The sequence below is a fragment of the Anabrus simplex genome, chromosome 1 (assembly GCF_040414725.1).
Source record: "Anabrus simplex isolate iqAnaSimp1 chromosome 1, ASM4041472v1, whole genome shotgun sequence".
Taxonomy (NCBI): domain Eukaryota; kingdom Metazoa; phylum Arthropoda; class Insecta; order Orthoptera; family Tettigoniidae; genus Anabrus; species Anabrus simplex.
The window spans coordinates 622,413,901-622,702,258 of NC_090265.1; the positions used below are offsets into that span (position 1 = coordinate 622,413,901).

The 288,358-nt window shown below is 40.2% G+C and overlaps 1 protein-coding gene across 1 annotated transcript; it reads left to right on the forward strand.

Moving 5' to 3' along the window:
* Positions 1–22,390: 22,390 nt before the first annotated feature.
* Positions 22,391–177,310, forward strand: LOC136882316 (popeye domain-containing 2). Its single transcript, XM_068229162.1, has 12 exons — positions 22,391–22,529; positions 39,998–40,149; positions 41,584–41,724; positions 47,689–47,786; positions 66,879–66,991; positions 90,410–90,547; positions 102,585–102,766; positions 119,872–120,003; positions 123,691–123,798; positions 145,155–145,307; positions 164,674–164,821; positions 176,700–177,310. The coding sequence occupies exons 1-12, from the start codon at positions 22,391–22,393 to the stop codon at positions 176,882–176,884; spliced, it is 1,689 nt and encodes a 562-aa protein (XP_068085263.1). The 3' UTR covers positions 176,885–177,310.
* Positions 177,311–288,358: the final 111,048 nt, after the last annotated feature.

Consider the following 288,358-nt stretch of genomic DNA (forward strand, 5'->3'; position numbering starts at 1 on the left):
TTATTTAGTTAAAATTGGTACTGGTTTCAACCAGTATTCATGGTCATCATCAGCCAATTACAAATAAGTGTAAAACAATGCATAGAAAAAATGCAAAGTTTCAATAATTCTGTTTGGTTTCTGCTAGTGAAGCACTAAAATCTTTAAGAAGTACTGTGCCTTAAAATATAGCCAAAAAACACAAAAAAGATGCACAAGTAAAAATGAAGTTTAGATGATTCTGCCAGATGCAGTTTATGGAGCACTATAACACATAAGGGAGCACGGTGCATTGAGATTTCAAAGGTATGTAGAAGTCCGAAGTGAAATACTTTTCTTTAGTTGTAGTTTATGAGGCACTGTATAATTTAAATATCAGTAATGCGTGTATATGAAGAAGTCGTAGATCAAATACATTATTAAGACATATATGTTAGAGAACACTGTGTGCGAAGAAGAATCAAATACTCACTTAAATGTCGTATGGAGTAAGTACTTGAAGAGTTCATTTACAGTTTATGAGGCACTGTATAATTTTAGAGATTAGCACTGCGTATCAATAGATCCAAATATAATGAAGAAGTCATAGATCAAATACGTCAAATACGTATTTAAAAGTACAGAGTAAGTTCTTGAAGAGTTCAGTTGAAGTTTATGAGGCACGGTATAATTTTAGAAATTGGCACTGCGTGTTAATAGATCCCAAAATTACGTAAAAGTCATACATCAAATATGTATATGAAGTACGCAGCAAGTTCTTGAAGAGTAGATCGGTACTGTGCTACCAAAAGTTACATAAGTTATATTAATGAAGTTACTGAAACATATGACATAGAAAAATGTACTAACTCCGTACTACATTTAAGTGCGTATTTAATTCTTCTTCACACACAGTGCTCTCTAACATATATGTCTTAATAACATATTTGATCTACGACTTATTCATAGACATGCATTACTGATACTTAAAATTATACAGTGCCTCATAAACAACAACTAAAAATACGTATTTGACTTTAGACTTCTACATAACTTTGAAATCTCAACACCCAGTGCTCCCTTATGTATTATAGTTCTCCATAAACTGCATCTGACAGCATCATCTAAACTTCATTTTTACCTGTGCATCTTATTTGTGTTTTTTGGCTATATTTCAATGCACAGTGCTCTTAAAATATTTTAGTGCTTCACTAGCAGAAACCAAACAGAATTATTGAAACTTCACATTTTATTTTTCTATGCATTGTTTTACACTTATTTGTAATTGGCCAATGATGACCATGAATACTGGTCGAAACCGGTACAAATTTTAATTGAATAAGAATGTAGACTTACATTTCCTTTTTTTAATAGTATTGAAAGGTTGAACCATTACATGCCTTCTTTTAACTTAATATTGAACTCACTTCAATACGGAACAATATGAAATTCTTCTCTCTTAATTAATCAATAAGAACAGCATGCACGGTTTTGCATGCTGCATTAGACAGTGTGCAGTCAGGCAAGAACATATTGATAAAGGTCTTGATTCCCATAGGGAACTTGAAATATTTGTTCTGAATGAGTACATTTATAATACCAATATAATTGGTCTGTTATTGTACATTATAAATTTTCCAGCTAACTCATTCCTGGTTGCCAGCGTTTCACCCCAGTCTGCTATATGGGCTCATATTGACGCGCAAGCAGTTTCCTGGGTGCGCTTGCAGCCAGAGGCATGTAAGCATATTGTACACATGTGATGGGCTTGCAAAGTGTGTATGACAGGCAAACTCATGACAGGACAGGGAGGGTTGATGCTTTTAAAAGGAATAAAATAATTACTTTGACTTCAAAGGAGCATTATGAAAGCTGTAATTGTCACGGGTTCAAGTGTACAGTACATACTACTGTATGAATTGAGAAATCCGTTCTGTGGCTGGAATCAATGCCAGGAAACAGCTTGAATGCCAATATGTCCTTGGCCAACCTCACGCTGTCTGATGCGGCACGCAAAAGCCCAAATGTGATTATTATTGATATCTCAAAAAGTTACTGTCCTACTTTGAAAATACTTACATGTTTGAAATTGTATGCAGTTGAACTTTTAGACCAGCTGTATGTATTCATCCCATTCCATTTAAAAATATGGAGTTAGTATCAATATCTTGGTTATTAATCACCCCATGAGAATAAGTAGTACTATTTTACAAGCCTCTGGGTATCATTTACGAATATGAAAACAGAATACCGATATCTCTAATGGTTTAGACGTTATTTCCTTGTAACATCTTAGGTGAATAACCCTGTGTGTGTGTGTGTGTGTGTGTGCGCGCGTGCATGTGTGTGTGTGTGTATAAATAAATGTGCATGCTGTAAATATAACAAAGATTTCATACTGCTTTAACTTCCATTATAAAGGTGACAGAAGTATTAACCATAAAACTCTAACATTTTAATATATTTGTGTTAGTAAAATATGTTGATAGTGTGAAATTCTGTTCATGTTTTCAAAATCTCATTTTCAGTATAAAGTGTTTTACATAACTTTAAAATAGAACTAGTTGTATATTTGTAGAGTGCATATACAAGGTTATTCGGCATCATAGTCATCTAACTGCTCCAAGCCACTCGGCTATTTTTCAGCATTTAATTAATGCTCTACCATCCATTTTTTGGCAAAATGATTATTACCATTAACTTTACAATATGCTAATTGATCATCCACCCAAGTTTAATTGATAACTGTATGCTTCAACCCAAACAGTTCCCTTGTGAGTGGCATCACAAAAGATATGTTGCTAGTAGTCATAACAATCATCAGTGGAATACTCCTACCACAATAGACCATTAGTCATTGAGAATAACTGACTGATCATGTCAGGAGAGTCTGCTACAGCATACTCCAGAGCCTTCATAAAATTGACACTCAACTCTAATATACTCATTATAATGTATACCATTGCACTTTTAAAGAGAGCATGACAGTACAAGGCTTTGAGAATGATTCTATCACAGACCTGCTGGTGACTAGTTACACAATGCTGCTGTTCCATTTGGGCTAGATGCAGCATTCATAACTTGCCTTCAAGTGGCTGAAGATTCAGCTCCTGGTTCTTTCAAGGATATTTGCAAGGATAGTGTGTGTGTAGTCACTCAAAAATGCTCCCATGTGCATGATATTCTATGTTCCTCACATTTAGTATTTTATGGAATGAATGAAGCCCCAATCTAGCAGCGAGGATTGGAATTGTGCTGGCTGCCAAAGCCTGTTGCACTCCTTTGGGCAATGATTAATGACTGACAGATGAAATGAAATGATAATGGTGTGTGTCACTGGAATGAAAGGTGACAGATACAGGTGAAAGGTGACAGTGAAAACCGGAGTACCTAGAGAAAAGCCTGTCCTGCCTCTGCTTTGTCCAGCACAAATTTCACATGGAGTGACCAGGATTTGAACCATGGAACTCAGCAGTGAGAGGCTGGCACACTGCTGCCTGAGCCATGGGGTATCTACATTTAGCATTTTATCAGAATGATTATGTAAATACAATTCACCTCCCATGAGGATACCACAAACTGGATTTGAACCATGGAACCAAGCAGTAAGAGGCTGGCACACTGCTGCCAGAGCCACCGGGTATCTACATATAACATTTTATCAGAATTACTACCTAAATACAATTCACCTCCTATGAGAATACCATGAACCTACTACGCTGGCGTAGCAGGGTGAGAGGTGATACTCCCACGTGGTGCATCCCAGGTGGGGGATAGGGGGGTCCTAACTGGCTTCCCGGCAGACTTAAGCAAAATAAAATAGCTCTCATGGACCAAACACACATCCCCCTGTGAGTGGGGGATGCCTGTCATGAGGGGCGACCAAGGGATGATTAAATTGGAACCATGAAACTACTTGTAATTAGTGCAACCACACGGGGAATACAATGGGTTGCCTTTACTTGCGCGTAGTACTACTAGGTTAGGTACATAATTGGTTTGTGATTATTAGCGACAGTGTGTGAATCAGGGTGGGTTTTACAGTACCTGTGATTAGTACCACTATATGAGCAACACCATGGGTGAGCGACACACTGGGTCTGCCTTGCCTATTATTAGTACCCACTATGTGAGGAATAGTACGAGTCCAAGGGCGCCTATACCCGGGGGCAAGGTGGGGTCACGGCCCCCCTCTAGCTCTCCAGGAAAGGCAAAAATCTAGTGTAGTCACGTGACTTCCTTTCAAGAAAATGATTTAAAAGTCAGTATTACATAACAGCAGTAGTTTCACAATTAAGTATTTATTTTCCACCTAGTCGATACAATGATTGCTTAAGGCAATTTTTAATGGTCAAAAGTGGTACATGTTTCGTATATTATCAACATCTTCAGCCACATAACACTGTTTAGATGAAAAATGTATAAAATTGACAAAGTAATGCTTTAGAGGAAGTGTCCTTAAAATTAACATAAGATTGACAAGATTAAAACAAACAAATAACTCAAGAGAAAAGAGTTATTTGTTTGTTTTAATCTTGTCAATCTTATGTTAATTTTAAGGACACTTCCTCTAAAGCATTACTTTGTCAATTTTATACATTTTTCATCTAAACAGTGTTATGTGGCTGAAGATGTTGATAATATACGAAACATGTACCACTTTTGACCATTAAAAATTGCCTTAAGCAATCATTGTATCGACTAGGTGGAAAATAAATACTTAATTGTGAATCTATTGAAGTGCAATACGGACCATGAAGCTGATTTTATGTAATAACAGCAGTAGTACCGTCCACCACCAACAGGCAGTGGATACCGTGGGTTATTCTACAGCAGAATACAAATCGCCATTTATCTTCCAAAATATTAAAATTACTACGTACCCCCAGGTCTGGGCCCCCCTCTAGTTCCGATCAACCAAGATCATAAGAAAAAAAGCATGTGGCGCTCAGTAATATGACCTAATGACAAAGTACGGCATAAAACATGACTTCATTACACTGGAACAATTCGGTGCCTTGTAACAAGAAAGTTTCTTAGAAAACTACACCAAAACACCAATACCTGATATTTAACCCTTAGACAATAATATCAAGTTATATGAAAACTTCTACACTAGCTAAATGGGTTGCCCAAATCTACACCACAAACAAGTTTGTTGGCTCATGAACATGAATAGTGAGGAAGACCAGTATAATGCAGGCTCTTTTTGAATTTTTTAAAAATTGTTGCTGTACAAGACTTGGTTGAAGTCTATATGCAGGAGGAATACTCTTCATGAGTACCGGTACAATATAACTTCACCAAGCTACAAACTTCAGTTATATGTACAGATTTACTTTCAGATGCTGTGAAATACTGACGATCATATTATAGGACATATTACACAGTAATCAAGAAATAATTTAAAGAAAAATGAATAAGGTGCAGCATTCTGAGAAATGAAAATTTGAGATGAAGCAAGAATAAACAAAGTACTAGTTAAACAATAACAAAACTGAAATGTTTATTGTAGTGTATTGTTAATGTGTCAATAGCAGAATATAGCAGAGTCACTTCCTTTAAGCCATTTGAGGAAGATGTCTGAAGAAAATGTTTGCAGGTGAAGATATATTAATACTGGAAGTGACAGCCATGTCTGTGTATCATCCATTTCATAGCATAATGTAAGTTAAAAAACTGACCCCATGGCACTCGAGCCCTGAAGAGCCTTGGCCTAGCAAGCAACCGCTGCTCAGCCCGAAAGCCTGCAGATTACGAGGTGCCATGTGGTCAGCACAACGAACCCTCACGGCGGCTATTCTTGGCTTTCTAGACCGGGGTCACTATCTCACCATCAGATAGCTCCTCAATTTTAATCACGTAGGCTGAATGGACCTTGAATCAGCCCTCAGATCCAGGTAAAAATCTTTGATCTGGCCAGGAATCGAAGCTGGGGCCTCTGGGTAAGGGGCAGGCACACCATCTACACCACAGGGCTGGCATAATGGAGGTTAAGTCTAACCTTACAACTGTGTATAATTATTTGTTCAATTTTCTGAATAGATAGTATAATGGCTTCGAGAGTTTCACATTCCAATTGTTCAGGTGACATTTGAGATTAAATCTTGTTCTTCCAAATATAGCACAGTCAAACAGTAAATGGTCCACTGTTTGGTAAGATTCACAAAAGCACAAATAGTCACCTGCAGTATTAATTTTAAAGCATTCAAAGTACTGTAGCACTTAAACTTTCTATGGCTGGAGAGTGAGTGAGAATGATAATGTTTTGCACTGGAGTTGGCTATATACACTAGAAAAGAATAAGGCAGTTCCCTTTTGACAGAACCCCTTGTACTTGAGATCCAGTGTTTGTTCCACTGACTTATTAGATATACTTTGATTTGGACTGGGGAGTCCAGTGTTTTGAGGTTTCTTCACATTACTTACTGACCCGTACATTGGCCTGGAATTCATGTATGATGATGATGATGATATGACCTCAGGCATTTTAATTTCAAGGCATTTAGGCTGCCTGCATGTCAATTTTGACATTCCATTTTACTCTACAAAAAGGAAGAGTACATCAGATCTCTGTTGGGTGTTCTATGGCTGTGTTTTAATTGTGTTGAGTAAGCACCAAATGACACATAAGAGATCTTTTACATGCCGATATCATATGACATTGAGTGTTAAATGGACATTTTCTGCTCTTAAAAATTTGAATGTCTCTGTTGGGCTTGAACCTGCGATCTTTGGATCAGGAGGATGACAATCTACCAATGATCCACAGAGGGAGCTAGTGTTCAGCCTTATATTGCAGTATGGAGTAAACAGTATGCATTGTTGCCAGATTTCTGCTATCGAGTTTGCAGTTCAAGAGTTCTGTGTGTTCTGATTTAAGGGGTGCATTAGTGTGTAATTAAAAACTGATACAGCCCAAACAAAGGCTGGAAAGATTGCAAGTAGTTCTACCATCAGATGTCACTGAAGGGGATAGTAGGAAAATGAGGAGTCAGGTAGTTTTCCATTATTTTCCTCAATGAATCAGAAAGTGCTATTATGTATCAGTCTGCAAAGTTTGCTGAAGAGTGTATACCAACTGACCCTAAGAGCCATGTATTAGATACAAGAAAAACAGAGGGACTAAATTATATATCCATATTTCATTTGCCAACAATCTAACTTGATGCAAAGGTACACAAAGAAAGTACAAAACTAAATTAAAACTAAATAATAAATAACTACCAAGTCTTGCCATAAATACTGTTCCATGGACTTGAATACAGCTATTGTTTCAGCTAAAACCCTGTCATTAGTGCAAGTTATAACAAGAGTTTTGTGCACTGTGTGTTAAGTTATTTACAGTATACAGTGTTTTTCATAAATAATGCATCATAATACCAATAAAATCAATGAATTTTTAAAATGTTCTGACATATCAAATTTAATATTTGGAGAAGAATATTTTACAAAAAGCAAACAAAATTTTCAGCCATTATTCTACAGACTTTCATAGAAGTATACAGTTCTGTGAGACAATGACTGATCTCTGTGATAGAAATCCAAATTTTGTATCAACAATAAATTAATGGTAACCTATTCTTCTTCCTTTTTTTTCTTTAATTGCATGCAAAATTTCATTTGTTTCATAAAGAAGGATTGGTTGCCATGGGAACAGTTTAATTTAACTTGTGTATCACATTTTGTGGGAAGAAAATGTATTTTATTCATGACTTCAGTCAAAAATAAAATGTTTTTAACAGAAACTGAAAGGACTGAAATCATGATGATGATAAGAATTGGTGACAAAAGATGTACAGTACATAACAAGAAGAGTGCATACTTTTCAATGAAACTCATCCAAATTGACACCCTGTTTGACAGGATACTGTGAGTAGAATAGGAATAAAATTCAAAGACCATGGATATATCAGAGATATAGAAAGCTCCAGAAGACCATCCATAGACCAAGATGAGCAATCTGATGTTTTACCATCAGTTCAAGAGAAACCACATTTTCTCTCAAAGAATTAGAAGCCCATTTGATATCTTGAAAGCAACTGTCTGGAGAATATTGCTTTGATATAAACACCATCCTTATGGAAGCCCATTGACTCCTGCAACCTGTAACGTAGGTAATAAATGAATGCTTACTTCACTCGGAAGGGCATGGATTAGATTCACTGTCAGGAAGTTGGACAAATTAGAAACAAGATTTTCACTTCTAGAGAGTCACATAGCCCTGAGGTTCACTCAGCTTGCACAAAAAAAAGGTACCAGGTTAATTCCTGGGGAGAAAGTGGCTGGGCATTGAGTAATATACTTATCCCACTTTAGTGTGGAGGTATGCAAAGAAACCTTTAGCTTCCACTCCTTCAGGGGCTTTCATAGTCTGCATGGGGGACACCTTTGCTTTTGCTTTATTTTAAATTTAGGGGCTTGATACATCTTGGTTAGTCTTGTGTTATGAACTATCAATTCTATCTCATAACCTGAATATGATGTGATTCTATTTGTAACTAATTGGGACTAGGACTGCAAAAGAATCAGCTGTGGCCATGAGAAAAGTATTACCTCAAGGGTGCAAATCCATGGGTATTGGCCATAGAAGAAGCCTTCATGCAAGCACATGTGACCACCATAATCTATAACCAGGATTATTACCCTTGATTCATTAGATCACACGGACTTACTCTTCAAATCATGCCAGTGAACAAATGTTTGAAGCTAGTGATAACAAAACAGTATTATGTGGTAAGTCATTGGAGTGGTGGTGTTTTTTCTATTTTTTTTTTTTAGTATCCAGGAAAATAAATAAATAAATAAATAAATAAATAAATAAATAAATAAATAAATAAATGAATGAATGAATGAATGAATGAATGAATGAATAAATAAATAAATAAATAACATTGTATGTGGCCCATATGGTAATAAATCAGCATATCCCATAAACATTTTTGTACGGTAACAGTATTAATGACAAGACCTGGTCTCATCAGCAATGTACTAAATTACTGAATATTTTAAAATTAATAAATTTTATGTACCTACTCACCATAACTTATACACTTTCCTTCTTCAAAATTATCTTTGAGAAATTCGGCCAAAGGCAAATCCACACTGCCATCACCAGGAAACTAAGGTGGTCTTCATCTAAGAAAGATAAAAATAATATCAGTCACTTAATATCCCAAATACATTAATACATTTCATAAAAACTAACAAAATTACAGTAAAACCTCTCCTTAGACACACCTCTCAGATGTGACCACTTCCCTGATATGGATAGAATTGTATGTCCAGACATAAATTCTATACCAACAATGACAACATTACCTCTATTTTGTGGACACTCCCAGGTACACAAATAGAGTAAGGACCAAACTGCACAACAGGGTAGGTTTATACATTTCAAAAGACTTGTGAATACAAAAAATGCAGTGCACTACAGGTATTTCCTGAAAATGTTTGTGTACCTAGGCTGTACATGGTAGTCTGGTGAGTCTTAGCAATTACAGTGGCATTAGTAGAGATTTGAAAGGCGTGTCATACATCTGTTACACTTCATTTCAACACAGGGAAATCCACTGCTCGCACTGACAATGGAGTATTGAGGTGAGACAACAAAGCGGCCCCGTAGTTCTGTGTAATTCCAATATAACTGGTCCATTATTGGAAATTATAAACTTTGCAGCTAACTCATTCTTGGTTGCCAGCATTTCACCCCACTGTGTCAATTTGAGCTCATCAGTTGGTAACTAGCACACCTAATAAGATGCATGGCTAGTGCATATTATGAATTTACTCATTCAGGACAAATATTTGAAGTTCCCTATGGGAATCCAAATCTACAGTTCTGTACAGTCACTTTTTACAGTACATAATTATGGCATATAAAAGGTAAAGTTTAACAACTTGGGAAAAGATTAAAGCAAATCCTGTAAAGCTGCTGGTCCAGATAGTATCACAAATGAACCAATCAAGGAGGCCCTCCCGTACACCATCAGCATATGGACAGTACTACGAGGGTTGGGGCAAAAGTCATGGCAACTATTTTTTTCTTTCTTGAAGATACCAGTCCGGTTGGAAAATGTGACATATACAGACGAAAGGACAAGGTGTTAACTACATGTCCGAACACTAATTTATTACGGTAGTATACAGGGCAATATGGCCTTCCCGGTGCAAAAGAATGACAACACAGTACACATAAAGTTGACATGACAAACCTGGGCATAAAGACCCTCAAAGTAGTCCTCTGCTACTGACACCACACACTGCCAACGTTGTGGGAGGTGCTGAATACCATCTACCTCAACATTTGCTGCATCATGTGTGAATCGGCTCACCTGTTGGCGCAAAGCATTAGCAATGTCCTCTCGTGTTGCAAACCGCCTACCACGTAGTGGTTCCCTAATCTTTCGAATGAGATCAAAGTCACAGGGCGAAATGTCGGGAGAGTACGGTGGGTGCTCCAATTCTTCCCATCCCCAACGTCACAGTAGCTGCCCTACATATTCTGCTTTATGTGGTTTTGCATTGTTGTGCAGGATTATTGCACTGTCAATAAGATCCGGATGATTCTCCCAAATGCCACGTCGTACCTGTCGCACCAGGAAGTCCCTGTAGTACTGTGCAGTCACTGTTCTGCCATGTGAAACAAAGTGGCAAACAAAGACACCCCTGACATCATACGCGACGATCACCATCAATTTGACTGGGGAAGGATTCTGACGGACCTTATGCCTCCTTGGTGATTCAGCATGTTGCCACTCCGCGGACTGACGTTTCAGTTCTGGTGCGTATGCCCTGGCCCAAAATTCATCGATGGCGATTATTTGTGACAAGAATTGATCGCCATCCTGTTGCCAGCATGCAAGGTAGCCGGAGCATATTGTATAGCACACCCACCTTTGAACTTCCGTCAGTGCATGCGGTACCCACCACGAAGCAATTTTGCGCAGCTGCAGCTCATTACGCAATATCCTGTGGACGGTGTGTTTCTCGATGCCACTTGCCCCCTCTAACTCCAGTAGCGTCCGTCATCTGTCTTCATCCAGGAGTTGCTCGATGACGGCATGTGGCATGTCGGTCCACTCACTGACAGGTCATCCCGAACGTTGCTCATCACTGGTTGACACACGTCCTTGCTGAAACTTTCCTACCCATCGTGCTACTGTACGGTATGGTAGGGAATTATTCGCAAGGGCTTCCACTAATTCACTGTGACATTCCATCGCATTTCACCCTCGGAGAACAGCTATTTTGATGTAAGCGCACTGCTCAACATGGGTTACTTCCAACTCGCACGACACTCACCAACTGACTGATTTCACAGCCCTCGTTGCGCTATTACCAGCTATCACAGAGCCATCTGTTGTTCTGCATACACACTATGCCTGCAGAACTTCCGCACGACACATACACGTTTGTGATCCGTTCACATATCTACAAGAAAAAAAAACAGTTGCCATGACTTTTGCCCCAATCCTCATATATAACAAATGTATAGAAATCCGAACGATGCTCTCCTGACTCATACAGAGAGGTTGCACTAGAATGTGCCACCTTTAAGATGCTATCCAATATAAATAGGAACAGGATCTTTGAGCAGTTGATGGAAACCATGCCAACAGAAAAATATAGGTTCATACCAGGGAGGTCTACAGTACAAGCAGTACACTGTGTACTCTAGTATATTGGAGATTCAATAAGGAAACCAAAAGGGCATGCTTTTGCTGTATTTGTCAACTGTACAAAGGCATTTGATGGGGTAAACCATAACATCCTCATATAGAAGCTCAAAGCAGCTTCAGGACTAGAAGATCATTTCCTCCAGTTAATAATCAACATCATGGAAGGTGATGTAATATACATCAATGACGGTCTTCTTCAGTCAAGAGACATCATACAAATGAATGGTGTACTACAAGGTAACCCCCTGACCCCCATGATATTTAATATGATCATATATGATGTAGTACAAAAGGTAGTAACTGGAGATATGAATATGTATATGCAGATAATATGGTTATATTTAGCAACTGCAAGAGCTCATTACAGGAAGCGCTTAATAGACTAGTGGAATCATCTCAAAAATTACAAGCACTTAAACCAGAGTAAGATGAAGGCCATGAAGTTCCAGAAAGGAGGGAAACTGTCATCAATGGATATATTTACCTGTGGAAACCAAACAGTTGAAATAGTCAAATCTTTCAAATATTTTTGTGTGACTCTACAAGTCACTGGGTTTACTTTCAAAAAGCACACCGATGATAGAACAATGGCTGTGATAAAGGCTACAATGGAGATTTGCAATCTCAAATCCCTTTTCCCTAAGAACAGCAATGTCATTATTCAAGTGGAAAGTTGCACCAGTAGCATTGTATGAAACTGAGATAACATGGCCATACCTTTTCATACAGAAATCTGAAAAATTTAGACAGAACCAAAGTCAGATACATAAAAAGAGTACTCTACATCTCAAAGTTTTCAACAAAGCGAATTGCATACCAGCTACCAGGAACCATCAGCGCCCATATGACAGTTTGTAGGGGAGGGCCAAGATCTGGGGGTAAGTAGTATTTTTAATATTTTGGAAGATAGGTGGCAGCTTGTATTCTGTGGTAGAATAACCCACAGTGTTTCCTGCCTGTTGGTGGGGAATGGTACTATCAATTCTACATAATACTGACTTTTAAATCATTTTCTTGAAAGGAAAACACCTACTAGACTAGATGTTTGCCTTTCCCTGAGAGCTAGGGGGGGGGGGGGGGGCACCTTGCCCCCGGGTATGGGCGCCCTTGTCAGGAACATCTACCTTCATAGAAGACCTGATGACAACTTATAATCAGACACCAACCCCAGCTGCCAAAAGATTCCTGGATGAATGACTCCAGAAAACTGCAGAAACAGACCCAGAAATCTTTAATATTACCACCATGAAAAAATGATGAATGGAAAGCAGCCAATTTTGAGCTACGTCACCTCTATGCGAGAGGAGCAATTTACGGCTTTCATCACCGTATTTGTAATAAGAAATGCCTTCACCAGGTATCCAGTGAATGTGAAATCTGAGGCACACATTGTTCATTATACCACCTGTTCGACTGCACACAAAGAACACTTCCTCTTTCTCATAACAGAGGGTTACCCTCCCTAACAGAGTCCATTATTCTCCTAGGTAACCTATCCTCCTCCATTCGACTTACATGACCCCACCACTGAAGCCAGTTTATGCGTACAGCTTCATCCATTGAGTTCATTCCTAACTTAGCCTTCATTGCCTCATTCTGAGTACCCTCCTGCCATTGCTCCCACCTGTTTCTACCAGCAATCATTCTCGCTACTTTCATGTCTATTACTTATAACTTACAATTAAGATATCCTGAGTACATCCAGCTTTTTGCACCCGTAAAGCAAAGTTGGCCTGAAAACAATATTAATGTAAAGATAGTTTAGTCTGGGAGGTGACTTCCTTCTTACAGAATACTGCTGATTGCAACTGTGAGCTCACTGCATTAGCTTTAATGCACCTTGATTCAATCTCCCTTACTATATAACCATCCTGGGAGAACACACTACCTAAATACTTGAAATTATCAACCTGTTCTAACTTTGTATCAACAATCTGACATTCAATTCTGTTGAATTTCTTACCTATTGACATCAATTTAGTATTCAAAAGGCTAATTTTCATACCATACCCATTGCACCTATTTTCAGGTTCCAAGATATTAGACTGCAGGCTTTCAGCACAACCTGCCATTAAGACCAAGACATCAGGATAGGCCAGACTACTTACTACATTTCCACCTAACTGAATCCCTCCCTGCCACTTAATACCTTTCAGGAGATGATCCATGTAAACTACGAACAACAAAGGTGAAAGATTACAACCTTTTCAAACCCCTGTAAGTACCCTGAACCAAGAACTCATTCTACCATCAATTCTCACTGCAGCCTACTTGCCAGCCCCTTGTACTGAGAGTGAATTTCTATACTTTCAAAATCATATGTACACGGAGTGTTCAATATGAAATATTGTTAAAACAATGGTGACAGCACACTTCCTTGCCGTAGTCCAGTTTCATTCCAAAAACCACTCTGTCCTCCCCACATGTGTCTGGACACTTGCTGCAACAATTTTTGTACACTGCTTGCACATATTTTTCTATTGCTTGTTTTCTAAATCGTTCCTGTTGCATTACTTTCCATACCATTGCTCTGGGTTAACTATCAGAAGCCTTGTTTGAAGTGAGGTATGTCATCACCATGTCTCTTCTGTATTCCCAATGATTTTCCACTAACTGGCTCACACTGATGATGGGGTCTGGTGTTGATCTTCCATTTTGAAAGCCATATTACTCTTCTTGTAATTTTCCTTCCACTTTTCCTTCTCTTTTCTTATACCCTTTTGCTAGTGGCTTTACGTTGCACCGACACAGATAGGTCTTATGGTGACGATGGGATAGGAAAGGCCTAGGATTTGGAAGGAAGCGGCCGTGGCCTTAATTAAGGTACAGCCCCAGCATTTGCCTGGTGAGAAAATGGGAAACCACGGAAAACCATCTTCAGGGCTGCCGACAGTGGGACTCGAACCTACTATCTCCTGGATGCAAACTCACAGCCACGCACTCCTAACTCCGCACAGCCAACTCGCCCGGGGTGTACCCTTTTGAATATATTTGCTATATGAGATATGAGTGTGATTCCTCGAAAATTATCACATATCTCCTTATCTCCTTTTATATACTGTAGGTATTATTACTACTTTACACCAGTAATTTGGTACTAGTTACTCTTTCCAAAGAAATGTAAATAGCCTTTACAGCCACTATACATCAACAGATCCTACTGCTTTTATCATTTCCACACACAATTCATCCAATTCTACTGCTTTTCCCATTTTTATTCATCTGACAGCAATTTCCACTTCTCGGATTCTGTCTCCTCACATTCTACCTCTATCATCCCGTCCACACCCCTTCTCACATTCAGGAGTTCATCAAAGTAATCTTCCCATCTTTTCCTTATCTCTTTTGGTTGTGTTATCCCCTCTAATTCTTTCCCTTTCACATGCTTTGTGTAGACTCTTCCATATAGCATCCTTTTACCGCTATACACATCTCCTTTCAATTCTCGTGTAAATTATATTATAAATTTATATTTTTATATCATTCATCTTGCAACGATTCTACTTAGCTTTATTCTATGAACCACTTTTTCCTCCAATCACATACCATAAACTTTGGCCACATCGTACCTTTTTCCTGCAGCATGGTTACCAATTTGCTCACCTCTTCAGTAATATGGAGATTTTCTTTAGCTGTGAACAACTTATGACGAGAATTCACCCCTTGATGTAAATAATAACGGCTCCGTAACGTTTTGCCACCAAATTTTGAAAAAAATGTGCAGAGATTATTCTCGTATATACAGTATTTTAATAAGCTACTCACCAGAAATTCAAATAATTTCCTTCTTTACAATTATTCTCGAGTGAATAGGCTGAGGTCAAATCCATACAGCAATCTCCAGGATGTTAAGCTGGTCTTCTTGATCTGAAAAGGACAACCAAGAAATCAGTTACGGTACTTTGTATCCCAGATCAATCTTGGGTCTCTAATGAATTGAAACCAAAGTGACAAAACTGTAGAATTAAATTACAACTTGATTTAATATATTGTAGGGGGCCAATGACCCAGCTGTTAGGCCCCTTTAAACAACAATCATCATCATCATCATCAAATAGGCAGAGAAAAGAAGTATCGCACAGTTGTAGGAAAATGGCCAGCTCATAAATTAACGAACAAAAATGGCCAAAGATTAATTGAACTTTGTGCAGATCATAGACTCGTTTTGGAAACCACCAGATTCATGAGGCGACCACATAAACTTATGACATGGAAATGCCCTAACGTAAAATTGGGAGAGTTTCAGATTGATCATGTTGCCATGGATAAAGATTATCATAAAGAAATTTATAATGTCAGAGTCCTCCGTGGGGTAGACATTGACTCGGATCATTATATTTCAAAAATAAAAATCAAGTTAACACCAAAAAGGAAACACAAACATAATCATCTCAAAGCAAGGAGAAATTTTGATCCCAGTTACTTAATAAATAATAAAATATATTTAGAGAGATCCAAAACACCTTTAAATGACAAATTAGAGACAATGATCAACAAACTTAAAACCATAGCTGAAGAAATTGCCCCAATCAAAAGGAGAAAGAAACATGCGTGGTGGAACGAGGAATGTGACAAAGCAATTCAAGCAAGACACAAGGCATGGATAAATGATCAACAGAGGAAAACGGAAAAATCTCGAGAAGAACTAATTAATGCCAGAAGACAAACAGCTAAAGAAATTAGGACAATTAAAAGGAATTATCAAAAGGAAATGCTTAGCACTATAGAAGAAACATTCAATCAGCATAAAACAAGAGACTATTACAAAACATTCAAGCAATATCAATCTAAATTTACCCCTCCCACACTTATGTTAAGAAATAAAAATGGTAAAATGGCACACAATAATCAGGATAATGCTAACATTCTTGCAGAATACTTTAAAGAGTTACTTAATTGTGAGGATCCTGTGGAACATTTAGAATTTGATCCTAACCCAAAAAATAAAACTCCATTACAAAAGATTATACCACCAGTTTACAATGAAGTGAAAACGGCAATTAATGCACTTAAAAACTACAAAGCAGCAGGAGAGAATCAAATAGTAGCAGAAATATGGAAGAATGCTAATGATCAGACTATTCAAAACCTACATAAATACATCATTGATATTTGGAACACGGAGAAGCTTCCTGAGGAATGGAATACAGCGATAATCCACCCGCTGCACAAGAAAGGTGATCGCTCCGATCCAAATAATTATCGGGGGATATCCTTACTTGATATTACATACAAGATTTTATCCAAGATTATATACACAAGAATCCAAGAACAACTCGACCAAGAACTTGGAGAATATCAGGGAGGATTTCGACCAGGTAGAAGCTGTCCAGATCAAATCATTAGTTTAAAATGGATAATGAAGCACCAAAGAGTTCGAAGTAAGGGTCTGGTCATCACGTTTGTAGATTTTAAAAAAGCATACGACAGTATTCATCGTGACTCATTATTAAAAAGCCTTAAAGAATTTGGCTTACATCAAAAACTTGTTAACCTCATTAATATGACTTTTAAAAATACGAAGGCAAAAGTTAAATTTAGAGGTGAATTATCAGAATCATTCACTATAAGAACTGGACTTCGACAAGGAGACGGACTTTCACCATTGTTATTTAATTGTGGATTGGAGAAGGTTATGCGTGAATGGAACAAGAAATGCCAACCAACTATCAAGATCGGTAGAAATATTAAACTCAACTGCCTTGCTTTTGCGGACGATTTAGCATTACTTGCAAATACAATAGAAGAGGCTAAATTTCAAATTGAACAACTAGAAATTATAGCTAAAAAAATGGGATTACAAATTTCATTTGAAAAAACAGAAATGATGCCAACTTTTAAAGTTGATTTAGCAGTTATTCAGCTGAACAGTAATAAAGAGATTAAAATTGTTCAGAAATTCAAATATCTTGGGGAAATAATAACATGGAACACAAATGAAAAAGAAGCAATAGAGCACAGAACAACTAAATTTAAACAAGCACAAAGACTTACCTGGCCAACCTATAAAAAAAAATCTCTTTCGATAAACGCTAAGCTGAAACACTATAATTCCATAGTTAAACCAGAGGCAACCTATGCTAGTGAAACTTTATTCAAATTAAATGTAAAATCTACAACAGACAAATTACAGAAAACTGAGAGAAGAATTCTTAGAACAATTATTAATAAAAAACACCAAGTTGATGGACAGTGGAGATTGTTGCCTAACAACATTGTCTATCGTGAATGTGAATCAATAATATCTACAATGCGTAAAAGAAGAATTTCCTTTTTCTGTCACATATCAAGATTAGCAGACACCAGGATATTGAAACAACTATTCGATTACTTTTTGAAGAATAAAATCAATAATAATTGGTTCAAAGAAGTTCAGGACGATTTGGAAGAATTGGGTATAACTCGGCAACAAATCAAAGACAGAAAAGAGAAGAGGATTTTGAAGAACAAAAGCATAAGTCTCAAACTAAAAGCAGTTGAACGGAAACAATATACTATATCGGACACACAAAGGGCTTCCAGGTCGGAGAGGATGAAAAAGTTCTGGGAGAAGAAGAAGAAGAAATTAACTCAAATGTATTGATTTCAGTGCTCCAATGTGGGCGTAAAATATGTAAATAATAAATAATAATAAAGTAAATATTGGATTGCATAACATTTCAATTAAGAACCAATAAGGAAATCTTGATTTTAAAACACTATCAGACAAAGAGAGCTCTTAAAATCCATATTCAAGTTTTTGGATGAAATTCTGAAATATAGAAACATATAAGAAAAAGTGGCTTCTTCTCCCTATGTTCTGGTTCAATTAGAAAACTAACAAAAGTGTACCAAATGAACACTGTTCATCCATGAGTCCACATTCATCAATGTATGAATGAATGTCAATACCAGTGGTCAGAAAGTGACTGTTGAACATTTGCTAAAAAAACAAAAACAAAAACAAACAAACATATGCTTGGTACTGAATATGTTCTTCATAGGTAAGATACTCTTTCCTTAGAAAAACTTGAATTTATAGAAGTAATGTTTGTTGTGGCTAACCACAGGGTGCATATGTAAATGGGAGGTGAGTCATATTTTGATAATACTTAAAATTAAGATAAAATATTAAATGCAATGAAGATGTACAAGATGTACTATACGCCTTTACGTATTAACATATGCATCAGAGACTTGGTCATTGACAGAAAGAGATGAGAGTAAAATTCAGGCCAATGAGATGAAGTTCCTGAGGAGTATGGTAGGAAAAGAAAGGAGTGACAGAGTAGGAAATGCTGAGGTCAGAAAAGAAATAGGGGGTAGAAAAACTGAGTGATATGATGGAGAAGAATAAACTGAGATAGTTTGGACATGATATGAGAGGGAGGAGAGAAAGAACCAAAACAAGTTGTTTGAGGCTAAGACAGAGGGCAAGAGGGAGGCCCAGAGCAAGATGGACAGACTCTGTCAAAATCACTATAAGAACAAAGAAGACTGGCATGAATACAATTATTGAAGAGGAGTGGTGGTAGGAGAGGCAACCATGGAGAAGTACCACCAACACCCTGACCTAGCAGGAATTGGATAAAGGGAAATTAAAATGATGATGGTTAAACAAAAAAAAAAAAAAAAAAAAAAAAAAAAAATCTGTCTTTGAGAGGCTGTACATGGTGGTGGTGGTGGTGGTGGTAATTATTGTTTTAAGAGGAAGTCGGCCAATTGCAGCAACAGCTGGACATCCTGTTCATGTCTCAGCTAAACACACTGTACAACTCGGTAACCAACTTCTAGTAACATTTATCACAGGGAAAAGAAGGAAGGGGTCCAACACTTCGAAACATGAAGGTATCGGCCAAAAAAAGACAAGGGTCACGATGGCGTGAAAATGAAAGGTTCCCTACGCCTCAGAAACCTAATGCTGTTGGGGTCAGAAGAGAACAAGGGGGGTCAGATAGGATAAATGAAAGTGAGGAGCCTGTCTGTCACAAGTAAGTGGAAGCAATGACAGGACTATGCTAAAGGTCCCTTAGTCGCCAACCCACACTTCCTGATTAAAAGCTCCTGCGGCCCCTTCTAGTCACCTCTTACAACATGCAGGGGATACCCACGCTACCATATTTAAAAATATCTTTTATGTGTGATTTCTGTCATTGTATTTCAGATGAGTAGCATCTATTTTCATTTTATTGACTTTGTGAGTTTTAATGTATAATTTCATTCATTCCATAACCTACTATAAAGAAAGTGGTATCCAAAGTATTTTGATTGTAGTTGTACCAGTTTAAATTGCAATACTTTATTATGAAAAAGAAAGCGTATACAATTTTCTTTTTTCTTTTTTACAATTGGCTTTACATCGCACCGACACAGATAGGTCTTATGGCGATGGTGGGATAGGAAAGGCCTAAGAGTGGGAAGGAAGTGGCCGTAGCCGTAATTAAGGTACGGTCCCAGCATTTGCCTGATGTGAAAATGGGAAACCGTGGAAAACAATTTTCAGGGTTGCCGACAGTGGGATTCAAACCCACTACCTCCCGGATGCAAGCTCACAGCTGCGCAGCCCTAACTGCACAGCCAACTCGCCCGGTACACTTTCTTTTTCCTTTTCTTTGGGGATGCTAGTGCATAATAAAGGGGCTTTGTTCTGTGTAGTAATATGGTGAAGAGAACTGTTGACGTACTCTATAAGGAGGCCAAAAGCATCATTTCTCATGTCTCTCTAGCACCAGAAAGAACCCTTGTTTCTGTTGTTCTGGAGACTGTCAGAGAGCGTGGGAAGTTTCCACCCTCATGATAGAAGATGAGGGGCTGCTCTGGCTGGAATTCTGCATGTAATTGGTCGACTGATCCTGTTGTTCTAGAAGGGTAACATATGCAAACTGTGTGTGTGTGTGTTTATATTGTAAGATGTAAAGTTAGTGTCTGATTCTCATATTGTGTCTTGGCAGACGTATCTGTTTTGGGCTCTTGCTCCACAAGGGAGTTCAGCCCTAGGTACAGGATAATTTAAGTCGTATATTTTTAAATGCCTTAATTACCTTTACTTGTATCTCTCGCAGGAATTCTACAGTTCAGTCTTGCATCTTTGATGATTTAATTGAGTCAAAATAGTGCTTTTCAGTGCTATGATATAATTTCTTTTGGGAGCAGGCAACCTTACCACATAACTTGTAGTTTTAAATCCATGTTATTGCATTTTCTCCGTTTGCCTGTTTCCAGTAGAATGGGACTAGTCCACTGTACAACGAAATTTTAAATTCCAAGCGTAGGGGTTTGCTACCTACAATGTAAACTGTAAATTCGACTTTCTAATTTAACCTGTGTTTATTCTGGTAAAATGGGACTAGCCCACTGTATAACAAAATCTTCAATTCCAAAATAGATTTGCAATTAGATATATTGCCGCCTTACAGCACCTATCCATTATACGGAAGCAACTGCATGATTATGTTTTCAGAATTCCCTATATGTTCTTTTAAATTAATACCTTTTTCTAAATTATGTACCTTTTTTTAAAACCGTTAATTTGTTGTGATTTAAAATATCCCTTTGATGATAATATTTTAAGGGAGATGGCAATTTGCATCAGTAGGAACATCATATGGGTTCCAAGGACAGGACCACGATTCCTCATATGCCTGCGAACACGGTTGTCAATTTGATTGGTTGTCTCAATTAACCTGCAACGTTTTCAAAGGTAAGATTGTATAATATCTTCAAATTGTTTTGTGAGTGTCAATGAGCACTCAGCATCAAATGTGCCCGTTATTATGCTTGGGCTAGGTATGACTTACATCCAATTTTTGAAGGCTTTTGAGTAATTCTGTGTTTAATAAATGGTATTTTAAGAAATCTGATTGTTCTGCTGAAGAAGTTTACGTTCCTGGTAGGGTTTTCCAGCACTTTCCACAACCTGTTGCCCATCTGTTTGTATCACCTTAAGTTGTCCTTGTTTTTCTGTATTTTGTTTATCCTGTCGTTTGTTTATTTATTATTTTATTGTTTTTATGTGTATAATGTCAACACGTGGTAACTTAACAGTGGACAAGATTTCAATCAGTGTACATTGTTACTTGTGGCATTTAATGTGTGATTTTAATTGTCTGAGCAAGCAAACTGAAACAATTTTAGCTAATATCATATGTGACCTGTTGCAGAGAAAGGAACCCAAAGTCAGATTTTTCATTTTTGAGATTTTTGTGGTTCTAAAATTGGCATAAGATAGAGTTTTGAACAAGAGTTCATGCTTCTAGGTGCAATAATTCAGAAGATATTAATTATTGACTGTTGCTATTAAGAAAACAGTAATTTGAGTAAATCACAATTACAGCTTTCACTAATTTTCTTACCATATGTACAAAGTTTTCATGACATCAAGTGGCAAAGACTCAAACTGCTACATAACTTAGTTTGTTAAGAATACCCATAGGTAAGCACAAGAAGGCAAAAAATAGAAATGCAATGTTTACACCCCAGACACTTTTGTTCAGCCCCACTGTAAAATTTCCTTTGCCGACTTTGGGTTCCTTTCTGCGCAATGGGTCACATATTCGTCATTAACTTATTGAACAAAATACGGACTGAAGATTAAAAGATATAAAGTAAACTCTCTATTATCCAGGTTTGAGTCAAGCCTATGTAAGTGGAACGAACGGTTGTGCTGTGTGGAGTGTGCCGGGCGAGCGAGCCGATGGGGCGAGTAGAGTGTGACAAGGAAGATGATCGGCGTAGAACAATATAGGGCCGTCATAGGTAGATGGCAGGGAACAATGAAGAAGAATATGACCAGAAGCAAGGAAGTGAGTGTGGAACTGGGATTGAAGGGTGAGATGTTATTGGCGGTAATGGTGGTCTCAGTGCTCTTGGTGATTGGGGACGTGGAAGTGAATCCAGGCCCTCAGAGCAGTGGTAATATGAATTGGTGATAAAGAAAGTGGTAAAGGAGGTAGTGGAGGAACTCTGCCCGTTTGAGCAGTTAAAGCAGATGATTCAAGAGCAAGTCAAGGAACATGAGAAGATGAGGCTGTGGATCCAAGAAAACTCGAACGAAGTTAAAGGAAGAGTGGGAAAAAGTGAGAGAGAAATAGTATTGCTAAGGGAGAAAATAAAAAAATATGGAAGAGGAAGTAATGTATTTGAAGAAAGAAGTAGCAGCCCTCAATCTAGAATGAAGGAAGAAAACCATATTTATGTACGGTTTACAAGAAGACAAGAGAGAAGCAAAAGTGGACATTATCTATAAGGTGGTAGATGTCATACAAAAAATAATGAAAATTAACTTTAGTGAGGTAGATATAGACAATGTTGAGAGGGTAGGCAAGATGAGGGGGCGCAGACCTATAAAGGTGATGCTGCTATCATCACTAATGGCAGACATAGTAATCAGAAACGCCGGAAACTTGCAGAAAGAAAATATATGGATTAAGCCGGACTTGGGAAGAGAGGGGAATAAAAATTTTAAACTCCTGGAGAAACATAGGATTAAAGCAAGAATGCAAGGTCTGCGGGCACATATTAAGTGTCAGTCACTGATGGTGTCCAATGGTAAGTGGACTCACAATTGGACGGTGCCGAAACTTCAGTCTTTGGAACAGTGTTTAAAACAGGTTGAAACGAGTGCCAGAGAAGACAGACATTATGAAAAGGCAAGTCCAGGAACCAGTGCAAACAAGGGAAACAGTGAGTTGAGTGATCTTAATGTGGAATTGAGTCCGGAGGAAAGAAGGAGAAGGCAACAAAGTTTCGACGAGTTTTGATCTGACAGTGAGAAAAGGAAAATGTGAGCCAGAGAATTAGGTAGAGAAATAAGAGGAGAGTCTGGTGGGGAGGGCTGTTTAAGACCAAATGGGAGTGAATGTATGGTGCAGAGTGAGAAAGTTAATAAGAGTGAGGAAGTCAATAAAAATATGGTTCTACATAAAGAGAGAAGTAGAAACTCAAAAGATTTATGGGGGAAGATAGATAAAAGAGAAGAAGGTATAGTAACTAGGAGTCAAAAACTAAGTAAAGCTAGTAAGTAATTTAGGGCTAGTGTTTTTTTGGATTGCTGTTATTGATGTATATAGAAAGGTAAGATGCTTTTTGATGGTTTGTTATGATGGGTAATGGATGAGTGTGATGGTGGTATGTGTTGGTATAGAAGGTATAGTGAATTAATGGAATAAGTTGTAATTGGTATGTAGTAATGTAATTTGGAATTGATCTGGAGTATTAAGTCTTTTTTTTTTGCTAGGGGCTTTACGTCGCACCGACACAGATAGGTCTTATGGCGACGATGGGATAGGAAAGGCCTAGGAGTTGGAAGGAAGCGGCCGTGGCCTTAATTAAGGTACAGCCCCAGCATTTGCCTGGTGTGAAAATGGGAAACCACGGAAAACCATCTTCAGGGCTGCCGATAGTGGGATTCGAACCTACTATCTCCCGGATGCAAGCTCACAGCCTCTACGCGCACGGCCAACTCGCCCGGTAGTATTAAGTCTAAGTGAAAGATTGTGGAGTTGTGTTGGTATAATAGGTATAATCAATTAATGGAGTAAGTTGTAATTGGTATGTAGTAAGGTAATTTGGAATAGATTTGGAGTGTTAAGTGTGAAGTGGTAGTATGATTTGGCAAGTTGATGTACTATTGGTGTCTGTATAGTGAATTTGGAGTGTAAATGAATAATTGTGGAGTTGGATGAATTGGTATATAGTAAGGTAATGTGGAATAGATTTGGGGTGTTAAGTGTGAAGTGGTGGTATGATTTGGCAAGTTGATGTAGTATTGGTGTCTGTATAGTGAATTTGGAGTGTAAATGAATACTTGTGGAGTTGGATGGAGTTTTTGGTAGGTAATGAAGTACGTGTTTGTATAGCGAAGTTAAATGTAAATGTGTTTGGAGTATGTGGAGTTGGAGGTAGGTGTCTGTATAGTGAATTTGATGGTGATGGTGGTAGGTGTTGGTATAATAGGTATAGTGAAATAATGGAGTAAGTTGTAAGTGGTATATAGTAAGATAATTTAGAGTTGATTGGGAATGTTAAGTGTAAGTGAATGATTTTTTTTTGCTAGTTGCTTTATGTCGCACCAACACAGGTAGGTCTTACGGCGACGATGGGACAGGAAAAGGCTAGGAGTGGGAAGGAAGTGGCCGTGGCCTTAATTAAGGTACAGCCCCAGCATTTGCCTGGTGTGAAAATGGGAAACCACGGAAAACCATTTTCAGGGCTGCCGACAGTGGGGTTCGAACCTACTATCTCCCGAATGCTGGATACTGGCCGCACTTAAGCGACTGCAGCTATCGAGCTAGGTGTAAGTGAATGATTGCAGAGTTAGATGGAGTTTTTGGTAGGTAATGAAGTGTATTAATTTTTTGCTGAAATGTGGAGATGGAGAAGTGGTGGTATATGTAATGGCAGAATTTAAGTGTTGGGAGAGGGATGAGAATTAAGAAGTGGTGTTTGTTTGTAAATTTTGGTTTGGTGGACGTGATGGCAAATTTCATGTGAAGTATGGCTTGGTGTTGAAATTGATTAAGCATGGTTGAATATGATGAGCAGGAACAGATAAGTAGTACAAGGATAAAGTTGCAACGTGAGCAGAATACGTAATGGCAGAATGTAAGTAGAGCGAAGACATTATGATGAGGTACTCATACCCGGCTGGTGATGTAACGTAAGTCTGGACTGAGCAACCCAGAGTGGGTCAAGTAAAAAAAAGGTAAGAGGAATGGAATGTGCAAGGGTTTGCTTGTCTAGTCAAGAGGGGCATGAAGGTCTTTGACATTCTTAGTACCACTTATTTTATTTCAACTTTATTATGTCTTTTAATTATTTTATTTAAACTGCACATTCTGGAAAGACAATAGAAATATTCAGGGGAGACATTGGACGTGGCATGAAAGGGCCGAGGATGACTGCCGTGGTGACCCTCACTTTGGGGGTTACGTTTCCGAAGTATCCGAGGAATTTCATGGCATGTCCATGGAGTACGTTTGATTATTCTTTTCTTATTATTATTATTTTGTTTGTTCATTTCTGTTTTTTGCGTGTGTTGTTTTTCTTTTCTTTTTTCTGTACATTATGTGGAGTTTGAAAGAGTGAATTTTGGCATAGGCTGGACATTGTTATTTTTCTCATTTAACGCATCAAATGGATATTGTTACTGTAGATCTAGAGAAAAATAATTAAGTATCATATCATATTATCCAGGTTCAGATTAAGTATGGGACTTTTTTCTTCGCAATGCTTTAAATCTTTGTGAACTGAGATTAGGCACCTTAAACTTCACCCTCCATCACAAGTGATGCAGCACAACGTAGCGCTGCATGTGTTCCAGCTGTTTTGTAAATAATCTGTTGCAAAACTTCATAGTACACACAGTATGAGTTATCATCAGTGAAAATGTCAAAATCATGTGTAAAAGAAAAGCTCTTAGTACTTAACAAAAATGAGTGTAGGGAACACATGTGATCTCCTAGTGAGTAATGCCGTCAGGACTAGTCTATTGTTTGGAGAGGTAATAATTAAAATCCCAAGGATTGTTATACATGAAGGCCTATGCATAGTAACTGTCTGCATCATCTTTAATAAGTTGGGGAGTGTAGTGAATGTGATCCCATCGAAAGATAGGCAGCCCGAGGGAATGTTTTCGGTGTTTGAGACCTGGGAAGGGTATATTCCAGGTTCATATCTGTGTTAATCATCGTTGGAATGCATGACAGGCAAGGAGTGTTTGATGGCCAAGTGTCAATGTTTATTTTGGTCTGTATGTGAGACTGACATTATGTTTTCAGGTATTATATATTATTTGATGATTTAATTTTTGTTGTAAGTAACTTGTGTCTGTGATGAATTGAAATCCACATGAGGTATTCTATATTTTTTAAGCTAATGTGTTGCGCATAATAAGTAACATGTATCGGTCGGTTAGGACCACAATGTTTTGTGGATATGAAATTAGCTACTCATGTGTTCGACGAGAAATAAAATACAAGTTCACTTTGATTAAAACTCAACACCATGTATGTTAAAGCCTGGAATTCAAAGGTAACTTTCATGCTGATTGCAGTAAAGAACTCTGAACATTTACAAACGCAGTGAAATTTTGATTGAGAGTTATTGGATTCAGGATTTATAATCTGCATTTCTTGCTGATTTATTTGCCTTACCATTGTTTGTAGATATTTTGAATAAATTAGGAATTTGTTTTCACCAACTGTTGCCCATCATTCAATGGAACTCCATTATTCAATGTTCGTCTGTCGAAGTACGTGTTCCCCAAAATCTGTATTAGCGGTAAATTTAGACTTTGCTTAGAGAGTTAGGACCGGAACACCTGAGTGACTGGTTAGTTGGGGCATCACCAGATTTTGGTGGTGATATGGGGACACAACATGGACAGCAAATACAGTTCCAAGGAAAGAAAGATAATTTGAGGACTGGACAAGAGATCTACCACATCATGATGAACTTGATCAATATATAAATGTAGATCTGCAGGCTGATAATAATTTACTTCAGCAGTGGAGAGACAAGAGAAATACATTTCCACATTTGACAACCATAGCAAAGCAAATGCTATGTATTCCAGCTACAAGAATTTTCAGCTGTTTGGGGCCATTAATAGGAGATAAACAGTTTAATGACCTTGTTGTTATCGATGACAACATGTAAATACAGTTACTGGCAAAGAAGTGAAACATTACGTATTTCAGACAAAATTTAATGTTAGTCAATTTGAAACATGGTAAAAATCAAATCTGTATCATAAGTTAATTAGCCCATATTGAGAAGCTTCAGTGCAGTAACTGATAAAGATTGTTGATCGTGACAATCACAACAATCCACCAACATAAATTTGGAAATGTCAAAACCTGGAGCTCTGCACAGTTTGTCCACATGTTTTCGACACATTTTCATTGCTTCAGTAATGGGTATTACCTCCTCTAGCTGCAGTTACACTTGTGATTCAATCAAGATGCAATTTAGAATGTTCTTGTGTGGTATGAGTTCCCATTCTGCCTGGAGTGCAGCCCAAAGTTGAGCCAGTGTGTCAGAGGAATGACTCCTAGCATCCAAGCATATCCTAGACATGCTCTATCGGGTTTAGGTTGGGACTACAAGCAGGCTACACCATACGCTCACTTCCGACTTCATCGAGGTACTTATGTACGCAAACAGCAATGTGAAGGCAAGCATTGTCATGCATCAGGATAACTTTATCACCAATGGCAGGTGCAAAAGGCACCATATGATCCACGAAAATATCCTCAATGTATTGGTGGGCTGTCAGAGTTCCATTCTTGACCAACACAAGCTCCGTGCGTGCATCAGAGGTAATTTGACAAGTTATACATTTCATCATTGCGTCTGTATTGAGCAACGTATACCTTTCTAAAATAAAGTTCTTTGAGAGTCCACATTTTCAATACAATATGTTTTTTATTGATTTACATTAAAAAATTTACATTATTATGTCTTAAGCAGGACATGTTTCACGTATATTTTTAGGTATCTTCAACTGCTGTTGCTAATACCTACGATCAAAATAGCCAGGATCCTGGGTTTTTGCTTACTAATAAAATACTTTAAATTGCTAAACTGCCATGAATTGTTTTTACTAAAGGTCTTTTTATGTGTATTATATGGTCTATAGAAACATCCTCTACCAGGCGAGTTGCCCGTGCGGCTGTGAGCTTGCACCCGGGAGATAGTGGGTTCAAATCCTGTTGTCGGCAGCCCTGAAGATGGTTTTCCATGGTTTCCCATTTTCACACCAGGTAAATGCTGGGGCTGTACCTTAATTATGGCCACAGCCACTTCCTTTCAAATCCTAGGCCTTTCCTATCCCATCATCACCATAAGACCTGTGTTGGTGCGACGTAAAACCACTAGCAAAAAAAAAAAAGAAACATCCAGCTGATGTGAACTGTTTTGACTAATGAAATGTGCTATATATGAAAACATTTAAATTGCATACAGTTATTCTGTCTGAAAAAGGTGAGTCTACAATTATTATGCATTTTATAAAAACCTAATTGTTTTGCTTTAAAAACTTGTGAATGACATTGGTTGGTTTGGATTATTCAGTCTTTAATATCCAATGTGTGTGTTGTCATGGTTGGTTTGGGTTATTTAGTCTTTAATATCTGATTTGCATGCTCTCATTTGAATCTTCACGAACTTGAGTGTCACCTTGGGACTTAAATTTTTGTTAGTGTTTTCATAAGATATTGTATGATCCATTGTTTTAATGCTGCCTTATGGTGCTTAAAAGGATATACAATGCCACCTGTCACTGTGTGGGTTTGAAGAGGTGATTTCTCAAGGTCATTGTGACAATTTGTAGTAGTCTTGTTGCTTCATGTAGTGGTTGATATTGGTGGATTGAGAGTCCCCTTGCCTCTCTTGTGGCTGGCTTGTTCTAGTGATATCTTCTGTCCGACTGGTCAGTATCCAGTATTCAGGAGATAGTGGGTTTGAACTCCATTGTTGGCAACCCTGAAGATGTTTTTTTATGGTTTCCCATTTACACAGCAGGCAAATGCTGGGGCTGTACCGTAATTAGGGTCACGGCCGCTTCCTTCCCACTCCTAGCCCTTTCCTGTACAATTGTCGCCTTAAGACCTATCTGTGTCAACGCAAAGTAAAGCAACTTATAAAAAAAGTACAAGTACAATCAGTGGCTGGATTGTCTGGTGATATTCCTCCTGTTGGTGTCCATCAGGGATTTGTACTCTCACCTTTCCTCTTCATTACACTCACGGATATTGTTACAAGAGATCTACAGAAATCTCCACCTTGGACCTTACTCTATGTTAACGATGTGCTTTTGGCCTCTGAGGATAAGATTGACCTTCAAGTACAAGTCCAGGCATGGATGAACCGTCTCACAAAATTTGGATGACGACTCAATGTTAAGAAAACTGAATATTTGATGACTCAATGAATATTTGACAACTGATCTAAACAATCTGAATTCAATTCACATTAATAGCACTGATCTTCCAAAGACAATGTCATTTAAACATCCTGGCTTGACAATTACTGCAGATGGCACCCTCAATTCTGAAATACAGTATCATATTGTGTGAGCAGCGCATGGCTGAAGTGGCACTCAATGGCTGGTGTCCTATGTGATAAGAAGATTCCAGATCGACTAACATCTGAAGTTTATCAATCTGTGATTCGTCCAGTTGCTCTGTATGGAACAGCAACTTGGTGTGATGGAAACAGAGATGCTCAAATGGACATCTGGCTTGACACTTCATGATCATGTCAGCAACAATGAGGTTCACAGTGACATGGAGTGGCACCAATCACTGAAAAGATGAAGGAAAGCCATCTCTGCTGGTATGGGCATGTACTTCAAGCTGCTGAGGCAACAGTTGCAAAGAGTGGATTGACATTGCTGACTGATGGGAAAAAGCCAATAGGACGACTGACACAGCATTGGTCTGGCAACGTAAATGAAGATCTAAAAATTGCATGCCTTTGTCCTGACGTGGCACACAATCATGTGAAGTGGCGACAGAGAGTCAAAAAAAAAGCAGACCCCACTAGTAAGTGGGACAAATAATGCTAAGGAAAAACATACATGCATACATACATACATCTTCATTCTAGACTATAACAGACTATAAGGCCTCTATGAATTAACTAACCCCATCCACAATCCTTTATTTTTAACTAGCTCTATGGTCTCATCGAATACAGTGGAAATAATACAGGACAGTCTGTGAGATGTTGAGGAACTGTGATTTAAGCTCTGTCTAGCAGTATGACCTGGAGTTAGTTACCCTTCTGGCAAAGATTTTTGTGTTATTTATGCATTTGTAGTATGGTAAGTTAAAATTAATGACTGTGTGCATCATTCATTTATATCTCCTCAAACATGAAAGGAAAGATATGTGCTGTGTTTGTCTGCAATCATTTTGAAGTGCAGAAGAATTCACGGTCTTTCTTCAGTTTCCCTCATGACAAGAAAATGTAAGTGGACTGAGAATCAGTTCTATCTGATAACCTGAACATGATGTTGCATTACATCAACTAGAGCTAGAGTGGGAAAGAATCGGTTGAGGCCCTGAGAAAAGTATTATCACAGTATATTCAAGGGAGATGGTAAGGTAAGGGTTATTCTGCCCGAAGGCAGGTCTGAACCACCGCAGAGGTGTTCCTGAGCCAGAGTTTATGTGCGGTAGGGTGGCCAGTTCCTTTCCGCTCCTCCATTCCTTCAAGGGAGAAATGGTGGGGAAAACCTCTTTAGGAATCTAGTTGTCTTGCAAGTCCATGGTATTGGCCAGACATGATAGTACTTTCACATACATGACTACTACTGTCTACAACCAAGATACTAACTATCCAAATCATACCAATGAATAAAAGATTCATGTTTTAAAGCTAGTAATGGCAAAACTGAATTATACTGTAAGTGTACAAAAAAATGAGTTTCGTCCATTATTTAATACATACATATTTTTAACAGAATTAATAGCATTAACAAAATTAATTAGTGCAATGTTCTATTTTAAAATTAATAAATTTTTAAATCATAGAACTGACCTGAACTTCCAGATTTTCCTTCTTCAGAATTATCCTCAAGATGCTGGACTGTCATGAGTGTACTGCCATCCTCAGGACACTAAGATGAGTCTTCTTGATTTGAGGGGAAAAAAAAGTAAGCCGCTTTTTATTCCAAATCTATGTACAATATTGCATTCACTTGAAACTAAGGTATCAAAACTGTAGAATAACAATACAGTAAAGCTTAATTTCTTGTTTAAATGCAAACATTGGATTGTGTAAAATATCAATAAATAACCAGTAAATAAATCTTGTTTTTAAAATATACTATTAGACTAAATATACACTGAGTCATGGGAAGATACTGAATGTGATGTTATGAACGAGTTGCTCCTCTGAGAGCTCTCAAAGTGGCAGCAATAGGGCGATGCACTGACTCTACAAGGTGTTGGAATAATTCTGGAGGGATCTGGACCCACGCATCTTGCAATGCTACCAACAATTCGTCTTGTGTAGTTGGTGCAGGGTTCATGGAGTGTACACCAGCATCGACAGCATCCCATAAATGGTTGACTGGATTAAGATCGGGGAATCTGGAGGGCCAATCCATGGTCATAACTTCACTGGAGTGCTCCTCCAACCACCTGTGTGCCACCACAGAGTGGTGACATGGCGCATTATCCTGTTAAAATATGGCATCTACATCAGGGTACTCTAGGGTCAGAAAAGGATACGGATGATCTAAAAGAATGTCTACATAACGTGCACCTGTCAGCGCTCCCAGCTGCCGGACAATGGGGCCTAATTGCGACCATGAGAACGCTGCCCAGACCAGAACTGAGCCACCTCTTGCCTGGACAAATCCTTGTTGACATGCAGGATCCATAGCTTCAAGGGGCATACGCTACACTCTTACGAACCCATCAGCTCGATACAAATGGAACCAGGATTCATCGGATCATGCCACATGCCGCCACTGTTCTATGATCCACTGCCGATGTTTGCGGGCCCATGCATGTCGTTGAACTCTGTGTCGAGGCGTCAATAAAGGGACATAAGTTGGTCGTCAACTGGTGAAGCCCATGCGATGCAGTTGCCTCCTTACATTCTTGGCAGAAATGGTTTCCTGACTCCCAACATTCAACTGGGTGGTGATATGACTCACAGTAGCCCATCGAGTGCCCAGTATGGTTCTGCGGTGGCAACTTGATGTCCATTTGTTAAACACCTGTGGTCTTTCCGTGTGGTGGTTTACGTGGGTGGTAACATTCTCTCTCCGATATTGAAGATCAACCCTTGACACTGTTGACCTCAGAAACACAAATTCATGTGTAATCTCTGCAATGCTATGACCCATGCACCATGCGTCAATGATCGTCCCAAGTTCAAAGTCAAACTCATGACGTGTTGCCATCTTCATGACACTGGTGTCTGTGACAGACTGTTCAGCTATGCCACAGCTAGCTGCAACACTCAGGGGTTATAAACAGTACATTCTAATGGGACACCCCTTCCCGTGAATTTTGGCCACTCAGTGTACTATTAGATAATTTTTTTTTTTTTTTTTTTTGCTATTTGCTGTACGTCGCACCAACACAGATATGTCTTATGGCGACGATGGGATAGGAAAGGCCAAGGAATGGGAAGGGAGGGGCCGTGGCCTTAATTAAGGTACAGCCCCAGCACTTGCCTGATGTGAAAATGGGAAACCATGGAAAACCATCTTCAGGGCTGCCGACAGTGGGGTTCGAACCCACTATCTCCCAATTACTGGATACTGGCCGCATTTAAGCGACTGCAGATATTGAGCTCGGTATTAGATAAACAAAGAGGGTTATTAAAATATTTGTTTAAGTTTCTAGATGAAAGAACAAAGAAATTATTAGGAAGCAAACTTATAATTTTAAGCAAGTGCTGATATTGTGATCACAGCCGCAAAACCTCTGGTTATACAAGGAATATTAACCACAGGAACATGGCTTAAAATTTAAAAAAAAACCACTTGCACTGGCCAGGATCTGAACAACAGCCATTCCAAAATAACACCTTCAAACTTATTAGAAGAAGGTGATCTTTTCCTCTTTGACTAGTTCAATCAGAAAACTAACAAATATGTACCCACAAATAATGTTCTTGTATGTACCCCTATTTAACAATGTGAGCAGCAGCAGCAGCAGCAGCAGATGGTTCTTTTGTGTTTTCATGTTTGTACTTGTCTTCTCTTTGTATTGCTCCTTCTTCATACACTGGCTTTTCATCGTGTTCTGTTTTATTTATTTTTTATAACTGGCTTTACTTTGCACTGACACAGATAGGTCTCACGGCGATGATGGGATAGGAAAGGGCTAGCAGTGGAAAGGAAACCCTCCATGGCTTTAATTAAGGTACAGCCCCAGCATTTGCCTGGAGTGAAAATGGGAAATGACGGAAAACCATCTTCACGGGTGCCGACAATGGGGGTTCGGGCCCATTATCTCCAAAATGTAAGCTCACAGCTGCACACCCCCAACTGCACAGCCAATTTGCTCAGTTCGTGGTGTTCACCTGTAATGTGTTCCATTACATATTCCTATCTTTATATGTCCGAACAAACTGCTCAAACGACTTAGTCTTGAATACAAGGTTTCACTCACCCAGAGTTTAAATTATACCTTCAAACTTATTAGAAGTAGGTGACTTCTTCCTCTTTGTTCTGGTTCAATGATGAAACTAACAAAAGTGTACCAATCATCTTAATATTTTAAAATTAATAAATATTTTAAACCAATTCATAGTACTCACCGGAACTTCCACGTTTTTCTTCTACAAAATTATCTTCAAGATACTGGACCAAAGTCAATACTGTACTGTCATCCACAGGATACGGTACTAAGATCAGTCTTCTTAATCTGAGGAAAAAAATTAAACCACTTTGTATTCCAAATCCATGTACTGTAATCATTTGGAACTAAGGTACACAGTGAAAAATAATTAGGGGAACATGTTTTGGAACGTCTGGTATGTGAACGTTAATTTGGCAGATGGGGTTCCAATGGTCATACAACATACCTTTAGACCTTAGCTACTCAGGGTATGTCAAATCGAAGTTATACTCCATCTGTAGGTGTAGCCATGCATTAAACTATCAGGTGATCCCTCAAAACAAAGAGAATACCGGTGTGTCCGAGTGTCGTTGTGAGGTACACTGACTACAGCGGTCATTTGAGTACACTGTACGTCAACCAGCACATCCCATGAGACATTTTAACAAGTTTCAAGTCACAAGGGCCGCCACTTTGATCCAGGAAGGATGGACTTTTCTTCATGTTGCTGTGGACCTCAATGTCTCTCTGTCAGTTATTCACCGCTTGTGGAATCACAGTGAGACAGGCCAGTTCACAAGGAGGGTTGGACAAAGTCGTGGACACATGTCAACCCCACAGGATGACCGATATCTGACCATCTGTGCATTGCAGCATTGTTCAGCAACTGACAGGGAACTGCAACAAGATCTCAGGAGGATCACTGGAGTCACGGTGTCTGACCAGACTGTAAGGAACAAGTTAAGAGAAGTGTCCTTATGATCCAGATGCCCTGTTTGAGTGCCCCATTTAACGCAGCAACATTGCGCAAGCTCACCTTCTGTTTGCTCGTACCCACGTCAACTGGCAACTTCGCTAATGGAGACCTGCGTTGTTCACAGGTGAATCCAGATTTCCCCTGATACAGTGTGATGGACGTCAACATGTATGGAGACGCTGTGGTGAGCAGTATATGCCAATTGTTGTCCAGGAAGGCGACCGATTCGGACAAGGTTCTGTGATGGTGTGGCGTGGCATCAGTATTGATGGCCGTACGGATCTTGTTGTCGTCCGTGGTAATCTTACCGCTGCGGGGTACATTGAGCACATACTGCTACAGCATGTGTTGGTTGCTGCATACAGTGTTTGCCCTGAATTCATACTCATGCACGAAATGCCAGGGCTCATGTAGCGAGCATCACTAGAGCTGTCTTGCGAGAAATGGACATTCAAGAGATGGAATGGCCAGCAGTGAGTCCCAACCTTAATCTCATCGAGCATGTGTGTGATAGGCTTGACAGAAATGTTCGTGGGCGTCCTGTTCCACCACAGACTCTCCAAGACCTCGAACAGGCTCTCATTGAAGAATGGAACCTGGTATCGCAACGTGACCTCCGTCGACTTATACATTGCCAAGCTGTGCTAAATGCTTGTGGAGGACATACACAAAACAGAAGCTCTCCAACTGTGATAAAAATCCACCCTGGAGGACTTTTATCACTTTATTTTTGCCCTTATTTGGATATTTCTGTTTGTGTTCTGAAAATGAACGCGAATCCATCGATGTTCTTTTGTATACTTCAACAGTAAAGAATAAAGGTTTAGTTGGTAATATGCCTGGGTGTGAGGTATTATTAAAAAACATGTTCCCCTAATTCTTTTGAAAATTGTATAAAAAGTATAGAACTACAACAGAGTTTAATTTAAATTTTTGGAGACTGGTATAATATGATAGGAGTTTTAATGACAGATGAAATGGAAATGGCATATGGCTTTTAGTGCCGGGAGTGTCTGAGGACAAGTTCGGCTCGCCAGGCCTACAAGTCTTTTGATTCGACGCCCGTAGACGACCTACGTGTCGTGATGAGGATGAAATGGTGATGAAGATGACACACACACCTAGTCCCCGTGCCAGAGAAATTAACCAATTAAGGTTAAAATTCCCGACCCTACCGGGAATCGAACCTCGGACCCCTGTGACCAAAGGCCAGCACGCTAACCATTTAGCCATGGACCCGGACTTAATCACAGATTAAAAGAATGAATACAAAAGATATACTTTGAATATGAACATTTAGGAAAAATTTTGGTTTTTCATTTGACACAAAATTTCTTCACAGTTTTAACATAATCAGCTCTGGCAGAAAGTATCCTCTTCTAGACATATTAGGTCACATTGAGTACATACAGTACATAATGAAGAGATGTTAAATACAGAGCAAACATGGCCAACCAGACACCAGTGGGATCCGAACCCACAACCTCCTGATTTCACGTTGGTTGCTCTATCAAACTGAGCTATGGTGGCCTGGGTCATGTTTATGTTGTTGGAAAGCATCTAAGCTACATGGTATGTTCCGTTGTGATTTTATGCAAGATCTTCCTCCTTCCTTATGATATATAACTCTGTTTCATGAAGTTCATACAATCTGTGTTGATTGTTTGTCTCTCAATTCTGCTCTCTTATGGTTTATTTTGCAGACTATTATAATATGATAGGAGTTTTAATGACAGATTAAAAGAATGATACACAAGATATACTTTGAAAATGAACATTTAAGACTTTTGGTTTATCACTTTCCACAAAATTTTAACTTATTCAGCTCTGGCAGTAAGTATCCTCTTCTAGACTTTCTTCTTTCATAGAGGCCCTCTGTATTTATATACCTTAATATCATCCTTAATATTTTCTTGAATTTCTTCATATATAATGTTACTTCTGTATCCACCTCACTTTTCAGCTGACAACTTTCCCATTGCATTTCAGTCAGCCAAATGAAAGGGTTCTTCTTTAAAAGAGCCAAATATTTTCAAAAATGTTGCTGTACACACAGGTAATGCTAGCCCCATGGTCTATGGGTAGGAAGTCTGCTCTTCGCCTGGAGGACCCAAGCTTGATTCCTGACCGGGTAATAGATTTTTACCTAGATCTGAGGGCTGGTTCAAAGTCCATTTAGCCTATGTGAGAATGACAGAAGAGCTATCTGATAGTGAGATAACAGCCCAGTCCAGAAAGCCAAGCATACCAACTGAGAGGATTAGTGGTGCTGACCATGCATTACCTCATGCTCTGCAGGCCTTCAGGTTGAGCAGAAGTCACTTAGTGCGCCAAGACCCAAGGGCTGTTGTGTGGTGGAGTTTGGTTTTCTACACACATAGGTAATTTTCACCCATCTGTCTTCTTTACGGAGGCCTACATGGTACAAAAAGAGCATTATGCCGTCTCAAATTTTCTCTATCTGGCTTTCACTGACACAATTTCAAGGAACTTCCACAAAAATACAGTGCATCACGGTTGATTTACCTAGGCCATCCAGAAATTAAGTTTCGCTATTTCTTTTCTCATAAAGTAAACATATATAAACAGAAATATGAGCATGCGTGACAGATCTATGATGTAGCAATCACATACCGGCTGGACAAGTCCCACCTGGTGTCAGTAGCGCAGCAGCAGTGGCTTGAAATGGCAGCTCGTATTCCTTCTCTTGCAAGGTTCGGTCTGTGATAAATTTTCCACAAAAATTGTGATAGGCCGTTCAAACCAAGAGGCGTGAAATGCCCAGTGCAGGTTTGTGCTGATTCATGGCATTGCTTGCCCATATACGGCTTGATGCTCAGCAGCTGTTCTGCAGGAGTTCTGCTGGGAGGTGTTTGATCATCCACCGAACAGCCCTGATCTTGCTTCCAGCGATTTTCATCTCTTTTCTTGCATGTCAAGAAATTTCTGTCCTGCTGTCAGCATTTTCATACAGACAAAGAGCTGAAGATGAATGTCACACACTGGTTCCATTCCCAGGTGGCAGAATTTCATGACATCGGCATACAAAAGTTGTTCCCACGATATGACTAGTATCTCAATTCTGGTGGTAATTATGTCGAAAAATAGCTCCGACATTGCTGTATCGGGTGCCACTAAAGTTTCTCATGTAACTATGTTATTTTTTTTTAAATAGGGAAACTTAATTTCTGGATGACCCTCGTATATTTACATAATGGAAGTTATGTTTGCAGAAGTTAAGTCAGCCACAGTACATGCATTACTGCCCAAAGTGTTTGAATTGACTGGTATATCTTGAAGCCCGCATCAACACTTTGACAATCCTGCTCTTGCTCCTCTTCTCTGGCTGATCTTAACTTTGATTCAGTAAAATTGTCTAGTGCTATTTATTTCTATTATTGTTAGTTCAGAAATGGCAAAAAGTATGTATTCCCCTATTTACAAAACAGATTTAAAATTAATACTCCTGGACAGAGAGAGAGAGATTCATTTGATTAAATCATCTGTCCCAATTTGGGTTGATCATAAGGATCTGGAAATTAGTAAAAATTAACTTCTTAATACATTTATTCTAACAAAAGAAATCATGTCTGTAAGTGATAAAAATTGCTCATAAATGTCTTCTCTGAATGTACAAGGGCTGATCAACAAAGACTGGAGACTGATTTTTTTTTTTTTTTTTTCACAGGGGTTTTGTTAATCCATTTCAATATTTACATGATCTTTTTCAAAGTAGTCCCCTCCTACTTCAATGCACATTTTACAGCATCTCTGCCAGTCCTTGAACACATGCTGCAGACCATTCTTTGTCCAGTCCTTAAGAATCGCCTCACTTTTCTTGAGCACTGCTTCAGAGTTCTCAAATTGAATGCCCCTACGCTTTGCCTTTAGTAATAGGAACAAAACAATCACAGAGTGCAAGATCAGGGCTAAAAGGTGGATGTGGCACACAGGTAATGTTGAATCAAGCCATAAACTGCATGACTTGATTTGTGACGTGAGGCCGTGCATTGCCATAATGAAGTTGCCACCCAGTCCGAGAAAGCTCTGGTCATTTCTTTGCAATGTGCTTCCTCCACCGATCCTCACGGACAATCACAGCAGCTGTGTTTTGTTGACTTCAGTCACAGCAGAAGCCGAAACACCAGGCCCACCTTGTTTAACACAGACAAGTCGGCCTTCTTTGAAGTCCTTGAACCACCAAAACACTGTTGCATGAGGTAGTGCATCTTCACCATACTCTTACTTCAGCTTTTCATAAGTTTCAGTGGCTGTATGGTTTAAACGAAAACAGAATTTGATTGTGCTGTACTGCTCCTCTCGCGACACCTCCATTGTCTGGTATGCGAAATGCACATAGTGTCTACACAATAGAGCATAAATTCACAAACATGAAAGATTTTCACATATCTAGGTAGCTAAATTTCAGACTATTCAATTCGCTCATTTTTCCAATTGTTACATGCTGGTATGCTGCTGAGACATGGACAATAAACAAGAGTGACTCATTCAGAATTGATTCATTTGAGATGTGCTGCTTCAAAATAATTCTATGCATTCTGTGGACAGTGCATGGCACCAATGATAAAAATGAAATGGTGTATGGCTTTTAGTGCCGGGAGTGTCCGAGGACAAGTTCAAAATTCAAAAAGGCACACAGCAATACATAATCGAATATTTCCAAACACAGTTAAAGGAAAGCAAATCACTACACCATTAAAAAAAGAGAATTAGCACATAGGACAAAGTTACACCAAAATCACTTTGAGCCACTCATTACATTTGTTCTTTTTGCAGAATATTTCTGCTCAGAGTACAAAAAGGCGCACAATAATGTCACAAATTCCAATATTTGTAAACACAATTTTAAAAAATATAATCACCACACTGCACAAAGAAATATAAACTCACTAGTGCATAACCATCAGCTCTCAATATCAAGCCAACAAGCACTTCATTGCGAACACAATGCCAACATTTACGACAGCAAAACAATATAAATAAAACTGGAAATGCGGAAATTTGCGGAATACAGTTTCCTGACAGTGACTAGGAGGCCAGTGCTCCAGCGGCATTATGGTGAAACTTTCCAATTACAGCTTTATGCTGGGCTTCACAAGCGATTGTCAAGGCTGGTATAAGGAGCACAGCAAGGGATCCAGTTGGCCGCGATCATAACAGACAGAGTTGTGAAGTAATTGAGTAAAAATAATTGCATTACTTGTAACAATTACATTGTTAGTAATTTTTTACTTGTAATTTACTTCTTAAAATAAAATTGTTATCATTATGTTCTAATAATCATTACATTCTAGTAATTGATTTACATCGCTGGAAAAAGAAACAGGAAAAAATAAATGATGATGATGATGATGATGATGATAATGATGATGATGATGATGATTATGAAGATAACTTTTTCAGTTCTACGACAGCAGAACCACTAGCTTCACTAGTTCTCGATGAGGTACTTCATTACCTCTCCAGTACTTCGAAAGACATTCCAACAATGTTCTTAACATTAAACACAGTTATTTTTACAAGTAATCTATAGGGCGACTTATCAGTAAATACAAAGATGTACTCCCTCCCTTCCAACAAATCATCGAAGATTAGCGATGAGAATTTTAGAACCAATTAATTTATTTGCCAGGTAAATGGCAAATTGTAATTGTACTAGAGTAAAATTTTTATAAGGCAACTGTAATTGAGCCCAATTATTTTTTTCCTGTACTCTTCTCATCACTGATAACAGATACTTCAATATTTACATGCATAGGAAACAGATGGAGAGCAATGACTTACTATTGAAGCATGTGTGAATAGAGTACACAAAATTAAGACATGGGACCAACATTTTTGACTGCAACCTTTGTCTGTGGAAGATAGCGTAAGAATGGTGGTGATTACTGTTGACAAGCAGATGTTGTTGTGAGTTTAAAAAGAGGGGTGGGCAACAGGGTGGGGGAGATAAGTGAGAAAAGAGTAATAGTTACCTAACGTTAAACTGGGTGAGTTGGGTGTGCAGTTAGGGGTGCGCAGCTGTGAGCTTGCATCCAGGAAGAGTGGGTTCAAACCCCACTGTCAGCAGCCCTGAAGATGGTTTTCCATGCTTTCCCATTTTCATACCAGGCAAATGCTGGGGCTGTACCTTAATTAAGCCCACGGCTGCTTCCTTCCCATTCCTATTCCTTTTCTATCCTACTGTCGCCATAAGACCTATCTGTGTTGGTATGGCATAAAGCAAATTGTAAAAAAAAAAAAACCCTAATGTTAAAGCCTGGTTTTTCACTAGATCTGAACACTAGCTGATGTCCAACTTTTGGATCTCTACGGGCAAGAAGATGGTACGATGGGGGTTATTGTCAAAAAATCATCAAAAGTGACATCATGGTGCCAGATGTGACTGGGGACAGGAAGATCCACATTACAGGTTTGCAGGTACTCTGGTGACTGTATATTTGCCAGATTAGTGAAAGTGCTGGTAATTAAGCCAATGTAGAAATCTGGACAGAGTTTACAATGAAGCTGGTATCTGATGTTGGATGAAGTTCATATATGATGACCTAGTACCAGTATGGGATAAGACTTTTTGATAAAATGTAAACTTGTGTCCTCATCTTCAGGTGGTGCAGCTCTTTTCATGGAGGTGAGCTACATGTACCGTTTTAACCACATACCAGCCCTCCTGCCATTCCTAAATTTCTGGCAGTACCGGGAATTGAACTCGGGCCCCCAGCAATGGCAGCTAATAGTGCTAACCGTTACGCTATAGAGGCGGACAGATTTTCTGGTAATGCTATTCGTAAAAGTGCTGCTGGGTGCATTAGGGGTTATGGGTTATGGGATTGGTGTGGTTCATTGTGAGTGAGAATGATAAAGGTTTGGTGGGTACTTTCAGAATAATATAGTTATGAAAGGGGCTGGGTTTGGTTGCTTGGGGGAGTCTGGGGAAAGAGTTCATCGCTTGGATGAACTGGCAATCAACAAATTGGGTAGTGTAAACCCTAGCAGTGAAGGCCTTCCTCAGGTTGTCATTCTGGTAGGTCCAGACTTTATGGGTTGAACAAACCATCTAACCCAGATGGGAAGGTTGAATATTAGAGATCATCTTGTGTAATATGGGTGAAAACTGTTGTAATGGAGATAACTGCTGATGGTTGGTGGGTTTGATGTATACAGAGGTATGGATTTTGCCATCATGGAGATGGAGGTCAATGTTGAGGAAAGTGAGAGAAGTGGGGGAGTTCTGCCAAGTGAAATGGACACTGTAATTAGAGTTGAGGTGGTGCAGGAATGAGTCAAGTACAGGGACATTATTTTATGTATTCGGAGGATTCTCACTCGGCCGGTCCCCTGCGCTGCAAGCCTGTCTCCTCTCAAGCACTTTGCCATAATGAGGCCAGCATGTGTTTTCGCACAAGATTTCCTAAACTTTATGAAGGTATTACGTATATACAGAGCTCACATAATGAAAATGGCATTGGAACAACACACTAAACACGTGAACACTTGACTAAACTGAACCTTACGCTGATAAAGCTCTCAGTAGTCTGCATAGAAGGTCAGCTTGTGGCGCTGAGAAGCGCATTACGGCAAATTGCTTGGCGGGAGACAGGCTCGCAGCACAGGTGAGTAAGAATTCCCCGAATAGATGAAATAATGTCCCAGTAGATCTGGTTCATGGTTTTTGTATTCCTATTTTTTTACCATCTGTATTCTTTATCTTTTTGTCTTTCTTTTTGTTTATCCATCTTCCTTCGTATCCTACACTTCCCACAACAAGAGAGTAGATCTATCAAGATGGCCTCTTAATGAGTGTTGAAGCCTGCCCTTTTGAAGAAGCTGGGAAGCATAAGAGAGCTTGTGTGGGGGACTGAGAAGAAATGGATGTAGGAGAACTGTGACTGATGTGGAGAAAGCCAAACTATCTATAGATGGCAGTGTATGAAGATGTGGAGATAGTCCTTGTCTTTCTTGTTTTCCTTTCTATTTTTTCCACACTGACCTGTCACTGTGTTTTTTCTGTTATTGTTCCTTTCAATGTTCCTGTTTTCCTATATATGACTTGAATGGTACCACAGGAAAAATATATCATCAATTAACTTCCACCAGACTAGGGGCTAGAGAGGCCAATTAGTGAGGAAATACTTCTCGAGTTTTCTCCTGAAGAGGTTAACATATGAGGGGGCACATCCTGCTGCTCATAGCGGTGCTTCAGATCTGATGGAAAAATTGGCCCTTAATACTGCATTTTAATTAAGTCTTGTAGATTATTTTGTCAGCTGTCATTGATGCATACTCACTGAAAGGGAACTTTAGTCTATCTAATACAGACTTTTGTGGGCAGTTCTAGGAGAGGAAAATGCTAGAACATGGAAGGTAGTAGATTTAGTCTTAATTAACCCTACAACTCAAACCCTAATTTTATAGTACATAAACACAAACCCTAGTAAAATTTATGACCTTCTATTTCATTTCATTTTATTTTAAAAGATGGTACTCACACATAACACAAAATCAATTATCAACTGAAGGACAAGGCACTTTGTTTACAATCCTCTTCCTGAAATATTCATTAATCAGAAGGAAAACAATACTGGACATGAATATAATACTACACCATACTGTTCACTCTATTAGACAATTTGGACATGAAACATGAAAAAAATACAAAAATAAAAGGGCCATAAACAAACAATAGACAAAATATTGTAAACAAACACATTTTCTGATAAAAATGAATGTCCCTTTGCTACTTATTCCTTCGTCTTGCTCAAGAAGACATTATTTGTAACAGTTGGTGCTGCAATTTGCTCGATGTTCCTTGCAGTATACGCAGTGGTACTGACCGCAGTATGATGTTGTCATTCTTTGCTTTATAGCAGAACAGATTTGACAAATAGTTCTCTTACCATCTGGAATCGATTTTTTGCTTTGGGATGTTGAAGGACTATCTTTCAGTACTCCATCAATTGCAACTCAAAGGCGTGTTTGTAAGCTGGGCGTTTCCAGTCTCATCAACATCCATGGCCTGGTGAGTTCTTCACTCAGAAGTATAAGAAATATTATGACAGTACATTATCGAGGCATTCAGCAACCCTACATTCAACATTCCATACAAGATGCACAAAGACCACCATCTAGTTTTCCAGCTGCAAGAATAACTGTTGCTCATTTGGTTGAAAGTATCAACACCCAACCTTGTTCCACTGTAATCACCTATCATAACTGGCATTTTTGTTGTCACTGATGGCGGATTGGTGATGGACAGTCGAAAGCAAGAAAACCATCTTATTTGATTTTGATTTGAATGAAACCAAAGTTTTCTCTCTGTTGAAGCAAAACATAGATGTTCCGACCTTCCTGTCTTTCACTGATAGTAGTTCAGGCGGTATATCTGGTTTGTTTTTGTGAACTGTTCCAAGCAATGTCAATTTGTCATTCAAGAGGTAAACCAGTTGTCAACGGTTACATTTTTGTTTGATCCACAAAAGGGTCTTGGTCAAGTCTTTGATGCAGAATTCCCCAAGAGGCATTTGCCTAGATAAGGTGAAGCATCGACCATATTCTTGGTTTTTGTGTCTACTGCCATTACAATTTTGATTCTGTACTTAGTGGTTTTATTGCGGATATACATCCGGAAGAACACCTGTCATCAAAACCTAATAATTGCTCATCTACAGCTATAAACAGGCCTGTTTTCTAACATAATCTGCAGTTTTGAAAGAATTGTTCCCACAGTTCATGTATAGGTGCGAAATAATAATTTTCTCAACTTTCCTTACGGTTTTTTTTTCTCATCAAACAGCAGGGAAGACACTAACAACTCAAAACTTTCAGAACTCTTGTAGCTTTATATCTAGAGCCACATCAGTTTGCGTTGAATATATCCCGGACTGCCAAATGATTATTTTTTAGAGCCGCAGTTAGAATGAATATTCCCAGCAGTGCCTTCACCTCTATCGTACAAGTATTTTCTTGAGTATTTTTTTTTTCTGTCTTGTATCTCGACCGCTTCTTCGCTAGTTATATATTTGTATGATGCACTATTACTCTTAGCATATCATTGGTACAATACAAAGAAAGTGTATCGACAGGGGTTTCTGCTTCCCTAGCTTTCCCAACTGGTGTCTGGGCAAAGTGGATAATATTCCTGCTTGGCGTACGACTTGTAGATCTGGTTGCAGGTTTTACAGACCAGTGGTGATTGTTTTTACCTCTAAGGACCATTTTAGGTGCCATTATTATATGTGCATTTTGCACCGGAAAAAAAAAAATTCTTATCATGTCCAGATTCGGAACCAGTAAAATCTTGAGAAGTCACCTGAAGTCGCTTGTGTTTGGATTCAGAATGTTCAAGTACAAGAGATTCCCAACCACTGCTTGTAACAATATTTTGAACCGAAATATCTACACATTCATCTTCCGTCTGTAAGTACTACGTTATCGATCTCCACGGGGTACTCTTCTTCTCCAGAGCTCATGTCATCGTCAGAACCGCTCTCTTCTTCATCCATCATTTTCATTATTTTTTCTGGAATATCAGGGTCCCTGCCATGTAGAATATTAATCTATAATAGTATTAATTAATCTTGCAGATAATTATATACGATACATGTAAGTAACTTAGAGTATTCCAAAATTCTCCATGTAATAGAATGTTACCTTTTCAGTTCTTGAATAGATACTCACAAACCTTCACAAAATTTATGACATGACAGCTATTTACCCACAATTAAGCCAGTACATTCTGACAATGAATATCCTCTGACAAACCTTGTGGCAATGTAGGAAGGTAATGAGAATGAAACCAATCTGACATGACAATGTAAAGAGATATATCAGTGTTGCAAAAAGAGCATCACAAAAACGACTAGAGTTAAGGTACAGTGGTGGTATTGCATGGTGCAGAAATAAAAGTACAGTGGCTTTTGAATCCACCCACTCCCAAATGAAAGCTTACAGTTGCACTATTGCCATTCACCAACTCAGTCAATGAAAGAAAACACTCCCTAGTTGGATTCTCCTCCAGATTTACATATCCATTAATTTATTTCATTAGAACTTGGAAGAACCCTCCTATATTCCAAGGTCTGTATCTTTGCTTTCATAGCTTCTTCACGTGCTCCTGGCATTGAAGTTTGCCGCTGTAGGCCTACTTGAGGAACCAATAGGTTTTTGAAAATCTCTGTAATAATCTAAACAAAGAACTGATTATCATTTTTTGACTATTTTGAGGAAGTTATTCAGGACCTTTGGAAGTGTTTATCTTACCTCTACACATTTATGATTGTTTGAGCAGTGTATTCTTTAAAAATCAGCTCCGAGACCCCCAATACTATTTTCTTTTGTGTATTAAGTTTCTGTAGTAGCCTACATTATTTTGAACATACAACAATACGCTACCTACCGAGCGAGTTGGCAGTGCGGTTAAGGGCGCGCAGCTGTGAGCTTACATTCAGGAGACAGTGAGTTCAAACCCTACTGTCAGCAACTCTGAAGATGGTTTCCTGTGGTTTCCCATTTGCACACCAGTCAAATGCTGAGACTGTACCTTAATTAAGGCCACAGCCACTTCCTTTCCACTCCTAGCCCTTTCCTATCCCATCGTCGCCATCAGACCTATCTGTGTCGGTGCGATGTAAAGTAACCTGTAAATAAGAAACAATAAGTTTGTCTCACTTTTATCAGACATGATCGTCACTCATAATACTTGAAAACAGCAACAACAACAACACATATTTAGATTAATTATTGCTACAGTAGGCTACCCACCAAACTCTGTATGTTATTGGACATAAGGAATTCTGGATATTATAGTAGCAAATAGGAAAAATCAATTTAAAAATGAATTAGCCATTGCAGTACTGGATTTAGTTAAGTAGGTAGGCCTACTGGTACCAGTATGGTATATATTTAGAAAAAAATGTAAATAATTTTGTTTATGAAGTACCGGTAATTATGTAATTTAAGCAAGCTAGCCATAAGCATTTTGAGAAGGGGGAATAATTATCATAAATTAGGAAATCAACTTTCTAACAACAAATTTTCAGGATAATTGTTACTGGTACGGTATGTGCAAGTGAAGTTATTCTCCAGTGGCTAAATATTGGATGAGGTTAGTGTTTGTATTAATGCTAATACTGGGCTTATGACTATAATAAAGGAATCTTACAGTACCTGACTTGGGTACCGGTACTTTTAATCCATAAGGTGTGTGCTGAGAATACCTAACCTCTAAACTCAACCAAAGTACGGCAATAAACAAGAAACTTCCTAATAAACTTAATAAAGCCCATTATGAGACACCATAGATATTGGCCTACCGTATGTACGAAGAAATAACTTATAGAATGGGGACAACAAAAGACAAACTCTTCCTCAGGAGGTAAACATTCATATTTAAATATTAAGACGATCAAGGGACATATTAACCTTCAAATATGCAAAAGACAAGAAACACATGAACCACAAATCACAAGAAGAAGGAATATATTGAAATGCAAAAATAACAGTTACCGGTACTCGTCTAATAAGTGACAACTCAAAATCAAAAAGAAGAAATAATCTTGGCATCTAGCTAATAAACAGAACAGATGCAATATAATAGATGCACCTGCGCTCGTGTCATTACGCTGTAGCTAACAACAAATCTCATTCTGCAACGTTTTGAAATATTTTTATTAGTAGATAGAACTAAATGCACAAAGTTCACTCGGAAACTATGCGGTTCAATGAAGGTCTTTTTATTGTTTAATAATAGGAGCGGAGTGGCCGCGCTGCGGCTATGGAGTCCAGCTCTGCATTCGGGGATCGGGAGACGAGTGGGTTCGAGCCCCACCTCATTCTCTTTGAGCCCCACCGTCGGCTGTCTTGAGAATGGTTTCCTGTCGTTTTCCATTTTCACTTCTAGGTGAATGCCAGGAAAGTTCCTATTCATAGGCAACAGACAATTCCTTCCACATCCTTACCATCATTCATTTTATCTTATTGAGCTCCTCAGCTGAGGTTGGAATCGGGAAGTGCACCTGGTCCTAAAAAAATGCCTATCATTTCATCTCTCCTCATCCCCGACCCCGTATCAGGATATGGGACTAATAGGTACGTAAAAACTTGCATAATTATTAATATCTTGCAGCAGAAGGGAGTGCGCTCAGGCATGTATTTCGAATCTTGTTTCGGGAGGGGTCAGGGTTCATTTGTCGAAATAGGGCCTACATTTATATTTTACTTAAATTTCATGGATTTGCGACGTAGGCTATGTCTTTAAAGTACAAGCAGTGCTATCGTAGATTTACGGGCACGTGATAGGAAGCTTAAATCATTTGCTTCACGATTCAGTCCTAAAGGTTGGATGACTTCTCCCAGGTATTTGAATTTAGACACTTGGGATATTTTGCCATTGTGGGTTTTTATTGGTTGTCCATCTAGGTATCGAAGAGATCCTTCCATGTAGTGAGTTTTCTGGTATGAGATCTGGAGTCCTGTTCTGAATGCAATTTCACGGAGTTTTTCAATGAATGCAAATCTCTGTCTGTTATTGGACCCTGCTAAGTCATCAGCGAAGGCCAAACACTGCAAATTAATTTTGTTTACACGTAATCTGCTAAGGGATATTCCTTTAACTTCTTTTTCCCAAGTCCTAATCACTTTTTACAAAACAAGACTAAACAATAAAGGGGACAATCCATCTTGTTGTCGGACTCCTGTTTTAACAATAAATGGTTCAAACAATCCCCCTAAGACATGATACTGTACAGGCTTTTGGGCTTATGCCGTGTCAAGAAAATAAGGTGAAATTCTCAACGTTTCGCAGAGAACTGTGCTCTGCGTCCTCAAAAGAAATCTCGACTGTCCGCGAGAAAAGCTTCTTAAACAATGACACTTTGTTTTGGACGTTATAATAGAAGTGGAAAGATTCTAAACATCTACTGGCCGGAAGTAATCTCTAGTCACGAACTATGGAGAAGGACGGGTGAAACCGAGATGGCCATACAGACAAAGCGGCGGAAATGGAAATGATAGGGCATACGTTGAGGAAAGGGAATGAAGCCATTGAGAGAGAGGCACTGGATTGGAACCCGCAAGGTTACAGGAGGAGAGGAAGGCCCAAACAAACGTGGCGAAGATCTGTACACATGGAGGCAAAGGAAGAAGGCAAGACCTGGAGAGAGGTGAAGAGGTTGGCTGGCAACAGGATCAGATGGAGATGTTTTGTTGATGCTCTATGTTCCACAAGGAACAACAGGAATTAAGTCAAGTAAGTCAATAGAAGTGGAAATGGTACGTTCTTTCGCCACTAGATTGCCCCCAGGACGTGGCACAACGCTAGCGTTCGAAGCGGAAGCTGACCGAACCATCACAATCAGTCTAAGCGGTTCACATAACGTGTTTGCGTAACATATGACATTGACAGGTCCTGTCATCTTTCATTCCAACAACACATTCCATTATTATTTCATAGAATTTATCAGTCATTAATATCACCTTGGGAGTGGCGACCCCATTGTAATAATAGCCTATAGTTCATTCATTACATCCCTGACCCGGTCAAAGACTGGAAAACAGGTTTTCATTTTCATAATATAGACACAAGCCTGGAATGAAACATCTGACGATGAGGAACGTACGAATTTGGAAAACACCGAAACGAAATAACAATAGTGAAGGGACAGGGACGGGCTGGCAACCAGATATTACTTAATTGATAGCCGGTTTAGCCTTTGAAGTGGTTATTATTATTATTATTATTTCTTAATCTGTTTACCCTCCGTAGTTTCTGCAGAAAACGATAGATCTATACTTAAAGACTGTATTACTTTCCTTAACTCAATTGCGACAAAATCTTGACATGTGTCGTTTCAAAAAAACAAAACAAAAACGATTCAGTTCATTTCTAAATTGCTCTATAAATTCAACATATCGTTATACGATTTTACGAATATAACCAACGCTAGTGGACATCAAGCAGCTAATGACTTCAAGCTCATGATGTTAATTATCCGCAAATAAATTCCACATTCTAAAAGGCAGACAAAATTTTGGAGGTGATCTAGAACACGTGACCGCCCCGCTCCCCGCCTCCCCACATCTAAATACGTCCTTGAGTGCGTAGTATGAATACTACAGTGAATCAGTAAAAAAACTCCAAAGCTGTATTCATCACAGGTCAATGCCTAAATGAGCTGAGCGGATCATATAGCCTAGGTTGGTGGGTTTGATCTCAGTCCGGTAGTATTTGAATTTGCCCAAATATGATATCCTTATGTTGGTAAGTTTTCTGCCACATAAAATAACTCCTGTAGGACAAAATTGCAGAACTTTGGCGTCTCTGAAAACTGTAAGAGTAGTGAGTGTGACATAAAACAAATAATCAAACAAAACCCTAGGAGTCAGTTGCTGAAGATAGCTAAATATTAATAATAATATTTTACGTCCCACTAACTACTTTTACGGTTTTCAGAGACGGCGAGGTGCCGGAATTTCGCCCCGCCGGAGTTCTTTTACGTGCCAGTAAATCTACCGGCACGAGGCTGACGTAGGCCTATTTGAGCACCTTCAAATACCACCGGACTGAGTCAGGATCAAACCTGCCAAGTTGGGGTCAGAAGGCCAGCGCATCAACCGTCTGAGCCACTCAGCCCGGCAGGTTAAATATTATTAGTTGGTTTATTATTGTTTATTTAAAAAATCAGTGAAGTCATTTCATTCATTGTTTTAAAATGAATAATTTGTATTCTTTTTAGTGGTTGCAAATATATTTATATATTTTTTAAAATGACTCAAATTATTACTTGCTGGTTGATTATTGGACTCTTGGAAATCATTTAGCCTGTACTGTTGTTTTGTTCACATCAGTTGTATTATTCTGCTAGGGAAGATTTGTATTAGGTACTTTCAACTTAGGCAGTATTCAGCTCGAGATTCGTATCGCTTAATGACGCACTTTTAGTTATGTTGAAGAGCTCTCCCTGTAGGTCAGTGGTAGAGTGTTGGCCTCCAGATCCAATTTAATGGGTTCCAGCCCGGCGTAGGTAGGCTGGTCAGATTTGAGCTTGAGCTGGTAGAAGAATTTGTGATGTTCTCTTTCCTATACTGTATCATAATTCTCACAAATTTACTTAGACCTGTGCCTCATCCTCCTTTACCACCAACAATAGACAAAGAGGTGTTGTGCGCATGCATCAAATTAGCTACCTGTTTTTAATATGCCTTCACTGTGCCGGGAAGTAATGCAAAATCCCAACCATCAAAAAATGCAGAAAAACAAGCTATTTTGATCACATCTTCCCAAATTTCAAATGCAATCTGATACACCTGATCATAGAAGGCGAAATGATCGGCTCCACAGCTAAATAATTAGCGTGTGGCCTTTGGTCCAAAGGGTCCCGGGTTTGATTCGCAGCCGGCTCGGAGATTTTAATCATCAGTTAATTCCGATGGCTCGAGACTACCTGTGGGAATTCACCATAGGTAGGTCACCATCCTCACATACGCGCAAGTCATCTATAAGATGTCAACTCGAAAGACATGTACCAGGTCCCTCCGGAGGCCACACGCCATCATTATTAATATTGTATAGAAGGCGAGACAACATGAAAGTGTACACAAGGGATAAGAAAATTATCCCGGGTGCAGAACCTCCGATAGTGGCTCGATATCTATGATACGACAACCATGATAGAGGATGGACAGTAGGCAATGGTATGACGATAAACCGGGTTAAAAGTCAGGTTGTGAGTTTCACAAATAGGAAACGTCCTCTGTTTTAATTACTGCGTTGATGGGGTGAAAGTTCCTTTTGGGGATCATTGTAAGTACCTAGGTGTTAATATAAGGAAATATCTTCATTGGGGTAATTACATAAATATGACTGTAAATAAACGGTACAGATCTCTGCACATGGTTATGAGGGTATTGGGGGGTTGTAGTAAGGATGTAAAGGAGAAGGCATATAAGTCTTTGGTAAGACCCCAACTGATGATGATGATGCTTGTTGTTTAAAGGGGCCTAACATCTAGGTCACCGGCCCCTAAAGGAACGAAATGAGACGAAAAGACCCCAACTAGAGTTTGGTTCCAGTGCATGGGACCCTCAACAGGATTGCTTGATTCAAGAACTGGAAAAAGTACAAAGAAAAGCAGCTCGATTTGTTCTAGGTAATTTCCGACAAAAGAAACGAGTATCGTTACAAAAATGTTGCAAAGTTTGGCTGGGAAAACTTGAGAGAAAGAAGACGAGCTGCTCGACTAAGTGGTATGTTCCGAGCTGTCAGTGGAGAGAAGGTGTGGAATGACATCAGTTGACGAACAAGTTTGAGTGGTGTAAAAGATCACAATGTGAAGATAAAGCTGGAATTCAAGAGGAAAAATTGGGGCAAATATTCGTTTATAGGAAAGGGAGTTAGGGATTGGAATAACTCACCAAAGAAGATGTTCAATAAATTTACAATTTTTTTGCATTTATTTAAGGCTAGGAAAACAACAGATAGGGGACCTGCCACCCGGGCGACTGCCTCAATGTAGATCAGTAGTGATTGATTGATGATTGGAAGCGCAAAGTATGAATAATTACTACACGATGGTCGCTAATATTCTTCTTTTTTTGCTAGTGGTTTATCACCGCACTAACTTAAGGTACAGCCCCACCATTTGCCTGGTGTGAAAATGGGAAATACGTAACTTTATCTTCAGGGCTGCTGCGGTGGGATTCAAATCCACCATCTCCCGAATGTATGCTCACAGTTACACGACTGTAACTACGCGACCAACTCATTCGGTGCCAATGTAATGTACAGAAGGCATCAGAAGATTAAACATGATCTAAAGTCTAAAATTGTGTCTATTTCGTGGATGATAAAAATTTAAAACAGACGTGTTGCGAAAATGAATATTGTTATACTGAATTCTTTCAACCTCTCAATCCACTTCTGTATAGCTATATTCTTCTGTTTGAATTGTGTTTTAAGGCTTGGTTTTATCTTTGCTCTTTAATTTAATGTACATGTCGCACTGAGTGTTTGTTCTTGGGGACATTTCTCAGTTGGAGGATATGTTGGAGTGTAGAGCGTAAAACCGTCCATTCAATTTGATGAGGAAAGATTCACAGCAATTTGTGGTACGTTTGATGAACTCGAAAATTTCGCCGAAATTGCAAGTAGATATTGGCTGTTTCCAAAAATATGTATCAAGAAGATAATTCAATACTTTACTTAACCTTGCATCCGTGAGTTTGACAGCCTTTAGATCCGCCACAAAACGTGATTCAATTTCTTCCGAAAATGCCGAGAAATGTTTGTTTATTTGTTTGTTTGTTTGTTTGGTCATCAGCCCTGAGGCTGGTTGGATCCTCAAACAGCACTACCAGGGGTTATAATGATATAAAAAATCGCAAAACCCAATAGCAGCGCCAAAATGAGGCGTACTAAGCAAGATGAGGAGTGAAATAGTTTACCATTGCTTTTCTCACTGACCAGCCCGATGAGTAGCACCTTTCATAACATCCAGACGTCCTAATCATGCTCCGAATGATATTACTCAGAGCTACCCATTCCTCGGTCCTTTTCATATTGTCACAGCCATGGATGAGACTGAGTCTTCAGAGAAAACTACGTTTTTCTCTGACCTGTGCTAAGAAACAGATGCAAAAGTACTGGATCCATCAAGAAATGACAACAGGCGGAGGAAAATACCACTATTATCTAATACGTTGATTATTATCAGTTCTCGATAGAACTGTGCTTCAAGGTCCGAAATATAGTCTACAGGAACCAAATCAAGAAATGTTAAAATCAAGACTCAAAATTAACGAGAATCAACTCGCTTTCTGTAAGTTCGGCTTCGGAGCCTACTTGAAAGCACCGCTCTTTTTGGAATATAATGCCAGAGCCTTAGCTTCTCTTAAAATCTACTGTAAAACAGTTGAAGGGACACTAAACATAATCTGAGTAGTAAGTTACTTATAGACCTAGGCCTATGTACAAAATTATCTGCAATTTGGTAATCTACTTTAGTGATCAAGGATGTACAGAGAAGGGGTGCTTCTAGGGACCCATATACCCTCCCACCGAAATTTTCTCTACTTTTTTGAAAGTTTGGTCTATTTATGGACAACTCTCATTATTGGCATCGCAATCCCCAATCACACCAACATCGACAGGAAGTATCACGAAAACATCTGAAAGTACAAAGAATTTGCAGAAGAGATCAAGAGGATCTGGAAGATGAAACTGGTACGGATAGTCCCTGTGATTCTGTCCGTCAATGGCCTCATTCCACACACATTTCACAAGAGTCTGCAAGAACTGTGTCTTCCACCGAACATCTACAAAATTATGCAACATTCTGTCCTCCTGTCAACATTTTGCGATCGTTCCTCTCGCAAGAATGAAGATTCCGTGATCTAGAGTTTTGTATATAGGCCTACCTGTACATCAATATTTGTGTTATAATGTGTAAATACTTTATTTATTGTAAGGCACTTGGTGCATCCCGTGCCCTATTACTACCCATATTTCCTGTGGAGAAATGTGTATAATAATAATAATAATAATAATAATAATAATAATAATAATAATAATAATAATAATAATAATAATAATGATAATACAATATGCCGGGCTGAGTAGCTCAGACGGTGCAGTGCTGGTCTTCTGAGACCAACTTAGCAGGTTCGGCCCTGGCTCAGCCCGGTGGAATTTGGAGGTGCTCAAATACGTCAGCCTCGTGTCGGTCGATTTACTGTCCTGTTAAAGAACTCCTGCGGGGAAAAAATTCAGGTACCTCGGCTTCTCTGAAAACCGTAAAAGTAGTTAGTGAGACGTAAAATAAATAAAATTATTAATAGTCTAATAGGTTACAATAATGAGAATGTGGTGTTTTGTGTGTCCTATCTCGTACCGGTACTTGTAAATCTTGGAATAGCACTACTAATGATTTAGGCCTAATTATAACTTATAACTTATACTGTACTGTATTAGGAATCCGAGACAAAATACTAACTCTTCACAAATTACCGCGGACACTTCCATCCGCCATCCCACAAATATCTTTTTAAATATGTACCTGATCGTGATATAATAATTTGGACTAAATTATACCGTACAGAAGTCGAAAAAAAATCTGTCAGTTCCTGCTGTCGTCTGTTTTACTGATCTTTAAAAAATGTCACTTTTGTTGTTTAGTTCACAGATACACACGGTGTTATGTATTGTATGGATCATTTAGCCGTCAGTCACCAAATTAAGTCTCTCTTAGCCACGGTTTATATTTGAGGCGCTCTTTTTCTTAGAATAGGTTGCTGAGATATGACAAATTTAGGATGCTACAATAGCGAATTTGTTTAAAGCAAGATGAGTGCTTTGTTGGCTACTAAATCGCAACACACCCGCGAGCAGAAAGCCTTCCATCTAGCAGGCACGACACGAATTACGCATCTCTAGCTCTCGCTTGTGTATTGAACGTTTCCTCTCAGCTTTAAAGCCTCGCGCAAACAAGATGGCTGCCAGTCGAAAGATGTAGTGAGTTGTGTTCACACGTTCACACATCGCTAGTGCTTTCCCTTCCGATAGATTTGTTATAAGGTGAGTCCAAAATCACTTTTAATCTCAGCTCTGCTGTAGGAGTTTCGGAAATGTAGACTTACGTCGAGTCTCGAGTGTGTGCATGATAATTAATTGATAATTGAGGGGGTAAAGTAATTGCTTATAATTCTCAATCTAGTCCGATGATCTTGATGTTAGTTCCCTGCAAACGGTAATCGAACAGCTGTCATCATCATTATCATCATCCAATTCTCAGAGGATATTTTGTGATGTCCAGGTAGCCTAATTGTAAGGAGCAGTTAAGTTGTTGGACAAATCGGGACTTCAGTATCTTATCTTCGTCAATAGGGGAATATTACGTGTTAATAACGAGCTCCATTTACACCATAGACTTTTTATAGCTATTATTAGAGTCCTCTGTACTACTTTACATATTATTTGTCGGCCAAACGAAAAGGTGCGATCTGACGTTGGATGGCAAATTCTACCAACATCCCTCTCACGGCATGTAGCCTGATGCCTAATGAAATATGAAATAACAACTATTTTATTAAATGAGAGAACATTGTTCCTTTGCAGAGAAACCTTTACCTGGTATATTAACAACAATAACAGCAACAACAACAGCAATGCAATGTCTACTGCCACTAAGTTATAACTACTAGGCTACTACCACTAACCCTGTGATGTGTTAAATGCACGTTTAAAGTGGTTATGTTATGTTCCGATCTCTTCTCCAACATATTAAGTCAAATATTCTTGAAAGACGCTAAGCGCCGGATGTTTGTCTGATGATCGTTGTTTTTTAATATGCCAAACATCTAGGTCATCGGTCCTGCTTTTTTGTCTAGACAGGGTTATTTGATGATGCTCGTATTCTGTCTCTGAATATTTTCTTCACAAGTATGTGATTTTTGGAGAACAATTCAATACATTTGATAGTAATGGGAGGTTTAAAACTTGCTGATTGTGGAGTTAAGATTAATATATTCTTGAAGTGAAATATTTTACAAATAAATCATTACAATCATCATCAATCTCTCTACATAAAAGGCAAAATTATGACTGATTGTCAATCACCGCCCAGGCAAAACTACTGGGCATAAGGAATTTAAATTTCGGGGATACATTTTTTATTACAGTGTAAGTCCTCACTAAGGGAGGGTTATAAGACATTTCACCCCTAAGAGAATAAAATAGGGGTGAGACCCTGGAAACCAAAATATTCATTCCTCCGAAACCGTTCACCAGACAAAGTTAAAATTTTATTCCATGATTGCTCCTTTACGTACTAGATGATTAATAAGACAAGTTTAGAAAAAAAATAAGCCATTACGGTTTAAAAGGGGGTTAATATACGGAAACAAAACATTCATTTCTCTGAAATCGTTTGACATACGAGTTTAAAATTTCACACGATGATTCCTCCTACATGTCTTAAATTTAAAATAAAAAGTGGTCTCACTCAAAATAGTACACCCCTAAGGTATTTTGACTGGTAAAAATATATGACAAAAATATTCATTTCTCAGAAACAGCTTTACATACTAGGTTTACATTTCACATGATAGTTGCTCCTGTATGTTTTAGATTTTAAATAAGAAGTGGTTTTAAACAATATCTCCCAAAGTGGTTTAGACTGGAGGTTGAAGTGTAATGTCAAAAATATTCATTTCTGTGAAACTGTTTGACATACGAGTTTAGAATTTTAAATAGATTTTAAATTAGAAGTGGTCTTAAAACAATACTCCCCTAAGCGGTTTCGACTAGGCGTGGATGTGGGGTGGGGGTGGGGGCGTAGGCCTGATTATAAAAATATTAATTGCTCTGAAGCCGTTTGACATACGAGGTTGAAATTTCACATAACAGATGTTCCTCTATGTCAGATTTTAAATAAGGAGTGGCTTTAAAATTAATACATCCCTAATGGGTTTTGACCGGTGGACTAGGCCTGATGACGAAAATACTCATTGCTCTGAAATAGTTTCACTTACGAAGTTAATATTTTACATGATACTTGCTCCTAGAATTTAAGCAAAAACTGGTCTTAAAACATCTCTAAGAAGTTTCGATTGAGGGGTGAAGACTCACGAAAAATTATTCATCTCTCCAAACCGTTTGACGTACGGAGTTGTATGTTTACAGGAGGGTTGTTCTTTTATCTCGTAGATGTCAAATATGATATATTTCAAAATATTTCACGAATATAAGGATTGTGATTATGCAGAGATTGCTGAAGCTCTGAAACTGTCCAAGGCTTCACGATAGCCCTCGTACTGGACCGAATTTCAGAACCTTTTTTATCATTGCCAACAAAATATATTTATAAAACTGAGGGGTTTAACTGAAATAATCTTAAACTTAGTACACAACTAGAGGAAACATTTGAGACTTTATATCATCAATTGTACCTACCTACTCTTGCTCACATGGAATATATATATATTGAAATATTTAAAACTCTACTAGAAATTTCCACCAGCTTAATGCACATAGTAAATATTAAAGGAGGTTTTCATCTCGATTATTATCATATTAATTGGCGCATCCCTCTGTACAAGCAAAATTTGATGCCTTAGCTTTTAAATAAGAAGTGTGGTCTTAAAACAATATACTCCTAAGGGATTTTGACTAGGAGGTGAGGCCTGATGACAAAAATATTCATTTCTACGGAACCACTTAACGTACGAAGGCAAAATTACAATACATATGGAGCTATTTATTTTAAATCCTAGGTGTGAAACTGGAAATATTTTAAAAGATTCCACCCCTTTTTTTGCTAGTGGCTTTACGTCGCACCGACACAGATAGGTCTTATGGCGACGATGGAATAGCAAAGGCCTAGGAGTTGGAAGGAAGCGGCCGTGGCCTTAAATAAGGTACAGCCCCAGCATTTGCCTGGTGTGAAAATGGGAAACCGCGGAAAACCATCTTCAGGGCTGCCGACAGTGGGATTCGAGCCCACTATCTCCCGGATGCAAGCTCACAGCCGCGCGCCTCTAACCGCTCGGCCAACTCGCCCGGTCATTCCACCCCTAAGGGTTTAAATAGGGTTAGCTCTGGAAACGAAATTTTTCATCCCTCCAAAACCGTTTGATGTACGAAGTTTTTCTGTTATGTCCTAGGTATAAAATATCATACACTTCAAAACATTTCTGCCCTTAAGGGTTTAGATGGAGGATGACTCTGAAAATCAAAATATTAATTCTTCAGAAACAGTTTAACTTACGAACTTAAAATTTTACATGAAGGTTGGTCTTCTATGTCCTAGATGTTAAATAAAAATATTTATAAAGTATTTTACCCCTCCAATACTGTTCGATGCACGAAGTCAAAATTTCACAGTTTGTCGCTTCTACGTCCTAGATGTTAAATAAGATAGGGTTTTAAACCATTCCAGTTCTATGGGATTCAAATGAGTATTAGATCCGAAGATAAGCGCGCCTATTATGCCTCAGTTAGGCAGCCCCTATATCAGCGCATACCACTGTTACTACCAATAATAATAATAATAATAATAATAATAATAATAATAATAATAATAATAATAATAATAATAATAATAATAATAATAATAATAATAATAATAATAATAATAATAATAATAATAATAATAATAATAATAAAATAACAACTATCACGTAGCCTCAGCTACTTGATGCCATCTAGGCTGTTTGCGAATAAATTTCGACGTTCTGATTTGCGGCACCAGATGGCAGAGTAAATTTGATCTCTTTTGAGCAATTTATGGCTGAGTTTTAATTAATTTTGCCGAGTAAACATCAAATGCGTCATCACAGATCTTTTACATTCCGAAATCATGTGAGTGGTCCTATGTAGGCCCTACTGTCTAAGGATCACTTCGAATTCTGAAAAAAAATACTTGTATGGCACTCAGTAGGAAATTGGTATTTTTTGGTTTAGAAGGACTGCTTTTTTTTTTGTCAATTTTAAAAGTTTAAATCTATTATTTCTGTATCCTTGTTTTTTGTATGGTTTGTACATAACAGCCTATGAATGGAGGAAGCATAATTTAGAAAAATGTTTATTTTATGCCTGGTAGCAGTAAAATTTTGATTTAATATCTCAACTTATAATGGAACTTTATTGTTTCTGGTTAGTTCTCCTGTAATAGATTTTTTTCATATTTGAACTTCAGTTTACTTATTCAGTAAGTTTATTTTAACTTTGCAACTGCGCGAGTTGTAAGAATCAACATGCGAGTAATTATACAGTTAAGTAATAGTTGAAACCAATACATTCTCTTCGAAGTTCCTTACAATAACAAGAAGTTTTTAGCTCGCTATTGAAGATATTCATGTAATTAATGTGTATTATTACGTTCAACGTTTTCAGTTCTCTCACGGGAGGCACGAAAACAGTTTTCATTAAAGATAACTTAAAATATTCTCCTCTTTGTGAGCTCGTTTGAATAATACGGCAAGTATGTAAAAACATTTTGTTCAAATCGTCATTCGAGCTCATCGAAGGCCAGTGGGAGTTCATATACCGACACTGAGAATGACATTCCCGAGTGATTTTTTCTCCTGGATTTTTAATAGACTTTTTTTTTTCAGAAATTCTTGAATGCCGCTTCTTTTCACATGTCAGCGAACAGTCTATCCACTCGTAAAAAATTTACGTGCCGCCGCTGACATCAACGTACAGACATTATGAGACTACAGGTGCACTGAGCTGGTGATGTATAGTTCATTATCAGCACTGGCAGCAAGAAAAACAACAATATATACCTACACAAGTTGCTTTACATCGCACCGACACAGATAGTTCTTATGGCGACGATGGGACAGGAAAGGGCTAGGAGTGGGAAGGAAGCAGCCGTGGTACATTTTCTTGGTGTGAAAATGGGAAACCACGGAAACCCATCTTCAAGGCTGCCGACAGTGGGGTTCGAACCCACTATCTCCCGAATACTGGATACTGGCCGTACTTAAGCGACTGCAGCAATCGAGCTCGGTACAACATATACCATCAGCTGATTAATGTAATAATAATAATTATAATAATAATAATAATAATAATAATAATAATAATAATAATAATAATAATAATAATAATAATAATAATAATAGTCCGCCTCTGTGGTGTAGTGGTTAGCGTGATTAGCTGCCACCCCCGGAGGCCCGGGTTCGATTCCCGGCTCTGCCACGAAATTTGGAAAGTGGTACGAGGGCTGGAACGGGGTCCACTCAGCCTCGGGAGGTCAACTGAGTAGAGGTGGGTTCGATTCCCACCTCAGCCATCCTGGAAGTGGTTTTCCGTGGTTTCCCACTTCTCCTCCAGGCGAATGCCGGGATGGTACCTAACTTAAGGCCACGGCCGCTTCCTTCCCTCTTCCTTGCCTATCCCTTCCAATCTTCCCATCCCTCCACAAGGCCCCTGTTCAGCATAGCAGGTGAGGCCGCCTGGGCGAGGTACTGGTCATACTCCCCAGTTGTATCCCCGACCAAGAGAGTCTGAAGCTCCAGGACACTGCCCTTGAGGCGGTAGAGGTGGGATCCCTCGCTAAGTCCGAGGGAAAAACCAAACCTGGAGGGTAAACAGATGATGATGATGATGATAATAATAATAATAATAATAATAATAATAATAATAATAATAATAATAATAATAATAATAATAATATGCTGGCAGGGTAAGTGGCTCAAGTTATCTGTTATCTATGGATTTCTTAGTGACTGTGTTCTAATTACGTAACGGTACCTGTAAGAGGAACAGTTATTTTAAGTTACTTTTGTAAACTTCGTATAAGTAAAATTATGTTACACTACTCGTAAGCAATTTTCATTTCCTGCTTCTTGTTTTCATGTATTCTTTTTTTTTGACATAAGTATGTCTTATGACTGGAGGTGATCTGAAAATTCGCGTCACGAATAATTTAGCGATACAAACTGTGTGATGCGATGTTACCTAGCAACAGTGCAGGTTGTGTTGTGAAGTGTTGATGGATGGTCATGACTGAGAGCCATATTATCAAAGAGGGGCGTTAAGAGTACACATGGTCGATGTGATCTTGCAGGCTGTGATGTGAAGTACTGGCCATGACTGAGAAAGATATATGGATGGTTCTTTCATCAAAGAGGTCTCGTCACATCATCCTCAAGCGATTATTTCATTCGCGGTAGTTTCATAGGCCCTGAGACAATTTCCTTCTTTCGAAGCACTGAATCCTATTGTTGACTCCATATTCCATACAAATGCCTCTAGAAAAAGGTTTGGTTGATGAAAATCAATTTATCGTTATCAATTTGAGTTTCTTTTAATAAAAAACTTTTTTTTTTTTTTTTTTTTTTTTTTTTTTTACAATTTGATTTGCGGCGCACCGATACAGATAGGAGTTATGGCGATGATGCGATAGGAAGGGCTAGAAGTGGGAAGGAAGTGACCGTAGCCTTAATTAATAATACAGCTCCGGCATTTGCCTGATGTGGAAATGGGAAACCACGTGAAACCATCGCCAGGGCTGCCGACAGCGGGGTTCGAATCCATTATATCCCGAATGCCAGTGGACAGCTATGTGACCCGAACCACGCAACCACTAGCTCGGTGAAATACGTATTTTTAATCATTTGATTTTCCCAAAGGGAAATATGACACCATTTTTAATTCCTTTTCCTTAGTTAGGCCTGTCATTAAAAAATGTTCGGTTTATTATAATTTCTTGTAATATTGTTTGTTTTTATGCAACTTATGTTTCCGCTTTATTTCATTGTTATACGATTTGTTAATAATAATGAATAATGAATAATAATAGAAGCCTCCGTGGCTCAGACGGCAGCGCGTCGGCCTCTCACCGCTGGATACCGTGGTTCAAATCCCGGTCACTCCATGTGAGATTTGTGCTGGACAAAGCGGAGGCGGGACAGGTTTTTCTCCGGGTACTCCGGTTTTTCCTGTCATCTTTCATTCCAGCAACACTCTCCATTATCATTTCATAGCATCTGTCAGTCATTAATAAATCATTTTGGGAGTGGCGACCCCATCGTACTAATAGCCTATATCTGATTCATTCATTCCATCCCTGACCCGGTCAATGACTGGAAAACAGGTTGTGTAGGTTTTCATTATCATTTTTTCAATGAATAATAATAATAATAATAATAATAATAATAATAATAATAATAATAATAATAATAATAATAATAATAATAATAATAATAATAAATCTTGTTCTTCCTGGCCTTTCCCCAGTTACCTAGTATTTAGCCCATATTTACGACCGAATGCCCTTCCTGACGCCAAGCCTATGTGAAGGGATGTATTCAATATTGTGAGTTTCTGCGATTGTTTGCAGTGTAATGTGTTGAATGAAAATGAAGATGTGTGTTAAGATGAATACAAACACTCAGCCTCGAGCTAGAGGAATTAACCAGACGAAGTTAACATCTCCCAACCCAGCCGGGAATCGAACCCAGAACCCCCTGAACCGAAGACCACTACGTTGTACCATTCAGGCAAAGAGCCGGATAATAATAATAATAATAATAATAATAATAATAATAATAATAATAATAATAATAATAATAATAATAATAATAATTTAGAGCCTCCGTGGCTCAGGTGGTAACGTGCCGGCCTCTCACCGCTGGGTTCCGTGGTTGAAATCCCGGTCACTCCATGTGACATTTGTGCTGGACAAAGCGGAGGCGGGGCAGGTTTTTCTCCGGGTACTCCGGTTTTCCCTAACATTATACTTCATTCCAGGAACATTCTCCAATGTCATTTCATTTCAACTGTCATGCATTAATCATTGCCCCAGAGGAGTGCGACAGGCTTCGGCAACCGGCACAATTCCTATCCTCGCCGCTAGATGGGGCTTCACTCATTCCATTCCTGACCCGGTCGAATGACTGGAAACAGGCTGTGGATTTATTATTATTATTATTATTATTATTATTATTATTATTATTATTATTATTATTATTATTATTATTATTATTATTATTATTCCTAGCCTCCTTCTGGTTATCTGGGGTCAGCACTTTGAACAGATTTAGGCCAGTTTTACAGGAGATGCCTTTCCTGTCACTAATCCTATGTAGAGGGATACATTCACTATTTCATATTTCTGTGGGTACCATATTCTAATTGAAAATGTGTATAAAGACGTTAGAATTCCCGACCCGACCAAGAATCGAACCCAGGGCCCTCTGAACCGAAGGTCACTACACTGACCATTCAGCCAAGGATCTGGATTAAATACAGTAGTACTACTTATTCTTATTCTTCTTTTATCGATTTTGGCCAGCTGTGGACCACTTAAATAACTCCTCATGATTTAAATTTTCTTTGGCGCCAGTACTCCTTCATCCTCCTGCTTGCTGCTTCTTTCCTTTCAGCCGTCCACTGTTGTTTTTTCTTGGTCGCTGTTTCTGGCTCTAGGAAACCCTTAAATGTGTGTAACTTTTTTCTGAAGGTGGTTCTATTGTGGATGTCTTGATGTGTGATGTTCATTTCTTGCAAAATCCTTCTTCGTGTTGTTATTATTAAATTATTATTCTTACATTTGTACTAGTCACCGTCGGATCGCTAGCTGAGCCTCCATTTACTTCTTCAGTCTCACATGACTTTCATTTTTCCTGTCCGACATTGGTTTACGCTTATTCTCTTCTCAGTCCGGAAACGGGAACGGAAAACATCCACGGTATCCTGTAAATGTAGTAGTCTACGAGGGGCCTAAAGGGGTGATTCTCCTGAGGTTCTCAAGTTGAGAGTAGACGACCACTACGGGGCTATAGCTGAGTCTGGTATTGTTTCTATTTAGACATGCCAGGCTACTCACTTTCATTTTTGCTATCTGATCTCCCTTGGTCAATTTTTATTCCTCCTAACCTTGACGGTGTTAAGTTTGCAAAGCCTAGGGAGTGTACTATTTTCACGCTCATCACAACTCGGTCTGAGTCAGAAAGTAAGATAGCTTTACCTACTTAATCCATACAAATATATGTAAGTTATATTGTCCAGAGGTACAGGATTTCAATAGTGACCCTATCAACTGACTTTATACCTTTAAAAAGTAGCCCTCCGAGATGCTCAAGAGGGAATTTAATTCTTTTGTTTATAATTCTCAAGGGATGTTGTTTGATTATTTATTTATTTATTTATTTATTTAATCCGTTTACCCTCCAGGGTTGGTATTTCCCCCGGACTCAGAGACGGATCCCACCTCTACCACCTCAAGGGCAGTGTCATGGAGCGTGAGACATTTGGTCGGGACAGAACCGGGGACGAGGACCAGTACCTCACCTAGGCGGCCTCAACTGCGATGCTGAACAGGGACCTTATGGTGGATGGGGAGATTGGAAGGGATAGGCAAGGAAGTGGGAACGAAGCCGCCGTGGCCTTAAGTTGGATACCATCCTGATATTCGTGGAGAAGACTTGGAAAACCACGAACAATCACTTCGAGGATGGCTGAGGTGGGAATCGAACCTCCTCTACTCATTTGACCTCCCGAGGCTGAGTGGACCTCATTGAAATCCTCGTACCACTTTCTTTTTTCAAATTTCGTGGCAGAGCCAGGAATCGAACCCGGGGTGGCAGCTTTTATTATCAGAATGGCAAAACATTGAGGTTATCAGTGGCTCGTTGCATGAATTGAACGAGGAAGTAGACAAATTCTGACTCGTCGAAGAATGGGAATGTTTGGGAAAGAAAACGAAAATCAAATTTCAAGAAAATGCTCCGTGCAGCCTATCAACTTGATACTGTTGGGACTGAAAAGGAAGAACAAATGACTAGGAAATATCCAACTTGTGGTGGTATTTGCAGTTTTTTTTTACAATTGGCTTTACGTCGCACCGACACAGATAGGTCTTATAGCGACGAAATTGCAGTTTTAGCGGATAAAGCAAGGGGATACCAGTCCCTCTTAACACTAATTATAGGTTTGACCCTTATAAGAATGAGAAGCAAGCAAAGCAAAGCAAACCAAGCAAAGCAAAGCAATGTCATCTCCGTACAGGTCATGAAGGCCCTTGGAGGGGTGGAAGGTAAAGGCTTCCACTATTCGTAACCTCGGCACGTGATGGGGTAGAGTGGTTAGCTTTACGCACGACCGCCTTTGCCCAGAGGAATTAACCTTGTACTCATTTTTGGTGTAGGCCGAGTGAACCTCAGGGCCATATGCACCTCCGGAAGTAGAAATCTCGTTTCTTAAATTTTTCGACTTCCTGACGGGGATTCGAACCCACGTCCTTCCGGGCGAACCGAGTACGCCTTTACCGCCTTGGCCAGGCACCCCCTTCTAAGAATGAAGGTCTCAGCTAAAGAAAGAGAAGGATTGAAGGATGAGAATGAAACTCCTTAGTGATCGCAAACGTAATTAAATCAGAATCGTAAGAAAGTACTGCCGGCCACGTGGTGTAGGGGTAGCGTGATTGCCTCCTACCCGGATATTCCGGGTTCGATTCCCGGCCAAGTCAGGGATCTTTTGCCTGGATCTGAGGCCTACATTTTACAATTAAGGAGCTATGTGACGGTGAGACAGCGGCTCCAGTCAACAAAGCTAAGAACAACGGCGTAGAGTATTCGTCTTACCGACAACACGATATTTCCTAATGTGCAGGTCTTCGAGTTGAGCCGTGGTCGCTTGGTAGTCCAAGGCACCATGGGGTTTGGTTTACTTTTTATTTTGTAAGAAAATAAGAATTGACCAAAGGAGCTCGGATAGGAAAGGTGTAATTCAGGAAAGGTGTGATAGCCGAGTGATATAGTCACTGGCTTCTCACTAAGGTGACCACGGTTCCAATCCCGGCCAATGAGAGGGATGTTTGAAATGATAATTTATGTCCCTGTTGTTCGGATTCCGTAAAACGAAATGTGCCGTGGCTATGCTAGTTGCTTTACGTCGCACCGACACAGATAGGTCTTATGGCGAGGATGGGACAGGAAAGGCTTAGGAATGGGAAGGAAGCGGCCGTGACCTTAATTAAGGTACAGCCCCAGCATTTGCCTGGTGTGAAAATGGGAAACCATCTTCAGGGCTGCCGACAGTGGGGTTCGAACCCACTATCTCCCGGATGCCCGTGGCTATGATCAGGATATCAACAGTAATGTAAAACTACAAGCTTGCTTGTTTGTGGAAGTCAGGGAGGGTCTATTTTTCTTTTCTTTTCCCTTTTTCCTTTTTTTTTCTAGCGTGTGGCTTCTAGTGCCGCAAGAGTCTGAGGACATATTCGTCTCCCCAGTTCTGTAGCAGCTTTTCCCGGTACACCCGATGGGAGTGAGCTATATATACAGCAGTGTGAGAGTGATGTCCGTGGGTGTAGGTGCGATTGTACTAGGAATGAGAAGGAACCGACCATGGCCTTGAGAACGGTACCATCGTGACATTTGCCTGGACTGGAAAACAGGAAACCGCGGCAATCCATTTCGAGGATGGCCGACGGAATTCAAACTCGCCTGTCTCTCAAGTACAGAGCTAGCAACCATAACAGACCGTGCCGCAACAGACTGTTCGGTGTCAGGGTCCTGACACTAGTAGAAGCAATGCCAGATTCCGTTGGGGCCTCTTGAAGGATGACCTCATGAGAGAAGGTGTCCTGTAATATTATAGAAAGCTGAATATTATGTTCATTTTATTGATGATGTATGATTTTGAGAACTAATTTTGCCGTAATTATTTTTCAGAATATTCAAGATGATTCCCACCGAACCCGGGCCTCCGGGTTTTCACTTCAGTTCCACGTTGAACAGCTCGCTATTGGAGCACGAGGACGAAATAAACTTCAACTACACTCTGGGTGAGTTGTCATAGCAAATTTTGTCTGTAGTTCTTGTTGGCTGCTAATTTTCTAGCGCTATTCCAGAGAGGAACGATCGTGAAATAATACCACGTGTTACAGGACCTTTATATTTTGAGAAATACAGGGGCGTGGTAATTGAGTCACATCTTCACTGCCTACTCGTCAAAGCGCCTTGGTTTCAATCCCGGCCATTGTATATGATATTTTAAAGGTCAAAATATCACGTTCCTGTGGTTTGGCTTCCACGTAAATCAAGACGTCCCTTGGCTATGATCGTAATATCAACAGTCACGGAAAACTCTTGCACAATCTTCCCTCCGAACCACAGGGACGATATCGACTGACACGTACAAATTCAGGGTAGGTTACTTGCACCTGGGAATGTTGAGAATCATTGGATGGTCTGCATGGTAAAACTTAATTTGTTGTTGGATTTGGGACAGCATAGTCAACAATTCTGCGATCGTCATATGTAGGGATTGTTACCTCAGTGACGGTGATGTCTATTCTGGTGTAAGCATTTCTAATTAATTGAGACTAGGAAAGCGCTTAAGGTTTGTTGAATACAATAAATATCATCGTTCACTAACATCTGTATCAATACACATTACGGCATCACCATCATACGCTTCAGATTTTGACATGGATTCTTTCCCAGCCATCAACACGAAGATAATAGTATTCATGTCACTGGTGCGTGACAAAGCCGAATGTGAAACAGAGCACATTAGTCATTTACTAGATTTTTTTTTTTTTTTTTTTTGCGTGTGCCAAATACAGACATTTGCAAACTGGACTCTATTATAGACTCAAACATTTCAAATAATATAATCAAACGTTACTCAAATCTATATCACAATAGCTCTGAATGTCGCAGAGTGGTTGAAACTCAGGGATACACGATCATATTCAGCTGCATGCTTAATGATCGGGACAATAGGTTTGCAGCTAACACCCTTGAGGTTCCACATCATCGTGCGGTCAAGTGCAGTCAGTCGTTTATTGCCACTGTCAGTCAATTATACAATTACATTAAACTATATGAAATATAGCTAAGTAGTGTCAAAAAAGAAAACCGAGCAACTGGGTACGTAGTTTGGGTCACGTAGCTATCAGCTTGTATTCGGGAGATAGCTGGTTCGAACTCTACATCCCTGAAGATGATTTTCCGTGAATTCCCATTTTCACACAATGCAAATGCTGTGTAAATAAGGTAAGGGTGTATTCTGCCCGAAGGCAGGTCCGAACCTCCGCAGAGGTGTGCCTGAGCCGGAGTTTACGTGCGGTAGGGTGGCCAGTTCCTTTCCGCTCCTCCATTCCCTTACCGCCCACCAACAGCGCGTGGCAACCCATCCAAATTTTGACCACGCCCAATGTAGCTTAACTTCGGAGATCCCACGGGATCCGGTGTTTCAACACGGCTACGGCCGTTGGCCAAATGCTGGGGCTGTACATTAAGGCCATGGCCGTTTCTTTCCCACTCATAGCTCTTTCCTATTCCATCGTCGCCATAAGGCCGATCTATGTCGGTGCAACGGAAAAAAAATCTATGTTTCTGAAATATTAAAGGAAATATTATAATCTCCTAGATATACCTGGCTCAGTTTGGTGGTATTTGAAGGGGCTCAAATACGTCAGCCTCGTGTCGGTATATTTACTGGCACGTAAAAGAACACCTGTGGGAAAAAATTTCGGCACCTCGGCGTCTCCGAAAACCGAAATAGTAGTTAGTGGGACGTAAAGCCAATAACATCATTATTAGATATGCCTGTATTTCCGATGTTTAGTTTTAATCTTAATTTATCCTCAGTATGAAAACGTATGATCCTCCGTGGCTCAGGCGGCAGCACGCCGGCCTCTCACAGCTGGGTTCCCTAGTTCAAATCCCAGTCACTCCATGTGAGATTTTTGTTGGGCAAAGCGGAGACGGGACATATTTTTTTCTGGGTACTTCTGTTTTCCCTGTCATCTTTCATTCCAGCAACACTCTCCAATATCATTTCATTTCATCTGTCAATCATTAATCATTGCCGCTGAGGAATGCGGCAGGTTTCGACAGCCGGCACAATTCCTATCCTCGTCGCTAGATGGGAGCTGCATTCCTGATCCGGTGGAGAGACTAGAAACAGGCTGTAGATTTTCATTTTCGTGAAAAATGTATTTTACTTTCTTTTATGTGTTCTGTTATTTGTTATTAGATGTTTGTATATTAATTGATATATTTAAGTTATAGTGGCAGTTAGTTACAGCTAAGGAGACCTATGGTCCTGCTTTTAATTAACTTGAAATACGTTTCTAATTTCTAATATCTACAAGAAAGAAATACAAAGATCCGGTACTCTTAAGACCCACACACATCAGTTCGTCTGTTAGTGTGCCTGTCTGTCTGTGTATATTATTAAACATTAAAGTACAGCTGAGTAAATGATTAATCATGGGCTAATTGACAAATACCAGTTTTAAATAAGCCACCACTGTGACGTACAACTTCAGGTGATATGAGGAACCGAGTGAAAATCTCTTGGATGACCGAGTGTGGTATGTTGCCCTACTTCACCTGATGCTAAATACTTTCATTTCCAGTCCTCCTTATTGTCTGAAATACGGGACAGAGACTGGAATCAAACTAAGAATCTAACCACTGGAGCACTGTTGCAAACTTGAATTAACTTTTAGAAATAAATAAGATATTTAAAAGCCACCCATTGCGGAAAATAATTACACCGGAAATGACAAAATTAACACTCAGCTTATCTGAAAAGCATGCAACAATAACTTAAATAATAATAAAAAACGAATTTACGGATATCATCAACGGATCTGCATTCTTTCGGCCATGTTCCATAAGACGCGGAAGACCGACTGAGTCGCTCGGACGGTAGAGTGCTGGAGACTTAGCACTTGTAAAATACAGGAAATCAGCCTATTTCGGTCAAATCTACCTATTTGACTCACGCAGCCTGATATGGAAGGAAAACGTGAACGCGGGCGGATAAGATTATCCTTGGCACGGAATCTCCGTGAGTGGATCGACATTTACGATGTAGTGACTGACGTGGGAAACACAAAACAGGAAAAATTGCTCCATGATGGGCACTAATTTTCTGTGAAGAAACAGCATTTGTATTAATATTATTAGTAGGCCTAGTAGTAGTAGTGAGGGGATTTTAAATCAGTACTAGCTTAGATTACAGAAAGCTTCTTCTAGGCCGCACGACGTTCCTGTTTAAAAGCTTGCATGAATATTAGGGGCACGGTTCTTTGAAACCTCTATTATTTATGCAACTCTTCCTACTGAGCTTACGAGCTAGAAGATGTGTTCGGCTCGTTGAAATAATGTATGGAAATTCGCTCATTATCTATAATAATAATAATAATAATAATAATAATAATAATAATAATAATAATAATAATAATAATAATAATAATAATAATAATAATAATATGGGCGCTATGCTGTTTCTTTTGTTCATCCATCCAGGCTCTTCCCCTCTTTGTAGTTATTTCGACTTGAAACCCTTCCAAATTTTGAAACATGGTCCTAAATGTTTTACTGTCTAACATCTGAACTTCCTGGATGTTGAACTTCTCTAGATCTTTACGCATTTCTTGTCGTCTTCTTGCTCCGCAGGTAATCGAATAACTTTTTGGTTATTATTATTATTATTATTATTATTATTATTATTATTATTATTATTATTATTATTATTATTATTATTATAGTATTTTCCTTGCGCAAATCTCCACACGATGGCATTGCAGTAATAATAATAATAATAATAATAATAATAATAATAATAATAATAATAATAATAATAATAATTTCTTTGTTGAAGGTTGGTAAACAGAAGGAATTAGAACTTCCAGATAGAAACGAAATTCTAATCTTAGCAGTACAAGAGACGAGATTTTTGGATGAGAATGTGACAGAAACAAAAGATTATCGAATCTTTAAAGGTAAACCTGCGATTAAAATTATGAAAGGAATGCCACTCTTGGGAACAGCCTTTTAAGTCCATAAAAGATTATTAGACAATGTAATTGAATTCAAATCCCGCTAGGAACGGATATCTCTTTTAACAACGAACTGGAAAAATAAAAATAAACATATTTTTATTAACTGTCATGCACCAATAAATGAAGACGACAAAAAGAACCCAAATAAAGTAGAGGAATTCTGGACACTCCTGGATGATGAATTATCTAAAATTCCAAAATCAAATGTGGGGATATTACTTGGAGATTTCAATGCCCAAGTAGGAGGAGAGATAATTTATAGACCAATAGTGGGAGAATATGCTGCACACCAATGAACAAACATTAATGGAATGAGATTAATTACCCTCTGTAAAAATTTTCAGCTTAAGTTAATGTCAACTTTCTTCAAGAAATTGCCAAGGAAAGCTAAAACATGGATTTCTCCAAATCCATTACTAGGTGCATTTCAACTGGATCATGTAGCTATATCCATAAGAAACATGAAAGAAATTATGAATGTCAAGGTAGTAAGAAGAAGAGAATTTGATTCCGATCACTACTTATCTAAAATCAAACTAAAATTCTTACTCAACAGAAATCACAGAAGAAGGGAAAGAGTAAACAAATATAACACAAATAGACTTCAAATTACACAATTCTTGAAGAAATAAAAGTATCTTATCATGGGAAGTGGCAAGATTTATCTAAAGAAATAACCAATGCAGCCCAGAAAACATTTGGGCTAGTCAAACCTAAAAAGAAACCTTGGTGGAATCACATATGTGAAGATGCATTACAAGAGAGAATAAAACAATGGAAAAAGTTTAAATCCTCTGGAAAGACTGAGCACTATGACCAATTCAAACAGCAAAGGAAAGACATTGCTGGAATAATAAGGGGAGTTAAAGGAACTTTCGAAAAATCACAAATTATTGACCTGCAAGACAGCTTAGTTAAAAATAACTCGCGAAACTTCTACCAGACTTTTAAGAGTCAGTTAAAGGGGTATCAAGCACCTAGCATATGCTTCAGAGATGAAAATGGTAGACTTTGCCTAAGCAATGCTGAGAATTGTGGAAAGCTTGCGAAGCACTTTGATCAACTTTTAAACTGCCCCGAACCCGACCATAAGTTGGAATTCTCTCAAACAACTGAAAATCTGGAAGAAGATATACCACCCACTGCTGAAGAAATTAAAGTAGTAATTAACAATCTGAAAAATAATAAAGGTAGTGGAGAAGGCTATATAATAGATGAACTTTTGAAATGGTCTCAGTCAAAAATCATTGAAGAGCTGCAGTTAATCTTTGAAGATATTTGGAGAACAGAGAAGATTCCAGAAGAATGGAAAGTGGTTCTAATACACCCAATGCATAAAAAAGGGGACAAACAAAAGGTTGATAACTATAGAGGCATCTCTCTTCTGCAAATTGCATACAAGGTATTCTCAAAATTATTGTTGAATAGAGTAGAAACATCACTTGACAAGCAACTGGGTGAGTATCAAGCTGGATTTCGAAAAGGTAGATTTTGTTCAGAAATTTAACTTAAAATCCATAATTCGGCACAGGATACTGAATTCAAAAGACATTGTTGTGACTTTTGTAGATTTTTAAAAGGCCTTTAACTCGGTTGATAGAGAAACCATAGATAAAACAATTCGTGAACTTGGAGTGAAAACTAAATTGGCAAATCTAATACGTGAAACCCTTACTGACACAATTTCAAAGGTGAAACTTATGGGTGAGATATCCAAACCTACGAAGATAAATACAGGGGTACGGCAAGGTGACTGTCTGTCACCCCTTCTATTCAACTGTGTTCTAGAGAAAATTGTAAGAATTTGGAACGTAAAGCTTAAAGAGCATAACATTTTGCTGGTAACTTTGGGGAGAAAAAACAAAGGCATTGAAATAAATTGCCTAGCATTTGCAGACGATTTCGCTATATTGTCAGAAAACCTAATAAGTGCAACAACACAAATCAATCTCTTGGAAGAAATAGTCCACAAGACAGGTTTGAGAATCTCCGTAGAAAAAAACAAAATTTATTACAAACATCAAGAATGCTCCAAACTTTTTGGCAACAGATATTGGTCCAGTGGAAAGAGTAACGAAATTCAAATACCTGGGAGAAACAATTCAAGCAGGCGCGGTTCTGCCTTTAGGTCACATGGTCACGTGCCCCTCCACCGATTAAAACTATTATAAATCAGAACAACATTATGCACGATTACTGTCACGACCACCTTCAGTGAGTTCAAGTGGCTATGATTTACCATGGTTGTTCTTGTTCTAGCAGCCCTGGACTAAACTAGGCAACATTGTAAAGGTCTAATCCCGGATGGGACCGACTCGTTCTTATACCTGAACATCATCCCCTCATTCTGCGAGCTGTGAGGGGTAAAGGGGGTTATGGCAAATTCCTTTGACCCGGTCACAGTATTTCTACGACTTGACACTTCAGCGCTAGATCGTATTTTGAACTTACTTCTCCTACAGCCTACTAGATAGCACCCAGCTGCACTTTCTTGTCGGCATATGTATTATTAACGCGCGCAAAAGCAAGCCTATGCTTACCTTGTACGTCTGTTAGAGTAATAGTCTCCATCGGTGTCGATGTTCATTGTAAGTCTGAAAAGTGTGTGAATATTAGTGTGATTTATCTGAGTGTATTCCTGTGCTAGCATACGTGTTTTTAAAATGAATCAGGTGAGCTACTTACAAACAAAATCTCTTAATTATGAAAACAGATTATTAGCTAAAGAAATGGGCCGACCAAGGCCAGAGCTTAGCATAAATCAAGTGTTCAAAGATAAAAATAGAACCTACAATCGCAGTTTTAATAAGAACGTGTACGAAAAGTGGGAATGGCTGTGTGGTTGTCCATTAAGTGATTCGCTGTTTTGCTTCCCGTGTATATTATTCGGCGGAGAAGAAACATGGACAAAAACGGGAGTGAAAGACTTAAAACATCACCAGAAAAGAGCAAGAAACATTGTTTGTCGAAAACTCATTTAGATAACGAAATGAGTTTTGCCGTATTGGGCAAGGCTGACATCAGGTTGCAACTCGATGATGGATATAGGGTGTCTATCCGAAAGCACAACGAGCTTGTAGACAAAAATAGATATATTTTGTCGCGTATCATTGATGCTATTAAATTTTGTGGGGAATTTGAGTTGGCTTTGCGTGGTCAAGACGAGAAAGAGGATTCAGATAACCCTGGTGTTTTTAAAGGACTGATTAATTACACCGCTGCTCTTGACAATGTTTTGAAGGACCACTTAGAAAATTCAAGTGTGTTTAAGGGAACGTCCAAGGCCGTTCAAAATGAACTTTTGGAAGCAATGTTGGCTGTTTGTAGGAAGCATATGGTATCAGAAATAGGAGATGTAGACTTTGTATCCATCCAGGCTGATGAAACTACAGACAATTAATGCAGAACACTTTTATCAATAATTTTGAGGTACCAGATCGAAGGGAAATTGTTTGAAAGTTTCTGGGGTTATTTCGGGATCAGTGATAGAAGTGCCGGCGGTGTAGCAGCGACAATTCTTGAACAGTTGCGTGAAATTGGAGTAGAAAAATTCCCTAAAAAGTTAGTCTGTCAAACATATGATGGAGCATCAGTTATGAGCGGTCAGAAGGGCGGGGTTCAGTGTTTTATCAAAGAAAAATATCCCAACGCAAATTATATTCACTGCTACGCGCATCAAGGCAATCTTATTCTTCAGAAAGCGACATCTTCATCCTCGCACAGCAAAATATTTTTTCAGGACTTGCAAGGTATAGGGACTTTTTTTTCAAGATCTCCGAAAAGAATGGATTACCTGATCGAGTCAGTTCATAAGAAGTTAGGCAGTGTTCCACCTACACGATGGTATTTTCAACATCGTACTGTAAACACTATTTATGAACATCGTGATAATTTGCTAAAATGTTTTGAAGATATCAGAGACCACGGAACAAGTGACAGGAAATCTTCCACTGAAGCTACGGGATTTGTTCGAACTCCGAATGATCCTCAGTTCACCTACTGGCTTAATTTCTATCACAAGATTATGCCACATGTTGCAATATTCTTTGATTGCATTCAGAAAAGAGACATTGATGCTGTGAAGATGAGAGAGTTTGTCACAAATTTTGTTAATGCGATAGCCAATGTTCGCCAACTCTACGAAACGGAAGAAAGCCTTTCAATAGAGCCACTGAGAAAACGACAATGCGTTGATCATGCAAACAGTTCAACCAATAGGCTGGCAGCCGTGGAAGTTTGTGATGTTATTATAAGTAGCATCAATGATAGATTTCATTTCACTGATCATCTGTGTGCATCTAAGCTTTTTTTCAGTAGATAACTTTCCGCAGTACTGCAATTCATTCCCTGAGCATGACTTCCAGACGACGCTGAAGCTGTATCCTGCGATAAACGGTCCAAAATTGCGAACCGAATTAGAAGTTTTGTACAGTCGTGAAAATCTTCGCCGTGCATTCGGTGCTTTGCCTCTTTTGCAATTTTTCTATGAAAATGGAATGACACGAACATTTTCCGAGTGTATGATTGTTTCAAAAATAATTGTCACCATACCAATGACGACTGTTGAATCTGAACGGTCATTCTCCACTCTGAAAAGAATAAAGACATTTTTGCGAAGTTCCATGGGGAATGAGAGGTTGAATGCACTGGCGATGTTATCGATCGAGAAGAAGATGGTACATTCCATACCGGACTTCAATAATCGAGTAACTGAAGAATTTGCTACTGCCAAAGACAGGAGAATCGAGCTGATATACAAGAAATAAAAAGGTAAGATTAATTTAATTGATTTAATCGATTCCTAGTGTTCCTGATATGTTGAATGTGCCCCACCCATTTTTATCATCACGAGCCGCCACTGAATTCAAGAAAATGGTTTATACAAATCTGCAGTAGAAGAAAGGGTACACACGATGGAAAGAGCATATGGTGTCACAAAGAATTTTTATAACAAAATGTGTCTATCTAAAATCTTAAAATAAGGCACTACACTACAATGGTGAAACCGGAATGCTTATATGCAAGTGAATGCCTGGTACTAAACTATAGATTATATAAACTTGAGGTACTAGAAAGGAGAATCATGAGAAAAATCTTAGGCCCTGTGAAAACAACAGAAGTATGGAAATTAAGATATAATGATGAAATATACAGGAACATAGAAAACATAACAGAAACCATAAAAGGGAAATTGCAATTTTTCGAACATATTTACAGAATTGATGATTCCAGATTAACATAAAAGATTTTCAAGTACCTTTGGGACAAAAAGGCAACAACTAGCTGGATTCAAGAAGTAAAGAAAGACTTAGAAAGAAATAACATAAGAGAAGAAGAAACTATGGACAGATAAATGTTTAGAAAGAGGGTAGTAAGTATGGAAAGATTCCGAGGAAGATTGAACAAGAAGCCTGGTACGAAGTGGTCCGAGGACAGAAGGAAACAGCATAGTGAAAGGATGAAAGAATATTGGAAGGAGCGGAAGAGAAAACAACAAAGTATGAAGAACTGAATTGAAATTGGCACGTGTTCCTTAGCAGACCTCATCGGAAATAATAATAATAATAATAATAATAATAATAATAATAATAATAATAATAATAGTAGTAATAATAATAATAACAATACCCGATGCAGTGACTCTGACATGGGGAACATAAAACAGGGAAAATTACTCTATGATGGGCGCTAATTTTCTGAGAGAGAAGGCATCTGTATTATTATTATTATTATTATTATTATTATTATTATTATTATTATTATTATTATTATTATTATTATTATTATCAGTAGTAGTGAGGGTATTATTATTATTATTATTATTATTATTATTATTATTATTATTATTATTATTATTATTATTATTATTATTATTATTATGTCGTATGGCCTCCGGAAAGACCTGGTGCAGGTCTTTGGAATTGACGCCTGATAGGCGACTCGTGCGTCTGTGAGAATGGGGCTCTATCTACGATGAATTATAATGCTGAAGACGGCACCCCCCCACACACACCACATTCACTCACCCCCCCCCCACACACACACAGAGCCACCGAACCATCGGAATTAACCAATGAAGGTTAAAAATCCCCGACCCAACCGAGAATCGAAACCGGGATCTCTTGAACCATAGGCCAAGACGCTACCCATTTAGCCATGGAGTAGGACAGGACAATACTAATCAGTTGCGAAGTATACGTGAAAAAGGCATGAAACCTGCATGTAAATACGAATTCCTTACGGTCACAACTGGTTAAGTATTCGTATTGTGATGTCATAAAATTATTATTTTTTCCAAATATTGTACAAGAAGGTTGGATATCGATGCATGAGCTAAAACTGTGAGTCCATAGATAGAAATAAAGTCTTATAATGTTTTATACAGTTTTGTATAAAGTAAGAATAAACGTAATTGGGTTGAAATGCAGTTACCTGAGAAATATTTTACGCAATTACAATTACTTTTTCAATTAAATAATCAGTAAAATTACTTCACATAACACGAGCCTTCAGGAAATTACTGACATCCTTTTTTTCGTATGGGGATGGGTTGACACAAAAGTTTGCAAGGAAAAAGCTTTTACTTCACTTTGTGTTCTTTTAGCACAGAGACAGTGGCTATCATCACTAAGCGGGACTAAACATGCTGCCTTGGAACTTTCTAAATTGGTCGTGGGATACAACTGGGAATGAGGAACAGTACCTCGTCCGGGTGGCCTTTCCTGCTATACTGAACAGGGGCCTTGTTGGGGATGGATAGATTGGAAGGGATAGGCAAGGAAGAAAGAAAGAAAGAAAGAAAGAAAGAAAGAAAGAAAGAAAGAAAGAAAGAAAGAAAGAAAGGTATCATCCCAGCATTTGCCCGGAGAAGAAGTGGGAACCTCGGGAAACCACTTCGAGGATGGCTGAGGTGGGAATTGAACCCCCTTCTACTCATTTGACCTCCCGGGGCTGAGTTGACCCCGTTCCAGTCCTCGCCCCATGTTTCAAATTTCGTGGCAGAGACGGGAGTGGAACCCGGACCTCCGGGCGTGGCCGCTAATCACATTAACCACTACACCACAGAGGCGGACATGAAGCTAATTACGAGTAAAAACTGCATTTTGTTAAAAGTATCGATTACAAGTAGAAATGACTTATTCGTTACAAATAATTCGATTACTATCACTCAATTACTTCCCAACTCTAGTTTTATAGAAGGATGCAGTTGTCTGGTAAATGCATCTCTTCTCGGCGTCTACTTCATCTAGTTGACCGATCTGAGTTTTTGAAGCGTATCAAAGGGTCTAAAATGATCCCACGTTTGCTGACAAATTGAAAGACTATCATGTCTTTACGCCAGTTACTCTCATCGGTTCCCAGACTGGAGACTTTCTCGTGAACTGTAAAAAGCTGTAATCTCTCAGAGAGTTCGTGATCATGTGGCATTCTGTGGTGGTTTCTCAGCTCTTCCGTGTGGGGCAGATGGCCGGGATATATGCAAATGTTTCGTGCACTATGTGGCAGTGCCGACAGAAAGTATTGTCCTGAGACCTGCCTAACACAGAGAGGACAGAACAAACATTTGCACTGAGCGGGTGACTGCGTGGTTTGATTCACGTACCTATCAGCTTGCATTCGGCAGATAGTGAGTTCGAATCCCATTGTCAGCAACGCTGAAGATGGTTTTCTGTAGATTCCTATTTTCACACCAGGCAAATGCTGGGGCTGTACCTTAATTAAGGCCTCGGTCGCTTCCTCCCTACTTCTAGCCATTTCGTATCCCATCGTCGCTATAAAACCTATCTATGTCGTTGCGACGTAAAGTAAATAGTAAAAGAACGGAAAACGAGAAAATGAAAGAAAAGCACGTTTGCCATCTTGATGGCTTCTCTCTGTTCACAATTTATACACAATTTATACACAATTTTTTCACAATATTTACAGAATGGATGATTCCAGATTAACAAAAAGGATTTTCAAGTATCTTTGCGACAAAAAGGCAACAACTAGCTGGATTCAGTCTTAGTGGTATTTTTCCATTTGTTCGTTGACGTGCATCCTTGGAAGGGATTGACACCTTTGTCCAGTCTTGTATCATCACGTATCACTGTCGTTCTGTGCCGCATAGTTTATGTCGAATCCTTCACAGGTTTCGTTGGATATGGCCTGATTATTCATGTCTCTGCCCAGATCTTGAATACACGAAAGACTTTTTGTTTACAATTGGCTTTACATCGCAACGGCACAGATACTGTAGATCTCATGACGACGCTGGGATAGGAAAGGGCTAGGAGGCGAAGGAAATGGTGCGGCGTTAATTAAGGTGCAGCCCCCAGCATTTTCCTGGTGTGAAAATAGGAAACCGCGAAAAACCATCTTCAGGGCTACCGACAGTGGGGGTTCGAATTTACTATCTCAGAATGCAAACTGATTGTTACGTGACTCAAACCGTGCAGCTACTTGCTCGGTTACGAAATACTTTCTTGTCTCAAAATGTCTATGTTTTGATTATGAAATGACGTCTGGCTCCTTGGCTGATTGGTGAGCGTCTCGGTCTTCGGTTCAGAGGGTCCCAGGTTTGATTCCGGCCGATTCGGTTTTTTACCGCGCATAGTTAATTTCTCTGATTCGGACACTGGATGATTGTGTTCGTCCGAATATACTTCTTCTTATTTACAGTACACGCAACACACAACACTACCGAATACCACAGAAGTACGGAGTAGTGAATACGTCCCTCCACATGGAGTTCGTGTCAGAAAGGGCATTCCACCATGAAACCGGGTAGGAGAAGCAGCGGAAGAAGATGATGATATCGGCGCCATTTTGTTGGCATGTGAAACATCTCTGGTGACACATTTGGTGTTCACAATACAAATTAATTAAAAATTCAGTCATAGGTCCCCCAAAGGAGTTCCGTGTCACTCTGCCATCTGGTAAAGTAAAATGGAACGTCGAAGTTGAGGAGCAACATGATTATATGGCATCAACTTAAAATTTCTGTACATGGTAGTTGAGGCCATACGATGAGTATGATTGTTATTATTATAGATATGTTTTTATGGATGGAGGTCTATCAGGAATTAGCGTTATCAGTTTACGTGGACAGAAAACCGCCACTGTTTTAACCAGGCAACCAGTCTTCGTCATCATCTCCCTTACGCTATTATCGTGTGCCAGAGCACTGCCTTCTATACTGTATAGCCTACAGTAGGTGCAAATATTTTAAACGAGTTTCCACTGTCTTTGGCTGCTGTTTCGTCTAGGTCACAGGAAAGCCACTACACATGGTTATCTTCACCGAAGGGGAGTAGATGTTTTCTCATAGTACACAAGAACCTCGTTTATCCGGATTAAGTGGGACCGGAACCGATCCGGATTATCGAAAATCCGGATAAACCTGAAAACACTTAAAAACTAACAAATACAGTACATGTTATATAATCTATGAATATAAGTTGTATAGTAATACCTGTTTTCAATTGCACAAAAAATATCAGAAGACTTTTCGTACATTTACGACTCTGTTTTATGGACTAAAATAATGTGCGAGTTTTTTTTAGTCTTACACTTGAACAGCGTTTGCACGCAGCACGATCACGAAGACGTTTTACTAACAACGGTTCTGCCGGTGTGTTTTCAGCCATGGTTTCTAAATACACCATCAGTTTGTCCAGCTGCATTGTTGTTCTTCTGATGGAGCGCTGGTTTCTTTTTCGAATTCACCATCAGTGAATTAATAGTGCGTTACATTCAGAAGAGTGTGGGTTCGAATCTCATCTCGGCCGTCCTGGGAATGGTTTTCCATGGTTTCCCATTCTCAATTCCAGGTGAACGCCGAGACGGTACCATTGATAGACAGTAGCCGAATTACTTCCAATTCCTGTCGTTAACTATCCTTGGCGGAAAAGACATTCAAGAAGAGTCGACGCCGTAAAAGAAATACTGTACAAGTAAAAATACATTTTTAATTATTTTCGATCCGGATAAACCGGAGATCCGAATTAATGAGGGCCGGATAAACGAGGTTCTTGAGGATATTTATGGCCATCAAATTGCGTGCTAAATCAGCGACTATTTTGGTGGGTGGAGCTATCTTGTGGCATGGGATGGGAATGTTGTGTGCTGCCATACTGTTGGACGTAGACCATGATGCTACATATTGCTTTCGATTTATCGGAACATTTTGTCTCCGCTGTGGGTGGAGTGAAAGGATACATTTTCTGTGTCCGTGCAAGTCGTAAGAGGCTACTAAGAGGGGAGCAACCAAACAATCTGTATTCCCTCTCTCGCCTTCTAAGCCCAAAAATATATCCATGTTTCTATGCTTTTGCGTGCAGCGGAGAAATTTACATATATATTTCTTCTTCTTCTTCTTCTGCTTACTGTCTCTATTGACATCTTTCGACTTTGGTAGTGTGTGAAGATGAATTTGTTGAAGCGGATTCAATTTTCTGAAATGTTAAAAGGAATGCATACCCCTGTATGTTCATCATCCATCATCATTTACTAAAGGCAATGCCTTGTTGCTGTAGCCAAATCTGACGATCTTCTGCTAGCCTCTTCATGTTGCAATATGAACCACATGCCAGTTCACCGACGGAGTTCCTGATGTATGACATCCTGGTCTTCCCCTGGATCTCTTTCCCAGTACTTTACCTTCAATGATCCTTTGGAGAAGAGAGTCATGTCTCAGTACGTGTCCAAGGTACTTTGTTTTACTCTTCTTTACCGTTTTTAATAAACATCGACCTTTTACTTTCTTTAAAACAAGGTCTTCTTTATCCATCCGACTTGTTTTTTGTAATTCTTCTCCAAAACCACATTTTTGCAGCGTCAAGTTGTGTTTCTTCCTGTTTCCCTAATGTCCAGGTTTCGCATTCATACAGTAGCACACTCCAAACAAAGGTCTTGAGGAATGATTTTCTGATCTCCAAACTGAGATGGTTGTTTAGCAATAAGTTTTCCTTATTTCTGAATGCTTGTTTTGCTACCACTATTCTTTTCTTTTCCGAATGGGACCTGTTATCAGAGGTAATTACACTACCCGAATAGGAGAATTCTTTGACTTGTTCTATCGGTGTGTTATTTTATTGTAAGTTTTTTCAACCTGAAGGATTCTTTTGTCTACTATCATTAATTTTGTTTTGTTTGTATTTATTTTTAGCTTAAATGTTTCTAAGGGTTTGTTGAATGTTCTTAGCATCTTACTCATAACCTTTTCTGAATTACCTCACCTTGCAATATCATCTGCAAAGCGGATACTGTGCACATGAATGGCATTAAAATTCACCCCTTTAGTACGCTGTTTCGTTTCTCTAACTGCATTTGCTATGAACAGGTTACAGAAATATGGTGACAGTGGACAACCTTATCGTACTCCTCTTCTCATTTTTCTTCTCTTGTAGTGCCATTAATATTAACTTCCGTGGTTTGAGATTTACATTCAGAATAAGGCGCCTATCTTTCCAGTCAAGTCCCATATTCCCCATTACTTGAGAAAGCAATTTCTACTCAACATTATCGAAGGCTTATTCCAAGTCAATAAATGCCACATAAGTTTTCCTGTTGACTTCTATCCTTATTTCCAAAATTTGAAGTAATGCTAATATAGCCTCCTAGCTCCTTTCAGTGTTCTCAAGCCATATTTATCGTTATCCAAATGTTGTTCTCTCTTCCTTCTGTCTTTAATAATGATAAGTAAAATTTTAGAAACGTAGGAAAGGATCGCTAATGTTCTATAATTTTAACAATCGCATGTATTTCCTTTTTTGGGGAGTGTAAATGTTCTACTTTTGAAAAAATCAGTTGGTAAGGTATCTTGTTCGTAGCATTCAATAATCGTAAGGTGTCTTGTTCGTAGCATTCAATAATCACTTTAAAGAAATTGTTTTTCATGGTATCAACACAGTTTTTCAGGAGTTCTGCTGGAATGGCATTCACACCGGTGCCTTTGTTCTATTTTAGTTTGGAGAGTGCTGATCAAACTCTGCTGTAGTAATAGGTGGTCCTCTGTCGACTTCTTGAACTGATTCAACATCCTCCAAATATGCCTGCTTCTTAGGCGTTAATTTTTAACTGTACGGTATTTTCTTTATGAAATATAAGTTTCTTATATAAATAGTTGTATTCTTCTTTGTTATTATTTAGATTATCTTACACTCATTGATTAATTTCAATTTTAGTGGCAGTTAGTTACATCTAAATGCACCTATGGTCCTCCTTCTAATTAACTTACAAAGGGGAACTGAACTGTCCTATCTCTCCAACGTTAGAAAACGTCATATTTATGGGCCAGTATATCTGAAACCTGTCCGGTTAGAACTTTGAGATATTTAGATGTGTTTCTAATGTCTATCGTAAGTTCAGTGAAGTAGAATTACGTGAACGTATTTATATTATATAGATTTTTGATTTGCTGTATTTATTTTTATTTATTTCAAAACATTCCTGTAATATTTACAGGTTACCAAGATGACAAAGACTACCAAATAGGAATTTTTTAAGTGTGTAAGTAAATTCTCGGAAAGCAATAGAAAAGATGACTAAGTACGTGACAAGACCGTTAAGGAACAGTTCCGTTGAGGCCCAAAGTATGGTTCCAAAGCATTCCAATGTAACGTTTTAGTGCACTTAAAGCAGCTGTTGGGAAAAAACTTTCGTGACACAGAACCTTTTGCACTAATCAGTAGTAGTGGCTCCTACAATTAAACCAATATTACAGTCATATAGGCCTACTCGACATATTTTTCTCGGAACTATTTAACTGTAGGTTCGTACTTACGTCTCTTTTATACGTCTTCAGGTTGGCTGTTGAGTTCTCGAATCTGTTGGTGCGGTATATAGTGCATCCATGGGGGAGAATATGGCTGAAAAGCAACGATGTCAGATTGTTTCCATGGGTGGATAGACCACGTACCTCTTCATACATAATATACCCTTTCTCCTTCGACGCATTGGCGATGGATGATCTGACTGCATGACGGCACGAGTTCCGTAAATGTTCGCCTTGTAGACAGGCTTCAAGAACATGGGCAAATGTGACTGCAGCAACGCCGACAGAGGTTTTATAGCAATTTCGCAGATATTATATGAATGTCTCTAATTCATGTAATGAGAAATTATTTGCTACAATTTTGGTTCAGTGGCATCTATTAATTATTTTGATACACAGTTAAATATTATCCATTTTGTAGTTTGTAAGATAGATGTACATATCACATTAAAATGTCCAATGTTAGAATCTACAATCAAATGAATCCATTACAAATAATCATAGCGAAGCCCTGAATTGCAAACGAAGTACTTCACTCCAGGTTGCCAGATTTATTACGTTAATACTACCAATCTAAATGACGAAATGAATGAAAACTTGTTTATTATTATTATTATTATTATTATTATTATTATTATTATTATTATTATTATTATTATTATTATTATTATTATTATTATTATTTTACAATTTGTGTTACGTCGCACCGACGCAGATAGGTCTTATGGCGATGATGGCTCAGGGCAGGGCTAGGAGTGGGAAGGAAGTGGCCGTGGCCTTAATTAAGGTACAACCACAACATTTGCCTGGTGTGAAAATGGGAAACCACGGAAAACCATTTTCAGGGCTGCGGAGAGTCGGGTTCGAACCCACTGCCTCCCGAATGCAAGCTCACAGCTGCGCGCCCCTAACCGCACGGCCAGCTCGCTCGGTAGTTATGAAAACTATAATCATCTCTGATAGTTTCTAGTGCTAGTTCTACTACGCTAGTTTCGGAAATGCAGGGGACTCAAAAAAACTTGTGAAGTATGACGTATTTGTACGATAACTTAGTTAAACATAAAAAGCTCGTTTCAAGAACAAACATCTTTACCATTTAATGGAGAAATTCGAAGTACTTTATAGGATGAAAAGCTGAAAAATCGTGAAATTTGTCACCTTACTCCTCTTAAATAAAGACATTTAATTTTCAATTTTCAGAAATTAACTTCACTTATTTCACTAATACACTAGATATCAATTATTACACTAACTGCATTCAAAAAGTGACACCTCTTCTACAACTCGTAGAATTCTAAGCTCTCAAACTGTGTGGCATTGTATATAATAGGAACGAAGTTTAACATTACGTAACAACAGAACGAAATAGCTCATAAATTCTATATCAGTTTTAATTACATTAATATTGTATACGGAAGGAAAACCTGGATTTTCGCCAGAAAATATTGTTTCACTCTCTGTTCACAAACTTGGTCACTTGGCCAACAGTGTGCTCATTCTTAGTATGATAAAGTTAGTAACATTTTTTTTCTTGCTGCACGAATATAACGAATAAACTAGCGCACCAATTTACTTCCTGTCAACTTAATATCTTTCTCATGATAATCAGTAGAGAAGCAGCGATGGGATGCAGTTGAAGATATTAAACTGTAATTGCATTTTCTTTAATTTGTCGTTCTGTGTTAAAATCAACGTGAAATGGAAAATCTCAACTGTTATATCTTCCAGTTTCTCCATCACTTAATAAAAACTGCTGACCTAGTTCTAATGTTGTGAACTACTTTGGTTTCTTTGCTGGACTTCCTCGTTCTATATGGCGTACGTGAAGAAAGAATGTATACAAACAAACCATGCCCTTGTATTGGTCGTTCACTCGTAGACGGATATAGTTGTCCTACAAGGATAATTCAGCGTTTTCCAATTAGGTTCGACAGTTACTTGAATGACACTCTCATCTGTCTATATAAAATAAGAGAATGAGAGTTTTTCCTGTACTTTAGACATATTTTTTAAATTCGTATTTTAATTTTCTTCGTGTCTATATATATAGAAAAAAGAAAAGAAAAAAGTGTAAATATATGTTTTCAAAATTTGCTTTATGTCACATCGACACAGATAGGCCCTTATTGCGACAATGGGATAGAAAAGGGCTATGAGTGGGAAGGAAGCGGCCGTGGCTTTAAAAGGTATAGCCGCAGCATTTTCCTGGTATGAAAATGGGAAACCATGGAAAACAATATTCAGGGCTGCCGACAGTGGGGTTAGAACCCACTATCTCCCGGATGAGATCTCACAGTTGCGCTTCCCTAACCGCACGGCCAACTCACCCGGTAAAGTGTAAATAATCACGGGTCCGGAAATGGCTATTTTCCAAGATATTATTAGACTCTGTCATGGGCTAGAAACTCACGTGATGTGAACTAGGTTGCATGTACTGATTTACCCCAATAATTACTTTACAAGAGGTGTTCAGAATGTCCGCTTCTTCGTATGGTGTTGTAGGTACTGTTTGAAAGGACCTGGAAATTCTACCATGAGTGTTGCTTCATTCTCCAGAGCAGTCACGTGCACCAAATATTTTGCGTAACCCCACATATAGAATTTAAACCTGTTTAGATCAGGTGATTGTGGAGGCCAAGAAAGGATTTCCGTACCTATGTTCATATACACTTTCTTCATTCTCTATATGTGAGGAATCCAACCCTGAAATTATGCCTGCATTTATGAAACATCCTGTAGATATAATGTTTGTTGTGGGTATCCGCAGGGTTTTGTCTCACAGGTGAATTATATTTTGTTGATATATATGTTTTACGTCGCATCGACACAGACAGTATGGCGACGATGTGATAGGAAAGGGCTAGGGCTGGGAAGAAATTGAATTTTCTGTAAATTTTGTAAAGTAGCCTTTATTGATCAGACCAGTATTAACGGAGTTATTGCAAAATTACGATTCAGACCTCGCCCTAGACTGTTTCACCTTCCTTGAATAAAAATATTTATAGCCTAGATAGTAGTGTATTCTCTCCTGATCTTAAGTAACATTTTCATTAAATTCTGTTCAGCCCTTCTCTAGATATGCACGTACAGTCGCGAAAAAGGAAGAATTGTTTGATCCTTGAATTTAATCTACTAGACTTAATTTCAATTATCATCAAACCGAGTGAGTTTGCAACGCGGTTAAGGGAATATAGCCGTGAGCTTGCACCCTGGGGTATAGTGCGTTCGAACCACACTATCGTCAGCCCTGAAAATGGTTTTCCGTGGTTTACCATTTTCACGCCAGACAATTGCTGGGGCTGTTCGTTAATTAAGACAACGGCTGCTACCTTCCGAATCCTAGCCCTTTCCCATCCTTGCGTCGCCGAAAACCTTCTATGTGTTAAACCACAAGCAAGATAATGTTACATCATGTCGTCTAATAAGAGGCATGTTACTGTTTCACGATATCAGTTGGATGGAGAGCTGTTGTTTTGGCACAATGTTTAACCTACTTTAACTACCCAGGTGTTCCAAAAATGTGTGAAATAATTGCGTGGGGGTTGGGGGGGTGTACATCCCAAACTAGGTTTGAGCCCGCAATCTTGGGATCCGGAGGCCGATACTCTACCAGTCAACCACAGAAGGAGCTATTGCCACAACATTCATTGAATTCTTGAACGATTACATCGATTTTCTTGGACATAGTCCTGGGAACATGCTTACAATAAATAAGGAGAGACAAGATTACGATACTCGGTGCCAAAAGGAAGGAAAGCAAAAAGCCTCTTTTAAGAGTGCAAATTGCTCTTGCCCTTTTTATATCCCTACTATCTGGATTTCGTCCCATTTGGAACAATGTCATAGTCATAAAGTTTCGCTACTAACAGCCCTGCAACGCAGTATTGCCAAATGCCACTGTGCGTTATTTCTCATTTCCAATTGCCTGCACACTTTGTGTGTTCGACAACTGCGGCAGTTCTCATCACGATGCTTTGTACATTAGCGTGTTAACGCAAATGAGAGCTCTGTTTGGTCACTCACTTTGTTGTAACATACCCAGTCCTTTGTTTTTACCTTCATTCGTCCGGTTGAGCTATTTCTTCAATTTACATTGTGAAGTAAAAGCATTTGATGTAATTATCCCTATTTTATTTACCTACTGTTCATTTATGTTTCTGGTATTGGCTTTTAGGTTAATTTAATGGCGTGTGGCCTCCGAAGAGGCCTGGTGTAGGTCTTTCTAGTTGACACCGTATAGGTGATCTGAGCGTCTTTGAGGATGGGGTCTATCTGTGATGAATTCTAACGATGAATTACGGTTAAAATCCCCAACTCGTCCGGGAATCGAACCCGGAAACTTCGGGACGAAAGGCAAGCACGCTAACGATTTAGCCATGGAACCGGACAAGTTAACTCGTGTCCTCATACCGAGGTAGTGAAGCTCTTTTCAGACATAACCCAAATGGAGGTGAGCTGCGTGTACCATTTCAACCACATAGCAGCCCACCTGCCATTTTTAAATTTCTGGCAGTAGTGGAAATTGAACCCGGGACCCCGAGGTGGTGGTGGTGGTGATTATTGTTTTAAGAGGAAGTACAACTAGGCAACCATCCTCTATATAACACTAATCAGAGGGAAAAATGTAAGGGATCCGACACTTCGAAAAATGAAGACATCGGTCAAAGAAAGACAAGGGCCGCGAAGGGCGTGAAAATGAAAGACTCCCTAGCCCTCGCAAACCTAATAGCGTCGGGGTCGGAAAAGAACAAGAGTTGACCAAGGGAGGTCGGACAGGATAGATGAAAGTGAGGAGCCTGGCACAAGTAAGAGGAAGCAATGCCAGGACTCAGCTAAGGGCCCCGTGGTCGCCAACCCACCCTCCAAATTTCAGAGCCCCTGGGGCGGGACCCCGAGGACGGCAGCTAATAACACTAACCATTACGCTACGGAGGCGGACGAAAGCCAAGTGATGGTTGAGCATGTTGTCACGTTGACCACGTGGCACTCAAATAGCTGCAGGCCTTTGGGATGGCAACCAAGAATCCTTAGGGGCTGTCGATGCCACGGCTTTCTTTTAGTCTTGCACTTGGTAGTGGAATGAGAATTGGGCTCATATTTAAATCGCAAGGCAACGGTGCCTTCGTTACAACGTGGCTCTGTTGCCCATACACACGGATTATTTCACTTGTTTAATGAGATGATATATGAGAGTTCCACTTCTTGGCCGAATGGTTCGGACGGGTTCGGATTCGATTCCCGATCAAACTGGGGATTTTATTTGCATTTGGCTAATATTCATCTGGCACAAGGACTGTAAACTTGTGATGATGTTAATACGCATTTCGTCATACTGTATATACGCAACACACCAACCACCCGAGAAACGTTATAAAATTATTGTTGAAACTGACAGAAAATACACTTTTAAATCTTATTAATATACAAGTCCGCCTCTGTGGTATAGTGGTTGTTGTGATTAGCTGCCATCCTTGGAGGCCAGGGTTCGATTCCCGGCTCGGTCACGAAATTTGAAAAGTAGTACGAGCGCTGGAATGGGGTCCACTCAGCCTCGGGAGATCAACTGAGTAGAGGGGGTTTCAGTTCCTTCCTCATCCATCCTCGAAATTGTCTTCCGTGGTTTCCCACTTTTCCTTACTTAAGGCCATGGCAGCTTCCTTCCCTTTTCCTTGTTTATCCCTTCCAAACGTCCCATCCCTCTACAAGGCCCCTGTTCAGCATAGCAGGAGAGGCGGCCTGGGAGAGGTACCGGTACTCCTCGCCAGTTGTATCCCCGACCCAAAAATCTCACACTTGAGGACACTGCCCTTGAGGCGGTAGAGGTGAGATTCCTCGCTGAGTCCGAGGGAAAAACCAACGCTGGAGGGTAAACGGATTAAGACAAGACTAATATACAAAATATACGATATACTGTAATGCTTGTTTAAGTCCATGATTTTAAAAAACGTCGCACCGACACAGATGGGTCTTATGGCGACGATAGAACAGGAAAGGCCTAGGAATGGGAAGGAAGCGGCCGTGGCCTTAACTAATTAAGGTAGACTACAGTCCCAGCATTTGCCTGGCGTGAAAATGGGAAACCACGGAAAACTATCTTCAGGGCTGTCGACAGCGGGGTTCGAACCCACTATCTCCCGGATGCGAGCTTACATCTGCACGCCCCTAACCGCACGGCCAACTCGCTCGGTAATATATACTGTATGTCCATACCATACTGAATAACATACGCAATAACGTACAAGCTATCTCCTGTTACATATGAACATATCAACCCAAATGTCTATTTTGTCAGAGTAACTGTGTCACCTCGTCGCCATAAGATCTATCTCTGTCGGTGCGACGTAAAGCCACTAGCAAAAAAATACAAAAATAAAAGTAACTGTCTCACCGACCACGCAGTTAAAAAACTACACACACATTACCTTATTACTTCTTCCTATTCTTATTTCGTTTGTTCTCTGAAACACATTGGCCTCACCTTTCATTTCCAATATATTGTATCGTATTCTTGTTCCTCACGCGAGACTCTCGGCCGTCAGTGACAGGTTCACGTTGCTAATGCGAATGAAAAACTAAATGGAAGACTTACTTACTTATTAACTAACTAACTAACTAAAATCTTATTTCCTTCTGTGTTTCAGGTACTCTACCGTGGTGTGATGTGTGGAGAAAGCCACAGCATCTTCTCTTCCAGCTGGCTAACGCCTGCTTTGTTATTTCATATGCGGCTCCAAGTAGCGCTTATGGCGTTCTCTTCATGCACTCTGCACTCATATTCGGTAAGATTATGAACACGTTTAGAACCTCAAATTCTAGATAATCTATAGATAATTGTACTCTCGAACTCGATCATTCAAGATATCCAAGAATTAATGTTATGTGAGCCTGTAAAGCACCATGTTCAGAACTAAAATTCGTTATGTGTTTAGTTTGGTGCGCGCATCGTGCACATGAATTTGAGGGATTAAAACGCCGACACGACTGTATGGTATTGTAGGAGTGCCAGAAAACCACATACACCTTAACCCTGCATGGACTGAGGTTTGTTTATTACACGGTGGAACAGTGGGGGGGGGGGGGGGGGCTGGCTTCTAAGGCCCATTCTAAAGAATATGTAATAAACCTGGATTCTACCGACATAAATTTTGAAACAGCATTTAGTGAATAATTTGTAAGGAAAACTTCAGTATAAAATATTAAATTGAAATTCGATTCGCCCACATGTTGGTGACAAACACAAATCAATCACGAATATTTTTCCTGTCGGTCAGCGTTATTTCCCGGCTCATATTTTAAGCAGATTACAGTTTTATTGCTTCTGTCATAGAGTTATTTGCCAAGGAATGTCTCTCATGATCATAATAATCTTTATCATTAATATCATTTGGCCCCAAAATTAAATCCATCCAAATATTAGTCACAAACGCAAATGAATCACGAATTTCTTTGTCTGAAAATTCAAAAATATTTTGTTCCACATCGTCCTCCTCTTCCAACATTCCGTTTATTTCTTCAGCGTTAAATGTATTTCGACTCATGTTGACTCACAGCTTCTGCATCACCTAAGGAACGTCCGGATCCATGGCTAAATGGTTAGCGTGCTGGCCTTTGGTCACAGGGGTGCTGGGTTCGATTCCAGGCAGGTTCGGGAATTTTAACCATAATTGGTTAATTCCTCTGGCGCGATAACTGGGTGTATGTGTCGCCTTCATCATCATTTCATCCTCATTACGACGCGCAGGTCGCCTACGGGAGTCAAGTCAAAAGACCTGTACCTGGCGAGCCGAAGTCCTCGGACACATTCCGGCACTAAAAGCCATACACCATTTCATTTCATTTCATTTCATTTCATTTACCTAAGGAACAATACGTAAACAGACTCTTTTATTTGTAACATTACAAGTACCCACTAAATGCTAATCTAACAGTAAGCAGTCTTGTCGCTTCAATAATCTCGGTGTTGCCATTCTTGATTTTGAATCATAGTTATCATTTTTGTAGGGGCTGCCTGGCCGAGGCGATAAAGGCTCGGTTCGCCCGGAAGGACGTGGGTTTGTATCCCCGTCAGGAAGTCGTAACATTTAAGAAACGAGATTTCCACTTCCGGAGGTTCACTCAGCCTACACCAAAAATGAGTACCAGGTTAATTCCTGGAGGCAAAGGCGGCCGGGCGTAGAGCTAACCACTCTACCTCATCACGTGCTGCGGTTAACAATGGTGGAAGCCTTTACCTTCCACTCCTCCAAGGGCCTTCATGGCCTGTACGGAGGTGACTTTATTGTCATTTTTGTGCATTATTGGAACGAACTTGGGCAAGATTGATGTGAAGATCAATGGAAATTATATATAGACAAATTGATCTTCACTTGGACCAAGGGAAGGCTTCGCAGGCCCACACAGCTTTTGATTACCATTTTAAGGTAAAAAAAAAAAAAGAGAAATGTTGAAAATTATTTAGTTTGTTATATTCGTTATGACTCAAAATAGCAATTTGATTTCTTTACTAGCATTGCAAAACGTATATCTCATTACAAGAAGTAATTTATTATGACTGTGGGCCTCAGAGGCACCGCCACTACCCCCCCCCCCCCTCCCGCCCCGTGGTCCTTGTAGGGTTAAGGAACCACTTTTCAAGACAAAATATCAGTACGTTGGTGTTTCCTCAAACCTTAAAGCTAATAGTCACGAAAGGACATTAAGCACCTAGAATACCGACGACATAAAAATTGAGTACTGACTCCCTCTCCCTCTCTCTGTGCCTTAAGAAGGTGCACGGCTGGAAAATTGGATTCATTTGAATACCTTTCATTGTACTGAAAATACTTGTTGAATTATGAAGACTATACGCCCATTATTTTCCATATGAACAATTGTATTGCAGATAACAGCGTAGTTCTATTAATAATGTTATTGTTTCTATGTCCCACTAACTACTCCTTCGATTTTCGGAGACACCGAGGTGTCGGAATTTTGTCCGCTGGAGTTCTTCTTTTACGTGCCAGTAAATCTACCGACACTTGGCTGACGTACTTGAGCACCTTCAAATAGCACCGAACTGGGTTCGCAAGGCCAGCGCTCCACCGCCTGAGCTACTCAGCCCGGCAGCATAGTTCTATTTTAATTAAAACATTACTGATACTTTTATTTTAGCGAGAATCGACACTCTGCAAAACTGCTGCACGTTTAAAAAAATTAAAACCTTATTACTATCAAAAATAAAAAAAAGACATTTTCGATGTACTGACTATCTTTGTATGGCTCTCCAACGTTTCGCCTCTGGATTCCACCTGATTAGACCCCGTTTTCAGTGTTTGTTGTTTGTTTACCTCTTAGTCCTGTTTCTTGCTACGAGGTTGAGAATGAGGTGAGATGATATGCATGTCATATTTTTACGACCGGATGCCCTTCCTGACGCCAAACTCAGTTGGGTAGCAAATGAAGATGAAATGATTGATGGTGAATGAAATTTAGTGAGGAGGTGGAAGGAAGCCGCTGTGGCCTATGACTTGAAATTGTTCCGGCATTTGTCTGAAAGTGAAAAATGCGAAACTACAAAAAATATTCGCAGGACAGCCTACGGCCCAACACATCGCTGATTGCACAGCTTTGTTCTATAGCCGTTGTGTTTTAACACGCGCGGCCACTCCGCTCAGTAAAACCCCTCCCCACTACAATTTCTTTATCAAAATAGAAGTCATCTTCCAATTTTTCTTTAGTTTATTTACTAGTTTTGTTCATACTACTCAAGCTAGCGGTTATTATACAAGACTCAAGTATCACAATATTAGTCCTCGGAAACAGAAATTGTTTCAATACTTCTAAACTGACCTGTGTATATTATTCAAATGTAACTATGTATATTAAAGTAACATGTCACTAAATTTTCCTCTGCAAAGAAATTTAAATATTAAGTGGTCACTGTTCATTGTGACGGGAAGTTCTATTTTTCGTATCAAAGTCTATCAAAACGTAAACCAATATCAGATTATGGCAAATCTAAGATACTTTTTCTTACAGTAATTGCTGCCAAAGCAGAGAAACCTGTCTCGCGTAAGTTAGTTGTTGCAAAAGGTATTAAGATGTACACTAGTTGTTGACTTCGTTCAAAACTTCGATAAAGACAATTCCTTAAAATAAATGTATTTGTTAATGGAGAATCACTAGTGTGATCAATGAGTTGTTCTTGCTCGTTAACATTCAGAGATTTCGAACTCGACTTTCAATTCAAATTATTTTTGAATTTAGGTCTATGTGTTTTACATTTCTTATACCACCCGGTGCTATATATTGACGGACAGAGTATTTTTTGCATCATCCCCTTGACACAGAACAGAGCAAAATATAGCTTTCTCTAAAGTCTCAGCCTTATTTATGGCGGCGACAATATGGTAGCTGCTCAGATGTAGGTGGTTGTTAGTAATGGACATTCAGAGCACTGCTTGAATGTCCGAACACTATGAAAGTCATCACTCAGAGGGTACTGGAACAGGTTTTTCTGGATCTTCGAGGAAATTAATGGCAAACTATCTCACTCCTCGTCTTGCCTTTACCCGTAATATTGAAAGAGTCGTTTTGATAGATAGGGCTGGAAGAAGGAGCAATGCACGTGGCATTGCACGGTGTTGCCACATTCCTGCATTCCTTTCTCCTTCCCTTCACTTCCGACTCACTTGTTTGTTAGTTCAGACCGCTCTGTTCTGTTGTACATAACTCAAAAGTGAGAGGTTTGGCAACTCCAAGCAACTCGAGCAGGCGATCAGGCTTATCTCCATGGCAACGGCAGTGGATCCGCCCTCGTTTACACGGGAACCATGCCCCCTTCTTCCTCTCCCTCCCCCCCCAGACAGGCAGTAAATGGACGTCCCTGTAAGAACTGTCGGAGCGCATCTTTCAATATTACGACTATAGAATGCCTCATTTTAGCACCACCAAGGTTTTTGTGGTTTCCCTATAACTTCATTACCTTTGGCAGTGCTGTTTGACACCGAGCAGAGTAGCTAATAGTTGCCACGGCTTTATTGTGGCTTTACAGCTCTGCATTCGGGAGGCGATGGGCTGGTTCCACCGTCGGCTGTCCCGAGAACGGCTTTCCGTGGTTTCCCATCTCGTTACTACGGCGAATGCTGGGACAGTTCTTTTTATAGGTGACGGCCATTCCGCCCTCACCTTCCCTGCATCCCAAATCATCGCAACACATTTCCTGGTCTGAGACAGGGAGTCATCCACTAGGAGGTCCACCGTACCTGATTAGTGTACGGAATGAAAACATTTTGGTAGTAGTACTGTTCAAGAATCCACAGCCCGACTCCTTTGCTGATTCAGAGGCTCTCCGGTTCGATTCCCGGTCGGGTCGGGATTTGAATCGTGTGTGATTAATTCTTCCGGCTCGGCGACTGGGTGTTTGTGTTTGTCCCAATACAGTCAACATTCAGACAACACACTACACGAAATAATGACTACATCCCTCCATATAGGGTTGGCACCAGGAAGGGCATCTGGCCGTTAAACAGGCCCAAATCCACATATGTATGACACAGTTCGCTCCCGCGACCCCGCAATAGTGGGAGAAGCGGAAGAAGGAGAAGAAGAATAACTGTTTGAGGATCTACCCTGCCTCTGAGATTTCTTCCCCATTCGGATCGCCCCCCACAGGTTGAGAACCACTGTTCCTGAGACCATTCTCGAACCACCTGCTGTGTCTGAACTTGGTTACGACGTCAATACCTTGAAACCTGAGCTGCGCTAGCCGGCTAAAACCTCATTTTAACCTCAGATTGTTTAAGTCTAGAGCCTTCGTGGATCAGGCGGCAGCACGCTGGCCTCTCACTGCTGGGTTCCGTGGTTCAAATCCCGATCACTTCATGTGAGATTTGTGCTGGACAGAGCGGAGGCGGGACAGGTTTTTCTTCGGGTACTCCGGTTTCTCTGTCATCTTTCATTCCAGCAACACCAATATCATTTCATTTCGTTTGTCAGTCATTAATCATTGCCCCAGAGGAGTGTGACAGGCTTCGGCAGCCGGCACAATTCCTATCCTCGCCGTTAGATGGGGGCTTCTTTCATTGTATTCCTGACCTGGTCGAATGACTGGAAACAGACCGTGGATTTTTTCATTGATTCAATCTGAAGTAACCTATTTGAATTTTCGCGAGGCCCAATTTAGCAGTAGGAAAATATAATTGAATGGCGTGGCCGAACAAGTGTCGTGGATCTTAAACAGTGGCATAACTTGTGACAGTTAAATTGTGCGATAGGAGTCACGACTGGTGTTTTCTCCCACTCTCATTCTCAGCCAGAGTAAGAATTTATTACTCTCTGGTCAGTTCCTGTTCCGTGCCAGATAAGCGCGCGAACTAACAATCGGCTATCTCTTCCGGAGACTTGAACCATACATCACCCAACTGACACCTTGATTTCACCACGAAGGTTTTTATGCATATCGATGAGTAATGGCTTCGATCACTTCGCTGTTGGTATGACTTTGGCGACTTGGTAAAAACATTACGTTATTTCTACACCTCTTTAAAAATATCGTATTAGAACTTCGGTAATACCCGAATCTTCAGAATACGACCCTACACATTGATACCCTTGTACAGTAGCGTAGCTAGGTTCTTTCAAACATTTATTTCGGGCTGGGGGTGGTCATACAGCCAGCTCAGATACACAGTAAAATACACTGAAAATGAACATAACAGATACAGAATACATAACATGTAGGCTACAGTGAGTAAACAGAGGCCAGTATTCTTAAAAAAATCTTAATAGCGGAGTATAGTGGTGGGGGTGGTGGTGATTATTGTTTTAAGAGGAAATACAACTAGGCATTCGAAAAATGCAGGTATCGGCCAAAGAAAAACTCCCTAGGCCTCGAGTGCTCTAATACCGTCGGGGTCGGAAAAGAACAAAAGTCGACCAAGGAAGGTCGGATAGGATAGATGAAAGTGAGGAGCCTGGTACAAGTAAGGGGAAACAATGCTAGGACTCAGCTAAGGGCCCCTTGGTCACCAACCCACGCTCCCAAGTTCAGATTCCTGGGTCCCCATTTAGTCGCCTCCTATGACAGGTAGGGGATACCGTGGGTGTTATTCTACCGCCCCCACCCACAGGGGGTTCATATTGTCAAAGCCAAGGATAAGACTGAGACAGATCAATGAAAGAAAAAACCTCTAGCCCATACCAGAAGACACAGTGCACTGTAACCACTAGTTTTAGCCAGCAAAGGCATATTTACAATAAGATCAACAGGATCAAAACAGGCGTTATTTAGGGTTTAAGATCCTACCAAACGAAAATAATGACAGGGTTTTCAGAATAAAAATGTCTTGGTCATGCATGGATAAATTGATTAAACTTGAACGAAACATTATAATAACTAAATAATATTTAACTACATTAGTAGTAAGCGCTATCCAGTAAACATAATTTGTTACAGAATTATTTTACCACGGGATTCTTAGAACATTTTATTTTGAGCTGGAACCGCAACTTTCATCATCATCATCATCATCTGTTTACCCTCCAGGTTCGGTTTTTCCCTGGGACTTAGCGAGGGATCCCACCTCTACCGCCTCAAGGGCAGTGTCCTGGAGGTTCAGACTCTTGGTTGGGGGATACAACTGGGGAGTATGACCAGTACCTCGCCCAGGCGGCCTCACCTGCTATGCTGAACAGGGGCCTTGTGGAGGGATGGGAAGATTGGAAGGGATAGGCAAGGAAGAGGGAAGGAAGCGGCCGTGGCCTTAAGTTAGGTACCATCCCGGCATTCGCCTGGAGGAGAAGTGGGAAACCACGGAAAACCACTTCCAGGATGGCTGAGGTGGGAATCGAACCCAGTTGACCTCCCGAGGCTGAGTGGACCCAGTTCCAGCCCTCGTACCACTTTTCGAATTTCGTGGCAGAGCCGGGAATCGAACCCGGGCCTCCGGGGGTGGCAGCTAATCACGCTAACCACTACACCACAGAGGCGGCCAACCGCAACTTTACTGGTGTTTATCACTCGTGGCCCTGACTTCGCAAGCCCCGGTGCGGTGAATCCGTTTCACCAGCCTATGCCCTTGGAAATGTACAGCGTCAGAATACGGTAATAATTTGGAATTTTCAGTCATTCAAAAATTTGAGTGGCTCAGATGGTGGGAAAGCAGGCTTCTTGATCCCAAGTTGGCGTGTTCGATCCCAGTGATATATGAAGATGCTCGGCGCCGACACCCGTGACGAACATCCACAAAGCCCCTGCGGTCCTTACACCTCACCTCGTGTTAATGTTAACATCTCCGAAGATTATTCAGTCGTTCCCAAAACTCGGTCGCAGATTAAACCTCAAAAGAAAGAGAACCCGGTGAACCCTGTCCCGAAGAACAGTCGTTGACGTTGTCCCGAATTCGGCTGTCACCCCGAGGATATTACCAAGTACAATGTGGGCTGAGTTCCTGCTACCTTAAACTTATTAACTATCGCAGGAAGCTTTCGTAGATGTGACGGCTCCTCCCCACTGTCACCCGTGGCGACCATGCAGAGAGTAGGTGCCCTTTGACGCTCCCGCAGTCCATTTGGACGCGCACCTTACCTCGTGTACATGCTAAAATCTCCGAAGATTATTCAGTAGTTCCCGAGACTTGGTCGCAGATTGAACTTCAAAAGAGAGGGAACCCGATAAACCCTGTTCTCAGGAACAGTCGTTGACGTTGTCCCGAGTTATTGTACTGCCCTTTTGTGACTAAGCTTTTCGAAATATAAACTTTTTCCTTTTTGGTTTTCGGTTTTTAATTTTCTTTTTAGTTCTTTTTAGTATGAATTTATCTCTGTGTCACAGGGTCTTTTGCCCCATTAACTGTTATCGTAGGCATGTCACGGGATTGCCTGAGTGGGTTCAGCATCCCATTCTTATTTGTATTCTTTACTGAGCAAGTGACCGTGTGGTCTTGGTCACGTAGCTGTTACATTGCATTCGGGAGATAGTTGGTTCGAACCCCGCTGTCGGTAGCCCTGAAGATGGTTTTCCATTTTCACACCAGGAAAATGTTGGGGCTGTACATTAGTTAAAGCAATGGTCGCTTCCTTTCTACTCCTATCCTTTTCCCATCCCATCGTCGCCATGAAACCTATCTGTGTCGGTGTAACGTAAAGCAAATTGCAAGAAGAAAAAAAAAAAACTGTTTTTGGCCATTTCTATTTACTTTTATTTAAGTAATTCTTGGCCTTGTAGGATGAGCTTCTGATCCTAGTTGCTTCCCCTTGATTTAAGGGCAGCAAGTGTTAAAAGGTGTTAAAGCTGACAAGCTTTTAAGTGTACTAAGAGGTATCCTGATGATGATTCTAGGCCCATTCGGCGATTGAAAGGTTTAAGTTGAGAGCTCGATATAATTTATTGATTTATAAGTTTGTTATTGGAAGCTCCCGTTTCTTCGTTGTAGTCCGGCCCCCGGTGTAGGGGGCAACGCATCCGCCCAGGTTCGATTCCCGGCCCGGTCAGGGGTTTTTAATTGTAAATGATTAATATCCCTGGCCTGGGGACAGGGTATTTGTGTCGTCCTTAATGTTCCTTTCCTCCCATTCAACACTTTAAACTTCCGCTATTACCAAATATACGCAGGTTCACAACATATGGCGCAAAGTAGGGGCAAAAGATCTTCTTAGGTCGACGCCCCGAATAAACAAAATTCTTCGTTGTACGAAAGACCGTCTCTTATCAAAGATTTTGTAGAGGATAATGAGTCAAGGAAATTCGGAGTTTATCCTCTCCGATCGTATTATGAAGCTCTAAAACTCTAAATGTTAAGGGGAGTCATAATGCTTTATCTCGTCAATCTATAATAATAAAAGGAAGTGTTTGTATGTCTGTCTGTCTGTCTGTGTGTGTGTGTCTGTGCGCGATGCCCAGCAAAATCTACAGCACGCAGAGATCTGAAATTTTGAACACATGTAGATGGAAAGGGGTCCGAATGCATCTCTAAGCTGGAATTTTCATTTTCGCTTTCGTTGGTGAGTTATGAACGAAAAACCATCGGAAAACGTGCATTGGGATATGACAATCCAACGTGCTGTCACCAAGATTGAATGCATTGAGTCGCTGTCGCTAGGGAACGTACATAAGATAGGTAGAGAACACAATATTCAAGGAGCCATTTTACGCCTAGGACGTAGGAAACTGTTTTAGTCTTATATGGTGTGAGGACATATGACGCTGTTGATGGTGATTCGTCCGTCGGATCGGGACGTAAAGTTTTGAGCTATTCGAGAGGCGTGGGCTATGTGCCGGCGCCGGGTTTCATCCTCTTCATTCTTACTATCATATATAATGTCATTCATTTCATCTCATTAACTCATCTGATTAGGTTGACGTCATGAAAGTCATCCGGTCGTAAAAATTCGCTACGAAGATGCATCTCACTTCATATCCAAATCCCATTGAGAAAGGGGACAAGGGTTGGACACGTATAATTTAGAGGAAACATATATGACACAACATAGTCGATAATAATGATCAAGGAATAATACATATATCAGTCAGGATGCCATCGCAAGTCCGTGGAATAGGAAGCCATTTTCCTTCAATCCATGATGTCTGTCTCTCTGTGTTCAAGTGTGCGATGCCCAGCCAAACCCACGGCATACAAAGATCTAAATTGTTTGTCATAGGTGGGCACAGGTTTTCACCTAAGACGTATGGCTGTGTCTAATTCTTGTACCAAGACATGAAGCTGTCAACGACATCAACAAGCAACACTCAAAAGAATTATCCGGTTTCCTATACACTGAAAAGTCTATCGACACGACATGTCATACAGATGAGGCTGTCAACTACATGACAGAGATTTTGAACAATTTGGAGTCACCGATTGTGACACCGATTATCCTTCTCAGGAATATGAATCCTTCCCTCTGCAATGAACAAGGCTCTAAAACTGATGACGTAGGTCTATATTATTGAAGCAACCATCATGACTGAGCATGCCGCGGGCGAAGTAATATTCTTCGGCCTGTAAGCTCATTGAGTAGGAAGCCATTTTCGGCCCGCGACACGAGAAGCCATCAGCCCGTAATATTCGGAAGTGTTTGTGTGTATGTATGCGAAGCCCAGTCAAATCTACGACACACAGAGATCTGAAATTTTGACATAGGACAATCGCTTAAAGTTGTAGGACTTCATCTTCGAAAACGGTGCTTTTGCCATTGTCAACTGTACGTGGATTGTTCAAGAGTTCGAAAGGCAAACAAAATACAGTATACATCTTACCTCCAAATGGAAGGACATTAATATAGTGTATTCCGAAGCTATAAGGAAACAATATATTTTGTATTATATAACATGGTTTTTTACATAGTTTTAATATTATTTGTACCATCCATCAATCCGGTACCTTAAGCATTGAAAGTAACAATAATAAAAATAAAATAATGCATTTCATGCAATTTACGTCAAAAAGATGTGAGTTAATAAATATAATGTTTAATGCTCTTTTAAATAAAGAGTTTAGAAACATCTAACGTTTGAATTACTAAACGCGGGCAAAGCCGCGGGCACATGCTAGTGTTAAACTAAATGAATAAATGAACCTTTTTCTCAATAGGCATTGAATGTAGAAAGATAATTTTAATATGATGTTAACTCATTTGCATACACTGATCTAGAATAGCTTTAAAATATGTGCTACCGGGCGAGTTGGCCATACGGATAGGGGCGCGCAGCTGTGAGCTTGCATCCGGGAGATAGTGGGTGCGAACCCCACTGTCGGCAGCCCTGAAGATGGTTTTCTTTGGTTTCCCATTTTCACACCAGGCAAATGTTGGGGCTGTACCTTAATTAAGGCCACGGCCGCTTTATTCTCATTCCTAGGCCTTTCCTATCCCATCGTCGCCATCAGACTCATCTGTGTCGGTGAGACGTAAAACAAATAGCAACAATATATGTTGCGAAAGAAGTTATGATTTTTTAAATATTCCCCAATTCTGAAGTATTCTGCAGATATTTTATTATAAAAACAAACTACTCAAGAAATGTCAACCAAAGTAGATCCATACTACCGCAACAGTATCACAAATATTTGGTAAACATTTCATGGAAATGCACCCAGTAATTTCTGAGAAAAGGGAGTATTTGTTTTGGACAAAGTGATTTTGAGTAAATTGTATTTAAAAGTAAATGTTTCGGTAAAGCTCACCTACTGCAGAATAGAAGATTTAAAATCCTCCGCCAAAACAACACTGCATCTTGCAATTGAAGCTCACGCAGGATGACCAACTAATGAAACATATATTTCTCTTCAAAACACGCCCAAATCACAGTCTTCTAGAGTGGATAGTCCCTGAGATACGTGTAAATCAGTGATACATTGCACAAGATGTGTCTTGAAATAGAAATGCACCAATATATTAAATACATTATTTAAAATAGTAAATATTCGAATATTTGAATGAAACAAATGCCACATTAAACATTCACACGTTAAGAAAATGTAAAAAAAATGTCAAAATTTTCCGATTTGGACCTTTACGACTTCCCTTAATTTCTTGACATATATACTTATAAATATTGACTCTTGTTGTTATTTATTGTTAATCACTATTGTTGTTTTTTAGGAAAGAAAAGGACAAAAAGTATTTAGCAAATGCATTCAAAATTTAGAGTTATTTTGTGGTCATTTGTCCAGTTACCTAGATTCTTTCGCTTTTCCCCTATACTGCCCTTGTGTCCTTAATAATAATAATAATAATAATAATAATAATAATAATAATAACAATAATAATAATACGTGTCTAATACCGAGGCGTAGATTTCATATAATGATTAATGGAGTGATTTCACAATTTTCACAGGCTTCATGCTGTTTTCGTTTTGGGCCTGGAACGTTATCTGCGCCCCTGATGTCTTCTCTTGGAACTTCAGTTTCATGCTGCTCAACATGGGCCAGTTGGTATATATTATCTACCAGATGAGGCCTGTCAAGTTCGACCTTGAGCTCGAGGAGGCCTACCAGACGCTCTTTCAGCCGTTCAAGGTAACGACCTCTTAATCCATTTTCTCGAGATGATAGGGAAACAATTATAGGGCGCTCTATAAATAACTACAGGCTAGCCAGCTGTTCGGTAGTTCGGTGTGGTGTAAGTTAAACTTAGCTCTGTCCCTCTACTGTCTTGAGAGAGACGACGTGGCTTTGCCCGTCAATAATTTTATTGCAAGAGCTTACTCTGTGCCTAACACTGTTAGTGTTATAGCTTCAGGTAATGTGCTCGGGGTTTCTTGTCCTCCTAATGTACTTAGTATGTGTGAAGTCTACAACCTGTCAGCTTTTACGATTTGTCCGTAAAATTTACGGAAAGCGCTATATTGTACAACTTTACGGTTGAGCCATAAACCATAAACCGAACTAGGTGGTCGTACGTTTTATCGCACTACGGCCATACAGCCAATCTCTGCATTTGGGAGACGCATGGGTTCGAGCTCCACAGTCGGCTTTCCTGAAAATGGTTTTCCGTAGTTTCCCATTTTCACTTCTAGGGAAATGCCATGACAGTTACACAGCCGATTCTTCCACCTCCTTACCCAATTTTTACTCACTATCATTCAATTCGTCTTTATTGGCCGCTCAACTGAGGTTGATGTCAGGAAGTGTATCCGGGCGTAAAAACATGCCAAATAAATTAATCTCACCTATTCCATAACCGTTTATCAAGACGCGGTACTAAGGGGTAGATAAACAACAAACGGATGTACAATATTTTACTACTGTAATTTTAATCAAAATTTTCATTTCGAAATCGCACCGAAAAATTTAGTCACCGCGCGAGAAATACCTCGTGTCCTACAATGCTCTTCCTATCCATTATCTTCCTTAAGAGTGGTCACGACTCCCAGCCACACATAGATATGCAGTCCATCAGAACAACGTTCACTGTGCTCATTTTCCTATGGTAATGTGTAAAGGGAAATTAACCTTAAATGCATTATACTGTTGGATTGCGTAAATCCTTCATGGAAATATACATTCCTACAGTACGGTACAATAAGGTTCATCACGATTCAATCATGGCATCATTCATTCGTTTCAATTCATTCATTCTCTCATTCATTAAACTAAATTCATCCATTCATTCACGTTACTCTCTCCCAAGTTGGTGGTTATCCGTGACTGGGAGAGAGGAGTTTTCTTTATACAGATATTTTATTCATCCACTAAATCATGAATGCTCTCTCCCCAGTTGGTGGCTATCCATGACTGGTGATAAGAGTATTTATTTATTTATTTATTTATTTATTTATTCATTCATTTATCCATTCATCCACGAGCAGAATTCAATCATCAATTAATATAGTCAGTCATTAATTCTTTTATTCATTCAATTCTTTTAAAATATATGTTGTATTTATAAGATAACTCTCTAAAGACCGATCACACAAAAGTAAGCACTCATACAACTTAGGGGGATACATGTTTGTCATAGAGGTTAACAGAGTTATATAAATAAACTTTAAAGAAATGAACTACAATTTAGAAACTGGATTTAAATAGTTAATTAGTTTAATTGTAATGTTTAATACAGTAATAGATAAATAGTAATAGGGAAAATAATGCATGTACATCTTAAATTTCAATAAATGATTCTTTTTAATGCTATTTGTTCAGGGCGTCGACCTATAGAGGTCCTTTGCCCCTACATGCACCATGTGATATGAACCTGCGTGTAATTGGAATGGAGAAAGTGTAGAGTGTTGAATGTGAGGAAAGGAACGTTAAGGGCGACACAAACACCCAGTCCCCAGGCCAGATATATTAATCATAAACAATTAAAAAACCCTGACCCAGCCGGGAATCGAACCCGGGGCTGGACACAATAAATGATTACTCCATCCCCAGTTTCAGGTGACCCGAAACTGAGGGATGGGAGTATTCCATTCTATTCTAATAAGATTCATTTTACTTTATTACCTGGCATAGTAAAATGAATACAACGAACATTATTCTGATTGACTGCAAATCCACCTTTGGCTGGGAGGTAAGATCAGTCTTAAGGAGGATAATTCGTCGCTGTTCGGGCAAAAGGTTATATCTCACAATGCTCTCCCATCCATTACTTTCCTTAAGACTAGTCACGCCTCCCAGCCACATATTGATATTTAGTCTGTCGGGACAATATTCGTTGTGTTCATTTTGCTTTGCTTACGTGTAAAGGAAAATGAGCCTTATCGTATCGCACTATAGGAATATACCTTTGTATGACTTACTTACGCACTCCTACAGTATAATCAAGGTAGTTAGAGTAAGAGGTAGGGATCACGCGCAGGTCTCCCCACCACGCTTGGCCGTCGATGACGTCACTTGAACCCTCAGCGCCTTGTCCTCTAAATGAGGTAGGCTAATATACAGCTGTAAGCTATTCTGTTTTAGCCACAAGTTAGAGATAACTTCATTGATATTTTAACATCACCTAAGAAAATGCATTCCACTTCACTATTACAGCAGAGTAATAATAGGAGATAATAATAGGAGATCAAATACAGTGTGAATCCAGCAGCGTTTCTGAAGTATTTCGATCTGTATAAAACGATGTAACAATGCTAAGGCTGTGATAGCAGTGGAATGGCCATTCCATATGTTCGTGTTCTCAACACCTATGATAACAATAACAAGGGGCTCTAATTGTTACAGACTCGAACATAAAGCTTGATGACTGCAAGAAATATGTCCGTTGTTACAAGCAGTATTGGGAAACTATATACACCGTCAACAACACAAACAGCAAATTTTAGGAAACTGTCCACAATACAAACAGTACAGTAAATGTTTTCCTGCAAGTGCCAAGAAATGACAAATTCCACGTTAACATTAGATAGGCCATATTCATGAGCCTGTATATCAACATTCTTAGCACTGGTTTCATATACAACATAATAAATTGCCTTTCATAAAAAAAATAACGGGTATGTTATACACAAAGAATAATGCTGATATTAAAAATATATATAACAAAACACACTTATCCATAGCATCAGTGGAATTTCTTTGCTTTTCTTCTTTCTTTATCGGTGTTGTATTAACGGAAACCCGGTCTCTTCAATGTCTTACTTTTGTTTAAAGCGTCCATTGGAATAAAAGAACGGCTTCTCACGAAGCAACTTGCAAGCTCATAAATTTCGGAGAATGTCTTTTTCAGGATATCCGTAAGGTTTGTGATGATGTTAGAACCCTCTTTCAGTTCTTTCCCGTGGTAAAATTGAAACTACCGAGCTCGATAGCTGTAGTCGTTTAAGTGCGGCCAGTATCCGGTATTCGGAAAATTGGGTTCGAACCCCACTGTCGGCAGCCCTGAACATGGTTTTCCGTGGTTTCCCATTTTCACACCAAGCAAATGCTGGGGCTGTAACTTAATTAACGCCACGGGCGCTTCCTTCCCACTTCTAGCCCTTTTCTGTCCCATCGTCGCCGTAAGACCTATCTGTGCTGGTGCGACGTAAAGCAACTTGCAAAAAAAAAAAAAAAAAAAAAAAAGAGAGAGAATCTTTTTGAAATTTAATTTCCACCCCTTGTAGTTTGACCTGTTTTCTCTCCGTAATTACTTTCTATATCGAGGTTCTTCTTCTTTATCCTAAAAGCTATATAGCCAGTGAAGTCTTCAAGCAGCTCCTTGGTTTCACGACTCCCCTCGAGCTGTTTTACTAGATCTTCAAGGGCTTTAACGAACCCTTGCTCATCCTCCGATAAAAAAAATAGGATGTTGTGGGCTCAACGCTGGCCTTAGACTGGCACACGATATCCGAGTTTTGATCGAGTTCATCAGTACATATTTGGGCGTGATATTTCATAATCTTCCGGAGAACAGTTGGAATTTCTTATCGCCTTGGAAGCATTGAGGCTAGAAGCAATGATTTCACCTTTCGCGTCACAGCTGTCGGAGGAGGATCGTCATAAAGCCTTCCGAACCCTCGAAGCTGAGAAAGATAGCTTTCGATAATGTCTTGATTACTTCTGTCACCATTTATTTACGTCAGTGGTTTTAGGGAATTCATGAAAGTGTATGTTTCGTTCCTTCGCGTGCCTGCTATGATTTGTGCAGCCTGCAATGGCATGACAAAGCATACTGAAAAGTGTACATTATTACTGATTTTTACGTTTTATCTCATAAAATAAACACACACGGTTTCTTATACACCACAGATATGTTACTATCGTGTATTATTAGCACCTAGCTTCTGCGTGCACAGCGATTCATATTCGAACTACCTCTACCTCACTCAGAGCAGATTCAACGCGAGGGTCCTGCGTGACGTCACAGCTCTGCTTTGCCACTGCGCACCTCTCTCGTGATCCCTACCTTGTATTCTACGTACCTTGAGTATAATGTACTTAAGGCTCATTTTCCTTTACACGTTAGCATACGGAAATGAACACAACGAGAATTGCTCTGATGGACTGTATGTGACTAGCAGGCGTGACCAGTCTTAAGGAAAATAATGGATAGGAAGAGCATTTGTGAGATGTAACCTTTTGCCCGAACAGCAACGAATTGATAGCAAGAGAATTGTGAGATACGAGGTATTGCTTACGCAGAGACGATATATATATATATATATTTTTTTTTTTGCTAGGGGCTTTACGTCGCACCGACACAGATAGGTCTTATGGCGACGATGGGATAGGAAAGGACAAGGAGTTGGAAGGAAGCGGCCGTGGCCTTAATTAAGGTACAGCCCCAGCATTTGCCTGGTGTGAAAATGGGAAACCACGGAAAACCATTTTCAGGGCTGCCGATAGTGGGATTCGAACCTACTATCTCCCGGATGCAAGCTCACAGCTGCGCGCCTCTACGCGCACGAGACGATATATTTACGCAGGTGGTCGACAGATAGTGATCGTATTTCGAACGGAGACGTATTGCAATACATTTGATCCGTACTTCGAATTGCTGATAAATCGAAGAAGCAATCGTTCGATAGCCGTTTCTTACCATAATATATCCTCGGCCTTTGTATGACGTTATGCGTTGTGTATTGCTTTGCACGCCCTTACTTGGTCCGTACTTATTTTATGCAAACAATCAAATAAAACTGTTAACAAGGCTCTGGATGAACCGAAAAATCCATTTTCATTTTCGCAGATAGACAATACGTCTAAAATAGTAAATTTGGCAGAGAATGATAATGGGAAATGGTCAAAATTAGTGCGTGCGAAAGAAGTGATCGGAATATTTACTTCTGAGAACACTTGTAGAGTTATACTGGCTATAGTGGATATCCCACACAGTAATGCTGAAAGTGAAAGTGTGTTCAGTACAGGACTGAATTCAGATCATCCATGTTGAACTTAACTGCTGAGTCTTCTTAAGTTCTGAAGTCACGAAACTTTGGTACATGCTACCAGGAGACTTTTAATGTAGAATGTCTAAAGAAGTTGAAGAAAGTTAATTCAGAAATGCTCCAAGCTCAAAAAGAAACAATAAGGAAAAAATTAACAAAGATTGAATGTGTGTTTAAGGGAAGATTAAACCTGAGAATATGGGTGTTATATTTCCACTTCAACATTTTAAAAAAAGTATTTCGTCCACATGCATTGAAGTAGTTGAATATTATCGGATGTCATCAGCAATCCAGATCAGAAATATGTAATTCTTTAAAAGTAGTACCTTACCACATCATGGGTACGTTCCATGTGTCTTGTATTATACGTTTCCTTGCACTTGTCCACATCTTTCTTAAGGTTGAAATAGCGCCGTTTGAACAGGCACTACTCATATATGAATTGATTGGAGACTACAGGCGTGACTTGAACTAAGTTATTATGCGAGTAAGATATTAAGCTTTTGTATTATGCCTCGTTTGATGCCATGTGAAAGAGAAATAGTGGGTTCAATGTACATGAGGAGGTACACGGACTGGCCATAAACGGTAGTTCGCAGAGAACTGACATCACAGCCTTTAAAGCCAACAGTTCTCAAGGATTCATCTTAGATCCGTCTATCAGGTTCAAGCACCATAGCGGTCAGCCAGAGGAGGTTAATCTAGAAAAGGTTAAAAAATAAAAACCTACTATCCCTTATTACAAATCTAAATACCACCTTCAGGAAATTGAAATAATAGGGATAATGGTTGGAGCTCGTAGTACCGTACCTCATCACTTTGTCACCACGTGGAAGGGGAAGTGGAAGCGCTTCCAACTTCCAATGAAACTTATCCCCAGAATTGTGATTCTCGTCCTCCGAAGCTCCGTCATGATCCTGAGTCACCACCTCTACAGCTATAGCTGTGAAATGACGCACTAATGTACGGCTCCATGGCTAAGTGGGTAGCGTGCTGGCCTTTGGTCACATGGGGCCCGGGTTCGATTCCCAGCAGTGTCGGGAATTTTAACCATCATTGGTTAATTTCGCTGGCACGGAGGCTGGGTGTATGTATCTTCATCATCATTTCATCCTCATCATGACGCGCAGGTTGCCTACGGGAGTCAAATCAAAAGACCTGCACCTGGCGAGCCGAACTTGTCCTCGGCCACTCCCGGCGCTAAAAGCCATACGCCATTTCATTTTGCCGCACTAATTATACTGTTTCTTTAAAACCTAAAGCTTTCTTCAATTAATAGAGTTGTACAGAAAATCTAATATGTTTCACCTTGTACTTAGTGGCAGCCTGTAAATACAGGAGGTGTTCCTAAATAAATGGAAATATATGTACTGGCGTGGACAAGTTTTCATTCATTTAACAGTAATCTACATTTAAGGCTGTCATTCAGGTGGAATATTCCCTATAAGTTATTTACCTAGACTTTTCTGAAGTTGGAAATGTATCGAACAACTCCCTTCGTAAATTATTCCAATCCATAGTTCCTCTTCCTATAGACGAACATTTGCCCCAATTAGTCCTCTTGAACTCCAAAAAGATTTTGCTAAAAACAGCTTTGGCAAATCCGTCCGTCCGTTCTACTGGACCTATTTGCTTAATTTTTGTTGTATTCTCTCCGAAATTACCTGCCGGTGAATCATGAGGCATTGATAGGTCACTAAGTTCAACCAACTTTGGGTATCATAAAATCAAATCATTAAATGATCGCTCCAATAATTGCAGGCGAAGGCACACACTAACCCGCAATACATTCTGTACTCAGCAGGTTGCTAAGCGACTGACTGTGATTTTCATCCTTAGTAATGTCATTGCATGCAGCCATGTTTGATTACTACATGTCAAGCCAGACAGTATACACTTACTCTGATCACGGAAGAATACTATTCTCTGCTAGATACTCTTCGATTTTCTAACCTTTCCTAGCTTAAAAATATATTCAACAGATGGCAGATTCAACAAGCTGCTCTGTACAAACAGAACCCATTATGACATACGCCATGGACATTATCTGGGAAAAGCTATTGAAGGATAATTTAGCTACAGTAGAAAGAGTGAAGGCCATGTATCTTGAAAAAGTCCTCTGGCTGGCTATGAGGTCGCAAGACAACCGTTCGGTGTAGAACTGCAATTTAAAATACCGTATGCGCCAAATTATACAGTACTGGAAATTATGTTAGTCTTATTGTCATTACCTTAATTATCGAGATGATAGTGTAAATGTTCAAAATGTGCTCCATTGCGCCGTAGGCTGTGTTCGTAACGATAACGCAGATTTTCCAACATATTCTGGAACATAGGTTGGTGCAAAGTCCCGAAGAACGACACGATCTTCTGACGTAATGCAGGCACAGTTTTGAATGGATCTTGACAATTGAAAATTTTCTCCTTTAACATTACCCACACGTAAGCATCAGGTGGTGTGAGACTGGGGGGATGTGATGGTTAGGGGAACTCAGTCCCGCGGGAAATTACTCGTCTTGGAAAGGTTTCTTGCAGCATAGCCATAGTCTGTGGAGCGGTGTGGCAGGTCCCCCGTCTTGTTGGAACCACTGTCTATTCATCTGCATGTTTCCTGGCACGACAAAACCTTCTTAGATCCTGAATGAATGGCCTAATCACCATGTTCCTATAGCGTTCCTGGTTAACAGTAAGAGGTGCATCATAATCATTCTCTATGAAGTACGGACCTAGCACACCCTTTCCTGACACTGCACACCAAATCGTCACACGCGCACTATGTAGCGGTTTCTGGACTATACTGTCTGGCCTCTCGAAACCAAGAAAGCGAGTTGTTTGGCGATTGATAAAACCGTCCAAGTGAATGTGGCTTTCGTCGGAGAACCACACGTTGAATAAGAAATCTGGATCCTCGTACACCATGGCAAAAAATCGTGCACACTATTCCACCCTGACATGCCTATCGAGCTCCGTCAATCATTGCCCAACCTGTATTCGGTACGGAAATCCACCTATGTCTTTAAACAATCGTCGAAGTGACGTAGGGCTGATGTTCATTTTCAGGGCTGTTTGCCGAAGACTTCGCTTTGGAGACTGCAACACCTGATTGAGGGCACGTCCATGATTTTCATTTGTGGACACAGTTACTGGCCTACCAGACCTTCCCTTACGTTGACACAATACACTACCCGTACGACGAAATTTTTTAACAATATATAGCATAACTGTGTCGCTAGGTGCTGGCTTATTGAAGTGTTCACGATATTGTTCCGCCACTAACTTCAAACTCGGCCCACCTTGATAACCGTTTCCGTACAAGCGAAAATAATACTCCACTATAAAAACGTTTTCCTCCGTCGCGAGGCCGATTGTCACTTCCAATCACAGAGCACAACGTTCTTTACACAACTAACAATTCATCATGGCGATGTAACAACACGCAGACGCTCAGGCGTACGCATGCGCAATGCGCGAAAATGAGTACTGTATATTTTGGCGCATACCGTATCATTGCCTTCTACGACAAAATGCCAAGCTTTACATCAAGAAATGCAGGATGAGAAAGCGAATATATGGATAGAGTTTTCCCAAATGGACGGCATGATGACGACAGAATGGATGAATTCTGATTACGAACTGCGGCATACCATAACGCGAATATTATTAAATATTCATAAAACCGTCGAAAAGGGCAGGCAAAGCATATGACTACGACAGGCATATCAAGACGAGTTATCTGACCTATTTATAACGAATACTGGGGAGCAGCACGTGTCCTCTAGTCTATACTGTATATTAAAAGAGTTTACTAAAACAGCATGGTTCATGTTTGTGGGTTACTGTAGTCACGTCCTAGTTCGTGAACCATGGGCAACGGTTGAGTGGCCTAGTAAGTGGTCCTGAGAGTCGGGATACCAGTTGCTATGGAATGGGAGTGGGCATCTCGGACATATTCTGAGTCATGGTCCTCCATGTGTTCAGGCGGCTAGGACTATACAATCCACCGGTGGTACATAACCCGTTAGAGGAGAGATCCTCACTTGGACTATGTGCAAGTAGGGTAGCATCCTGCTTCATGAATTTACCGAGCTCATAACATTTTAAGCAAGCCTCGGACCTATGGGAGTAACGGAGTCCCACTCCCATTTGACAGGCGAGGGACTCCTTGGAAACAACTAGGCGAACGAAATGGAATTCGATGGGGAGCTATCAATATTAGTGGGGCTTATGGAAGAAAGAAAGTAGAACTGGCTGAGTCAGCAAAGAGGATGCATCTGGATGTGCTAGGAGTAAGTGATATTCGGGTAAGGGGAGATAACGAGGAAGAGATAGGAGATTATAAAGTGTACTTGTCGGGTGTTAGAAAGGGAAGGGCAGAGTCTGGGGTAAGGCTCTTTATCAGGAATACCATTGTACGCAACATAGTTTCTGTTAGGCACGCAAATGAGCGAATGTTGTGGGTAGGTTTGGTCGTTGAAGCAATTAGGATGAGAATAATTGTCTCAGTGTATTCACCATGTGAGGCCGCAGATGAGGATGAAGTTGACAAGTTTTATGAAGCATTGAGTGACATCGTAGTCAGGGTCAACAGCAAGAATAGGACAGTGCTAATGGGCGATTTCAATGCGAGAATTGGAAATAGAACTGAAGGATACGAAAGGGTGATAGGAAACTGTGGGGAAGATATGGAAACTAATGGAATGGGAAGCTTTTGCTGGACTTCTGTGCTAGTATGGGTTTAGCTGTTACGAATACATTCTTCAAGCATAAGGCTATTCACCGCTACACATGAGAGGCTAGGGGTACCAGATCCATAATAGACTATGCCTTAACCGACTTTGAATTCAGGAAATCTGTTAGGAATGAACGAGTTTTTCGCGGATTTTTCGATGATACAGACCACTATCTGATCTGTAGTGAACTAAGTATCTCTAGGCCTAGGGTAGAGAAAGTGAAATCTGTCTGCAAACGAATAAGGGTAGAAAATCTCCAGGGCGAGGAAATTAGACAGAAGTACATGGATATGATTAGTGAGAAGTTGCGAACAGTAGACAGTAAGCAGGTTCAGGATATAGAAAATGAATGGGTGGCATACAAGGATGTTGTAGTAGAAACAGCAAGGGAATGCTTAGGAACAACTGTGTGTAAAGATGGGAAAAGGCGAACATCTTGGTGGAATAATGAAGTGAGAGCAGCCTGTAAACGCAAAAAGAAGGCTTATCAGAAATGGCTCCAAACAAGGGCCGAGGCAGACAGGGATTTGTACGTAGATAAAAGAAACAGAGCGAAACAAATAGTTGTTGAATCCAAAAAGAAGTCATGGGAAGATTTTGGTAGCAACCTGGAAAGGCTAGGCCAAACAGCAGGTAAACCTTTCTGGACAGTAATAAAGAATCTTAGGAAGGGAGGGAAAAGCGAAATGAACAGTGTTTTGAGTAATTCAGATGAACTCATAGTAGATCCCAGGGAATCACTGGAGAGGTGGAGGGAATATTTTGAACATCTTCTCAATGTAAAAGGAAATCATCCTGGTGGTGTTGCAAACAGCCAAGCTCATGGGGAGGAGGAAAATTATGTTGGTGAAATTATGCTTGAGGAAGTGGAAAGGATGGTAAATAAACTCCATTGTCATAAAGCAGCAGGAATAGATGAAATTAGACCGAAAATGGTGAAGTATAGTGGGAAGGCATGGATGAAATGGCTTCACAGAGTAGTAAAATTAGCGTGGAGTGTTTGTAAGGTACCTTCAGATTGGACAAAAGCAGTAATTGCACCTATCTATAAGCAAGGGAACAGGAAGAATTCCAACAACTATCGAGGTATCTCATTGATTAGTATACCAGGCATCTTGGAAGGGAGGGTGCGATCAGTCGTTGAGAGGAAGTTGGATGAATACCAGTGTGGTCACAGAGAGGCTGTCAGGATCAGATTTTTAGTATGCGCCAGATAATTGAAAAATGCTAGGAGAGGAATAGGCAGTTGTGTTTTTTGTTTCGTAGATCTAGAGAAAGCATATGACAGGGTACCGAGGGAAAAGGTGTTCGCTATACTGGGGGACTATGGAATTAAAGGTAGATTATTAAAACCAATCAAAGGTATTTATGTTGAAAATTGGGCTTCAGTGAGAATTGATGGTATAATGAGTTACTTACAGGGGTTAGACAAGGCTGTAATCTTTCACCTTTGCTGTTGGTAGTTTACATGGATCATCTGCTGAAAGGTATAAAATGGCAGGGAGGGATTCAGTTAGGTGGATATGTAGTAAGCAGTTTGGCCTATGCTGACGACTTGGTCTTAATGGCAGACTTTGCCGAAAGCCTGTAGTCTAATATCTTGGAATATAGGTGCAATGAGTATGGTATGAAAATTAGCCTCTCGAAGACTAAATTGATGTCAGTAGGTAAAAAATGCAACAGAATTGAATGTCAGATGGGTGATACAAAGCTAGAACAGGTCGATAATTTCAAGTATTTAGGTTGTGTGTTCTCCCAGGATGGTAATATAGTAAGTGAGATTGAATCAAGGTGTCGTAAAGCTAATGCAGTGAGCTCGCAGTTGCGATCAGCAGTATTCTGTAAGAAGGAAGTTAGCTCCCAGACGAAACTATCTTTACATCGGTCTGTTTTCCGACCAACTTTGCTTCACGGGAGCGAAAGATGGGTGGACTCAGGATATCTTATTCATAAGTTAAAGGTAACAGACATGAAAGTAGCGAGAATGATTTCTGGTAGAAACAGGGTGGAACAATGGCAGGACGGTACTCGGAATGAGGAGATAAAGGCTAATTTAGGAATGAACTCGATGGATGAAGCTGTACGCATAAGCCGGCTTCGGTGGTGGGGTCATGTGAGGCGAATGGAGGAGGATAGGTTACCAAGGAGAATAATGGACTCTGCTATGGAGGGTAAGAGAAGTAGAGGGAGACCAAGACGACGATGGTTAGACTCGGTTTCTAACGATTTAAAGATAAGAGGTATAGAACTAAATGAGGCCACAACACTAGTTGCAAATCGAGGATTATGGCGACGTTTAGTAAATTCACAGAAGCTTGCAGACTGAACGCTGAAAGGCATAACAGTCTATAATGATAATGTATGTATGTAGGCCTATGTACTAAAACAGCTTTAGCAAATCCGTTCGTCCGTTCTACTGGACCGATTTGCTTCGTTTTTGTTGTATTCTCTCTGGAATTGTCTATCGGTGATTCATGAGACAATGATAGGTTCACAATTCAGCCAACTTTGAGTAATCATAAAACCAAGTCATTAAATGATAACTCCAATAATTGCAGGCGAAGGCACACACTAACCCGCAACACATACTGTACTTAGCAGGTTGCTAAGCACTAACACTTTCATTAATATTCTGATATATGTGATTTTCATTCTTAGTAATGTCGCAGCCATCTTTGATTACTACCTGTCAAGCCACAAAATATACACTTACTCTGATTTTAAGTCTCCACAGGAAAGTAGATCTTAAAACTTTGATATTAATGAGATCAGTGAGACACTAACCTTTAGAAATGAAATTCCCTTGAAAAGTTAATACTGAACCTTACTTTGTTCAAACGAGAAAGAAGCAGGTGCTTCCTGAACAAAGTTACCAAGAGGGGAATCGAACACGAAATTACAATGTTACATTTCAGAGAGGTCTAGAACCCTGAACTGCAATTTAAGTTTTCAATGGCCTAATGGGATATTTACATTTGAGAGTTTACATCAGAATACCAGTTCAACTTGTCTCATTGAGATTTCTCTATCAGCAGAGTTTTGCCTAAGCTCACGGAGTGGGCTTAGCACTCTGATAAATAATAGCAATTTCTGGTTCCATAGTAATGCTCTTATCAAGCTATACACATCTCAGTGAATTGCACTGTAGATTAGATAATTCTGTTGTTACATGGTTAGAAACCATTTTACCTATCCTAAAAACATATCTTCAGCTGTGAGTGAGGTAAAGTCTACCATTGGAATTAGATTCCCGATTCATCAGACATCTGTTAATTTCAGTTGTGACGTACAACATTTATTTTTGAATTTTATTTGGAAGCAACTTGTCCGACTTCTTTGCTGACTGGTCAGTATTGGCCTTCGATTCAGATGGCCCTGTGTTCGATTCCCGGCTGGGCCGGCGATTTCACTCGTATTTGGTTAATTGTTCTGGTTTGCGGCTGAATGTTTGTGTTCGTATTGATACACATCTTCATTTATACATACAGTTTCTACAAACCAACACAGGAACACACGCAATAGTACGTCCCTTCGCACAGGGTTGGTGTCGGGAAATGAAACCATTCGTAAAACTGGGCTTAATCCTCATACAGCGCTGACCAAAAATAGTGGGAAATGGGCCAAGAAGAAAAGGTAGATTTATTTGGAAATAACTTCCTTTTACCCAGCAATTATTTTATAATTTGTACCATCTCATGTCTGGTTTGTCTTTAATATTATAAATTTTGTGGTATCGATTGGAAAACTCCTTCTTATTTTTACTGAAATACAGTAATTCATAAAATTATTTGTTGATGATACTTGTAGAAGGCCTTCGGACTGTTTGTAAGCGACCGATGGGCTACACGCTAGAATAACCTGCCCTGTGTTCGCGTGTTAAAATGACCTATTTCCATAACGACGGGCGTCATGAGGGTAGCCTAACAACACAGCTCGCGCTGTTTCTTAACGCTTCATTCATTCCTCTAAATTGCTGGGAATTTCCACGTTGCTTTATATGGAACATTTCTGTTCTATACATTATGTAAAGAAATATGGATCTCCAAGGTACGATATACGACCTCATTTATCGGCTGACTTTGGATTGTTGGTATGCGGATATGTCGATATTCTTGAACTGTAACGTTCTGGTAAGTAAACCTCTTTTAGGTAGAGGCGGTAGAATGAGCCCACGGAATCCCTCTGCCTGTCGTAGTTGATTAAAAAGTGGTGTTCTTCACCGCTGTCAACTTGGAAAGGTGGGTTGACAACCATGGAAGCCCTAATTGAGTCTAGTTAGGTTCATCACTACAACGTGTCCTGTCCGACCTCTCTAGGTCAAGTTTTGTTCTTTTCCAATCTCGGCGGTATTATGTTTGCGACGTCTAGGATGCCTTTCGTTTTCACGCCTTGTGTGACACTCTCTTCTCGTTTGCTGATACCATAATTCTTCAAAGAATTGGATCTCCTGTATTGAACCCTCTGATTAGTATTATGAGAGAATGGATGCACAATAATCACCACCACCACCACCGTTCGGCTCCATCATTAAAATAATGGTTAACGTGCTGACTTTTGGTCCAGGTGTTTCTGGGTTCGATTCCCGACCGGATCGATAATTTTAGCCTTCATTGGTTAATTCTGATGGCTCGGGGGCTGGATGTGTTTGTGTCGTCTTCATCATTAGAAGTTATCTTAGGTAGGGCCTCATCCTCATAGACGCGCAGGTAGCCTTTAAAGTGTCAGCTCGAAGGACCTGCCTGCCTCAGGCCTCTTCGGAGGCAACACGCCATAACAACTCCTCACCACCACCACCACCACCACCAATCTCATACGTATATCATAATTAGGAATAGACTTCCGTGAGTCACTCACGAATACAGTTTCAAAATAAACTGTTATACCAATCAGAACACAGTTTACAAGTTGCGTTTATTCGATTACCCACTCCACTAACGTAATTGGTCAAACGTACGGCTAACTACTTTTACGTTTGTCAGAGACGCCGGAGAGTCAGAATCTTGTCCCGCAGGAGTTCTTATGTTTGGTGGTAAATCTACCGACATGAGACTAACGTATCTGAGCATCTTCAAATACCACCAACTGAGCCACCGACCCCAGCACCATTATTCTGTGGTCGTTATTACAATCACGACAGTTGATTGTAAGGAGCCGAAGTTTGCTTTGATGTATGCCAGCTTTCCTTGCACATTATCCCTTGAAATAAGTTCTTGAGTGACACAAATAACTCTTGAATCTTTTGAATCAAGAGAATCCTCAGCACGTTCCACTACTTGAAGGTTATCAGAGTAATACAGACAGGCATTGATCCACGTACACCAGCGTGTGCTGGTGGGCTATTGAGGCAATGGAATGTTGGGCGCTAGAGATTTAATTAGTTTCCTCCGTTGTGGAGCCTTAATGTGTGACACACGTTTATCAATTTCTCAAAAAGCTACCTTGACCCCCTCCAGAACTCTGTGAAACACATGAGTGAGGCAAGTTATGTGCACTATTTGTCCTGGCAGTTTTGATAAATTATGGTGCAGCATGTTATGAAGCCGTCATCATGTCTTACACACTCTGGCCACACCAGAACTATTGATTTGTCAAAAAGGCTACATATTGCGGAGTGGTTTACGAATTCCAGAACTTCAGTTGCTATCCTATTTCCAAAGTCCTCATGATCACGCTGTCAATGTACGGACCGTGTACGATTCTTTCCCTTTTTTAATGTAGCAGGTGAATAAGAACTTTTTCTTTAGCATTGTCCTGTCCTGGTAGAATGGTCTGTGAACCTACACAAGAAACCTTTTAGTTTCGAATTGTTCAGTATCCAAAAAAGGAATGTTCGCAGAAACGAAAAGCTCACACCATTCCTTACAGAAAGCAGAGGATGTGTATGTGCTTGTGGATGCGCTTTTAACGAGTAACAGTTGTGAACTCTTCTTTTGACAGACGTTATGAACACCATGTGTATGTTGCTGAATGGTAAATCGTTTATCAGCTGCGACTTTCACCTCACATATTTTACAAACTACTATTTAGCCGTGTGTTTAAAAACATCATTTCCGAATTTGGAAACAGTATGTCTCAAACGAACAGCTTTTTGATAGTTTTACTGTTGGCATTCTCGACAAAGAAACACGAATGAACTCTTTCTCTATAAGAGCAACACACGTTTAGGTATATCTGCACTTACATATTTCCACAACCACACTGAAATTTTAGTTGACAAATAGTCACACTACAGTTGATTCATACCGGTAGCTAAGACCTGCTCTTTGTCTTTCACTGTTTTCAGTCGCGCAGATTAGCTCCAACACCAGGTCACTTCAGGAATGTAGCTTTTACAAGAAAGCGTTAAGAGGTGTACGAAGATACATTCTCAGGTCCTCAGATAAACTTTCAACGTCGTTTAATTCGAAGCCGTAATTACATTGAAGTAAATCTATCCGAAAATTACTGTTCAAAGCGCAAAATAAAGGAAAAATGACTTAAAAGTACAATGACAACGAAACATTGACTGAAAATAACAGAATGACACAAAACTATAAAAAGTGACCTAAGGTAAAAAAAAGGCTAAAAATGACAAAATGACTTTCTAATTGCGCATTTCTATCATCTAAGTATCATAACAGAGGTTTCTATTAAAGGCAGCTGTGGCTGTTGTATATTATTTAAACGACATGCCTTCAAAATCCGGGCCTTGCTTATCACTCTTTGCGCCGAGGAGTTAATAGTGACAGCCTTGACAGTTCTTTGCAAAATGAGACCTTAGCCTGTATGCAAAAGGTCTTCCTTTTCCTACAAATGACCGTATTTGCGTACACTGCTGAGATATATTTGTGAGAAGTAGCGTGGTAAAATAATTGGACAAATGCTTTCACTATATTATAGAAAATTCCCAGAGGGATATATGGTTCAAATATTACCAGCCTACCTCTCGTTTTTAAGTACTCAACTTACTTCCTAAATATAAAAGAAAATTAGTTGAAAGCTTCCTCAGATGAGAGTAAAAAATTATATCAAATTATAACACACCTTCATATTTCAATTTTATACCTGCGAGAAGTATAGTTTATTCTCTGTTTGTTAACAGGTATCGCGGCTTGTGTTTAAGAAAATGGTCAGTTCTGAGTTTGCTCAGATTATGTCACTCCACGCTGGAGAGGCATACGCCATGCAGAATGTCACTCGTACCGATCGACTGGGGCTACTTCTTTCCGGCAAGGTAAGTTATATTCAGATTATATGTTATACATACTATGAGTGATAAATTGTTTATATATGGTACTATTTTTGTTGGGAATATCACTGGATGGGATATTAATTATTCCCCCCTATATTGTCGCCACTGATTTCGATCTATATAAAGTAACCCTGCAGCAATGTATGAAAATACCTTTTAATAACTATCCTCCAAATACAGGCAAGGAAGACTCCGTCAATTATTTCAAGTGTGCTTACGATCGTTTTGGCCTCCTACCAACATTCCGAAAACTAAGATACCTTTACAACCTGCCCCAGTAACAACCATTAGAGAATTCAATATCACCATTTCAAATTTGACAAGAGAAAAAGTTGGACACTTTTCACACCTTTGGAGCTTCTTGTCTAAGCGAAGTACTTCGGAAGAGGACGTGCAAAACAGACTCTGTACTGTTCAAATGGCATTTGGACGACTATCCCAGAGAATTTTAGGAACAAAAATTTAACCGTCTGTACCAAACTCATGGTCTACCAAGCTATATTAATTTCAACGCTACTTAATATAATGTGAAGCGTGGATCTTAAATTGCCGCGACATAAAGAAGCTTGAGCGTTTTCGCCAGCAGAAACATCCGCTCCATTTTGAACAACATCAACTGGGAGGACAATATCACTTACCTTGCAATTTTAGAGAAGGCACACATTAATAGCGTGGACGCTTTCATAACTGATCATCGACTAAGATGGACTTGGTATGTCCGTCGTATTAATGACAGAAGGCTCCCTTGCCAAATCATCTATGGTGAACTGTGCCCTGGTATAAGACCCCGAGGTGCCCCTTTCAGACGCGATAAAGAGAAGCTTACCATGGAGACCAATACCTTCACACCTGGAAAAAAGTTCTTGAGGATCGCTTACGTTGGCAGCGATCCATCCCTGCTGCTGTCGAACTGTTTGAACAAGAACGTCATAGACACGAAGAGTACAAAGGGAAAGCAACACCCACGCGTTACCAAACCCAACCATGCCCCCCACCACCTATAAACTGAAATTTGTGTGGACGTATGATTTACGCAAAAATTTGTTTGTTTAGTTACCAGAAGTCTGCACATAAAGTGCATCGAGTGTGAAGTGGTTTATTAAGCAGGAAAAATGTATAATCGGAGACGAGTACCAGTCGTCGTCGTCGTTGTGTGCTTAGTACTCGACGACGACGATGACGACGACGACATGAATAAGTGAAAAGTAACATTTTAATATATTAAATATTTTTCAAAATGTATTCACCTACAAAGCCAGGCTGTCTCATACGGTACTAGAGATTCATTTCCTTCTCTAATACCATTAACGTCTGTGGCGGTAGTAATTTCTTGTTCTGTACACAGAATGCAGAGGGCATGCCACTAGTACTAATACACGACGAATTTTGCTGGCATTACTTTACCTTTTACGAGTGGCAACCGAGTTCGATAACTGCAGTAGCTTAAGTGCTGCTAGTATCCAGTATTCGGGAGATAGTGGGTTGGAACCCCACTGTCGGAAGCCCTGAAGATGGTTTTCCGTTGTTTCCCATTTTCACACCAGGCAAATGCTGGAGCTGTACCTTAATTAAGGCCACGGCCGCTTCCTTCCCAGTCCAGCACTTTCCTGTACCATTGTTGCCATAAGACCTGTCTGTGTCGGTGCGACGTAAAGCCAATAGCAAACGAGTGGCCGAATTCTCAATGTTTTATACCCTTGTTTGCTTAGTACTCAGCCCAAAGAATGGTTGGATGCCAATAGCTCCAGCATCGGCTATCATAGATAGCATATGTTTCAGTAAAGGGCCATACAAAGGAAATAAGGAGTGAGGTAGTTTCACGTTGCTTTGCCCGCTGAGCCAGAAAGTGGTAATACATATCAGTCAGCCAAGACCACTGAAATTCGCACACTAATTGACCCTATGCATTTACACTTTCATATCGTTCGCAACAGGGAATGGCTACGTAAGGAACGGTAATACCAGCATTGCTTATAGCCCAGAAACATTCATGTTATCAAAGCCAAGGGTGAGACTGAGACAGGTCAATAAAAGTTACAATTTTTGTTCTAGACCAGAGTTGCTCTGCTGGGCTCCCGTTGAGGCTAGCCCAGTGCGGCTGGGCTCGCTTGTCTGTAATGCGGGCAGCTTAGGTGTCAGGCGTACGTCACAATCAAACGAGAGAGCGAAAACACTCGACACGGGAGAGAATCAGTGACGCGCCTCTAACCGCACGGCAAACTCGCTCGGTCACTGTTAAATAAAAGGAATAACATTATCCCATTAATACTCAAATGAACTTTCATCGTTCATTGTCCTTCATGGCTTGTGACGTAACCACAACGTTTCGGTCACTGACGCGCTTACACTGATCGCTCGCCCCCTATTTATATGCTGTGCTCCCCCCCCCCCGCCCACGGGAAGAAAAGCCCAGCGTGAGTACCTCTGTTTTAGACCATATCAGAAGACGTCGTAAACGACTAGAATAAAGATCACTTCAGCCATAAAAAGAACTCATGTTCTGCACAGTATAAAATTAAGGAAGTTCATAAACGAATACAGTAATAAATCAATGGATGGTTTAAACTTATACTCTCTTTTGTTCATTAACAGTTATATGTTGCCTCTTTTGGCACAGGCCAGAGTAAAATGTAGCTTCCACAGAAGTCTCAGTTTCATTTATGGCTATGGCAGTATTGAAACTACTGAGGTATTGGTGGAGCTGAGTAGGCCCTAATGATCTTTAGAACACGGCTAATGCTTTCGGATATTATGTGAGGTGCTACACGTAAGGCCGATCATGCTGCAATAACAATTTCTGGCTCAGTGAGGAAAGCAACGGAAAAATATTCTACTGCTCATCATGCATTGTACGCATCATTATGGCGCTGGCATTGGTTTTTGTGGGTTCCCTATACGCGCGTAAAGTTTGGTGATTCTATCTGAGGATCCAACCAGCCTCCGCACTGATGACTTAACAGGCAGACAACGGTTAGACAGACATTTCCTTTAATTTCATCTTCGAGGTCTTCCATACAAATTTTCCTCTATAGGGCTTATCTAAATAAACGATTACACCTATAAATTAATCAAATGTACACAAAAAGTAATGAATTGCTCAGTGATTATTTTTCAGTAACGTAATACATATAAGGTAAACATGCATTAATCATCAAGTGTTGACCTGAAAACACCTCTTCCTACTTCCCCTTCATCATTACTTCCCACTTCCTTTCACAGACCATCATCATCTTCTTCTTCTTTATTCTTACTAATTCTTCTCTTCACCTCTCAGTTGAAGGCCATATCTCGGTATCTTCTTGAAATATATATTTTTGGAAACTTTCATTTCCGTAGTATATCTAGTACTCATCATACATACATTTTTAATGCACTCTAAGTACGATGCCTATTATATAGATGACATGATTTGTTTCTTTTATGTATGATATGATTCTTAATATCACTACATGGGATTATTTTTATTAATACTATTACTGTTACTATTGTTAATATTATTTTCATATTATTGTCGTCAGTAGTTATTATTAACAGTATACTATGTTCCAAGAATATGTTAACCATACTTAAAAATATTTTCGTAGTCCCAAATATAGTTTAAGTTTTAATGATACAGTTATCAGATGGAAGAAATATTGCCAATGAGAATTTTTCTGTCCAATTATGCAGGTTAACGTCATGTCGGATCACCAGTTCTTGCACCCTATCATGCCGTGCGAGTTCTTAGACTCTCCTGAGTTCGAGTCAAGTCGATCTACGACTGATGATAAATTCAAGGTAAGTTTCTGTTGATTAATATAAATGGTTTTATCTGTATTTATATCATACAACACAATAGTGATGAGATTCATATGGGGTCTTGGCTTGCTTGTTAATTGTTGACAACAGCGTGTACTATTTCTTAGATGACGCACTGCTGGGAACTCACGATTCAAGCAATTCAAAACATGACGCATCTTACTGTGTGATAAAATAATAATAATAATAATAATAATAATAATAATAATAATAATAATAATAATAATAATAATAATAATAATAATAATAATAATAATAATAATAATAATAGTAATATGGTACCACCTACCTACTTGAGGTCTTTCTGAATTGGTACCATCGGCGTAGTGATGGGATAATCGAATACTTTTAATAATCATTATCACGGTAAACTTTTCGATTTTAGGTCAAGCCATTTATCAGTTTCCTGTGAACTTGTAGTAGGAATAATACACAATGTTAAGCAGCTGGTAGATCATTCAATGCAATTGTTTATTGAAGATTAACCGCAGATATATGCAACACGAATAGATTACATTACTCTGGGGTACATTGTGAACAGTCATTGATCATAAACAATAGAGGTTACACATCGTCGCGACTTTAAAGATAGAAGAGATAAACCATTTACCAATAGAGATTAATATTCTATACCTAAGAAAGTAGAAGCGCTCTTGCAGATAATAATCGATAAGCGAGTTTACATACAGTTGCAAAGTTAAAATCGGAAGAAACCAAGTTTTGAACAATAGAGGTAACACCTCGTCACGAGTTTGAAGTTACAAGAGATAAACCATTTACGTGCTGTTTGCTTTACGTCGCACCGCCACAGATACTGTAGGTCTTATATCGATAATGGGATAGGAAAGGCCTAGGAATGGGAAGGAAGCGGCTGTGGCCTTATTTAAGGTACAGCCCCAGCATTCGCCTGGTGTGAAAATAGGAAACCACCGGAAACCATCTTCAGGGCTGCAGACAGCGGGATTCAAACTCATTATCTCCCGGATGCAAGCTCACAACCGCGCGCCTCGAAACCATTTACCAATAGAGATTAGTATTCTATACCTAACAAAGTAGAAGCGCTCTTGATGATAACAATCAATAAGGGTGTTTACATGTAGTTGCAAAGTTAAAATCGGAAGAAGCCAAGTGTTGAACCACAGAGGTTACACATCGTTGCAAGTTTGAAGTCAGAAGACGTAAACCATTTACCAATAGAGATTAATTTGCTATACCTAAGAAAGTAGAAGCGTTCTTGCATATAACAATCGATGAGGGTGTTGCTGCTATCAAAAATGTACCAACTTCAGCTAACTCATTAACTCACCACGCTCTTCAGTTAAATGTCCTTCTGTCGAGTCCCAAGGCTAAACACTGGAAGAAACGAAAATTCGATTAAAATAAAGGTCAGATAGGTAACCAGTTTGAAGTTAGAAGAGAACGACTATTTATCAATAGAGATTAGACGTAAACGGTTGTATATAGTCTAAACGTTATGCTCGGAAGAAAGCAAGTGTTAACCAATAGAAGTCACACATCGTCGCGACTTTAAAGATAGAAGAGACTAACATTTTATCAGTAGAGATTAAATGTAAATTTCCTGAGAGTAATACCAGACACGCTGTTGATAATCCCTGGTAGTTCACTTAATAGTTGAATTGTCAGCGCTGATGTAATTCCAGGCTGGGTCAGGGATTTTATTAGATACAAGATTCCTTCGCTGTATGATTAGCATACTGACCTTAGGTTTACAAGGCCTTGGGTTCGATTCTCGGCGGGTAGTGATTTTAACTGCGTATGGATAAGTTTTCTGGCTTGAGAACTAAGTGTTTTCGTCGTAATAAATTTCTCTTCATCTACATAAACGAGGGCTTTGGTTCAATTTTCGGCTAGGTTATGAATTTAACCGTGCATGATTACGTTTTCTGGCTTGGGGACTAATAGTTTTCGACGTGTTTATCGAAATATATTGAGAAAAAGGCCAAGAAGAAGAAGGAGAAGAAGAAAAAGAAATAACATGTTCTGTATTCTACATTCCGTGTTTGTAATCACTGTAATGCCTTCTCTTAATAATTCTATACTTCTTTGACTGCATCGTCTACTATATTTCCACCATCTTTACTCAATGTTGTTCGCAAACTCTCGGTAGCTATTTCTTGATCAGCATTCTTGTATGCTACAAATAAACTTCAAAAACAGGTAACAAGAGTTCGCATAGAGAAAATTTATTTTATAGCAGACAAATCGAGGTCCTATAACCGCTAACCTACGCTCAGAAGTTTAGAGCCTACTAGAACCCCTTTTAATCGCTATTTGCAACTCTTACCGCAGTTCCGAAAGTTAGACTGATAAAAACTAATACGTAATAAGTTACAAGTTGTAAGCCTTTGAAGTATGAGACTTCATTGTGTCAGACGATCGTGTAGTAAACCCTTGTAGTAGCTCTGCAGAGTTAGGCTTATGCCAGACTCAGCTAAAGACCCCGAGTTGGCTAACCCATGCTCTCTCAAGTCAGGTACCCCTTTTAGTAGACTCTTTCGATAGTATTCCGTAAGATGACGACATCCTGTTGTCTGAAGGTGTCAGAGGACGTAACGCGTGGCACTCTATCTTGCCTATCTTGCCATATAGTGCCCCTCATCCTTTTTTGAAATCCGGTTTGGGACCGGCTTGGCATAAGAACTGAGATTTTAAAGAGTTGGAATTTTATAGGGCTTTGTGACATTGTGGCTACTCAATCCACCACTAGAGATACTGTAGCTTAAATCAACACGACTTGTTGATTGATTAAAAAGGTTATGCAACATGTGTAAAGCCTGTTCTGGATAACTTTTAAGAGGAATAACTAGAAGAGGAGGAGGACACGGTGCTCCTCATCCTTTTTGAACCGGGACCGGCTTGGAAGCGGATTTAGCTTGGCTGATAAAACTAATAAGTCATAAGTTACAAGTTGTGAGCCCTTGAGGGAGTCCTCTAGCTAAGTCTAAATGAATAGAGTATAGCAGCTACATTGCATAGTAGTCCTTGCTTTAGTCCCCCCGAAAGTTAGGTTGATAAAACTTAAGTTATAAGTTGTGAGCCCCTGAGGTATCTCTCCAGTTAGGTCTATACGAATAGAGCATAGAAGTTATCTTGCATAGCAGCCTTTGCCTCAGTTCTCGAATGTCAGGCTGATAAAACTAACAGGTCATAAGTTGTGAGGCCCTGAGGTATCTCTCCAGTTAGGTCTATACGAATAGAGCATAGCAGTTACCTTGCATAGCAGCCTCGAATGTCAGGCTGATAAAACTAATAGGTCATAAGTTACAAGTTGTGAGCCCCTGAGGTAGCTCTCTAGAGTTAGGCCTACGAGTAACGTCATCATAGTACCGAGAGCTGTAGTAACGTCATCGCTAACAAGCTTTGACCTGTACTTAAAACCCCACAGTTCTCTCAAGTAAGGTGTCTTACATCATAACACGTTGTCAGCATTCCTTTACTACACCATATGGGAAAATACAGCTTAGCTCACAAATCATTCTTTTTCTGCTGACATGTACATGTATCCACATTTACTGTAGTCAGTACACTTCATCGTACATATATTTCAATCAGGGTGAGGATATTTGAATTGCACATAAGCTCTTTAGTTTTGAGTTTATGTCAACCCCACGTTCGAATCCTTAAGAGTGGCATTTACTCTGGTCAACCACACCTCGGAATGAAGTGTCCTAGAATAGTTGGCCGAGGAGGTTAGATGGACGACAGCTTAGCACACAACATGTCTATACTCAGCTAAAATCCTCGAGTTCACCAATGCAGACACAACAGCACAGGTTGTTCGGTTCCTATCTAAGGCAAGGGTGCCCCTGAAGAAGCTTTATTCTAATCGACTCCACCACCTCGGAATGAAGTGTTCTACAAGAGTTCGCCAAGGGAGGTTAGATGGACAACAGCTTAGCACACATCATGCCTAGACTCAGTGAAAGACCTGAGAGTTCGCTAACCCATGATCTCTCAATTCAGGTACCCATTTTAGTAGTCTCTTTCAACAGTATTCCATAAGATGACGACATCCCATTGTTTCAGGGTGTCAGACGACGTAGCGCGTAGCTAGAGGTGGATTGCGTGTGGCGGCCATCTTGTCCACTTGCCCCTGTGCCAGCTCCCCAGAGTTGTAGTCCTATAAGAGCTCGCGTATAGCCGCCATGCTGCCCATTAGACCCTGGGCCAGCTCCGGCTATTTTTCCCTACATGGGCCTGGTACTGGTCTTTCGAATTGACGCTTATAGGTGACCTGGCCGTCTGTGAGGTAGGGTTTGATGAATTCTAATATTGAAGAAGGCACACACACGCCCAATAACCGAAGCGGAGGAATTAACCACTGAAGGTTAATTTGCCTGCCCAGCCTGACTCTAACCGGTGACCCCGTTAACTACTTTACCTACGTTAACTACTTAGCCAGGGAGCTGAACCATTATGGACAATGGTGCCCATGCTGAGTTCGCCGTTATTTCCGATCATTTCTATCAGATCCTCACTTTTTAGAATAAAATATGGTATAGTTCATATGGATCATCTGCTGAAATGTATTAAGTGGCAGGGAGGGATTCTGTTAGGTGAAAATGTAGTAAGCAGTTTGGCTTATGCTGTTGACTTGGTCTTAATAGCAGATTGTGCTGAAGACCTGCAGTCTAATAACTTGGAACTTGGATTTTTTTTTTTTCTTTCTTTACAGTTCTGTTTTACGTCGCACCGACACAGATAGGTCTTACGGTAACGATGGCATAGGGAAGGACTAGGAGTGGGAAGGAAGCTGCCGTGGCCTTTATTAAGGCACAGCCCCCAAATTTGCCTGGTGTGAAAATGGAAAACCACGGCAAACCATCGTCAGGACTACCGACAGTGGGGTTCGAACCCACACACACTCCTAACCGCATGGCCAACTTGCCCGGTAGAACTTGAAAATAGGTGCAGTGAGCATGGTATGAAAATTCGCCATTCCAAGACTAAATTTATGTCAGTAAGTAAGAAATTTAAGAGAATTGGGTGTCAGATTGGGGATACAAAGCTGGAAAAGGTAGATAATTTCAAGTATTTTTGATGTGTGTTCTCCCTGGATGGTAATATAATAAGTGAGATTGAATCAAGGTGCAGTGAAGCTAAGACAGTGAACTAGCATTTGTGATCAACAGTATTCTGTAAGAAGGAAGCCAGATCTGGAATGAAACTGTCCTTACATCGTTCTGTTTTCACGGAAGTGAAAGCTCGGTGGACTCAGAATATCTTATTCGTAAGTTAGAAATAACAGACATCAAAGTAGCGAGAATGATTGCTGGTACAAACAGGTGGGAACAATGGCAGGAGGATACGTGGAATGAAGTGGTAAAGGTTAGGTTAGGAATGAATTCGATGGGTGAAGCTGTGCGCATAAACCGGCTTCGGCGGTGGGGTCACGTGAGCCGAATGGAGAAGGATAGGTTACCTAGGAGTATAATGGGCTCTGTTATGGAGGGTAAGAGAAGTAAAGGGAGGCGAAGAAATCGATGATTAGACTCAGTTTCTAATGATTTAAAGATAAGAGGTATAAAACTAAACGAGACTCAGAACTAGTTACAAATAGAGGATTGTGACGGAGGTTAGTAAATTCAAAGAGGTTTGCAGACTGAACGCTGAAAGACATAGCAGTATAAAATGAAATATGTAGTAGAATATTTTTATTGTCGTTCACCAACATTCATTTGTAACTGACAAATCGACTATGTATGTTTGGATATTCAGCCCGAACTCTGTCTGGCATGTTCCTTAATAGTCATAGATGGTCTAGGTATCACTGAAGAGGAATGCTAGGGGAGTGAAGAGTTATGCCATTTCCCGTTGCTTTCATCACCCAGCCAGATGTTGCTATTACACATCAGTCTGCCTAGCCTACTGCAATACACGTACCAGCCGACCCTATGAGAGACATTTTCCCAACATCCTTAAGAGGGACCGGCTGCGTAAGGAATGGCATTACTAGCATCACTCGTGCATTAGACACTTTCATATCGTCATAGTCAAGGATGGGGCTGAGAGAAGTCAATGAAAGTAACAAATTTGATACAGCCCGTACCATAAGACAGTGCACTGCAAACAATGACTCTCGGTATTATATATTTGTAATCGAATATTTGACGCTTTTAAATGCGTGGTCACTTTCTTTATACTGTGATAGATGATATCATGAAGAGTAATCATAAGGAACTCACGGAGATACAACAATGAACAAAATATTGTTTGTTGATGCAATTTGGATTTGAGGAAATGATGTAGAGGAATCCACGAAAAGCCCGAAACAATAAAAGTGATGTTAGAACATTAGAGAATTAGGAACAGCGTGGAGAAAAGCAAGGTAAAAATGTGATGGCAAGGTGAGAGGAAGAAGAGATGAGGAATAGAATTTGGCGATAAATATATTAAAATGTGGATATTTTCAAGTACTCCAGAAGTGAAATAAAGGAGAATTCGAGATTAAATATTAAGTTTAAGATTCAATTTCCTGTCCATCCTCCCTTGATCTAATCTTGCTTTTTTCTGATCTTATTAGTTTTATGTTACCGAGAACTAGGAGGTCATTCTGCTTCACATTATTCGTAATCCTCATTACAATTCTTCTGCATAGCTTGATAATTTTTGTCAATTTTAGTAATGTACTGACATTTACGGGTAATTTGGTTCAATTATCACTCCTTTCCATCTAACACAGTGGAATATTAAAAGGTAAAACATATTCAGTTGCAACTCTTTCCAATAATATGTAGATATGTTTTCCTTCTATCTATTCTTTTTCACCCTGTTTATTTGTATGCCAACAAATATTGTTGCATGAATATATACCGGTATTTACAAACCATTACCGATGTTCAAATAGCTACGGATCTATCTCTGTATCATACCAGGGATTATCAGTTTTTCCAGGGATTGACGAAAATCGCACCACCGCTTAACATTCCCCATTACGAACATGTCTCACTTTTCTGTGCTATTGTGCACAGTTTGATGTATGTGAATATTTATGATAAGTTTTGGTTGGTTCTGCAGTGTATATTGCAAAAAATATTGAACGACTGCAGTCGTTTATGGTATTTTATTAATGTATTTTTGTCGGCTAAAATAATGAATAATGGATATATTGATTTCCCGGCAGTGGTCAAAGTTAGTGAAGAAAACTGTTCTACTAAGTTGGTAAATATCAATCAGGGGCTACAACCCTTGAATTATCGGCAGCTTTTGGTATTTATAACACCACATTTGGTATGGGTTTCTACCAGATCGACACTGCGTACGAAAATCGAGAATCAGGTGAGATAAGGCCCAGCGACGTGTTTATACCTGTAAAGAATATCTGTAGTATCTACTAACGTGGACGGTTTATAAAAGAAACCACTGTGATATCATTTTTAGAAGAGTGGATATCTTGTGGGGAAAAATTTCTGTCAGTAGTTCTTCAAGGTCCTTTTGGGGAAGTTTCGGAAAACTTGTTCACTTTGAGTTGTCGATCTCCTTATAAGAATGATCAGCGTGATGGCCTTCTATCCCTTAGGCCCCAGGATCGATTCCCGGCCGGACCGGGGATTTTTAGCAGCGTTCAGTCAATCCCTTTAGCTCGGGCGTTGGATGCTTGAGATCGTCTTATACACATCTTATTTTACATGTAATATATAACATTATCAAACACGACTTAAATACGAAATGGAAATAGTTCTTTGAGTGAGGAAGAGCACCCGACCGGAAAACTGGGCTTAATAAACAATAGTGTCGACTCCAGATAATTGGGAAAAATGGCCAGTAAAGAAGAAGTGTTCATTTTTTACTCTCTCAAATGTCTGTGTAGTTGACGTTCTGTTCTAAAGTGAGCAAATGGATCAGTTTTAGATGATTTAAGACGACTCTACGCAGTTTTTAGTCAAAATAAAGCGCTCTGTATTTCAAAAACATAATGTTCAAACATACTGGGAAAATTTAACCCAACAAAAAATCTGGGAATTAGATGGAATATAATTAGGTACTCTTTCATCTGCCATACAGTCCATACGTTGTGCCTTGCGACTTTTGTTTATCCCGGCCTATAGTACAAAGACTGAAAAAATGGGGGGAGAGTTCGTAAAAGATGCCCTTTAGTTTCAAGAAGAACAATAGCATTTGTTATATTTGCATAGTAGTATAATGTTGATCCTATGAAGTTTCTTCCATATTCTGAAGGTGGTCGGGATAAAATACAATTCTCTACATTCTGGATAAAAATCGAACTCCAGTGATCAGAATCGAGGGATATGAAAGATATAAAATTACTCAGAAAGCAATGAGGCAGGGCTGAAATTAGTTTACCTTCTCTTTTAATGTCTGAGTAGATAAATTAGGAAAAGGAATCTTAGTTCAAGGGGAGGAAACCAAAACTCGTAAGATTTGTGGATGATATTTTTATTTTTTCTGAGTCGACGGACGCTCTGGAGATTTTTAATTTTTTTTTTTACAATTTGCTTTACGTTGGACCAACACAGGTAGGTTTTAATGGAGACGAAGGGGTAGGAAAGAGCTAAGAGTAGGAATGAAGTGTCCGTGGCCTTAACTAAGGTACAGCCTGGTGTAAAAATGGGAAACCACGAAAAACAATTTTCAGTGCTGCCGATAGTAGGGTTCAAACCCAATATCTCCAGAATGCAAGCTGACAGCTACGTGAGCTAAACCGCGTAGTCAACCCGCTCGTTAAGGTTAATAGTATTCCTAAGGGTAGACTGCAAGATCATGTGTATGCTAAACACAGTTTACCAAGAGTATACAATGTATTTATAATGGTGTTCGGCTGTACAGTGGTTGTATTGGCTGCAGGTAAACCACCAGTTGTTCATGTGATAAAGATCGGTTCGCCACGAATTTAACCTATCGGTGGTGAATATTTTACCTTGTTTGGCTATCGCTTCGTTCAAAGCTACTTTAGTGAGAGCGATACATGGCGGTTTACCACACACACACACCGTGGAAAGAAACTCAGGAACCCGCTACCTGGGAAACAAAATATACCACTTTAATGTTGAAAACCATTTCTTGCAGATAAAGTAGGGGTTCCTATACTACGAAAAACGTAAAATTTCCTCAATTTTGCCTAAAGGGCTAAAGGACTTGGAAAGGTTTGAAATTGTGATTCTTGGTCAGCTCTATCAAACTAAAAAAATATTCTAAAATCACTTCTGGCCTAAATGCAGTTCCGGAAAAACAGTCTAAATAGCATCTTTAATTACTCGTCTTTTTTATTCAAATCTTAGCCAAATTAACTTATTTACATAAATCTTTCTCTAATCTGTTCCTTGGTGCAATACCCTCAAGCGTCTTTTGATTTCTTGAAAAATGTCCACACCGAAACTTGCATTGACCCCATTCAGCGCTCGTAGTTGTACTTAAGTGAAACAATGCCCTGACTCACTTTAGCGCTCTTAGTGGTAGATAAAGGCAAACTGCTCTTCTAATCGACCGTATAACGATGATTAAGGAAAGGATTGTAATTTCTAGGAGTAAATAAATAATATATTCTCACATTATTATATTTTATTTACCTAAAATTCATACCTCATACCCCTAGGATAATTTCAACTTTTAGTTGCTGGCCTCAAGTGCTAGAACTGTGGGTGTTTTTCTGCTGGTCATAATTGCAGTTCCTTGTCTAAGATTCTGTCATAAATTATCTCAACCCCTTTGGATACGAAATGTTGAAGTGATCACAGATGCCCAGCATTTTCAAGTGACCCACTAGCGCCGGGCCCTTCAGCACAGCTGAAGTCCAGACCATGCAGAAAACACTACACTGCCGCCATATACAAGGCGTATTTGACATACAGTACTTGTAATGAATGCCAGAATGCGTATGCCTAGTGGCATGTTTTTTTTTTGCATCTATATATATAAAAGCAAGTCGGGCTGGAGCGATGTATATATAAATATTTAAAAATGAAAAAAGACGTGAATTAATGAGGCACTTCCAGAAATCTCAGAAATTTGAAACTTGGTACGGGGGAAACTGATGACCCCAGGATCCCTAGAAAAATCGGAAATTCTCAAAATTCCCTGAAGGGGGCACGCTGGGGGGGCTCAAATTTTGGGCTCAGCATAAGAACACAGTCGTATAGTATATCCAAAACGATAACCTATAGGTTTCGTGGGCTTAAAAATTTTCGGGAATTTCCTCATTTTTATCCCCTATCCCCCCAAATCAAGATGGCGGCACAACCTGCCAGACGAGGTAGACAATTGAAATTTGGTGAAATTATAGCTTTTGGTCCCTAACCGACGGGAAAATTCCAAGATGTTCAAATTTTTCACTTTTTACCCCTAAAGATATCGAAATATGGAGGCAATTTTAATGACTGTGCAGACATTCCTTTTGAGCTATTTTTTGGCTAAACGGTAAGTCGTATCACAAAACGGATGGCACAATGTCCCTTCAATTCGGAGTGATCTACAACTTTGGTCCTGTGACATTTTGTCGTATCTCTCTCCCTTATACGTTAAATTTGGCCGTATTTCTGGATTGTTCGTAAATTTGGTGATTTTTACAAGTATATTTCATTGTTTGACACACTTATAAGAATGATAGGATCATCACGTTAGGTGCGCACATTGGCACGATTAAGGGACATATGTGTACCAAATTTCATGATTCTAGCTTATACATAAGTAGGCAAAATGTAATGTAAAATGTTAATAATGCACCCAAATTTCACCCTATTTAAAATTTGAACTCAATTTACCCCCTTAATATGGGACATACGAGGATATGGTTTAGCAACAAACATTTAGAGCAATAAATGAGGCGTCTGATGGCGCAAACCGTTTCTTAATATCATAAACCGTTTAGGAGATATGAATCTCGAAGTGGAAGTCTGCACTTTTCAACGTGCTCATGCTTATCCGTCATCTATATAAATAAAATTGTTTCTGTTTGTCTGTTTGTCTGTCTGTTTGTCTGTTCCACCATCACGTCGAAACGGCTGGATAGATCTCAACCAAACTTCATATTTAGAGTATACTGACCCCGGGGAAGGTTTCGATATGCATATCATTTTAAAATCTTTGAAAAGACGGGGGTTTTATAGGAAAAACGGATTTCCTCCATTTTCTCTTATACTATTATAGGCAAAATATCGAATTTGTCGTATAAGGACGAGACAAAGCTCAATTTAATCCTCTTGACGCAAAGAACAAAACTCGGTAAGCCCTACGGGCCCGAAAACCATGTTTTAAGGCCCTAAAACCAACCGTTACGGAGATATTGGCACCACACTACCCCTGCTCTAGGAATCGGATAAAGAAATGAACTGCCGTAACCATGGCAACGTCAGCTCCAGGATTCTAGAGCAGTGAGATTATGCATGTACGTTTGGGCATAGCTGTCAACCAAAATAGGTACAAATAAGACTTAATATCTGGGAAAAAAATATACTGTTGTGTAAGGCACTCATAGGACTCCTTTGGGCGGGGATGGAAAGGGGGTGAAGAACGAGTGTAAAAATCTATATAAATAAAATTGTTTCTGTTTGTCTGTCTGTTTGTCTGTTCCACCATCACGTCGAAACGGCTGGATAGATCTCAACCAAACTTCATATTTAGGGTATACTCATCCCGGAGAAGGTTTTGATATGCATATCATTTTAAAATCCTTGAATAGACAGGGGGTTTATAGGAAAACCAGAATGGTTTTTCCACCATCACGTCGAAACGGCTGGATAGATCTCAACCAAACTTCATATTTAGAGGATACTCATCGCGGGGAAGTTTTCCATATGCATATCATTTTAAAATATTTGAATATATGGGGGGTTTATAGGAAAATCAGAATGGTTTTTCCACCATCACGTCGAAACGGCTGGATGGATCTCAACCAAACATTGTATTTAGAGTATACTAATCCCGGGGAAGGTTTAGATATGCATATCATTTTAAAATCCTTGAATAGACGGGGGGTTTATAGGAAAACCAGAGTGGTTTTCCCACCATCACGTCGAAACGGCTGGATAGATCTCAACCAAACTTCATATTTAGAGGATACTCATCGCGGGGAAGTTTTCTATATGCATATCATTTTAAAATATTTGAATATATGGGGGGTTTATAGGAAAATCAGAATGGTTTTTCCACCATCACGTCGAAACGGCTGGATGGATCTCAACCAAACATTGTATTTAGAGTATACTAATCCCGGGGAAGGTTTAGATATGCATATCATTTTAAAATCCTTGAATAGACGGGGGGTTTATAGGAAAACCAGAGTGGTTTTCCCACCATCACGTCGAAACGGCTGGATAGATCTCAGCCAAACTTCATATTTAGAGTATACTCATCCCAGGAAAGGTTCCGATATGCATATAATTTTAAAATCTTTGAATAGACGGGGTGTTTATAGGAAAACCACAGTGGTTTTCCTCTATTTTCTCTTATACTATTGATTTTCTGTAAACTTCGTTTACCGTACGTGAAACGTCTCTTCATTATAAACAACTTTCGTTATGTTCATAATTTACCTTACTCTTCACATGACGGAGAAATTTACAATTTTCTGCTGGTATCATGCTCTGCATTTAGTGACCGACAGACCGACAACGAACCTACAGGTTACCATGGCAACGTCTCTGACTGCATGCCAGTAGGGAAGTAACGTATTGCCATTTTCCTCATCATGCTTTTAAATTCGTGGTTGTTCCTTGGGTAGATGGCAAGAGAGGCATCAATCGGCTCATCTGCGGGATATTGGCGGAATATCGTTGGAGGTTATAACCGCCCTCGAATAGATTAAGTAATAACACCATTAGTCATCTTCATATTTGTTTACCTAAGAATCACTGAACCTAAATTTCTCCTCTGTTAGCGCTTTATTATATCCATAACTCACGGCATTTATTTATTTGTCGTTATCCGACTGTCCTCATTTATAATCCATTTTCTATTAGTTTCAACATTCTTAACTGTATTATTTTTCCTTAATTACGCCGTATGTACGTGAATGCTAGAAACTACTGGATGCATTTCCACCAAGATTCGTATTTAGAATACACCTGTCCTTGATAGGTTTCAGGGCAAATATTGTTTCTAAATCCCTGAACTAACTGGGGGTTTATACGAAACCGAAACAGTGATTTTGCACTTCCAAAAAATATACACAACAAAAGTTTATGGAAGTCTACCTACCTTGGTAGAAATTAATGTCTAAACCTTTTTTTCTCATGTGCATCATTTCGATACGAGGATCAATAAGGGAGATATCATTAAAGGACCGTTTTTCTGTACAAGTCCCATCGGACTTAACTCACGAGCGGGTGCGTGTAAAGCGTATTCCTTACAACTTGAAAACTACTGAAGACATTCGAAACAAAATTTATATTTAGCATCCACCTGTCCAAAGGTAGGTTTTAAACGTAAATAACATTTCATGTTCCGGAATGGACTGGCGGTTTATAAGGAACCGAAATGGTGATTTTACTCTTCCACAATATATACAGAACAAGACCAACCTGACTGGAAATCGACCAAACCTGATGGAATTCCACCTCTAAACCTTTTTTTTTCATGTGCATTTTTTCGTCAGGAGGATTAATAAGGGAGATATCATGAATGGTCACTTTTGCAGGTTAAGTCCAGCGGACATAGCCCAAAAGGTGTTTTACATGGAGCAGATTCCTTATCTATATAAATCAAATCGTAACGACTGTGTACCTCTACACTGACTATTTTGGCGAAATTTTCGTACAGCTTTCCGTTTAAGGGGTAATAATAACAATCTCCATAATTTTTGATTTCCTGAAAGTCCTAATTTTTACCCGCCTCGCCCAAAATCCACATTGTGGCATAATCTGCCAGAAGAATAAGAAGATAATTGAAATTTGACAAAATTATACGTTTTAGCCTGTAACGAATGAAAAATCCTATATCATTAAATTTTTCATTTTTTATCCCCGAAGAATATCGAAATATGCAGGCAATTTTAATGATGGTGCAGACCTTCGGAAATTCCTATCACGTAACGGATTGCACAATCTCCGTTCAATTTGGAATGATCTACAACCTTGGTCTTATGACTTTATGCCGTATCTGTATCCCTTTTACGTTTGATTTTTCTCTATTAATCGATGTTAAGTCAATTTGGAATTTTCACATGCATTATTCATACTTTCAATTACTTATATGAAATACAGAATCATCAAACTCTTCACGAAAATTGGCCCACTCAGTAGCCATTTGTGAGCCAAATGCTACGTATGTAGCTGTCACATTATTATCCGAAAAGTAATGTAATGTGAGATGATCTTACAAAACCTTTACCCTGTTCCACGTTTCTAAATATGACCCAAGAATAGATGACATATCATTGGACCAGCCATTTAGGCCACTAAATCCGGCGTGTCTTATGGTATAATCCTTTGTCGATATGACGTACGTTTAGTAGCAGTTAATCTGTAAATGAAGGTCTTCAATATTGTAAACACGCATATACTTTCGTATGTCGATCTATATACAGTATATTCACTGATGTCGATTTAGCGATCGAGAAAGGGTCGGTCTGCTATTGTAATCAGTACTCCCCACACCGACTTTGACTGGCAGTAGGAAAGGGTTCCTTCTCCAACTCCTGTGTAACTGTCATTAGTAAGGAAGGCCTACAATTGTAATGAATAGTTCCCTTCTCGATTTGACTTGCAGAAGGTAAGTGAGCATGCAGTTTTGTTTAAAACTCCCCTACCCGATTGTGTTTGGCAGTAGGCAAGGGTGCCCGCCATTATAAAGAAATGTACTCATCTAAAATGTGACTGGCATTAGGCATAGTGGCCTGCTATTTTGATGGAAACTCACCAACTTGGTGTGACTGGCAGTACGCTGGCTGGCAGTAGGAAAAGGGGCCTGTCATTATAATGATAACTGCACAACTCAATTTCGAGTGATAGTAGGGTAATTGCCTGCCATTATAATAAAAACTGTAATCTGTCTGGAGGTAGGAAAGGGGGCTGCCATTTTAACGAAAACTCCCCAAATCGATTCTGTCCGCATAGTAGGCAATGGGGCCTGCAATTATAATGTAAACTTCCCAACCTGATTGTGAATGCCAGTAGGCAAGTGAGCCTGCCGTTATATCACAAATCCGTAACAAACACTTTACATTGGAAACGTACGGGGACCTCCCCATGCTCTTTCTCGGATAACGCTAAGAGACATGCAATTTTAAAACTATCTTATTTACTGCATGTACACTATTTACTTCGATATTCGAATACAATGTAGAATACCGTAGCGAAGCACGGGTACATTCGCTAGTCAACGATAAAACGCGACAAAAATATTTTGAAGTGATTTTGAGATATTTTAACGAATCATATAATTCTGGTTAAGAAATGAGTAATTTCGCTTTTGCGAATTAAAGCGACAAAGCCACTTTAAAGCGAAATTTACTTAATTTGCGAAAAGTGTGAAACTGCAGCGAAATTCATGGAATATAATGAGCTTGAAATTGTATTTCAATATTACATATGTGAAAATAAAGAAGACAGAACAAGCATTTCTCAGTTCGACACAAGAATCTGTTCGTTTTAATATTCTTCTTCTGCCTGGCTCCATGGCTAAATTGTTAGCGTGCTGGCCTTTGGTCACAGGGGTCCCGGGTTCGATTTCCGGCAGGGTCTGGAATTTTAACAATAATTGGTTAATTTCGCTGGCACGGGGACTGGGTGTATGTGCCGTCTTCATCATCATTTCATCCTCATTACCACGCGCAGGTCGCCTACGGGAGTCAAATCAAGAGAGATCTGCACCAGGCCTCTGTAAAGGCCACACGCCATTTCATTTCAATATTATTCTAGGAAATCTCTTAATGGTATGGCGATATAGGGTTTTTCCTGCGACTTGCTTTACATTTCCTTTCGCTACATAGCCCATCTATAAGATAGCGTGATAGTAAGTAGCCTACATGTTACCCAAAGGTATCACCTAAGGTCATGTAGGGTGAAAGGGCAAAGTACCCTAATCAAGTTCTAACCAAGATTACATAAGGAATAATGACTTATTATCAATATTATTTCTCTTTAAACAGCTAACTTCCACGTAAATAATTCACAAATAACACAAACAAGACTTTTTATGAAACATTTTGCGAAATTATTACAGCGAAATTCAAGCGATGGGGCATGGCCCGTTTCACGGAATGGCGCGAAAATTTGTTTCGTTCTCACGAAATCGTAGATAAATTAACCCACTGGCATACAGTTATTTCAAAGCTTATTAGACTTAGGTTGCTTATTTAAATTTTACTTTATGAATCCTTTGGATATCTTTTTTTTTTTTTTTTTGCTAGGGGCTTTACGTCGCACCGACACAGATAGGTCTTATGGCGACGATGGGATAGGAAAGGCCTAGGAGTTGGAAGGAAGCGGCCGTGGCCTTAATTAAGGTACAGCCCCAGCATTTGCCTGGTGTGAAAATGGGAAACCACGGAAAACCATTTTCAGGGCTGCCGATAGTGGGATTCGAACCTACTATCTCCCGGATGCAAGCTCACAGCCGCGCGCCTCTACACGCACGGCCAACTCGCCCGGTGGATATCTCTTTAAAGTGTGTTTCAGTCATAGAACAGCATCTTGAGTTACATTTTACCTCCCTACCATAAATAATATTTTAGTTTATTGTAAACTTTCGTACACAGTCTCACACTGGGTAGAATGATAGCTCTTTCACCTTAGATAACAACGCATTGTCCACGATTATCCAATGTATTATCAGATGCCCTTGTGCTATTATCACCTTTTGTTTTAAGAAGAAATGAACTAACTTTTCCCTTCCTTCGCTATGTTTACTTTCGCACTACTAACATTGATTCCATGAACAGGATGACCCATCATGAAAAGAGTACATAAATGGTCTCCGGATAATAATCGAGCTTGTGACAGAACAAGTGCTGCCCGTGGTAATATTAATCTTCATGATAAAAATGGAAATAAATTGAGATAGGCACAAATGCATCCGCTATTGAAATACTACACGATTACGGTTGTTCGCGTCATTGTAGGCAAATGGGTTAATGCATAAAATCATGCCTCTATGTATGCCATAAGGACGTAGAGACGAATTATTTTTGAGCCAGTTGCCGAGAAAATGAGGTCGAAGTTCGTCAGATCCATGCTTGAAAATTGATGTGTTTTATGAATAAATATGTGAAGCCTCCGTCGCTCAGGCGGCAGCGCGTCGGTCTCTCACCGCTGGGTTCCGCGGTTCAAATCCCGGTCACTCCATGTGAGATTTGTGCTGGACAAAGCACAGGCCAGACAGGTTTTCCTTCGGGTACTTCGGTTTTCCCTGTCATCTTTCATTCATTCCAGCAACACTCTCCAATATAATTTCATTTCATCTGTCAGTCATTAATCATTGCCCCAGAGGAGTGCGACAGGCTTCGGCAGACGGCACAATTCCTATTCTTGATGCACGATGGGGGCTTCATTCGTTCCATCCCTGACCCGGTTTTCATTTTTCATATGAATAAATATGAATATAAGATGCTGTAGGCCTATTAGTATACAGTAAATACGCTTGCTTTGTGATAGCAGCGTTCTTTGTAACTTTATTGAGGGCTTATGAATTGTAAAAATATTAAGAGGATCACAGTCTGGTAGCTCGTAATGTGACTGGTTCTCTTTATTACGGCTGTCAGGGAGGAATGAGTAAAAAAAAAAAAAAAAAAAAAAAGAATGGCGTATGGCTTTTAGTGTCGGGAGTGTCCGAGGATAAGTTCGGCTTGCCAGATGCAGGTCTTTTGATTTAACTCCCGTAGGCGACCTGCGCGTCGTGATGAGGATGAAATGATGATGAAGACGACACATACACCCAGCCCCCGTGCCAGCGAAATTAACCAATTGTGGTTAAAATTCCCTACTCTGCCGGGAATCGAACCTGGGATCCCTGTGACCAAAGGCCAGCATGCTAACCATTTAGCCATTGAGCCGGACAGTCAGAAGTTACGAACTGTTGCGACTGTAGACTGTGGTAAATCATACGTGCTGCTCGTTGCCAACGGTGTATGTTCTGATACACCACAGAGGCGAACTATTTCTTTTTTATAGCTTTCTTTTTTAGAATTTGTTCTACGTCGCACCGACACACATAGATGTTACGGCGACGATGGGATACGGAAGCGTTAGGAGCGGGAAGGAACAGGACGTGGCCTAAATCAAGGTACAGGCTAGTGTGAAAATGGGAAACCACGGAAAATCATCTTCAGGGCTGCCGACAGTGGGGTTCAAACCCACTGTCTCCCGAATGCAAGCTGACAGCTACATGGCGCAAACCACACGACCACTCGCTCGGTCTTGTTATTTCTGGCGCTGGCAATACTGAAATGGCGTATGGCATTTAGTGCCGGGAGTGTCCGAGGACACTTTCGGCTCGCCAGGTGTAGGTCTTTTGATCTGACACCCGTAGGTGACCTGCGCGTCGTGATGAGGATGAAATGATGGTGCAGATGACACATACGCCCAGCCCCCATTCCAGCGGAATTAACTAAAATTATAGTTAAAATTCCCGACCCTGCTGGGAATCGAACCCGGGACCCTTTGACCAAAGGTCAGCACGCTAAACAATTAGCCATGGAGCCGGACGCTGGCAACATTGGTGCCAGGTTTAGAAAACCAGGAATAAGGGCCGCGAGGATTCGTCGCACTGACCATGCGTCATCTCATAATCTGCATGTCTTCGGGCTGAGCAGCGGTCGCTTGGTTGGCCAAGGCCGATAAGGGCTGTAGGGTCGTGGGATTTTCAGCACTCATGAGTGATTATCACCGTTATTTGATGACTTACCCATCCTCCGGTGAGTTTTGCGAGTTGCCATGGAGATAGTATGAAGCAACGACCGTAAAGTAGCTGGCGATGGACACAACAGAGCATCTACCACATACGCCTGTTCTGCTGTAGTCAGTGTAGGCGTTTCCTACCGCTGCCTACTCCACTCTCACTGCAGGTCATGCGTTCGCTGTCGTTACAAGCACGGTCATTCTGCCTGCCTGTTCAGATGTTTCTGAACATTTTTACAACCATGTATTTGTTAATATTGATGCTGTCACGCCCGTACTTGTAGACATGGGCTTTTGGGCTATGCCGTGTCAAGAAAACACGGTGAAACTCTTTACGTTCCCCAGAGAACTTTGCTCCGCGTCTTCACAAGAAAATCTCGACTGTTCACGAGGAGGACTTCTACAATAATGAGGGTTTGAATTTAAGAATGCTTTACCGTTGGAGTTGTAGTAGTACGCTCATTCGTCACCAGATGGCTCGCTGTGTGCTAGCACAGCGCTCCAAGCGGGAGCTGATGACATCATTAAGCTCCAATTAAGATGTTCTATTACACATTGTGTGCGAGAGAAGTAACAGAGAGGATATCAGACGAATCAGGCATGAATGTAGTAGAAGAAATCAATAGAAACTAAAATAAAATAAAATGTGACGAAATACAGCAGGATAGAACAGAACAGAGCTGAAGAATGGAAAGAAAGTATGTGGAGAAAACCAGAGGATAATAATGGTTTGAGACGGTGTAGGATGAGCAGGAGGCAGAACAAAATTCTCTGCGAAACGTAAAGTGTTCCACCTTGTATTCTTGACACGGTATAAGCCCAAAAGCCCATATCATGTCTATAACCATGTATTGCTGCTTGCACAATCTGTCTTCTACTCCTACAAAGATGACCGTCATGACATTCGTCAAAATGACTCACACTGTATATTGGAAGGTGGTGGTGGCGATTATTATTGTTTTAAGAGAAAATACAACTGGGCAACCAACCTCTCTTAACACTAATCAGAGGAAAATAAATAGAAGGGGTCCAACACTTCGAAAAACGAAGGTATTGGCCAAAGAAAGACAAGAACCACGAAGGGCGTGAAAATGAAAGACCCCTACCCTTCGTGACCTAATATCGTCAGGGTCTGAAATGAACAAGAGTTGACCAAGGGAGGTCGGATAGAATAGATGACAGTGAGGAGCCTAGCACAAATATGAGGAAGGAATGTCAGGACTCACCTAAGGGCTTCATGGTCGCCAACACACGCTCCCAAGTTAAGAGCCCCCGTGGCCCCTTTTATCCCCTTTTAGCCTTCTCTTATGATACGTAGGGGATCCATGGGTGTTATTCTGCCAGCCCCACCCACAGGGGACTGCATATTGAGAGTGCACAGTTTTAGCTTCAGTCCACTACTGACTCTCGAAGAGACTGAAACTTTGAAAATGCCGAGCGCAGTTTTCGTTGTTAATAATAATAAATATTTAGTGTGGCTATTTCTAGCCTGGTGCAGCCCTTGCAAGGTGACCCTCCGAAGAGTGTGCGTGGCATCTGCCGTGTGTAGAAAACTGCATGTTATTGTAGTGGAGGATAGTGTTGTGTGAGTTGCAGAGATATTTTGTACATCACAAACATCTAGTTCCCGAGCCATGGGAATTAACTATTTAAGATTAAATTCTATGATCCGGCCGGGAATCGAAACCGGGGACCTCTGAACCGAAGAGCACTACACTGACCATACAGCCAAGGAGTCGGGCGCAGTTTTCGTTGAAACACTGGGAGCTGGGAATCCAATTGCACCACGCCTTACGTAGATACAAACATACGCCTTATTATACAGTGCAGTATAAAAACTTCACCCACAGCCTGTTTCCAGTCATTCGACCGGATCAGGAATGGAATAAATGAAGCCCTCATCTAGCGGCGAGGGTAGGAACTGTGCCGGCTGCCGGAGTCTGTCACACTCCTATGGGACAATAATTAATGACTGACAGATGAAATGAAATGATATTGGATAGTGCTGCTGGAATGAAAGGTGACAGGGGAAACTGGAGTACCCGGAGAAAATTCTGTCCCGCCTCCTCTTAGTTCAGGGTCTCTCATACGCCTAAAATCTCACGTGTGCAAACCGAGGCGCAGAGGTTCTGTGCACCGTGCATCGGCCCGACTCGGCTCGTTTCGCACCAGCGTTTTGTCTCGGAGTGACTCGTTTAAGCTCGGCTCAACTCTGCTCGGATGGCGGAGCGTTGCAGAGCAAGTGAGGAAGGGGGAGATAGGCGTAGGGAAAGAGAGAGAGAGAGAGAGAACGCTTAAAATCCAGGAGTGGGGGTCTGCACTCTGATCAACCCAGTGAAGTCGTATTTTGCACCTTGCACCGGTGCGTGCACCCTGAGAGGTCGTGGCTTAGACTAACACAAATCTCACATGCAGTGATCGGGATTTAAACCACGGAACCCAGCGGTGAAAGGCCGCCTGAGCCACGGAGGCTTTAAGTCATTATACAATCCCCACATAATGCTAGTGTTTGTTTACTGATCACAGGTGTCCATCATCGCAGCCACTTCTTGTCGGTACTTATACTGGCAACGTTCTTCACTCGAGTACCTGTTCGTGAAGGAGACGTACTTGGCTACTGTCCTCACCACGCTCATCGCTCGAGACATCACCACCAAGCTGTACGCCATGAACAAAAAGGTTAGTGAGTTACATTATCCAGCTTTTCTAAATATACCACTGCATGACATATCTTGCATGAACTAATGGTCAGTTTTGAATTATGCAAGGGTTGATTCAGAAGACATGGCAACGATTGTTTGTTTCGCTAAAATGTGCCAACGCCAGACGTATAATATACAAGGTGTATCATAATTAATAGAGCAAATTGGAACAGTTGAAAGTACACGATACTAGAAGAAAAAAAAAAATCGTAGTAAAAATGGCACCGCAAACGAGCCGAGATAATTTAGAAGTTGTGGTTACCAACCACCACCAATTTGATTGTTTGTAAACGTCATCCTAGTTAGAGAAAGGTACCAGTACAACATTAAGAAAACTTAATAAACACTTTGGTAGAAGTGCAGTTTTTCTAATGAACAAGAAAACAGTCTTACTTACAGTTACATACGCTATTACAATTACTGTACAGTGTACTTAGTCGTAGTTCTAAGTGTCGTCCTTGTACCCGGATGTAGGCAATCCTGGAGGGTGATGCCGGAGAAACCGAAGGTAATTCCGTGCATTGAGTTTTCTTGGGGGTAAAATATATGGACCAATAAGATGATCACCTACTACCCCTAACTAGAGCCCTTCACAGATGCGGATATCCGCGAAGTTAGTGTCCTGGCGGATACAAACTGTATGGCAGTGCGGATAATTTTGCTGATGATTTCTAAATAATGACGGTTACTGGTTTTCAGTCAGGTATGCTCCTATTTTTGCTTGTGGTTAGGCGAGCCTTGACAGTGGTATGGGAGAATAATGATATATAAAGCACTTTGAGACCATAAAGTCGTAAATCTGTCGTAAGCCTAACTGGCTTCAGCCCGCAATTAATGGAAGGAACAAAGGTCAATCGTCGCCGCATTGCGTTTCAAATTCTTTCAGACACCCCTGGATATTTTTGAAATTCTTGACAATTCTTCAACCATGTTAACCGGAGTGTGCTTTTTTGAGAGGATAAAAATAGTTCTTATACACTGACGGAAAAAAATATCCAAACCCCATGAAATAAGGAATGTAGAATAAGGAAAGTTTTGGCAATCTGTTTGTCGAGGTAATATATTTAATTGATTGAAGATATAAGACTGCAGGTTAATATCCACGCAGGAAAATCCATCGCAAAATGTGTCATGCTGGTCCATTAATAATTGGTGTCATCGCCTGACTGTTGAATGCAGGAATGAAAACGTGCATGCATTGTGTCGTACAGGTTCCGGAAGTCAGCTTGTGGGATGAAGTTGCACTTGGTCGGTCAATACAGGGACGGTTAATGCCGGTTGTGAATGACGCTGAGTTGTCGTCCAATGATATCCCATACGTGCTCGATTGGAGCAGATCGGGGATCGAGCAGGCCAAGACAACATGTCGACACTTTGTAGAGCACGTTGGGTTACAACAGTGGCATGGGGGCGTGCTTTATCCTGTTGAAAAATACCCCCGAGGATGCTATTCATGAATGGCAGCACAACAGGTCGAATCACCAGACGGACCTTCACTTCTGCAGTCAGGGTGCGTGGGATAACCACGAGAGTGTTCCTGCTGTCATAGGACATTTCTCCCCAGACCAGAACTTCTGGTGCAGGTCCAGTGTGTCGACGCCGCGAACGGGTGGAATGCAGGTGATCACCTGCCCTCCTCCTAATCAACACACTGGCACCAAGGTAGAACCGGCTTCCATCGTAAAACACAACGGACCTCCACTCCATCTTCCAATGAGCTCTCGCTTGACATCACTGAAGTCGCAGACGGCGGTGGGTTGGGGTAAGTGGAATGCACGGCGCAGGGCGTGTGGCTCGGAGCTGTCCTTCAAGTAACCCATTTCGAACATTTCGTTGCGTCACTGTGGTGCCAACTGCCACTCGAATTGCTGCTGCAGTCGCAATCCGCTGCGCCACAGGCATACGCCGAATATGGCGGTCTTCCCTCCCGGTGGTGCCACGGAGATGTCCTGAGCCAGGTTTTCTTGCGAGCGTACCTTCTCGTGACCACCACGCATGCACAGTGGAGACATTCCTGCAAAGTCGTTCTGCAATAACGCGGTAGGAAAATTCACCTTCACGTTGCCCTGTTATAAGGCCACGTTCAACCGCAGTGAGCTGTTGATACTGGCCTTTTCATCGTCGTAAAGGCATTCCTGACTCACTCACAGTCACTCCGTCAAATCTCACAGGTAACTAACGCTCTCGCACACTACAACCCTTATTTAAAGCAAAACTGATGTGCAACGTCAAAGTGCCACGCTAATGCGATTTGCGGGAAATTTGCATCAACATCATCTTTCCGATGTATAAACACGCCTACCAACGTTCGTTAATCTAGTACAACCCCTTCTTGGTATATGTATATTTTTTCCGCCTGTGTATATTGATTACATAGTAACGCTTATTCAATTTAGAGGTTGCCTAGAAGACAAAGTATACTTAATACAGTACCAGCAAATATAGTGTAATGGAAAAATAAATAAAAATATACTGAATTTTATAGAAAAGTACCGAAGACGGTTTCTTAAAACACTCATGACGATTTTAAGGCATAAAATGCAATGTCATTAAATGAAGATTTTGGCAGGTGGAATGTCTTCCAGAACTCAACGAATTTTCGAGGTACCGTGCCCCTACTCCCGATTATCGGCCTATGATAATCCAATGATAGGTTTTACTTCTGAATCAACCCTCGTGATTTTTTGAGTTACAATGGTATATTTTTAGGTCATAGTGTGGATGATTACACTGAAAATATCCACATCCATGTTCTATATATTAGTTCGCAGATCTGCATGAATGTAAGACAGTGTACACTATACAGTTTCATCGGCCTGATAACGAGATAAACGAGGTCATACGGCATTTGAAGTTTCCATGCACGCGAGAAGATCGACTTGATTGGGCTATACATTAAAAAAAAATATACGGACATAATGAATCAAACGAGCCGTGGTTATCATAATAATAAAATACGGGCACAGAAAGTCAAAGAAGCCGTAATACATCGAAAAAACAAATACTAATTTGGCAATGCACATAGGTCATGGTCCTGGAGTTGAATATACGGACCGGTAGAATCCGTGCGGCCGTGACGAGGAAAAAAATAGAATGCTTTTGGGATTGTTAAAAGATAGACAGATGAACAATAAATTTTTTTTACTGCAACGGAACTATCTACGAAGAAGAAACTGTCATATATAGGAGAAAGAAGACTAAGCTGAAGAATCACTACATCAAGCGGATTTTAAAAGATTACGCCAATATCTAGCGTAATTCCGAAGTGATCAAGTAATTAGAATCCAGAAAGGAGAAAAATAAACACCTTATCGGTAGCCGAGACTCAAACTGAAACTTCGCGCAGTGTATTAGACGAAATAAGAGTTCAGATATACTGAAAATAGTGTCGACAGTAACATTTAGAGCCGACTAGATTACATCTTTAAAATCTTGTTACCAAAATCTATCATATAAATTCTGATTGAATTAGCTGTAGAAAGAGCTATATTTTGTCCTTTGACATGTATCACACGTCTTGATTACATCTTTGATGGTTCGTCTCAACACTCAGCCTCAGTTACCTTGACTGATTAGTGCTTCGTCTATTCCGATAAGATTAAGATCAGATGGCCTCCTCTTGCATACAACCTAACAAAGAATGTTCATTAAGTTCTTGGCAGATATTGGTATAACAATGAATAAACCATCGTTACGACCATCTATGGGCAGAGTTTACTCGTTTCAGAGTCACTATGTCCTGGTGAAAATGTCGATGAGGAAAACATGTTCCAGGTTCTTTCCGTCCATTGGAAACTTCGTTGATACATGTAAAAAAGGTCCATTAGTCTGAATGCCCAAAGCGGGAATGTCTAGACGTAAATGTTGCATGTCACCAAATGTACAATCGTTATTTTCTTTTACAGTTTGCTTTATGTCGCACCAACACAGATAGATCATATGGTGACGATGGGATTGGGAAGAACTTCGAGTGGGAAGGAAGCGGTCGTAGCCTTAATTAAGGTAGGCTGGTGTGAAATTGGAAACTATGGAAAACCATCTTCAGGGCTGCTGACGAAGGGGTTCAAACCCCCTATCTTCCGAATGCAAGCTGACAGCTTTAGACTCAAACCGCTCAGCCATTCGCTCGGTTTTTTCTGCTTTCAGTTTCGTATTTTCATAATTGCTGCAATTATCAAGTGTGTAGCTGCTTCGGCCCCTTGGCTGCATGATAATAATCTAGCCCTTAGGTCTGGAGGGTCTTAGGTTCCATTCCCAGCCAGCAGCTGCATTTGGATAATTCCTATTAATCAGGAAGAAACTGTTTGTGTTTGTCCGGATACACATCACTACAGCAATACTCAATAGTAATTATTTTGCTATGGGTTTTACGTCGCACCGACTATGGGATTGGAGAGGAATCGACCATGGCCTTAATTAACACACAGCAAGCATTTGCCTTGCAAAAATGGGAAACCACAGAAAACTATCTGTAGGGCTGCAAATAATGAGGGTTGAACTCACCATCTCCCAAATGCAAGCACACAGATACGTGAACCAAACCTCGTAGCGAACTTGCTCGGTATGCAATCGTGAATATCCTCTCCAGATAGGGTTGACGTCAGGAAAGGTATCTAGCTGCAAAAGAAACTGAGCCAACTCCACATTTGTGATACTATTCACATCCGCGACTCCGCCAGGGTGTGGGAAAAAGTGGAAGAAGAAGAAGTTAAGAGTATTGCTAGGTATTAGTTTATTAGCTGATATCTTCATTTCATCTACGCAAGGTCATCATAGAATAAACAATTCAGTCGAGGAATTTTACTCTGAATTTCCATAAAATGAGTACACTTACCATGTCAGCGTAAATTGGAGCAAGTACAGCATCAGAACGAGAACATCCTCCTTGAGTTGCAAGCAGGCTACGAAAACGTAAGGCAACCTGTAAGTAAAAATTATAAAGTAAAATCAGGTACATAATCGTATCATTGTCTATGTAACGATAATAAATATAAGATTAATGCTCAGATATGTACTGTTTTTCAGTCTGTGTGAAACAACAAGCCCCATGTAGTGTAACAACACTCATGGTACATGGACTCAGCACGAGATGGCGGTGCGTTGGACAGGTACCACACACAAGGCTATGGGACTGCAGTAGTGGTTATAATGTACATATTGACAAATAACTGCAAAACACGTACGAACATACGGCAGAATGACCATAACAAAAATGTATCATTAAGCCTGAAGGGCAGTAGTATGTTACTACATCAGTATCCGTATGCCACGTGTGGTATGTAGGGAGTTAAAAGTTTCGTAAAAAATTGTAATAACTATAAAAGTATTATTTTGTTTTTAAAAACATATTAGATTTTGTGAGCGTCCGTGGCTCAGACGGCAGCGCGTCGGCCTCTCACCGCTGGATGCCGTGGTTAGAATCCTGGTCACTCCATGTGAGGTTTGTGCTGGACAAAGTGGAGGCGGGACAGGTTTTTCTCCGGGTACTCCGGTTTTCCCTGTCTTCTTTCATTCCAGCAACACTCTGCATTAACATTTCATAGCATTTATCAGTCATTTTTTTGCTAGTTGCTTTACGTCGCACCGACACAGGCAGGTCTTGTGGCGACGATGGGACAGGGAAGGGCTAGGAGTGGGAAGGAAGCGGCCGTGGCCTTAATTAAGGTACAGCCCCAGCATTTGCCTGGAGTGAAAATGGGAAACCACGGAAAACCATTTTCAGGGCTGCCGACAGTGGGGTTCGAACCTACTATCTCCCGAATACTGGATACTGACCGCACTTAAGCGACTGCAGCTATCGAGCTCGGTCATTTATCAGTCATTAATGATCAACTTGGGAGTGGCGACCCCATTGTAATAATAGCCTATATGGTTCATTCATTACAACCCTGACCCGGTCAAAGACTGGAAAACAGGTTGTAGGTTTTCATTTTCATTAGATTTTGTGAGAAAAAGACTCAATAATATAAAACTATATCTCCGTGCAATGGCAATTAAGGAAAGGAGTGTTATCCGAAAAATTCAAACTTAATACAAATACAAACTTAGACAGCTTCACCAAGAAGTAGTTCCAACTCGACTGAAGCATGTCCATTCTGACGCATGTAAGACAGCACACTCCGAAAGGATGAAAAACCTTGTGGGCTCACAAGAAGACAAACAGTTGAGATCTCGTGGTCCTTAGTGGCCCTAACGATGAATAATAATAATAATAATAATAATAATAATAATAATAATAATAATAATAATAATAATAATAATAATAATAATAACGGACGAGTTGGCCGTGCGGTTAGGGGCGTGCAGCTGTGAGCTTGTATCTGGGAGATAGTGGGTTCAAATCCCACTGTCCGCAGACCTGAATATAGTTTTCGTGGTTTCCCATTTTCACCCCATGCAACTACTTTGTCTGTACCTCAATTAAGGCCACGGCCGCTTCCTTCCCACTCCTAGGCCTTTCCTATCCCATCGTCGCCGTCGCCATAAGACCTATTTGTGCCGGTGCGACTTTAACCAAATTGTAAAAAAAAATCATTGAAGACATTCGGAAAAGAGGAAAAGAAAAAAAATGTTAAGAAAATTTCTAGGTTCAAATGTAAAAGAATGGAATGAGGAGACCCATATCTAACAAGGAACAGAAGGAAGAGAAGGTTAGAGTTCTATGAACAGTTGTTGAGGATGGATAGTAACAGACTAATGAATTCTTCAGGAAGAGGAAGACACAGCTGAAATGGTTTCTAGAATTGTGAGGATGGACTTGACGAAGACGGGGCTTCCGGAAGATTACATCATGAACAAAAATCGATTTATACAACTCGTCCAAACGTTCCGTGGTTTCCAGGAGACTGAGGAAACACTGGTGAGCCAAGGGAGGTACTATACAGAAGAACGGAAGAAGATAGTAGGAGGAAGAATGGAAATATACTGGTAGAGAGTGAAGGCAGAGAAGGCTAAAAATACCGCAAAGATTGTCAAACGTGGTCCATAGACGGCCGAAACGATGTAGAGAAAATAAAACTAAAAGCAAAAAGCAAAATAATGGTCTTACGTCCCAATAACTACTTTTATGGTTTTTGGGGACACTAAGGTGCCAGAAATGTTGTTCCGTGGGAATTCTTTTACGTGGCAGTAAATCTACCGACATGAGGCTGGCGTATTTGAACTTCGTCCTCTCCATCCGATCGACTCAACCAACTCGTGCTCAGAAACCCTGTCTGAGCCACTAGCCCCGATTTGAAGGGAAATACTAACTGGTTCTTGATTCATTTTCAGTTCATCAACAAAATTCGTTTGTAACAACAGTTCTACGTGCTGCAACTTAGCTAGTTCATCCTTTTGAAGTGCCTATACTTTTATTATCAATGCAAACGTTTACCAAACGCTTATATGAGCCGACAACACAGATAACGACCTCCAAATCCCTAGTGATGCTTGTTATCAGAGTTCCTGTGCCAGTTTGACTAGCTAAGACGTACAACGTTATAGCTTTCCCAGCTCAGTTTGGTGGGTTTGGCCTCAACTGGGTCCAAGTTGCTCAAATACGCCAGTTTAAAAGCGATAGATTTAGCAGGACGTAATAGAAAATTATGCAAAATTCTGGCTCCTCGACGTCTCCAAAAACCGGATAAGATTATTATTATTAACATGTCCGGCTTCATAGCTGAGTGGTCGGTGTCTTGACCTTCAGTCCTCGGGGGCGCTGGGTTCTATATCCTGCTAGTTTCAGGTATTTTAATCTTAGATGTTTCGGTGATTTGGTGTTTGAGCCGTCCCCAGCGTTCCTGCAACTTATACACTACTCACAACACTAATTTTGACTACACTAACACAGCAGATACCTCCCACCCTCGTCGGAGGGCCTGCTCTACAAGATCTGCATCAAGCTAGCAATAGTCACATAATATTATTATTACAATCTCCATGTGCTTATCCAAAATAAGTTCAAGCGCTCCAATGTAATCGATACCTTGATATAGTCTGATTGGAAGAAAGTTACCTTTTCAGTTGAATGTGATGTTTTTGATGCTCCGGACAATGTTAAGTAGAGGAATGAAGATTCGATTTGCTGAAATAACAACCCTGCAAATGAATCCTTCAACTAGTGTACTTATTGACCTTTTTGGTGTATGGCTTGCGGAAAGGTCTGGTGCAGGTCTTCAAGTTGACGCCCATCGGCAGCCTGCGCAACGATGAGGATGGGAGCCTACTTGAGTTATGTTGAAGATGACACACACACACAGACAGACAGACAGACAGACAGACAGAGCCCCTTAGTCAGAGGAATTAACCGATGAAGTTTAAAATCCCAGCCCCAGCCGGGAATCGAATCCATACCCTTTGAACCGAAGATAATTACGTTGACCATTCATCCAAGGAATCGGACCTTATTGACGTAGGATATATCTATAGTTTCCGAACCGTACTCGGTCTAGTGAGTATTACAGACACATGGAGGTTTTAATATCAAAATAGCTTCTAGACAACACTAGTGAAAATAGCGTTCAATAGAGGAACATCCATTTTACCTAGTAATAATGGTCTTATCCCAGTATGACGTCATCGAGTTATACAATAGCGCCATGCCGCGCGGCTACGGTAGCTATTTCCAGTTTCTTTGCAATTATTTAAGAATAAATATAATAATAATAATAATAATAATAATAATAATAATAATAATAATAATAATAATAATAATAATAATAATCGTATGGCCTCAGCTACCGTGTGCAGACATTTCGATTTGACGCCATCTGGCTGTCTGCTCGTCAATTTCGGCGTTCCGTTTTACTCTAGGTCCGCTAGATGGCAGACAGAGTAAACCGGATCTCTCTTGGGCGTCTATGGCTGAGATTGAATTAATTTCGTCGGGTAAATACCAAATGTATCACCAGAGATCTTTTACATGCCGACATCGTACGACATGGAGTGTCGAATGGACTTCAAAAATCCGACTACCTCTGCCGGGTTTGAACCCGCTATCTTGGGATTCGGAGGCCGACACTCTACCACGGATCCACAGAGGCAGCTAATTATTTAGAAAAGTCTAGGAAAACAACAGACAGGGAATCTGCCACCTAGACGATTGTCCCAAATGCACATCAGTAATAATTGATTCATTCCTCTTGCTTTGACCTCAGGATTAGGACACGAGTAATCACACACAGAGTTTTCATTCTCTGGGTTAGATAGCTACCGCTTAAGTATCCAGTCTTTTGGAGATAGTGGGTTCGAACCTCACTGTTGGCAGTCCTGAAGATGGTTTTCTGTGGTTTCCCGTTTACACACCAGGCTGTAGCTTAATTAAGGCCACGGCCGCTTCCTTCCCACCTCTTGCCCATTCATGTCCCATCGTCTCCATAAGACTTATCTGTATTGATGCGACGGAAAGCAACTGTTAATTTTTTTATCTGAGCCTGCACAATCACTGTGAGTCCATATCTTACATAAGTGGCAATGGGCCCACAGTTCTCCCCTGCAGCCATCAGAAAACCTGCCGTCACAAAACATACAGCGAGCATCTTGAGAACCTGGACGTAGCTGGCTTAAGTCATCCGAGATTAATTCATCGTTTGCACCTGTGATAGAGATAGGGACATCGTGTGATAATTCATCAAAGGTGTGTACAATCTTCTCATGCGTGATCTCTTAACTTGAATCTTTTAGATGAGTTTATAGGTGCTTTTGATGCAGGACGAACCAAGTTGTTTTTGTAGGGAGAAGATGTTATTGTATAGGGTCTACGATTTGCTTGCTTTCCGTCCACGATTTGATTGTCTTGCTTTAACCGCAGGGGCCGGCAAGATATCGCGAGGGATGACGGAACCACTTGTAGAACTACTTGTAGTGGACGGTGTTGTGTTTTGTACTGAGGCAGAGGTGTAATAATGATTGAGTAGTCGGGAATAAATTTATCTACTTGCTCTATAAAACTTTGCTGTAGGTACCTGTAATATTTAAATACAAACCAATAGAAACACAATCACAAAAACTACAAATTTTCAATACATGGTAGATACATGGAACAGTCTCATATTACAACCATATTCATGTCCGACTCGTTGGCTGATTGGTCACCGTACTGACCTTCGGTTCAGAGGGTCCCGGGTTCGATCCCCGGCCAGGTCGGGGATTTTAACCTTCATTGGTTCATTCCATTGACCCGGGGGCTGGGTGTTTATGCTACCCCAACATCCCTGTAACTCACACACCACACATAACACTATCCTCCACCACAATAACACGCAGTTACTTACACATGGCAGATGCCGCCCACCCTCATCGGAGGGTCTGCCTTACAAGGGCTGCACTCGGCTATAAATAGCCACACGAATAAGAAAATCATCTTCGTGTCTCATATTGCTACCAATTGACCATTTCAATTAACCACAGAAACTCACAAAGAATGCCACAAATATGTTATAATACTGTATTTAATGTAGTTTAGCGTACCTTATGTGGTTGCAGAGAAATGTCAAATTCAAATCATGAATAAAGCACATGAACTCTGCATTACAAAACCTTTTGATTGCTCCGAAGACAATAACACGCTCACAATACTGATTCTCAAGACAGGATGCCGGCTGCAACACATGGTTATAGACCTCTAGCACGTAGTTCCCCGGGTAGTGCGATACATCTCACTGACGCCCAGGAACCAGAACTTCTATATCTCATATAACTACCCTATCTCATATTTTTATCTTCTCCTCTATAGGCAGTAAGCACGGTTTAAAACTGAATATTCGATCATATTCAATATCATATCAATATCTGTCGGGCTCTTCAGGGTTGGCGATAAGAAAGATATCCGGTCATAAAACTCGTCTAATTCCATACAAAGAACCGGCCACAGAAAATTTAAGAGGGCGTCCCTCAAGGCAGTATCATGGGACCTCTATATTTTCTTATATATTGCGCCCTGGTGGGGGTGTGATAAGCGTCATGCAATTGTAATTATTTATGGAGGAATATATATTTCATTTTCAGAAGCGAGAAGATCGTACTTTACATACAGTAAGAGCAGGCCAGGCCGAGATGGTATGGTGAAACATGCACAGACTATTGTCTCCGCTGAGATTAACAAACACAATGAACGGCAGAATTAGAATTCTCAGAAATTGTGACGAAGGGGGAAGAGAAAGGCACGAGTTGTTGACAAGTTGCGGAAGGTTTTCATAGCCCCGAGCAGAATAGGTAGTGGCGACAGCGCAGAGAGCTGGGTGCAAATTTCTGAGAAATGACGTAGGGGTATCTCCATGTACTAGCGGGAGCTGAACGCAGGGTTGGCACTGGAAGAAAAAAATGAGCCTTCCCGGTCACGTGGTTTAGGTGGACCAATGGAAAAATTCACTTGACCAAAGCAAGGCGACAACTTCGTATTGTAAGAAGCACCAGCGAGGTTAACTCCGTGGATTAAACTGATAGAAGGGAGTGAGTTATCAATTGAGAATAAGGTGGAATTTAGGAGCCTTACTATATCATAAAACTTATAAAAAGTTAATAATTGCGGGAGATTGCATGGTGTAATTCTGAGAATTCATGAATGCTATCCGATGATTGGCTGGAGGCAAAGGACGCCACAATAGAGCGCGAAATCCCAGGCCGCGATACGGCAGCTAAATTCGCAAATATATCCATTATCAGCGAACGATAATAGTTGAGAATTGGTATAGAGCATTTGAGAACATAATTACATCATTGGATATCATATTTAACCCACGGGCCAAACCGCAAATTGTCGTATGAAGATATCGGGACTGCGCGTCCCAAGATGACCTCCTCTGAACTCGGAAGAGAGGGGATACAAGTATAAATATGAGGTCGTGGACAAGGATTGAAAACTACTTTTGACAAAGTGTCGGAGCGGATACCAGCCTGGGGTGCGTGACAACTTCTGATATTTTGTTCGAGCCGTGATTACGCCAGGGGTGCGTGTGTGTACTTACTCGTAGAGTAGGGTTCGAAGTATTATATTGTTACATAGTACAGTGATTCATGACGTGATGTAGCTCATATTACACTCTTGAGCAGTATACTAGTATGAAGTGTTTCAAATAGACAGGACTCAGTAAAGCATAACTTACGGAGTGTGAGATTCTACCAACAGATTAGGAAGTGCGTTACGTGAGAACGGTCACGAGTGTTTATGTCACCTAGTAAACAGTCGTATCTAAACTGATACCTGGTCAGCTACACGAACGTGAGACGGGAAATTCAAGTGCGCGCACGGGCCGTTGTAAAGGGGATCCCGAGGTATCCCATGTTCCTAGTGTCCGGGAAAGGAATGAAGAATGTATACCTACATTAAGTGGGCTAGATACAAGGCCGAGAGTGTAAAATTTGTGAGTAGAATTTAGGGTGGAAATTATTCCAGAGTGCAACAGTTATTTTATTCGTTTTTATTCAAAATGTGTAAAGTTGAAAAGGGTCAAGGATTAATTCTTCAAGCTGGCATGAATACCAGTGGAATGCAGGGCTAAGACTGGACGGGGCTTGTGCTTCTCGTCCGGCTTAGCAGACTACAAAAAAGAGATGAGTAACCTTTTCAAATATTTGTAGATTGCTATCGTTAGGGGGAGGAAATCATATTATTTTATCATGGTAACTTGATTGTGAAACGAGCCGTTTCGGGCTCGTATAAATTCAAAGATAGATAGACAAAAGGACAAATTAATATGTACATGATTAGATCGAGCACTCATCATAATTTTGATTATTAAATAGAGTATAGTAGGGTTGAGTTGTTCATCCAAGTGCTTGAGTTGTTTGATATGATATGGAGCACGTTTCACGTAATGTTAATATTCATTTAGAAGTGCTTCCAAAGTGTTTTTCCGTTATCGGAACTTTTATAGATATTAAGGCATGTTGTTAAGATAATCCAGAGGTAGGGTTGCCAAGTGATTTAAATTGTTGTGGGACGGAATGAAGTCCATTGATTTGTTTGTAAATATCGCGAAGTTCGCCAGTGGACAAAATAATAATAAACTGTACAAGTGTCGAAGTAGTTACATTAATATTGGGTAATGTGTAAAGGCGTGTTTAATAATAATCTTTGAGAATAAAGGCACGGGCCTAGTTGGATAGAATTATTGCAAATTAAAGTAATTTAAATGTGGAGATAATATGTGGCATGAATATTTAATTTGGGCATTGAATCCGATTTTAACACTAATTGTTGATTTAACGTTTTTTGGACTCCATAATAATCATAAATAATTTTGGTAGAAATGAGATCGGCATTTTTGATAATATGGTCACGTTATGTTTGAGGCCCAGAATGATTTGAGCCAAAAGTTGAGATTTGGAGTTTGTGGGACAGAAATCCGCTCCGAAATGAAAGTGAATTGTACTGATGTTGATGAAGAAATAGATGGATCTTAAGGCCCACATAGAGGTTGTATTTATATACCGGTGTATTGAGTGGCAGAATAGAGTCCACACACCGAGGGTTAGTTAGTGAAAATGTTTTGAAGAGTTCCGATGGATAAATGGACTTCAAAATGTAAAAGGAAGGAATAATTTAACACTTGCAGAGATTGGAGGTATTTGCCCCAACTGCGAGGTGTTATGGGATTTGAGAATTGTCTTAGGAGCATATGGTCTCCATGAATTAACGACAGTACGAAAATCAGTTTGCGGGTTCGAACACTATTATGTCCCGACCGATGTGAATTCGGATCTTGGTGATTTCTGTTTGGGAGAGAACATATGTGACTAAATTATAAAGAAGGGGAATAAAAATAAAGATTCTCGAGAGAATAATAATATTAATAATAATAATAATAATATTCCAAGTAAATCATGTCTGGATTGATTAGTGCCAAAATAAATCGGAATTGTAAAAAGGGGTTATGCGTTAAACATATTAAGAGTGGACTATCGTGTAACAAGCGAAAATAATTTTTTAAAAATTAATAATAATAATAATTATTAAAAAAGAAGCTACTTTTTTTTGAAGAAGAAGAATTTACTTTTTTATATTTGGACATAATAATGATGTTGGGAGTTGAAATGAAAAATTTGAGATTTTTAACTAATAATAATAATAATAATAATGAGAATATTTGAAGAAGGAGAAGAAGAATAAAAAGCTACCTTTTTATGAGAATAATAAGAGCGAGAAGTTGAAGTATTATAGCGAGGATGATTACGGGTTACGATAATCACGATTTCCACCATTAATAATAATAATAATAATAATAATAATAATAATATTTTAATATTTTTTTTTTATTATTTCGGATGCTGATGATGAATGATACTAGGGAAGTCAGCTGGCGAATTAACGTAATAATGTCAAGTGTTGTGAATAATAAGTTAAATGTTGTAAAATGAAGGCAAATCCCTACATCTGGACCATTAGGTTATAGTCTCTTTGTCGTTTCCTTCAACTAACGATTAGCATATCTTGGTTAGGAACCCGGGGAGAGTTTGTAGTTTCCCGGGTTGGTCTCATCTCAATCAAAGTGGAGGCGATAACATAGTTCATGTGATCGCGCCCACTTAGCCAACAGGTAATTGGTCCATGACCAAAATGGTCATGGTGTTAACGAAGGTAAATGTGATACCTTCAGATATCAACGGTTCCACCACCCAAATGGAAGGGTGGTCAAAAGTGATAAATATTATGTAATCATTTTTCAGGAATAATTTGCCAAATTACCGGCAAATCAAGGGTCAACAGATTTTGATTGTGTGTAAAAATTATTTTGTTTACTTCAATAAAATGCTCCTTTAGCATTTGCAAGGAAACAGTTCCAGGTTCTTATTCTTGTAGAATAGTAAACCCTTGGTGACCGTTTAAATATCCGTCCCCATTCCTAGGACGGAGCCTTCATAATTTTCCTTTGATGTGAATAGATATATAATTTGTGTGTTTTATGATGAGCCTTAAAGATTAGAGTGTCCCGTTCAACCCTGTAGTACTGATTGGATGGCGCCCTTACATTTAGTTTGAGATCTTATATCTCAAAATATAATTTTTTATTGTTTCTTAGTTGCGATAGATTCGGACAGTAACACTCCCTGAGATAAATGCTGGTTGGGACTCAGGCTTTGAGCGGATACAATATACATACATGATATGAGTAAAGAACTGGAATCACAGGTAAGGTTATTTGCGGATTATATTATACTCTATAGGGTAGTAAATAAGTTACAGGATTGTGTGCGACTACACAAACACCTCGGCAATGTGGTGAGATGGACAGCAGGCATTGGCATGATGGGAAACGAGATGAAAAAGTCAGGTTGTAAGTTTTACCAAGAGGGAAACTCTTCTCAGTTTTAATTACTGTGTTGATGGGGTGATTGTACATCATGGGAATCACTTTAAGTACACAGGTGTTAATATAAGGAGTAATCCTCATTGGGGTAATCATATTAACGAACTTGTGAAGAACGGTTACACATCTTTTTACATGGTTATGAGGGTACTTAAAGGTTGCAGTAAGGATTTCAAGGCGAGGGCGTTCAAGGTTGTGGTAAGACCCCAATTAGTGAATGGTTTCTGTGTACGGGACCCACACCACGATTATTTGATACGAGAACTGGAGAAGATCAAAAGGAAAGCAGCACGATTTGTTCTTGATGATTTCCGACAAAATGTTGAAAAATTTGGGTTCGAAAGACTTAAGAAGACAAGCTGCTCGACTAAGTGGTATGTTACGAGCTGTCGGTGGAGATATGGCATGGAATGACATTAGTAGACGAATCAACTTGAGTTGAAATTTTAAAAATAGGAAAGATAATAATATGCAGACAAAGTTGGAATTCAAGAAGACAAATTGGGGCAAATATTAATTTACTGGACGAAGAATAAAGAACTAGGCTGATTTATCACAAGTTCTTTGAAAACATTTAAGAAAGGCTACGTAGATAATTAACAGGGAACCTGCCACCCTCTTAAATGCAGATCATTGCTGAATGATTGAAAAATATGGCCGGAAGGAAATTATGTGTCTGACACTTCAACACAAATGTTTCCGATCAGAGGAGACTGCAGTCTTTACTAACACCAAGCTTTCAATATAGGCTACGGTTGAGTTGAGCTACCAGTGCTAGAGAGAGAGATGAAATTTCCATTAGGTCACCTGAACAGTAACTATGATTGCCGAGACGGGAGCTTAATTAAATTTCCAGTCTGGTGAATTGCACCATTCTCCGTTTGTCCTCGAGATGATTTGGAAGCTTAGTTGCGTTGTTTCATCCCTGATCAGATTCTGCTCGCTGAGGCGGTAAAGGCGTGCTCTATTCACCTGGAAAGGCGTGGGTTAGATTTTCCGCTCGAAGACGAAACATTTAGAAACGACACTTTCACTTCTGTAAAAGTTCACGTCGATGGATTATTTCAGTCAGTGTTGCTAGATCCTCCGAAATTTTGGAAGAATTTCCCATTTTCAAAAATATTCCAAAAATACGAAATTAGATGGGAATCTTCCCATTTTCTGTCCTCACATTATAGATACATTATGCTGGAAAGACGCATTTTATATGCCGTGAACATCAATTTTGAATTTTGACTTCGATTTTGGTTTTGTTTTCGATTACCTCATTTCAATCTTGTATTCTATATTTTCATTTTGATTAAGATCTTGAATTTTATTCTTGAAATGTGATTTTAGGAATATACTGTATTTTGAGTTACCATTTTTTTATATCGGTTTTGATTTTTTACTATTCATTTCCATTATTCTTTATTATTTTCAATCTTGTAGTTCGGTTATGGATATAATTTTGATTTATATTTTGATATTTGTATTTTATATTAAATTTTTATTTTTGTTTTGATTTTAAATTTAAATTTTAATTTACTTAAAATTTTGGATTGTGAAATTTGAATAATTTTAGGAATTGATTCTTGGATTTGGCTTTTTGATTCTCTTTTCGATTTAATTTTCGGATTTCGATTTGTATTTTCAGTATGATTATTCATTTCTCAAGTATCCAAAGAGTGCTTTCAATTACTTCGAACCCACTATCTCCCCAATACTGGATACTGGCCGCACTTAAGCGACTGCAGCTATCGAGCTCGGTAATGAATTTTCTTTGCTGCATCTTTGACGTATTTACAAGTGCACCCGGTTATGGAACGTGTGCAGTAAAATGTTTGCTATTTGCTCACAACATCCGAAATACAGGACGTTTTACCGCTCATTCGAAAAAAGTGATTGGGCATCCCATGCATCACTAGTGCATGCGGGATATTTGTAAGTAGAAACTACGCCGGTCGCGGGCCACCTGGTATGTATAGTAGCCTAACCTAAACTATAAGGTCTCATTATCCCATCAAGAGTTGCAGTGTGTGTAGAAAAGTAGAGGTCTGTCTTTCAACAGTCACAGCTATCCAAGGAATGCTCCCAATCGCTAAGCATTAAATTCACAAGTAAAACTCGTAACATTCGCTTAGACCACCTCAATCGATTAGCTCATGAGTTTGGTGCGCTTTATACAGTATGGCGCGCAAACAGCGATGCAGAGTTCCTGTGCACAGTGCATCGGTCCCGCTCGGTTCGGCTCGGACCAACGCTTCGTCTCTGGGCTACTCGGCTAAGCTCGGCTCAACTCGGCTCAACTCAGCTCAGATTTGGAGCATTACGGAGCAAGTGACGAAAAGGGAGACAGGGGGAGCGAGCGAGACAGGAGTGGGGAAAGAGAGAGACAGCGCTATTGCTCCAAATCGAGGAGTGGGGGTCTGCACTCTGGTCAACCAAGCGAAGTCGTCTTTTGCACCGTACACAGTGCATGCACCAGGCGCATGCACCCTGAGAGGCCCTGAGTCTTAACCTTAAACGTCCCTAACTATATTGATCGTAATGAAAATATCTCAAAAATTGTATACACAATAATTAGTACAATGTATCAAATGATTTGGGAAAAACAAATGTTAATATTGTCTTTAGGATTTCTTTAAAAGTAACATTCATTATAAAATGTGTTATCATGTCTTTTGGACCAATAGCGTGTAACTTGAACCAGGTGATCATGTATTTTGGACTAGTAAATAGAATGTATTAATTAATGTATTTATTATGAAATCCTAAGCAATACAATACGACACTATGAATTGTGTTCGCCACTTTTGGCATGTAAGACAATCATAAAACAATTCATCGTGAATTTTGGCGCAGTTTTCATGAGTTCAATTTTTGCAACAATTGCACTAAATCCAATCGTCATCATAATACTTGTCACAATAAATTGCAAACTATTTTTCATTTTTTCTTGCGTCTGTAGTGAACAGATTCTCGACCGCTGCTTATCCCGAAGGCCTGCAGATTACGAGGTGGCGTATGGTCAGCACGACGAATCCTCTCGGCTGTCATTATTGGGGCCACCATTTGATCGTATGATAGCTTCTCAATTGTGATCACGAAGGCTGAGCGGCCCTCGAACCAGCCCTCAGATCCGCGTAAAATTCCTAGCCGAGAATAGAACCTGGGACCTCCGGGTAAGAGGCAGACACGCTACCCCGACACCGCAGGGCCGTCCTCATATTATAAAACAAGTTATTTTAGAAAGGTTAGTAAAAGTACAAAGAAACGTAATTATTACAATTGTTTCAGCGGTCCAATCTACACACTCTCGGGCAACCCAAATTACATGGCATGCAAAGATCTAATAAAAACGAAATTATATGCGAAATAACTAAACATATATGAACGAAACTATGTTAAAACTTACCTAGATATTTCTCTTTTTCTTTTTTTTTTTTGCTAGGGGCTTTACGTCGCACCGACACAGATAGGTCTTATGGCGACGATGGGATAGGAAAGGCTTAGGAGTTGGAAGGAAGCGGCCGTGGCCTTAATTAAGGTACAGCCCCAGCATTTGCCTGGTGTGAAAATGGGAACCTACGGAAAACCATTTTCAGGGCTGCCGATAGTGGGATTCGAACCTACTATCTCCCGGATGCAAGCTCACAGCCACGCGCCTCTACGCGCACGGCCAACTCGCCCGGTCCTAGATATTTCATCAGTACTTGTAAATGCTAAACACCCTCTTGGTTGAAATAACTACTTCACAGTACGTTTACTTGTCACCGTATAACCTTACAAGGAATGTGAGTATTAAGATAGTTGTACTCTTCCCATTTCAACCTTAAGTCAATTAACAAAACAATTTATAGGAAGAAAGCTACCCTCGGCTGTCTAGCTGACCTTGCCTCCGACAGGGTGACCAAACTTACAAATGCAAAAAATAATATCGGTTAAAATTACACGCAGGTCCAAATTACACGGACTTCCCCTACGTTATGTGGAAGAGTTTCTGGGTGAAGGTGTGCCAGACCTGAGTGCAGATTCTTTGTCTAGAAACCTCTTTACTTGTCCATTCTTTTGCAGATCGTCACGGAGAAAGGTTCTCACTTGGACATCAGGCTGCCCAGCATTACCTCATCATTGACGTCAGCCGGGGAGTATAAGAGTCCCCCACGGGCGCTGAAACAAAGCTCTTTGTTGTCGACACTTTGTCCCACGTCGCCGGACTCAGGTAGGTTGTAATTTACTATATTTGTGATTATAATTGTAGGTATACAGGTTTACAAAATGCAGTAGACTGTTTTCAGCACTTTTTAAAACCAAAACTTATTTATTTATTTATTTTGTAATAATTTAAATCTAAAACATAACATTTTCAAGGATATTTATTTATTTATTTATTTATTTATTTATTTATTTATTTATTTATTTATTTATTGTTTCAAAGATCACATGAGCTAATGCCAGTATTGGGATAGTAGATTCGAACCCCACTGTCGGCAGCCCTGAAAATGGTTTTCCGTGGCTTTCCATTTTCACACCAGACAAATGCTGGGTGGGGCTGTACCTTAATTAAGGCCACGGCCGCTTCATTCCCACTCATAGCCCTTTCCTGTCCCATCGTCGCCGTAAGACCTATCTGTGTCTGTGCGACGTAAAACAACTAGCAAAAAAAAAGTATTGGGATAGTACATCAAAGAGCTCACACAGTTACAATATTAAAGAAAAACTGAATTATTTATACTACAGAGCTGATAACATTTTGTAATAATTAAATCTAAAATACAACATTTTTTAAGGATACAATTGTTGTTTAATATATATAAGCAGAATCATATAGTTCGAAATGAAACCTGATAATAAGTTCATCTAAACAGATTAGGAACATTAAATTTTGTCCATAAATGTTTATTAATATTTCTTTTGAATTTATTGAAATTCTGACAAGCTCTCATCGAGTCTGTAATGGAATTAAATGCTATTATAGCCCTATACAATACACCATTATTTCCATACTTCTTGTAACTAAAAGAAGATTCGGAAAACATACGGTAGTCACATGAAATAATGTAGTAGTAATGAAGTACGTATTAAATTATGTTCGTCAGTTCCAGTAATAATTTTATTGGTACTTCCCTTCTGACTGACTATTCACTCGTGTAACAAACTGCAGTGAATCTATAAAATTCCGTTGTATGAAAAATAATACCTTGCATCTTGGACGCTCTCCCTTAAGGATGGATGTGTTGCATTATCTATCTGAGGATATCAGCTCTGAATAATATATTATTATGTATGCATCTCCGACAAATTATCACTAAATCGAATCAATAACTTTTTGGACCTTCCGCAGGTAGAGAAACATGAGACTCCCTATCACACATCCTAATGTTTGTTCGAAGTATTATTTATCTATATCGAGACAGCCAGGTGTGGATTACGGTCACATAAAGCCCCCCCCCCTTCTCTCTCTCTTTGTGATCTTGCAGGCTGTGGTGTGAAGCGTTGATGGATGGCCATGACTACACTTGTCGACTTCGGATTCCATACTGTCCCTCGAAAACGATTCATTAGGTGCCCATAAATCAATCGTTATCAATTTGAGTTTTATTTATTGCAAGACATATTTATGAATATTTGATTTTTCCAAAGGCAAAGCCGGGCTGAGTGGCTCAGACGGTTCAGGCGCTGGGCTTCTGACCCCAACTTGGCAGGTTCAATCCTGGCTCAGTCCGGTGGTATTTGAAGGTGCTTAAATACGTCAGCCTCGTGTCGGTAGATTTACTGGCACGTAAAAGAACTCCTGTGGGGCTAAATTCCGGCATCTCGGCGTCTCCGAAAACCGTAAAAGTAGTTAATGGGACGTAAAGCAAATAACATTATTATTATTTATCCAAAGAGAAATTTGACACCTTATCTGTTTCTGTGTCCGAATCGTTGGCTGAACGGTCAGCGTACTGGCCTTCGGTTCAGAGGGTCCCGGGTTCGATTCCAGGCCGGGTCGGGGATTTTAACCTTAATTGGTTACTTCCTACGGCACGGGGTCTGGGTGTATGTGTTGTCTTTATCATCATTTCATCCTCCTTGCGACGCGCAGGTCGCCTACGGGAGTCAAATAGAAAGACCTGCACCTGGCGAGCCGAACCCGTCCTGGGATATCCCGGCACTAAAAGGCACACGACATTTCATTCCATTTATTTCAGTATCCTACATTATATATTTTATGCGCGACTTGAAACTATTTAGGACATTCTCACAGGTCATTTCACAATTTTTTATGTGTATGTAAGGAGGTATTTCGTAGTGTTTCTCATTTATAAAGTTTACTTGCTTTATTTCTGCTTATTAGAAAGCTAATTTTGTTTTCAAGAGACCAAGTAAAGGCTACCAGATGATTTTCCTTTGACTTCCTGGGTGAGCTATTTGTTGTGAACTGGAATGTGAAGTAACATTATAACAATTTTATTAAGCATTTCCGGGAGATTTTTAGCACGTTAGTGGTTTTTACTAAGAAACATTGGTGTTTCATTGTACATTAAAATCCTAGCGCTAGTCACCACATGTAGTAAGAACACATTAGAAAGTAAGAGAGTTATAAAATCTTATGACTTGTTCTCCTTTAATGGGGATCAGGTGGTTCAATTCAGTTGGCACAATGCCCATCTGGTTCCTTTAGCTAAAGTGAGTCTATTTTATCCCGTGTTTAGGAGCGAAATGATTATCAGTGGTTATAATAAGGGTTTTATAACGCGGAACATACCTTCAATTAACAGTCTGGCAAAACGTAATGGATTTAAATGTATATTTGCCCGGACGGAGTGGCAGGTTCGATCGTAGCTGAGTCCGGTGGTCTTTGGTTATTGTCGAGAAATACCTTCATTAAATCTGAGTCTATTCCGGAGGCAACACCAAGAATTTGATTAAAGTTGAATCAACACACTGTCCGTAAAAAGTTTTGAAGAAAATTTGAAGGCAAGGAAGTAAATGCATTTTCATTTTATTTTATTTCGTTAACCTTATAGCCCAGTACCATTATTACTAGCTTGTCTTTAAAGCCGGCGTGATTTGAATTCCGACCATTGCCCGTGGGATTTAAAAATGAAAAAAATCATCTGTATAGGACGGATTCCGCTTAAAACTGGAATTGCGGGACCATGATTTTCATATTTATTTCGTATCTTTTTTATTGCTATAGCCTTTACGTAGCACCGACACAGATAGGTCTTATGGCGACGATGGGACAGGAAAGGGCTAGGACTGGGAAGGAAGAGGCCGTGGCCTTAATTAAGGTACAGCCCCAGCATGTGCCTGGTGTGAAAATGGGAAACCACGGAAAACCATCTTCAGGGGTGCCGACAGTGGGATTCGAACCTACTATCTCCCGAATACTGGATACTGGCCGCACTTAAGCGACTGCAGCTATCGAGATCTGTAGATATTTCGTATCTAGAAAGTATTCAAGCGTTTACTATCATCTTACGGATAACAGCGAAAGAAAAATCTGTACTTCTATGCTTTTTTATTTTTATCGTCTTTTTCTTGAAAATGCAAATTCATCGCGCGTAGCAGCAATGATGCCGTGATAGTGCGAAAGATTTTACAAACGAAGCGCAGAGTGATCATGTTCTTTGGTAAACTGGTAAATGAGTGTAGATTAGTCACATTGAACTGGTAAGTGATGCACTTTCGTGTAACATCTTGCATTCAATTTTCAAGTCACTGATTTCTATCGTTGAGTGTTCTAAAATTGATTATATCACCTTTCTCTGTCCTCCTCTAAAACAGGAAAATTTTAACCCGACTTTTGTAAGAATACCTGATACTTTAAGGAATCATCCGGTAGTCTTCCCTTTGAGTTCTGGAGCTGATGTTGGTGACATCGAATATATGCAGGGTGGTCGGAAGAAAAAAAAGTAAACCGGATATACACTGACTGACAGAGCAAATGAAACACCAAGAAGGAGTGGTCAGAACTTTATGCCAATTGCAGGGTAGACTGATGTCACTGAGGTATGCTCATGATGTGAAATGCGCCGCTGTGCTGCGCACGTAGCGAACGATAAATGGGACACGGCGTTGGCGAATGGCCCACTTCGTACCGTGATTTCTCAGCCGACAGTCATTGTAGAACGTGTTGTCGTGTGCCACAGGACACGTGTATAGCTAAGAATGCCAGGCCGCCGTCAACGGAGGCATTTCCAGCAGACAGACGACTTTACGAGGGGTATGGTGATCGGGCTGAGAAGGGCAGGTTGGTCGCTTCGTCAAATCGCAGCCGATACCCATAGGGATGTGTCCACGGTGCAGCGCCTGTGGCGAAGATGGTTGGCGCAGGGACATGTGGCACGTGCGAGGGGTCCAGGCGCAGCCCGAGTGACGTCAGCACGCGAGGATCGGCGCATCCGCCGCCAAGCGGTGGCAGCCCCGCACGCCACGTCAACCGCCATTCTTCAGCATGTGCAAGACACCCTGGCTGTTCCAATATCGACCAGAACAATTTCCCGTCGATTGGTTGAAGGAGGCCTGCACTCCCGGCGTCCGCTCAGAAGACTACCATTGACTCCACAGCATAGACGTGCACGCCTGGCATGGTGCCGGGCTAGAGCGACTTGGATGAGGGAATGGCGGAACGTCGTGTTCTCCGATGAGTCACGCTTCTGTTCTGTCAGTGATAGTCACCGCAGACGAGTGTGGCGTCGGCGTGGAGAAAGGTCAAATCCGGCAGTAACTGTGGAGCGCCCTACCGCTAGACAACGCGGCATCATGGTTTGGGGCGCTATTGCGTATGATTCCACGTCACCTCTAGTGCGTATTCAAGGCACGTTAAATGCCCACCGCTACGTGCAGCACGTGCAGCATGTGCTGCGGCCGGTGGCACTCCCGTACCTTCAGGGGCTGCCCAATGCTCTGTTTCAGCAGGATAATGCCCGCCCACACACTGCTCGCATCTCCCAACAGGCTCTACGAGGTGTACAAATGCTTCCGTGGCCAGCGTACTCTCCGGATCTCTCACCAATCGAACACGTGTGGGATCTCATTGGACGCCGTTTGCAAACTCTGCCCCAGCCTCGTACGGACGACCAACTGTGGCAAATGGTTGACAGAGAATGGAGAACCATCCCTCAGGACACCATCCGCACTCTTATTGACTCTGTACCTCGACGTGTTTCTGCGTGCATCGCCGCTCGCGGTGGTCCTACATCCTACTGAGTCGATGCCGTGCGCATTGTGTAACCTGCATATCGGTTTGAAATAAACATCAATTATTCGTCCGTGGCGTCTCTGTTTTTCCCCAACTTTCATCCGTTTCGAACCACTCCTCCTTGGTGTTGCATTTGCTCTGTCAGTCAGTGTATGAGCTTAGAGGGTTGGTCATGCGGTAAATTATTTGAAAGAAACAATTCGATATCTAGCACCGTTGTCATTCTCAGCTGCTGAAGTTAGCCAAGCAGATCGCTTCGCGAGCGAATTCAAATGAGCTTTGCGCGGCGGCGTTGCTAAATCTGTACATGATATAAGACCAGCATGAGAGCACTAATCGAAGAATAAAACTTCGCCGGGAGACGGGTTTGAATACAAACCTCCGAACTGACAGGATCGCGCCTAAGCAACTACTGCAATGTTTGTACTGGCTGAAACCAACGGTGTGTTTTTGCTGATTTCTTGGCATGGTGCGACGTAAAGCAAATTGTAATATATATTCCTCGCTTACTACTTTATGAAAATCTACAGCCTGTTTCCAGTCATTCGACCGGGTCAGGGATGGAATGAAAGAATCCCCATCTAGTGGCGAGGATAGGAAATGTGCCGGCTGCCGAAGCCTGTCGCACTCCTCTGGGGCAATGACTGACAGATGAAATGAAATATTAATGGAGAGTGTTGCTGGAATTAAAGATAGGGAAAACCGGAGTGCGCGGGGAAAAACCTGTCCCACCTCCAATTTTTCCAGCACAAATATCACATGGAGTGTCCGAGATTTGAACCACGGACGGAATCCAGCGGTGAGAGGTCGGCACGCTCCCGCCTGAGCCACGGAGGCTACTTACTATTTTATATTTTGCATAATTTTTGCATCACCTTGGTGCTAAGAGGCCCTGCACCTTTACATACAAATGGAATAGAGATATACACAAACTAAATTTCAGCTCTCTTTATTGCTCATGAAAACTACACATTGCAAGTTGCACAATCATACAACTGGCCTTTCTGAAGTTGTGGTCCAGATTGCAGCATATACCAGTACCTCTAATATCCAGTAGCACGTCCTCTTGCACTGAAGCATGCCTGTATTCGTCGTGGCATGCTATCCACTAGTTCATCAAAGCACTGTTGATCCAGATTGACCCACTCCTCAACGGCGATTCGGCGTAGATCTCTCAGATTAGTTGATGGGTCATCTCGTCCAAAAACATTCATTTTCAATGTATCCCAGGCATGTTCGATAGGGTTCATGTCTGGAGAACATGCTGGCAACTCTAGTCGAGCGATATCATTATCATTATCATTAAGGAACTCATTCACAAGATGTGCTCGATGAGGGCGGGAATTGTCATCCATGAAGATGAATGCTTCTCCGAAATGCTGCCGATATGGTTGCACTATAGGTCGGAGTATCTCTTTTCTGTATCACATAGACGTTTCGGCGCCTTCCATGGCCACCAGTGGCGTACGTCGGCCCCACATGATGCCACACCAAAACATCAGGGAACCACCACCTTGCTGCACTCGCTGGACGGTGTGTCTAAGACATTCAGCGTGGCCAGACTGTCTACAAACACGTCTCCGACGATTGTCTGGTTGAAGACATATGCCACACTCACCTATGAAGAGAATGTGATGCCATTTCTGACGGGTCCATTCAGCATGTTGTTGGCCCCATCTGTGCCATGGTGTCTAGTTTGCAAAGGTGGACCCCGCCATGAACGTCGGGAGTGAAGGTGCGCATTATGCAGCCTATTGCGTACAGTTTGAGTCGAAACACGACGTCCTGTGGCTGCACGAAACGCAATATTCAGCATGGAGGCGTTACTTTCAGGGTTCCTCTGAGCTGAATTCCGTAAACAGCGGTCATCCACTGCAGTCTTGGCCTTTGGGCGATCTGAGCGAGGCACGTCATCGACAGTTCCAGTACTTCCTCCATGTCCGAACAACATGGCTTTGTTTCATTCGGAGACGTCTGGAACTTCCCTTGATGAGAGCCCCTCCTGATGCAACGTAACAATGCGGACACGATCAAACTGCGGCATTGACCTTCTAGGCATGGCAGAACTAGAGACAACACGAGTAATGTACGTCCTTCCTTGTGGAATGACTGGAAATTATCGGCTTTCGCACGCACTCCGTCTAATAGGCCCTGCTCATGCATGGCTGTTTACATCTTTGGGCAGGTTTAGTGACAGCTAGGAACAGTCAAAGGGACTGTGTTCTTGATGCAATATAAACAGTCGGCGTCAGTTTTCCGGCGATCTTGGAAACGAGATGATTCAACACTTTTTTGATGTCTGTATTATTGCTATACGTACTGTGTAAACATAAAAGAAAACTTCCTCCCAGTCACACTCCACAATTTCTGTATTGAAAATGCAGCACATTTTTCACTTTTGTTTGAAGTATTAATTTTATTCTCTTAATTAACCAAATAAGTGTGCAGAAAACTTACTGATATGACATTTTTATCAACAGAAAACCAACCCGTTTGTGTGAATATAATCTACAACGGCCGTTAATTGGCGGTGCTTTCGGAGTCATTATGACCGGTTTCGATTGTATATAAAGTGCGAGGAACATACAGTGCCATGCGCTCATTCTTTTCTTTTAGTGACTGTACATAGTACACATTAACTTTTGACGAATAACTTTTTTTTTGCTAGTTGTTTTACGTCGCACCGACACAGATAGGTCTTATGGCGACGATGGGACAGGGAAGGGCTAGGAGTGGGAAGGAAGCGGCTGTGGCCTTAATTAAGGTACAGCCCCAGCATTTGCCTGGTGTGAAAATGGGAAACCACGGAAAACCATTTTCAGGGCTGCCGAGAGTGGGGTTCGAACCTACAGTACTATCTCCCGAATACTGGATACTGGCCGCACTTAAGCGACTGCAGCTATCGAGCTCGGTTCCGACGAAGAACTTTACATCTGAGTTAGCTTCGTCGATGCTAGTTTAGATATTATACCTTGATGTAAGTCATGTCATTTGGACATCGTCAAACTTACTGGAGTTCATCTAAGCCATCACTCGCTTTCAAGTTCTCACAAGTTAGTTATGTCACTGGATTCATTGCTGAGTATCTGCACAAGGTCTTCCTTGGAAGGATGCCACTATAAGTGACGTGTTGATGGGCACTTGAGCAACTGACCGTCCGGCCTGAGTGGCGCCTCATGTTTTGATAATGAAGTGGGCGCCATTTTAGTTCGTTACCGCAGGCTCTGCACTAATCTAGAGTTTCTATCGCTCTGCTTGAATGGCACCAGGTCACTGTGTTGATAAGAGCAAACCCCCTTTAACAGACGATGTCGCATTTGTCAACTTCACCTTCCGTCGAAATATGCGCTGTTTCACAAGACGATTTATTACTGCCAAGAATATCATTATCACTATTATTACTCTTTATCAACGAAGCTCATTTATACTGACGTCTTATCTGTCACATTACGTCAGATAAATTTTGTATCCTCCCTCTATCTAGCAATGAAATAGGTCTCACTGCCATCACCGTGGGATAATGTAGTCTTGAAGTTGACGACTTTTAGGTTTTTCTTTTATGTCCGCCTTCACTCCCATCGGTTCATTTAATTTCTTCACAGACTGTGGCTATTTACTTACCTTACTTTGATAGATGTAATCGTGTATGATTCAGTCTTTCGAGAGCCGGGCTGAGTTCACGGACGGTAGAACGCTGGCTTTCTGAACTCAAGTTGGTGGGTTCGAAGAACACTGTTTTCCTGTTAGTAGCACTGTGGCATATACTGTACATCTCCAGTAACAGAGCTATGTTTAGAGATTTTGTTATTTATTTTACTTACAATTTTGCTATTCGTCGCACAGACACAGGTAGGTTTCATGGCGACGATAGGAAAGGAAAGGCCTAGGATTGGGAAGGAAGCGGCCGTGGCCTTAATTAAAATACAGCTCCACCATTTGCCTGGTTCGAGAATGGGAAATCACGGAAAAACCATCTTCGGGGCTGTCGACAGTAGGGCTCGAACCCACTATCTCCCGGATGCAAACTCAAAGCTGCGCTCCCCTAAACGCACGGCCAACTCACCCAGTCTAGGGATTTTGTAGGTTCGATCCTGGCTCAGTCCGGTGGCATTTGAAAGTGATCAATCAATCAATCAATCAATCAATCAATCAATCAATCAATCAATCAATCAATCAATCAATCAATCAATCAATCAATCAATCAATCAATCAATCAATCAATCAATCAATCAATCAATCAATCAATCAAAAGTAAATGAATTATGTTATTGACCCCAGTGATAATGGAATGATCCATAATGCTCAGAAATGCTTACCCATGGTCGAAATTTAAAGGTACTCAAGTATGTTAACCTCATGTTGGTAGATTTACTGGCACGTAAAAGAACTCATGCAGGACTAAATTTCGGCACCTCGGCGTCTCCGAAAACCGTAATAGCAGTTAGTGGGACGTAAAAACAATAACATTATAGAGAATTTATAGTACAACTATAAGCTTCCATTCGGAAGATGGTTAGTTAGATCTCCATTGTCGATAGCCTTGAAGACGATTGCTACCTCGTCAAATGACTCGAGTGTTACGTGGTCAGCATGACGATATTCTCAATCACATTACGTGCATTCTTCACCGGGTCCGCAGCGACTCATATTGGTCAGTTCCCCAGTTCATCTCATGAAATTGTGCGAACCTTGTTCGGGCCACGAGTCTGGGATTAAACACATCGGACGACCCGAGAATTGAACTTGGGGATTCCAGGTAAGAGGCGGACACACTATCCATACACCACGAAGCTAGTATACCCCACTTTCACCAGCCTCCTGCTCGGTCTGTTATTCAAGACACAGTAGACTTCTTTTCTCTTAGTACTTTCTTTACATTATTTCCCCAAAAATCGGAATTCAAAAATTAATTGCTGAGTTTTATGGGAAAAAATTGTATAAGGCAACAAGAAAAACAGTATATGCCGAATATGGTCTCTCCTCCTCTTTCACCTTTCCCATACGTTCGTTGGGCCGCAGGTAAGAAATGTGTTCCATATATCTATCTATCTATCTATCTATCTATCTATCTATCTATCTATCTATCTATCTATCTATCTATCTATCTATCTATCGATCGATCGATCGATCGATCGATCGACATGTCTCTGTTTTACGGCTGGATGCCCTTCCTGACACCAACCAGACTGGGAGACGGTCGATAGTGTGGTGTTTTTTGAAGAGGTGTGTATTGAAAAAACAAAATACCCAGTCCTCGAGCCAAAGGAATTAACGGGACGCGGTTATAATGCCCAACCACGCCGGAAATCGAACCTGGGACCCCCTGAACCGAAGAATGCGATGTTGACCATTCAGGAAAGGAAGTGAACAAGCGAGATACATTATAATGTTATTTATTATACAAATTTTCTCATTTACTTATGTTTATTAGGAGCCTTCGTGGCTCAGGCGGCAGCACACCGGCCTCTCACCGCTGGGTTCCGTGGTTCAAATCCCGGTCACTCTATGTGAGATTTATGCTGGACAAAGCGGAGGCGAGACAGGTTTTTCTCCGGATACTCCGGTTTTCCCTGTCATTTTTCATTCCAGCAAGACTCTCCAATATCATTTCATGTGTCAGTCATTAATCATTGACCCAGAAGAGCGCGTCAGGCTTCGGCAGCCGGTACAATTCCTATCCTCGCCGCTAAATGGGGGTTTCATTCTATTCCTGACCTGGGAAACAGGCTGTGGATTTTCTTTTTTCTTACTTATGTTTATTACTGGAGATATTCTGAAATTGACATTTACACCTTGTACAAAACTACCATTTCACCTTACACAATTCAAATATTTTAAAGTCTAAGTTATTACCTCTTTTCCCTCCAATTATAATACTGAGCTATATAAAATCACGTTTCACTTTATTTTTCCACTTGATATTGTAAGAAGCGTACGAAATGAAACAGAACTCATTTACGACATTTTTGGCCAATCCAAGATAAGAACGGAGTTATATGTGACAAACCCTTAATAACATTTTTGTCTTAATCTTGAAGGTAATATGCATCTGTTCGCCGATGATATATATGATGTATATTCAAAGTTTATTGAGGAAGGGACACATTTATATACGAGGGCCATCCAGAAATTAAATTTCCCTATTTTGTTAAGAAAAATACAACATGCAAAACTTTATTTGACACCCACACAGCAATGTTGGAGCGAATTTTCGACATAGTCACCACGAGAATTGAGACACTTGTCACATCGTGGGATCAACTTTTGTATTCTGGTGTCGTGTCGTACCAGTCTGCCGCCGGGGAATGGAGCCAACGTTTGACATCCGTCTTCAGCTCTTCGCCCATATGAAAATGTTGACAGGAGGACAGGAATGTCCTGAGGTGTAAGGAAAGACGAAAATTACTGGGAGCAAGATCAGGACTGTACGATGGATGATCAAATACCACGCAGACGAACTCCTGCAGAACAGTTGCTGAGCGCCGAGCCGTATCTGGGCGAACATTGCCATGGATCAGCACTACATCTACACTGAGCAGTCCACGCCTCTTGGTTTGAATGGCCCATCGCAATTTCAGTAGAAACTTTATCACAGACTAAACTTCGCAGGCGGCGGGAAAAAGAATACGAGCCCCATTTCGAGCTACTGCTCCTGCGCTACTGACACCAGGCGGGACTTGTCCGGCCGGTATATGATTGCTGTGTCATTTATCTGTCGCGAATACTCCCGGCTTAATACGTTTACTTTGCAACAGAAGAAATGGGGAAACTTAATTTCTAGATGGTCTACGTATATTAGTAGCCTGCAGTATATTTATTAAATAATAATATTTTGCTAAAATTTCTTCCTACATTTAAAATAAATTAATGTGATTTTGCTTCGTGGTAATGTCCACTTGTGTTTCAGTATTCAGTAGCCGGGAGCGACTGTGTCCGAAGGAGAATGGTGTGTCCCTACCTAATGGACGTGTACTGGAGATGGAGCCACTTCGAGAACTGCCTTCAAATGATGACTTGGCGTCCACTAACGGGGTAGAGAGTTGGCTGGAGACCAGCTCCAAGTATCACAGTTGTGAAGTGGTGGACAACTGACGAGCAGGGAATTTTCGGCGTCACAGCAAAGTCAAGAGACGCTGGAAATGAGAAACATAAACGAAGAATATTTTAAGCCAAGGCTCAGATTATTTGTGTAACTATCTGTATCGCTTTGAGCATCTAACTCTTTCAAAATCACCGCTTACTGTCACTATGCAGTTTCTTCTCAATGGACGTGGGATTTGAGCAGACGAACCATCTGAAAACTGTTATGTGTGTGGTATAACTATAGGAGGTCTTAAATGAATTCTCATGGTTTCTTACAAAGTGGCTTGAGTTGATGCTCATGATTCGGTGTGACCACTTTGCAAACAAAAGACGTACTTCATGTTTATATGAAAAATTTATTAGACTCTCGTCTGAGAGACAATGGCGTATACTGATGAAATTAATGTACAATTGTTATTAATAAGAGCGACGTACCGAAAGTAAGTTTACAGAGCATACTTTTGCCATACAGTACTAAAATTAATTCAACTGTACATTGTGTTTCATGGTTACCTCATCATTTGTCAAGGTACTCACCGTAGCGATTGAAATACTTTTCTAAGTGTAGGGTAAATCAGCCCATGCTCTCCACATAGTATTTGTTATCGTGTGATTTCAGTTTGCGTTTTACCGTAGTCTTGACGTCTTAATCACTACGAAGTTTGTTGCTATCGACATATTATTTCAAATCTATAAAGAGGAGAAAATATAATTTGGTGTTAAATTAGGACTATACGCCTTACGCCCAAATCTCTCACCAAATGTCGAAATATATTTTTCCGACAACTGAGTAGTGTACTCGTACGATAGCCTCTGTTGTCGTGCTTTATCACGGAGAAGCAACACACTTCTGAAAGTTGAATGTGAATTTCAGCAGTGGACAGGTTCCGTAACATTACGGACCTCTTGTTTGGACCAACCCTGTAGGTGAACTGTCGTATTGTACTTGCGATTGCAGTAAAAGGGCTTGTTCGTAGTGTTTTCAACTTTCAAGAAAGTACCAATAGAACACAAAATTATCATTCGAAATAATCTATCCATAACCGTGGATATTGTCCCTTTCTTGTAAACTTACTTTTAGTAGGCCTATGTCTTATTTAATTGAAGGGCAAACTTCTTATGAAACGGGGTATTCTTAACGAACTTGACTTTAAAACTTCGGATGATCAGGGATTCGACCAGTATTTCCGAAGTTTGGCCAAAGAAGGAGAATATCAGGTGAGACATCACCTCCAGTTGAATTAGAATGACGGAAATAATTAGTTAATTTTAGAATGCTCATTTGTCGCGTGTTTAGTCATACATATTTTCACTCGTGATTTCAAAGTCAGCTGGTAGACCGTGCTTTAACACTGTCCTCAGAGGTATGCTAAAGATTATCCGACAACAGATTGGAGTAGTTCTACGATACTAACACACTCTATTCTCAGAAGTATGTTAAAGATTTCCCGACAATAGATTAGTGTATTTCCAGGATACTAACACACTCTGTCCTCAGAGGTACGTTAATGATTTTCCGACAACAGATTAGTGTATTTCCGTGATAACCCCTATTAGACAATTATATTTAGTATACGAAGTAAATATTATTTTAAGCAATGAAGAAAAATCCTCTCAGTATCAGCTTTCGCAGATTAGGACAAGTAAGTCATCGACCTATCGATCTCTTCAGTTCATGGATATACCCCTTAGGTGGCCCGCTCCTCCCCTTCAGGAAGGGGAATGTAAACTTAATATCCGATCCGATCCATGGGTACACAAATGTGCACATATGTTTCTTAAATTTTTAGTCTGAGTCTGTGTGTAGCTTTTCAGGCTATATATCAACATCAAGGACGGTTTTTTAACTGTAAAATTTACCTTTTACGTGGTGGAATGGTTTCCGACGCCAACCCTATGTGGAAGGATGTATAGTATTTGCTTCGCGTGTTTTAGTGGTGGTTAGTAGTGTGGTATGTTGTGTGTAAATGAAGATGTATATTAATAAGATCATAAACATCAGCCCATGAGATAGAGGAATTAACGAAACGTGGTTAAAATACCAAGATATCTGGGAATCGAACCCGGAGCCCTCTGAACCGAAGGCCACTACGCTGACCATTCAGCGAAGAAGCTGGACTAGTTCTGACTGGTTGATAACTTTCGTCTGGAGTGTAGCATTGTATGGAAGCGAAACATGGAAGATAACTAGTTCAGAAAGAAAGAGAATAGGAGTGTTTGAAATGTGGTGTTACAAAAGAAAGCTGAAGGTAACATGAATAGATTGACTTATGAATAGAGAAGTACTGAATCGAATTATTGAGAAGAAAACGATTTGGCGAAATTTGACCAGTAGAAGAGATAGAATAATATGACATATATTAAGACACTCAGGACTTTTTCAGTTAGTTTGAGTAAAGGGTAGGCGGTAAGAATGACAAGGGTAGACCAAGGTATGTTCATGACAAACAGATCAGAGTAGATGTAGAATGTAGTAGTTACGAAGAAATGAAAATGTTCGTACAGGATGGGGTGCGATGGAGAGTGACATCAAACCAGTCAATGGACTGATGACCCAAACAACAACAACAACAACAACAACAACAACAACAACAACAACAACATCAATAACAGCAACAACAACAAAACTGCATTAGTCTAAAATTTTATACTAAATTATTGATGATGATAATGGTTGTTGTTTAAAGAGGCCTAACATGTAGGTCATCGGCCCCTAATGGTACGAAATGAGACGAAATGTAAAGACAATTTAAAAGTCCAAAATCATCCACTGACCAGAATTGAAAACGTGATGACGAAGAATTAATGGATGGATATGAACTGAAAACAATCAGTGGATCCAACTCACAATGTCCCACATTCCTAGACGCTAGTGTTAAACAATAGCATTACTGACCAAGGGACTGCTTCTAAAGCACAATACTGAATCGATGATGCTTGTAGTCTAAAGGGGACCAAATTCCAGGTCATCGACCCCTCATAATGGTACTTATCGCTAGGAAAGTAGAACCATGGTATTTGTCATGTTGTGGTACTAATCAAAAGTAGCGTAGACTCGCGGTATTCCACATATTATGGTACTACTCGCAGGTAGTGTAATACGGACATGTAACAGAGACCTATGATGTTTCATACATTGCGGCGCCATTTACAGGCGACGCAAACCTAAGGTGTTCCTCACATTGGTGTACTAATCGCAGGGACTCGTACTATCCTGTGGTGTTCCTCTCATACTGTAGTCGATACTAATCATAGGCAAGGCAGACCCATGGTGTCGCTCATATAGTGATACTAAGCACAGGAACTGTAAAATCCACCCGGATTCACACACTGTCGCTACTAATCACAAACCTATACCTAACACAGTGGTACTATGCACAAGTAAAAGCGACCCGTGGCGTTACCTGCGTGATAGTACTAATTACAAGTAGTCTCATGGTTCTAATTCGATCATTCCTTGGTCGCCCCTTTTAGTTGCCTCTTACGACAGGTGTATTCTTCGTCTGCGTCCCCCACCCACAGGGGGGATACTTAATTGTGGTAAAAATGTTTCTTTCAAGTCGCCTAATGGAACGCAAAGGGTTTGCAGATGCCTCAAACGCAATGATACGAGGATTGAGGCATAAGTCATTGCAACTATTTTATTGGCACGAATGCGGGATCTACCAAACACACGGAAATACACAGACTGGAGTGGGGGGGGGGCGTAAGGTTCAGGGGAATGTATGAAAAATGTCCAGTAGGTTTACCAGGTGTGGGATACAAGCAACGAAACTGTCAGCCAGGATATCCTTGTGCTGTATGATGATCATTCTGAGAGAGTACATTAAACTTTACGGTAAATCCGAGAAGTAGTCCCCTAGAATGTCCACAACTCGTTGCCAATGAAGCGGGACACTTCGGATACCAGTCGCCTCAGCATGTGTGTATTTTGCAATCTCACGTTTCACAGAGTTCTCAATGTCCTCTCGTGTCCCTAACCGTCTCCCACGGAATGGTTCTTTTACTTTGGGAATGAGGTCAAATTCGCACGGAGACAAGTCCGGTAAGCATGGCGGGTGTTCCAGTACTTCCCGTGATGTTCTTGCCTCATTAAATCCATTCTCCATGGACCCTGACTCACTACTGCAGTCACGTCGCCCTGTGCGTGGTACCTGTCCAATACACCGCCACCTCGTGCTGTGCCCATGTACTATGAGTGTCATGCTTTCCAGTACATATGACCACTGTGAAAATGCGAGAAAAAATAATTGCTATGACGTATGCCCCAAAGCTCGTATATTCTCCAGGCCGAAGACTTGCCTACTTTCACCCTACACGAAGATCACGGTCCTCTACCATAAATTTCCCATATTACACCATAATTCGACTTAGCAACTTTTTTTTCTCCAAAACCACTGAAATGACATCGCCAACACAGGAGTTGTGGGCGCCGGGGAGATTTTTCACTGCCACGCTGCAGGAGCAGGAGCACGAACACAATTGGCCGATTGCAGACACGGTGTTTAGACGATGTCTACGGTTAAACAATGCCTAAGTATGCCTGCCGCATTGCACAGACATTATTTATCACTTAGACACTGTCTAAACCCGACGTTCAACCGTCCATGTTTAAACACTGCCGAGAACACTGTTTAACCTCAAATGAGATGAGTGAATCACAATCAGAGATGATGTACCATGAAACATGTAATTTGTATTATGTTGTTGAGGCGATTCCTGGATGAAAGGTTAGTTCGACGGTTTCTCTGTGGGTCGCCCGCTGCGAAAACACAGCAATTCATTTGAAATGTACGGGGTGGTCGAGCTTAAAATAAGATTTCGCTATTCAAGAGACTTGTTTCTTGAGATTGACAAAGTGACAATCCGGTAACTGTCAACGGGAATACAATTCTTGGCAACCGATATATTTTATTATACATGGGGTAATTTCCATAGAATTATAGGACACTTCGACTACACACATGTCAGAATTACTTGTCCCAATCTTCAGAGATTTGTTACATACATAAACTCGGAGTGATTCACTTATATTTACTGCCAGGTAAGAACACATAATAGTGAAAACTAAAAGGCAGGTTGTATGTGGTTTTTATATATATAATTGTCGCGCTAATTCAGATAAGTTTTCGGCAACTATGAGATAGGAAAAGGTAAGTGGTGGTGATGGTGATGATTGTTGTTTTAAAGAGGAGTTCTGGGGAAGAAGATCCGTGGCCATAATTAACAGTCCTAGTATTTGCCTGGTGTAAAAATAGGGAAAATACGGAAAACAATTTTCAGGGCTGCCGATGATGCGTTTCGAACCTACGATCTCCAGAATGCAAGCTACATCTGTATGGACCATTACACATTACTATCGTTTCATCTTCCCTTCGTCGAAGTTATTTACGAGTAGTTTAAACTCACCATAACAACGCTATAATCAAAGCTACACTTCCTCGTACGGTGGCATGTCGCTTTAGGGTCGATAATATTATGATATTTAATTTCCACCGAAAGCGATATTCTTATCTGTGGACAAGTCATGCTCATGATTAGCCATATTTGAGTAATGTGTAGGAGGAAAACAGCTGACTGACGTTCGGCGCGAGCACCGACGAATTTCATAGGTTGCGACAAGCAAAGAGTTGCATGAAAGATATTTCTACCTCCATTTTCAAACCAATAATGAAACTTTAAACGATGTCTAGTTAAACATCGGCTGAACATTGTTTATGCAATGGAAGATCGTGCTCGATTTAGACATTGTTTAGGTAGACGTTGTCTAAGGTTTAAAACTAGTCATCGTTTCTGCAATCGGCCCAATATTGTCTTGAACTCTCAATGAAGCTGTATTCAAAATGTCAACCGCAGCAAGTCCCTCATCTATGAAGTTTGTAATCTCCTGGAAATAAATTGATTCTTTCTTCTCAATTAAGAGAATAATAGTGGCAAATGTTCTGATTCGAATTCAGCGCCAGTCTGAGTGGTTGAGACGGTACAACACTGGCTTTCTGACTCCAAATTGGTGAGTTCGATGCCATGGTATTGGAAAGTGCTCAAATACGCCTATTTCTTGTTGGTAGATTTACCGGCACGAACCATTACTATTGCAGAATCTACTGGAAAACCTTTCACTGTACAGCTTGTACGACCACATATGCCCAGAGCTGATGATCAAAGGCATATCGGACTCATAAATAGAAATCTAGGCGCGTGGTAGCTGAGTGACACTGGCTTCTTAACAGGGTGGGCGCGAATCGAATCCCAGTCAATTCACGACTCATTGTAGGAACGAGAAGTCAAGTTTCTGTGGTTTGGATTCCTATCGATCATTTAGCTAATGATAACAATATTTACAGTCTCAGAAAATTCAAAGGTTTATCTTTCTCTGAGTCGAAATCTTTCACTTGTTACTTCTGCGCTTTAATGGTTTAAGGGAATTTTGACTGGGTGGTTCGGAACATGTAGCTGTTAACTAGGATTTAGGTGATGGTGAGTTTGTGTTGCTTCACAGAGGCCTGTTGCAGGTCAAATCGACACCTATAGACGACCTACGTGTCTGTGAGGATGGAGCCCTACCTAGGACGAATTCTAATGCTGAAGACAGCACACACACATTCAGTCCTGAAGCGGAAGAATTAAACAATTAAAGTTACAATCCTCGACCCAGCCATGGAACCGGACGAACCCCACTATCATCAGCCACGGTCACTCCCTTCCCAGTCTTAGCGCGTTGGCTGTGAGCTTGCTTCCGGGAGATAGTGGGTTCGAACCCCACTGTCGGCAGCCCTGAAGATGGTTTTCCGTGGTTTGCCATTTTCACACCAGGTAAATGCTGGGGATGTACCTTAATTAAGGCCATGGCCGCGTCCTTCCTACTCCTAAGCCTTTGCTATCTCATCGTCGCTGTAAGACCTATCTGTGGTGGTGCGACGTAAATCAAATTGCAAAAAAGAAAAAAAGAAAACCGCTTTCGTATCCAATCGTCACAAAAAACCTGTCTAAGTTGGTGCGATGTCAAACCTCTAGGAAAATGTAATATGGATTTCTGAAGACAACAAATTAAGTGAAATAAATATGCAAGGTAAAATAAACAATTTCAACTAGACAATATTTTGTTTAGAGTAGTCGCATGGCCTTTTAAATCTACGCTAACAAATTGTCCTTCTAAGCCAGTTGACAGAGCGGAAGAAAGTCATACACAATGTATTTTTATATCACATCGACAAACGGCTGCACTACTGATCCAAGGAACACAGAGTATCCTGATCGCTTGTATCTTACGACTTACAGCTAGTCGGTAGTATTAGAACGACAGGATTTGTTTCTTCGTTCACCACAAACTGTACAAGGAATCCTATAATCTTAACAACTAAAAATTATATTTGACGATTTAAACGTATTTTGAATTCACCGCTAGATGGGGCTTCATTCATTCCATTCCCGACCCAGTCGAATGACTTGAAACAGGCTGAGGATTTTTATTTTTCAGTTGTATTTTGAATTCATCCCGTGTAGACTTTTTTCTTCTATTCGAGAGAAGTTGTTTTGTGGTCTATGTGCGATATGTGAAAGAGTATTTGTTTTGCTGCTAGAAGGTGTAGTCGTTAGTCATGGCTCATATCCTGCAACATCCTCGCCCACTTAACGCCGTGAATAGAGTTTTATTCCGCGTGGACAAGAAGGCAAGCTAACCTTCACAAGAAATGTTTGAGTAATCGCAGAGTAACCGAGCTACTCTGTAACCTTTACCATAATGATCCGTTTCATAGACATGTTTTTCCCCAGTTTAGGCCGGGCGCAAAGGGTGATTCTAGCCACCATTACCGGTGGCATCCATAAGCTGGGATCTGTAATGTTTATGCATTTTTAACAAACTCAGCGCAGACTTAGCGTTTGTAGTGGACCGTCCGCACCACTCACTATGGTGGTGACCGTGACTCGCTACTTCTGACTACGTTCGACGCGACCACTGGTTATCAGCCTCTCGTGTCCATCACGCTATATCTAGCCCCTCAACACAGCCGGCAGTCCAGTATTGTTCGCTTGTTGTTGTGTATTCTCTCACTCATTCAGAAATATATATTTATTCCAGCTCCTTTACCTTCTCGAAAGCGAAGTCTCAATTTTGAATGTACCGAAAAACGGATATGTATTTATCCTTGTTTACATCGGCATTGCCGTATTATTAGCAATGCGATCAATGATTCCATATCGGACTCTATTTTAGCATTGATCCACGGCTGGAGAAAATATTTGCATGGTGGGGACTACTAGCGGAAATTTTTTGCCACAGCCTTTGATCGCGACCCTAGATACATTGTCTGGGCAGCATTACAACACCAAAATGTTCCTGAGGTGTATGTGATGGTGAACTAAGATATATACCTACGGCGAAAACTACTGCATGTGTATATCTGAGACCAGCACTATTCAACATTTTCATCAACTACTGACGGACCAGATGATGGCAAACCTGCCGTGGATCATACTTTACGCAGATGATATTTTTTGGTTGGTTACTCATATCAGGTGGGTTGAGGCGGTTTTAGAATGATGGCGAGCAATGCTAGAGGGAATTGGATTCAGAATAAGTCCCAAGAAGACAGAGTACAATCATGTTTTTCATCTTTGCACAGCCCGGGCAAGCGGGCCCGCACAACACTGTCTTCCTTGCTGGAGAACCGATAATGAAGACCGACAGGTTCAAATATATATATCTTGGATCAGTCACAATAACTAATGGTAATATCGACGCAGGTGTCGGGCACCGCACGAAATGGTGGTCTCTTACTGGTGTTCTGTGTGATAAACGGATGCCAGTCAAATTGAAGGACAAAGTCTACAAAAACACTATCCAGCCTGCATGATCATCGAAGGTATGTCACAGAGATGCGGATGTTGCGATGGTTGCCAGGCGTCACTCTGCATGACAAAGTGCGTAATCAATATGTGTGAGGATCTTTTAAAGTTGTGCCCATCAGTGACAAGATGGAGGAAAAACAGCTGGTATGGTCACGTCAGAAGACGCGTTGAACACCAGCTAGTACAGAAAGCCCTTGCCATCGAAGAGGCGAAGATAGGAAGAGGGCATCTTAAGGCAACATGAAAACGAACTGCTGAGGCTGCCTTAAGGAAAAGTGAAGTGCCGTTAGATCTGGTGAAAGAATATCGGATATACACTCTCGGAGTCAGACGAGCCGACACTGAGTGAGCTCGGGGGTGCAAATACGAACAGAAGAAGAAGTCAGTCACCCACAATATTTTGAACAACAGCGACGAAAGTATGAGTCCAATGAAAGTTTAGAAAATAGCCATAAAATCAGAGATTAAATGACTATCAGGCACTGCAACAAGGAGCTTCAGTAGATTTGATGTCCTACCATTGTGGCAGTGGTTAATCGGTTAAATTCCTAGGCTTAATGGTTAGTAAAATGAGATTCTGTTCAGAAGGCCCCGGATTCAATTCCCGGTCGGGTCGGGGATTTTAATCTTAAATGGTTAATTCCTTTGACTCGGAGACTGGTTGTTTTTGCTGTCTCCAAAATCCTTGCAACTCATACACCATACACAGCGCTGTCCTCCACCATCATAACACGCAGTTACCTCCATACGGCAGATGCCGCCCACCCTCATTGGAGGGTCTGCCTTACAAGGGCTGCGCTCGGCTAGAAATAGCCACACAAAATTAAAAAAAAATATTATTGACCAAATTACCCACTCATGTGATGATAAGCAAATTTATGCCCACCGCAGCTATAAAACTTGTAAGTTTGAAAGCTCAGCAATGAACTGCATATCAACACACTATGAAACTGTAAATATATGTAGAGTGAGTATGTATCTTAAAAATTAACTCATATATATTCGATGATATTTGTCACCTGAATGTTTTACATTCAGTAACATTATGAAATGTGTAATTAGTATATATATTGCACAGCTGGTAAAGTGTTCGCGTCGTGCGCCCAAGGTCCCGAGATCAAATCACAGCAGTATCAGTTGGTATTTAAGTACGGAATAAATAAATGTGACAGACTCGTTCGAGGAGATTTACTAACGTGTTCAAGAAGGTCATGTATAGTAAAACACTCGGCAATCTAAAATTGTGAGGCAGTTGAAGTGAAAGTAAAGTACGGTATTTTTAGCATTACGGGTAAAATGTGCTAAGTTTCCATCAAGATAGATAGGACGGGCTACTAAATTGACTTACCGTAAACTATTCGATAAATGGAGGAAAGAAAAATCGATCCTTCGAGAGTGATTGCATCCGTACCACAATAGGAAATCTATATTGCTATATATCTAATAAGAGAGGTATCCCAACTTGAACACTCTGTCTGGTGAAGAAACATTTTCTCTCGCCTAATATTGGTGTTTCAAAAAGTAATAGCAGCTGCAACTCTGCGTTGTACCGGTACGATCGCATGACGTCAACAATTAGACTGTACTCAAAATATTGCCACCGAAGACAACCAAATATTGCTGGAGCGTGATAACCAAGTATCTTTCCTTTACCGATTTCCCACCACAGCGGCAGCGGAACGAATCACGATCAACGTGTAGGGAGTTTTCGATGTAAAGACACAACAGGAAAAACGGGTTAACCGTCAAAATGAGCTTTTTAGAAGTGCAGCAATGTTATCTACAACTATAATGAGAAGATCCGTTTTTAAATTGGACTACGTCCTAATCATCATATTAGGATTTTTTGTTTTTGCTTGTCCTCATTCCGAAGGTTGTTTTGATCCTCAATAGCTCCGCCATTAGCTATGGTCAGAGCAAGTAGAATTAGGTAAGTTTCTCGAAATGCTTTTCCAGTAGTGTCAAGAACGTGCTAACGGACCGCTGCATCACACATGAAAATATATTAAAAGGTGACTCTTATAAAGTAAAGTATGTGGCCTAGCCAGCGGCGATGGATGCAGAGTGGGTATCGGCCCCCCGAGTGGCCATGCCTGGTCCGTGGTCCAACAGCTCTGCACTCCGACCGATCAACCGAGCAGAGGAGTGGTGGTCACGGCTCTATCATGGCTCTACGCCTCTGCATTCGGGAGACGACACAGAGCTGAACCTTACGGCTGGCCCCAACCGTCGGCTGTACTGAGAATGGTTTTCCGTGGTTTTCCATTCTCCTGCACTAACGCGAATGACGGGACAGTTCCTAGTCTAAACGAAAGCCGCCAACCCCCTTACCTTCTCCGCACATCTCCTTCGCCGTAACAAATCTCCCGGCGTCACCGTCTAAGAGGCCCGTCTCCCCCTTCAGGGGAGGAATGAAACATTTTTAGTAGTAGTAGTACTAGTAGTAGCAGCAGCCTGACCAGAGAGAAGGCGTAACCTATTAGGTGGCCTATCCCACCCATTCAGGGAGAGGAATGGAAGCTTCTAAGTAGTAATAATAGTAGTATGTATGTATGTATGTATGAATAGCGGTACTTGTTGGCGGATGCAGAGTGGGCTTCGGCCTGCCTGTGACCACGGCTGATCCATGGTACGGCGGCTCTGCACTCCGACCGACCAACCGAGCAGTGGAGAGGTGGCCGCGGCTCTGCCGTGGCTCTACGCCTCTGCATTCGAGAGACGGAGAGGGTCTGGTTCCCACCGTCGGCTGTCCTTGAATGGTTTTCCTTGGTTTTCCATTCTCCTGCACTAAGGTGAATGCCCGGACAGTTCCTAGTATAGGCCACGGCCGCCAACCCTCTCACCTTCTCCGCACATCTCCTTCACCGTAGCAAATTTCTCTTTCCAGAGAGACGGCCTTACTATCTAAGAAGCCCGCCCTCCTCTTCAAGGACGGAATAAAACGTGTAGTAGTAGTGGTACTTAAAGCTCTAACAGAATGAATTATTATTACTTTATTATTATTAATATTACCGAGAGGAGTGGTCGTGCGTGGTAACGCGCTGCGGTTAAGGAATTGAGCTCTGCATTCAGGAGACGAGTAGGTTCGAACCCGACCGTCGGGTGTTCTGTTTTTTCGTGGTTCCCCATTTTCACTTTCATTATTATTATTTTGATTATTATGTCGATATATCCATGGTGCGTTTCAGCATAAGGAACACCGCATTGAAACAGTACAAATGAGAGAAACTTGCTTATAATAATATAAATTTATGCTGTCTACTTGAAACTCATGTTCACAATATGTATGAAGGTAATTATTAATGTTTTTCCAGTCCTATTCACAAAATTCAATGGCCATTTTTTTAAATGTGGGCTAGCCCTGTTTTCTGGGCATGTCTTTAAATGTAAAGTCATGTTCGTGTGATTCCACGTAGAACTAGAGTTCGTGCGGCTATAATCACAATACTAACAGTACAGAAAACTACAAGTCCCCTTCCTTTTATTCTCTTCATTTATACTTCATTATACATTGTAAGATATAAGCTGCAAAGATTGCTAATTTTAAAAGGCTTCAACAAAATTAATTACCTGCCATTATTCATCAGACTTCATTGTGTTATGAACAATACTAGCAGCACCAGCAGATCCGTTCGCAGTGACGTGAGAATAAGAAGGTGGTAACAGTAGTGAACAGTCCAGTAAGTCCACTGATCAACCTCTCCATTGACTTTCATTTCTCTCCCAGCCTCTGCATCAATATTAGAGTGTTAATTCCTGTAGCCAGGAAACGTTGCTTTTTATTTCACCTGATATTTTGGTTTAAATCAGGTAGAGCAAGCGCCAAACCACAGAAAGGCATATTTCTTGGAAAACTCTTAGGATTAGGAAGAAAGTGCTCGTGAAATTTTCTGTAGAAAATTGAATTCTTGCAAGAGAAATATTGAACCCTTGAACTTACCATTCCATCGTTGGTCGGCCACGGCTGCTACAGTAGAACAATTTAGAACTCTTAAATCTTGGGTCGTTGCGGGAATAAATTCGGTCACGATCTTAACCAAACGATGGGGTTCAGAAGAAAGCCTAACTAATTGAAATGAGGAGCAAAAATGTGCTTACTAACTTTTATTAAACTGAAAGAGCACGATAACATCGTTAATTTAATGTGCATTCTTGCCACAAAAATATAAAAAAAATTTAATTATTGATTTTGAAAAGTTCCAAACACAGTCACATTACATTACGTCACTTCGTTTCTTCCAATGTCGAAGAGTTGCTTCGGAGAAGCTAATATGTTAGTGGACAGCGAAACTGAAAAACTGAAAAAGGGAAGACCTGAAAACCGGGCGCCTATTATTCCAAACGAGAACTGAGAGTTAATCCACACGATCCGTGGAAAATCTGACTTTCAACAAGTAGAACGCCTGATTCTCTCTTAATTAAGGTTATCCACCAGTCAAATACCCTTCACGGATACGGAACATCCGCCGAATGGACCCTTAATCGAACCAAACTGACTATCAGTTGCTTTGGATAGGTTGCGAAATATTATGGGAAAGCATGGTGTTCACTACAAGTTAATGGCATCAGTCACAATTGAAATAAAATTCCACCATGTATTTGTCATTCATGACACCCTTAAGTGATAAGGTAATCCCGATGCTAAACGTGCATCACCCCAAACAGCTGTTCGGAAGGAACCAACAACAACATGATCCGGGAGGATCTTACGTTAAGTCGTTCTAAAGGAACAAAACTGCGAAATGCAGGAAACACTTACTAATCATGCATTTAGAAGAAATGCCAAACACTGAAGTTAATCAAAAAGTGAAAAGTCACTTGAAAATATTATTATTGAACCGATTTTCAGGTTAGAAATGGGTTTATTATGCTTAATAAATTTACCAGTCCACGCTAAAATTTACTACAATTTAAGGAATTCTTTCCCTTGAAAAACAATGCTACCAGTACAGATCTCTCTATTTACTGTCTGTCCCAACACACTACTGGTAAAGTGATTACTTACTTACTCTAACCATGAATAAGAATGAAAATACGACAAGATGAAAATAATATAAATTACTGGCTGACGAATCGAAACCGCATTCGCAACTCAAGTCTCATTCTAAAACACTGAGTGTCAATATGCTCACTATCAAACGAAAACGGACGTTAAAACGAGGAAACAATAAAGTTCGTAAAAATAAATTAACATCTCGAAGTCATACAGCTTAACACGCACGAAGAAACACAGTAAAAATATTTAATCTAGATCGGGTCGATGTCCCACACTTGGACAGCCCTCGTTTGCCAACAGCAGTCCCGTTATCTCAATGAGAGCTTCGCACAGACCCTCTACAATAAATCATATCGTACTGTAACCGCTACCTTCCTCCAGGCCACTTCACAAAAGAAACAAAAGGAAAACATCCAAACCGAGACTTGAGTGTGTACAGCTACCATCCCAGACCTATCGTCGGGCTCACTTGAAATCTGTACACCCTAAACCTAATCATTATGTACATGATGCCTTCCAAATTCTATCGTCGGGCGTGACCTAGGACGTCTCATCATCAGTGACTCCAAGAATAACATCTGACGTCCTAATCCTATCGTCGGGCGTCAAAGTGGGTCGCACTACGTCTCCCTTAACATATCAGGCGAAATGCAATTCTCAAACAACTCTGATATTTAACACTAGATTTGGTCAGACAAATACCACATGACGGAACCAACGTCTCTATTATCAAAGGAATGCAAGTCGAAATACAGCAAGTGTCTACCTCTCGAAAAATACAGTAAGTGTCTACCTCATTATAATATGTGAACTCAAAAATAAATAGACGTGACGAACGGTTCTCCACCTCGAACACAATCTCAGCCTGTGCACTGACGTGTTAGGGAAGCAAATGAAAATTCCCAACACACGTGTACCCTTTTAGTGGATGCCTTCAAAATAATAATCATCACCACCGCATTCGAAATTCTCAGATCGCCTATCATCAATTCCAACCATCTTATCCATGACCTCTCCAATGAACAAATTAAATATAACCCAACCGTGTGTCCAAAGTACTCTTTGATCCTGGAGATCGTTCATTCTCTTATCATCCATGCGGGCTTTACGTAACATAGATCACTGGATGTGTACTACCCAGACTGTAACATTTTACAAGAGTCGTTTTCACTTGGAATCTTTCTATAAATTTCACAATGCTTCACATCATAGTCATCTCAAATTCGGATTGATTGCGGAAAACAATACAGCCTGCCTCACACAGCCTGTTCCTAAATACTTCCTCTACAAAAATACAGCTTGTCTCAACACTCTTTCTCCTCGCTTTCCAGCGGTATTACTTCCATCTATCTCGTCTCCACATACATATCAATTCATCGCTCTCAATTCCTTTTCCTTCAAGATCCTTTTTCATACATCGATCCCCTGGTGAAAACGACAACCATTATTAAACACATCTCTTACTTTACTATTATTAAGACTCTCGAGCCTCAAGAATCCAAGAGCACACATCGACCTTTCGCAATTCAAGTATACACGATGTCTCAAAATTTCCTTCCCATTAACGACTGTGACTCTAACAAATTTTATTGACATTATCTAAATATGCTTACGATCCTCGTAAAAATAACTGGTTAAATGTAATTTAACAGAGAGGAATTTCCTTATCCCGCGGTAAACATTATTATTATTATTTTTATTATTATTATTATTATTATTATTATTATTATTATTATTATTGTTATTATTATTATTGACCAACATTTCTGAATGCAACTGACACCTGAAATTACAATATTCGCCACGACAAATTTACACTTATAACGTTCACAAATCCGCACTTGAATGATATCTCATCTCAACACAAAATTTTAAGCGTCGCATTTTACCGTTCTTGACATGAACTTTACACACTGAAATTTTCACACGCTGACCAAAATTTACAACGCCTTTCGCCTGATAATTACGAACATCACCCGACAATCATCTGGAAATTTTGTTTAGGACAGACAGTAACTAACTAACTAACTACAACATAATATAAAATAGACAGACCTGCACATTGGTGACATTCTCAGCATTCTGATTACATCATCACCAGCAACCTCGTACTTAGCCACTCATTTTCACAGATAACATTTTCATTTTTAAAAACTCACTCATCCAAACACTACCCTTCACACACACGAGATTAAAATTACCATATAAATAATGCACTTTCTCTGTAACTTGCACCACGAACTTCCCTCGTTCTGCAGTCGACTATAACTGTCTGCTGCGTTTCCCAGAGTGGTTTCTCTCCCCGTTGTTTCAATAAGAACAGGTGTTCGGCCGATAAGGGAGTAGAACTATTTTGAATCGCTTCCCCCAGACCCTCTTCACTTACAAGAGTACACGAAATGATAAAAATAAAATCTGCTGTGTATTTTTCAACCAGCCTACACCTTCCCAGTTCGTCTGCAAACGTTCTGAACTTCTCCAATCACTTTTCTTCTTAACTAAGTATATGGACCTTAGCCACGAACATGTATTGAATTATTGTCGGTCAATCTGGCGCGAATTTCTAATGACGACGGGCACAAGCTCCCGCGGCTCCAAGTTCCAGATCGACACTGCAAAATCTACGGTGGGGGGTTTCTTTTATAATTTCCGGAAGGACGCTATCCCCTCTATGAGGCTTGGTTGTGAAATCTGCCAAATTTGTTTCTAATAGACCAATTTTGGTAAGACTTGTCCCAGAACTCCGGACAGACTTGCACTTATGTTAGGTGTTAATTTTATAATTTTCCTACACTCACAACAGGAGAAATAAATTGTTTCTGCCCGTGCGTTTCGCGCGTTTTCTTCCTTCCATAACCTTGGCACGTGTAGCTAGTTCGCTGGTCTCACGCTACCATGTACTTGGGCTTAACTGCACTTAAAATTTTCCCTGGTGTCTCTACCTTCACAGAGGGTGTGTGAATAATTTTGCTTATTTCTTTCATTATTTACTATATTATCAAAATCCCTCATTCTGCAGAATTCCATGGATTAAAAGAATTGTCGGGCACTCGAGCTCCACCGAGGTGTCCCGGCAATCCACGAGCTCGCCGTAAGGAAGAACTTCCCCACGCAACATCGGGCTCTTGGGAGCGCAAAATGGCTGCCCTCAAACATACAGTAGTTTCTGAATACCAAATAAATATTTGAGAAAAATAAAAATTTTTCTCACCGTAGAATTATGGGTTCATAATCCACCTACAACGACGAAATGTTTACCCAGAAAGGGGAAATATTTAAACAGATATATTCCTTCAAAATTCTGAATTGTACATGGGAATTTTGATACAAATGAACCATGATTCTACGTAAAATTTCCCAGCCGATCTCACTCTTGACGTAGGGCTCTGTTACTTTCACGTATTTCCCTGTTTTCTTCTTCCAACAATAGGATTGCGTTACAGATGTCATCAACAAAGTCTTCTCTTAAGAATGAACATTGTAAACATTCAGCGTCTTCCTCTTCTTTACTCCCACTGCCTGCCTGTCCTTGGAGTGGTGCCTCGACCTGTCTTCCTCTCGACGTGACGATCATATTTACTGGTTGTACCTCTTCTTCTTCTTCTCCTTCGGTGACCATTTCCCCAGCTGGTAAGGCTGCGTCATCCTGTAGTGGAACTCTTTCTTCTGCTCTATGATCAATCTGTAAATTTCTTGTTGGGTTGCGGTCATCATTTAATTGGGAGTTGCTCGGAGTCTGTTTCTTGTTGTTATTGAAGTTACGTGTGTCATTTGGTGGTCTCTGCTTCAGAATCTGGGGTGAAAGACTCTGAACCTTTTCCTACTGGGAATTTGAAGTTGTTTTTCTTCTATCAAGAGTCGACATTGACTCTTGCTCGAAATTCGGCGCAAACGGGTTCAGACCGGAGTTTCGTTGGTCTTGCATATGTGCCTTCTGGAATTCCAAACTTTCAGCCCCGAAACAATCGGTGTTGACGTCCTGGCGCTGTATAGCCCCCTGCCATTTTTTCCTTTCGTGGTCCTTCCTTAACCCGTCGGTGTACTGAACACGTTCACGGTACCGTTCATCCTCATCACGGCGGAAGTTCTGGGTTCGATTATTTCCCCAGTCCCTGCGGTTATTAAGTCCATTCCTGAAATTCCTCTGGTTTTCTCTGTCCCCATCGTATCGCCTCCAGTAAGGGTTCCTCCTTTGTGGATAATTCCAATTACCCCTACGCCTTTTCCAATCCTCATTTCGTGGATGCGAGGGTTCCCAGTTATTGCGAAACTCACGCCTCCGCTCAGTCGGCTGTGGTTTCCCCTGCTCAGGTGCCTCTGGACTTCCCTCTGGAACCTGGCTAACAGTGTTTACATGTTGCTCGTGCGATCGTCCCCCTCTGGGTGCTATTTGATTATGGGTATGATCCAATTGCCTAAGGATCATTTCTGCCTGCATAGGGGTCTCTACCTTTGATGCAATGAGCATCCTTTGTACTTCGGGAGGTAACTGCTTCTGGATGGCCTGTACCAACTCTTGCTCCGAGGGCGGCGCCTCAAGTTCTCTGAACTTTACCATTTGTGCAATAAAGTATTCACTGAACTTTGTAGGGCCTATTGCAGTATACCGACGTGAGTATAGCTCTAATCTAAGACTCTGCTGAATTTCCGTACTCCAAAATTTATTGAGAAACGCCCTCTGGAATTCATCAAAGGTATCAAAGTGGTATCGGAAGCCTTTAAACCATAAAAGTGGTGCCCCCTCTAAATATCTTTCAGCTACCCTCAACTGACGTTCCTCAGGAATCTTGGCGTCCCGGATGTACTCCCTGAGATCCTTAAGAAACCCCTTCGGCGTGGTATGTGGACCTCCATTAAATTTCTTAGGCTGGTCCTCATGTAGCTTGATCATGTTAATAACGTTGGTGACCCCTGAGCTTTGAGATCGACTGGTATCTACATTCGAGCTCTGACCGTTATTATTCACATGATTGATATTTGGCAATTGACCACTGAGGTCAGAGTTAACAGCTGTCGAGGTTTGACTTAATACTTTGTCCACCTTGGACTGCATATCTACCACGCTGCTAATCCAACTGCTCACTTCGCTCTTAATGAACCCAACTTTCTTGTCTGTCTCTTCCTGGGCTGTCGTGATTTCCCTTAAGTCCTGTTCTATACTAATTTGCCTGTCGTTGAATTCCCTAGTATGTTCATTTTTCATTTCAACTAACTCCTCTTGAATTTCTTTAATTAAAATTTCGGAGTCCTCATTAGCCGCTTGGAGTTTACTAATTGCTTCCTCATTAACTTGCAACAGTTTCTTCTCCATGGTTTCGGTTTTTGACAATACCTGACTCTCCAATTCCACATTAATTTTATCTACCTTGTTGTTCAGTGACTGAATGTCCGCAGATAATATTTGACGTTGTTCCTCTATTATGGTTAGCGTTTTTCCCTTTTCCTTATCACTGGAGATCCGCATTTCTACGACCTGTTGTGTAATGTCGTCCTTAAATTCAACCTGGCTGTCGATCAGCTGCTTATGCGCCGCCTGGCTTTCCAGTAAATGCTTGTCAAGTTCCTTTCTCATCTCATCCTGACTATCACATAACCTACTGTACATGTCGTGGCTTTCGTCAAAACGCTTGTCCATATCGGTTTTTAAACTATCATGGATTTTAGAAAACTGTTTGTCGAAATCGTTCTTTAAACTGACCTGCACTTCCGCAAATTGTTTATCAATCTCATCCCTAATTTCCACTCGGCTATCATCAAAACGCTGGTTGAGTTTACCTATCTCACCCCTAACTTCCTCTTTAAGTTCGGTGCAAATAGTGTATGTCTCCTGAACTACGTTCTTCAATCCAGCCTTCAACTCATCACTCGACTCTTTACACCTAGCCTGGGTATCCTCGATACGACTCTGTAACTCCTCAATCTTACCATCCAAACTTTCATTATGAGCCTTCATGTCCTCTCTCAAATTCTCACTCTGGACTTTCGTGTCCTCCCTCAAACTATTCAAACTATCACTCTGAACTCTCACATCCTCCCTCAAACTATCTATCTTACTATTCAAGTTCTCATTTGTCTTACTATTTAAACTCTCATTGTGAACTTTCATGTCCTCCATCATCTGCTTTAGCAGATCCACGGTCACCTGACCTTCCATCTCACAATACCACAAAGAATACAATAATGAGTACGCTGGCTGTTGATGCAACCAGAATACTCCAAACTACTAAGGAAAGAATTCACTATCTACTGCGTTTTCACATACAAACGCTATTATAATTTAATACCGAAACTGACAACATTCCAACAGTTGTCTCATAAAGTTTTGTTTAGGTGGCTGGTATCACAAATTATTTAATAAAAAGAAAATTCTGAAGTTAATAAGTTATTCCGGATAAATATCCCAAATAGTTTCGCTTCCGTAAATTAAGTAAATAAAGAACATGTTAGCGCATAAACTTTGAATGTAATTCAGCATTACCACTTCCAAAATTTATATTGGCAACATGACATAAGCTTCAATACAGCTTTAAATACTGGTTTCCTAAAATGCATTGTGACTGTTATTATTATTATTATCTACCAAGTAGTTACGCTCCTCGTTAAACGTGATAATATCTAGCACTCTCATTGGGCATAATTCGTTTAACTGTGGCTCAGCCATAGTTCTCACCCGCTTGTATTATTTATAATGTGGCTTAGGCCTCAACATTATTTTATATTTTCCTAACATTTATTTTCAATGGATAATTTCATTATCGTTATCGTGGCATCGTATCGTTATCCTGACTTTGGGCTCCTCATCGTTATCGTGACATTAAGCCCCACAGTTGGTGCGTCACTTCTACTGAACCCTTGAACTTACCATTCCATCGTTGGTCGGCCACGGCTGCTACAGTAGAACAATTTAGAACTCTTAAATCTTGGGTCGTTGCGGGAATAAATTCGGTCACGATCTTAACCAAACGATGGGGTTCAGAAGAAAGCCTAACTACTTGAAATGAGGAGCAAAAATGTGCTTACTAACTTTTATTAAACTGAAAGAGCACGATAACATCGTTAATTTAATGTGCATTCTTGCCACAAAAATATAAAAAAAATTTAATTATTGATTTTGAAAAGTTCCAAACACAGTCACATTACATTACGTCACTTCGTTTCTTCCAATGTCGAAGAGTTGCTTCGGAGAAGCTAATATGTTAGTGGACAGCGAAACTGAAAAACTGAAAAAGGGAAGACCTGAAAACCGGGCGCCTATTATTCCAAACGAGAACTGAGAGTTAATCCACACGATCCGTGGAAAATCTGACTTTCAACAAGTAGAACGCCTGATTTTCTCTTAATTAAGGTTATCCACCAGTCAAATACCCTTCACGGATACGGAACATCCGCCGAATGGACCCTTAATCGAACCAAACTGACTATCAGTTGCTTTGGATAGGTTGCGAAATATTATGGGAAAGCATGGTGTTCACTACAAGTTAATGGCATCAGTCACAATTGAAATAAAATTCCACCATGTATTTGTCATTCATGACACCCTTAAGTGATAAGGTAATCCCGATGCTAAACGTGCATCACCCCAAACAGCTGTTCGGAAGGAACCAACAACAACATGATCCGGGAGGATCTTACGTTAAGTCGTTCTAAAGGAACAAAACTGCGAAATGCAGGAAACACTTACTAATCATGCATTTAGAAGAAATGCCAAACACTGAAGTTAATCAAAAAGTGAAAAGTCACTTGAAAATATTATTATTGAACCGATTTTCAGGTTAGAAATGGGTTTATTATGCTTAATAAATTTACCAGTCCACGCTAAAATTTACTACAATTTAAGGAATTCTTTCCCTTGAAAAACAATGCTACCAGTACAGATCTCTCTATTTACTGTCTGTCCCAACACACTACTGGTAAAGTGATTACTTACTTACTCTAACCATGAATAAGAATGAAAATACGACAAGATGAAAATAATATAAATTACTGGCTGACGAATCGAAACCGCATTCGCAACTCAAGTCTCATTCTAAAACACTGAGTGTCAATATGCACACTATCAAACGAAAACGGACGTTAAAACGAGGAAACAATAAAGTTCGTAAAAATAAATTAACATCTCGAAGTCATACAGCTTAACACGCACGAAGAAACACAGTAAAAATATTTAATCTAGATCGGGTCGATGTCCCACACTTGGACAGCCCTCGTTTGCCAACAGCAGTCCCGTTATCTCAATGAGAGCTTCGCACAGACCCTCTACAATAAATCATATCGTACTGTAACCGCTACCTTCCTCCAGGCCACTTCACAAAAGAAACAAAAGGAAAACATCCAAACCGAGACTTGAGTGTGTACAGCTACCATCCCAGACCTATCGTCGGGCTCACTTGAAATCTGTACACCCTAAACCTAATCATTATGTACATGATGCCTTCCAAATTCTATCGTCGGGCGTGACCTAGGACGTCTCATCATCAGTGACTCCAAGAATAACATCTGACGTCCTAATCCTATCGTCGGGCGTCAAAGTGGGTCGCACTACGTCTCCCTTAACATATCAGGCGAAATGCAATTCTCAAACAACTCTGATATTTAACACTAGATTTGGTCAGACAAATACCACATGACGGAACCAACGTCTCTATTATCAAAGGAATGCAAGTCGAAATACAGCAAGTGTCTACCTCTCGAAAAATACAGTAAGTGTCTACCTCATTATAATATGTGAACTCAAAATAAATAGACGTGACGAACGGTTCTCCACCTCGAACACAATCTCAGCCTGTGCACTGACGTGTTAGGGAAGCAAATGAAAATTCCCAACACACGTGTACCCTTTTAGTGGATGCCTTCAAAATAATAATCATCACCACCGCATTCGAAATTCTCAGATCGCCTATCATCAATTCCAACCATCTTATCCATGACCTCTCCAATGAACAAATTAAATATAACCCAACCGTGTGTCCAAAGTACTCTTTGATCCTGGAGATCGTTCATTCTCTTATCATCCATGCGGGCTTTACGTAACATAGATCACTGGATGTGTACTACCCAGACTGTAACATTTTACAAGAGTCGTTTTCACTTGGAATCTTTCTATAAATTTCACAATGCTTCACATCATAGTCATCTCAAATTCGGATTGATTGCGGAAAACAATACAGCCTGCCTCACACAGCCTGTTCCTAAATACTTCCTCTACAAAAATACAGCTTGTCTCAACACTCTTTCTCCTCGCTTTCCAGCGGTATTACTTCCATCTATCTCGTCTCCACATACATATCAATTCATCGCTCTCAATTCCTTTTCCTTCAAGATCCTTTTTCATACATCGATCCCCTGGTGAAAACGACAACCATTACTAAACACATCTCTTACTTTACTATTATTAAGACTCTCGAGCCTCAAGAATCCAAGAGCACACATCGACCTTTCGCAATTCAAGTATACACGATGTCTCAAAATTTCCTTCCCATTAACGACTGTGACTCTAACAAATTTTATTGACATTATCTAAATATGCTTACGATCCTCGTAAAAATAACTGGTTAAATGTAATTTAACAGAGAGGAATTTCCTTATCCCGCGGTAAACATTATTATGATTATCATTATTATTATTATTATTATTATTATTATTATTATTATTATTATTGTTATTATTATTATTGACCAACATTTCTGAATGCAACTGACACCTGAAATTACAATATTCGCCACGATAAATTTACACTTATAACGTTCACAAATCCGCACTTGAATGATATCTCATCTCAACACAAAATTTTAAGCGTCGCATTTTACCGTTCTTGACATGCACTTTACACACTGAAATTTTCACACGCTGACCAAAATTTACAACGCCTTTCGCCTGATAATTACGAACATCACCCGACAATCATCTGGAAATTTTGTTTAGGACAGACAGTAACTAACTAACTAACTACAACATAATATAAAATAGACAGACCTGCACATTGGTGACATTCTCAGCATTCTGATTACATCATCACCAGCAACCTCGTACTTAGCCACTCATTTTCACAGATAACATTTTCATTTTTAAAAACTCACTCATCCAAACACTACCCTTCACACACACGAGATTAAAATTACCATATAAATAATGCACTTTCTCTGTAACTTGCACCACGAACTTCCCTCGTTCTGCAGTCGACTATAACTGTCTGCTGCGTTTCCCAGAGTGGTTTCTCTCCCCGTTGTTTCAATAAGAACAGGTGTTCGGCCGATAAGGGAGTAGAACTATTTTGAATCGCTTCCCCCAGACCCTCTTCACTTACAAGAGTACACGAAATGATAAAAATAAAATCTGCTGTGTATTTTTCAACCAGCCTACACCTTCCCAGTTCGTCTGCAAACGTTCTGAACTTCTCCAATCACTTTTCTTCTTAACTAAGTATATGGACCTTAGCCACGAACATGTATTGAATTATTGTCGGTCAATCTGGCGCGAATTTCTAATGACGACGGGCACAAGCTCCCGCGGCTCCAAGTTCCAGATCGACACTGCAAAATCTACGGTGGGGGGTTTCTTTTATAATTTCCGGAAGGACGCTATCCCCTCTATGAGGCTTGGTTGTGAAATCTGCCAAATTTGTTTCTAATAGACCAATTTTGGTAAGACTTGTCCCAGAACTCCGGACTGACTTGCACTTATGTTAGGTGTTAATTTTATAATTTTCCTACACTCACAACAGGAGAAATAAATTGTTTCTGCCCGTGCGTTTCGCGCGTTTTCTTCCTTCCATAACCTTGGCACGTGTAGCTAGTTCGCTGGTCTCACGCTACCATGTACTTGGGCTTAACTGCACTTAAAATTTTCCCTGGTGTCTCTACCTTCACAGAGGGTGTGTGAATAATTTTGCTTATTTCTTTCATTATTTACTATATTATCAAAATCCCTCATTCTGCAGAATTCCATGGATTAAAAGAATTGTCGGGCACTCGAGCTCCACCGAGGTGTCCCGGCAATCCACGAGCTCGCCGTAAGGAAGAACTTCCCCACGCAACATCGGGCTCTTGGGAGCGCAAAATGGCTGCCCTCAAACATACAGTAGTTTCTGAATATCAAATAAATATTTGAGAAAAATAAAAATTTTTCTCACCGTAGAATTATGGGTTCAATATAGGGGTTGATCCAGACTGGTTGCAATGAAATCAATACATCATCACTGTGCGCCTACCGTTGTTACACAATGACATACCAAAAGTGATGGGATAGGATTCCAATATCGTGTAGGCCTTCCTCTAGCTCGGCCAAGTGCAGCAATAGTCATGGCATCGATTCCACAAGTGGAGGAAAGACCAGCGGAGAGATTCTGTCTCATGTTGTCTTGTTAGCTACCCAGCTTCCTGCTATTTCTGTTATTTGTAACTGCAAGGTCTTAGTTGTGAATGGACCTCACCACCACGTCGCATAAATGCTTGACAGGGTTATATCAGGCGAAGGAGGTGGCTACAGCAGTCGTTGAAACTCAACAGAACGTTTCTGGAACAAGTTCTGGACAACTTGGGCCCGACGACACGGTGCATTATCGTGCTGGGATATGTCACCGTAGTAGGGATACGGGAAGTCCATGAAGGGCTCCAATTGGTCACCAACCAGTCCATCGCAGCAGTCACTGGTCAACTACCTGTTCAGGTGAATCAGTGAATCCAATCCAAGCCACATGAACATACTCCACACTACTATGGAGCTGCCACCAGCCTGCACACTCCCTGATTGACAATTAAGGTCTATGGATTCATGGGGCCTGCGCCATATCCGAACTCTGGAAACAACTGGAAGAGTGAGTCATTGGACCAAGATACATGTTACAAGTCCTCCAGGGTTCAATTCTCAACGTCATGCTGTGCCCGTTGTCGTGGTGTTAACAAGGGCACTCTGGTAGGTCTTCTGCTCCCGTATGCTGCACTGACCTGGTTGATATACGTCTGGTACATCTTGCATTGACTATAGATGTGATATGAACCAGTGCGGCTCGTCTGTTGCCACGGGCAATTCTAGCCAGACGCCGCTAAACACGATCATCCCCGGTCGGCCACTCCGTTCTTGACTGAGGCTGGTAATGTCTTCCATGAGGTATTCCCGATACGCACGTGACACCGTCCATCGAAGAATGTTAAATATCCGCATAAATTTGGCAATGGAATGTTCCATGTATCTAGCCCCCACTATCCTGCCCCGTTCACGTTGCCTTACTGCAACCATTCACGCTTCAGATGTCAGATCATACAGGTCTGGGCACTTCCAAGACGTCACGGTACGCTGTCCCATGACTTTTGACATATCAATGTATGGGCTGTTGAAAGCATGAAAAAGTGGGTGATTCTGAACAGGAATCTGGCAATTTCCTAATCAATTTGCTAATCAAAGGTTACATTCACGTCGCTTTATGTCGCACCGACAAAGATAGGTCATATGGGGAAGATGGGATAGGAAAGGGCTAGGAGTGGGAGGAAACGGCCGTGGCCTTAAGGTACAGCTCCAGCATTTTCATGGTGCGAAAATGGGAAACTACGGAAAACCATCTTCAGGGCTGCCGACAGTGGAGTTCAAACCCACTATCCCCCGAATGCAAGCTCACAGCTGCGTGACCCTAAACGCACGGCCAACTCACTCGTTCCCCATTGTTTTGATATACACTCTATGTGTTCATAAAATCGGGTTGTGGAGGGAGAAATTCTGCTCGTGTTTTCAAAATCGAATGTGCGGTATATAGATCTGAAACTCCTGCAAAAGTAAAATTAAATAATTGGTCATTCTTCTAAGTTTCATTGAAATCAGCCATTTCTCACACAAACTATTCTCTTGTAAGTAGAGTCTGTGGCCTCTATTTTATAGGACTAATAGAGCAAGCACTTTTATGATTCCCGACTTTCACCAATTCATTTTTCTAGATAATGATTATTATTAGGAGGAAATAAGGTTTCTAATAAAGAAATTACTGCTGAAATCGGTGCCGTGCTTTCACAGATTAACCTCCATAAACATACAAATTAAACTTTCTCTCTTTATAATATAAGTGTAGTATACGGAAAGCCCTATCTTCACAGTGTTAATTTACGTCACCTTTAAGGAACATTTTCTCAGAAACTGTTTGACGCAGACTCTTGAAAATTTTATATATTATAAACAGGCATATTAGCTGTGTACTGATGCTAAGATCATTAAAATAAAGATCATTTTTTGGAAAAAAAATATTTTTAATAATGCAAAAATTTTTGCTAATATTCTCCTGAATTTTTTCCAGCCTGCCTCAGAAATTTTGCAATATGTTTGTTTATATTGCTTCAGAATATATGGCATACTGTTACAAAGGAGTACTGAAAATTTCATAGTGATATCTGTAATAGTTTTTGAGATAATGTTCCTTTTGCAGGAAAAAAGTAACTTTGTGGGAAATCGCTTCCAAAGTTTCAACATCAATGCATGCCTGGTGCATGGCTGAGATAATCAGTATCCTCTTGCAATTCATCAAGAAGCTTCTTCTTGGTTGCTCTCCTGTTTCTTCCACAGTTCCTGATGTACTTGGTAGCATTTTCAGATGATCTTAGTCTCTCCATGTCTATAGAATACATAATATTTGCTGTTCGGGAGCCCACCTGCTGCTCTGCCCTTCCCTAATGACCGAGTGCCATAAACTAATCTAATATTTATAGTGTAAAGGCTCTTGTCTTGTTGTAAACTATCTATAGCTGAGGAATTGAACAACTTGACACTGTATTAACAACAAGCACAGGAAAGTTCTAAGTCAGTAGCAAGGCCAATATGTCTCTTTGTTTTCAAGGAAATTCCATACTTTCCACACTCTTTGCAACATAATTTATGCTTTAATATATCAGATAAAATCGATATATCTATCACTTCGTTAATTTGACGTCCAGTACGAAAGTTATCGTATTTCTGTTGGACACCATTCAGTTTTCTATTAGATGAGCGCTCAGTCCCAGCATCCGTCTTATCAGATGGGGTTTCAGAAATATTTTCACTCACGTTTATTAGGTTAGGTGTATTCGGCCCTGCTTCACATCGTGGAGGTTCTAAACAATGGGTTTTGGCAGAGTTGAAGAAGGACATTTCATCTTTCGCCACACGTTTCCTTAACATTTTGTTCGAAAATCGAGGCATAACTTCCACAAACTTTACATAAACTCACAGAAAGATCTTGCGAAAAAACGTGGCCCAACCTGTTGCTAAACAGCAAACAAAGGACTATCAATAATGTAAGCTGTTACAATATGACTAACATACAATAATCTAAGACAACGCTACTTTCAAACAAAGAAATAATTCCTAGATCAGCACGATATGCACAAAAATAATGAAACGTCAAAATGTTGACAATAAGTCATCCGCCATGCCATGGCAGAATACTCGCCGTGCGTAAGACAATAAATTTTTAAAAAATAATTTAAAATGCTTCTATACATTATTTGTTCAAGATTTATATGTCATTTTAAAGAGGAAATTCCAAAGTTTAATAACAACCAAAAAACCTTTTTTTGATTTTTCCCTCCAAAATTGCTTTCCGTATACCCTTAACCAGGTTTTTCAGTTTGTCAGATACAAGTTACGTAAAATGAAAACAATAATACACATCTAAAAATGAAAACCGTCTATTATTTACAGACTGAATGTTCAAGCTGGGATACTTTCCTTGTAAGTAATTTAGAAATGCTAAATTATAAATTAACTATTTTTCTATGGCAAGTAATATAGTTGAAGTATTTTAGGCTAATATACAAAAGAAAGAAAATGCTAAGTACCGAGATTTAAAAGGAAATATATAGCGATGCTTGTATTAAAATTGTTGACTTTGCATACGTCAAGGGGCAAATGAATGTAGCCATTGGCATGTGATATAAAGTAGTTGTTGGAGCTAGATCTATGACACAATAATAGAGGATAAAAACTAAAATGTTAAAACGTACGTATTAGCTAAAGTGAAGAAAACCTAAGTCCACCACAACATTTAGGACCGTAATAATATTGGACGAGTTGTTCTAGAAAATGTATATTGAATGTTTTTGTGTTCGAAATAGTGTATAATTTTAATATCTTCTTCTTCTTTGGTCTTTAATTCTTTATCCAAACTTTCTGGAGATCAAGTCATAACTAGTAGTTCCACTTACTGTGTTAATAAATTGTTACAAAAACTGAATGTGATCTTTCTTAGCTCCAGTAGGTATATGAAGTATCATGGGAAGAGCAGGAAGCTCATATTTGATTATTTATTGATTCTGGAATTGAAAAGTACTTGAAAACTACACACAATATTTTTGACCAGTTCTGTATACAAACACCACATATTATCTTAGAGATGAAATAAGATAACTTCCTTAGATATATTATAAGAAGGGCCTACACTTTTCTGCACTTGAATTTTTCATCAATAAGGGACACCACTAAAATGTTACAATTTTTTGTACACTTCAAATATTAAACTTTGGCAACGTAAGAATATTGACAGCGGCTCAAACTGACACAGAATGAAGTACCGGGTGGGAAAAAAAAAATTGACCCGAAAAACATTTGCAATTAGAACTGATGGGGGATTGGCCCTTGTTAATGAACATCACAGAAGATGCTGGAAATGGCCTCATCTGAAAAAATGAAAAAGTGACGATTCAAAATTTCACTCAGAAACCACCGACAGGACTCAAGACGTGAAGGTTCGTCTGGACACTTAAACGCATACGCAGCTGTAAATTTGTAAGGATACAGATGCAGGTCCTTTTTGATCATGTTTTGACATCTCTTATACTTCATAATTTATATATTTTATTAGGGAAAGTGCGTAGTAAATAGTGTATGGCTGAGTTTGTTTGATTCGTGTTAGAAACGGCACGTCTTGATGTCTCGAGTTCTTCCTGTAATCTTCAAATACACTACTTTAGGGCCTCTCAGGGTGCACGCGCCTGGTGCATGCACTGTGCGCGGTGCAAAAGACGATTTTGCTTGGTTGACCAGAGTGCAGACCCCCACTCCTCGATTTGGAGCAATAGCGCTGTCTCTCCCTTTCCCCACGCCTGTCTCGCTCGCTGCCCCTGTCTCCCTCTTCCTCACTTGCTCCGTAGCGCTCCACATCCGAGCCGAGTTGAGCCGAGCTTAGCCGAGTAGCTCAGAGACGAAGCGTCGGTCCGAGCCGAACCGAGTGGGACCGATGCACTGTACACAGGAACTCTGCGCCGCTGTTTGCACGCGTGAAATTTTGGACGTTTGAGAGGCCCTGCACTACTTAATCAAGTAGATATTCAATAAAAATACAATGTCTTTGCAATTATTTAGGACAAAGCTAGGAAAACAACTAACAGGGAATATGTTACCCTAAATGGAAATCCGTGTACTGTATGCTATTTTCCATGAATAAAATCTCTTAATTCTCACTTGCACGGATAAATGGCGTTGAGATTTCGTCGGACTTCGCTCCAGGCTTTCCTTCACTCGAGCAATGTTTTCTGGTGTTCGAACTCTTTACGGGTAGTTACGGTTTTTATTTGCTACAGAGCCCGTTTCACGTCATTTTGCCACTAAGTTTTGCATCACTGAATTTGCTGGAGGTTTTGCCAAAATATTTCCAAACTCTTGCGCAAACAGTTCCGTACAGGTTTCCCACGAATCGTGCTTCGCCTAACACTCGACAATGAACACGCGCTGTTTTATCGTGAACACAGTATTGTGTTGCATTTAACTGGTCAGTAACACGTCTGCTCCTCTCACTCACTCACATGTAATGCCTCACGGACGTACTCGGGAGATGCGGGAAAATCGCACTCGGATACATGTGACAGCAACCGATTGGTGCATCGAAATCATGGTTTCCAGCATTTCTTGTGTTTCGAAGTTCTCTGTTCATTAACAAGTGTTAATTACGCGTCAGTCTTATAAATATTTTCCTGGCCATTTTTACTTTTTCCCACCCTCTATATCGTCAGAGTTGTTTGTGCGTTACTGTTGGTGACCGAAACTCTTACAATAGTTTTGAGTTATAGTCCATGGTTTTCAATGATTTCTTACACCCATTAATTAGTTGTCGACAGAAAATCATCTTAGGTTAGTAAAAATGCTATAAATTTAAGAAGGATTTTTTGTATTCTTTCATTCAAAAATATTCTTAAACTGTTATGGTTTACTGTATGAAATATTTATTTCACAATCCTGTATCTTCATTATCGAAACCTCTTATATTTCATAATTTATATATTTTCTGGGCAAGTGCGTGGTAAATACTGTATGGATGAGTTTGTTTGATTCGTGTCAGAAACGCTACATCTTGATGTCTCGAGTTCTTCCTGTAATCTTCAAATACACTACTATATACTGTACGTTACTTTCCGTGAATAAAATCACTGAAATGAATGTGTTTTATTCTCTTTCTGCTTTTTTATCTCATTTATCTCCCTAGCAGTTCTTTTTCATTGGTTTTTTTATAAATGATTGTGTGTCTTTTTTTTACTTCGAAGGCAAAATGTACAAACTCTACAAGTTGATCTCACAATGTTGGTAAATAATGTTAAAAGAGAGTTGTCTCGGACCTCTGGTAACAAATATGACTTAATTCTTACCTTAAAAATCCACAGTTCTAGATTTTCAGGCAACCAGCTCAGTGTAGAAAACATCCTAGGGATATGAGCTACGAAGTTTAGGTAAATAAAATATAATTAAGTATGGGAACATATTATTTATTTATTCCTAAAAATTGCAATCGTTTCCTTAATCATCGTTAACCGGTCGATTAGAACAGCAGTTTGCCTTCTTCCACTACTTCGGGCGCTGGTGTGAGTCAGTGCATTGTTTCACTTAAGAACACTACGGGCGCTAATGAGAGTCAATGCAGAGTTTCACTTATGCGCTTATAACTGCAATACATTTGGTGTGGACATTTTCCAAAAAATAAAAAACGCGTGAGGGTATTACACCAAGGAACACATTGCAGAAAGAATTATGTAAATAAGTTAATTTGGCTGGGATTTGAATAAAAGCGAAAACGAGTAAAGAAACACGCGATTTTAGGATGTTTCTTTTTCGGAACTGCATTGAGGCCGGAAGTGATTTTGTAAATTTGTTTTTATAGTTTGATAGAGCTATCCAAGACTCACAGTTTGAAACTTTTCCTGGCCCTGTACCCCTTCAACTTTCGCACTATTGAGGAAATTGCTTAATTTTACGTTTCTCGTAGTATGGGGACCCCTACTTTGTCTGTTAAGAAATCAACTTGTGAAAATTTAGATTTTATAATTCCACCTTTACAATACTGTAATTGTCTTTATTAAAAAGACTACATTAAATTATACTCGTGAAACATGTTTCGTCCTCTTATAGGACATCATCAGTCACAAATACAAATACATAACATTAAAAAAAAGGCGAGGAAACATTAAAATAAGTAAATGCAAAGTCTTTTTATCCTGTGACGCGGCGTGATAGCGTCTTGTATTGTATTGTATTGTATTGTAAAGGTGGAATTATAAAATCTAAATTTTCACAAGTTGATACTTTGACAACACAAATTTATAACGTGCAATGTTAAGAAAAGTTTTCAGCATCAAAAATGCCATGGTTCCGCCACCGAACATGTTCTGTTTGTTGTCCATTCATACGAGCTATTGTTGAGCACCGTTTGCCACTGTACGTACAGTCATGTTCTGAAGCTCCTTTCCTCCTTACAGGTTTGTTATTTACAAGACAAGGACACCTGTTTCCCAGTGCCCTTGTCAGGAGTCCAAAGCCACAAAAATCCATGAGATACGAATCAGGAAATTCAATGAAAAATCACTCAAATAGGCTTTTGAATTTTATATAAAAAATGAAGTTCCCAGAAGGAAACCATAATTTAATTTAATCGATTGCAAATGTTAAAAACATTAAAGCTCTTTAGGTCTTTTTTAGTCATGGATTGGATTGCCACACCTTTCCAAGACGCTGGCGGCTGATGCACCGTTGAGACACCACTGCAATATAACTGACGAGCCCACTCCTACACTGGGGTGAAACACTGGTAATTCCACGATTGAAAAGGCCTAAATATCTAGAATATATTAAACATGAATTCCTATTTCCTACTCCATTCTTTCCAGCAATGTCAAGGTCGAACCAGAAGTCTGACTGCACCCAGAGTCTATTTGCCTCTCTCCCATAGAGACCTGGGATCTCGGTGAGATAAACTGGGGTAAGAAGTTGATCGTGATAACACAAGGAATTGATTTTGATGTTTTAAGCAATTCGCCGAATAGTCAGTTTCCCATTGTAACAAAAAAAAAAAAAAAAAAAAAAAAAAACTGATGATCATAAATTCCTTTGAGAAACTTCCCTTGCTTTCTGTATACCATTTTAGAATTTTCTTTCCACAATTTGGGTGGTAATAAATTGCGCGGGGTTTGTTGCTGCAGTAATTTAGGTAAGTATAAACTACATATAATATAGGCATAAGTCTCCATTTTTCTCCTGTCAGGTAATTTTCGTATATTTTCCTGCTGTTCGTACCACGTTTTGAAATGTGACGGTGCAATAATTGATGCGACGTTTCTCCATGTTCACATACTTGTTTATAGTTGTATGGACAATTCTTAGGGATATTCCTAACTTAGTTGCAATGATACTGCATGGAGAGGTTACTGCCAGATACAAAAGCCTTTCTCATCACGCATGGTTTACGACTGGTAGTGGATCGTGGCTTTTCTCCTTTTTCCCATTTTGGAATTAATCCCATGCTAGCTTAAAGAAAACTCATTGTCTTTCTTTCTTTCTTTCTTTCTTTCTTTCTTTCTTTCTTCCTTCGACACCACAAAATGTCGCTTCTTAAACATTTCAATAATAGTAGAATAACTTTAGGTTTGGGTCAGAAAGGGCAGTCAGCCGCTGTAAGACCTATCTGTGTCGGTGCGACGTATAGAAAAGAGGGGCAGTGAAGTAGCTTTACCGAAATAGTTCACTTTTCTTGGGCATTGAGGGAGCAATACACGTGCTGTTTCTATGAAGACTAACTGAAACAGGTTTGTCTGCCTCCGTCCATCTCCTGGGCACTCACTCAGAAGGATTGCAATCTCATTCCAAACTTGTTACAGGAAATGAAAAACAACTGTCTTTATTTCCAGTGGTTGGGAGGGACTTCAGAAGATGATGGTGGTGATTATCTTTCTGAGTGAAAACGCATCATCCTCTCTCTAATTCGAAGATAAATAGATTCAACACTTCGAAGAAAGAAGCTATAGGAAAAAGAAAGGGAAGGACTATGAAAGGCGAAACAGTGAGTATCCCTAGGTCTCGCAAACCTAAAACCGCAAGGTCAGGTGAACAAGACTGGACCAAAGGCGGATATCAATCAGTCACTACTGATCTGCATTTAGGGCAGTCGCCCAGGTGGCAGGTAACCTATCTGTATTTTACACAGTCTTTTCTTAAATAATTGCAAGGAATTTGGAAATTTATTGAACATCTCCCTTGGTAATTATTCCAATCCCTAACTCTCTTCTTATAAACGAATGTTTGTCCCAATTTATCCTCTTGAATTCCAACTTTACCTTCATATTGTGATCTTTCCTACTTTTCAAAGCTTTACTCAAAACTTATTTGTCTTCTAATGCCATTCCACGCCATCTTTCCACTGACAGCTCGGAACATACCACTTAGTCGAGTAGTTTGTCTCTTTTCTCCCAAGTCATCCCAGCTACTCTTTTGTCGGAAATCACCCAGAACAAATCGAGCTGCTTTTCTTTGGATTCTTTTTCAGTTCTCGATCAAGTACTCCTGGTGAGGATCCCATACACTGGAACCATACTGTAGTTGAGGTATTACCAGAGATTTATATGCCCTCTCCTTCACATCCTTACTACAACCCCAAATACACTCATAACCATGTGCAGAGTTGGAAACAAGGTGAAGAACTTAGCACACGTAGTCAATGAAGACTTCGTGGTCACACAAGACACGTCCCCAGTATGAGATGCAAATACACTTGTTTCTAGATTTCAGGTGCTTCAGTTTTTACAGAGGGTAGAATGGTTTTGGTTATACATACTGCAGGCGAAGTACTGTTGCGCAGATAGTTAATTCTAGTTACCTGTGCTCAAGATTACATGATTCATTACCTCTGCAGTTCGCTGGAGTTAATGAGTGTGTTTATAAATAGATTTACTGGTATGAAAGGCAAATCCACAGCCTGTTTCCAGTCATTTGATCGGGTCAATAATGGAATGAATGAAGCCCCCATCTAGCGGCGAGGATAGGAATTGTGCCGGCTGCCGAAGCCTGTCGCACTCCTTTGGGGCAATGATTAATGAATGACAGATGAAATGAAATGATATTGGAGAGTGTTGCTGGAATGGAATATGACAGGGAAAACCGGAGTATCCGGGAAAAACCTGTCCCACCTCCGCTTTGTCCAGCACAAATCTCACATGGAGTGACCGGGATTTGAACCACGGAACCCAGTGGTGAGAGGTCGGCGCACTGCCGCCTGAGCCGCGGAGACCAATTTACTGATATATCGATATATTTTTTCAAGAAAATATTCCAGCAACTCTGTTTATAAATTATGTCTACCCCTTAGTCCTCTATCCAGGTGAGGTGATATGAAATATGACATAACTTTACGTTCGGATGCCCTTCCTGGCACAAACCTCAGTTGAGGAGATAATGAAGATGAAATAGATGATGGTGAATGAAACTCTGTAATGAAGTGCAAAGAGTGAATGAATGTTTTCGGAGACGCTGAGGTGCCGGAATTTAGTCCCGCAGGAATTCTTTTATCTGCCAGTAAATCTACCGACATGAGTCCGACGTATTTGAACACCTTCAAATACCACCGGACTGAGCCAGGATCGAACCTGACAAGTTGGGGTCAAAGGCTAGCGCCTCCACCGTCTGAGCAACTCAACCTGGCGCGGAAGGAATTGGCTGAAGATTATGAATAGGAATTGTTCCGGCATCTGCCTGGAAGTGAAAATGGGAAAGCACAGAAAAAAACATTCTCAGGATAGCCGACGATAGGGAGTTGGAACCCATTCGTCTCCCGTATGTACAGCCTGGCTCCATAGCCGTACCGCGTTAACACGCGCAGGCACGACGCTCGGCAAATTATACATACACAACAAGATTATATTTAATAATAATAATAACAACAACAACGACATTGTTTTTATGTTCCTCTAACTTATCTGGCAGTTTTCGGAGGCACCGAGGTGTCGGAATTTTGTCCCGCAGGAGTTCTTTTACGTGCCAGTATATCAACCGAGACGAGGTATACGTATTTGAACACATTCAGATACCACCAGATTGAACCAGGATCGAATTTACCAAGACGGGCTCAGAAGGCCAGCGCCTCAACCGTCTGAGCTATTCAACCAGGTAAGATTAAATTTAAAAACTATCAACTTAGGCTAGCCTCTAGAAATATAAAATAACTTCCAAATTATATTCTTAAGTACGTACTAGTCCGTCTCTGTGGTGTAGAGGTTAGCGTGATTATTTGCCACCCCCGCCCCGGATGCCCAGGTTCGATTCCCGGCTCTGCCACGAAATTTGAAAGTGGTACGAGGGCTGGGACGGGGTCCACTCAGCCTCGGGAGGTCAACTGAGTAGAAGGGGTTCGACTCCCACCTCAGCCATACTCGAAGTGGTCTTCCGTGGTTTCCTACTTCTCCTCCAGCAAATGCCGGGATTGTACGTAACTGAAGGCCACGGCCGGTTCCTTCCCTCTTCCTTGTTTATCCCTTCAGATCTTCCCATCCCCTCACAAGGCCCCTGTTCAGCATAGCAGGTGAGGCCACCTGGGTGAGGTACCGGCCCTCCTTCCAGTTGTATCCCCGACACAAAGTCTCACGCTCCAGAACACTGGCCTTGAGGCGGTAGAGGTGAGATCCTTCGCTGAGTCCGAGGGAAAAATTGACCCTGGAGAGTAAAAAGATTAAGAAAGAAAAAAGAAAGAAAGAAAGAAAGAAAATGAAAGAGAGAAGGGAAGTACGAACTATAATAATAATAATAATAATGATAATAATAATAATAATAATAATAATAATAATAATAATAATAATAATAATACGAAGAATAACAGCAATGGCGTGTGGTATCCGGAGGGGCCTGATACAGGTCTTTCGAACTAATGCCTTATAGGCGAATCGCGCGTCTATGAGGATTGGGTCCTTCCTATGATGAATTCTAATGATGGAGACAGCACACACACACATCCAGCCCCAAAGCCATGGGAATTAACTGATGAATGTTAAAATCTCCGACCCGGTCGGTAATTGAACCAGAGACCCTTCGGATCAAAGGCCCCGCATGCTAACCATTTATCCACGGAGCCAGGAATAGTAGTACTGTAGTAATAATAATTAGTGGAAATAAGTTTTTGGCAGACTTTCAAATTCGACGATGCGAGAAGCTAGACGAGGGTTTGTTGTTGTTTATCACCAAACAAGCTTAGAAGTGCCCAGACCGTAAACTGCAAAATTTGGAAATAGTATCTGAAACATCTCATTCAGTGTTATGTGGTCTAAAAGAAAAGCCGTACTTGCAAGACAGAAACGCTCAAGTTTAGTGTTAAAAGATCCGTAAATTGTTACTTGATGATACATTATGCATAGACCAGGACAAAGGGAGTAATTTCACTGCTTTGTCATATATTGTTAAAGCTACTATACTGTTTGTAATAAGACATGAAATATTGCTTTATATTGAAAGGCTGGACACTCCAACAAACTATGAAGGATGTAATATCTTCCAGAGCTCCGTCCTGAAACATAAAACTGGAACATAAAACTTTATTCTTCTCTATCCTGCCCTTAACACACAATTTATAATGGTCAAGTGGGCTTTCTTCGTCATATTACTATCCCCAAGGGTCCAGGACGACAGAGAGAAAACGATTACACTGATTTACAGGGGGATAGATATCTGACATGCTGTTTACTGTTTCTATTGCGGTTTTTCAAGCTGATTTCAAATCTGAAACCCGTTTTGCTCTATCACGTTAGATTTTGGAGATGTGGACAAAGTTTTTCTCATGGAATAACGTTTATCGAACATTGTTTTAATTATTAATTTTTCATGCAAAGCCGACTATCTTCATTGGCTTCTTTTTTTATTGTCAGTGACAGTGGACATTATGGGGTCCAGAAGGTGGATTTATTCACCAGATCTGTTTTGCTACGTGTGCGGCAGTGTAACAAACCAATTCCACATGTGCCATGTGTTGCAGTAAGACGAATCTTAGCTAATGCCATATTCATTAGTACTCCATTAGTGCTCTATTGAACCTCCTGTCTTTGAGCTGGTTTTCCTTGATACAATGTTAAACACATGTAAATGGTTCATATCACAAGAACGGTGGGTGATAGAGACAAATGGTTTGCATTCTCTGAATCAACATGGTTTAGAACGCGTGTTAGATACCAAGATAAAAGCAAAGTCTTCTCCGTACAGGTCATGAAGGCCCTTGGAGGGGTGGAAGTTAAAGGCTTCCACTATCAGCATCCTCGGCACTTGACGGGGTAGAGTGGTTAGCTCTACGCCCGGCCGTCTTTGCCCCCAGGAATTAACATGTTACTCAATTTTGGTGCAGGCTGAGTAAACCTCAGGGCCATGTGCACCACCGAAAGTGGAAATCTCGTTTCTTAAATTTTTACGACTTCCTGACGGGGATAAGAAACCCACGTGCTTCCGGGTGAACCGAGCACGCCTTTACCGCCTCGGCCAGGCAGCCCCTAGATACCAAGATATCCACCGAAAATCATTGTTTTGTTGATCAGTGTTATCAAAGCTGTCTGTAGCCGTCGTAGGGAAACATTACAGCGTCCTTGGTATGACAACAGAAAGAGATCCTATGCCTATAGGGATACATTGGACGTCACCGCTGCATAAAATCAGGTTACACGCATTTTTTTTGGCTCGTTATCTTCTTCTTCATTTTTAAACACTTTATTTACAATGTACAACATTCAAATTAGAATTATATATATTATCTCAGTAGTATAGATCTCTTTAGCGGCCCTCGCAAGTAATCGATCGTTACAAATGATCATTCAAAAGAAAGAGAAAAGACATTACCAGTGACGAATCGCACTCTAATTTCATAAATATCGATAATTTTAAAAAATGTACGAAGTGTGCGATTTGCAAATACTGCTGCTGTAGGAAAATACACGCCATCATTGCTGTTAGCTTCACGTCTGTTTTATGTCATTATAACATGCTGCAATTATCAGTTGTCGTCTATTCCTTTAAGCTATTAAACGTTAATTCTTTTACAGGTTTTTCTTCTGCCATTTCGCATGGATTTGAGACAATGTAAATCAATGGTTTGAGTACTCAAATCGTATAACCGGCGAGTCTTAATGCTAAGCAGTCGGTCAATGGACTCAGCACACAAATGATTTAAATAATAATATAAGAGAATTTATTGGACTCCAACCTATTCAATACATTACAGGATGTTAATAAATTCTCTTATATTATTATTGAGATTCTTTCAATACGGAAAATAAAATGATTTTCATTACTTGTAATTAAATGATTTAAAGTCATTCCTCTAAACAATGCATTTGTTACATTCCCCAAGATGCAGTTGAGATTCCTGAGCATTGCTATGTACCGGAGTGTGACATTGTTCGCAAAGTATTAAACACGCAAGAAATACATTATGACAACGTTATTCACTATGCAGACTGTGCTATTTTGTGCCCTAAAATGATCCTTGCCAAATAATTAACAACCGAGCTCGATAGCTGCAGTCGCTTAAGTGCGGCCAGTATCCAGTATTCGGGAGATAGTAGGTTCGAACCCCACTGTCGGCAGCCCTGAAAATGGTTTTCCGTGGTTTCCCATTTTCACACCAGGCAAATGCTGGGGCTGTACCTTAATTAAGGCCACGGCCGCTTCCTTCCCACTCCTAGCCCTTTCCTGTCCCATCGTCGCCGTAAGACCTATCTGTGTCGGTGCGACGTAAAACAACTAGCAAAAAAAAAAAAATAATTAACAATTACATTGTTCAAAGGATAGTTCGAGGCGAAACAAAAATTTGTTACAGCTGTGATTCAATTGTAAGCGAAGGTGATTTTCAGAAAAACCTTTACTCGGATGAATGAATTTTTTCACAGTTTAAATCCCTCCGACTTTCCGACACACAAATTAGTGCTACAGAAAAATACTACTGTAATACGCATTAGAAACCTCAATGCGCTCATCAACGGCGCGAGAATGGTCATAACTCAGCTGCATGATTTCACTGTCACTGCAAAAGTTATCAGTTGAGGAAAAATTGTTGTAATTTCGAGAATATCCTTAACTCCATCGGATCCCACTATCCCCTTCTTTATGACGCGAAAGCAGTTACCCGTTAAAACAGCATACGCTATGACTATTAATAAGTCTCAAGGCCTAACATGGCGAACAGCAGGACTGCATTTGCCCGAGCCCGTGTTCTTGCATGGCCACTTATATGTAGCTTTATCCAGAGTTAAATCTTTCAATAATATTTTCGTCACTATCTGCAAAAATGAGAAACAATTTGTACTGGAAGGCTGCATTGTCACTTCCAATGTTGTACTTAAAGAAGGTACTGTAAACATAGACATACAAAGTTGTAAATAGTGTTCTATAATAATTTGCTTGAAATAAAATCATAACAACCTTTTCCCTTAAGTCTCTCATTATAAACCTAGTGGTTTATGAACATGCGAGATTCCTTGCACGGGTCTGCTAGTAATAATAAGAACACTTCATTTACTTTACGTCCCACTAACTACTTTTACGATTTTTGGAGACGCCGATGTGCCGAAATTTAGTCCCACAGGAGTTGTTTAACGTGCCAGCATATCTACCGACACGAGGCTGTCGTATTTGAGCACCTTCAAATAATACCGGACTGAGCCAGGATCGAACGTACCAAGTTGGGGTCAGAAGGCCAGCGCCTTAAACGTCTGTGTCATTCAGCGTGGCTACAAATTAGAAAATAACACGATAGTAATAATAAAATATCGCCGAGCTCGATGGCTGCAGTTGCTTAAGTCGCTTATTCGGGAAATAATTGCTTCGAACCCCACTGGCGGCAGCTCTGAAGATGGTTTTCCGTTGTTTCTCATTTTCACACCAGGCAAATGCTAGGGATGTACCATGACGGATATAAGAACAAGTGTGAGAACTCCTCGAGTTCAAGCGCGTCCCGCCAGGCAGCGCTAGAGTGGGCAAGCTCCACAGTACCGATCAGCTGGTCTTAGGAATGATGCCAGAGGAAACGTATTACACCGTAACTGATAAGTGTATATACTGTCTTTTAAAAAGCAATGATAGATTACAATTAAAATAGCACGGCAGGGTACAATGGAAAAAAATGATACATGGAAATAAGAGCAGAGCTATGGCCTTCATCACATGTTGCGGAAAGTACAGGTTACTGGAGTGTACATATACAGATAAATAATACATAATTCCGAGCACATTAAAACGAACACCCATGAACTATTTAGAGGTAATATTCTATTTACCAACTCAATTTGTTGATTAGTGGACTTCCGAAAGCTTGCGTGAAGATTAGGGCGGATGTTCGAGATTGTAAATCACGCCGGATTTCCTTCGTACTGGTTCACATTGTTTGTGACCACCCTGTATAATTTGGTTTGCGATTAATTACTCTGAAACCAAAAGATGTCTGAAGGTAAAGCATTTGACGCCTTATATTCTCATTAAAAATCGGTGGAGGCAATGTCATTTTGACCACTGCCGGTTAAATCTGAAACGTGAAAACGGCTAAAATACTTTTATTTTTGTTTCTTTTATTCTCTATTTATTATTATTATTATTATTATTATTATTATTATTATTATTATTATTATTATTATTATTATTATTATTATTCTAAGTCAGACGTAACAGACATGAAAGTAGCGAGAATGATTGCTGGTACAAACAGGTGGGAACAATGGCAGGATGGTACTCGGAATGAGGAGATAAAGGCTAAGTTAGGAATGAACTCGACGGATAAAGCTGTATGCATAAACCGGCTTCGGTGGTGGGTTCATGTGAGGTGAATGGAGAAGGATAGGTTACCTAGAAGAATAATGGACTCTGTTATGGAGGGTAAGAGAAGTAGAGGGAGACCAAGACGATGATGGTAAGACTCAATTTCTAACGATTTAAAGAAGAGAGGTATAGAACTAAATGAGGCCACATCACTAGTTGCAAATAGAGGATTGGAGCGACTTTTAGTAAATTCACAGAGGCTTGCCGACTTAACGCTGAAAGACATAACGGTCTGTAATGATGATGTACGAGTATGTATGTGTGTATGTATGTATGTATGTATGTGTGATTATTATTATTATTATTATTATTAATATTATTATTATTATTATTATTATTATTTTCATGTTCACAACGTTGTGCTCAACTAAGGAGCACGATTGAACTTATTTAGCAGATGAACTTGCTTCCTTCTCTTCCCAGAATCGCTTCAATCCCTCGCTGTGTTTTTCTGTCTTCCACTCTAACGTCCATGTAGTGGTGGTTCTCATCGTGGTTTTTTAAAAGCAAAATTATGTTTGTTCACCAACGTTCTGAAGCTTGGCCTCATCCATATAATTTCATATTTTATGCTGATTTCTTGAAGGCCTTTTTTCAATACCGATTATCCAATTATTTTTTTACTTTTAGTGAGGAGGCATAATTAAATGTGTTTTCAGGAAGTCTTCCATTTCCCATTCTTTAAATATGTCTGTATAAATAAAGTTGTAGGAGTCCGCTGTCTGTAATTTCGTTTGTTTTGACAATTTTTCAGATATTTATCCTTTTTAAGTCAACTGAAGATTGTAGCAGTGGTTTTTATTATTCGCCTCTGTTTGTTTGTTCCACCATCATGGCGAAACGGATGGATAGATCTCGACCAAACTTCATATTTAGGGTATACCCATCTAGTAGAAGGTTTATATATGCATATGATTTTAAAATCACTGAATAGACTGGGGTTTATTAGGAAAACTAGGAGAGTTTTCTTCCATTTTCTCTTATACTATTGATTTTTTGTAAAATTCCTGGACCATATGTGAAACGTCCCTTCATTTTAAACCACTTTTGTTATGTACATAATTTCGCTTACTCTTCAAATGACGGAGAAAATTACTATTTTCTGCGAGTCTCATGCTCTGCATTGAGTGATCGACAGACCGACAGTGAACCTATCGGTTACCAAGGCTTGCCAGCAGGGAAGTAAAGAATGCCTTTTCGTCATCATTCTTGTAAAATCGTGGTTGTTCTTTGGGTAGAAAGCGAGACAAACGTCAAGCTGCCATTCTGCGGGATATTTCCGGAATAACGTCAGAAGTTACAATCGTCCTCGAATAGCACTAAGGGGGGGAGGCTGTTAATATTTGAACAGTACCGCGGAGTGTATCCCATGATTTCACACCGTAAGATGTTTGGTATTTACTACAATGTTTACTGTATTTCTCTTCTACTTCTGTTTTTCGCTTTAATTTCTTTCCTCTTTAGGCTTGAGTAATAACACATAAGTCATATTCGCATCTGTTTATCTAAGAATCCCTGCGCCTAAATTTCTCTCTATTACCACCTTCTTATATCCGTAACTCATATATTTACAATTTAATGACGGACATTTCTTTTTCCGGTACACCCACTTGGAATTTACATATTTTGGCCTCTCCGGCTGTCCTTAGTTATAATTCTATTTTCTATTAATTTCAACTTTCTTAACTGTAATACTTTCTTCCTTAATTACTCCGTACGTATGCGAATGCTAATCCCGAAACCTGGACACTATTTCCTTTGAGGAAACATTCCAAGCTGTTCAAATGTAGGCTATAACTTTTTAGCCCCGGAAAATATCGGAATGTGGAGGCAACTTTAATGACGTTTGTAAACCTTCGTTTGGCTAAACGGTAAGTCGTATCACAGAACAGATTACACAATCACTGCTCAATTTTTAGAGATCTTCAACTTTGGGCCTATGACGTTTGTCGTATCTCGATTCTTTAATGGAATAGAATAGAATAGAATAGGATTTATTTATCACAACAGGTCATTTTCCAAATTAAGGATGATTCAATAAAGCATAATATGCAACAAATACACCTTAAATAACACTAATTTCCTAAAAGAATAACCATGTTCAAACTAAATTTAGAGACCTTTATATCTGCATATTTACAATACCTTAAATAAATAAATCAACAAAACTAAGTCTCATTAAATAATAGACATTATTAAACTTCATCTAGTAACATTTACATATTTACATATCTTACAGATATGAGGTCACTCATGAGGTTATTAGGGCACGTCTGATTTTAGACGGGGGTGAGTGAAAAAGGTCCACTGATTCACCCACCTCATTCAGTGATGTTAGTGCCCTCATAAGCCATGAGTTAGCCCGAGCCACAGTTCTCACTTTAGGCAGATGAAAAATATACCTTTGCCTAGGATTGCGATGAGGAACATGTAATGGCATCAGCTCCAGTAATGTTGAGCAATCCACTCTATTCGTCAGACACTTATAAAGAAAGAGGGCATTTGCCCTGCATTTCTCGATTATAATAAAATCTCTTCAAATCGATTGTGATTTTCATTAGGAAAAGGGGCCTTATTTATATAGTAATTTAGGGATATCCCGACACGCTAAGCAAAAACCTGTAATTTTGATCATGCTTTATTTGTAAAATATTTTATTTATTTCCATGGTGATTTGGTACACAGTTAGTTTATGTTTTCTATTATTTATGCCAAAAAATAACATTCCATAATATGTTATCAAATAAATAAAGGATGCAATAATGTCCACTTCTCCCGCACTTAGGGAGGACCTCAGAATAGTTACACAACTATTGTACTTAGTGGGTACATATAAACTGTTCATCGTTTCCGTTCTCCACACACATCTCGTGGAACAATTTCCTGCATTCCCCACTACATTGGACCCATGGCTCATTACGGTTGTCGTCACATACTGCGCAGTAATTCTCAGAGCAAAGAAGACTGCTTGAGAAACTAGCTTCCCCGTTGACACGCCGAGTTCTCGTTGTTGTCCTTCGATTTGAAGGATTCTTTTCATTTTCACGTTTCCTATTCTTTAAATTTTCCCGATAATCCTGTGAAGTCACCGTGGTGGATGGGGAGGGGGGCAACACATCTCTATTCATAAAGCTGATGCCTTATCGAGCACATCCGGGTCTTTGCAGTGCCTTGAGTGTCCGTCGATTATCAACCGAATCCTGCCCCGAGGTTTGTAACGGTTAGGTGATCAGGGGATAATGAAAATACCTCAGTGGTCATATACACTGATTCGAACATTTTTCAAACTGGTCCACTGGGCATTTCTTTTGAGTGTATCTTTGCCTTGCACCTTTCATTATAACAAAGGGTGGGATAGCATATCCAATAGCATTACCACACACCATTACTGTTACTATAGATCCCTTTTCTGCCGTGGTGCTGTGAAACACGTTTTTATTTCCTTTTTCACTGATAATATTCCCCGCCTTAAATATGAACTGAACACCAGTTTCATTGGCATTGAAAATATTACCAGGCTCATGGAAAATCCAGTCATATCCAACCATTGCCTTTTGTTTTTTAAATATGCTTCTCAACACCATTCCTCTGAGTGAACCTCCTAAGTCGGTCACTGTTCGCCCAAACCCTTTAGAATCGAGAGGAAAAATATGGTTGAATAAATGGTCCTACATAGCTTTATCAATTGTTGCTCCTTTTTCCAGTCTTCTATTGATAGATATACCAGATAGTATTCTGGATCTGAGTGTATTCCTTGGAATACTGAAATACTTCGCAGCTGTTGCTAAAGTAGTTCCATTTTCTTTCACGTCCTTAATAGCAGCAACCATATCTTCTGCATTCCATCGTCCAAGCAGACCTTTGTACACATATTTCCGTGGCATCCTCCACCTATAACCATTTGGATGCAAAACTATTAATGCGAAACTTTTACTTTATCATCAGTCTCCAATCTTCGTGATTTGAGTTTAACTTATCACTACAAACATTATTATAAAAATATTGCATTGCAAAAATATCATAAATATCCTAATACACTACATTGTCATCATTTATTACTCCTACTAAACTGTAGTATTAACGCACCATTAAACCCTGTCCCCAAAAATGTATCCCGGTTTAGAGATCCAGGGAGATCTCGACAGAGATCTCCCAGCTTTTCGTGTCTAGATCTCCCCGAGTTTCATTGGCAGACAAGAGGTCGCAACACTTACCAAGCTGAAGGTTTGGCGATTTGGAAATGACGTGACCGCTTCTCCGAAGCTTGCTTTGTGCGCCTAAACTAAAATATTATCTTAAAAGTTTCGCGTATCTACCTATTTCGTTACACAATCTACTCATCATATTATAGCAAGTTACTTTTAAATCATATATCACTTACTTACTCACCTTAAATTATTCAAATGCCTTGTATTTATAGTGACAATCTTCAGCTAACAGGATGACCATGAGCACAAAACCATACGGATCCGGTAAATGTAGTTGCAAGTTTGACCTATGCAGTACTGTGGTTACTAGAGGCGCTAAGCTTAAAAGTGTCGAGTTTTCCCTCATGTCGGGATCTCCCTAAGTTACCTTAATGAAAACTCTCCGTGTCTATTATTAATGACAGTTGATAAGTGGACCTGCCGTTATAGTAGGAACTCCTGACCTCGATTGTGAATGGCAGTAGGAAATGTGGCCTGCCATTGTCCTCAAAACTTCCCCAATTCCCCCCTTACATCGGAAACTATGGCGTCCTCACTGTTTTGTTTCTCGGATAACCCACAGAAATATGCAATTTAATATATCTCACTCACTGCGCGTGCAGTAATTTACGTAGAAATCCGTATACATGGTAGAATACCATAGCGAATCACGAGAACATTTGCTAAATTTCGGCCATCTTTTTCTAGTAGTGTCTGATTTTATGTCAGACTGCTGGTATAATTCAGGAGACCTCCGTTTCATCCACACTCCTATGCATACCGGCACAAAGATTTTCCTAAGTATTTTCCTTTCTTGTTTTTCTAAAGTTTGAATTAATGACCTGCCTTCAATTACGAAGGTTTCTGATGGGTAAAATGCTTCAGGTTTAATTACAGTGTTCTAATTTGGCATTCCGAGATATTGGGTGTACCTGTTCTATGTGATTCTATAGGCTTTTTGTAATTTAGAAGTTCTCTCCCTGTTTGCTTCATGGTTTAATCCGGATGGTTGGATGATTTCCCCTAAGTATTTGAAATTATTTAGGTCTACCTGAGGGATATTGCCAAACTGAGTTACCAGAAGTTATTTGTCTAAGTATCAAGGAGATCCTTCCATATATCGGTATTTTCATATGAGATTTGGAATCCAGTTTTAGTTGCATTTATTATTATCATTATTAGTCTATTATTATCATTATTATTATTATTGTTACCGTGTTTTTGTGGTAGTTAGAGGTGAAAGAAGGTGCGGGGTGGTGAATAGGTCTCAAGCTACGAAAGTAAAATTAATTTAAAATTTAACAAGGTTATATTTTCTTTTCAAAATAAAGAAAATAACAAGCATGGCAGGTACAGAGTAGCAAGTCAACAAAAGTAGTTACAATATTTACAGGATTTGGGCTTCGCGCCCCGACTTCACAATGCTTGGGCAATCAGCCCAACCTTACTTCAAAATAAGTATTAACAGAGGGGCAGAAAACCCCATTCATGCTCAGGAGCACTTGCTCCAAATTACACCGAAAAGCCTCCTCGAGGCATACAACACTCAATTTTCAAGAAAGAGCCGCTTGCTCTCAAACTTTAAGCCTCTCAAAGGCCACACCAAACTCCACCTTCAAGTTGTCCTCTCTGGACATAGACACAGGGGTAAAATACCCAACCTACTGAGGTCTATTAAGTGAGAAAAGATTAATTACATGACCTCTAAAATAACAATTTGAGAGGAGGCGAACTTGCGCTCCTACTACGTTTGCTTTTAAAACCTAATCTGGCTCTAGGCCACAAATGCAAGGGCTAATCCCATACTAAAGAGGTGACTTAAGAAGGAAACAATTTACATTACGTTAAAGAAGAATAGGTTGAGAAAAAAAATATGTTCACCTCAAAACAATATGAGTGGGAGCTCGAGAGGGTTAAGCACTCTCTATCCCGATATGCAGTTTAAAAGATAGAATAGATACAAGTTTCTTTACATTTTAAGGAAGGTTACATAATGGAAAAACTTCGGACCCGCCCCGAGAGTTAAACTGCTGAGCAAGGAAGAAAAGAAGTAATTAATCGGCCATTACCTGGTTGTTGACTGCCGCCGAAGAAAGAGGCGCTTCCCGCCCCCTGCTATGTACTTTACACACAGAAAGATGGAACAGAAGTGGCGCAGAGACCCTAAAATCAGCAGTTTATATACTCTCGCGGAAAGTTCGAGGCGTTTTAGGAAGGAAAACACCCGCCCACAATCTTTTATTGGTGGTTAAAGAAAACCCCTACACAAGATGAAGAAGAAACACATCATTGGTGGAAAATTAATTTAAGAAATTCGGGATTGGCTAAATTCAAAACAAGGGGAAAGAAAGGGTTAATATTGCCAAATTAAACAATGACTGAAAGAAATTTAGCAAAGAACAAACTTTTGAAATTAAATTTTCTCCAAAAAAACAGTTCTTTCACTCCGCACTAGGGTGCACTATTGTTGATCTTCAGTAGTGTCCTCTAGAAGAGAAAGTTCACACTTCTTACTACAAGCAAAACAAAAATACGTCGAAAATGACACAGTTCAAAAACTCCAAATTTTCCACGTAGTGACATCTTCTGAGAAACTTGAAAATTAATACCGTCAATAAAGTTCAGACTTCCTCCAGCAGAGGAGTTTCAATTGGCGCACATTTTAAATTAGCGGCGTGGAGGTGTACCGCCCGGTACAATTATTATTATTATTATTATTATTATTATTATTATTATTATTATTATTATTATTATTATTATTATTATTATTATTATTATTATTATTGTTACGGACTTTTCCGTGGTAGGTAGAGGTGAAAGAAGGTGCGGGTGTGAATGGGTTTCAAGCTACGAAATTATAGTGCAATGTAAAATTAATTTAAAATTTAACAAGGTTATATTTTCTTTTCGAAAACAAAGAAATAACAAGCATGGCAGGTACAAAGTAGCAATTCAAAAGGGGTTAGTTACAATATTTACAGAATTTGGGCTTCGCGCCCTGACTTCACAATGCTTGGGCAATCAGCTCAGTTTTACCCCAAACACAAATTTTAACAGAGGGGGAGAAAACCCCATTCATACCTAGGAGCCCTTGCTCCAAATTACACTGAAAAACCTCCATGAGGCATACAACCCAGAATTTTCAAAAGAGCCACTCGCTCTCAAAATTTAAGCCTCTCCCAGGCCACACCAAACTCCACCTTCAAGTTGTCCTCAACGGACATAAACACAGGGGTAAAATACCCAATCTACTGAGGTCTATTAAAAGAAAAGCAGGTTAATTAAATGACCTCTAAAATAACAATTTGAGAGGAGGCGAACTTGCACTCCTAATACACTTTGATTAAGACCTACTTGGCGCTAGGCCGTTAATACAAGGGCTAATCCCATGCTAAAGAGGTGACTTAAGAAAAGAACAATTTGTTTTACATTAACGAAAAATAGGTTGAGAAAATAAGTTCACCTCAAGACAATGTGAGTGGGAGCTCGAGAGGGATAGTACTCTCTATCCCAATATGTCGTTTTAAAAGAGAAAATATGAAAGGAGTAGTTACATTTTAGGAAAAGGTTACATGGCTGAACGCTTAGAACCCGCCCCGAAAGTTAAACTGCTGAGCTAGTAAAGAAAGAAGTTATTAATCGGCCATTACCTTGTGTTGAACGGCTGGAGAAGAAAGAGGCGCTTCCCGCCCCCTGCTATGTACTTAACACACTGAAAGATGGAACAGAAGTGGCCGAGAGACCCAAAAATCAGCAGTTTAAATACTCTCGCGGAAGTTTCTAGGCGTTAGGGGAAAGAAAACACCCTCCCACAAACTCTTTATTGGATAGGACCCCGCAACAGATTCAAGTTGGGGGAAGATACATCTGATTGGATAGAAATTAATTGAAGAAATTCGGGATTGGATACATTCATAACAAGGGGAAGAAAGGGGTAAATATTGCCAACTTAAACAATGATAGAAAAAAATTTAACAAAGAACAAACTCTTGAAATTAAATTTTCTCCAAAAAATAGTTCTTTGACTCCGCACTAGGTTGCACTATTGTAGATCTTCAGTAGTGTCCTCTAGAAGAGAAAGTTCACACTTCTTACTTCAAGCGAAACAAAAACACATCAAAAATGACACAGTTCAAAAACTCAAAATTTTCCACGTGGTGACATCTTCTGAGACGGTAGAAAATTAATACTGTCAATAAAGTTCAGACTTCCTCCAGCAGAGGAGTTTCAACTGGCGCACATTTTAAATTAGCGGAGTGGAGGTGTACCGCCCGGTACAGACCTCCCCCCCCCCAAAAGTTCCTCCAGGGATGACACATGAAATCAGTTTGAAACAAGGTCCAAGTTATGCTGTGGGTATGAAGATTGATTGCCAAAAAAATTTATAAGAATTTCTTAATTTGGGTTGATTTGGTTTCAAAATTTGTTGTTGCAGATGAAGTAAAGTCTTTATATTTGTAGAAGTTGAATTTCTGAAGATAACTTTTTATACTTGAAAGTGAAGGAAAAAAAATTTCAAAGTCCACCAAATATTGCAGTTGAATTCCCAAGTGTAGTCATTACTTATAGTATCTGTTCATGTAGTAGATGGTGATGAAGTGGGATTGCCAGACCGGCCGTTGCGGCTTGCGTCCAAAGGAGGCCGCTCGGACCCCTCAAGTACCCTGAGATACCGCTCGCCCGCACAATGAGGGGAGCAGAGGTGTTGAAGCACGCCGCGCCCGCGGTGAACATAAACAGGCTGCGGGCAAGTAGCAGGTTGTGCGCCGCACATCAGCCTTGGCCGGGAGGAGAGCTCCAGCTCGCCGTGCACACGTCTTCCTCGCTGGGGCCGAGGGGGCCCGTCCTCAGCTCCAGTTGCTGCACGGCGCCGCGCGGCTGCGGGGGCACTGAAACATTAAAGCTTGGCGGCAGAATTGTGTTGGACCATCATCTTTTTGAGGGTACAGGCTTGTGGAGAGGTTGAGGGGCCAGCGGCGTGCAAATATCCATGGCATAAGTCAAGCCACTGTGTGTATTGACGCAGGAGACGGGAGCGTGGTAATGGCCGAGGTAAGGACAGGAAGGCAGTTTAACAATCGGGGAGGTTTACAAGAAATGCTTACATATAAAATAAAATAGAAGGAGCAGAATGCCTTAAAAGTTGAACTCAAAAAAAAATATATAACCTTCATATTCCTTTCAAATTATATGAAGCAAGTTGACACAAAATTTACACTGGTTTCACCTGTGACAGGTGAACCCTAAATATCCTCTCGGTGGCTAGATTGCTTAATAACAACGTAACCGGGGTGAGGAAATCGAGAATTATACAAGGCCCATGAAATCTGGGGGCAAGCTTGCCCGCGGGAACAAAATTTTTGACCATAACCTGGTCACCTACCTTCAAAGGGGTGGGTCTCCGTCCACGATCATACCTTTCCCTAACCTTTTCATGAGACACTTTAAGATTGGCTTTAGCCTTCTTCCAGAGATCTTTAATGTTATCCGGATCTATTGTCTCGGGTAGAATGTCATTCAGAGACCAGAGGTTAGAGAGCGGCGAGTTGGGAACAAACTTGAACATCAAAGAAGCAGGAGTAAACTTGTGAGATTCATGAACCGCCGAATTCAAAGCAAAAGCTATCCAATGCAGGGACGTGTCCCACCTGGAATGATCTTCATGATGATAGGCAATAAGTGCTGACCTGAGATTACGGTTAACCCGTTCAGCCAGAGATGGTTGAGGGTAATAAGCAGAAGTAGTTACATGAGAGATTGATAAGTCAAAACAGAATTTACGAAATAAATTAGATGTAAAAGCCTTAGCATTATCAGATACAATATATTGACACGGACCAAAAGAAGCAAAAATAGAATTTAAGCAGGTAATGGTAGATTGAGCGGTAGCCAGCTTAGTCGGAAATAACCAAGAAAATCTGGTAAAACCATCTACGCACACAAAGATGAACTTGTTAGCATTACCCTTTGACTGGGGGAAGGGTCCTACATAATCGATATACAGACGTTCCATGGGGCGCGACGCTTGATGCGAAGACAAAAGGCCTACCTTGGTGGACATGGTGGGTTTACTGAGCAAACAAGATTTACAAGCTTTTACAAGTTCACGGATTTCACCGTCCATACCTTTCCAGATGAACATTTCACGAATCTTCTCACGAGTTTTAAAGATTCCAAGATGCCCTCCTAATGGGGTCTCATGATAATACTTGAAGATCATAGGTACAAGAACAGCTGGAACGACAACTTTCATCATCCTATCATGCCTCGATGGGCAACATAGAACACCATTCCTCAGAACATAAGGGACAACATGTTCCCCAGAAGAAAGGGTTTCCATTATCGGAGCCAGCGTCGGATCTTCACGTTGGTATTTCTCAATATCCCTAAAAAGCATGGGAGCATCAGTTAAGATGGCATTAACACCAGATAGTATGGACTCGGGAGGTGATGAACTGTCGACCGGTTCGTGGGTCTCGACGTCGTTATGAAACATACGGCTGAGTCCATCAGCAACAACATTTTCGGTACCTCTGATATGTCTAACATCAAACTGGAAGGCGGAAATACGAATAGCCCAGCGGGCTATACGACCAGTACGACGCGGCCTACCTAAGACCCAGCTTAATGCTTGATTATCTGTCTCCAGGTCGAATTTGACGTGTTCCAGATAGAGACGGAACTTTTCTAAGGCGAATAAGACTGCCAAACCTTCAAGCTCATAGATGGAATACTTGGCTTCTTGAGCCGACAAGGTCCTAGAGGCATAGGCGATAGGTCGCCTCCCTAGTTCAGTCTCTTGAAGAAGGACTGCAGCTACTGCTGACGACGACGCGTCGGTTTGGACGATGAATTTCTTCGAGAAATCAGGCATAGCAAGGACAGGGGCATTACAAAGCGCTAATTTAAGATCTTCAAAAGCGGCTTGTTGAGAAGGTCCCCACTCGAATTTGATACCTTTCCTACGAAGGAGGTTTAAGGGCGCCGCTCTATTAGCAAAGTTAGGAATGAACTTCCTGAAGAAATTCACCATACCAATGAACCTGGCGATACCTTTAATGTCCTTGGGAGGTTTAAAATCACGGATGGCCTGTGTTCTAGAATGATCGACTGCTACACCATCGGGTGACACAATATGCCCTAGGAATGACATAGAGGGCTTAGCAAAGACAACCTTGGATAACTTAACAGTTAACCCAGCCTTACGAAGGCGATCGAGAACTTCTCGCAAATGATCTAGATGTTCTTCAAAGGTCTCTGAAAATACGACGACATCATCTAAGTAGTGATATAAGTACTCGAATTTGATGTCGGAGAAGACCCTATCTAGTAGCCTAGTGAGCACAGCTGCCCCCGTGGGGAGCCCGAAAAGCACGCGGTTGTATTCGTATAAATTCCAGTCCGTGGCAAACGCTGTTTAGACTCTTCGGCAAGGGGAATTTGATTATAGGCCTGATTCAAGTCCAAGATAGTGAAGAACTTGGCCTTACGAAACCATGAAAAGCAAGAATGAAGGTCAGGAAGGGGCACAGATTGCAACACCACCTTCCGATTGAGAGCCCTGTAATCAATGACAGGCCTGAAGCCTCCTTGGGGTTTCGGGACTAGAAAAATAGGCGATGAATACGCCGACTTAGAGGGCCTAATAATACCATCCTTCAACATCTGATCGATAATTTCTTTCAGAGCCTTCATTTTAGGTGGAGATAGCCTATAAGGTGGAAAACGGACAGGAATCGAATCCGTGACCTCAATTTTGTATTCAATAAGGTCAGTAACACCAAGAGTATCAGAGAACACCTCTGGAAATGACTGACATAATTTACGAATACTATCAGCCTGTTCCTCAGGTAGATGTCTAAGGTCTAACAACATCTCATCCTGGGTAGGCGAAATAGATGAACATGACACAGAATTACATTTTAACAAGGGAATTTTACAATTGGACGCAAATTTGAATGTGCACGACTTACTCTGAAGATCGAGCACAAGACCAGTGTGAGAAATAAAGTCCGTTCCCAGTATGATGGGGCAAGACAGGTACTTAGCCACAAACAATTTAATTTTCCATGTAAATTTAAAAATACGAATTTTGACCAGTACGGAACCTAGAATTTCTAATGGAGATGAATTAGCCGAAACATATTGAATAGGAGACGAGACGTAGTCAGGTAGTTTACAAACAGCTTTCAATTTAGAATACCATTCAGCCGAAATAATCGAACAAACACTGCCTGAATCTAAGAGAGCAGTTATAGGCTCGTTATTTAACTCAATCTTAAGAAAAGGAACAGGTGCGGGGGTATCCGCCGCAATCCTAAGGCACTCTTTGGGGCATTCAAAAGATGTATTCGAAGACTTATCGTTCCCTGAATTCTCGACCTTTTTGCCAGGGGCTGAGCCTTGGGAAGCAGAATTAGTTGACTCAGCCGCAGCCACTAGTCACTTTTGATTGTTGTTGGAAGTTACACCAGAAGTTGAGCAGGAGGGGGTGCTATTCGAATTGGGACAATTCTTTGCGATATGTGAGAAAGCCCCACATTTAAAACAGCCTTGTGATGAACCAGCTCCATTATTTGCCCTACTAGTTTTGATCAGAGGACACTTATTGCGCAGATGGTCAGGCGACCCGCAAGCATAACATTTACGGGGGGTGACTGATCGGCGAGGTGGAGGCCGAGTATTACTAATGGAAGGCGGGGGTTCTTTCGCGACACGCAAGGAATCGGCGTATCTAACTCCTTCCGCTGAGACGGCCAATGCTTCAAGTTCCGAGAAAGTTTGCGGGCACGCCGCGAAACACAAATATGACCTATAGGGAGGTGAAATTCCCTCTACAATAGCCTGTACAATCTGATCTTCAGGAAAATGAAGGGCAAACACCCTAGTATAAAACTTAATGTCCTGTATGAAATCAGCCAAGTTTTCATCCAAGCGCTGTACACGATAATAGTACTTCTGAATAAGGGAGGACCTGGCCCTAGCAGGGATGAAGTTAGCTAGCAAATGGGCATGGAAAGCCTCAATAGATGATTGCTCGGCAATGGCTCTTACGATTTTATCAGAGAGAATACCAATAGCATACGGATAGATAATTTGCAAGATTTGACATGGAGAAAGAGAAAAAACAAGGGCATGATCCTGAAATTCCACTAGAAATCTTAAAAATGAAATTACGTCACTGGTGGTATTAACGGAAAACTTAGATATACCTCTGAGCAACATTGCCAATGGATGAGGCAAGCTACTAAACCCGGGTGACATAGTAGGTAAAGGTTTCAATGGCAAGGAAGTTAATTCAGAACGGATGTTACTCAACGATGCATGGCGTTCAGACTCGTTGTCCAATGGGGCAGGGATAGTTTGAGCAGCAACGGTTATTCTATTAACTTCTCCCTTGGGAGGCGCTTCCTCACTACCTGCATTTACTATGGTGGGTTGATCAGATTTGGGAGGAACTTCCCCAGTTAACAATTGAGTGACCTTACTAGATAATTCGGAAATATTTTCCAGGAGCGTACTAGCTTCCTTCCTCTGAACATCATTCAGTTTTAGAGACAACAGATCGTTAACCCTATTCGAAAAATGATATAGCCTGCCTTGCACACGCTTAATTTGATTAGGAGACGGATCATTTTCATCAAAAAAACTAACTACAGAAGCTAGCCCAGTAATATTCTCCGTGATCGTGGAAAGAGAGTCGTCAATTTCTTTCTCTCCCAAATTGGGGATGGAAATGGGCAAATCAAGGGACTCTCTAAGCTTGTTAGTGTCTATTGCAACCGTGCCTCCAGATTGCACATTTCTGATAGTTAATTCATAGATCAACTCCTCCTTACGCAAATAGTTAAGAAGGAGAACATCACGAGGGCCGGGCATGATGACAGACCAATTTTGAAAAGGTCAAAAAATTCCAGCAACTGAGAAAATGGTTAGAGTTCGGATCAAAACAATGTGTAGCCGTCAAAAGGGGCTAAATTGAGACCCATTCAACCACGCTCTGCTACCACTTGTTATGGACTTTTCCGTGGTAGGTAGAGGTGAAAGAAGGTGCGGGTGTGAATGGGTTTCAAGCTACGAAATTATAGTGCAATGTAAAATTAATTTAAAATTTAACAAGGTTATATTTTCTTTTCGAAAACAAAGAAATAACAAGCATGGCAGGTACAAAGTAGCAATTCAAAAGGGGTTAGTTACAATATTTACAGAATTTGGGCTTCGCGCCCTGACTTCACAATGCTTGGGCAATCAGCTCAGTTTTACCCCAAACACAAATTTTAACAGAGGGGGAGAAAACCCCATTCATACCTAGGAGCCCTTGCTCCAAATTACACTGAAAAACCTCCATGAGGCATACAACCCAGAATTTTCAAAAGAGCCACTCGCTCTCAAAATTTAAGCCTCTCCCAGGCCACACCAAACTCCACCTTCAAGTTGTCCTCAACGGACATAAACACAGGGGTACCCAATCTACTGAGGTCTATTAAAAGAAAAGCAGGTTAATTAAATGACCTCTAAAATAACAATTTGAGAGGAGGCGAACTTGCACTCCTAATACACTTTGATTAAGACCTACTTGGCGCTAGGCCGTTAATACAAGGGCTAATCCCATGCTAAAGAGGTGACTTAAGAAAAGAACAATTTGTTTTACATTAACGAAAAATAGGTTGAGAAAATAAGTTCACCTCAAGACAATGTGAGTGGGAGCTCGAGAGGGATAGTACTCTCTATCCCAATATGTCGTTTTAAAAGAGAAAATATGAAAGGAGTAGTTACATTTTAGGAAAAGGTTACATGGCTGAACGCTTAGAACCCGCCCCGAAAGTTAAACTGCTGAGCTAGTAAAGAAAGAAGTTATTAATCGGCCATTACCTTGTGTTGAACGGCTGGAGAAGAAAGAGGCGCTTCCCGCCCCCTGCTATGTACTTAACACACTGAAAGATGGAACAGAAGTGGCCGAGAGACCCAAAAATCAGCAGTTTAAATACTCTCGCGGAAGTTTCTAGGCGTTAGGGGAAAGAAAACACCCTCCCACAAACTCTTTATTGGATAGGACCCCGCAACAGATTCAAGTTGGGGGAAGATACATCTGATTGGATAGAAATTAATTGAAGAAATTCGGGATTGGATACATTCATAACAAGGGGAAGAAAGGGGTAAATATTGCCAACTTAAACAATGATAGAAAAAAATTTAACAAAGAACAAACTCTTGAAATTAAATTTTCTCCAAAAAATAGTTCTTTGACTCCGCACTAGGTTGCACTATTGTAGATCTTCAGTAGTGTCCTCTAGAAGAGAAAGTTCACACTTCTTACTTCAAGCGAAACAAAAACACATCAAAAATGACACAGTTCAAAAACTCAAAATTTTCCACGTGGTGACATCTTCTGAGACGGTAGAAAATTAATACTGTCAATAAAGTTCAGACTTCCTCCAGCAGAGGAGTTTCAACTGGCGCACATTTTAAATTAGCGGAGTGGAGGTGTACCGCCCGGTACAATTATTATTATTATTATTATTATTATGCTGGTGGTTTCACGTCGTAGTAACACACTGAAGGTTTTCAGCGACGCAGGGATGGGAAAGAGATAGGATTGGGAAGGTAGTGGCCGTGGCATTAATTAAGGTGCCTGGTGTGACAAGGGGAAATCGTGGAAAACCACCTTCAGGGTCACCGACAGTGGGATTTGAACACACCATCTCCCGAATGCAAGCTCACAGCTACGCGTCTCTAACCGCACGGCCAACTCGCTCGGTATTCATTGTTTTATCATACATTTATATTTTTGTGTATTGAAACATACCGAAGAGCGACCCCAGAACTAAATTTGCCACGCATTTGGTGTGTTAAAGATCCGTCCCAGGGTGCGAACCACCAAGCTTCAGCGCATCTATGGTACATCTCGTTTCGGAAATATTCGTGGTGATAGTTTTTAGTCATTAACCCTGTACAATGTTTTATTGACTTGCACCGATATACGATATACATACAGTGGCCACAAAAAGTATTCGTACACCTATGGAATGTGATGGAACATCATTACGGCTTACGAGCTGAAGTCAGATTTATAAACGGCATAACGACAGACACCAGATATACACGCTGAACATACAAATCATTAAAAAATGTAACATGATCGGCGCGATACTGTATACAAACTGCAGATCGTACCGCCAAGAAAGTATTCGTACAGTGCGGAGTACTGTCTTTGTGATTGGTGAAATCAGTTGTCGCACAGCTTTAGGCCGCTGTCCTTGCAGGAGGGGTTGTTATATCTTCAGTTATCCCTATGCTGTCGTTGCCGCAAGGTGCGGAAGACGACGGAACTTTCATTGAGTCAACGAGAGAATATAGTGTTACTGTAAAGACAAGGTAAAAGTTATCGTCAAGTTGGAAAACCCGCTCAGCATTTGCTTTACCTACGGTGAGTTCAATAGTTAATAAATACAAGCATAGCGGACAAACAGGAAAAAACCAGATCTGGTCGTCCAAAAGTGTTGACATCACGGGAGTGACGCAATATTGTGCATTCGGCACGGAAAGAACCGCTCCGAAGTGCTGCACCGATCACTACAGAACTCGCTTCGAGGTACAACAAAACGGTGAGTGTGCAAACTATAAGGAATGTATTCCACAGTACGAACTTGCGCAGTAGATGTCCACGAAAGAAGCCACTTATAAATGAATGAAATAGGCAGGAACGCCTCCAGTTAGCGAAAGAGTCTTGTGAAACGACAATGGCCTTTGGAACACCATTATTTTTTCTGATGAAGCGAAGTTTATACAGTTTGGAACTGGTAGGAGCAGAAAGGTATGGCGGAAGCCATACACCGAACTTAAACCTCAACACGTAATCCCTACGGTAAAACACGGAGGAGCGAATGTGATGGTTTGGGGCTGCATGGCTGCGAATTGAGTGGGAAACCTGGCATTTATTGATGGTATTATGGATGCCAGGAAGTACATAGATGTGTTGCGCCATAATTTACACAGCAGTGCACACAAGCTTCGTCTGGAAGGAGTCATCCCCTTCCAACAGGACAATGATACTAAGCATTGTGCAATGATAACCCGGGAATGGTTGTTGTACAATGCCCCAAGAAGACTTCTCACTCTACCGCATAGTTCAGATCTCAATCCCATAGAGAATCTGTGGGGTCCTCTTGGCAAAGAAGTGCAAAAACGCCATCCTACTAGTAAAGAACCTCTTAAAGAGATACTCTAAGATGCATGGTCCAACATATCTGAAGTGTACACCAAACGTTTTTTTAGCTCAATGCCAAGACGTTTGAAACATGTTATCAAAGCTAAAGGCATGCATTCAAAATATTAAGACTGTGTTTGAACAAAGACTTCTGCAAGTGTTTTTATTATCTAGTAGTGTACGAATACTTTTTGTTGTATTAAAGGACGAGTTTATTTGTTTATTACGTTGAGCGCTATCATATCAATTGTACAGCAAGGTGTCATTTCCTTATACACTCGTCTCACTGGATGTGTTTATATTAATTCATGGTGTTTAATATACAAGGTATACGTTAAGATGTTGGTGTACGAATACTTTATGTGGATACTGTAACTTAATTTCATCCATTACAAATGTTAAAAACATTTAAGTTCTTTAGGCCGTGTCAATCGTGAAATTACCAGCGTTTCGCCCCAGTGTAGCAGTGGGCTCATCAGTTACACTGCTACAACTTTCCAAAACGTTGGCGGTTAGTGCACCGTTGAGGCACCACTACAAGCCTCCTGTGTAGGACAATGCAGTGACGGTGCACTGTCCACTACTACACTGAGGCGAAACGCTGATAATTTTAAGACTGAAAAAGCCTAAAGGGCTTGAATGTTTTTAAAAATAAGCAAGTTAATATTTTATCGCGTCTCTTTATATTACGATCATAACCAAGGGGCCCCCATTTTACGTGATCTGTACAATGATGTGGATGTCTCCACATGCAATGGTTGGAATTCAAACGCCAGTTATCATAACTCTGGACAGGAAACCTAGGTTATTTAGGACATAAACTAAAACATGGGGCACTGAGTACCCCATATTTTAAATGACAGTTTGCGTAAAGCATCCTGCTGTATTACAGCCAAAGCACACTGTAACACTTATGGAAGTATTACTTAACGAATATAAACGAAATATTATTTTCATAAGTCACACTTTCAACAATAATAAAACAAAATCTATTTAGGATCTCCATTATATCGTTGGCCAGCTTCACGTTTAACCCGCTGTGCGATGATTTCCTTTTTAGTGAAATGAACTACATTGTCCAACATACCAGCATCGATATACAATCCCAATGCATGGCATGTTGTTTTCACGAATTTAGCATAGCTTTGGTACCGGGTCTAATGAACAAAAATGGGTTCTTTCAGCTTTCATATGAGGCTTGGATGACCATTGATAACCTTTCCTTCCTTTCATGCAGCTGGAACATGTATGAAGTCCTCTTCCTTTTTTCTCCTCAATCACAGTATTCTCCTCTTATTAGTGGTTATTGTTTTGAGAGGAAGTACAACTAGGCAACCATCTATACATATAAATAAAATAAGAGTTTTGTCTGTACATTGCTCAGAATTTGAAAAGAATTGTATTTCTGTATCTGTCATGTCCATAGTAAAAAGGAAATGCATTTTTTTACTTTTCCGTAATGTCTGTCTGTCTGTCGGTCTGTCTGTATGTATGTATGTACACGCACCACTAGAAAACGGCTGAAGATAATGAAAATAGGTATGTAAAGTCGGGGAATAAGTCGCTACAATCTAGGCCATAAATAATTTTATTTACGTTGATTGAAATGGTAGTATAAGGGAAGGCCTAAAATTTAATTTTCAAATATTTATGTCACTTGTGGCCCTATTTTAATAAAAATTGGTTTTCGAAGTCGGAGAATATGTTGCTACAATATGGGCTATAAATAATTTTATTTACGCTGAGTAAAATGGTAGTTTAGTGGAAGGCCAAAAACTTAATTCTTAAACATTTACACTATTAGTGGTCCTATCTCATTGAAAATTGGTATGCGAAGTCGGAGAATGAGCCACTAAAATCTAGGCTATAAATAATTTTATTCACGCTGAGAGAAATGGTAGTTTAGTGGTAGGCCTAAAATTTTATTCTCAAATATTTATATTATTAGTGGTCTTATCGATAAATACTACATAACTAAAGTTATATAGAATTAAATTTCCAACCATTTATGTCTTATACATTTTTATCGTACCGGCTATGATAACACAGACATTCATGAATTTGTATTTTGGTTTCTAAGTCCGTATCAGCGCCGAGCCACGAGAAAATGGGTTAACAGAATTTAATGAAAATCGGTATATAGAGTCGGGGAATAAGAAACTACGGTCTAAGCTATAAACAATTTTATTTACCCTGGATGAAATTGTAATTTAGGGAAAGGCGCCTAAAATGTAATTTTTAAATACCTATGTTATTGGTCCTATCGAAAAGTATTACATAACAAAAGTTATAGAGAATACATTTTCCGGGAATTTATGTTTTATTCAGTTTTAACGTACCGACTATGATAAGAGTGGTATTTCAGAGTCGGAAGAAAACTAAATGTGAAGGCCTACAATATCGTAAGCGCATAACATTGATTATCAATAACATTACATTGACCATTGTTTGTTGTGATGTTCTTTATCTCTTATGCTGCCTCTCAACTCCGATAGATGGGATTACTGCTACGTACCAAGTATAATAGCCTGACTGAATATTGGCGGGAAATAGCCGGGGAGTTAGAAAACTTATTATTATTATTATTCCGGGGATTCTGTGGAACGCAGATGTGATATAAGGTACGGGCATGAATGGTGAATAGAGAAAATATAAAATTTTAATTTAAATGTTTTAAATTATGAATTTTATTTCTTGCCTTTCTTGTTTACTTTTCTTTTCAAATTTTAAACTTTGGTAAGCAATAACAATTAATTAGGTACAAAAATGAGCTCGAGAAACAACGTTAGAAACTCCTAGAACAATTAGACAACATGATTTAACAGCATGAGCTTGAAGCTCCCCAGCTACAAGTTTAACAAGAGCACCCCTGCTCCCTTTAATAAATCCACAAAGAAACTCAGCTCCAAAATTTACTACATTTAAAAGGAGCGTCTTTGCTCCACACAGTTACTCTCCAGGAGACAATTCTCCAAAATGTACAGGATCTAGACCTCTTAAAGGCACAATCTACCTTTTACCAAAACAAACAGCATTCACTGTATCTTTCGCTCAACAGTCGAATTTGCATAGGAAATATAATAATAGAAGTAAACTTTAACAGGGGTAATTAATACCCATTCTACTTGGCATTAGTAAAAAAAAGAAAAGGATAACGTTTTGGGCCGAATATCAAGGCGTTAGGAGGCGAACTCTTGCACTCCTTTGCAATTCACCAGAACATTATTATTAAAACCCTATGTGGGCTTATGGCCTGACGTTACAGAGGCTAAGCCTATGCTACGGAGGTGACTAGATGGAGAGAAATTTATAAGTTACAAAATTACGAGATAGGTCTTAAAGATTACTAAATCATAGCCACCTCAATACCAAGTTGCAGGGGAATAAATGGGGGTACACACTCTATTCCCTAAGTTTCATTAAGGTCCTAGACCTGGTTTGAAGATTTAGAGAGTTACATTAATAAAAGATTTTGAAACATTCCCCTCGAGTTAGCTTTCTGAGACGATTACATGATTGAAAGTTGTGTACCACTATCTAGATCTGGAGGGCCACCCGGAGATGGGCGAGGCGCGTCCCCTGCCTCCTATATTAACACACTCTACTGCTGGACTGGAGCGATCGAAAGACCACATGGACCAAACGGTCCCAAATTTTATAGCGGAGAGGAAGGTTTCAGATTTCTCTGGGCCGAAGCCCTGACACACCTACAATTTCCACTGGACAATCAAATAAATATCAAAAAATTCTGATTGGTGGATTAAATAAATGTACAAAATTCCCTATTGGCTACAATTGGCTACGGGAAGAGATAGAAGTGCTAGTAACCTTAGAACACCAAAAACAATCTATAAAGCCGGGCTGAGTGGCTCAGACGGTTGCGGCGCTGGCCTTCTGGCCCCAACTTGGCAGGTTCAAACCTGACTCAGTCCGGTGGTATTTGAAGGTGCTCAAATACGTCAGCCTCGTGTCGGTAGATTTATTGGCACGTAAAAGAACTGTGCGACTAAATTCCGACACCTCGGCGTCTCGGAAAACCGTAAAAGAGTAGTTAGTGGGACGTAAAAGAAATAACATTATTATTATTATTACAATCTATAAACAATACAATTTACGAAACCTTGACACACAAAATTACTTTGAACGTTAATTGCTCATCCTCGCCCCAGAGGGCGCACATAGGTTGATAGTAGAGACATCTGTCGATAAATGTTCAAACTTCTTCGAAAACGAGTTTCAATGTTCATGTTATAAATAGCCTTCTAATGGGCACTTATTTTAAATGCACGGAGTGGGTGTACCTCCGGTACAATTATTATTATCCTGGTATTTTTTCTTTTTATTATAACCATCATATCACCATCGTTACTGTTACGATGATAACTAAAAGTAAGCAATAGTGCAGTAGTAGTACTCAGATGTGGTTCCTTGTGGTTCCTTGTTTAGTAATCCTTATCCCGATCCCTATATTGTAATGTTTTCGCCCACAGTCGTAACATAGCTAAAACTTTCCTCTATGTGAGCAATTTCTGCTATTGAAAATTAAATTGTAAATAATAGTACTGCTATCTATATATTATTATTTCTCCTAAAATCGTAAAAGTAGTTAGCGGGACGTAAACCAAATATTATTATTATTATTATTATTATTATTATTATTATTATTATTATTATTATTATTATTATTATTATTATTATTATTATTATTGTATTTTAATTTATTTAGTAGGCATTATATTGTTGTACTTAGGAAGCAAAATGTTCATTTAATTTATATTATGTCGTATATTAGGCGAGATATAGTGTTTACAGTGCACTATATCTTCTGGTATGGGCTAGAATAAATTTGTTACTTTCATTGACCTGTCTGTCTCATCCTTGGCTTTGACAAGGTGAAAGTGAGACCGAGGTATGAGATATGCTAGTAATACCATTCCTTATGCAGCCAGTCCCTGTTATGAATGGTATGGAAATATCGCTCATAGGGTCGGTTGGTGCATGCATTTCAGTAGGTTTGGCAGACTGAAATAGCAACTTCCGGCTCGGTGACGAAACGGGAAACTACATCACTTCTTATTTCCCTTCAGTGACGCCTAGACTATGTATGACAGCTATTGGTGGAGCTGTGGAGGATCAAACCAGCCTTCGGGCAAATACCTAACATGCACAACATACATTAGATATTTTACGTACAATAGGATAGCACAGTAGCATAGTAGGCTAATTTATTTGTAGTTTAAATTTTAAATTTGTTATATTATTCATGTATTCATTGGTTAAGTAAAGACAGGATCACGTGTTCCTAACTTTGCTAGCTAAAATAAACAAACTATCTATTTACATTTTGTCGTATTGCGAAATTCAAATTTCGGACTGTAGGTGATTACAATTGTATTTTACTTAGGATCGTTAGGCCGTTGGGATAATATCAGGAAGGCAGAATGATGGCATGTATGAAAAACTCCGGTAAACCGAACTCGGGTTAACGGAAACACAGATTAACCGAAATGCCTCCGAAATCGCAAATTTAAAAACACGTACTGTACTACATGGGAAAAATCGTGAGGGCGGGAGTGCGTTGGACAATCGCTAGCGGAGAGGTGAATGCTCGACATTTAGTTAATTCCCCAGCCACCAATTTCCCAGTCCAGTGACAGCTGAAGATGGTTTCATAGCACTAGAGGGAAACGTAAGTTAATAATTTGTTGTTTTCCAATAACCTACTGTGGTATTTCATGCCTTGCTTCTTTTAATGTGAAAACCGAGCGAGTTGGCCGTGCGGTTAGGGTCACGCAGCTATGAGCTTACATTCAGGAGAGAGTGGGTTCGAATCCCACCACGGCAGCCTTCAAGATGATGTTCCGTGGTTTTCCATTTTCATACCAGCCTTACCTTAATTAAGGCTTCGGCCGCTACGTTCCGAATACTACCCCTTTCCCATCCTTCCGTCGCCGAAAACCTTCGATGTGTTGGTGCGACGTTAAACAAATAACAAAAAAGTTGAATATGAAAATTGAAAGTTGTACCAGCTGTAGACTACTTAATACTGTACATTAATGCATTTCTCTTTTAAAGCAACACAGAAACTATAACACGTACATGTGTTGTAAGTTCAGTTTGCCCTAAGATTTGTTGCACAATGTAGTTGGTCGACCCCGGCTGACGTCCTCGTAATGAAAAGATGGCGGGACGTTGCTGTTCGGAAACGTTGGGAGGGACGCAAGAAACAAAAAATAAAAAATAAAGTGAAATTGCTGAGTTTTTAAATAATTCATGCTAAGTATATATGAATGCGCTGTAATCCTAAAAATACATCATTAACTTTAATAAAGGATATAAGTGTAGCCTACAAGGAGAGATTTGAATTGGTTTGGCCTTAAAAACAGTTCAGAATTACTTACCGGTATTGTAAGTAGGTAAGTAAGTAAGTGGGTAAACCGAAAGAATACTTATCCGAAACAGCTCCCCCCCCCCACCAATCTTTAGTTCGGTTAACTGGGGTTGTACTGTAATTATTAACCTAGCTGGTGAATAATGTACTTAGTTAAGTAAACCTCCATATTGCTACTTGCATTGATATAGTAATAATAATCCTATTGGTGTTGCGTCCCACTAACTAGGTTAATAGTTTTAGGACCGGGCGAGTTGGCCGTGGGCGTAGAGGCGCGCGGCTGTGAGCTTGCATCCGGGAGATAGTAGGTTCGAATCCCACTATCGGCAGCCCTGAAAATGGTTTTCCGTGGTTTCCCATTTTCACACCAGACAAATGCTGGGGCTGTACCTTAATTAAGGCCACGGCCGCTTCCTTCCAACTCCTAGGCCTCTCCTATCCCATCGTCGCCAAAAGACCTATCTGTGTCGGTGCGATGTAAAGCCCCTAGCAAAAAAAAAAGTTTAGGAGATGTCCAGGTACCAAATATTTCCCCGCACGAGTTCTTTTACATGCCGGTAAATCTACTGACACCAGGCTGGCGTATCTGAGCATCTTAGAATATCACCGATCTGAGCCAGGATCGAACCCGCCGACTCGGCCTCTACCGTTTGAGGTACTCAGACTGGCTGCATTTGAAATACCGTACTATTTTAAAATATTTGGTTAGTTTTCAGTTACGTTTTGTTTTAAAAGGAACATTTTTACATAATTTCAAGCATACGTATTACATACGTCGGTTACACATCAGAAGAAAGAAGAATGCCATGCCTAAACCTCAGACTTCATGAAGGGAATTTTCAGAGGTGTTGATTAAGAGGGCTGCAATTCGAATGCCGGCCAAAGCATATGTTATGCCATTTTTTGAAATGAAAAACCACGTCCTAGTGGTTCGTAAATCTTTTTACAATTGGCTTTACATCGCACCGACACAGTTAGGTCTTGTGGCGACGATGGGATAGCAAAGGTCTAGGAGTGGGAAAGAGGCGCCCGTGGCCTTAATTAAGGTACAGCGTGGAGTGAAATTGGGAAACCACAGAAAACAATTTTTAGGGCTCTCGACAGTGTGGTTCGAACCCACTACAAATTCTAACCCTGTAATGTATCTTAAAATCCATGGAAATTAAATTCTTCTTCTTATTTCTTTCTTAAACCGTTTACTGTCCAGGGTTGATTTTCCCCGCGGACTCAACGAGGGATCCCACCCCTGCCGCCACAAGGGCAGTGTCCTGCAGCAGGAGACTTTAGCTCGGGGTATATAACTAGGAAGGAGGACCAATACGTCGCCCAGGCATCCTCACCTGTTATGCCGAAAAGGGGTATTGTGGAGGGGGGGGGGGAGGAATGGTAAGATTGCAAGTGACAGAAAAGGAAGAGGTAAGGAAGTGGCTGTGGACTTAAGTTAGCTACCATCCCGACATTTGCCTGGAGGAGAAGTGAGAAACCATGGAAAACCACTTCCAGGATGGCTGAGGTGGGAATAGAACCCCCTCACCCCCGCACATCTACTCAGTTGACCCTGTTCCAGCCCTCGTAACACTTTTCACATTTAGTGACAGAACCGGGAATCAAATCTGGCTCTCCGGGGTTGGAAGCTAATTACACTAACAACTACACCAAGGAGGCGGACATTCTTCTTCTTCTTCTTTTCATCTTGATATTATTAAAGTAGACGTGATAAAATTTTAGTTACACACGAGGTTAAGCGATGCTTCCCACATAAGCGGGCAGATAAACGTCAACTCATCAGCCCGGAGGCTCGTTGGGTCCTCAAACAGCACCATCGAAACTGATGCAGTCATAAGGAAACCGCAAAAGCTAATGGCGGTGCAGTAATGAGAATTATGGGGTAAGATACGGAGTGATGTAATTTGCCATAGCTTTCCTCACTGAGCTAAGGCATGACTGACTCTATTACCTATCACAACTCTAGTCCTGCTAGGAATGCCATTAATCAGCACCGCCCAAACCTCAGTAGCACCCTACTGTCACACCCATAAATGAGACAGATTTCAGTAAAAAACTACATTTTGCTCTAGCCTGTACGAAGAGACAGATGAAAAAAATACTGCATCCATCAAGAAATAGCAACAGGCGGACGAACTCGGTAACAGCTTGTATTTCACTGTTATGCCGTTTTCACTGCACTGCGGCTGGCATGCGTGTAGCCCTTTCCTGTCTATTTCTGCACTGATTGTAGTTAACAAATTAATTCAGTTTGCTAGGTCCGTGTTGTGGCTGGTCTGGAAAGTGTTTTGACAGAAGTTTATTTGTTGAGACGCAATATCTGAAAACTCATGTTATTCTGTAACCACTTGAAACGAGGCACGGATGTCTCCATCTACCACAATAACTTCACTGTAGTGGTTTGTCATTTGTTAAATTTCCTAGTGCAAGATTTCGGTGGGATATAAAAAATTGGTGAGTTTCAAGATAACGTGGTTTACGGTCTTGTTTGAAAATACAGCCAGTCCCTCTTTATATTTCCTTATATTAATTAAACATTTTACATTCTTCTTCTTCTGCTTCTACAGCTTTCTCCACATCTGTGGGGTCGTGGGTGCGATCTGTGCCGTATATATATATATAGCCTTGTTTTATGACCGGATGCCCTTCCTGACGTCAACTCAATATGGAAGGTTGTAACGTTATTGCATGTTTCTTTGGTATTAGTAGTGTAGTGTGTTGTCTGAATATGAAGAGGAAAGTGTTGGGACAAACGCAAACATCCAGTTCCCGAACCAGAAGAATTAATCAGACAGCCGGGAATCGAACCCGGGACCATCTGAACCGAAGGCCTCAACGCTGACCATTCAGCCAATGAGTCGGACATTAATTTATATTATATTTACAATTTGCTTTATGTCACACCGACACAGATGGCGACGATGGGATAGGAAAGGGCTAGGATTGGGAAGGAAGTGGCCGTGACCTTAATTAAGGTACATCCCTAGCATTTGCCTGGTGTGAAAATGGGAAACGGGAAACAATCTTCAGGACTGCCAACACTGGGGTTCAAACCCACTACCACCCGAATGCAAGCTGAAAGCTACGTGACACAAACCACACAGCCACTCGCTCGGTATATATTATTTTTACTACTATATGTAATTTTCTGTATGTATGTTTAGTCCGTCAGCGATTCCGCTGGTGGGATCCTCAACAGCTCTGCCATCAGCTGTCATAGATGGCCTAGGCATCACTGAAGAGGCGTACTAGGGAAATGAGGAGTGAGGTAGTTTCCCGTTGTTTTCCTCACCGAGCCAGAGTTGCTATTACATATCAGTCTGCCAAGCCCACTGAAATGCGTACACCAACCGACCCTATGAGCAATATTTTCACACCATTCATAGCAGGGACTGGCTGCATAAGGATTGGCATTACTAGCATCGCTCATACCTCAGTCACTTTCATATTGTCAAAGCCAAGGATAAGACAGAGACAGATTTATGAAAGTAACAAAATTGCTCTAGCCTATACCAGAAGACATAGTGCACTGTAAACACTAGGTCCTGCCAGCAAAGGCATGTCATTTTTTACTAATTGTGAATTAACATGATGAAATGGACTTATCCATTTGAGATGAAAACAATTCTAATGCTAAAAACGGTGCACACACACACATTCTTAGAGCCATAAGAATTAACCAATTAAGGTTAAAATCTCCAACCTGGCCGCGAATCGAACCCAGCTCCCCTTGAACTAAAGGCCAGTACGCTAACCATTTAGGCATGGAGCCGGACACGATACCTTCTTAACGTTAGCATGTAGATTTCTTCTTCTACTGCAGTTCGCGTCGTGTACCTTTCAGCTTCCATTCAGGAGATGTCGCCAGTTCTGAAAATAGTTTTCCGTTGTTTCTTATTTCCACACCAGGAAAAGAACGCTGCGGAAGTACCGTGCCGTGGTCGATACCATCCCAAAAGTAACACTTTCTCATCCGTGCGTCATCGTAAAACTTCTATATGTTAACGCGGCGTTAAAACGATAGAAAAAAAAAAACATTATTCTACTTGAACTGTGATCTTTTCGTCACATTTTGCTCCTTGTGGAAAACAGGGCATTATCAGTGCATCAGTATGTAGTCCCACCGAGGCCTTTTTTTTACTTCACTCCTAGGTGCCTTCTTCCAGTGTGTATCGGAATTAATTTATTTCTTTTATACTGTGGATTCCTTGTCAGCTTCGTTTCCGTTCTTAAAAGTACGTACGGTCTACTTCTGTGGTGTAATGGTTAGTGTGATTACCTGCCACCCGAGTTCGATTCCCGGCTCTGCCACGAAATTGGAACAGTAGTAGGAAGACTGGAATGGGGTCCACTCAGACTCAGGAGGTCAACTGAGTAGAACGGGGAGGGGGAGGTATCAATTCCCACCTCAGCCATCCTCGAAGTGTTTCTCCGTGGTTTTCCACTTCTCTCCCAGGCAAATGTCAGGATGGTACCTAACTGAAGGCTACGGCCACTTCCTTCCCTCTTCCTTGTATTTCCCTTCCAATTTTGCCATCCCCCCACAGGGACCTGTTCAGCATACCAGGCGAGGGCACCTGGGCGAGGTTCTGGTCTTCCTCGCCGGTTGTATCCCTGGCCCAAATTCTCACGCTACAGGATACTGCTCTTGAGGTGTTAGAGGTGGGTTCCCTCGCTGAGTCCGAGGGAAAAACCAACTTTGGTGTGTAAACGAATTAAGAAAGAAAGAAAGAAAGAAAGAAAGAAAACTGCGTTTGATTCATTAATAACTAGGCATCATAGCCGATTTTCATTAGCATTACCAAGACAACTGCAGTACAAATTCCGAATAATACATATGTGATTTTGAAATGAAAACTCACGTTCTTGTGTTTCGGATTCCACATAAAACTCTAGGTCGTGTTCATGATTACCTTGTCAACATTTACGTAAAATCATGCTCGATTTTCGCGAGCAATTTCCTTTTCTGCCGGCCCCGTGGTGTAGGGGTAGCGTGCCTGCATCTCACCCGGAGGGCCAGGGTTCGATTTCCGGCCAGGTCAGGGATTTTTCTCTCGACCTGAGGGCTGGTTCGAGGTCTACTCAGCCTACGTGATTAGAATTGAGGAGCTATCTGACGGTGAGGTGGTGGCCCCGGTCTCGAAAGCCCAAAATAACGGCCGAGAGGATGCGTCGTGCTGACCACACGACACCTCGTAATCTGCAGTCCCGCAGGCTGAGCAGCGGTCGCTGGGACGGTGAAGGCCATTTCAAGGGCATTGAGTGACGTGTTTTTTTGTAATTTCCTTTTCTATTAATTAGGGAAATCGCACAAAGTAGTTGTCGTTTGCTACACGTTTGACGTCGTACTGACACAACTTTTATGGTGAAGATGGATTAGGAAAATGCTAATAGTGGCAACGATTGAGCGTGGACTTAATTAAGGTACTGCCCTAGTATTTGCCTGGTATGAAAATGGGAAACGACGGGAAACCATTTGCAGGGCTGCCAGCAGTGAGGTTCGAACCCACTAACTTCCGAATGCAAACTGAAAACTAAGTGACTCATACCGATAGCCAACTCTCTCGGATCCCATATTCACTTTAACATTATATACAGGGTGATTGAGTTAACGTTACATCAGCCTTAGAGTGTCGGTAAGTTGATAAATTATACAAAAGAAGTACTTACTTCGATATCTCTCAGCGTTGCCATTTTATCATCTGCTGAAGTTAGCCAATCAAATCACTTAGCGGGTGAATTTAAATGGGTTTTGTGACACGGTGTTGCTAAATCTATACGTAGCTTAAGACTGGCATGAGAGCACCAGTCGAAGAATGAAACGTTGCCAGGGGAGGAATTTGAATACAGAGCTCCCAGTTGACAGGATCGCGCTAAAGCAAGTGCGCTACGGTGACACTGGCTGAAACCCACGGTGTATTTGTGTTCGATACTGATTTCTCGGCAATGCTCTCAATTCACGTGCAAATTTAGCATCACCGCCTCGCAAAGCCCATTTGAATTCACCCGCGAAGCGATCTGATTGGCTAACTTCAACAGCTGAAGAAATGACAACGGTGTGTGATATCGAATTATTTCTTTCAAATTATTTATCAGTATGACCAACCCTCTAACGCTCATATACCCGGTTCACGTTGTTTCCGACCACCCTGAATATGGAAACCGAATAAGCATCCGTCAGCAGATATGTAAGATTCAGTGCAGTTGGACAGAAGGTGCATTTATGGCCAGATCGATTGTAAACTCAACAATATATGACAGACATATGAGTGCTCGTGACATTCCCGACAGTTGAACAATATCGAGGGCACTTTAATTAAGGCGATGCTCGCTTTGTTCTCATTCCTAGCTCCTCCATAACCCATTGTCACCAAAAGACCTGTCCGAGTCGATGAGACGTAAAATCAACACATCATCGTAGGCTTAATATTCTTAATCTGCTTACCGTCTAGGATTGGTTTTACCCGCGGACTCAGTGAAGAATCCCACATCTAACGCCTCAAAGGCAGTGTCCTGGAGCGTGAGACTTAGGGTGGAGATACAATTGGTCAGGAGGATCAGTACCTCGTCCAGGCAGCCTCACCTACTATGCTGAACAGGAGCCTTGTGGGAGGATGGAAACATTAATGACAATGTTATTGGTTTTACGTCCCACTAACTACCTTTACGCTTTTCGGAAACGCCGGCGTGCCCGAATTTAGTCCCGCAGAAGTTCTTTTATGTGCCAGTTAATCTACCGATACGGGGATGACGTATTTGAGCACCTTCAAATACCAGCAGACTGAGCCAGATCAAACCTGTCAAGTTGGGGTCAGAAGGCCAGTATCTGAATCGTCTGAGCCACTCAGCTCTGCACAAAAATAGATTGGAAGGGACAGACAAGGAAGAGGGAAGAAAGCGGCCGTGGCCTTAAGTTAGGTACCATACTAGCATTTGTCTGGAGGACAAGTGGGAAACCACGGAAAACAACTTCGGGGAAGGCTGAGGTGGGAATCGATCCCCCCTCTACTGAGTTGACCTTCCGAGACTGAGTAGTACCGTTGCAGAAATGTCCATTTCAGACAGTAGGCCGTCGTTTGGCCATAACTGTGTGATTTCTCACAATGAGCACGTCTAATAAATGGTCGAAACTCGCAAATATTAAATGCACAACTGTCAAGTTTCTTCAAAATAATTGGGAGGTTCTTCACAATATCCATTTTAGAGAAAGGCATCATTAATCAGGTTCCCGAATCTTTGTGCTATAAATTGTTTTTGAACAAATATTTGAAGCTTCAAGAAACGATATCTGTGCAATGGTGGGTGAAAGGAAAACAATATGGGTTATAAAACTTGTTATGGTCCACCTCTATGGCTAAATGGTTAGGGTGTTGGCCTTTGGTGCAAGGGGTCCCAGATTCGATTCCCGGCCAGGTCGGAGATTTTAAGCTTAATTGGTTAATTCCGATGATTCGGGGGCTGCATGTATGTGTCGTACTCAGCACTAGAATTCATCATAGGTAGGGCCCCATTCTCACAGGCGCGCAGGTCGCCCAACAGGCGCCAGCTCGACAGACCTGCCCCATGCATCTCCGGAGGCCAAGCATTATTATTATTATTATTATTATTATTATTATTATTATTATTATTATTATTATTATTATTATTATCTGATTATTTCTGTGTAGTGATTAAGGCTAGAATGATCGCTACTGCCTAATGCTCACTTTGTCATCAACTAGATCAGAGATAAGATGATCGGCCACCAACAGCGAGTAAAACTTGTTAGTGACGTTATTCGTTACGTGCGCACTAATGGCTAATGTTTTGTGGGAGGTCTACTTGAAAGGAAAAATAGATAGGATTCTATTCCACTTGACTAAATTGTTACTTAATCGTTTACTTACCACTTACCACTAAAGTCGCAGTTCACACGCTGCAAGTCACTTAAAATTAAGTTTAAAATTGAGTTACTACTAAATTCTCAGTCCGGCCCAAAGCAGAAAGAAACATCTAAACGCTTTTACAATGTAACTAACTCTGCGGGTTCCTTTAGTCCTGCACTTATTATCTTTAAATCATAAAAAAGGTCTAACCATTGTCATCTTTGTCTCCCTGTACTTTTCTTACCCTCCTTGACCTTGTCCATTATTCTCCTAGGTAAACCTTCTTATCCATTCGTCCCACATGGTCTCATCACCGAAGCCGATTTATGTGCACAGCTTCATCCATCGAGTTCATCCCTAACTTAGCCTTTATCTCCTCATTCCGAGTGTCCTTCCGCCAATGTTTGTGCCAGCAATCATTCCTGGAACTTTCGTGCCTATTAGCCTACTTCTAACTTATACATAAAATATCGTGAGTCGACTCAGCTATCACTCACGTACAGCAAAGCCTGTCTGAAAACAGACGAGTGTAAAAATAGTGTTGATCGGAAGCTGACTTTATTTCTTACAGAACATCGTTGATCACAACTGCGAGTTCACTGTAATAGCTCTGCTGTGCCTAGATTCAAATTCACTTACTATAAGTTACTGTCAATCTGAGAGAATACACATACTCTAAATATTTGAAATAATCTACCTGTTCCAGTTTTGTATTCATGACCTGTTATTCAATCCTCTTCTGACATCACTTTAGTCATGGAACCTATAATTTTCATATTATACTTGCTCCACCTATTTTCAAGTTGCAATGTGTTAGATTGCAATATTTTAAGCACAATCTGCCAATAAGACCAAGTCGCCGGCATGGACCAATTCGATTCACAAACATAAATAAAAATAGTACTCATCCTAAGACGGAAGAATTGTTTACAGTATTTTCTTTTACTTTGTATTGGAGGGATGATTTTATTTGTCCGCAGTATTACTCTGAAAGGGGAGTCAGAACCGTTACCTTTCCGTGTTCCTCTTCACCGGCTTGGATGATATGATAATTTCCCCTCTTTCCTCGTCCTTACTGGAGCTGGACTGAAAATGCCGAGTGCTGCTTGAACTAACATGGCGGCCGACCACCCCCACCTTTGGCGCCTATATCGATCCCCACTCACTGGCCATAGTTCCAGCGCGCCTGCTACTCTTCGGCTTGGTTGCTCTGTCGGTAGGTCGGGCGGGGTACCATACTTAGTCTAGCCTTTAACACTCAGCGGCGCGGGAGTGTCATACCATTACTAACGGTGTTCTTGTTTATCATTTCTTGTAACCCTACTCTGGTGCTGTTGTTAAATTGATTACCTGCCTCATCTGTTTGGATGCTGTGTGTCTGGACCAGGATGCACCGGATCGTAACACTTCCTCCAACAGCATGCAGCACAACCTGACATAAGCAAAGAGAAATTCATCACAGAATATGACATAAACTTGGTGAGTAACCCAACTCTTAATCATTTTTCTTTAACTCTGTATCTAACAGACCATAATTCTATTTTAGAATAACCATTACAGAACACATGCAAAGCATTAATGGTTTATCTCACAATTTGTAAATATTACAGCAAGCTCGTCACAAAAATGTTATTTCGCTATAATTCTGTCATATATATTATTGAATTTTCCTAATACTTTATCTGGATTTTTAAAATACTAATCACTAATGAAAGACACATGAACACAAATAAGAAATCTTACATGCATAAAATATTTGGTGTTGACATTTGCATGTTCAATGGATTGTAAAGCGATATTCCAACATAATAGTCTACTCTGACTAGTGATTGGATTCATTTAATGAGCATGTACAAGCGTACTGTGTTTTTAACGTGACAGTATGCTGTTACTGTTCGTTACTTCAGACACTTTAACTTAATCAAATATACACGTTAAATAACTGGAATTTGTTAATTTTTGTATGATATTTTTTATTAGTTACAGGACATCTATTTGAGATAAATTGCTTATAAGACAGCAAGGAGAAATATGACATCATAACATTTCATGGAAAGCGTAACTTCAAGCATGCAACTAACGAGAGACGATAACATTATTGAATAATTATATTCCCATTATTTGAAACGAATTCACTACATTAAATAACTGGTAGAAATGTATAAGGTTTATAATTAATATATGGATAAACATGACATTTCCTCAGTCATCAGTTCCGTATTTAAGAAAGGTCATTGTTTTTAAGAAATGTATGCCATTAAATATAAAGTATTTTAAAAATCAATTTATATTGGAAAGATGCAATATTTGTTCACAATTTGATAATAATGAAAACGGATCTATTGATAGCGTATTCTAAACAAGATGCTGCACGATTAATGTCTGAAAGTTCGAATATTTTCAGTAAAGTTTTAATCCAGATATTTATTAGAGTAGTTTTACTATCCATTTCCATAAATTCGCTAACCTCTTTAAGATATTCAGATATTTGTATCACAGTTATTTGCCAGCATTTTCTAGGTTACGTTGAGGATAGAATAATGACACCTTCCAATCCTGAATATGCCTATTATTTGACACAATTGTGAAAACAAGCGTGATGATGCGTACATTGCTTCATAACACCTTTCCGTCACACAAAACGTTTGCTTTTGTTCTCTATAGACAAGATAGCTACGACGTAACCTTATGTAGACATGATTCGGACAAACTACTGCAATATATTAAGTTATCTACCTCAACTCACAATTTGTTGTAATTACTAACAAATTAATTGAAATGCCAAATTATATTCAAATCCACGACGTTCAACATTTAAGAGAAATACTAAAATCTTTATAGCTTTGCAGTGCTGCTTCCTTACTAGACGTTCAACAGTATTGTTATGCATAGCCACGCTGCCGAGCTCACATAATTTACATATATTGATATTCCGCCCATGCTCAATTTTAGTTTTGCTACATTCGAATCAGCTCAAGGTTTTCTTGTCGAGAACGTTCAATAGCATTCAACAAATGCTATTATTGCATATTATGTATAACAAGCCACAAGTTAGAAATTAACTTGTAGTTCGTCTGAAAAGGGACGCCTGAATCTCTTTAACTCAATATTTTTTATTGCTTTAAGGGCATATATTTGAAATAAATTACTTTTTAGATCGGAAAACAATATATATGATCTAACCGTAGTTCGCGGGTTGTTATTATTATTATCATCATATTTACAAATATCATTTTACGGGTGAATCTTGCTGTTTTGAACAACAATATTGTCCTATGGGATCTACTATAGAGATTTCATTAATCAGCTAGTCTATACTTAAAACCATTTCTCTTCGCCATGGCAATACTTCTTCTTTTTGCTCGTTCACTATTAAAATTTAAAAATATCGTAACGTAAACATTTATTGATGCCGTGAAAAATTATGCATACAACATTTATGAATTAACCACCAATATTTTATTTTAAAAAAATCCACTATCACTTAGAAATGTCCGGCTCACCCTTGGTATTTTAATCGTATATATATTTACAATTGGCTTTACGTCGCACCGACAAAAATAATCCTTATGACGACGATGTGATAGGAAAGGGCTAGGAGTAGGTAGGAAGCGGCCGTGGCCTTAATTCATATACAGCCCCCAGCATTTGCCTGGTGTGAATGTAGCGAGAGTAGGGGTTCTGATAGGCAGTACCCCTAATGTTTATGCAAACCCCATAACAGAACTGGCAGAACTAGTGTATTATTATCATTATTATTATTATTATTATTATTATTATTATTATTATTATTATTATTATTCATGAATGAAAAATATTGGGTCCATCTCTGGTCAGATATTAGTGTTTGCAGTGCTCCAGGTCATTTGGTATGAACTAGAACAAATTTATTACTTTCATGAATGGTCTCAGTCTATCGTTGATTGTACAATTTTCTTGAGTATAAGCGACACTAATAATTTTATTGGGTTGAAAAGCCGCAAATTACTTCTACGATTTTAGGAGGTGCGGAAGAGCCGACATTTTAGCCCGCAGTTGTTCTTTCACTTGCCGTTAATTTATTGACACGAGGTTAGCGTACTTGAGCATCTTCAGATAGCACCGGACTGAACCGAGATAGAACCCCTTCAAATTTGAGTCAGAAGGCCAAGGTTTTACTCACTCAGCCTACCTTGCAATCGCTTGAAGAGGCTTAATAACTGAATATCTATTACTAGGCAGTAATAGGTTAGAACGCAAGCTAGTATGGCTAGTAATAACTATATCCTAGCCCGCTCTTCCGTAGTGTAGTGAGTGTAACATAATTTCTAGGGGGTTCTAATAGGCAGTACCCCTAATGTTTGTGGAAATCTCATAGTAGATCTGTTGTGCAGACGAGAGTGTACCTGTTACTCGAGTAAATTTACATTCCAATCTATTAAAGCCTAAACATCAGGGTTCTATTATTACCGTATTTAGACCTGGCGTGGAAAGTAACGGGAAACCACAACATTCATAATTTTTTGGTCCTCATCTTGATTCGCACATGAGGTTTCTGTAACAGCCGATGGTGAAACTGTTACGGATCCAACCAACCTTCAGGCCAGTGACTCAAAATAAATACTTCAGAATTGTTTTGTTAGTAATGTGATTTTAAATCCAGGGGTGAAGCGATCTTAGTTCAGGGTTGCAGTTTTGAAGAGACTTTAACGTAAGCCTTTCTAAACTGGGGTGAGTAGGGAGGGGGTTCCGCGTAAATGCTGAGTGCCATAGTTATTGGCTTCTCACCAAAGCAGCAGCGGTTCGAATCCTGAGCAAAGCATGTCAGGTCTTTGAAGTGAAAATTCACACTTCTGTGGTTTGGCTTCTACGTAAGATGATGATGATGATGCTTGTTGTTTAAAGGGGCCTAACATCGAGGTAATCGGCCCCTAATGGTACGAAATGAAATAAAAAAATTCAATTTCATCCACTGACCAAAATAAAATAAAATAAAATAAAATAAAATAAAACAAAACAAAATAAAATAAAATAAAATAAAATAAAATATGTCATGAAGAATGAAGGGATGGACATGTACCCAACAAAAAATAAAACAAACAAACAAAAACAGTGGATCAGACTCAAAAAAGGATCGCAAATAATAGTATTACTGACCAAGGGACCACTCATAAAGCACAATGATGCTTGATGTCTACAGGGGTGCAAAATCCACGTCTAAGGCCCCACAGAATGGTACATGTCGCGAGTAAAGTAGAACCATGGTATTTGTCATGTTGGGGTACTAATCAAAAGTAGCGAAGACTCACGGTGTTCCACACAAGATATTACTACTCACAAGTATTGTACTTCGTACAGGTAACGCAGACCTATGGTGTTTCTCATACAATGGCGCCACTCATAGTCAACGCAAACCGATGAGTTTCCTCACCTAGGTGTACTAGTCACGGATGCCGGTCCCATGGGCCCCGTGGTGTTCCTCACATAGTGGGTACTAATCACAGGCAACGCAGACCCACGGTGTCGCTCATACAGTGGTACAACTCACAGGCAACGCCCAGACCCGCGGTGTCGCTCACATGGGTACGACGCACGGGTACTGGAAAACCCCTAGGCCAGGCTCTATACTGCTACTAATCACAAACCTATTTCGTACCTAATATAGTGGTACTACTCGCAAGTACAGGCAACCTATGGTGTTCCCCGCGTGATGGTACGAATCAAAAGTAGTTTCATGGTTCTAATTCAAACATCCCTTGGTCGCCCCTTTTAGTCGCCTCTCACGACAGGCAGGGGATACCGCGGGTGTATTCTACATGTGCGTCTTCCAACCGCAGGGGGTAGTGTGTTTGGTCCGCGAGAGGTATTTTATTTCCCTCGAGTCCGCCGGCAAGCCGGTTAGGACCCCCCTATCCGCCACCTGGGACGTGCCACGAGTATCACCTCTCCCCCTGCTACGCATGCGTAGCAGGTTCGGGGATTCTACGTAAAATTGGAAATCCACTGGTGGCTATGATAACAATCTCAATACTCACGTAAACTACAGGTTTGCTTGTTTTATAATAATAATAATAATAATAATAATAATAATAATAATAATAATAATAATAATAATAATAATAATAATAATAATAATAATAATAATGTAATAACATTAACGGACATGGCAGCCATGTGATAACTTCACTGGCTTCTCACCAAGGCGACGATGGCACGAATCACGACCAAAGCATATCACTTGCCGGGATCAATGGCTCAGACGGCTGAGGCATTGGCCTCCTGACCCCAGCTTCTTGGCAGGTTCGATCCTAGCTCAGTGCGGTGGTATTTGAAGGTGTTCAAGTATGTCAGACTCGTATCGGTAGATTTACTGGTACGTAAAATAACTCCTAAATTCCGGCACTCCGGCGTCTCCGTAAACCGTACAAGCAGTTAGTGGGACGTAAAGCAAATAACATTATTATTTAGGCACATTACATTTTTGAAATGTGTTGGATTCCACGTAAAACGTTGAGGTCCCCTGCCTATTATCAGGAAACCAACAGTCACATGAAACAACAAGCTCCTTATTTTCCTTCTTAAATCTAGTTTGAAGTAAAAATCACGATTAGTGAATCCGTGTTACAATGCTGAAATAAACGTGAAGTGATTCGTAGTTGAATCATCATCATATTATTATGAAAAAGTTTACTGAGACAGCTTTGTCCAGTCCGTTTGTCCTTTCTACTGAATCGATTTGCCTTATATTTATTTTATTTTCTCCAGAATTACCTGCCTATGAATCACAAGGCATTGTCAGGTCTTTAAGTTTGGTCAACTCTGAGTAATCCTAAAATGAAATCACCAAAAGACCACTAAAATAATTGCAGGCGAAGGCTGGACGTAGCCCGCAATACATTCTATACTTAGCGGGTTGCATACAGTTAAGGGGTAATATCTTTACGTAATATATCGGTGAAGCTATACGATTAAAAATGACGGCGACTATACTATATAAACCTGTAATTTCAACAAAACCCTGAACACATATGACTTAATACTATCTGGAGAGAAATACTGAGGGAATAAAGCACACCTAGCACGCGTAGGTGTGACCTGTAAAAATGTATGTTTTTAAATTTCGTGTGGTTATTTCTAGCCGAGTGCAGCCCTTGTAAGGCAGACACTCCGATGAGGGTGAGCGGCATCTGCCATGTGAAAGTAACTGCGTATTATTGTGGCGGAGGATAGTGTTATGTGTGGTGTGTGATTTGCAGGAATGTTGGGGACAGCACAAACACCCAGCTCCCGGGCCATCGGAATTAACCAATGAAGGTTAAAATCCCCGACACGGCCAGGAATCGAACCCGGTACCCTCTGAACCGAAGGCCAGTACGCTGACCATTCAGCCAACGAGTCGGACACCTTTAAAAATAATAGTAAACTACCATTATTAGTGAAAATGAAAATCCACAGCCTGTTTCCAGTCATTCGACTGGGTCAGGAATGGAATGAATGAAGGCCCCATCTAGCAGCGAGGATAGGAATTGTGCCGGCTGCCGAAGCCTGTCGCACTCGTCTGGGGAAATGATTGATGAATGACAGATGTAATGAAATTACATTGGAGAGTGTTGCTGGAATGAAATATGACAGGGAACACCGAAATACCCGGAGAAAAACCTGTCCCGCCTCCGCTTTTTCCAGCACAAATTTCACATGGAGTGACCGGGATTTGAATCACGTAACCGAGCGGTGAGAGGCCGGCTTGCTTCTGCCTGAGCCACGGAGACTCTACCATTATTAGTGTCGGATCCATAGTTTTCGGGGTCGCTGTGATGAATTTTGACACTCTGGATGCCGTTTAAGTACAAGTTTAGCCTCCATCGGCATGGAGGGGTGGGGGTGAAATATCAAGAATTATCCAGATTAGCGTTGAATCCACAGTTTTCGGGTTCGCTAAGCTGACTGGTGACAGTCCCAACGACAGTTGGAATAATGTATATCGTATTTATTGCGCGACACGTAAGTACAGTGTTAGCGTTAAGTTTTATTATTTACCTATCGAAACCATCAGATATTTTTTTTAAATCTATTGTACGATCGTAATTTGTTGCTGAACATTTTAACCATAAATTATTAGAATTACGTGTTCTAACCATGTTGTTGTGCGTGTCTGGTGCAATTTCCGAGCATACGCTGTTCTCTATCAACAGACGTTCCTCTAACCTTTTGGAACCTATGTCTTTTACGATCTTGAGATAAGTACCGTTTCGTTCAAGGGAAGTTTCCCTTTCTCTCCGCAAAGACTTTCAATCTCCAAACGGCCTTGCCTTTCAGCATAGCTTTCATTACTGCGTTGTACGCGTAGTCTGTTAGCATTTGCCGTGTTGTGTCCTATGTTAGCACGTCGTCGAAGCATGATAAAATCGCAAAGGAAACAAAACCAACGACTTTATTACAATCTACACTATTGCTCAGTGCGACCATTCACTGCAAGATACAAAACTCATATGATGCTATTTCGTGTTATAGACAGATCTAGCGGTCAAATTCTGAACTTTACGACTTGCTTGCTTGACATCAACCGTGACAGCTCAGCTAATGGACAATATAAATCAGGGCCTCTGAGGGTGCATGCGCCTGGTGCATGCACTGTTAACGGTGCAAAAGACGACTTCGCTTGTTTGACCAGAGTGCAGACCCCCACTCCTCGATTTGGAGCAATAGCGCTGTCTCTCTCTTTCCCCACGCCCGTCTCGCTCGCTCCCCTTGTCTTCCTCTTCCTCACTTGCTCCGTAGCGCTCCACATCCGAGCCGAGTTGAGTCGAGCTTAGCCGAGTAGCCCGGAGACGAAGCGTTAGTCCGGGCCGAGCCGAGCGGGGCTGATGCACTGTGCACAGGAAGTCTGCGCCACTGTTTGCACGCGTGAGATTTTAGGCGTTTGAGAGGCCCTGATATAAATGTTGCTCGATAGACAGTCTATTTGTTGGTGCAAACTTGAATAAAATTCGTTCATTAGTTCCTGAGATTAGCGATTTCTAACCGAAAGAGAAAACGGACGGACTTCACTTTATACTATGTATAGATTTGAAGGGATCAACTACTTCCCAGACAATATGAGCTACAATAAGGACAAAGCTCACGTGAAACAAAATAATCTAACACTAAAACTTTCAATTAACACACAAAAATGACTCTAAAACTAAAAGATATTTCGTGAAATATCAATTACAATAAAGAAATCTTCAAAAATTCAGTTGACATATAATTAAGAGGTAATACAAATTCTAACCGTAGACATTCATAAATTCCCCGAGCAGCGCATGGAGCGAATTCATATCAAGACACGTTATCTAATCTATTTGTAATGAATGCTGTGGGGCAGTACCAGTTCTCTAGCTGTTATTATTATCTATATATTAAAAGAGTTTACTGAAAACAGCTTTGGCAAATCCTTCCGTTCTACTGGACCGATTTGCTTCATTTCGTTTTATTTTCTCCGGAATTACCTGCCGGTGAATCTTGAGACATTGATAGGTCTCTATGTTCAGCCAAGTTTGAGTAATTATAAAATCAGATTATTAAATGATCACTCCAACAATTGCAGGCGAAGGCTTACCCTAACCCGCAGTACATTCTGTACTTTGCAGGTTGCTAAGCGACTAACACTTTCACTAATATTCTGATATATTGGAACCTTTCCCACCGTCCCCCATGACTCATGGGACCATGTGACAACAAACCAACCCTTTCGGGTCACGAACACATGGGACCATGCTCCACGGAAGTCGATAGTCAAGGGATCTTTTTGGTCTGTGCCGATTTCTCCTCATTGGGATTGTATACTTAATCCACTCACATGAAGAGTTATCGACCATTCGACTCAGCTAGATCAAAGCTACTCTCCCGTTCCTGAGGTCTGAACACGGACTCCTCAGGGCCGAAGAACGTTCGCGGCATAAAGAGGCTATCAAACATAAGCTATCTTAAAGGCCTACAATGAACGGAAGAGGATTCTGGATGCATGTTTTTCGGTATAGATAGGCATGAAATCGTTTGGAACAATTTACTACTCACTCGGTGAAATATACAAATTTACATACACTCTTGATACTTCTTACACAATTAATATGAGCAAATCACTTATTTTAGCAGCGGAAAAATCCGGGCTGCCATTGACATCGGCTGTTACCTCCACATTCCACAGACAAAATCTATGTGAAAGGCAACGTTAGCTGTTATTTTCTCTACTCCAATAAATTTTCCTTTTTGACACAGACGTAGATACCCATATCCCTCTCTACCAAAACAGAGAATAACCGAGAGGTTGTTAATATGATTTCACTTTTTCACATACTATCACTTTGAATTGCCTGTGTCATATATTGCTTACATAATTATTACATTAGTTTGGATGTATGCTACACAAATTGTTTTGTGTATTATCGCAATTGTTTTGTGCGCGTCATCACCCGGTTTAGCATAAACCACTGAGTACCCTATCATATTCACAAAAACAAACAAAACAAGCCATGTTCCCCCAATGCGAGTATTCCATGGGACTGAATCCCGTATTACACATTAGACTCTATTTACACAAAAGAAAAATGTCCGCCTTTGAATGGTCGGCTAACGCTAGGAATCAATGAAGTAAAGATTAAAAACATAATTAATCCGAACATTCTGACCATATCAGAAATCCGTCACTAAAACACGGAGAAGGAAAGAAAGAGGACTCAAGTCTTCCATATAAAATAAACACAGACTTGAACAACGAACTATCATTTGCAATCACTACCAGTGGACTTTCACGAAGTCTAGATTCAAATCGACATCGATTAAAAGTAACCAACAAAAACACATCCTGAAAAAGAAAATATATCAAACACATGTATCAATAAAGACGATGGCTGTAATTTAACCGTTGTAACCCGCTGTCTTAGCGAGCTGTTGATCACTGCTGTGCCCACATGAGGTTCGAACCTGAGACTCTGGTCGTCTCCATCCAGGGTACTGTAATCAAGCCCTAATTAATCTAATCGTGTATCGAACTGTCATAACAAAAATAAACATCTATATTGCTCTGTAGGTCATGGTCTACGGGGTGGCAATTAAAGCACTTGCTGTCTTTATTCTCAAAAGAAACCAGAATGTTGGTCCGAACAACCTTTCTGCTTGTATATCTTCCTCCCTGTTCCAGATTCTCCCCTCTCAGCCATAAATTCACAGCTGACACTTGTCCCACGGTCCGGAGACAAAAAAAACACCATTCAGCCTGCTTCCCGCTAGGCCTTTTTCTCTCTGTGTCCATCAAATTAATTCATTAGAAAACTGGCACATTTTATTCAATGCTCGGACCAGCCCACATACATTCAGTACACGAGAATCATTTCTCAAATTCGACCGTTAATTCACATTTCATTCTCTCATATCTCTGGAGGTCTGGAGTTCGACTCGTGTCTTCTCTCCTTCCAAAGTGCACCATCCGTTAGCCCCTGACCACAGCAATACTCCTATTTCTCCGCCTCTGAGGCGAGTGTGTGTACCTATCAGATACTACCCTATCTATCGGTATAAATCATCAATCAAAATACCTTAGGTAAAATAATAACAATACTAATAATAATAATAATAATACTAATAATAATAATAAGAAGAAGAATCTTCTAACCTTTTGCTTGAAATGTATAGTATCAAAACACTGCTCAAGTTACATTAAGAAAATAATAATAATAATAATAATAATAATAATAATAATGAAATTAAAATTAATTTAAATTATTAAATCCTTCCAAACCACTAACAGACCTTCTACATCTAACCTCAATAGTGTAGTGGAGGACAGGGGTTCAAACCTCGGCACGTCATTCCTTGAACATCACCAGTTACAGCCAAAACTTATATTACCATGCAACAACATGCTATTTCTGACTTTACGAACATAGTGCTGATTCTAGCCCAAGTTTTTCCTTTCATACGGGCACTTGTTGATGACTCTGTCACCTCGCTAATCCCTACGTAACTTAGGCACTTGCTCAGATGAGATCTACATTATTAATCTACATATCATTCTACTCCTTTTCCCCCCTCAATTCCTTCTCAGCACTAAATAAACAAATTATAATAACATGCAAATATATCCACTAAAAGGGTTCCCCTATTCTATACACTAACACAGGATCACTCCCTTCCCATATCTAATTAATTTATTGAAACAAAAATGAATAAAAGGATTCCCGACCATTCTTGGGCGGATTAAATCTATTTATATATGTTATTTTAACCCTATACTTCATGACTATTATTTACAAAGGGAAATACTAGCATTGGAAAGAAACATAACTTTGTACTCAACAGTTGACGTCTTCGGCCCTGTCCGGAGGATCCGGAGGCCTGCCCATGTAGGATTACTCCATGGCGCTGGATCCTGTAGTCCTGGAGTTCAGAAGTTCCATATCTTGTCTTGCGTAATCCATTTTAGTAACACACGGATCACTGAAATTAGATTGTAATTCACACAATTTATCAATTTCTTGCACACGTGTTCCCGTTCACTCCTATTACTTCTTTGTCTACCCACTGCCAGTTACAAGGAGATGAATATATCGGCTACTTTCAGCTAGTCTATTACACTGTTAAACCGGGCGTTCCCAGCATTCGTATGATGCAGAATTTTCTATCCCTATCTTCTGTGTGGTTTAATAGTTCAGGAACACTCCTCACTAGATTGTTAATCAGTTAATAATCTGACCTACGCTCTGTTCAGAAACAGCGTGATTTTATACAGTTCTTTGTTCTGCTCGAGAAATTCTACGTACTATCAAGTAGTTGTTATGCAAAATCCTACTTCATCTTTCACGAAGTCTTAGTCTACTTTGCAACCGATATCTTAAGTATATCTCATTACCGTAATCGTCTGTTGCCTATGACAAATTATAATAAAAAAAAACTGAAAGATTTTCCCTGCCGCTTTGTTCACATAGTATACCAAGGAGCGGTAATCCGATAGCGAAGCGACCGTCGTTTCCCCTCGAAAGCTCCTCAACGACTACTCAAGTTCCCTGGAACTGCAAAAAACTTATACTAGCCCCGGTGGTAGGGGCGGTTTAGTGACTTCATCCCCACTCTTATTTCGACTGCTCCTGGATAAACCAGCCTGTCGAAATTAGCAATACGCTAGACTGTGTGACTTGGTTATGCACAAGTACGCTATGCCATGCGGAATTGGATATGTTCGGCGGATCTGCCGTAATTAATTTATCATCTTGGAGGGGAAGTAGGGAATCCCCGAAGGCATCTGGTTTTTCACTAGGCGTCCGTACGCGACCGGAGTTATATAAGTTGTTTACCAACGCCTTTCGCTTGGAGAGTATTTTCTACCAGAACTCTTGACTTTATAATTCCACCAAAATTCAGCCCACTACTCTAACGGGTGGAGTATTGTTAATTAAGCCTTATTTATGCCGAAAATGCATTAAATTTTGCCCGATCGCTTTGGCATCGCTGTACGCTGGCATATGTTTTCCAATATGGAGTCGCTAAACAGTGTTCTTCTCCTGCTTCTTCTATGACGTGTACCTCGTTCGGGGATTCTTTAAGCCACCCAGTGGGCGGATGAAGGCGCCTCTCTGGCGGGCTTCGTATTGCGCAACCTGACGATACCCCCAGCATCCACACAAAGAAAGCTTGCTGCCAGCTTCCTTACCAAGCATATCACTTGAAATAAATACTAATTGTGCCGGTACGGTCACAATATGTGATTTTCATCCTTAGTAATGTCATTGCATGCACCCATGTTTGATTACTACGTGTCAAGCCAGAGAGTATTCTCTTCCCCTGGTACTATTCCCTGCTAGATGCTTATTGTTATTCTAACCTTTCGCAGATTCCAAACATATTCAACAGATGGCAGAGCGTTCCAAATAACTTAAACGCTACTAAGAGAAAAAAGTCTACGTACAAACAGACCCCATCATTATCTGGGAACACCTATCTAAAGATAACCTAGCTACACTAGAAAGAGTGAAGGCCATGTATATTAAAAGATTTCTCTGCCTAGTAAAAAATCGCCCTTTCGAGACAAACCTATGAGCTCACAAGACAACCGTTTTATATAGAAGAACTGCCGTTGCCTTCTACGAGACAATACTAAGCTTTACATCAAGAAGTGTAGGATGAAAAAGTGAATATATGGACAGACGGCATGATGTCGTCAGAATGGATGAATTCTGACTACGAACTGCGGCATACTACAACGCGCTGCTTATTAAATGTTCATAAAACCATTGGAAAGGGCAGGCAAAACAATATGACTATGACAGGCATATCAAGACGAGTTATCTGACCTATTTATAACTAATGCTGCGAAATTATTATTATTATTATTATTATTATTATTATCAATACAGTTCATCCGGATTCATGTTTGAATGGTCAGCGTAGTGCCATTCGGTTCAGAAGGCCCTGAGTTAGATTCACGGCCGAGTCGGTGTGTTTAATCTTAAAAAGGTTAATACCATTAGCTCAGGGTTTGGATGACTCTGTTCTCTCCAACATCCCTCCAACTCATATACCACTCGCACACACAACACTATCCTCCACCACAATAACACGCAGTTTCCTATACATGGCAGATGTCACCCACCCTTGCCTTCGCAGCTATAGTTTCCTTTCCTCAGCAGTCCTTTTTATCTCCAAGTAGGAAGAACACCCCACCTCACTGTCCACTTTTTAAAGTACGCTATTCCTGGTTGCCCCCTTGTTTTCTTCACTAATATCTTACTTTAGAAAATGTTTTGTAAGGAGTCGGTCTCGAAAGCCAAGAATAACGGCCGAGAGGCATCGTCTTGCTGACCACACGACACCTCGCAATCTGCAGGCCTTCGGACTGAGCAGCGGTCGCTTGGTATGCCAAGGCCCTTCAAGGGCTCTAGTGCCATGGGGTTTGGTTTGGTTTGGTTTGTTTGTAAAAGAGTATAAGTGAAGCCACTCGGAAGGAATGAATAACAACAGACTTACTTATCAGATATACACATTTTTGAAAGATCAGACGTACGAGATGGAAATGGTATAACAAGTAGAGAAAGACATCACTGAATTAGGATCACTAAATCTACAGGACAGAAATGTAATCAGGAAATTTGTTCACACAAGGGCATTTGAGTAAGACCAAAAAAAAAAAAAAAAAAATCTAACACAACGTACTTGGTCGGAGGAATAGAAATTACAATAATCGATGAAAATGAAGAACTATTGGGCGAGGAGGAAAGCTCAACAAATGTTGATTCCCCATGGTCCTAAGTGAACCATTTGCGCAGAGGAAGAAGAATGCCAAAAATGAATATGTGCCCAACGAGCTTTGCTTTGTGCTTTCCTATGATTTAGAGTAGCTGTCTTCCCTCTCCTATTACTTGCTCTTCCTGTCAGTCCTGCTAGTTCTGGTAATTCTCCTCCAAAACCACATTTCCGCTGCCTGGAGACGCGCTTTCTCCTGTTTTGCTAACGTCCAGGTTTCACACCCATACGTCAAGACACTCCATACAACGGCTTATAGAAATCTCTTATTAGTGTGGACGTTGATGTGCTTGTTCAGCAGAAAGAAAACGTTGTTGGCCAGTGCTATTCTTCTCTTGATTTCGCTGAGACATCTATTGTTTTTCTCTTCTCAACATCGCTACCGTGAAAGCAAAACATGGCTACTTTCTCGAGTCGCTCTCAGCCTATTCTTATGTCAGTCCTTTCTCCACCTCTCTTCTTGTCTATAACCGTGACTTTTGTCTTCTTGGTGTTTACTTTTTAGCTTGTGCTTTGTTGTCATGCGTTTAAATAGTGAAAAAGAAAATGCATAATCTGTAACAATGAATCCTTTCGCTCATCACCTCCGGGATAAAATTCTAATTCTGAAATACAGTTCGAGAGAAATAGACAGTTATGTTTATGTTTCGATGTAACGAAAGCATACGACAGAGTACCGCGATAGAAGATGTTCGCCGTATTGTGGGACTATGGGATTAAGTGCAGATATTGAAAGCAATCATAGGCATTTAAGTGGACAATTGGGCTGCTGTGAGAATTGTTGGTAGAATGAGTTCATGGTTCAAGGTAGTTACAGAGTTCAGACAAGGATGTATTCTTTCACCACCGAGCGAGTTGGACGTGCGGTTAGAGGCGCGCAGCTGTAAGCTTGTCTTCGGGAGTTAGTGGGTTCGAATCCCACTGTCGTCAGCCCTGAAAATGATTTTCCGTGGTTTCCCCTTTCCACAGCGGGTAAATTCTAGGGTTTTACCTTAATATTAAGGTCATGACCGCTTCCTTCCTACTCCTAGACCTTTCCTATCCTATCGTCTATAAGATCTATATGTGACAGTGCGAAGACAAACAACTTGTAAAAGACAAAATAGTTTTTCATAGTTTACATGGATCGTCTACTGAAAGGTATAAATTGTCAGGTAGGGATTCAATTAGGTAGAAATGTAGTAAGCATTTTGGCCTATGGTGACAACTTGGTCTAATTGATAGATTGTGGTGAAAGCCTGCAGTTTAATATCTTGTAACTTGAAAATAGGTGCAATGAGTATGATATGAAAATTAGCTTTTCCAAAAATAAAGTGATGCCAGTAGGTAAGAAACCTAAGAGCACTGAATTTGAGATTAGGGATACAAAGCTGGAGCAGGTAGATAATTGAATCAAGGTGCAACAGTGGCGATCAACAGTATTCTGTAAGATAGAAGTCAGCTCCTGGACGAAACTACACTGCTGTACAAAACTTAAGGACGAGATGGATAAAGTAACATTACATATTAACTACTGAATGTAATTCAATGAATGTGTGGGAGCATATTGCCAGAGGTCTCCCGCACGAACATAGAAAGATGGAATAAGGTCAGCGCAATCATTAGTATCAAATGGGTCCGGCACCGCAGCACGAGGCAGTTGATCGAAAAGGACAAGGTATTGTGTATCAGCGAGCTGTGTCCGACTCGTTGGCTGAATGGTCAGCGTACTGGCCTTCGGTTCAGATGGTCCCGGGTTCGATTCCCGGCCGAGTCGGGGATTTTAACCTTAATTGGTTAATTTCAGTGGCCCGGGGGCTGGGTGTTTGTGCTGTCCCCAACATTCCTGCAACTCACACACCACACACAACACTATCCTCCACCCCAATAACACGCAGTTACCTATATATGGCAGATGCCGCCCACCCTCATCGGAGGGTCTGCCTTACAAGGGCTGCACTCAGCTAGAAATAGCCACACGAAATTATTATTAGCGAGCTGTTACGGCGCACTTTGGTAGTGTCCTTCATTGTCCGAAGACAACATCTGGGTGACTTCACACGGGGAAGAATCATCGGGAAAATGGAAGACGGACGAAGTGTGACGAGGGTAAACCAGGGGTTTGGTATTGCTCACAGCATTGTTTCATGTGCGTAGGGAGTGTTCCGAACCACAGGCACTGCTGCCTGAAAGAGAGGAGGTGGTTGACCACGGTCAACTACAGCAGCAGATGTGTAACAGGCACGAAGGTATCCACACCCAAGAGCGGGTGTAATTGCAACCACATTTAACAAGACTACACGACATGCAATCTCACGTTCCACAGTGGCACGGCGACTGTATGGGAGTGGTCTCTTTGCCCGTTGACACCCGCACATTGTCGGCGCCAAGAGCACCAGGACTCGACCGACGAGGTGAAGGGTCACGTGCTCTTCTCAGATGAGAGCAGATTCAGTTTAAGTAGTGATTTTAAACGTACCCTCATCTGGTGAGAGGTGAGAATGCGTAATGCACCCTGGGACATTGTCGAATATGATCGTTTTGGAGGTCCAAGTGCTATGGTGTCTGGGAGTATAATTTTGAACGGGATTACTGAGCACCTTGAGCACGGTACACTCATCGGTCAACGTTATTGTGACAGTGTTCTCCCTCCCCATGTGCATTCGGCCCTGACTTCGTTTTTATGGATGACAATGCGAGACCTTACCAAAGAGCGCACGTGGAGAAACTCCTGAAACGAGAGGATAGTCGGGGAATGGACTGGCCTGCCCGTTCCCCCGACTTTAATCCCATCGAATACGTATTGCATCACGCCCACATGCACCAACGACCATCCAGCAGTTGTCAACCGCACTGGTGGAGGAATGGAATGACCTACTTCAAAAACTCTGTACCAGCCTTGTGGCCAGCACGGGAGCACGTTGCATTGCATGCATCGCTGGGCGTGGCAATCACACACCCCTTTTAAGAACCAAGTGCCTCTTTTTGCAATGTCCAGGGACCATTACGAGTCGTAGTGACTTCCTCGTGGCTTAATGTCTCTGTATAAAAGTGTCATTTCTCTTCGTCTCATCGTGTATTTCTTTCATTTGCCTACCGGATCGTACTGTAGTAGTTCTTCATGTGTATGGTTCAAGTTTCATCGAGCTGTGTTACTTGGCAATGACACAGCATGCGAACGTTACTTTCGTCCTTAAGTTTTGCAACGGCAGTGTATTTTTATACTGGCCTGTTTTCAGACCAGTTTTGCTTTACGGGAGTGAAAGCTGGGTGGACTCAGCACATCTTACTCATAAGTTATAGGTAACATACATGAAAGTAGCTGGTTCAAGCAGGTGGGAACAATGACAGGAGGGTACTCGGAATGAGTTAACAAAGGCTAAGTTAGGAATGAACTTGCTTGATGAAGCTGCACGCATATATCGGCCTTGGTGGTCGTGCGAGGAGAATGGAGGATGATAGGTTACCTAGGAGAATAATGGACTCGTTCATGGAGGGTAAGAGAAGTAGAGAAAGACCAATACGACGCTCGTTAGTCTCAGTTTCTAATGATTTAAAGATAAGAAGTATGGAAATAATTGGGGCCACAGAACGAGTTACAAATAGAGGATTGTGGCGGTGTGTAGTAAATTCACAGAGGCTTGCAGTCTGAACGTTGACTGCACTTAAGCGACTGTAGCTATCGAGTTCGGTATTTGACCTATTTAAAACGAATGCTTCGGGGCAGCACGGGTCCTGTAGTTGTACATCATTGAAATCAGCTCACTGTCACATACGATGACTACAATATCACCCCTTGATTTCCTAGAACCAATGGATATACAGTTTTGAATTGTTCCAATAAATGAAATAAAAAGGAGGATGTTGCAGAGTGACAGGATGAATGAATTACTGGTCAAGGATTAAAGCCCAGAAACAGATGAAGCTGAATTGGAATAAATGTGGTCCTTAGTATGCCAGAACGAAATAAGAAATCCACTAAAATTCACTTCACAAGCTGGATCACCGGCAGCTTGTCACTGCTTCCCAGAGCAGTAAACAATACCAAATACAAAATTTCTGAGCCCAGAATGAATAATTTTCTGATCAGGAACGCATACCCTACTACAATATTGTAAAAAAATAATTCAAAGTAGATAGACCACAGAAATGTGATTTATAATTTTTAAAACCTCACATGCACCCGTCTTCATGAGAAGTCAGTGACAATGTCCTCGACTATCACGCCTTTTGTCTGTCTCTTAATCTGTCTAATTGTTCAAGGTCGTTTAAAATATCAAATACAATTTATAGCTACAGATCATTCCACGTTAAGAAAACAGTATTGCTCTTATGGACCTACAAGGAGTTAGCATCCCCACACCTCTTAGTCCCACATAATTCCTTGTGATGAAGGAATATTATAATGTAATTTATATTGTGTTGTGAAAAAAAGATGAACCATTTTTGTGTCCGTGAGTTATTAAAATAACTAATTAACATTCTCTATTTCATAAATTTCGCTGGGAGGCAGCACAATGCCCGGGACAGCCATCGCTTTTTTTTCCTTCCTTCATTTTCCTTCTGAGTTGCTCTGGTACATGTAACGCGTTATCCGTTACGTTGTGAATCACCAACAGCTTGTCACTGTTGAAGAGAAGTTATCTGTGTGTGTTCTTTTCTAATATTCTCGTAGATGATACTGAATTTTGATGCTGTGGTGTAAAGTGATACATCACGCCTTCAATTGTACTGATATAAAAATTCGATGTGATTTTTATCTTTCTCTAGTTTTGTTATTTCTTAAGCCCATTTTATTTTTACCCCTTTTCTTATCACTTTTCTCAAACGCATTTAATTTTTACCATTTTTTGTGGGGTGATACGACGGCGCAATAGTATCCCGTGTAGCTTGGGCAAATTTATTAGATGCAATTAAATGCATCTCCCCGTCCCCGAGTCTAAAAAAACATCTGTTGTCTATGTCTGTACCCTATCTTAGTTTCTTCCTCCTGAACTTAATTACTGAGTTTCACCAATATATGTGCCGCCGTTTCCCGTGTTGCTGTTGAGCAGAGCCGTTCGATATGGCAACCCTGTTGTCATAAGAGCAATGTTGTTTTCTTAACATGGCATGAGCTATGTAGTTATACAGGGAACGGCTTCTGCAAATCACTGTCGATTTTCCAGCATATAACTAAATTCAGTCAAATTGGCTTATATGAAGATTATTCACCTTCTTTCTTACCTATGATGGCCACCTTCACTTCCGCAGTGTAACAGCGTTGTTATCTGCCGTGTTCGGAAACCCGAGTTCGATTTCCGGTACTGCCACAAATTGAAGATTGGTAGGAGGGCTGGTTAAACAGGTAAAGTCAACTGCACGGAATCTTGCTGATGAAACAGTGATTTACGTTGGTAATGGAATGTTACAACGCCTCTGCCCAGCGCAGGTTCTCGTTCTAGCAGTTCCATCTACTGGTCGGCAGCTTATCCTTCCAATAAATTCGTAGCAACTGATAAGCTAAACGATCATGTTACAAGACAGTGCATTTGAACAACTCAGTTTCAGTTTCTTCTTTTCTCTTCCCCTTTCGCTTCTAAACTAGAGCTGAACCTTATTCATAGTACTTGTGTGACGATATTTACTTTAAACCAAGAAGAGAATGGCTCATCAAGGGGCTGGTGTGGCCAGCAAATGTTAAAGGAGGTTCAGATAACACAGGATACGAGAAAACACGATTGGAAACTAAATCCATCGGCACGATTCCTTGCTGTCAACTCCATAGGAGTGTGCCCGAAAAGAGCTGCATTGCCTCGGGACGAGGACATCAGATGAACACAAAATCGTCAAACGTTGGAATGCTCTGTTGAAGGAGCAAATTGTAATATTTAATGAAATACTTCTACCGCATTTTTCATTCATTTACCACTGACCTGCATTTAGGACTGTCGTCCAGGTGGCAAATTCCCTACCAATTGTAAATGATTTCAAAGAAGCTGGAAATTTATAAATCAACTCATTTCGTAAATCATTCCAATCCCTAATTCCTCTTTTTATAAACAGATGTTTGCCCCTATTTGTCCTCTTGATATCCAACTTTATTTTCATATTATTTCCTACTTTTAAAAACTCAACTCAAGCTTATTCGTCTACTAATATCATCCCACGACATCTCTACACTGAGAGCTCAGAACATACCGCTTAGTCGAGCATCTCGTCACCTTACTCTGAAGTCTTCCCAGCCAAAAGATTGTAACTTTTTTCGTAACACTACTCTTTTGTCGGAAATCACCAAGAGCAAATTGTGCTGCTTTCCCTTGGAACTTTTCCAGCTGTCGAATCAAGTAATTATTCTGGTGAGGGTCCCGTACACTAGAACCATACTCTAATGGGGTCTTATCAGTAACTAATGCGCCATTTTCTTTGGATACATACTATAACCTCTAAATATCCCATAATCGTCCGGCTCCATGGCTAAATGGTTATCGTGCTGGCCTTTGGTCACAGGGGCCCCGGGTTCGATTCCCGGCAGCGTCAGGAATTTTAACCTTAATTGGTTAATTTCTCTGGCACTGGGGCTGGGTGAATATGTCGTCTTCATCATCATTTCATCCTCATCACGACGCGCAGGTTGCCTACGGGAGTCAAATCAAAAGACCTGCACTAAAAGCCATACGCCATTTCATTTCACCCCATAATCATATCAAGAGGTTTTTAACCTTTGTTTACATTCCCGTTAATGTGATTACACCAATGAATATCTTTCCTTATATAACACCTAGTCACTTAGTCCCAAATAAGGTGCATTTACTCCATCAACACAATAATTAAATTTAAGAGGACTTTTCCTTTTGGTGAAACTTACAACCTGTCTTTAACCGTATGTATTCTAAAAAGAACACACTCTAGTAGGTATTTAGATTGTAATACCACGAGTCAAAAGAGGATCGTGTTAACTTTCTTTGCTGGCTTGGAAACCATTTTCAGGCACACTAGCCAGAGTTTACTTCCAATAAGGTGATAAGTTTCTTCCTGTTCCTTCACATCTGTGGTATACCCAATGCATGTACTGACCACGAATTGTGTTGTCAAACTTAGGATGTCTCATGGGATAAGGGGATTCGTCACGGCAATGCCATTGGTACTTATCCTTATAACAAAATAATTGAGGCATTTGACGGGGTTCTAGTTTCGAACTATCCCCAGAGTGTGTCAACAGAGAAAAACATTAGCCAGTTATATTTACAGCATAAATCTAAATCGGAGATATAGAGAATACTAAAAGCGAAAATATGACTTCAGTTAGTAAATGTTGCTTTATTTATATACATTTTTCAGCCGTCGTAATTTAGACAGTCATGTAAATGTTGAATATGGGGGTTGTGATAACTGGTTTACCTACTTGCTTTTCACGCAGACGACCGAGGTTGGAATTCTAGTAGAACCTGCAGTGGAATTTTCACAGTGGCATCAGGCGGGGTAACTGGACTTCAGCCATCAACCAAGGTCAAATTTATGTACAAAACCTGAGGTAATCTATGGAAAGATCAATGTAAATGTTGAACAAGACGTTAAACAATTTCTGTTGCTCACTATTTCAAATATACCAATGAGATTAAGTAGAGTATGGTATTCTTATAGAAGGGGTGATAAAAAACTACACTCAGTGAAGGATCAAATTCAGTTGTGTACGTGTTTCTGTAAAGAAAGAAAGAAAGAAAGAAAGAAAGACAATCTTATGATGGGGAAGTTAATGTCATCAATCCAACAATATTTACATGTTAAGTAGTCGCAGAATAGTGGTAATATCTAGGCCTATATATTAAAAGTTGCTAATCAAATATTCACCAAGATATTTCATACTAATGTCATAAAGAGGGGCTGCTTGTTTCTACTGGTTAATTTTGAAGACTGTATAAGCCTCCTTTTCTCAGGTGGCAGCGCGTCGGACTCTCACCGCTGGGTTCCACGGTTCAAATCCCTGTCACTCCATGCGAGATTTGTGCTGGAGAAAGCGGAGGTGGGACTGGATTTTCTCCGGGTAATCCGGTTCGGTTTCCCCTGTCATCTTTCATTCCATCAGCACTCACCAATATCATTTAATCTGTCAGTGATTAAACATTGCCCTAGAGGAGTGCGACAGGATTCGGCAGCCGGCACAATGTCTATCCTCGCCGCTAGATGGGCCTTCAATCATTCCATTCCTGACCCGGTCGAGTGACTAAAATAAGGCTATGGATTTTCAATATTCGCTTTCTTATGATTCTCTCGGTTAGAAAGCCTCTTTTATTCCTTTGAACATAAAATTATTATTATTATTATTATTATTATTATTATTATTATTGTTGTTGTTGTTGTTGTTGTTGTTGTTGTTGTTGGAATATCAAAAGAGCGATCGAATACAGGGAACTTTCATTTAAGACGGGTAGTGCGAGAAAAACTTAGGGAGTGATAGAGCTATCAAGGCAGCCACCGCACATGGAGCGGGTAAGAAAGAAATGCTCTTTGCCCGCATATATCATAGAATACCATTTCATATCGGAATGGCCTAGCCAGGCGGCACGTAATACGGACGTACGCCTATGCTTTACATTGCTCGTTTTAGAGATACATTTCTATGACTCTTCATTTATTATGCACCGCAGTGCACACGTATTCTTGGACGTTTACTCTTACAGTAGGGTGAATTCTTCTTCGAATTTAATCCGAAGTTAGCTGTGCTCTAGTTCAATACATAATAGAAAATATGTGCTCATGGGAAATATTTCTACGTTAAGGCTACGAAAACTTGAACAACATAGTGTCTGATAGAAGGAAAGTGAAACCACGGCTGCTTCAAATTAACGTTACTCTTTCTGCACGAGGGAAGGAGAATTCAATTAAAGAGGAAATCGTGTAATGGAAATCATATTCGGTTAAAATGAGTTCCAATTAAGAATCAACTGCTGAACATTCAGAGCGAATAAACAGCCTGTACGAGCGTAATGCCATATGGAAACAAAAAAAGCTGCCGGAAGAATGAAAATCAGCAACCATACTTCTCATACATAAGAAGCACAACAGGAGAGACTAGAGCAAATACAGAGGAATGAATGAGGGTTCAGGTCGATTTATACACATTCACCATCACACTGACTCCAGGCATCTAATAGAACATCGAATAACGTCCTGGAATTTAAATTTCTAATATTAATCAAGTAGCTCTGAATTTAGTCAGAAGTTTACTTGGAGGGATTTTTCGTATAAGCTACTGTTATCAAAGGATCAGTATTTGATGTATATATTACAGATATTAATAAACCACAAATATATTCTGGTAAATTAATGTTGTGTAAGTCCTCTTGAGATTATTTTATAACCAATAGAATTTGTCACACTATTTAGTGTAACATGTTCACCCAGTATGCAGTTGCATCCAGATCAAATACATACCGGTATTTAAATGTCAGTGCTTTTAATGTTAAATATGTAAAGTTAGTGAGATGAGGCGCCAGTAATAGGGATATCAGCTCGAGAAATGAGACGGATTGTATTCCAGTCACTCCGACACAACACCATTTCCATTACAATCGTTTCCTTACTCTACCCTATCTCATATCATAACGCGCTCTGCTCAGGGTAGGATAGAAGGAGAATTGATTCCTCACCGATTACGGGAGAGAAGGATGACTTAAACATTAAGGAGTTGTATGCAGCATATCTGGTTTGATAAAGTAGCTTTGCGAAGGAAACACACAGTGAAAGTGTGGGTAGGCAAAACACTCTTCAAATAGTTCAACATATCAGCTAGTGTGAAAGAATGATGTGTCTTCTTCCAAATATTATTTAACTCTAGAACGAGCTAATCGTGCGCACGACTTTTGAGAACTGGGATTGAGGAACCAGAATAGGTGGAGAGCTTATCAATAACCTGAAATATGCTGATGATACAGTTATCGTAACACTTACGAAATTGTACTCACAACCATTATGACCCGACAGAGTGAAATAAGTGCAGTTTGGACTTGAGGTAGTAGAGGTGCCAGAGGTAGTAATGAAAAGTAATGGTAATAGACTGCTCAAACAATTTCTGTCACTTTAAAAATATTGGTGGGTATGAAGTGGTGAAAAACTGTTTCTACCTTGGCTCCACTGTAACAAGCTCCGGTAAAAATGGAGAATGAAATCCGAAAAACTGCAATCGCCAGAACAACGATGGTGAAACCGACGAACATGTGGATAGGTTGATATATCCAGGTCACTAAAATTGAAACTAGTCAACAAGAGTGAAGAATTGATTCACTTGATATGTGGAGTTAGAGGAGGATGCTACCCATTCCATTGCAATACATCGCACTAATGACTCTATACAGAAAGAACTCGGAATTTCGGCTCGACTGCCAAATAGATTCCAGCAACGGCACTGACAAGGGCCAACTCTCAAGTTATTGTGGGCAATTAGGATGGCTCGTTCACAAGGGGTCGCCCTCCAATTTGATGGATTCCGCAAATCGTAAATTATATGCTTGGTTAAGTTTCCAAGATGCGATCTACATGGCTAACTGGAGAGAGACTTAGAGAAGACTCACGAAGGCATCACGTCCTTTCGAGGAAAAAGGGAATGGACTACGAAGAAGGACGCAGCTAGTTCGCACAACACAAGTTCATGAAATTTATAGCTTAATAAAAAATCGCCATATATAAGGTATCAGTACATTCATGGCCCGTACGGAGATAGCTGTGCTTGGCATATTCAGAAAGAGAAATGGAGAATTGGGAGTAAATGTTCTCAGGATTTGCGAAATAAATTATTTTCTTGAATTTTTTTTTTTTTTTTGCTATTTGTTTTACGTCGCACCGACACAGATAGGTTTTATGGCGACGATGGGATAGGAAAGGCCTAGGAATGGGAAGGAAGGGGCCGTGGCCTTAATTAAGGTACAGTCCCAGCATTTTTCTGGTCTGAAAATGGCCAACCACGGAAAACCATCTTCAGGGTTGCCGACAGTGGGGTTCGAACCCACTATCTCCCGGATGCAAGCTCACAGCTGCGCGCCCCTAATCGCACTACCAACTCGCCCGGTCTTGAAAGAAAGATAATGTGATCGTTTATATACCAACGATAACTGAACTGAATTTAAACTAAATATTCTCGGTGATTTCATAGAGACAATGCATCGTTACATGCTGCTGCGAGTGCTTCTTTTAATTTCAAACCAGCAGAGGAAAATTATAAGCACTTGGGATAATTAAGTATAACAGTTATAATATTTCTCAGTTAAGAAGTTCTTCATGATGACTCGGTAAGATGTCACGATAATTTTCTTCACACCGCATACATTCAAAATATTCTATTAAAAAATTAAACACTGCATTAAGACTTTCTGATAAGGTTGCCACACACATTCCAAACAAACTGTGTGTGTTACACACTAGGACAACATTCGTCACTGTTATCGATGATAATAATAATAATAATACGATTATTTCATTCATTCATTCATTCATTCATTCATTCATTCATTCATTCATTCATTCATTCATTAGATTGTGATGATGCCAGAATGCTGGAAATTTAACCTGAAAATAGTTCTTTTAATTTGCCATTAAATGTACTGATAAGAATTTTTCGCATTTAAGGTACTCCTTAGCGACAATTTTTCCAGTATTGTAGCCGTCGGGACTGATATAGATTTGACCCAGTTATGGGACGGTTGTCCTTCCTGACGCCAATCTTATGTGGAACTATGTATTCCCTTTTGTTTGTTTCTGTGGTGGGTGGTAGTGAGGTCCGTTGTAAGAAGTGTATTAAGAACACAAACAGCCAGCCCTGCGCCAGATGAATTAACCATATGTAGTTAAACTGCCCGGCCCGCCCGGGTTTCGAACCTAAAGCCTTCTGAACCGAAGCCCAATACGCTGACCATTCTGACAAGGAGTCGGAGAGGCCTTAAAATAATAACAATAATAATAGTTACGGAGATATCGTGGTGAACAGAGGTTAAAGAAGGCGCGGGCATCAATAGGTGGATAGAAAAACTTGTAGTTTAAAGCTTTAAAATTTGGAATATATTTCTTTCCTGAATTGTTTTTTTTTCTTCAAACTTTACACTTTGATAAGCAAATAACAAAATAATCAGGTACAAGGTCTAGCTCGTGAGCTCGAGAAACAGTATAAGAAAAACCTGGAATAATCAGATAATAATAATTTAGCAACATGAGCTTGAAGCTCCCCCGTTACAAATTTAACAAGAGCACCATTGCTCCCTTCAATACATACTCAAGGAGACGGAGCTCCAAATTTTACATCAGTAGAAAGACCGCCTTTGCTCTACAGCCATTTAATAACTATGTGATAGGCTCTGAAAGCTAGCTCGAGGGGAAGGTTTCCAATCTTTAATAATGTAATCTTAAATTTCCAATCTTCAATTATGTAAATTTCATCTTCTATTGTAAATCTCAAAACTAGCCTAGAAACTTAGTCGAAATTCGGGAAATGAGGGTGTGACACCCTCTCGAATTCTCTATCAACTTGAATTTGAGGCTATTATGTTTTTGTAACCGTTTTCTGTCTGTAGCTCACTACGAGACTCTTCTCGATTATTTACTAGTTTCAGGCCTTCTTTAAGGCACAATGCATTTAATAAAAACCAACAGTATACACTGTCTTATTTGCTCAGCAGTCGAAATTACATAGGAAAATAGAATAAAAATAATGAATTTTAACAGGGGCAATAAGTGCCCATTCTATCTGGCCTTGGTTAAAAAAGAAAAGTTTAACGTTTCTGGCCGAAAATCAAAATGTTAGGAGGCGAACTCTTGCACTCCTTCAGATTTCACCAGAACATCGTCAAAACCCTATGTGGGCTTATGGCCTGAAGTTGCAGAGGTTAAGGCTATACTACGGAGGTGACTAGATGAAAGGAAAAATTTTAATTTTCATAATTAAGAGATGGATTTTAAAGACTACAAAATCATAGTCACCTCAATGTCAAGTTGAATGGGAATACAAGAGGGTTCTCACTCTTTATTCCCTAAGTTCGGAGCGATCGAAAAGACAACATGGCCCGAAATGTCCCAGCTTTTATAGCGGAGAGGAAGGTTCCAGATTTCTCTGGGCTGAAGCCCTGACACACCCACAATTTCCATTGGACAATAAAATATCAAAGACTCTGATTGGTTACCTAAATAAATGTACAAAATTTCCTATTGGCTACAATTTCAAGCGGGCGGGAAGAGATATAAGACCTTAGAACACCAAAAACAATAAATAAACTATACAGTTTAGGAAACCTTGACACGCAAAATTACTTTGAAAATTAATTGTTCATCCTCGCCCCAGAGGGCGCACATAAATTTATAGTAGCGACATCTGTCGATAAATGTTCAAACTTCTTCTGCTAGCAGTTTCAGAGTTGATGTTATAGATGACCTTCAAAAAGGCGTTTGTTTAAAATGTATGGAGCGGGTGTACCCCCGGTACAACAACAACAACAATAATAATAATAATAATAATAATAATAATAATAATAATAATAATAATAATAATAATAATAATAATAATAATGTTCCTTGGCTGATTGGTCAGCGTACTTAGCATCAGAGATCTGATGACTGATCGACTGCAACAATAACATCGAATTATTTCCAGTTCTCTTTATTGCCCACTTATCCTTATTAATGAGACAGTCCACGAGATCTGGCCGTCTGTGATGCTGATATCTGCGAGCAATTCAGGAACATCAGAAGCGGGTTAAGTGTAGGGTTTATCTTAACAATGCGGGTCGTCATAAGTGGGACTTCAAGCACCAGCCAATCCACTTGAAAAGAACGAAGAGTCTTGTAGTTTTTCTCAATTTCATGATTTATTTCCTATTCCCGTAATACCCGAATAATTTGAAATGTGAGATCAGAAAGATATATTTCTTCATTTAACAAAATACAACTTGATATTATGGCAGTCATTTCTCTTCATTATCTTCTTCTTCTTCTAACATAGGCTACGTTATTTCAATAATCGTAGGAATAATATTATCATTTTGTTTTATTTTTGTGGGTGCGAACTGCGCCGCACATGCCTTGTTTTATGGATGGATGCCCTTCCTAACGACAACCCTCTAAGGAAGGATGTAATCACTATGGCATTTTTCTGTGGTGGTTTTTGTGTATTGTGTTGTCCGAATATGAAGTAGAAACTGTTGGGACAAACAGAAACATCCAGTCCCCGAGGCAGAGGAATTATTCAGACGAGATTAAAATCCCCGATTCGGCCGGGAATCGAACCCGGGACCCTCTGAACCGAAGGCCTCAACCCTGACCACTCAGCCAAGGATTCGGATCCATTTCTCTTCAGTATCGACTTAGTTAATTTATAACTATGAGGTTCTTCATTCGGTCGAAACTAATTTAGAGCAACATAAATTTAGGAACCTGAAAAATGAAGCATTTATTAAGGAACTAATATACCCGTTCTTCGCACGGAAATTGTTAATCGATTTCACGATTTTTTCATGAATTTATGCGAAGTTACATGCCTGTATTCGAACGTTTAATAGGGCATGTTAAACTGATATTCTTCCACGGAAGTACGTGGCAGTAGCCTAACGTTAAGTACGATAAAGCTGAACAAACTGGGGACAGAATGAGGACGATCACAGAGTTTATTGAACGGTTCCATTCATGGCCTGAAGTTGTGCGTAGCCTACTTCTCGGTTACATATTATTGTTCTTCTGAAACCGGGAGTGGAGCTTTGGCTGAAGCTGAAGACTGATGAAACCAATAGCTGACGATAACCTCTCTTTTTATCTATGCTATCGTAAAGAGTAATACGGCTCTTTAGTTAAACCCTTTAACTCGCCATGAAAGAGCATGACAGCCTGTAAAACAGTCCGTTAATTATATCTCCCTTGTTATCCTATTAAAAAGATGCACATGAGAAAGAAAGTTTTTAGAAATCGATTTCCATTATGGCTGATAATATTCTATTAAAATTGATCGTGTATACTTTGTGGGAGGGTAAAATCAGTTTCGACTTCCTATAAGCTCCCAGAACCAATCCGGGATTTAGAAATATTGGCCTTAAAACGTACCCAAGGACAGGTAGAAATATATCCAGCAATATTCCTGTTATAAGAACACAACAAACGTACAATCAGACAAATAAAAATAACAGACACAAAAGATAAAAAAATATGCAGATGGTCATTATAAAACCTGAAACCGATAACTTCACCAAAATAGTCAATATACAGACACACGGTCGTTACAATTTTAGTTATGTAGATACGGAATCTGCTCCACGAACAACACCTTTAAGGCTATGTCCACTTGACTTGGCGTGTAAAATAGTCCGTTAATGATATCTCCCTTATTAATCATCCACTCAGAAAAAAGTTTTAGAAATGGATTTCCACCAAGATTGGTCGATTCCCATCCAGATTGGTCTGGTATATTTTGTAGGAGAGTAAAATCACGGTTTCGGTTTCCTATAAACCCCCAGTCCACTCCGGAAATTCGAAATCCTATGGACCGTATAAGCTACTTTTGGAGAGGGGGATGCTACATATGAAGTTTAAAAATCCCCCAAAAACCCATGGAACAACAGACCCGAAGGACCATGGCCTACTATGGCTGCTCAGCCCGAAGGCCTAAAGATTACGAGGTGTCGTGTGGTCAGTAAGACGGATCCTCTAGTCCATTATTCTTGGCTTTCTAGACCGAGGCCGCTATTTCACCGTCAGATAGCTCCTCAATTGTAATCCCGTAGGCGGAGTGGACCTCGAACCAGCCCACAGATGCAGGTCGGAAATAGAACCCGGAGCTTCCGGGTAACAGCCAGGCTCGCTACCCTTACACCACGGGGCCGGCTAAATATGAAGTTTGGTTAAACTATTTCCAGTAGTTTTGCAGTTACAAGAAATATGCTTTACACGTACCCGCTTTTAGGGTAAGTCCGCTCGAACTTGGACTGAAAAACGGCTCCTTAATGATATTTTCCTTATTAATCCTCGTATCTAAATGATGTACATGAGAAAAAGTTTTGGAAATTAGTTTCTATTAAGGCAGGTACATTTCTATTAAGTTTGGTTGTGTATATTTTGTGGGCGTGCCAAATCACGGTTTCGGTTTCGTAGAAACCCCCAGTCAATTCAGGGATTTAGAAACAATATAGGCCCTAAAACCTACCCAAGGACAGGCGGATTCTAAGTATAAAGTTTGGAAGAAATATATCCAATAGTTTACAAGCTATAAGGACTCAGAAAACAAACAAACAGACACCAAAGCTAAAAGATTTGCAAATGGTCATTATTACACCTGAAACGGAAAAATGAAGGAAAATTTAGCCAAAATAGTCAATGTACAGACACACGGTCGTTACGTTTTTATTTATATATATTACACTTTTAAAAGATACCATTCATTTAAAACAGAATTAATTTAATAAATGTATTCCTTTTTAAAGATATTTTCTAATTGTATGTTATACTGAATTAGTTTCGATAGACGGGAGAAACCAAGTTATACATTCATACAATTTAGCACTGTTCATTTTTCAGGGTTTAACTGGGGCATCAGATGATTCAGAATTATTATTATTATTATTATTATTATTATTATTATTATTATTATTATTATTATTATTACTCAAGCATTATGGTTCATGTTTGTGGGTTACTGTAGTCACGTCCTAGTTCGTGAACCATGGGCAACGGCTGAGTGGCCTAGTAAGTGGTCCTGAGAGTCGTACCAGTTGCTATGGAATGGGAGTGGGCATCTCGGACATATTCTGAGTCATGGCCCTCCTTGTGCTCAGGCGGCTAGGACTATACAATTCACCGGTGGTCCATAACCCGTTAGAGGAGAGATCCTCAATTGGACTATGTGCAAGTAGGGTAGCATCCTGCTTCATGAATTTACCGAGCTCAGAACACTTTAAGCAAGCCTCGGACCTATGGGAGTAATGGAGTCCCACTCCCGTTTGACAGGCGAGGGACTCCTTGGAAACAACTTGGCGAACGAAATGGAATTCGATGGGGAGCTATCAATATTAATGGGGCTTATGGAAGAAAGAAAGTAGAACTGGCTGAGTCAGCAAAGAGGATGCATCTGGATGTGCTAGGAGTAAGTGATATTCGGGTAAGGGGAGATAACGAGGAAGAGATAGGAGATTATAAAGTGTACTTGACGGGTGTTAGAAAGGGAAGGGCAGAGTCTGGGGTAGGGGTCTTTATCAGGAATACCATCGCACGCAACATAGTTTCGGTTAGGCACGTAAATGAGCGAATGATGTGGGTCGATTTGTCAGTTGGAGGAATTAGGACTAGAATTGTGTCCGTGTATTCAGCATGTGAGGGTGCAGATGAGGATGAAGTTGACAAGTTTTATGAAGCATTGAGTGACATCGTAGTCAGGGTAAACAGCAAGGATAGAATAGTGCTAATGGGCGATTTCAATGCAAGAGTTGGGAATAGAACTGAAGGATACGAAAGGGTGATTGGTAAATGTGGGGAAGATATGGAAGCTAATGGGAATGGGAAGCGTTTGCTGGACTTCTGTACTAGTATGGGTTTAGCTGTTACGAATACATTCTTCAAGCATAAAGCTATTCACCGCTACACATGGGAGGCTAGGGGTACCAGATCCATAATAGACTATATCTTAACAGACTTTGAATTCAGGAAATCTGTTAGGAATGTACGAGTTTTCCGGGGATTTTTCGATGATACAGACCACTATCTGATCTGTAGTGAACTAAGTATCTGTAGGCCTAAGGTAGAGAAAGTGAAATCTGTCTGCAAACGAATAAGGGTAGAAAATCTCCAGGACGAGGAAATTAGACGGAAGTACATGGATATGATTAGTGAGAAGTTTCGAACAGTAGACATTAAGCAGGTTCAGGATATAGAAAGTGAATGGGTGGCATACAGAGATGCTGTAGTAGAAACAGCCAGGGAATGCCTTGGAACAACTGTGTGTAAAGATGGGAAAAGGCGAACATCTTGGTGGAAAGATGAAGTGAGAGCAGCTTGTAAACGTAAAAAGAAGGCTTATAGGAAATGGCTCCAAACAAGGGCCGAGGCAGATCGGGAGTTGTATGTAAATGAAAAAAAAACAGAGCGAAACAAATAATTGTTGAATCCAAAAAGAAGTCATGGGAAGATTTTGGTAATAACCTGGAAAGGCTAGGTCAAGCAGCAGGGAAACCTTTCTGGACAGTAATAAAGAATCTTAGGAAGGGAGGGAAAAAGGAAATGAACAGTGTTTTGAGTAATTCAGGTGAACTTATAATAGATCCCAGGGAATCACTGGGGAGGTGGAGGGAATATTTTGAACATCTTCTCAATGTAAAAGGAAATCATCCTGTTGGTGTTGTGAACATCGAAGCTCAAGGGGAGGAGGAAAATGATGTTGGTGAAATTATGCTTGAGGAAGTGGAAAGGATGGTAAATAAACTCCATTGTCATAAGGCAGCAGGAATAGATGAAATTAGACCTGAAATGGTGAAGTATAGTGGGAAGGCAGGGATGAAATGGCTTCATAGAGTAGTAAAATTAGCGTGGAGTGTTGGTAAGGTACCTTCAGATTGGACAAAAGCAGTAATTGCCCCTATCTATAAGCAAGGGAACAGGAAGGATTGCAACAACTATCGAGGTATCTCACTGATTAGTATACCAGGCAAAGTATTCACTGGCATCTTGGAAGGGAGGGTGCGATCAGTCGTTGAAAGGAAGTTGGATGAAAACCAGTGTGGTTTCAGACCACAGAGAGGCTGTCAGGATCAGATTTTCACTATGCGCCAGGTAATTGAAAAATGCTACGAGAGGAATAGGCAGTTGTGTTTATGTGTCATAGATCTAGAGAAAGCATATGACAGGGTACCGAGGGAAAAGATGTTCGCCATACTGGGGGACTATGGAATTAAAGGCAGATTATTAAAAGCAATCAAAGGCATTTATGTTGACAATTGGGCTTCAGTGAGAATTGATGGCAGAATGAGTTCTTGGTTCAGGGTACTTACAGGGGTTAGACAAGGCTGTAATCTTTCACCTTTGCTGTTTGTAGTTTACATGGATCATCTGCTGAAAGGTATAAAATGGCAGGGAGGGATTCAATTAGGTGGAAATGTAGTAAGCAGTCTGGCCTATGCTGACGACTTGGTCTTAATGGCAGATTGTGCCGAAAGCCTACAGTCTAATATCGTGGAACTTGAAAATAGGTGCAATGAGTATGGTATGAAAATTAGCCTCTCGAAGACTAAATTGATGTCAGTAGGTAAGAAATTCAACAATTGAATGTCAGATTGGTGACACAAAGCTAGAACAGGTTGATAATTTCAAGTATTTAGGTTGTGTGTTCTCCCAGGATGGTAATATAGTAAGTGAGATTGAATCAATGTACCGTAAAGCTAATGCAGTGAGCTCGCAGCTGCGATCGACTGTATTCTGTAAGAAGGAAGTCAGCTCCCAGACGAAACTATCTTTACATCGGTCTGTTTTCAGACCAACTTTGCTTCACGGGAGCGAACGCTGGGTGGACTCGGGATATCTTATTCATAAGTTAGAAGTAACAGACATGAAAGTAGCAAGAATGATTGCTGGTACAAACAGGTGGGAACAATGGCAGGAGGGTACTCGGAATGAGGAGATAAAGGCTAATTTAGGAATGAACTCGATGGATGAAGCTGTACGCATAAACCGGCTTCGGTGGTGGGGTCATGTGAGGCGAATGGAGGAGGATAGGTTATCTAGGAGAATAATGGACTCTGCTATGGAGGGTAAGAGAAGTAGAGGTAGACCAAGACGACGATGGTTAGACTCGGTTTCTAACGATTTAAAGAGGTATAGAACTAAATGAGGCCACAACACTAGTTGCAAATCGAGGATTGTGGCGACGTTTAGTAAATTCACAGAGGCTTGCGGACTGAACGCTGAAAGGCATAACAGTCTATAATGATAATGTATGTATGTATGTATGTATGTATGTATGTATGTATGTATGTATGTATGTATGTATGTATGTATGTATGTATGTTACTCAAGCATTGTTAAAAAACTTGAATCATTTTTTGGCACTGAAGCTTCAAGATTTTTCCTCTCCTACATTACAGATCGTAAGCAACGTGTTATAGCTCACGATATTACTTCACAGTGGCGGGTCAAGACGGCTGGAGCTACACAGGATTCTGTCTTTGGTCTGCTTCTGTTTGCCCTCTATATTAATGACATATCCTCTAAAATAAAGTATAATAGATATTAGCTTTTTGCCGATGCCCTCCAAATTTACTGCCACGTTAATATAAAAGATACTTCGCATGCAATAAGAGATATTAACTCCGACCTACAACAACTCAGTGTGTATGCCAGTAAAAACTTTCTTCTCCTTAACCCGAAAAACTCAAACAATTATAATCGGTTCTCAGAAATTATTAAACGCCATGTATAACAATTATACCATTCTTCCGGTGACATTAAATGCAACCGTAATCCCGTTTAGTAAGGAAGTGAAGAACCTAGGTATGACCCTGACTGAAACTCCTGACTGGTCAGCACACGTAAGAAATACATTTAGAAAGATGTACGCGACGCTACACCCTCTAAAACGACATAAGGACATTTTGCCACAAGACGTAAAGATAAAACTTCCTCCAAACATTGATACTACCTATACTTGACTATTGCGACATTGTCCTCGTTGATGCAACTCGTGAACAAGCTACCAAATTTCAACGAGCATTGAAGTCTGGTCTTCGAATTGCCTTTAACTTGAATCATGATGCTCACATAACCCCTAGCTACACAGCTCTATCCTGGCTGAAACCCGAAAGGCGACGGAAGTTTCACATACTTACGTTAATTTATCGAACGCTGAAGGAAAATCTACCCAAATACATTTAATCAAAATTCCATTTATTATCCTCCTTCCATAATTGTAACACTAGATCTGGCACTTACCTCGCTATTCAAATCAATCGCCCTTCAATATATAATGGATCCTTCGTTGTGGCTGGGTCATGACTCTGGAATTCACTTCCAGCTGCTGTCAGGAACTCTTAACTCCAACAACAAAATTTAAAATAGCTTGCAGAGATTATCTGTTGAATACCGCTGATTGTTTCGTATGGCTGGTGAAGTCTGATAGGTTGTGTGATTGTGGTACTTAGGCTAGTAAAATCGATATTTTACTGTACAGCTGAAGAAAACTGTTGTCTTTATAATTATTATGTGGTTGTTATTATATTTTTATAGTTATAGAGTAAATGTACATGATATTTAGCTTTCAACTCCTGTACACAGATAACTATTTATTGCCACACTTGCATTTCTGTTAATTTATTATGTAATGTGTACTGTTCTTGCACTGCTTATGTTCTTCAGTTAGTATGTAACTTTTCATTATAGCTTTCCTCATTCTTTTTTACTTTTATGTTCCGGATTACTCGTTACTTTGTATTATTTGCTGAGCTTAGATTTCATTCTTCTTTATATATTCTCCATGTGTTTTATTTAGGTTAGTTTTCCTTGATTTTAGAACAGAATAGTACATCTCTTTTATATATATACTAAATTGTAATTCACGTGGTTAAGTGAAAGAGAGGGCCACGAGCCCTAACTTCGCCACTGCTAAAGTCAAATAAATAAATAAATAAATAAATAAATAAATAAATAAATAAATAAATAAATAAATAAATAAATAAATAAATAAATAAATAAATAAATAAATAAATAAATAAATAAATAAATAAATAAATAAATAAATAAATAAATAAATAAATAAATAAATAAATAATATTCCTCCAAACTTTTTCTAATTTTTAAAGATCCCCAATTCTTGTAAGTTTAAGAGTTTCTGCTGCATATAAAATTTCTGATCGGGCCACTGTTTGATAATGTCTTGATTTTATTATTATTATTATTATTATTATTATTATTATAATAACCCTTTTGAGGGTACGATAAAGCCACTTTGGTTAGTTTCCTTTGCATTTAACTTTCTTCTTTTTCAAACTTCCTTCATTTTCTGATAATATTGTTCCTTTCCTCTTGAAACTATTTTCTTCCAGTTGCTAATTTCTTTCTTTCCTGAAATCCTGCCTTTCGTGTCACTTCTCTAAAAACGTGTTCTGTTTTCTATCGTATCTATTTTAATTCCAGCCTTTTCCTAATCCTTTTCAATTTCAATGAACCACGTTGGATTTGATTTGTAACTGTTCAATAAGTTGAAGATTTGTATAGTTAGTCTATTGTTATTCATTCCATAAATGTGTCCAATAAACTGGAGTGTTTTTTTCCTCATTACAGTTGTCAGTTTTCAACTTTTAAACATAGCTCTCTGTTTGATCTTAGTCTAAATTCAGCATTTTTGTTTTTTATAGGTTCCAGTATTTATTTCAAAATTCTTCTTTCAACTTTTTCTAATTTTTAAAGATCCCAATTCTTGTAAGTTTAAGAGTTTCTGCTGCATATAAAATTTCTGGTCGAGCCACTGTTTGATAATGTCTTAATTTCAAGTTGCAGGCTAGAGATATTTTATGGTGTATATATATGACACATCCTTTACATTTTTTTACTCTTGCAGTATATTAATAACTACCTTTTCTTTTGTGTTGTTTGTTATCAGAAGTGGTATATTAACATAAAATTCAGTGATGTAACCGTATCGCATACTAAGGGTGCTATGGCTTTTAGAGTCTAAACAAGCAGATTTACAGCACTTCTTAACATTAATCACAATGGGAAGTGTTTCAACC

Bases quoted from the DNA above. Each gene is read 5' to 3' on its own strand.
- LOC136882316 (XM_068229162.1), top strand. From the start codon at position 22,391: ATGAAGAAGAATATGACCAGAAGCAAGGAAGTGAGTGTGGAACTGGGA. The intron at 40,150-41,583 runs GTACTTCATTAC...GGGTACTTTCAG, and splicing joins CTTCACTAGTTCTCGATGAG to AATAATATAGTTATGAAAGG. The intron at 47,787-66,878 runs GTACGTAAAAAC...ATTATTTTTCAG, and splicing joins TCAGGATATGGGACTAATAG to AATATTCAAGATGATTCCCA.